The 288,358-nt window shown below is 42.0% G+C and overlaps 9 protein-coding genes across 16 annotated transcripts; 3 read left to right on the top strand and 6 right to left on the bottom strand.

Annotated features, from left to right (window-relative positions):
* Positions 1-25,629: 25,629 nt before the first annotated feature.
* Positions 25,630-31,852, bottom strand: LOC106587278 (skin secretory protein xP2). Its single transcript, XM_014175515.2, has 2 exons — positions 31,608-31,852; positions 25,630-27,946 (listed from the first exon to the last, which is right to left on the bottom strand). Exon 2 carries the CDS (start codon positions 27,936-27,938, stop codon positions 26,205-26,207), a length of 1,734 nt encoding a protein of 577 aa, XP_014030990.1. The 5' UTR covers positions 27,939-27,946; positions 31,608-31,852; the 3' UTR covers positions 25,630-26,204.
* A 15,279-nt stretch (positions 31,853-47,131) lies between these two features.
* Positions 47,132-61,170, top strand: LOC106587279 (cytoplasmic dynein 1 light intermediate chain 2). 2 transcript variants are annotated; one of them, XM_014175517.2, is made up of 13 exons: positions 47,132-47,452; positions 48,228-48,301; positions 48,473-48,589; positions 48,773-49,003; positions 52,276-52,442; positions 53,964-54,057; positions 54,185-54,320; positions 55,262-55,373; positions 55,480-55,539; positions 56,153-56,197; positions 56,368-56,485; positions 57,102-57,230; positions 57,868-61,170. In XM_014175517.2, the coding sequence occupies exons 1-13, from the start codon at positions 47,358-47,360 to the stop codon at positions 57,882-57,884; spliced, it is 1,395 nt and encodes a 464-aa protein (XP_014030992.1). In that variant the 5' UTR covers positions 47,132-47,357; the 3' UTR covers positions 57,885-61,170. The 2 variants fall into 2 exon arrangements, with proteins under 2 accessions (XP_014030992.1, XP_014030991.1); XM_014175516.2 differs by having other exon boundaries at positions 57,863-61,170.
* A 721-nt stretch (positions 61,171-61,891) lies between these two features.
* LOC106587281 (CKLF-like MARVEL transmembrane domain-containing protein 4) lies at positions 61,892-78,973 on the top strand. 2 transcript variants are annotated; one of them, XR_006762214.1, is made up of 5 exons: positions 61,892-62,832; positions 69,419-69,595; positions 74,506-74,604; positions 76,212-77,122; positions 78,002-78,973. XR_006762214.1 is itself a non-coding variant. In XM_014175518.2 (4 exons), the coding sequence occupies exons 1-4, from the start codon at positions 62,647-62,649 to the stop codon at positions 76,374-76,376; spliced, it is 627 nt and encodes a 208-aa protein (XP_014030993.1). In that variant the 5' UTR covers positions 61,892-62,646; the 3' UTR covers positions 76,377-78,973. The 2 variants fall into 2 exon arrangements, 1 of the variants encoding a protein (XP_014030993.1); XM_014175518.2 differs by having other exon boundaries at positions 76,212-78,973.
* Positions 78,974-84,717, bottom strand: LOC106587282 (CKLF-like MARVEL transmembrane domain-containing protein 3). Its single transcript, XM_014175519.2, has 5 exons — positions 84,436-84,717; positions 82,023-82,178; positions 81,338-81,433; positions 80,768-80,885; positions 78,974-79,953 (listed from the first exon to the last, which is right to left on the bottom strand). The coding sequence occupies exons 1-5, from the start codon at positions 84,553-84,555 to the stop codon at positions 79,922-79,924; spliced, it is 522 nt and encodes a 173-aa protein (XP_014030994.1). The 5' UTR covers positions 84,556-84,717; the 3' UTR covers positions 78,974-79,921.
* A 341-nt stretch (positions 84,718-85,058) lies between these two features.
* On the bottom strand, positions 85,059-87,240 carry LOC106587283 (chemokine-like factor). Its single transcript, XM_045708682.1, is given in 5 exon segments — positions 85,059-85,588; positions 86,001-86,096; positions 86,218-86,236; positions 86,238-86,371; positions 86,853-87,240. Coding segments are annotated over 5 exon segments (417 nt in total). The 5' UTR covers positions 86,913-87,240; the 3' UTR covers positions 85,059-85,480.
* On the top strand, positions 86,047-94,349 carry LOC106587284 (thymidine kinase 2, mitochondrial). Of its 3 annotated transcripts, none has more exons than XM_045708681.1 (10): positions 86,047-86,080; positions 89,519-89,556; positions 89,677-89,751; positions 89,881-89,934; positions 90,018-90,107; positions 90,518-90,591; positions 90,684-90,772; positions 90,866-90,945; positions 91,066-91,146; positions 92,140-94,349. In XM_045708681.1, exons 1-10 carry the CDS (start codon positions 86,062-86,064, stop codon positions 92,224-92,226), a joined length of 687 nt encoding a protein of 228 aa, XP_045564637.1. In that variant the 5' UTR covers positions 86,047-86,061; the 3' UTR covers positions 92,227-94,349. The 3 variants fall into 3 exon arrangements, with proteins under 3 accessions (XP_045564637.1, XP_014030996.1, XP_014030997.1); XM_014175521.2 differs by lacking the exon at positions 86,047-86,080 and adding an exon at positions 88,761-89,023; XM_014175522.2 differs by lacking the exons at positions 86,047-86,080; positions 89,677-89,751 and adding an exon at positions 88,773-89,023.
* A 95-nt stretch (positions 94,350-94,444) lies between these two features.
* Positions 94,445-97,357, bottom strand: LOC106587285 (uncharacterized). The gene is made up of 2 exons (XM_014175523.2): positions 96,763-97,357; positions 94,445-96,430 (listed from the first exon to the last, which is right to left on the bottom strand). The coding sequence occupies exons 1-2, from the start codon at positions 97,099-97,101 to the stop codon at positions 95,066-95,068; spliced, it is 1,704 nt and encodes a 567-aa protein (XP_014030998.1). The 5' UTR covers positions 97,102-97,357; the 3' UTR covers positions 94,445-95,065.
* A 1,098-nt stretch (positions 97,358-98,455) lies between these two features.
* On the bottom strand, positions 98,456-142,976 carry LOC106587286 (protein BEAN1). Of its 4 annotated transcripts, XM_045708601.1 has the most exons (7): positions 142,459-142,976; positions 141,115-141,189; positions 139,825-139,953; positions 117,013-117,227; positions 116,550-116,747; positions 115,564-115,705; positions 98,456-101,809 (listed from the first exon to the last, which is right to left on the bottom strand). In XM_045708601.1, the coding sequence occupies exons 4-7, from the start codon at positions 117,053-117,055 to the stop codon at positions 101,410-101,412; spliced, it is 783 nt and encodes a 260-aa protein (XP_045564557.1). In that variant the 5' UTR covers positions 117,056-117,227; positions 139,825-139,953; positions 141,115-141,189; positions 142,459-142,976; the 3' UTR covers positions 98,456-101,409. The 4 variants fall into 4 exon arrangements, with proteins under 4 accessions (XP_045564557.1, XP_014030999.1, XP_045564558.1 ...); XM_014175524.2 differs by lacking the exon at positions 117,013-117,227; XM_045708602.1 differs by lacking the exon at positions 141,115-141,189.
* Positions 142,977-158,371: 15,395 nt separating this feature from the next.
* On the bottom strand, positions 158,372-170,867 carry LOC106587287 (cadherin-5). Its single transcript, XM_014175529.2, has 12 exons — positions 170,547-170,867; positions 166,660-166,866; positions 166,237-166,516; positions 166,025-166,141; positions 165,690-165,857; positions 165,324-165,502; positions 164,648-164,898; positions 164,418-164,551; positions 164,154-164,263; positions 163,950-164,052; positions 161,898-162,143; positions 158,372-161,079 (listed from the first exon to the last, which is right to left on the bottom strand). Exons 2-12 carry the CDS (start codon positions 166,864-166,866, stop codon positions 160,589-160,591), a joined length of 2,286 nt encoding a protein of 761 aa, XP_014031004.1. The 5' UTR covers positions 170,547-170,867; the 3' UTR covers positions 158,372-160,588.
* Between the last annotated feature and the right edge of the window lie 117,491 nt (positions 170,868-288,358).

The following is a 288,358-nucleotide window of genomic DNA, read 5'->3' as shown; positions in this document are numbered from 1 at the left end:
CTTTGGCTTTGTGCTCTGTTTTCGTCCTAGAGGCTGGGAAAGCATTCAAATAAAATTAGTGATTGTTTTCTCTCCACATAGCAATCCTTGTGTGACAGTGGATGAAACTATGCTAAACAAATTGCCACTGAACATGTGATAAAATGGTGGGTGGTACTTTCCAGAATACAAAAACGAAAAACAGATGAGGTCCTCAACTCCCCTCTTCTCTCAGTTCTGTCTCTTCTCTCTACGACTTCGAAGTCATATTGGTTTAAGTCGTGTGACGCAAACACCTTGGACTCAATCAGTATCTCGCTGTGTGAATGATTACCAAGAGGAAGATAGAGCATCACAGCCAAATAATGATCTATTCTTTCTAGTGCCACAGTGTCTTTCTAGTGCAGACCGTATTCTCTTTCTAGTGTCGTAGTAAGCTCCTAAAACAACCACAGAATATTTCACATGACAAGGAAGTGGTAACCTAAAACTAAGAAATTGTAGGTACACAATTCCCTAACGGCATTGATCTATGATTGCATACCAGGAATAGCTTTTGCACACCAGGAATAGCTTTCTAACACCTTCAAACATTCTTCATTGTCACACGCTGTCATGAATATTCATTATGTTCCTCTCTCTTTTCAGTCAGATTTACTAAACTAGACTAGTGTGAGGAATTTGGGGGCATAATACTCTTTTTTTGGGATTTGGTTTTCAACAGGCCGCCTTGTTTTGCATACTGGTTGCAACTCCGCCCCTCAGATAAAATATTCCTCTGCACCATAAAGTTAATGCAGCAGAAAACAGTATTAGGGATCAGGCCATTGGGTTAATCGTTACAGCAGGAGCAAGGGCTTGTCAGCAAACAATGGTTTATGTTTAGCGCTATGGCAATTGAAGTAGATATTGATATAAGACATCAACATTTTGCCTAGGCAACAGTCTCTAACATTAAATCTGTGCATTGTTTTCTGTTTGCAATCTGTTGATCGTGAACAGAAGCCTCACTTAAAGATGCAGTCCAGGATCTTAAGCACAACAAATTCGTAACATATTGTACAAATTGGATTTGTAACATATCATTCAAATACATTTTTATATACATACAGTATACATTGCATTCGGAAAGTATTCAGACCCCTTGACTTTTTCCACATTTTGTTACATTACAGCCTTATTCTAAAATTGATTAAATATGTATTTTCCCCCCATCAATCTAAAACACAATACCCAATAACGACATAGCAAAAACTGTTTTTATTTTATTTTAGCAAATGTATTGAAAAGAAATATCACATTTACATAGGTATTCAGACCCTTTAATCAGTACTTTGTTGAAGCACCTTTGGCAGCGATTACAACCTCCAGTCTTCTTGGGTATGATGCTACAAGCTTGGCACACCTGTATTTGGGGAGTTTCTCCCTTTCTTCTCTGCAGATCCTCTCAAGCTCTGTCAGATTGGTTTGGGAGCGTCGCTGCACAGCTATTTTCAGGTCTCTCCAGAGATGTTCGATCGGGTTCAAGTCTGGGCTCTGGCTGGGCCACTCAAGGAGATTCAGATACTTGTCCCAAAGCCACTCCTGCGTTGTCTTGGCTGTGTGCTTAGGATCGTTGTCCTGTTTGAAGGTGAACCTTCGCCCCAGTCTGAGGTCCTGAGCGCTCTGGAGCAGGTTTTTTATCAAGGATCTCTCTGTACTTCGCTCTGTTCATATTTCCCTTGATCCTGACTAGTCTCCCAGTCTTTGCCGCTGAAAAACATCCCCACAGTATGATGCTGCCACCACCATGCTTCACCGTAGGGATGGTGCCAGTTTCCCCCAGACGTGACGATTGGCATTCAGACCAAAGCGTTCAATCTTGGTTTCATCAGACAAGAGAATCTTATTTCTCATGGTCTGAGAGTCCTTTAGGTGCTTTTTGGCAAACTCCAGGCGGGCTATCATGTGCCTTTTACTGAGGAGTGACTTCTGTCTGGCCACTCTACCATATAGGCCTGATTTATGGAGTCTTGCAGAGATGGCTGTCCTTCTGGAAGGTTCTAACATCTCCACAGAGGATCTCTGGAGCTCTGTCAGAGTAACCATTAGGTTCTTGTTCACCTCCCTGATGGAGGCCACTGTGTTCTTGGTGACCTTCAATGCTGCAGACATTTTTTGGTACCCTTCCCCAGATCTGTGCCTCGACACATTCCTGTCTTGAAGCTCTACGGACAATTCCTTCGACCTCATGGCTTGGTTTTTGCTCTGATAGGCACTTTCAACTGTAGGACCTTATATAAAGACAGGTGTGTGCCTTTCCAAATCATGCCCAACCAATTGAATTTACCACAGGTGGACTCCAATCAAGTTGTAGAAACATCTCAAGTATGGTCAATGGAAACAGTATGCACCTGAGCTCAATTTCGAGTCTCATAGCAAAGGGTCTGAATACTTATATAAATAAGGTATTTCTGTACTTTTTCTAAAAACCTGTTTTCGCTTTGTCATTATGGGGTGTTGTGTGTATATTGATGAGGAAAATGTTTTATTTAATCAATTTTAGAATAAGGCTGTAACGTATCAAAACATGGAAAAAGTCAAGGGGTCTGAATACTTTCCAAATGCACTGTATATATTGTGCAGAACGTAGCATATAATACGAAATGGATAACGTAGTACACAATTGGATGACGTAGTATACAAAAAATGGGGACCCGCTTTGGCTTGTTGGCACCATTTTTAAAACTACTGCCTGAAATTATACTAAAGTTATGGAGCATCACTTTATAGCTAAATGGTTGGTTCAAGAATTATCCCATAGATCAGACATTGAGTTCATATTGACAGGTTATTAGATAACCCCAAAGGTGTTCCACTGGGCTCAATTCCTGATTTCAGTACCCCTCTTCTAAAAATACATCAAGATTGCCTTTTTTTTCTAGATGGAATGGTCCTTTTATATTTTCTTAAGTGGCATTGCATGTTTGGGGAGGCATAGCAGTACACACTATACAGGCCTACAATGTGGGTTCGGTCTGCTCTCTCTGAAAGAGCAGTTGGCTCAATGCTAAGTCTAGGCAGGCATCCTGCAGGAAGACAGAAGGCAGGGCCAGTAATCCTATTGTCTGCTCTCCCAGAGCAGAGGAATATTTAGCCCAGCTCCTCTGTGTGGGACCAGCATGGCCTCCCTCCACCAGAGCAGAGCTCCTCCCTCTCAAGGAAAATGGGCAGCGTGGCACTTGCAGTGGTTACCACACCACACACCCTGGATCTCATTTTGCCCAGATTACCAGCTGGGAAGGCCAACCAGAAACTGTACTTACTCCAAGAGTTCTCATCAGCTTGCATGATCCAAATGTTACAGTGTGTTTACAGTGTACAGTGTGCACAGTGTATGGAAAATAATATAATATATAGGTGATGTGGCAAGATGTTTTGAGTTAGCTTCCTCACAGGCAATGCAATTGGCTTCTCCTATTAAGATCAGTGGGAGTTGAATTTTATCCGGATCCTGTGTCTCTGCCAATACCAGAATGGCAGGCATATGGCACTGCCGTAGGCGGAGGGTTAGGTGACGGTGGGAGGGCGGTGGGTTCAGAATGGGGAGTAAGAGCTTTAATGAGGCACGGAGGAGGGTGAATGAGGGAGCCACTGACGGAGGAAGAGCAGTGATCCTAGGGCCCTATAAAATCTTGTAGAGGTTGTTGCCTGATTCCGCTACATTTTTTCCCAAATTCCATTTTCGCCATTTTGTTTTTCAAAATTTCCATTTCCTCCAGATTTTTCTGGTTTTCTCTCTCAAAATCACACTTTTTTATTTTTTATAGAAAAACAACTAAATTGGATGTTTTAAGTCCACAACAATGCTTAAACAACATCAGGAGATCACGTTTGAGGTGTAGTTACCCTTTAATTCCAGTGGCACCTAGCAAGAGGCTGTTGTTTAGCAGTGGTTTTGTAGGGCACATGTGATGGTAGACTTTGCATAACATACACCTACTGGATTGATGCAGGTTATCATGATATCATTCTGCCAGGCAAGCATAGGATTCTTTGTAATTTACATTTAATAGAGAAGGTTTTTGGGAAAGCCTTTCCATCTACCAGAAGTATTAGCTGCGAGCATCGTATACAGTACACTCGTTGCGGGAAATACCAATCACTGATGCATTCTGTTTATGTCTTATGATAAACTTGGGCAATTTGTTTTATTATTTTATACATTTAGTTGATTCCCTACTAATTTCAACACATTTTTGAATATTGTTGAATTCCATTTTATTGTCTGGGTTCCTTGATTCCATCCGCGTTCTCCTTATCTCGGATTTTATAGGGCCCCCACCGTAGCCAAGGCTTCATCTTGAGGAGGGACTTTCTGAAGTCCTCTTTCCCTCCAAGACCCCCTTCGCCCCTCCCCTGCTGCTGTCTGCGCCCCTCTTGCTATCCCATGGCTCTGTGACTTGTGCTGCGGCCCATCTGTGGACTGCCACATGAGCCTGGCTGCTCTCAGCAGGACTCCCCTAGTCATGCACAGAGACCGGCGCGCTTTAGGATCAACACGCTAATCTCTGTTAACACAATATCCAGGGGCAACTTCAAACGACAGGAAGAGGGAGTTAGCAAGGTCGTTTTGGAGAACCTGAGGCTCTCCTTGTTATGAGCCTATCCCTCGGAAACCATTGCAATAGTGATGTGGAATTCATGTTTACATGTTCAATCTGCCAAATAATAAAAGTCTCTAACTGGTTTATGGTATCAGCTGTGGGGAAACCACATTGTCTTGGCGTCTTGAGCATATAGCTGAACAAGGATACCAGTCTTATAGTATCCCTTGTTATGGATAAATATGTATTTAATGTTCCTGCCTATTTCAATGGTGGCAAGAAATGTAAGTTATGTCTGTTATTCTGCAGAAATCCTTAATGGTGTTTAAACTGCTTAAGCTGTCGCCAATGTGGCACACGAAACCTACTATTTTGTTTGTGTGTGTGTGTGTGTGTGTGTGTGTGTGTGTGTGTGTGTGTGTGTGTGTGTGTGTGTGTGTGTGTGTGTGTGTGTGTGTGTGTGTGTGTGTGTGTGTGTGAGAGCGAGCGAGCGAGCGAGCGAGTGTGATACTTTATTTGACTAACTCGAGGTGAAAGGCCAGGAGAAGGGGGACTGTCATAGTAACTTAGAGTACTTCATAGTTAAATGAAGGCTGACACCCCACAACTTCAAGGATTTTCACCACTGATATAATATCCTTTGTGTGAGGGTGGTTCATTACAGTAAATCCTACATGTATACTATATCTATTACAGTGACGCATGCCATAGCTTGCCCATTACCATTTCAATTAGTTAACAACTCTATGGATGCCATCTTGCTTTTAATATGACATGGATTCTGTCACGCAACATAATAACATTTGCTTCATGGTTTTCAGTTCATTGAGGAAATTCCAATCCAGTCTTGCGTAGCACAGACAAAATGTCCCTTTGGGCTTATTGCGATTCATTTAGGCCACTAAATTGTCAGTTGTTATGTCACCATACGAGGAGTGACAAATGCCTTTTTCTCCCCAGCAGGCTATTTTGAGACAGTTGGTAGGAGAGGCCCTATAGTGGTCTGGATTCACACAAACCAGTTACAGAGCCTCGATCAAATCCTGTAACATGATATTGTGGGGTATTCACGGCTCCATGTAGGGGAAAAGCAATGGCTTTGGCATTACTCTGAACACACAACACCCAACACATAACATTAACTCAAAGTGGTCATCCCACTTTTCCCTGGTACTTGAAAGATATGATTCTAGAAAATCCCACATCAACATGCCAATTAACAAGGATTCTGTAGACAGGTGTTGAAAACAGAGTGTCATGTCTACTCCTGCTCCCCCTCTCCGGCTCTCATTGTTGACAGTTTAGTCAGTATTACGCACACATGCCACCATCGTTATGCGCACCTGCGCCTCATGAGACTCACCTGGACTCCATCACCTTCCTGATTACCTCCCCTATATCTGTCACTCCTTTTGGTTCTTTCCCCAGGCATTACTCATTCTGTTCCTGTGTTATATGTCTGTACACTACTTGTGTTTCTTGTTTTGTTCCATTTATTATTAAATTAACTCCCTGTACTTGCTTCCCGACTCCTAGCGTACTCGTTACAGAGTTTCCATACAGCTAAATTCAAGGTTTTACAGTAAGTCACTTCCCACTGGGAACAGACAACGATTCCACATTGGTTCAGCGCAATTTCATTGGAATGACGTGGGAACAATGTTGATTCAACCAGTGTGTGCCTAGTGGGTTGTATCTTGTATTGAGCCTCCAGTTTATCTGTGCTCAGAGTGTAAATCTTGGCACATACTGTATACAGGTGTCAATGCTGTTGATAAAATGACTAAACTGGGAATAACGTTGCTACCAAATCAGTGCCTCCTCTGCACAATATGCCCGTCACAGTTGGGAGAATGTGGCATTTCAAGATGGAGGGGTATTCAGACTGCCGCTGTGCTGTTGTTGTGCTCCGAGTTCAACCTCTCCTTTCTACTAACAGTAGGGGAAGGAAGGAGGTGATGGAGTCGGATAAAGACTGGGGATTTATCCCCAGAAACCTGTCATAGCTGTTATCAGCTTTCAATTTACACAGTGCCCATATTAGTGAATACAGCAGCATGTGGGTGGGTTGGAAGGTGAGTCGGTGTGTACAGTATGTGTGTGTGTGTGTGTGTCTGTTGCCTAAAGAGAAGGCTGTACCTACCGTTGTGCAAAGTGAATGGCTGTTTTGTTCTCAGGAATGGCCTGTTCTGATCATGAGGCCTGCCTCTTTCAAGTACACGGACACACACACACACACACACACACACACACACACACACACACACACACACACACACACACACACACACACACACACACACACACACACACACACACACACACACACACACGTTTGTTCTGCTATCCTTGTGGGGACCTAACAATTGATTCCCATTCAAAATCCTGTTTTCCCTATACCTTAAGCCCAAACCCCTAACCTTAACCCTAACTCCTACATAACCCTAAACCTAACCCCTAACCCTAATTCTAAGCCTAAACCTAACCCCTAAGCCTAATTCTAAGCCTAAACCTAACCCCTAACCCTAACCCCTAAGCCTAAAATAGCCTTTTTCCTTGAAGGGACTGGTAAAATGTCCCCACTTCATAATGTTCTTTGTTTTACTATCCCTGTGAGGACTTCTGGTCCCCACAAAGATTGTAAAACCAAAAACATGCGCGCGCGCACACACACACACAGTACCTGTGGAAATGGCTCTAGGCGTCTGTTGCCTGGGCTGCTGCTGTGACAGGTTGGGATCATAGATCTTGATACACTGCCTTTAACTGCAGGAGCAGAGGGCAGCAGCAGAGGAGCGGGCAGATTCTCTCCCTCTATATTTTCTCTCTCTCCTTCCCTGTCCTGTGTCTTCCTCTTCCCTCTCTAATGTAACACACATGTGCATTACAAACAGATATGGCCTCTTGTCCTCTGTCTCCTATTGCCCTCTCTCCAACCCCACCCACCCCTCTCTCTCTCTCTCCCCACCGATAGTCATCTAATTTATAAATAATTCACCAGAACAAGACAGGCGCTCTGGTATGGCTGTCTTAAGTAAGCAGGGACTGTGATTTAGCCATGTCATCACAACAGGCCTAAAAGCCCATGTAATTTCATTTATATTAGTTTAACAGTCGTGTAGAGGGAAGGAGATTGACCATAGTGGGGCTTTTTTGTAACACTATCCCTTCATTAATCAACATTAAATTGTTTTCTGTCAGTATGTAGCTACACGATTTGCATTTATTTTGAATTCCAATCATTTTTGTCATGTTTGAGCCTCAAGAAACCCACAATGAAAGGATTTGTCATTCTTCTCAGTTTTTAGAAGAACTTGTTTGTGCATTTTGATGACTGTGCACGGCCACATCCACATTATTGCATAATGGTAATGGTATGCGTTCAGTTCTGCAGTTACCAGGAAGTTGTTCTCTATGCTGAAGGGCAAAAACACGTGCTGAGTACTTCTGTGGTCTGGCTGGCCCCACAGTAGCAATTTGGATCAAGGTGACCCACCAGAGAATGAATGTTCATCTTTCATCTAATCTTTCATCTAAAACACACACGTGGTGGCTGCTCACATACCCTCCACCATTGTTCACCAGGCAGCAATAGGCAGCAGGCGGAAAAAGCATGACGTAATAGTCTTTAAGGACATTGACTTTTAGTAAATGATTTCTTTATTTTAAGGGTGAGTGAGTATTGTGTGTCAGATTTCACATCAAGTGATATGCAGTGGTGTAAAGTACTTAAAGTACTACTTAAGTAATTTTTTGGGTTATCTGTACTTTACTTTGATATTTATGTTTTTGACAACTTTTACTTTTACTCCGCTACAATCTTAGAGGAAGGCGCGATCTAGAATCTAAAAAAGTTTTTCAGCTGTACCCATAGGAGAACCCTTTGACAAACCATTTTTGGTTCCAGGTAGAACCTATTTGGTTCTAGGTAGAACCCTTTTGGGTTCCATGTAGAATCATGCCGTCTGGTTTGCTTAATATGAGGAATTTGATGTATAGCGTTTACTTTTACTCAAGAATGACAATTCAGTGCTTTTTCCACCACTGTACTTTAAGGGGAGAGAAGCCAAATGTGAGTTGGCTTGGGGGCGTGGTTTGATGTGGGTGTTTCTTGGGTGTCCTAGCCACCACCAAGACACGCCCATCTGTCAGAACCTTTCCCGCAGCTGTTTCCCCCCACTCAATGCCAACAAACAAACTTCCTGCAGGTTGAGTTCGATAACTACAGGCAGATGCATGGTGAGATGCCGGAGGAAGCTTTGAATAAGTCAGTAGCCTACATAGCAATATGAGAAGAATTTTAATTGCTGAATTCAAAAAACGAAGCGTTTTGATAACTTTCAAATGTAGAATAAACAATCCTTTACATAATACCATAGAAGCAGTGTTCTGCTAATATAGAGTACAAATGTCATTGCCAGCCGATACAGATACTATACCTAACAGCATTTTTCTTGTGGTAATGGGGCTACCTTGGAAAATATGTCAGAATTGTCATACATTCCAGTGTGGTGTCCCATGTACAACAGGAGTTCTCTGATCCTGGTGCAGATTACACAGGGTTTCTCCCTCCCCATATTGACTAATACCATTCAATAAAAAAAGACAATACAAGTAAAAATGTTATGCCATGTGCCAGGTCTCTCTCCATTCAGAGACATCAGCATCAAGCGTGTCTGTCAGTCTGGACTTCATCACATTATCTTGCATCAAGTCTCCATGTGCTGGCTTTATACATGTTTCTGTGAACACATACACACATAGTCACTGTTCTATGACCAATGGGAGTTAGAATAGGTAATATCTCATACACAAACAGGTCTTAAGTTTAAGTTTGAATAGGTCACACTAAACTTACCTAATTCTAGTCTCTCCATCGATGACAGTTGGCAAGAGGTGAGGCTGGAGGTGAATTCTTTGCCAGAGCCCCAATGATGGGCAGAGCAGCACACACACACACACACACACACACACACACACACACACACACACACACACACACACACACACACACACACACACACACACACACACACACACACACACACACACACACACACACAAATACACACACCCACACACACACAGAGCACTGATTACATTATCAATGGTGGTTATGATTAGCCTGGTGGAACCAACCTGATTGCTGTGTTCACCTTTCTATTTCACTTCAGATATCCTAAAATGAGAAGTGAAATAGAATGGTGAACACAGCGACCAGACTGGTTCCACCAGGCTAGGTTACTGTACCACCAACTGAATTGTCCTGTGCCCAGAGTACCTGCACTGGGAGCATGGCAAAAGGGGGAATTTACTCATTGTGACTCACTCAGGTTCCAAACTCCCTTTTAGAGAAGACTGACTTTATGACCAAAATTATCCTATCTACCCTTTGTAGTCAATTTTGACACTAGAATAAATGTTCTGACTCATATCGATGTCTCATAGACTGTTTTAAAAGGGATTAGTTGTTTTTTAGGGACAGTCTCTCTTTAAGTACAATTAAAACAAGATACTTTAAGACTTTTTCTCAAGTAGTATTTTACTGGGTGACTTTTACTGGAGTCATTTTCTATTTAAGTGACAATGCCCGAGAAGCCGGTGTTTGCAGGATATATTGACACGGGTGTTGTTTGTCTTGGGCCGGCAAACCGTGCCAATATATCCTGCAAACACCGGCTTAGAGCACATTACGTAACATATTCAAATAATGATTAACATATTTTCATTAAAAACTTTATGTTGATCAATTTATTCATACTATTTCATCCTTCCACAAGACATAGTGCCGATACAAATCTAGGGTTGCTACCCAAGCCTGCTGGGTGTTCGTTCTATCGGTTTGGTTGCCAGAGACGCGACCCAGTCATTCAGTATTTTTGTTCTGTATCTATGGACGCGACCCAGTCGTTAGTTCTAAATGTTCTATTGCCATACTGGCTGGCAACGTTCTTATCCCTTTCTTGCTAGCTAGCCAACTATGGCTAACTTACAGTCACGTCAAACAGTGCATAAAATAAAACCAAAGTTACATCGAAAATTGGAATGAAAAAATATGATAAGAATAACGCATATAATAACAATAATTGACTTTTACAACTTCAATTTCTTCTGTACATTGTCACGAGAATTTTCAAACCCAATGATGATAACTAAACAATCTGCATTCCCAGCCCTCAACCCCACCTACGCGCACACACACACACACGCGCGCGCACACACACGCACGCACACACGCACACACACACACACACACACACACACACACACAGTTTATAACTTTTCTACCCGCCTGGCAGTTCCTAGCTGTGTCTCTCCTCCCTAGATTAGAGGGGCCTTGGAAGGGGCCTCTTTCCTGTTGTCCTTTGTTGTCTCAACTCTCACATTACTACATAGTAACACAATGGTCTAGTCATACACACATTATGGAATTATGACTCTAACCCATTTCATGCAATTATATGATTTCAGGGTGGAATCCTTTAGTCATTACTTTAAACATATAAATTCCTTTATCATACATACATTCCATTAGGCCTTTAGCCTAATATACAAACAGTCAGAATGGGAACAAATTAAAAGCATGCAAGGAAGGCGAAATGACCAGTGACAATCTGAGTAACTGGGTGAAGACTAGTTGTCCCTTTCCTAGTGCCTATGTCTGCAATGAGTCACATTCACTGGAGTACCACAAACTAATACAATTTCGATCCCCTACTATGGATGAATGATTTCCCTTGCAATCTGGTGTAACACAAACAAACCACGTCATATCCTCCTTTCTATCTTTCCTGTAACAAAGCCAACAATTTCTAGAATAGTCCTCCAGTACATTGAAGTTCACCTAGGCTCAGCTAGGCTGTGAGAGGGAGGGTGTGATTGTCCCTCAGCCTTGTCTGCAGCCTCGGCAGCATGTTGTCCAGTCTCTCCAGCCCCTGTCTGTCCTTGACACTGTGGGGACAGATTCTATTGACTGCCTGGTGCACAGGTGACGGGGTCATCCACCTCAAGAAGGTCTGAGAGCTGAAAGTCCACCAGTGTCCTACAGACAAGAGGGAGAGAGAGAGAGATAAAGAGATATAGTATTTAGACCTAATATACAGTATGTACCGGATAGGCCTAACAGTACACAACAATAATACATTACTGACAGTTACCAGCTAGACCAGCAGGATTTAGTTACCAAGCTGACTACCAGACTGAGCTTTCATAAGTCATAGCTATTAGCTAGTTATCAGCATAAGGGTTAGGCTTCAGGCTTAGGCAACATTCATTATTGCAATCGATAGCCAGCAGGCTTATTAATTTTAGGAATCATATCACATATAAACGGACACCTAATGAGATATCTAGCTATGTAGCTAGTTATCTAGCTAGCTAATAATTAAATGGGTATTATACATTTTACTGGTATTTAGCAATTCTGCAGCAGCCCTCTCTTGTGGCTGGCTAGCTAGCAAGCTACAAATCAAATTAGACAATATAGCCAGTTCATTTAATCTGTTAGCTAATACCAATGACAAATGCTCTTCATATTGTCAATATGATCATTTTATTTTGTAGCTACCTTGCCTCGTTTTTGACCGACTGTCTACTCAGCTTGTTATCAAAAGTTCAACTTATCAATCAGAAAATATACTCTAAAATGTACATATTATAAATACCAACATAAGTTGTCAAAGTTGTCGAGGCAGATCCCGGTGGCAGTATTTATTCACTTTCAGGCACGTCATGATTTCTCCAAGTAGGACACATTCCTGGATTGTCTTCATTATTTGTGGCTCAGTTAGTAGAGCATGGTGTGTGCAACACCAGGGTTGTGGGTTTGATTCCCACGGGGGGCCAGCACAAAAAACAAATGCATGAAATGAAATGTGTGCATTCATTACTGTAAGTCGCTCTGGATAAGAGTGTCTGCTAAAATGACCAAAATGTAAATGTTGTCCCTGGACCAACCAATCAGAGCATTGTGCGCCCTTGTGACATCATCAACATGTGTGGCGTGCACAGCCCTGCCTCCTCCACCATGCAGAAGCTAAATCCTGCCCATCCAGCAAATACAGAATCACTGTGCAATCTGCTTTTCAAGAGCAAGAAACCTTTTATTATCATTTTCCATCTCCGTGACCGCAAGTACCCGCAAAACACCAGTCTCAACAGTGAAGAGGCGACTCCGGGATGCTGGCCTTCTTGTCAGAGTTGCAAAGAAAAAGCCATATCTCAGACTGGCCAATAAAAAGAAAAGATTAAGATGGGCAAAAGAACTCAGACACTGGACAGAGGAACAATGTCTGCACTGTATTTCTGATCAATTGAATATTATTTTAATGGCCCCAAAAAATTCCTTTTCTTTCAAAAACAAGGACATTTCTAAGTGACCCCAAACTTTTGAACGGTAGTGTAAGTATTCCCGTCCCTTTGCTGTGACACTTGAAATTGAGCTCAGGTGCATCCAATTTCCTTTGATCATCCTTGAGACATCACCACAACTTGATTGGAGTCCACCTGTGGCCAATTCAAATGTTTGGACATACTGTATAAGGTCTCACATTTGACAAAACATGTCAGAGCTGAAACTATAAGCATGAAGTCCAAGGAACTGTCCGTAGATCTCAGAGATAGAATTGTGATGAGGCATATATCCGGGGAAGGGCATAAAACTATTTCCAGAATGCACAGTGGTCTCCATCATTGGGAAATGGAAAAATATGGAATTACCCAGCCTGGAGTTGGCCATCCGACCAAACTGACGGCCAACTATAGGCTGGGCAAGAAGAACCTTAGTCAGGGAGGTGACCAAGAACCCAACGACCACTCTGACAGAACTACAGAGTTCCTTGGCTAAGATGGGAGAACCTGCTAGAAAGACAACAGTCTCCACAGCAGAGTTTTCCAACCTTTTGTTTTTGAACGTTTTGGTTTTTGCCCTAGCACTACACTGCTGATTCAAATAACCAAGCCATCATCAAGCTTCGATTATTTGAATCAGCTGTGTGAAGGGGAGAGTCGCTGCACAAGACTTGAAAACTGCTGTTTAGCCATGCTCCCCAACACCTTGACAGAGCTGAAAGAATTTTGAAGGAAATAATGGGCAAATATTGCAAAGCTCTTATGATACTTACCCAAGAAGACTCACAGCTGTAATTGCTGCCAAAGGTGTTTCTAACATGTATTGACTCAGGGGGGTGAATCCTTATCTAATCAAGGTATATTAGTATTTTGATTTTTCATTCATCTTTATTTTTTTGTTCATCAAATTTTTCTTCCAGTTTGAGATTACAGAGTATTTTGTGTAGATCGTTGACAAAAAAGACAATTAAATCAATTTTAATCCCACGTTGTAATAAGAAAATGTGAAAAAAGTTCAAGGGAGTGTAGACTTTCTATAGGCACTGTATAACTTAGTTATACAATCATATCTTTATGGGAGTGTTTGCAAATATATAGGTAACACTTTACAATAAAGATGCATTAACTAACATGTATTAATGCAATATTCCACATGTATAAGCAATTTAGTAAAGCATTTACAAAGCATGAACCATTTTAATAAGTTAACTACAATATTAATTAGGACACTATTCAACTATAGATAATTCTATTTGTTCATATGAATAAAATAGTATTAAGATTTAACCTGAAATAAATGATGAAATTAACATGAAGCAGGTTCTAGTAATATTTGTGTTGTGTAAAATGAATAAAAAACAAGGATTAGTTTGCATGCTGAACAATAAATTACAAAGGGTCTTTGTAATCAACATGGTTGCGGCAACATCCAAAATCTGCCCATGTTTTGCCATTCCTTTTCCAGTACAGCTTGAAGAACTGAGAGGCAGCAGGATAATCTTCAGGAAATCCTGGCAGTTTCCTCAAAGTCAATACTCTGCATTGAAAAACAGAACATTGTTTTTTTCCTTTGCATGGAACTATACAGGGGTCCTTACAGCAAAATACAGTACATGCTACTAGCAGTATGAAGCTATTATTCTAATAAAACATAACATACTGTTGCACAGAATTTTAGTCTACGCACTATAACAGTGACAAACGGTACCCACAAACTGTTAGGGCCTACTTAAAGCTGTCCCAACAGCAAAGCTTTCTTTTCAGCACCATGAAGTGAACCCTACCACTGCTACACCTGGCTATCAGCAGAGCCTTGTCTGGCAGTAAAACAGTTCATTCAGCCTCATTTACGGCCTTTTAAAAAACATAGCTGATATGGCTGACTTGCTTAAACAAATGTGATTTCTACTGACAATTGAGATGTACAAACTACGGCATAAGGGAATGACGAGCGGATAAGAGGCAATCCGTAATTTTAATTAAGACATTAATGAGCGAGCTAGGACGAACATAGAAAATATAACTATTTGTTCAGCACTTTTGAAATATACAGCGACAGAATTCAGAACATGGGCCGTTCTTACAGTATTCTCCCTGTACACCAAGTCAGAAACATAGGATAAAAAAAGGGGGAATATAAGCAGACAATGAAATCTTTTACAATATTCAATGATTATATTTCTCTAAAACAGGCTGTAGGCTACATGTGCACCATCAAATCAGAACAGTAGGCTAAGAAGGAAAGGGACCAAATTATTAGGGTGAGGCACATGGGCAACTAACAGCTTACTACACAACATACACTTAGTATTACTTTCTTGGCTACAGTATACACATCTTCCTGGCATATTGCATCATTTATGCAGCAGCATACAATACATTTTTGGACTCACCTTGTTGTACTGTGCTCACTTGAACAAGAAGGTGCAGCGGTGGTATTTCTTGTGGGCTCTAGAAAGAGGCCAGAAATCCTAATTTGGAATTCCGAGTTGGATGACCGTTCAAAATATTTTGCATATTTTCCCAGTCGGAGCTAGTTTTCTCCGAGTTCCCACTTGTCTTGAACTCACTGAAGTCTGAGATTTCCCAGTTCCAAGTTTCTAGTTGTTATGAATGCAGCAGAAGTCATCCTCGATTGACAGCATTGCCAATGTATTCAAACTTTTCTGGCCTATGGCATTACACCCTTTTTTCGTGATATCCAATTGGTAGTTACGATCTTGTCTCATTGCTGCAACTCCCCTACTGACTCGGCAAAGGTCGAGAGCCAAGCCACACTGCTTCTTGACACACTGCTCGCTTTACCCAGAAGCCAGCCGCACCAATGTGTCAGAGGAAACACTGTCGAACTGATGACCAGAGTCAGCTTGCAGGCCCCTGGCCCACCACAAGGAGTCACTAGAGCACGGTGAGACAAGGACATTCCGGCTGGCCAAACCCTCCCCTAACCCAGACAACGCTGGGCCAATTGTGTGCCGCCTCATGAGTCTCCCTGTCGCAGCCTGTTGTGACACAGCCTGGGATCAAACCCGGGGCTGCAGCAGCGCCTTTGAATTTTCGATTCACTGTTGAATTTTCGATTCACTGTTGAATTTTCGATTTCCAACTTGTTGTGTAATATTTATGTCCAATGGCCGATGAGCACTGATACGTTTTATCTACAGTTTCTCTTCATATGACAAGGATTGAAAAGGATTTGCCAGTAGATTGCCGACTTGATGCATGACGATGGCTGATTATCTAGCTTGCTAGCTAAGATTCTGAAAGTATGATGTTGACATGATCAGTCGAATCACAGCTACTGTAGATATAACGTGATTTGATGTAATTTTATCTGTGGCCAATGACCTTGAGCGTTCTTGGATGGGCACTTCTAATGTAAGTCTGTGGCAGCAACTACAGACTTGTAGATTTTGTGGTGAAGTACCTCTACGCTCTGTATTTTGGAGGTGCCTTACTCAAGAAAACAAAAAAGAGACAATGTTTGTATACGGCTTTATTAACTCAATGATAACGTTTTTTTTTTACATTGTTTGCAAACTGATATGTGACACATATTAATGCCAAAATAACATGCAAAACAGAAGGAAAAAAAGAAATATATATATATATATGCAGTACCAGTCAAAAGTTTGGACACACCTACTCATTCAAGGGTTTTTCTTTATTTTTACTATTTTCTACATTGTAGAAGACATCAAGATTATGAAATTACACATATGGAATCATGTAGTAACCAAAAAAGTGTAATATATATCAAAATATATTCTTCAAAGTAGCCACCCTTTGCCTTGATGACAGCTTTGCACACTCTTGGCATTCTCTCAACCAGCTTCATGAAGTAGTCATGAGAATGCATTTCAATTAACAGGTGCGCCTTGTTAAAAGTTAATTTGTGGAATTTCTTTCCTTCTTAATGCATTTGAGCCAATCAGTTATGTTGTGACAAGGTAGGGGTAGTATATAGAAGATAGCCCTATTTGGTAAAAGACCAAGTCCAACTTATGCAAGAACAAATCAAATAAGAAAATAAAAATGACAGTCCATCATTACTTTAAGACATGAAGGTCAGTCAATCCGGAAAATATCAAGAACTTTGAAAGTTTCTTCAAGTGTAGTCACAAAAACCATCAAGCGCTATGATGAAACTGTCTCTCATGAGGACCGCCACAGGAAAGGAAGACCCAGAGTTACTTTTGCTGCAGAGGATAGGCTCATTGAGATAGGTTACCAGCCTCAGAAATTGCAGCCCAAATAAATGCTTCACAGAGTTCAAGTAACAAACACATCTCAATATCAACTGTTCAGAGGAGACTGCGTGAATCAGGCCTTCATGGTGGAATTGCTGCAAAGAAACCACTACTAATGAACACCAATAAGAAGAAGAGACTTGCTTGGACCAAGAAACATGAGCAATGGACATTAGACCGGTGGAAATCTGTCCTTTGGTTCTGTTGAGTCTAAATTTGAGATTTTTGGTTTCAACCGCCGTATCTTTGTGAGACACAGAGTAGGTGAACGGCTGACTTCCACATGGGTGGTTCCCACCGTGAAGCATGGAGGAGGAGGTGTGATGGTGTGGGGGTGCTTTGCTGGTGACACTGTCTGTGATTTATTTAGAATTCAAGGCACACCTAACCAGCATGGCTACCACAGCATTCTGCAGCGATACGCCATCCCATCTGGTTTGCGCTTAGTGGGACTATCATTTGTTTTTCAACAGGACAATGACCCAAAACACACTTCCAGGTTGTGTAAGAGCTATTTGACCAAGAAGGAGAGTGATGGAGTGCTGCATCAGATGACCTGGCCTCCACAATCACCCGACCTCAACCCAATTGAGATGGTTTGGGATGAGTTCGACTGCAGAGTGAAGGAAAAGCAGCCAACAAGTGCTCAGCATATGTGGGAACTCCTTCAAGACTGTTGGAAAAACATTCCAGGTGAAGCTGGTTGAGAGAATGCCAAGAGTGTGCAAAGCTGTCATCAAGGCAAAGGGTGGCTACTTTGAAGAATCTCAAATATTAAATATATTTTGATTTGTTTTTTGGTTACTACATGATTCCATATGTGTTATTTCATATATATGTTTTAGCTAAACAGGTGGGGTATGCATGGTTGATAAATAACCTTGCATATATACAAAATAGACCCCAAAATGTTCATACACCATTTGTCAGCAAAAGTTGGAATTTATCAAAACTGAACTTGATTTCTAGTGGCTGAAGTTTTGCATAGCAAGAAGGTAAAAGTAGCTGAGTAGCCTTGTGCAAAAGGGGAATATATGATGACACTTATTCATAACAAAAAACTGGTAGCTAAATATAATAAGAACATGCAAACATTTGCCATTCGTAACTAGAGCATACATCTATGTATTTTATATTTGCATTCTAAAATAATTTGAAATAGGCATCTATTTGCTATTATTTATTTAATTTCCATTATCATTGAAGAATAAATTCTTCACCTTTTCTGACTGTGATGGATTCATACTCGTGAAATAACCTATAGGCCTACAACAAGTTAGAATAGGCTACCATTCGTTCCATCTCTCATTTAATTCTACATACTTCACAGTTGTAAATAGCTAAGCTATTTCAAGTATTTTGCTCTATGCGATCCGATACGAAGTTTAACGGTAGAACAGAAGTTCACCTTTTCCATTGACGTTTGTAGGCTACGTCTGAATACGGTAATGTCAAATTTCTCGAATATTTCATATATAAACATTATACACATAAGCCTATAACCATTGCAGAATAAATTCCTCACATTTTCTGTGCATGATGAGTTCATATTCCAGAAGTAGCGATACAACAAACTACCATGCATCTCACATTTAATTGGTCCTATTAGATGGGCTATTATAATTTATAAAGTTTATAAAATACAGTAGAATTTAACAGGTGAACAGACATTTGATATTTTGCATTGAAGTGTGTAGGTGACCACTGTAAGTAGGTCTACTGTAGTTTTAATTTATTTTCCGAGTAGACAATGTATCAGTATTCGCAGGCAGTCTAACATTATTGAATTCTGTTTACAGGTCCACAACGATTCAGAAACAATCAGATACAGCTAACGTCACTGCAAAATAAAACATTCTGCCAACACCTCCAAAGACATTTGACCAAGTTCGCCATTGCTATTTCCTTTAGATACGGTCTAGGCCTAATTCCAATCATTCCAAACTATAAAGCAAATAAGGGCGTTATTGTCACCATAAAAGGTGAATGATGGGAATTTTATATTGCTCATTCCCGCGCGCTCCATTTTTCGCTAGGTCTGATTTATAACAGGATTTGTTGTATATTTTTATTTCACCTTTATTTAACCAGGTGTATGTATGGCGTGCGTCAAATTGATGAATCTCTATAATTTTGTACATGGCCAGATTTTTCAGAAATGGCTCAATCAGATATTTAGTGTTAAATTTACCCAACGGTTATGACTGAGGCCCCTGAACAGCCACAATCGTCCTATGATGATCAAGGGGAGGCACACTCATTTGACGATCCAAAGGACCGCCACGGTCATATGACGATCCAGCATCACCAGTCGTCTAATGATCCAGGACTGCCACAGTCGACCATCCACATTAGGAGAAAATCATTGCTTTGGAGTTACTAGTTTCGGAAGGGCATACTCAACTCAATCGTTCTAAAGTCTTTGGGTGCAGGGTTAAATGAAGATGTAGCCTATAAAGAGGAAAACTCCACACTCCCCTTTGTCAGTGTTGTCAACATTACTAAATTGGAAACTATACTGCTATCAAATATATATTACTGTAAAAAAAAAAAAAAAAACTTGAAACAACCACTACAGTATGAATTAAATAATGGAAAAATATTTCAAATGACTTCAGGTTGTTTGCTTCTTACAAAATTTTGGAATGAACATAACATTACGAATGAAAAAATGATGTTATTAAATGGTGGGATAGGAAACAATGGGCGTAGTTTGTGCAGTGCTAGTTCAAGAGTCTCTTGCTTTTCACTACTTGTTATAATGTATGCCTCAGGAATTTCATGTCCATAATAATTTCTTACTGCCAATGTAAAAAGTAGAAAGGAGTACTGGTTGACACAGTGGGTGGCATTGTCACGTTGGTATAAAGGATTCGGGAGACAAATAGGCCAATAGTGGCAAAGTAATTACAATTTAGCAATTTACACTGGAGTGATATATGTGCAGATGAGGATGTGCAAGTAGAAATACTGGTGTGCAAAAGAGCATAAAAACAAAACAAATATGGGCATGAGGTAGGTAGTTGGTTGGATGGGCTATTTACAGATGGGCTGTGTACAGCTGCAGCGATCGGAAAGCTGCTCTGACAGCTGACGCTTAAAGTTAGTGAGGGAGATATAAGTCTCCAACTTCAGTGATTTTTGCAATTCGTTCCAGTCATTGGCAGCAGAGAACTGGAAGGAAAGGCGGCCAAAGGAGGTGTTGGCTTTGGGGATGACCAGTGAAATATACCTGCTGGAGCGCGTGCTACGGGTGGGTGTTGCTATGGTGACCAGTGAGCTGAGATAAGGCGAAGCTTTACATAGCAAAGATTTGTAGATGACCTGGAGCCAGTGGGTTTGGCGACGAATATGTAGCGAGGACCAGCCAACGAGAGCATACAGGTCGCAGTGGTGGGTTGTATATGGGGCTTTGGTGACAAAACGGATGGCACTGGGATAGACTGCATCCAATTTAGAGTGAGTGTTGGAGGCTATTTTGTAAATGACATCGCCGAAGTCAAGGATTGGTAGGATAGTCAGTTTTACGAGGGTATGTTTGTCAGCATGAGTGAAGAATGCTTTGTTGCGAAATAGGAAGCCCATTCTAGATTTAACTTTGCATTGGAGATGCTTAATGTGAGTCTGGAAGGAGAGTTTACAGTCTAGCCAGACACCTAGGTATTTGTAGTTGTCCACATATTCTAAGTCAGAACCGTCCAGAGTAGTGATGCTAGTCGGGCGGGCGGATGTGGGCAGTGATCTGTAGAAGAGTATGCATTTCGTTGGTCTGCATGAGCCTTTAGATGTTACTTAATCTGATTATTTGGTGTTACTTAAACTGATTATTATCTGAGTAAACTGATCATTTGGTGGAAACACAAATCTGTTGAGTATCTAAATGAGGGAATCAAGCAGCTCATCTTGAAGACTTGTACGGTTGTGCTGTGGGTACAGGTTCCCAGGTTCCCCTGACTCCATTTAATGGCCCAGAATGATTGTCGGAGTATACAATTCTCTTTTTTTCTGCCTGCTGATGGCTGAGGGAAGGGGGTTGGACAGTGTGACAAAGGCCTGATCTCCCCCATACAGACCCCATGCTGGGACTATGTTTCCCACACATGCATACACACACGTACGCCTGCGAACAAACAAACACACACATTGCGCACACACACACACTCCTACACCAAGAGACACATTGAATTTAGTCAGCTTTAAAGTGCCCGCTCACCCCCAGTAGTAGCTTGAAAGAGGAGCCAGTGATCTACAGAGGAAGGGAATCACAGAGGCTTTCAGTGGCTATTACAGCTAACACCATGTGGATCAATAAGGATCCGTACTACCACTAAGGTCTGACTAATAGGCTTCTGCAGGCTCGTATATAATGACAGCATTAGTGCAGATGCCTAGATGGATAGCACGTTGGGAGAGAATGATGAACCAGAGACAGATGGAGATAGAGAGATACAGACAGGGGAAATAGGTTACTCATATTAGTTGACGTAAGTGTTCTGAAAAGAATGTTTTTACAGGAAAAATACCCTTTAGTTTTGAATGATCATATTGGTATAATCATTTACATCATGTTCCTTTAACTGACATTTTTAGGGAACGGTTCTGGCTCAAGCTACAGAGGAAGTAAGTAGTCCCTTTAAATAAAAAAAGCAGACATCATGTGGTTATAAGAAAATAGCAAATTCACCACAGTGTCTTTTTGCATGAGGAGAAAAATCTGGACTCATGTTGGGATGTATCTATCCACCAGGCTGATCCTCCTGCTTGAATAATAAATAATGTTGAGTTTGCCTTGTGGCCACCTGACACCCATTAGCTATACACCCAGCTGAGGGGCTGGAGTTGGGGGAGCAGCAGCATCTATCTTCTCTCTCTACATATGGACCGTTTTTAATACAGGCTCATGTTGTTGGGAATCTGCAGCCTCAAGTACCAGGATGTTGGCTTGGGTTTCATTTAATTACTGTCTCAATGTATCTTCCTCATTCTCTCCAAGTCACTGCTCGCTTGTCTGACTGTGCCCAACAATATTAATGTAAAAAACATCTTTGTATTCTGTAGAGGTACAAGCTATTGTACGCTCTGAAATGTGGAGGGGATCTGGCTGTTTTACTTGCTACTCATGATAATATGGCCCTTGAATTAAGTACACATTTTCCTTCCTGTTTTATTTAAAAGGCACCACTGAGAAATAGCTAAAATAAACGAGGTCATTTCCACATAAGAAAAAAGGACCAGGAAAGCACTTTCAGCTCTGTGCCAAAGCGTTAGTATAGAACACATAGTGTTAGAGTAACCAAGCAATGCAGCTGGGGATGCACAACTATGCAACTTATAGGCAGTCTTTAAATCAAGATGCAAGCAGGGCCTCTACCCCAAACCAAAGGTTACAGAGAGCCTAGCACAGAGAGTGAGAGTGAGAGTGAGAGAGAGAGAGAGAGAGAGAGAGAGAGAGAGAGAATGAGAAGAAGAGAGAGAGAAAGAGAAGGAGAGAGAGGGGGGGGGGGGGAGATAGAGAAATGGGCTGTTTAAAGGAGAAAAACCTCACCCCCCCAAGTGTAATATCCTCAGTCTGGGGTGAAGTACTGTAACTGGATTCCTCATGTTAAAATGTCCACACTGTGATCCCATCCCCTCAGGACGGCCTGAAACCATGAAAACTTCGCAAACACATGCCTCTGCTTACAATCATTTTTCTCCTTTAAATGAGCGAAAAATATGTTAATATTTGATGCAGTGTTTTTTTTCTCCAGTCCTTGGTTACATAACTGTTGGGTTTGGGAGATTTTTTTCTCCTCCTTTGAGAAAATATTCTAAAAAGATTAGCTAGGGGAGCAGGGGAAGTTTTAAACCTCTTGGTCACAATGGAGTTTTTAGAGGTGATATTGACAATAGAGCTGGTCTGTTTTTGTGGAGAAAAACGCAACCTTTGAATAATGCAAACCCAACCAAACCCTGTAGCTTGTCAAGCTTACTTTAATCTCACTGATGATCTCTCGATTGAAATGTAAGGGGGATTTAGATAATGATAATTTACAGGACGTTTTCTGAGATAAATATTTTATCCTATTTTCATATACACTGTAACCCATTGGCACAGAACACTTCAGAGGGGAGTGCGAAAACAAGCCAGCGTGTCCGTCCATCCACCCAACACCCCAGCTCTCAAGAACATTCCTTTCATAAATCTGAGGGCCTGAGTATTTCTTGAAGAAACCAGAGCGAGAATTTAGGGTTGCTATGTAGAGGAGTTCATTATGGTGCCGATGGAAGATGCTTGAGAACCTTTCATATCTCCATCGAATCTTCTCTCCGATTTTGACCCACGTCTATAAATACTGTGTGAGATTCCATATATAGTACATATGCCATAGACACTCATGAACACACACACAGACTCATGAACACACACACAGATACACACACAAAAATGTGCATCCACAAACACATACCATTTAACTCTCTTGTGCTAATGCATGTGCTTTGGCACCTACATGACAGATACCCTCTCGCCTCTTTTAAGATGTAGGTGCAAGCACCATGCTCAGGAGCATTCTGCAAGGGCCGATGAAGTAGGTGTCAAAACCTGTATTTCCTCACTGCCAGTGAAATTCTACGGCCGTTTCATCCTTCTCTTCCAAACTCTCCGTCCACCTGCCCAATGTCATCCCCTGAAACAGTGTCTCAAGCCAAAATAGTTATTAGCTCATTTGTAATGGTTGTGTTCTCCTCTGTATTGCGTCAGAGCTCTTCCTTTCATCCCAGACCCTCATCCCCCACTCACCACCGCCCACCCCCTTGAAAGTCCCTTCCTCCTCCAAGAATGCACACCCCTCCCCCAACCCCCCTCACCATTTCAATCTCTGAAATGTGGGGAGTGTGTGCTGCCCACAGAAATAGAATGAATAGAACAGGTATCCCCATTCAAGTCATTGATGGCATAATGGGTGGACTGGCAGCCATTTTGAGTGTACCCATGCCAGGAAGTAAAAGCAGGAAGTGTACCCTTGACATTGTGCTGTGATTTGTTGAGTCAACTCACTGACATTACAAAAAATACATTATATTGTATTAGCTACATCAGTTAGCATAATTTTAATGAACATTCTACATCACCATGGCAATCCAGCATCAGTTGACAGACCATTCCAAATTACCATGGAAATAATTGCATCACAATACCAGACAGCCATTGAGAGTGTACTCATGAGTTTACCAGTCAAATGAATGCAGTAAAGAGGTCAATGGAACACAGACAGTGGGGGATAGAATAAGGATGCAGGATTGGCGCACATTCAACAAATCTGATATAACAAAGTAGATATTCATCAAATCCGTCATGATTGATGTATTGTAAGTCGCTCTGGATAAGAGCGTCTGCTAAATGACTTAAATGTAATGTAAATGTAAATGTAATGTAACAGGCCCACAATATGGTTACTAAAGTCCAATTTGGATATATTTGGCTGTTTTTCCTGCATAACATTTAGAAGTTGTTCCTTTTCCAGTTTAGAAGAAGTGACTCCTAAATGCTAACTCCCGTTTGTGTAAGCTGGTAGCATAGCTAGCATACAGAAATTGGTGGTGGCAGTCAAAGTCGTTTTTTAACTGCAATGCTGTTGATTGGTGACGATGTCAAGAAAATGCTTTGGGGTTGGCATCTATAGAAACATTATATTCAGATTTTTACCTCAACCTAGTGTGAAATACACATATAAACAATAGCCTAAATGCAGGAAAATTTTGCTAGGGGCCAATGAGGAGATTTGGGATCTTTCCCCAACAGCATATTTCCCCCGTGTTTCCATGGCATTTCCATTGTTTGGGTCAAGTTCCATTGACCTCTTTACTGCATCTTTTGCCAGGGTTAGAGCTTCCATGCCCTCTCTATTCATTATATTTCTATGGTGCTGCCTGCCTACCACAGCTTGAAGTTCCAGTGAGATGGGTTATTATGATGTAAGAGGTAGAGGAACAGACGACCTATGAAATGATCTCTGTCTGCATGCATTAACATTGTCATATTTTTCAAAGAAACGCACAGGCAAGCCAAGCTCCACCAAAGAAAATATTTGCAAGGCCGAAGACCTTAGGGACGTTGTTCTAAAGGTAATACAATCAGGCGACCTCTAACCCAAAAGACACCTGGTCTGTATGTAACTGTAGAAGTTTGAAATGAATGATGTCCTGTAGATATTGTCTCCTACTGCTGATACTGGTGCACTCAATCTATCAGCCAACAACAATAAAGCAATGGACTGATTTCAGTTATAAAAGATTTCAATTTTTTGCACCTAGGGTTTACTGAGGGTTACTTATTATAATCAATCATAAAGGTATCTTAAAATACAGTCGAAATAATTGTAACATGTTAAAATTGACTAAAATGACCCGTCATTATACAATAAGGCTTTTTGTCAAATGACTTTTGCCTAATTGATATAGAAGACATAAGAACAAAAGAACAATCAGGTATAACAGTCTTTTTTTATTGTCTATTCCAAGCCATTAATGAACATTCCTCACTGTTTGCACCACTATAAAAGGCCAAAACTTTTCATCCATTATTTTTTCGTATAGTTAAGGAAAGGATATGTGAAAGTCTAAATTAGATCATTATTGAATGCTATTACAAAAAAACATTTTTAATATTCATCAGCCTCCCACACAAAGACAAGACTATTCATTCCATTCAACATTTCCAATGTCACATTTTTTGCTCTGTTGTCCAGTTTTGTTTCCGGTTTTCCTATACTCATCCCTCAAATTTCGCTGGCTTTCATCTCACCACAAATACTGCAAACACAGGCTGCCCTTCTGCAATGACATATGGGGCACAAAGACTCAGTGGGGCACACTGCATCCATGTCTCACATCTCTTCCTACATGTATCTCACTCCCCCTCTCTACACTTGAGTGGTTGTATTTCCTTTTGGTTAATCGGAAACTCCTTTGCCACAACAGGCATTTTTATATTTATCTTCAGAAGCCTGTGTTGGAGGTTTTTTTTCGGATCATTAGGGACTTCACATTTATATTAGCTTCAGACCAAGTCTACAGCCTGACTTATTGCCTCACCGATTGCCTCAGGAATCTGGATGTCGCCAGTCAGGTTCAAGTTCTTTTTTAATTCGCAGTCACTTTGCACTTCAACGGCATCCTCTGGCTTGTCAATGCCGTTGACACATTCCTTTTGCTGTGGCTCCGGGGCAGACACGGCAGCCGGCTCGGCTGCCTGCTCCTGACACTCCCCATTGACCTCAGGGGCAGAAGGCTCAGCAGTAGCCTCCACTGCGGAAACAACTTCCTTGTTGTCCAGCACAGCCTCCTCTTGCTCAGCGCTGGCCTCCTCTGCAGCCGCAGGTGCAGCAGATTCTGAAATGATGATCTCCGGGATGGGTTCTGCAATGTCGGCAGCCTCAGGCTCTGCTGCTTCAGTTACTGCATCAGCAGCTTCAGATTCAAGCTCTGCTACGGATTCTTCTATAGGTAGGGGGAGCTCTTCAGCGGCTGGTTGTGGGATGGATTCTGCCTCTGGCTCTGCGGCTGCCTCTGTGGCTGACTCTGACACGGCTTCTGCAACTGATGCAGGCTCCTCCTCCGGGGCGGATGAAGCTGCTTCTGCCTCTACTGGTGCCTCGACCACAGCCTCAGGTTCTGGGGCCTTCCCTGTAACAGTCTCTGTTTCAGGCTCTGGAGCAGCAGGCTCTGGTTCTGTAGTGTCTGTAATCTCTGCTGTCACCTCTGTGGCTTGTTCTGTAGCCTCAGAAGCCTTTTCTGGTACTGCAGCTAGCTCCACAGAGGCTACCTCAGGCTCTTCTGGTGCAGGCTCTTTTGGTGCTGCCTCAGGCTCTTCTGGTGCAGGCTCTTTTGGTGCTGCCGCAGGCTCTTCTGGTGGAGGCTTTTCCACTGCGGGCTCTTTTGGTGCAGGTTCTTTTGGTGCTGTTGCAGACTCTTCTGGTACAGGCTCTTCCACTGCAGGCTCTTTTGGTGCAGCCGCTGGTTCCTCTAGTGCCGCTGGTTCTTCCGGTGCCTTTGTTTTATCTGGTGCTGCCGCAGGTTCCTCTGGTGCTGCCGCAGGTTCCTCTGGTGATGCTGCTGGTTCCTCAGCTGCTGCAGGTTCTTCCGGTGCTGCCACGGGCTCTTCTGGAGCTGCAAGCTCTTCTGGAGCTGCGGCTGGTTCCTCTGCTACTGCTGCAGGTTCTTCCGGTGCTGCCACTGGCTCTTCTGAGGCTGAAGGTTCTTCTGGTGCTGCAGCTGGCGCTGGGTCCTCTGGTGCTGCAGCTGGTTCTCCTGAAGCCACTGGTTCTTCTGCTGCTGGCGCAGGTTCTTCCGGTGCCACCGCTGGCTTTTCTGGGGCTGCAGGTTCTTCTGGTGCTGCAGCTGACGCTGGGTCCTCTGGTGCTGCAGCTGGTTCTTCTGAAGCCACTGGTTCCTTTGCTGCTGGCGCTGGTTCTCCAGGTGCTGCCACGGGTTCATCTGGTACAGCCGCTGGCTCTGCGGTGGCCCCCTTGGCCACTGCCTCTATAGCTGACAGGGCCTCTTCTGTCGCTTCTGTGATGGCTACCGCTGCCGACTCCACTGCTCCCTCCACTTCAGCAGACACCTTAGGAGCAGTCTTCGCTGCCAACTCAGCGACCGGAGCTGGTGCTTTGCTCTCCACGGCATGGGCCACGGCCTCAACGGCACTCACAGCAGCCACAGTAATCTCCTCCTTCTTGTCCTTTGGGTCGCTGACATCGTACCCCTTCTTCCTCTTGCTCAGCTTGCCTCCCATGGTGTCTCCTAAAAATGAATAATAAAATCAGAATTACTTAACAAGTGTGATAGGTTGTTGCGTTTGAAAATATATGCATAGCATACATCCGTTTCCTTTAACTACAAACCACAAACCTCAATACCAAGTTAAAGCTGAAGAAAATGCAAGGCATTGCAATCCTGCCTCTTGTCTCCGAGAAAGCACTCAGTCAGGCTTTAAAGGGGGAAGGCATTTCAATCTGGAAACCACCCTCTGCCAAATACTATTGGCTAAAAGACAACTGACCACTGCATGGGAACTACTCCAAGTTCTAAACTATCCAGTGCTCTTGTATAAACCACAGGACAAGACACCCTCTCTGGAGTCTTAGGTAATGTTATTATGTGCCAAGTGAGCCTCCCATTCTACTGTTGCCCTATAATGGTCTGTTTTAGTTGTACACGTATTCCCACTGGTATACTTTTAGAATAGCAGGTTAGAGGCACCGTTAGAGGAGGAAGGGGGACTTGAGTTCACAGAATAAAGAAAAAAACACAAATGCTTTTAGCTATAGGTTTTCGGAACCTAGTGAGCACTTGTTGTCAGGACATCTAAAATGACTGCAAGCAAACCAAAAGAAAGAGAGGGAGGGAGAGAGAGTAGGAGAGAGAGAGAGGGGGGATGGGGGATATAGCTATCTAGTGCACTGTAAGTAAGTAAGGGATAATCAACGAGGGGTTATTCGTTCTGTGGAAAATAATGAACGACGTGGAATGCCCTTCAAGCCAATCAGAAACGACTATTGAACAATGCCATGGTATTTTGAAAACTACAGGTTGGTGAAACATTTTTTGGGGCTATGGTTTGGATTTGGTCTATCGTTTAGTGCAAGGGTTAGATAAGATTCAGGCCAGGGTACATGGATAAGATAACATACTATTTTACAGACCACAAACTCGTGTTCTGCATAGTCCTGTTACTTGCAACCACAAAAGCATTGGAATTAAGTAAGGGATAATCAACGAGGGGCTATGCGTTCTATGTAAAATAATGAATGATTTGGAAGGTGTGTTCCACAACGTGCCAGCGGACTGGAACTGACCTTCCACAAAGATGCATTATTTTCCAGATTATGCATAGAACCCCGAGTTGATTATCCCTTTTATACCATGCCTTTTATACCATGGCTATACCATGCTACTATAAAAGTGTTCATTTGCAAGTACAAATGTGTTCAACATCCACTGAAGTAGCTAGCTAGCAAGTTTACTAGATAGCTACAATAGTTGCCATGGTTAAACCATCAGCTAAACCATCAGACCTAGCTTGCTATTATGAAAATCAAATTCAACAATACCAATACTGTTTTAAATGTGACTTTTGCTTTCAAAAGCAACTCAAACAAAACATGTAAAAAATGTATGATAGCCATTAAATTCTACCATGCAAAAATACCTGTGTGTTATTTAAGCAATAATGCCCGAGGGGGTGTGGTATATGTCCAATATACCATGCTAAGGTCTGTTCTTTTACACAACACAACGCATTGTGCCTGGATACAGCCCCATTGTGCCTGGATACAGCCCTATTGCCTTATTGCTAATATAAACTGGTCGCCAACATTATTGGAACAGTAAAAATACATGTTTTGTCATACCAGTGTTATACAGTCTGATATACCACGGATGTCAGCCAATCAGCATTCAGGGCTCAAACCACCCAGTTTATAAAGGGAAAAAATGCATGCTCTAGAATGCCCTTCAAGCCAATCACAAAGCTATTCAACAATGCCATGGTATAATACTGAGTAGTAGTATCCCTGAGTTAGTACCATGCATCATCCACTGATGACAAAAACATATAGCTAAACTATTTGCTTAAGTATGTGTGTAGGGTTAAGGTTATCACATTGGTCTCACTCACAAAAGAGTGATTATTTTATTCCATTGCCATGCTTGTAAGAGGAAGAGCTGATTTCAACATACCTCAACTTCCCTTCCCTCTATCAGAAAACCGAGAACTGGGAATTAAATGTTATCTGAGAGATATGTTTGGTGATAATAGTACTAAATTAATCCTTAAAATAATAGTAGGCTGGCTGTCAAATAAATCAATATTTACCATTGGAATGGATATACTAAATAGGTTACGGTTTCTTCTGCCTGACATACAGTATCAAGTGAAGCCAAAAGGTGGAAAATGCTCAACATGCAGGCGGTTCTCAAAAAAGACTATTCTTTGAGGCAAAACTAAGTACGAACGTAACAATAGACTATGACATTTTCCGCAAGTACTTCGTTTGACCATATCCAAAATGTCACAAAAATAGTTGAATCTAATTTGGCCTTTTCGTCAGATGGGTGACAGAGCGACTGCCATATAGCATATTTATTTGAACTGCAGCACACAACGGGCGTGATCATAATAGGAGCTGTCCATAGTACTGCATTGGGGAAATCAAGAAGGGATGCAGACAGAGGGAGCCGTGCGCCAGGCCAGCGCCGGTAGACTAAACAGCTAAATCCATGCTGATATCAGAGCAGCGATTGTTCCCCTGCACTAAGCTATCGGATAAACAGGCTTTCATATTCCTCCCAAGACTGTCCATATTTGAGGGTCGCTATAGCATGCGAATTAAGTTAATTGCGGGGGTAATTTATATGTGTTTGACTCAATTAATTTAATCAGTTTACATTACATTTGCATATACACACACATTAAACGAAAAACAGTCAGACATTTCAAAATGAGATTTTAATATACATCTGCCAAAAGCACATGACAATATTCACGTATTGGGGATTATAGGCGAGGGGATTAAACAGTAACAGTTTAGGGGTGTGAGGGTTAAACCAATTACAGCAATATGATCACACACAGATTACTGTCATGTGTTATTTTGTCTTAAAACTCAAATCTGGCTAAAGACACGTTAATTACGACGAAGGAAAATGCGCATAGAATTGAACAACTCCTGTTGCCATAGCAAGGCACTAAGAGACGTGCATCCTAGCCTGCTACAGAATGAAGTTAACTGTGAAACCCACCTGATTGTAAAAAGTATAACTTTTATAGTTTGGATGGATGGCAGTCTTTGATATTTGTCATTATAGAAGAAATATAAGTAATTATTTAAAACGATATATTAACGACAGTGAAGGCACAACAAGCGCAGTGACTCCATCCCCCCAACCACATACACACCGCTACTGCAATGTAGCCATACCGTCTAGTGGGGCTCCACAGGCGTGTAGAGGCACGATGGAAAATATGTTCGTATTTTTTCTATTAAGCATGAATCTTGATTTGTCATCTTATTCTGCACTTTATATTTTTTGTATGTATTACATAAATTGATTTGGGCACACACAGCCCTGCCACCCTGATGCTTCTGGATATTTTTTTTCTACGCCTCATAGCGCAGACAAATTGTTAAAATCCCAGCCAGGACTCCTTGGAACATCCACATAATAAAACGCAAATTATGGCTCGAAGATGTTGAATCTGAAAATCTAGCACGCACCGGTAGGAATGCAAATACATGAACAAAAGAGAACAAAGGATAGCTTATCCAACTCTTTCTCCCTTCTCTATTCTTCATTCTCCAATTTACCACAACAGCATGTTCTATATGTTCTCTTATTTTCTCCAGAATAAAAAAAAAAAAACATACAAAAGCTGAAAAATATAGATACAAAGTTCACCAACCTGGATTTCTGCCTTAAACCCAAACGGTAAGGTGAGTCGAGGAGCTGATGTATTCCCTTGCAAGACTGAGCACGGACTGATAATAGAAAGAATCCTGCGACTGAAAGCTGCACCAAAGTCCTCCTCGTTCCCTGAGGTGCAATCTAGGACTGTGCTTTTTTGAAGAGTGCCCCTATAGGTTTGCCAGACATCATTCGCAATCACAATCTATCCCACCCACTGCCTGCAATCTAGGGGAAAGTGGGGTAAATTGAGCCATTTTTTACATTCAGCATCACTTTGTCAAGGGAAATATAGTATTCTTTCTAACAAAGATATCTAGGCTACATATATTTCAGGATGTTGTGTATCCCTGGAAATATTCAGAATTCATGTAAACGTTACAGTTTGGAAAACATAGCTTGTTTTCTCTTAGCACAACTTACCCCTGTTATTGGGTAAATTGAGCCACAGGACAGGGTAAATTAAGCCACCTACAAATTTAAAGCCATGTCTATCTCAGAGGAGGCCGGTGGGAGGAGCTATAGGAGGATGGACTAATTGTAATGGCTGGAATGGAACCAATGGAACGGAGTCAAACATGCAGTTTCCATCTGTTTAATGTGTTTGATACTGTTCCATTTATACCATTCCAGCTTTCACAATGACCCCTTCCTCCTATAGCTCCTCCCACCAGCCTCCACTGATCTATCTTTATTTCCCAAACACAATTCAACACAATCACAATCACTTTTTTGTCTTTTAATAATTTTAAGCATCTTTTAACACAGGCTTAACACCTAACAAACAATGTACTTTTTAAAAAACACTTTTAACATAGGCCAGTTGTTACCTCATATCCCAGCAACAATGAAACGCTACTAGCGCACACCGCTAACTAGCTGGCCATTTCACACTGGTTACACTCACCTCCCTTTGACCTCCTCCTTCTCTGCAGCAACCAGTGATCCGGGTCAACAGCATCAATATAACAGTGTTGCTTCCGTCTCTCTCCTTGCCCCAACCTGTGCTCGAACCAAGGACCCTCTGAACACATCGATAACAGTCTCCCTCAAAGCATCGTTACCTATCCCTCCACAAAAGCCTAGCATAGCAAGGAAATCATCTACTTCAAGGTCTCAGAGTAAGTGACTTCACCAATTTAAATGCTACTAGCCTGCCATTTCACACCAGTTACACAAGGATGCACTTTCACACTAGGTTTAGGACCTCAAATAGAAGCTTATAGAGACCCCAACTGATGTATAGAATAATCTTAAAATGATCTACTTTGGTGTAGATACAAGCATCATGAAACCTCTTAACATAAAAAAATGATTTCACTTGATGAAAATCAATTTTTTGGACCTAACTTGCTTACCACTTTTTCCATGTGGTTTCTTCCTTCACAGACTCCATAAAACGATGACCTCAATATTTGGTCAAACTATAAATGTTGTGTATGGTTTCCCAGAAACAAGGGTGGCTCAACTTACCCCTTTGGCTCAACTTAGCCCCTCTCTTCTATATTCTAGTGCATACATCTGTAGATTAGATGGGGTTTACACATTTGAATGCCCACTCTTATTTCACGTCATAAGTGATCACTATCACAAAGGTCTTTCTTTGACTTCAGTTTGTATTATACTTATGTAGTCTTATTTACTCTTTATCTGTGTGGTGAGTGGTGACAAAGAGGGAAATAACACTCCCCTTCCTCCCCCAATCAAAGTCAGAAACGGACTATATTAAGTACCTTATTCTAAGGTGGTTCCTGGTGGAATGTTGAAATTACAATATTATGTTTTATAATTTTTTTTATTTCACCTTTATTTAACCAGGTAGGCTAGTTGAGAACAAATCTAATGTATCGGTTCAACTAGAATATATCTATTGCACCACAGTTTCCCTACAAAGAATTGTGGTCAAATTGAATAATACAGAATGGAAATGTGTTCTTTACGCTATTGTGTTGGATGATGAAATATTTTACAGTATTATGTAACTCAGTACCTTTACTCCAGGACCTGTTTAAGTCAATTTAACCACGTGACATCAGGGCCGTAGCTACAGTACATATGAGCAGGGTTGGGGAGTAAAGGATTACATGTAATCTGTTACATGTGTAAGGTTCTGTATTTATTTTCTTAGTCAACCCTGTGTTCTGTTTCGTTGTGTTCTTGAATGTAGCCCTGCTTCCTTGTGTTCTTGAACGTAACCCTGTCTTTCATTTTTGTTCATTGATATCACCTGTGTTAGTTACTCACCTGGTCTCATCAGCTCCTTATTTAGTTCAGTTAATTCTGTTTGTGAGGTATTCTTTGTGAGGTATTGTTTGTTTTGACTCTACTAAGCCTTTTCTTAGCTTGTTTGTGAGAACCAGTTATAGCCTTCAGTCCTGCCTGATTGCCTACCTGTGTATGACCATTGCCTGCCAGTGACCACGATTCCTGCCTTCTGCGAGGGTGAAATAATCCTGCCGCGCTCTGTGCGTGAATCTACACCTTTTTCTCCAAGAGTATTCATTACAGAATACCTCACCTAAAAACGGAATGGATTCAGCGGAGCTACAGCAACGCCTAACCCAGCAAGAGGAGCGTATGGAGGAAATCTGCCATCTCCTCAGCCAGCCTATTCCCTACTCCTCCGATGAAAGGTATTGCAACCCATAGCCCTCCTTCATTCATATCCATGCCTGGAAAATATGACGGTTCACCTGGGAAATGTCATGTATTTCTGACGCAATGCAGCAAATACATAGAGCACAACCCCACTAACTTTGCCACCGACAAGAGCAGGGTGGATTTCGATGTCTCTACTCACAGGCAAAGCCCTGGATTGGGCCACTGCCATATGGACTGCCAACAGCACAGAACTCGGATCCGAGACCCATTTCCACACCCTTTTCAAAAAGGTATTCGATTACTCTCCTTCCGGTCGTCCTATAGGAGACCTCCTCATAGAACTTCAACAAGGACGTAATTCAGCTCCCCAGTATGCCCGCGAGTTCCGCACCATGGCTGCAGGGAGTGGATGGAGTGAGACTGCTTTACTTAGCGTCTTCCGAAGCGGGCCCAAGCTGGCCTGTGGAGGTGACCTTCAGGATATAAATCAATACATTCGTATTTCACTCTCCATCGACCTCGTCACCAACCGCTGAAGAACTCTGCCAACCAGGAATCCGAAACCTTCTCTTTCCATGACTCCGTCATCCCGTCCGAGTCTTCCAGAGTCCATGCAGTTGGGCCATGCTCCTCTCCCGTGTATCGACCGTCAAAGGCGGATCCAAGAAGGGCTCTGCCTATACTGTGAAGGGAAGGATCGTCTACTCAGCCCTGTTCGCCCCCCACGGAGAGATGAGAAGGGTCCCTCCACTGCCATGCAGGTAGGCGTGTTATTTCTAAATGTCTCCCAGAAGCAATTCTCCATCCCAGTATTGATAACCGTGAAGGGGGTTACTAAGTACGTAGAGGGTCTGATAGATTCGGGAGCAGCAGGTAATTTTATCGCTCACCAGCTAGAACAAGAGCTTGACATTGGTCTAACACCTGTCACCCCCCCTTAAGGATTAACACCCTGGACGGGCAGCCATTGGGCACGGGCTTCATTACACACCTGACACAGAGCGTCACCCTCCAGATTGGAGTCTCCCACACCGAAACCATTCAACTCATGGAACTCTCATCCCCCAAACAGCCACTCATCCTCGGACACCCCTGGCTTTGTCGTCACGACCCTGCCATCTCGTGGCAACAAGATGAACTACTCTCCTGGTCTTCTACCTGCTTCACCAGTTGTCTCAGCCTACCCTGCAGAACAACCACCATTGAGGCCTCTGCAGTGCCACCCACAATACCATCTGAATACACACAGTACAGCAATGTCTTCAGCAAAATCAATGCCTCCTCTGCCACCACATTGCCCAGGGGACTGTGCTGTTGACTTACTCCCTAGAGTGTCCCCACCGACGGGCTGTGTTTACCCCCTATTTATCCCGGAAAATGAGGCAATGGAGAACTACATTGATGAAACACTCAAACGGTTATATTTGTCCTTCTTCCCCATCTGCATCCAGCTTCTTTTTTGTTGGGGAAAAAAGGATGGTGGTCTCGTCCATGTATTGATTACCGTTCCCTGAATAACGTCACGGTTAAGAACTGTTTCCCTCTGATCCCAGCGACCCTTGAACAAGTGGGCCGCACCAACATCTATACAAAACTTGACCTGCGACGTGCATATAACCTTGTCCGTATACGTGAAGGCAACGAATGGAAGACTGCCTTATTCACCGCACGAGGGCACTACGAATACCTGGTCATGCCTTCCTAACGCCCCCGCCGTCTTCCAATCCTTTATGAACGAGGTTTTCCAGGACATGATCAACCGCTTTCTCATCGTCTACATTGACATCCTGATTTGCTACCTCTCCCTGAAATAAAACACATAAAGCATGTGCAAAACGTTCTTCAATGGCTGTTTGACCATAACCTTTACGTGAAGACTGAAAAGAGCACCTTCCATGTAACCTCTGTAAACTTCCTTGGTTTCGTACTGACACCTGGAGGGGTCAGCATGGATGAGAACAAGGTCACCGCCGTCAGTAACTGGCCCAAACCCACCACTGTTAAGGAACTCCAACGTTTCATTGGGTTCTCCAACTACTATCGCCGGTTCATTCAGAACTTCAGCTCTACTGCCACTACCCTTACCAGCCAAAAGACCTGGACCCTTCAATGGACTGATACCGCCCTGACTGCTTTCAACAACTTGAAACACCTCTTCACCTCAGCTCCTGTCCTTCGCCAACCTGATCCGACCCTTCCTTTCACCGTGGAGGTGGTTGCCACCGAAGTAGGAGCCATACTCTCAGCGGGTGGGAACACCTCCCAAATCACATCCTGTGCCTTTCTTCTCCAGGAAGTTATCCTTTGCTGAGAGGAATTACGATGGGGGGAACAGAACTCCTCGCCATCAAGCTGGCCCTCGGAGTCGCACCACTGGTTGGAGGGCGCACAACATCCCTTTCTCGTCCTAACAGATCATCGGAATCTGGAATATATCAGAGGGGCCTTGAGGTTGAACTCCAGACAAGCCCGCTGGGCTCTTCACATGCTTCCATTTTCATGTTACTTTCATCCCTGGAAATAAAAACATAAAGGCTGACGCTCTCTTCCGCCAGTTTGACCTTTTGACCAGTAACTCAGACCCTACACCCATTCTTCCTTCCTCTTGCATTATGGGACCGGTAAAGTGGGAGGTTCACTCTGCCATACAAGAAGCCCAAACCTCAGACCCGGCTCCTCCTGAGACACCAGCTGGGAAGAGTTGCGTACCAGCAGCTGTTAGAACCCAACTGGTAATGCTGTCACACATCCTTGGGGTCAGGACATCCGGGCATTACATGAACCACCGAACTTCTAGCCCGTAAGGTCTGGTGGTCCTCACTGGCATCCGACGTAAGGGATTACGTACTCTCCTGTCCAGTCTGTGCCCAAACCAAAAGCCCTCGTCATCTCTCTTCTGGTAAGCTTCAACCTTTGCCAATCCCTCACAGACCCTGGTTCCACATAGCTGTTGACTTCATCACAGACCTTCCTGAATCCTCTGGTAACACCACCATCCTTGTCAGTGGCTTTTTTTTCTTCTTTTTTAAAAAATGTGGCTGGTTCCTCATTTACCTAACGCCATGGAATTGGCTGAGTACATTCCAGCAGGTGTTCCGTCAATTCCGGAGGACATCGTCTCTGACTGTGGGCCCCAGTTTGTCTCCCGGCTGTGGCGAGCCTTCTGTGACCAACTGGGGGTCGCCCTCAGCCTCTCCTCCAGTTACCATCCCTGGACCAATGGGCAGATGGAACGCCTGAACCAAGAAATAGGAAAGTACCTCCGCCAACAATGTTCTGCCTGCCACACGACTGGAGTCGGTATATGACCTGGGCCGAATACGCTCAGAACTCGCTCATGCATTCATCCCTGGTACTGTCCCAGCTGTCGACGACTGAATTTTGGCGTAGTGCGCGGGTATGCGAGACCGCTCACCGGCATCTGCAGGAAGCCTTTAATACCCAGAAACGCTTTGCCGACAGACACCGCTGACCTATGCCTCCCCTGCAAAAAGTTCTGTCCTCGCTTCCTTGGTCCCTTCAAGATAACCCATCGCATCAACCCTGTCATGTACCGCCTCCAGTTACACCGTCAGTATAAAATCTCCTCGTCCTTCCATGTGTCTCTGTTAAAACCGGTCACCTACAGTCCTCTTCTTCCTCCAGTCTCAACCTCAACCCACCGTTGGATGTCGGAGGGGAACCTGCCTACGCCATCCTCGATTCCAAATGTCACATCCACTATCTAGTGGACTGGGAAGGTTATGGGTCTGAAGACCGGTCCTGGGTCCCTGACCAGGACATCCTTGACCTAGAGATGATTCGGGCATTCCACCGTAACCGTCTGGATTGTCCCGCATCCCGACCTCGGGGTTGACCCCCGAAAAGACCCACTGGACATCCGGGGGGGGGGGGGTACTGTAAGGTTCTGTATTTATTTTCTTCGTCAACCTTGTTCTTGAACATAGCCTGTTAGTTTCTCATCAGCTCCTTATTTAGTTCAGTTCATTCTGTTTTTGCCTTTGTGAGGTATTGTTCATTTTGAATCTACTAAGCCTTTTCCTAGCTTGTTTGTGAGAACCAGTTATAGCCTTCAGTCCTGCCTGATTGCCTACCTGTGTATGACCATTGCCTGCCTGTGACCACGATTCCTGCCTTCTGCGACGGAGAAATAAACACCTGCCATGCCTTGCGCGTGAATCTTCACCTTTTTCTCCCTGAGTATTCATTACAACATGTAAGGGATTAATGTAATACGTTACCAGCAAATGTTTACAGAAACTTTAGAAATTTTGATTTAAGAAAATATATACTTAACTAGGCAAGTCAGTAAAATAGTTCTTATTACAATGATGGCCTACACCGACCAAACCCAGACAATGCTGGGCCAATTGTACACCGCCCTATGGGACTCCCAATCACGGCCGGCTGTGATACAGCCTGGATTCAAACCAGGGTGTCTGTAGTGACACCTCTAAGCACTGAGATGCAGTGCCTTAGACCGCTGCGCCACTCGGGAGCCTGAAATGATTACTGCAAGGAATACTTTTAATTTCTGAAAGGATGTTTGCGAGAATCTTTGACACTTGTTTTCTCAATGACATTCAGCATTGAAAAAATGCTCAAGTTTAAGGTGGTTCCACCTGAGCGAGTCTGACCACAAGTCAGACCACTATGATGACACACCAAATGTGTTTGATGGCTTGCAGGAATAGCTTGGACTATAGCCTACAAAAACCTATTTCTTCCAATGGTGCGACTGCTGTCAGCATCCAAAGATTATCCAACTTGAATAAACGCTTGGCGATAAGGATGATAGCAGTAGTGTAGTCTACGGCGATACGGATATCACTTATTATTGATAGCGCATTGATGTGACTCACTGCTCTCTCATTTAGTTATTTGCGCCTTACGTTTTGTTGTTGTGGATGGCTATTCACAAATATGTATTTGAACCCAAAAATGGTTTAATTCAACAAGTTTAAGCTGCCTATCAATCACTGGTTTCAAAAACAATGGACAGCCAGTGAAAATGCGCTCTTGCAACATCTGCATAGTGTGGAATAAAGTGGGGCGTCTATTGCGCAATCTAATTCATGCTGATTAAAAGAAAATACATCCATAGGCCTAATGGACACATGCTCAAACTCACACACTTTTGATAGACTTAAAGGGGCAATCTGTAGTTGCTACATCCATTTTTGGACTTACAATTATCTTTACATTAATATTTATATTGTAATATGAAGCCTACATAACCAACCCATAAATTAAACATCAATAAATGGCCAGTTATGTTAACATTTATTTATCCTGCAATTGGTAACATTTGTCTTCCAATGCTTCTTTAGGGGGAAGTAATCTAAAAGTAACAATGTAATCAGATTACGTTACAATTACTAGTTCTGTCCAATTGTAATCAGTAACGGATTACATTTAGAAAGTCAATATGAGGACACCGAGGTCGATGTTTTTTTTTTGTTGAAAAATAATCTAACTGTCAGGTCTGAACTTGCAGAGTTTATAATAGAAGAATACACACTGTGCAATTTCTAAAATTGGTTGCAGCAGCTTTCTTGTTTTGTCCCTCAATTAGCCCATGTCTGTGAAAACATGTTAAATCTTTTTATTTAACTAGGCAAGTCAGTTAAGAACAAATTCTTATTTACATTGACGGCCTTCCCCAGCCAAATACAGAGAGACCTAAGTAAATTAGTCTAGTTAGCTATCTAAACTTGTAGCAATCATGGCCGAATTACCAACCGGGCAGGCAGGGCGAGTGCCCAGTGACCCAGGCAGGCAGGGCGAGTGCCCAGTGACCCTGACGTCCAGGAGGCTCCGATTTTGTTAGTCACACTCACTCAGATATCACACTGTCATGGCTAAAGGTGTAGAATTGCAGGAAAACCATAAAGTCCGCCATTATGGATTTTCCACCATTTACAAATTTGTGAAAATCCCTTAAAACGCTTTTCCTCTAGCACGGATTGACCGATCTGCACAAAACTTGACATGTGGCATGTATGGACCAAGGTCTCTCAACACAACATTTTCCAGACGAGTAACAAAAACACACCACTTTTGACCAATAAACATTCACGGGTGTGGTCTCATACATGAATGCGTACAAATCAGACAAGGATCTTCTTATTGTGACAAAAATTGGTACACATGTTCCAAACACTGTCAAGACTCAACATATCTAAGCACATTTAGATAAACCACACAGTGGTGCTGTAATGGGCACATGTTAATATGAAATTTGACATACATGCTTAGGGAGGTGAGTCTAGCTAACCTGTGGAGTATGGTTGTTGAGTTTGGCCGCATGGTGGCGCTGTTGAACAGGAAAAAACATTAATGCAAGTTCATTGGTTCGTATCAGCCATGTTGTTTTAGATAGACTCTTGGGAAATGTTGTGTTTAAAGACGTGCATCTATAGATGCTACATACCAAATTTGGTTCAGGAGAAGAAGACATTTTAAAGTAATCAATATCATTACAAATAGTCAAATACAGTTCCAGTCAAAAGTTTGGACACAACTACTCATTCAAGAGTTTTACTTTACTATTTTCTACATTGTAGAATAATAGTGAAGACATCAAAATTATAAAATAACACATATGGAATCATGTAGTAACCAAAAAAGTGTTAAACAAATCAGAATATATTTTATATTTGAGTCGCCACCCTTTGCCTTGACAGCTTTGCACACTCTTGGCATTCTCTCAACCAGCTTCATGAGGTAGTCACCTGCAATGCATTTAAATTAACTGATGTGCCTTGTTAAAAGTTAATTTGTGGAATTTCTTTCCTTCTTAATGCGTTTGAGCCAATCAGTTGTGTTGTGACAAGGTAGGAGTGGTATACAGAAGATAGCCCTATTTGGTTAAAGACCAAGTCCATATTATGTCAAGAACAGCTCAAATAAGCAAAGAGAAACAAAAGTCCATCATTACTTAAAGACATGAAGGTCATTCAAACTGGAAAATTTCAAGAACTTTTAAAGTTTCTTCAAGTGCAGTTGCAAAAACCATCAAGCGCTATGATGAAACTGGCTCTCATGAGGACCGCCACAGGAAAGGAAGACCCAGAGTTACCTCTGCTGCAGAGGACAAGTTCATTAGAGTTAGCTACACCACAGATTGCAGCCCAAATAAATGCTTCACATAGTTCAAGTAACAGACACATCTCAACATCAACTGTTCAGAGGAGACTGCGTGAATCGGCATTCATGGTCGAATTGTTGCAAAAAATCACTACTAAAGGACACCAATAAGAAGAAGAAGAGACTTGCTTGGGCCATCACACACGAGCAATGGACATTAGACCGGCGGAAATCTGTCCATTGGTCTGATTAGTACAAATTTGAGATTTTTGGCTCCAACCACCGTGTCTTTGTGAGATAGAGTAGGTGAATGGATGATCTCCGAATGTGTGGTTCCCACTGTGAAGCATGGATGAGGAGGTGTGATGGTGCTTTGCTGGTGACACTATCTGTGATCTATTTAGAATTCAAGGCACACTTAACCAGCAGGTCTACCACAGCATTCTGCAGTGATACGCCATCCCATCTGGTTTGCGCTTAGTGGGACTATAATATGTTTTTCAACAGGACAATGACCCAAAAACACACCTCCAGACTGTGTAAGCGCTATCTAACCAAGAAGGAGAGTCATGGTGCTGCATCAGATGACCTGGCCTCCACAATCATCCAACCTCAACCAAATTGAGGTGGTTTGGGCTGAGTTGGACCGCAGAGTGAAGGGAAAAACAGCCAACAAGTGCACAGCATATGTGGGAGCTCTTTCAAGACTGTTGGAAAAGCATTCCTCATGAAGCTGGATGAGAGAATGCCAAGAGTGTGCAAAGCTGTCATCAAGGCAAAGGGTGGCTACTTTGAAGAATCTAAAATATTAAAATATATTTTGATTTGTTTAACATTTTCTTTGGTTACTACATGATTCCATGTGTTATTTATAGTTTTAATGTCTTCACTTTTATTATACAATGTAGAAAACAGTAAAAATAAAGAAAAATCCTTGAATCGGTAGGTGTGTCCAAACTTTTGACCGGTACTGTACATCAAAAGTATTTAGAATGAGCTGGTTGATTTTTAGGTTTGATATTTTCCATGATTGGTAAGGAGTACAGACGTAGCTCATCCTTGGGCGATGTGTCCAATTTGTCCTGATGGTGGCACAGTGGGCCCAATGTCACATCCTGACCATAGTAAGATGTTCTTTTCTATGGTAGAGTAGGTCAGGGCGTGAGAGGGAGTGTTTTTCTATGGTTTGTATTTCTATGTTCATGTTCTAATTTTGTATTTCTATGTTTTTTTGGGGGGGGATGATCTCCAATTAGAGGTAGCTGGTCCTCGTTGTCTCTAATTGGAGATCATACTTAAGTAGGGGTTTTTTCCACCTGGGTTTGTGGGAGATTAATTTTGAGTTGTGTATGTTTCACCTCTGCGTCACGGTTTGTTGTTTTTGTCTTTCAGTTTATTTATGTATTGCATAGTTTCACAGTGTAAATAAAAATGTGGAACGACACACACGCTGCACTTTGGTCCTCTCATTCCTACGACAACCGTGAAACCCACAGCATGAACCCTGCCAATGTTGCTTGCAGCTTCAATTCATGCTTGTTTTTGCTGTTCTCCAAATAGCATTTTAGAGTCTTGAAATTGTATAGAAATGCAGTAAATGAGCTTCAACTTTCCGGACCTCATTAAAACTCAGACCCTGCCCACTGGGCACAGATCTCATTTCAACGTCTAGTTTTGATTTACATTTAGTTGAGTTGTCAACTAACGTGAATTCAACAACAAATTTCACCATGTCATTAGATTTAGGTTAGAAGTGTGCAAAAAATTCTAAACTCCTAGTGCCTTAGACAGCAGGAAGACCTACGAAAGGGTCACGTCTCGGAATGGCAAATCCATGGACCTCTCAGAGGCTAAACTGGATTCCAGAGTCACATCCAGCCTGAAATATGCTTGTGAGACCATTGTTGAACAACATGAAGAACATGAAGTGGCTCAGTTTTCCACTTGGGTGGCTACGGCCCTTTGTGCCATAAACCCTCAGGAACATGGTGTCTGATTCCGGTAGGTTCAACATACTGTTCTTCATGTTAGTTATTGTTCGTAAAGGTGACAGCGGGCCAAAAGGTCACTCTCAATATTACTTTTCCATTTTAAGTGTCCTGACATATGGCACCTTTGTGCTATTTGCCTTCTATGTGATAATGGGCCCAATATTACGAGTGAGGTTTAATGAAAATCTACAACTTGCTCTTTTTTGTGTGTACAGTTCACCCGAGAGATGACACAGTTCTTCATGTACAGTAGGTCTTGTATTGTTATCATCTGCATCGTTGAAAGACAGGGAACAGGAAAATATTAATCAGGACATGTTGAAACAGAAAACGGCAGAGTATTCCATTTTGTTCTCAAGACAGGAAACATGAGGAGTTTGTGTTATTGCCCAGGAGTGGATTTTGTTTTGATGGACTGAAGGAAAGCGTCTTTGCAAATGTAAATCAAAGAAAAAGAGGAATAGGTAAGGAGGAATAGCATCTGTTTGTGTTCTTTCAGCTGTAATTGTATATGGAAATTGTTTAGCAACCACAAGGGAAAGATGCTACATAATGTGCATTTAACTTCAAGCACTTGTAATAGCCTACTAGGCTAGACAACAGTCTTTGACCAACCACTACTGAACCAGATATTACATGTGTAATAATGTATTAACACATTAAGGACGTTCTGGATTCCACCTTACAAAACAAGAGAGTGAGACCTGTTTTTCTGTCTCTCCTAAGAGTGGACTGAACCAGCTTTAACTTGATTACTCTCATTGGGCAGGAGCCATCAGTGATCAGAGATTAGATCACACAACTCATCAATGAGGAGGAGGATCTGGCCTCTCATCTTTATGGTGTGGAATGCAATCAAACAGGTATTGAAAAAAGTGCAGTCATGAAATGAACATGCTAATGAATAGGGAGAGGTGTGGTAGCAGGGTTACATAGATCCTGCATACAGATGTAGGATCTAAATTTGAGTCAGTCTCCTACAGCAGGGAAAAAATCCTGCAGCAACAGGAAATCTGAATTATAATGTGGACTATAATTAATGCATATTTCTGTAGCGGTTGATACATTTTTCGTAAGGGAAAATCAAGTCTGAAATTTCTAAATGGAAATGACAAACTTTAGTAGCCTTTTTAAACCTCAAATACACTAGGAGTTTTAAATGTCCTAGGGTGAATTTACAGGGTGATCAAATTAAGATCTTACATCTATATGATTACCAAGCTTCCTGCCATCCAGGACCTCTATACCAGGCGGTGTCAGAGAAAGGCCCAAAAAATTCCTAAGGACTCCAGCCACCCTAGTCATAGAATGTTCTCTCTGCTACCGCCCGGCAAGCGGTACCGGAGTGCAAAGTCTAGGTCAAAAAGGCTTATTAACAACTTCTACCATAAGACTCTTGAACAGTTAATCAAATGGATACCCAAACTATTTGCATTGTCCTCACCCCACTCCCCATTTTTACATTGCTGCTACTCTGTTTATTATCCATGCATAGTCATTTTACCTCTACCTACATGTACATATTACCTTAATTACCTCGACTAACCGGTGCCCACACATTGACTCTGCACCAGAACCCCTGTATATAGCCTCCCTATTGTTATTTTATTGCTGCTCCTTAATTATTTGTTATATTTATATTTTAAATGTAGTATATATTTTTTTAACTGCATTGTTGGTTATGGGCTTGTAAGTAAGCATTTCACTGTAAGGTCTACACCTGTTGTATTCGGGGCATGTGACAAATACAATTTGATTTGGATTTGATTGGCACTTAAAAGGGAATGAACTTTTCCAAGACATGAAAACATTCATTTCCATTCAATTATGTAGTCAGTAAACTCAACTGTCACAAGCTCATCCAATGCCGTTTATGTGCCTTAGGGAATAAGCAACCTATTTGGCAACCTTACTATACCAAAGTTCTTTCCCACGCAGGCAGAGTGTTGAGGCATGACACATGAGAAAATGCTTCCTTTATCACCACTACCAGTCGATTGTTAATTTGTTAGATTGACTTTGGCTGAGGGTAAGTTTATAGACTTCCTATACACCTCAAGTATAATGTTTTACGGTTTGTGTGCTCAGTTCCACTTACTAAGCTCTACAAAGCACATCATATGCAATCAATCATAAGGGTTTTGAAGAACCAAGTTCTGGAAGGCAATATTACTATGAGAACAGTGTCACCTTCTGTCTCTACTATGGAATTACATCGACTGTTTGATATGAGAGTATCTTTCATGGTAATGTGAACTCATAGCTTACTGTTTGGTAGTAAGCATTTATTAGTATAAAGGACACACTATCCAATCTATAATTTCCGTTTGGAATGCTAGGCCTTGTATCAGAAACTGATGCAGGATGTATGAGGGGTGCATAAAACCTCTTAGGAATTGCAGAGAAGGTAACCTAATTGTGTGTGCTAGTGAAAAAAATATAAGGACACTGAGCATGCTGGAATGACACGTTCGATAAATGTAATATATTGTATTGCAGTGTAGCAAAATTAGTGTCATTAAGCAGAAAAGCAGAACAGGGGCTTGTTTCCCTCAAGCCTCTGACAAAAACCTGTTCCCAATGCAAATGGTAAAAGTATATGATTTCCTCCAAATCGTTAACACTTTAAAGCTTTTACTTTGAAAACAGCTAGCATACGTATTAAAATGTATGCACTCACTACTGTAAATCGCTCTGGATAAGAGTGTCTGTTAAATGACTAAAATGTCAAATGTAAACGTATCCATCCTCTTGCAGCCCCTCTACGCACACACCGTCTCTGTTCATTAATTCAATCTTGTGGAAGACCTAAGAAAATTGAATTCAAGCAGTCGAAATGATTATACGTCTTAGTTGTTTAAATTCAGATATTGATTGAGCGAACCGCCGTACACGGATCGGATCGTCTAGAAACAGATCGGTTTGGTATGTTAGCTAACTTTAGTTTTTAGTTCAACGCTTGGTAGCTTTTAACATAAGCTCCCTGTCTTGTCTGTCAGTAAAGCCAGTTACACCAAGCATTGAAGGAAGGCAGCTAGCAAGTTAGCTAGCTAACTAACGTTACATTTTGCTACACCCTCAATAACATCTGCTAAATATGTGTATGTGACCAATACAATTTGATTTATTAAGTATACAAGTGAATACTGTACCAGCGTGTATTTTCTTATAAATATAAATATAGATAAATGAAAGGCTAAAATTCCATTATTTTCTCTTCATTGTTAGCTCGGAGTTTAAGATTTTCACTGTAAGGTGCATTTACATCTGCAACCATGTGCATGTGACTAATACACTCGCTACATCTAAATCTAGATGTTGCCTTCTTATGATTCCACTAGGTGGCATCACTTTACTTGTCTGCTATACGGTCGACTGTCTACTGCTTTATGGTCTGTTCTGCTGCTCCAGTTCATTTTCTTTGGTCTTGCAACTGATGCGCAATCAGCTCTTTCCACCCAAAATTTATCCAAGTGGATTATGGCCGAGCTGCAGTTGTTAAGCGTACAATACCCAATATAAAAAAAAAAAAAGTATTGCAGGATGACATCATGCAAGCCAACGCGTTCTGAGCTCTCTGTTATTATGCCTGATCACAATTAGCCTACACAACACTTTCATGGCAACTTGTTGTTTTACGTTGTCTTATTTTTTCCCCCTTTCATGATTACAGTAAATAATTGATTAAATCATTATGATATTATTAGATGTAGTTTTGGGAGGAGGCTGTCTGAAACCTACAGTTAAGTAGATGCACTCGGTTTAGTATGCGCAAAATATTGTACACTAGCCCACTTCAGATATTTTGATTGGGCCACAGAAAAGGGAGTGAGGTATTATCACCATAAATTATCATCAGCTTTGACCCATGGTCTGTATCTGGTGCTTGATTGATAGCAAAATGTGGTAGGTATCCTACTTCTCTGTGTTGTTAAGCTATAGATTTTGCACCGTCAATGATGAGCCGCGCTCCGGGATTTGTTGCGGTGTAAATCGCTTGCACACAGTTTTAACAACGTTCTAGGGCGCCCAAGTCGCGCCTCACTCTTTGTGGCTGTAGAAAGAAGATGGCTCCCGTTCTGGAGAAGAAGCTCCTGGGTGCAGCCGGGGCAGGCGACACTATGGAAAATAACAACGAAGACGAGGAAGGACAAAACCTATGGCAAGTTCAAGTACTCGTGATTTACAATGTGCTATTTTCTGTAACGGAAAAGCTTTTTACTAACTTGTTTAATGTGCTTTGTCACTGCCGGGTGCCCTCATCAACGGTCCCGGATGCCTTCAAAACAGTTAACTTGCTAACTCGTAGTTACAATAGCAAACGTAAGCTAGGCTACACAACTTCGCTTTAGCTAGTTAGTGTAGGTACATAACTAACCAGTTACAATAACAAACGAGCCAAACTTATAGATAACTAGGCAGGCTAACCAATATTCACACCATATCAACACTACTAACAGGCGCGTTATAGTAACTAGCTAATTAGCCAAGTTATTGTCGTCTGATTGTGCAGGACCAAATAATATACAGTAGTTAGCTAACGTTAACTAGCTTACTTTCCAGCTTGCCCCGTAGCCACAGAATAGTTGTTGGTCCTTGATAGTTACGGCTACACCTACATAACTAGCTATGTTTTAATAATGCCAAGCCAGTCAAACTTATTTGATAAAATATACAAAATTAAGAAACGATCTAGCTAGCTATGCTCAGTGACTGCTGACTCACGTTACCTGGGTGACTTGACACCTGGCAAGTTGATGCTGACACGCAAAAGCTCATTTGACAAGGTAGGCTAATTAGCATAACAAGTGATAGCTAGCTAACGGTCTTGGTGGGCAGACAGACACCTACAAGTAGGCTATGTGTTAGGCCTAGGCTACTTAATTTCATCATGTGATAACTAGCTAGCAAACTAATTGCATTGTTATTCCCTTCAGGACTTCAATTCTCAGTGAGGTTTCAACACGTTCAAGTTCTAAGTTGCCATCCGGGAAGAACATATTGGTGTTTGGTAAGTGTAAATCCATGGCCTATAGTAACTTTTAATCACTACGAAAGGGAGAAGTAGCATATTTTCAGGAGAGGTTACATGTTATACAAATAATAATACATGTTTTCAGTCAAATTAACCAAATCATAATAATAACACGATAACATTTCCATTTGTGTGGAAATGTTTCAGGTGAGGATGGGTCAGGAAAGACAACGATTATGGCAAAACTCCAAGGAGCAGAGCACAATAAGAAAGGAAGAGGCCTGGAGTATCTGTATCTGAATGTCCATGATGAGGACATAGATGGTAAGTTCCCTGTTTCAGTGGCAAAAAATACAAGTGTACATGGGTTAGGCTACATGTTTGCAGTTGTAAATGAGAACTTGTTCTCAACTGGCCTACCTGGTTAAATAAAGGTGAAATAGAAATGTTTTTTAATTTTTTACAATGTTATTTTTTGCGTGACTGTACATCTCTGAATTTTTGCAGACCTTACACGCTGTAACGTGTGGATCCTGGATGGGGATTTGTATCACAAAGGCCTGCTAAAGTTTGCAGTGACAGCAGAGTCGCTGAACGACAGCTTGGCAGTGTTTGTGGCAGACATGTCAAGACCCTGGACCATCATGGAGTCGCTCCAGAAGTGGGCCAGCGTGCTGCGTGATCATGTGGACAAGCTCAAGATCCCACCGGAGGAGATGAGAGATATGGAGCAGAGAAGTAAGTAGTGCTGAATCATCTACTTCACCTTGGCTGCTGCGACAAAGTGTCTGTGGGGTTGATTGTCCAAGCCAGTCCTAACATTGAGCTGTGTTTGTTTGGCAGTCAGACAGTAGAGGTGATGATAATTGCTGCCTTTTATGTTGTGAGATGCTTGTGGAGCTGATGACATGGTTTTGTTTGGCAAGTGTCTGCAGCATAGTGAACATCCCAGACAGAGCCAATGAGATGGATGCTTACACAATGAGATGGATGCTTACACAACAGATTTAGGCTACATTTGGATGCTGGCTGATTTTTACATTTAAACTAAAGGGAACAGCAGTAGAAAGCACAGACACTGAAGTATAAAATTACACATGCTCATGGTAGTTTGTAGGTCATCAGAAAGGCCCATGATTATCAGCTGTGCTCAGTCATGACCAAAGCCTGCTCTGTTGATCACTGTCTTATACTGAGTGCTCCCTCCAGATAATTTTTTAGAAATGATCATGAAGTGCTCTTTTGTGCTTTTTGAAGTTGCATGCTCTTACAAGAGCCTGGGGTTATCTAAGGTTCTCTTGAGCAGGCTGTCTTTAAAGGTTACTCTACTTGGAGATGCTTTAGAGATTGGTTTGATTTTGCAATCAAAACTAAACCAATGCCATGCTTAATGTGCACATGTAGACCTAGTGGATAGGTTCACCATTGTTTTTGTCATCAATCCACTGTAGGCCTATGACTACTCTGGATTTTAAGTGTCAGTTTTGTGATTGGAGAACCACTAGGCCTAACTGTTGATAAACTGAAATGTGTGGAAGGGGAAGTGGCAGAAGGATGATGTTTCTGAAGGCAAAACAACCTTTGAGGTAAGGTAGCACATTAGTGCATTCTATGCAAATATTGTGAATATTTTGCATAACCTGAATGCTTCTACTGGACAAATAATCTGTGATTTGCTGAATCTATACCGTAGGCTAAATTACATTAATTTTGGTAGATGAAGACTTGGTTTGTCTTTCTCAATATAGGGAGGAAAGCATTTGCATAGTAAAGCCTTGTTTTTCATTGTGGATTGTGTTGTACTAGTAAATACATTTTACTTTGTTCAATAGTGTAGGCCTAATTTTGGTGAATGGTGTTTGCTGATATCCAACACAGGTAGCCAGGCTGGCATATGCTCCAACAAAAGAGTTTGGCAGGAATACACGCCACCCACAAGCAGTTCCAGCTTTCTAATCTAGCAGAGTAGCATATCATCCAGACAGTGCTCATCTTTCAGGATGTCAGTAATGATGTCATCACTGCACATGTCGGACTAGTCCAACATATCCAAAGGGAGGAGGGATGGCCGGTGTCCAGGCGCTCTTACAGCAGTGTTGCATCATGGTTTCTTCTGACACCAGAGTGAGTCTAAGCATGGAAGGGATATCGAGTGGGCAGGACGTTCTGGCTCAGTTGAAACTGGAGCAGCTTGATGGTGCTCTGTAGCAGAACCATTCCTTGCTGTATCATGCACTGAAATAACACAGATCAACAGTTTTTCTATTCACAACTGTCATTTTCAGAATTCAGTATTATCTGTGTTATGTTTCTGCATTACAGGCCACAAAGCTGAAGGGTCGTGCAGGAAAAAGAAAATTATGCTTCACATTGTTCATAAAGTTTTATCAAGGCTAATGCTTACACTGTAAAGCTATTTGGCCCCACCTATGTTTGTACTAGAACGGTTAAGTGGGCAAAGTCGAACGATGGATGATTCACGCTCTTGTCTCTGTCCTTCTGATTTAAAGTGGTGTCTGATTTTATAACTGTACAGATGAAGGTTAGAAGTGTGACCACTGCACCTTTCTGACAGGCACTTTACTGTTGTTACCTCAGTAAAGACGTTTTGCCGCTTAGTCGGGTTATGTAAGAAATGTAGGCCAAAACTATGTATGTCACTCCCACCAAGGCAGTCTACCAAAATATCCAAGGACAAAAACACAGCTCGATGGCTGAAAAGTGCCTGCCTAAGAATGTTCTTCAAGGAAAACCATGTGAGGGAGGCATTTGTTTTGTACAACCAGTTATTTGAGTTCTTTGGAGATAATTGTTTGTCCAATAGTCTAAATGCCATAGTGTTACACTAGGGAAATTGCACATTTGTATCTTTTGGTTTGTCTTTGTTAGTTGAGACTGTTGCATCCAGGCTCTGCTGGCCCCCTGCAGCTTTAGCTGGCACAGATCAGAGCCTGAACAGGCAGTCTGATCTCATCCCTGCTCCCAATCAGCTGGAGTTTAAATCACAGGGCTGAGGCCAGGCAACCCAGCACCCTAAGGGTCGTTCTGTTTTGTTCCTGGTGGAGGAAAGTCCTGTAGCAACACTGGCTCTCAGGGTCAGCTGTAACCATATTCCTCAGGTTCCTGAGGAAGGGGAAGTGCCTTCCCAGACCACTGCTCAGTGCTGCTGTGCTGGGATGCATACAGCAGCATACAGCTTCTGCTTTATACCAAAATAGACCTTGTAAGAATAGACCTAGCCTTTGTGTTTTACTGTAGCAATATATGCATCCATCACTCTTACTAATCATGTTAGTAAAGCTCTTTGGAGTGTAAATATATTAGCAAGTCGTACTAAAAGCTTTTGCATTTGTTTACATATCTACCGACTACAGTCTCTAGGGTTGCGTCCTGTAGCAAGTCTAGGAGAAGCAAATGATAATTTTGATATTTTGTTGAGATGGAGTCGACAGCACATAGTGGCATGATCATATAGACGATGGATGGGTTGTTGTCTGCTTGACTACAGCAGACGGTTAGTTATTTGTGTGTAAAACACAGTGGGAGTTATTCTCCAGCCTGGTAGTGGAGCAGGCAGGAGAGGAGCTGCCTTCAGATAAGCTCACGTCTCTACAGACCTGGTGTAGCGAGTTCTGTAGCTCAGTGAGAATGGCTGGGTCTGGAGAACAGGGAGTGTGAGGGGCTGAGTGCCTTGATAGCCAAGGGTAAGACCCCAGTCCTTCCCTACATAGCCTACAGGACAGGCAAGCAGAAACTCAACATCATCTGTTAAGAATGGGGACTACATTTTCTTTCTCCATTTCAGGTCACTTGGTCTTTAAAAACTCAGGGCCCTAGTTATGGAGTACCCATTTGTGATGCTGTCCTGCATGCTTTATTTCAATCAGAAGAAAATATATGCTCTCTATACAACCTGTGTTTAAATCTTGTAAAGATTATTGATCCTCCAAATGAAGAAGGTTCATTGCGACTGGCCTAACCAATGCGGCCGTCCCCTGTCTGCCCCACAGTGGTGAAGGCCTTCCAGGAGTACACAGAGCCGGAGGGAGCCGACCCAGCCTCTCCCCAGAGACGGGCTCCCCCTGCAGGGGGGGAAGACGAGGGCGTGGTGCTACCGCTCGGGGAAAACGTACTCACACACAACTTGGGCATTCCAGTGCTAATAGTTTGCACAAAGGTAAGTTGAGGCTGGTTGAATATTGGTACCTGAAAGAAGTAGCCTTCCATTTTTAGGCACCAGTATTGAAATGAATAGCCAATTTTTGTACTAAAAGATTTTAAATAACACTGAGCCTCAGATTCTACACGGGCCCACAACTAACTAGTACACCGTTGACTCTCCTCTCTGGCAATCCATTTCATGGTTGGTGCCTGATCATCCCCTGTCTTGAGCTGCTGGTTTTTAGTGTTGCCCGTGAGGCAGCATCTTCAGCCCATGAAAGCACCACATTATTCCATGTCCATGAGCTTCTGGCAAATGGCTGCTTTAAAAGAACACACTGTTGTCAGTCATCAGCACTTCACATGCTAGTTATGACGAGGACGAGTGAATGTGTTCTTTTCACTGCTCACTGTTTTTCTGTTTCTCTTCTGCCTTTAGGGAGAAAAGGGTTATTTCACTCCTGGGGAATTCATCTTGGTCTTTAGTAAAGTTCGTTGAATATACTCAGAACATTAGTGAAGTGTCCTCTCTTCAGGCACTATACATAGGGAATTTGTGGATTTGAAGTGTGGTATGTCTTCGAAGAGACTGCTGTCATTTGGTGTTCCATATTTTCAGACTATTTGCTGTATTTTCTAAATCCATTGTGTCATTGATTTTGATTGACAGATTGAGTGCAATGTGTAGTTCTCACTAACTGCTGCAGTTTACAGAGCTATAAGGAATGTGAATGCCAGTTTACTCGCTGACACAGATACACAGGTTAACTGATGAAGCATGCTAGCAGATACCATAGACTGCCAGTCATTGTGCTAACGCTAGTTAGCATTGGCTCGCAAAACTACCTCAAACTTCCTTCATACTGGACACAGAGATATATATATATATATATGGTATCCACAAGTTCATCTGACTCTGGGGAAGTAGATAAAGAACATCATTGCTAAAATCGCGAAATATCCCTATAAGTCCCAATGATTGTTGCACTTGGGTATGCATATTTAATCAGGCCTGCTGTCTTTGCTACTGCCATTTTTTAATTTCAGGAAGTAGCTAGCCTGGCATTCCCTGAGTCATGCTCAGCCAGTCAGCCTTGTTGTTGTCAAGGTAACCATCTTGTGGTCACTGTGGAGAAGTTTATCTGTGTGAGAGACAGGGTGGTGCCTGCCTGCAGGCTTTTACTGCTCCTTCCTAGAGGGAGGAGGGGAAACTTGCAAGCGAGTGGAGGGGAGGAGAGCGGAAGTGGGGGAGGGTCGTGGCTGAGACTGAAAGGGAGGCATGGCGTAGTGAGCGAAGTCATTTTTATGTCCCGCAGGAGGGTATGGTTTTCTTGCTCCAGTTGTTGCTGTGTACTTCGCTCTTTCTCGCTATCTCTCTTTCAGTTAAATTCTAAGGGCTTTATTGGCATGGGAAACATATGTTTACATTTGCCAAAGCAAGTCAAATAGATAAACAAAAGTTTTTAAAGGGAATAGAGACATTTCAAATGTCATATTATGGCAATGTACAGTGTTATAACAATATCTCTCTCCACAGTGTGACGCAGTCAGTGTTTTAGAGAAGGAGCACGACTTCAGAGAGGAGCACTTCGACTTCATCCAGTCCCACATCCGACGATTCTGCTTACAGTGTATCCTTTCTACTCAAACACAACACTCTCCCTTAGAATGACAGGCCCCACCATAGAGATATAATAGTGTTCTATTTAATTTTGTGCCCTATCATGTCTCTGCATGTTCCTTAACCCCACCTGACAGATGGAGCTGCCTTGATTTACACATCTGTCAAAGAGGAGAAGAACCTGGACCTCCTCTATAAATACATAGTGCACAAAATATACGACTTCCAGTTCACCACGCCTGCCTTAGTGGTGGAGAAGGATGCTATTTTAATGTAAGTGAATGCTCAGGTATGCTCTGTTAGGTGCCCACATATTGAGGTAACATTAATTTCCATCTTGTGATTTGCCCTTTAATTTCCTCAAAAATAAAAAGGTCTACGTTTTTTCTTTTAGTCATTTAGCATAGGGGGGCCCCCCTTCCAGCGTTGGGGAACACCTCGCACCCCACCCCCCTGCGAGCACCCAATGTCTATTTATATGGTCACAAGCACTGTTTATGACAAATTTTCCACACCCCTCTTGTTGGTGGAGAAAACTTTGTAGGTTCAAAGCTTATTTCCTGCAGTTCTACACATTTTGTTATCTGTTGCAAAGAACATTTTGCCGTTTTAAAGCAAATTTTCTTGCAATTCTATACATTTTGCCAATGTAATGTGTATTCGTGATATTTGAGTGACAAAAAAATTACAACCATCTTTGGGCTAAAAAAAATAAATTTAAACGTTGGCTGACATGGGCTAGTTCATCTGGACATTTCTGACAAGTTATAAATAGTTCTCTAAGATATGCAATGACTAACATGACAAGAGGAACTGATGATGCACTACCCAATTGAAATTTCACCTTGTGCATTCTACTATTACAACTTTCAAGAGTAAGCTTTATGCTGGACTGCATACCCCTGCCAACCCCTCACACTCCTCCACAGTTTGGGAACCACTGATTTAGCAGACACACTTATGCAGAGCGAGTTACAGTAGCAATTAGGGTTAAGTGCTTTGCTCAAGGGCACATCGACAGATTTTTCACCTAGTTGGCTCAGGGATTCGAACCAGCTAACTTTCAGTTACTGGCCCAACGCCATTAAAAGCTAGGCTTTTAACTGGTGGACAGTTCTGAAGTTATATGAACGTGTACTGTATTGTCTTTGAAAGTTATTGTAACAAACTATTGGTCATTGCTCGAGTACCAAACAAAACTTTTCTTTTCCTAGTCCATCTGGATGGGACAATGAGAAGAAGATTGCAATTTTGCATGAAAATTTCACAACGGTGAGACCTGAAGACCCCTTTGAAGACTTCATCATGAAGCCTCCAGTACGGAAGGTAGGATCATAAGACTTCTACAGATAACATGTCTTGGACTTTTGGAATTTTACAAATGTTCCTTACGCATCTCCCTTGCTTTGACATTCACGTCTTCTCTCTCTAGCTGGTTCATGATAAGGAGGTAAACGCAGAGGACGAACAGGTTTTCCTTATGAAGCAACAGGTATGTGTGTTTGTTTACATTCCAGATCACACAGTTCTGAATGCCTTTTATGTTTGCAATTCCATGTCATCTCTTCTAAAGATGCACACTAAATGGTAGTGAGCTGAGAAAAAAAATATTGGTTTTGTTCAAAGCTAGGATTGTGGATAGTGGAGCCAGTTTAATTTTATTAGCCTTTCCCAGGCTTCAAAGCCTGGGGTTCCTATTCTGCACTTCCTCACGGGCAAATCAGGAGTTCTCCTTCAAAGCCTGGGGTTCCTATTCTGCACTTCCTCACGGGCAAATCAGGAGCCTGAGAACTCCCAGGGCTTTAGCGTAATTGGTTGAAAGGGTGTTGTTTCTGAGAGATCACATGGTTGCCTCAGGGCGAAGAGCGCTTCCTCTTTGTAGTGGGCTTCAGTCAGTCCCTATAAGGTCAAGCTACCTGTATCCATCCATACAATGTTTGTTTCTACTATGCCCATAATCTGTGATGTAAGAAAATGTTTCTGGGAATGTTATGGGGGTTGGAAAATATAAGATACAAATGCTGAATTTTATGGGCTAAATTATTTCAGGAAAAATGAAAATGTAAATATTTTGTCTCACACCATTTTTATTTTTGTCTGTTAAGTCTTTGCTGGCCAAGCAGCCGGCCACACCAACAAGAGGAGCAACAGTAAGTGTGATAACAACAACCACTTTTTTAATTTTTTTTTTAATTTTTTTTTTTTCCATTGCCACATTTTCTTGACATGCGTGTTGGATGACAATCATTTCATCAATAGGAGCCATGATTAATTTTAATTGCCTCACTACTCCGCTCTTTGTCTTCCGTCTGTGTTTCAGGAATCTCCTGGACGGACTGCTTCTGGCTCTCCTCGACCCACTGGCCGTACAGGCTGTACCAATGTGGCCAGCGTCTCACCAATGACCGCGGTCAAGAAACCTGACCCCAACATGAAGGGTAAGTTGGACCACTGGAACTTACTGCCCACCCTTTATTTGTGTTTTTACAGAGCATCATTGAAACTGTTGTATGAGAACTGGCAGTCATTTGGGCAACACTTCATTTGGGTGTTGGAAGTGGGTGACTGCTGTCTAACCACTGCCCCCCTGAGGTAGCTATTGAAATAATTCCATTAACAATAGATTCCTGCACACCTCCCTCCGCTGGCCTTGCTTGGGGAGAAATATTGACATTTTCTCCATTAAGCTCAGTGGGGGAGCCGTGCATGCCAGCGTGAATAGATCTGCTTAAATTAAACCAAATTTATTTGAGACCTGCAACCCCCACCCTGTAGTTGGTTGCTGTTGGCAAGGACATGTGGGGAGGAAAGGATTTGGATACGCTATACAAAAACCGACAGTTAATCCTCTAGGAATGCATGTGCATTGAGTTATGTAAATGGTGTTCCAGTTAAAGTATGATCCTGTATGTGCACTGATGTTTTTTTGTGATGAATATCATCATCATACAGTAATAACTGTTACGTGCCTGAATTGTATGGAAGAGAGATCTCTCATTTAAATATCATGGTTCTGATCCTAAGGGATGCTTGTCTCATGTGTTTGTGTCTCAGGAGCAGCAGCAAACGAGGGAGTGCTGGCCAACTTCTTTAACAGCCTTTTGAGTAAAAAGACTGGGTCCCCTGGGAGTCCAGGCACCGGAGCTGCCGGAGCAGGATCTCCAGGATCTGTCAAGAAAACAGGTACGGCCTCCTCTGGCCTGGCCCTCCAGGGTGTCACTGGCTTCTCTCTGGTTTAACTGCCTCTTGTTGTTGCCTTTGGGCCATGCTGTTTGGAGGTTTACCCCTAGAGCCTGAAAGAGAGGGAGTTCTTGGCAGGTCCTAGAGGAGGGGAAGAGTTCCACTAAACTCCTCTGCCATTGGAGGAACTAGTGAAAGGCCTGTATGCATGGGACACCACAGCTGTTACCAATGTGTCATTCTTTGGCTGCAAAATGTCACATAACCACCCCAAATGACACCAAGCACGTACCACGGCTCACTGCTTGTCTCTCGTTTTTGTTCGTCCATTCAGTATGAAGTTGTATTAACCCATTATCTCAGCATACTTGCACTGCCATGGCCTAATGGCCTTGTGCAGCTAATGACATAAAACTGAAAGAATATGCATGGAATGTTTTTTTTAATGTCTCAGGATTGGTTTTGCATGTGTGCGTGTACTTGTCACGTGATGCAACGGAAGTCATTTAGCATGGGACCACATCTCCGTCAGTTTCCATCCGCTTGCTGGCCTGGCCATAAGTCAATGTCTTATTTCTAGTACAGGCACAGAAGCTACAGGAGATTACTTTCTGCTCTCTCTTTTATTTTCCAAGGGCAGAAGCCGGTTTTGACTGACGTCCAGGCAGAGTTGGATAGAATGACTCGCAAACCGGACTCCATGGTTACAGCTAACAACACACCAACAGAGAACGAAGTGTGAACGCAACAACAGCATTGTCCACTGCAAATACTCTGGAAAACAAACACACAAGCATAAAAAAATAACTAAATAAGACCAAATTCCCAATGTGTATATCAGTCAGCAGACAGTAGTTTTGCCAAATGAGTTTGAGATGCTATCAGATATTTTGGTAATATGGCGAAAGAACGAAAGTTGGAGGTTTGGAGAAGGAGGAAGACTTGGCTGTATCTGTCCTTATTACTTCAATTGTAATGTTGTTTTTTTTGCAAGGGATGTCAGGTTAAGTAATGCGTGCACACTCCTTGGGAGGCAGCCAAATCCCCTGGTCTGCGAGACCTCAGCTAGGGGATACACAAGCTTAAAGAGTGGAAAAGTGCTGTGGCCTCTTGTTCAGCTAATCTTATGGAAGGAAAGCAGTTGTGATAAGAACAATTAAACCCTAAATATATTAATTAAAAAAAATGAAATACTTGCAAGTGTATGTAAAAAAGGTTAGATATGATACTGATGTATTTATATATATAAAAAAATCTTTATTTTCTTTTTCTGCACTGTTTGTGATTAGAAAAGGGTTTAGATGGCTATATCTCATATGTTAAACTCCACTGACGTCATGACACTAATGTGACAAATACAGATAGCTGAAAGCAAACAGTGGCATCTGCCCACAAAATGGCAGGTCCAACTAGTCATCTTTAAAGATTCTGTAAATATCAGCGAAATTGCAATTCAAGCTTAGGTTTTATTTTGTACAAAATGCAATTATTTTACAAAATGATGAAGAAATGTCTGGGATAAAATGAGCACTGTTGGGATTGGCAAGTGTGGAACGCTCTTTTGCCTAGAGGTGTTTTGGGGGCAGCATCTTTCCTACTATAACTCCCAAGTGCCTGGCACAGTAACTGTTTGTGTCATAGTAGAGCTGCTTGTCTACTTAAAGAGGAAATGCACTGTAGCACCAACGGTAAAATGTTGTCCAGTTCGGTCATTCAAGTAATTTTTTTTTGTATAACAAGTCTGTGGTCTTTGCATAAGGTTTCAAAAGAAATGTAGCTTACTTCTGTGGCCTAGATAACATTGTTCACTTGAGCAATAATGAGAATGCCTTTCATTTTATAAACTGTAAAGGTATCTAGATGCAGATATTTAGAAGCAACCACAAGTTTAGAGTTTGTGGCCCCCAGATGAACACTTGTGTGGTTTAAACCACTAACTTGTGTAGCCAAAGCATTTGGAAATCAATTACTACGGTTTTAATGAAATGGGTTATCCTTAAAAAGGAAATTTAGCTCTGTTCTTTTTCAGTTTCAAATGTTTTTATACAAGCTATATGGCAGGTCAGGTTAAACATTCCCGATTTCTACATGATGTAGGTGTAGAAATCGTGGCCCAGTAGGAAATTGCATTGTCCACAGATCTTTTGTGTGATCTTCAGTGCCCATTTACAATGCTGGCTTTTTGCCTTCAGTGTACACACAGTTCACATTTTGTCCATGTGTACACCCTGCCTTCACTCAGTGTAGATCTTAGTCAATATTATCAGCCTTTGCTTGTGTCCTTAGTAGGTTTTTAAATTGTCCTAGTTTTGCCAATGTTTTTTGTAAACTTTTGAACAATTACATCCAATCTAATACTGTACCATATCAAATTATTTGTAATAATCGTACGATTATTTGATTAATCACCAATGAAATAACTAAATGATCACCCTCAAATCTACCTACAGTCTAGCTATGGTTAATTTGCAGATCAGCAATTGTAACATGGATTTAATAAACTGTAAGAGAAGCTACTTGGCTTTTTAAACAACAACGGAAACTACATAGAATTGGAACCTGGAACCAAAGATGCAGCAATTGGTGTGTTCTGTTTGTGTAAATAGTCTCATTTGATTTCCAGGTGACCATCTCCCCTGGCCCTGCGTGGAACACCCATCATTCCAAAGTACATTCTAAGGTGTACTTAACCCCTACTTGAGTTGCCAGGCTAACAAATGTTTTTATTTTGCTCTGTAAGGGGGAAAAAAATTACAAGACCAAGAGGTGTGCAGTCTACTTTATTTTGCATGAACCAATCTGTAGTAAGAATAAGATGAGAACGGGCTGGATTTTGATTGTATCAAGAATGAAACGCTTATATTTTTATCTTCATTAGGCAAAAATTCCCATCTAAGATCAGTTGCTGAAATTCAAGCACAATATTGGGACAGCCAGGAGTATTTCCTTATGTTGAAATAAGCACTTTCATTTAGAGAGCTGTATTGAACCCCCAGATGTTGTTTAAACTAGAGAATGCATACTCTTCTTCCTGCCTGCTTAGAACGTGTATTGATAAATTACAAGTATGACGCACTTAATATTGCGTTAATATTTTGGGGATTAGCAGTATAACGAACATGGCCCTGGCAGTCAAATCTGCTCCAGACATTTAAACCTCAACCTTCTTGGAGATTTTTAATAAATCCAAATCATCTAAAATGCATGTCAGTGCTCCTTTAGTTTTTCAGGTGTATTTCTGTCACACCTGCCAATTGCAGAGCATCTCAGTATTATTCTGTTCGTTTTTTTCTGCACAACAATGGTTGCTGTTTGCAAGCATTACTTAGCTTAAATTATATAGGATAGACATTTTAGGTTGGTAACAGCCTAGAAATTCATGAACTCGTTCACTCGTCTGATGTTTGTCTCCACATAGTTACTAAACATCAGCATTAGCCAAACAGAAATCTGTATGTTTGGCTAGTACATCAAGGAAAAGTACTCACTCTGCTTGATTTCCAAATTGCAAGTTTTTGATGATTGGATATCCCCGAGATTGAATGAAAAAGAGATCTTGTAACATTTTTTTAAAGCTTAAGTTAAAAGCGACTGCTCTATACATCATTTTAGTGCTATGCCTTCAGTCCTTGAAAATATACACATATAGGAGATTTAAAATCTTTTGCTTACAGTCCATTTTATTCAGGATATAAACACATTTTAACCACATGGAGTACTGTGTTTGTGCCCTGGACATATTCAAATGAGTGTGATTGTATGGCTATAACATGATGCCGTATGCAGCCATGTGGTATCTCGCTTTTTGTGCCGACAAAGATAAGGAAAAGTGTCTGTCAGCCCTGGCTTCAATAAAACAAAGAATCCAGACTACTTTTGTATCCCTTTGTCTCAAATCATGATACTGTGTGTAGATGGCAATTAAAATCCACATTGAATATTGCTCTGTTTCACTGTTTAATTTACTGGTATTCAGTGTGGATTCTAGAAGTGACACCATTGGGTACATATTGGGTAGTCATTTTATCGAACCCCTCATCCTACCGGTTGTCACTGAGTAGCAAGTGAATGGACTATAAGTGGAAATGAAATAATATCACCCTACTTACTTGTCCCTTGTGAACAAGTGATTGTCATGGTCAGTACTCTGTAGTACTTAGGTTTTCTCATGACCTTGACCATGAGATGGCAGTGCAGTGTTTTTCCAGACACAAGGACAGTAGGACCCTTAAGTGCGATTTATTTGTCCTTGGCCTATATCTGAACCCACCCAAAGTAAACTTTGGAGCTGAACAGATGATAGTGATCAGTCTTTATTTAATTTTTTATGTTTAAATGTCTGTCATCACTTTTAGTAGACATTACTTACGCTGATGGTCAGAGTAAGTAATGTAGCCTATAGTTATTTTATGAATTATTCCTTTTTGAAAAGTCTCGGATGAATATTTGTTTTGCATGTTTCTGTTTCATGTATGTTGATTGGCCTATTTGGCGATATGTAGCCTAGTGGTATCTATTGTCTACTGCATAGTCGATTAACATAATACTGAAATATGTTACAGTAATCGGGGTACTATTGCAAACACTATACTGTAGGCCTAGCCATAGAGATGATGGTCCTACCTGCCAAAGCGTCATCAGTGTACACCTGTGTACACGTCACGATCATAGACCACCACTCTCCGCGCCCTGCATGGCAGGGGAAAACCTACGCAGTATCTATCAACGAACGATGATACACACATCGGGAAAGCCCTTCACTATTTACAATTAAATCAACGGGGATAATAAAGATTGCCTCCGGGACCTAGGCTACCAGAAGTTACTATATCCAATGGGCGTCTTCAAGCTTTTAAATACTTTTGAAAGCGTGTGCATACAGGAATGTGCCGTTTTTTTGGGCGAAGACTTTACATTTACAGCAACCGTAATATAATTTGTATTCCAGCTCAGAACTTTTTGCTACAAAAGCCATGGTGTAAAAACGGCATGTCTCGTTTCTTCTGGCCATGATGGATTTTTGTTATTTACATACAAGTATCACAAAGGAGCGGAATGTAGCTCGCCTGTTTCTCCAACTCCCTGAATAGGTGTTTTCGGTGCGTGCAGAACAAACCAGAATAGTCCCCTTACACTGGTGCGCAACTGTAACGCAATTTGTATCACATTCTTTTTGGAAGCAGCATTTGATCAACGAGGAATATTCGCGGAATAAGCATTGTTACCCCCTTCTTTTAAATCGCCACAACAAAGTAGCTTGTCGTGCGATCGTCGCATCAAAAGTGAGCCGTTTTTATTTTGTCCCTTTCGCTTATTGTAAAAAGTTTTTGTTTTTGTTTTCAAAGCTACAAGGTGAGTAATCCACCACGCTACTCTAATAAAAGTGCCCGTGCGTGTAGGAGCGTACAGTTAAATCATCATGAGGAACAGCGAGGAGGCGGAGGGGTTTGATGGCGAGGCCTCCAACACTTCCATGATCTCGGGAGCAAGTAGCCCATACCAGCCCACCACCGAGCCCGTACACTCAAGGAATGTTTTGGGTGGCATTAGGTGTGACTTTGAGTACCTGAAGTCACACTTTGGCATATTAAAGGCCGTTGAAGTGGTGAGTTAAATAATTCAGTCAAATCATTCAAGAGACTGCTTGACAAGGCTACTGAAGAACTGTAAAGATGTGCATATGAAAACGCTTCATTGAATGTTGTGTAGCTTCATTTGTATGTGTGTAGCCTGTGCTTGTCCGTTTTTGATAGATGGCCTGACTCTTTAGGCACAGTGACATAGTAGTAGCCAATTTTGCATGTTGGTCACCCGCAGTCCACTCTGCTACACTTTCACATTTTTTCTAACCAAATTTAGTATCACATGCGCCGAATACAACAAGTTTAAGATTTTACCGTGCAATGCTTGCTGACGAGCTCTTCCCAACAATGCCGAGTTTAAAAATAAAATACACAAGAATGGCGCTATATACAGGGAGTAACAGTACTATATCAATGTGCAGAGAGGTACATGAAGGTAGTACGTGATTTTGCAATGGAAGTAGCCCAAATAATGAAAAATTCCTCTACTAGAAAGAATTCCATATCAACCAGTTCCTTACTGTTCACAAGTTTGGGGTCACTTAGAAATGTCCTTGTTTTTGAAAGAAAAGCAACAAAAAAACCTCCATTAAAATAACATAACATTGATCAGAAATACAGTGTAGACATTGTTAATGTTGTAAATGACTATTGTAGCTGGAAACTGCAGATGTTTTATGGATTATCTACATAGGTGTACAGAGGCCCATTATCAGCAACCATCACTCCTGTGTTCCAATGGCACGTTGTGTTAGCTAATCCAAGTTTATCATTTTAAAAGGTTAATTGATCATTAGAAAACCCTTTTGCAATTATGTTAGCATAGCTGAAAACTGCTGTTCTGATTAAAGAAGCAATAAAACTGGCCTTTAGACTAGTTGAGTATCTGGAGCATCAACATTTGTGGGTTCGATTACAGGCTCAAAATGGCCAGAACAAAGAACTTTCTTCTGAAAATCGTCAATCTATTCTTGTTCTGAGAAATGAAGGCTATTCCATGTGAGAAATTGCCAAGAAACTGAAGATCTTTTCACAACTCTGTGTACTACTCCCTTCACAGAACAGTGCAAACTGTCTCTAACCAGAATAGAAAGAGGAGTGGGAGGCTCCGGTGCACAACTGAGCAAGAGGACAAGTACATTAGTGTCTAGTTTGAGAAACAGATGCCTCACAAGTCTGGCAGCTTCATTAAACAGTACCCACAAAACACCAGTCGCAACGTCAACAGTGAAGAGGCGACTCCAGGATGCTGGCCTTCTAGGCAGAGTTTCAAAGAAAAAGACATATCTCAGACTGACCAATAAAAAGAAAAGATAAAGATAGGCAAAAGAACACAGACACTGAACAGAGGAACTCTGACAATAAAAATGATAAACACGGATTAGCTAACACTACGTGCCATTGGAACACAGGAGTGATCGTTGCTGATAATGGGCCTATGTAGATATTCCATTAAAAATCAGTTGTTTCCAGCTACAATAGTCATTTACAACATTAACAATGTCTCCACTGTATTTCTGATCAAATTGATGTTATTTTAATGGACAAAAAAATTGCTTTTCTTTCACAAACAAGGACATTTCTAAGTGACCCCAAACTTTTGAACGGTTGTGTATAACAATTGTATGACTGTTTATTTTCAAGAAATCAGCAACATTTCTCTCAGCAGTTTACAGGAACGGGAAACAGCATAGTTTTATGTGGGGTTTGAGCCAGTACACCTAAAACCAGATGTCTAGGAGGGAGAAAACACAACAACAAAGGAAGATGATGCCTCCCAAAGCTATGATAATTCAGTTGCAGAGGAAACGTCTCGGCCAGAGTTTTGTCCCCTCTTTTGGTGCCAAACTGTTCAGTCAAAGATGGTGCTCTCACATGGCCTACAGATAAAGCACTGTATCCACAGTGCGGAAAACCAGTGGAACTAAGGAAGTAATTAAGTGCATACAGTGCCAAGGGAAACAACCTGAGCCCCCTACTCAGAAGATGCCATGTTTGAATTATAGAATGTTATTTGCCTTCTGTTGTGCTGTACAGCGGTCAAAACACACACCCTCTTGACTCTTTAAGTGAACTCATTGTACAAAGAGTTTTGATGTTCAGAGGATTCACCAGATTCAAAGCCAGAAAAGCCACCGTACCGTGTGACAAGGAGAACGGTGGGAGAGATGTACGTAGAGAATCACACACACCGGAGATATTTGTCTTTGAGAAAGACATCTGTAGCCTGCGTGTAAAGTCTGTGCTGAGAGCAACTCTCTGTGCCCAGGTAGACGTTCACTGCTTGGTCAGGTGAGACTGACAATAAGCATATAATAACAATGTCATAGTTGGAGAAAGCTGACCAACTAGAGGTTACATAAAAACAAACAAAACACTGAGGTCAAACAGGAAGTAATGTCTTTCATTACAGTTACCCAGGGTAAATGTACAGTGGAGACACCACAACTCCCAGGGACATTACAGGTGTGAATGCAACAGGTCTTTCCAGTCTTTCCTGGTCATGCCAGTCTAATTCAATACCTGCACTGGGCAGGATGTCTGAATGTCATTATCTCACCTTATCTCACCTTTACCATGTCTGCTAACCAAGCTGTGTGGACGTTATGGACCTAGTCACTGTATTACTTTATTAGCCTTGCTTGCTATGCTTCCTCTGTAAGGTGGTTTCATTTGAACGATAGTACAGAGGAGTTGATAACACATTCCTTACATTTACTCATGGCAGCTCATTCAGGAAATATGCTCAAGGTTGACCATAATAGTTTTACAATCGCAGACTTCCCGTATGTAGGCTTGGTTTGACTGTCAGTTGACCTTGGAGTGCATGTTATGCCACAGCCTTTTCCACTGCCACTGGACAATGATTGACTGACTTGAAGGGCCTCACACAGAGCTGCTGAGGTCTTGTGTTTTACTATTTAATCCCCAAAACACCGCTCATTGTAACTCATCTGCAAATGTGCCCCGTTTTGTTCCCTGAACAAGAGCACTCTCAATGTAAATGGATCATCCCAGTTCAATCCACATTAGTGCAGAGTTGATGATTGGTGTTGTTGAACTAAATTAAACTAGTGATAATGGACTACAGTCTAGTTTAAAGGGAGGGTTGATGACGATAAGTTATCCTTCTCTAATATGCTACTCACTATTCAGTTACATAAAATCACATACGATTTCAGCTATAAATCAAAAAAGCATACTTTGTGGGCTAGTAAAGTTGAATGCTCGGTGCTAACCTTGCTGGTCAGATCGGGAGGGTTTTGTGTGTAGTACAGTATATGTCACATTAGTTAAGTTGAGGTGAAACCCTCCCCCCGTTAGCACGTTTACCTCTCCTAAGGACTTTACTATGGGAACTGTTCCTACAGCCACACCCACGTGCTCTCTGGTCCCATAGAGGTTGTTGTTACATAAACACTGAAGGTCTGAGGTTGACCTGGTGTTACTGGGAGAAGCAGTAGCCCCAGGATACTGGTGTTATCACCTTCGGAGAACCTTTCTTTGTGTCAGTCTACGATAACTTTACATGGGTGTGAAAAGTCTCGTGACAGCAGGCTTCTGTGGATCTCATCTCCTCTAAGCATTTCCACATAGCTCAAGTCTTTTTACCCAATCAGCTCTTACCCAGTCAGCTCTAACCCAATCAGCTCTTACCAATCAGGTTTTGACAGTCCCTCCTTTTTGGACTGTTTATAATGTAATTTACACGGTGGCCTTTATAATACCAAAATAAAGCTCCCTTTTCATCTCTTTTGTAGAGTGTTGCCTTTTGGATTAAGTTGTAACATAGCTATTCAGTTGTGTCAATGGACCTTGTAATGTTGATTTGTTTTGGGGGGTGCTTTAACAAGGGAAAGTTTAATATTATTGAAAGCCATTTTTGTAGGCTGTGTTTGGAGCTAAATTAATTTACCAGATGCTGCTCCATGTCAGCTTGCACTTCCCATTCTGGAGAGACTGTGTATTCTGTTCTAGTGTTTCTCTCTGACTGGTCTTCAACAAACACACATGATAGGTGGAATTTCTGACTCTACAGACATCTCTGGGGTCAAAAAACAGGAGAAAAACCTATTTTTGCACAGATTACAATGAGCCATTTGGGCCAGGAACGAAATACACATGACACCACTGATCAAAGTTCGTTGGAGTGCAGTCTGTGTTTTGATGCCTACCTCCATTCATTTTCTGGGAAGGGCTGCTTTTATCACGACTCAGCGATGACTTCATCCACTGCATCCACCCCCAGTCTGGACACGTCCATGTTGTTATGTCACGCTGTGCGCACCCAGACAAACACACCTCTAATGGGGTTTCAATTGGCTGCCACAGAGAAAGACATAGGCTCAAATAATTCCTCACTGAGGTACCTACTGTAAGTGTGGGGTTGACAAAGATTTGCCCGGTCTGAAATAATAATATGTTTGTGTGTGTGCGCGACTGTGCACGTGCTTGTGTGTCTGCGTGAGAAACAATGAGTTGAGCGCAGTGTTTGGCCTTCGCAAGGCTGTAATTGCAGCAGATGTGTGAAGGGTGGTGAGCCAGAGAGCCTCTCAGGAGTGTAGCCTAAGCGCTCTCCTGCCTCAACAACACTATGTGTCAGAAAGAAGAGTGTTGTGATGAGAAGCCCTGTTACCGTCCCCTGTTCTGTTCATTAACTGGGCTGACAGGTTTAAGAAACAGCCCGGGGCTGGGGAGGAGAGGAGGGGAGCTGGTCAGAAGGAACATGGCCAGCTGCCTCCCTGCTGCTCCCATCAGCAACTGGTTCAATATACTGGTTGATTTACTCACTGCACTTATCATGTCAGTTGTCTTCTATCTCAGCCAACTAAGATGCCAGTTTTACAGCAAATTCTGACATTGACAATATTGCTCTATGCCATAGAAAACTGTTGTTGTCAGATGGATGACCATCATCCTCAAGGTATCAATAACTTGTTCTTCAGGATAATATATGGCTTAGATGGAGAGGAAAGAGTGGCTACTGATCTGCATTGTGTCTGACCCAGAAAAAGACAGGATGGATTGGGCCTCGACACTGCGCCAACATATTTTATGGAAAATATGTTTTGTTTTCATGACATTTTTTTTTTATGTTACAGATGGATTGGTCTTTTGTCCAGCTTTATAATGGTAATTGTTTACACATAAATCATAGGCTTCATATAGTCTCCAACGCTATTACAGATTATTGTACAGTGGTGAGTGGGTTTTCTCTGTCTAAAGATAACATCACGGCTAAAAAGGCAGGTGAATCTGCATATTCAAGTCTCACTGTTGCCATGGAATGCGTTGTCTGTCAATCACCCTTTCCATTTAACCAGTACAAAACAGGAGTTGGCTCTTCACAGAGAGGCCTCGCTCAAATCGGCAGGTCAGAAATCTGAGCAGGTCAATACATTATAAAAACAGTATGAAGTGTACGTGTATGCAAATCTGTGTCTCCTTTCATGGCTTCTTGGTAAGGTTTGTTAGGGATGGATTCTCGTGGTTAAATCCCAGACTTGGTATTGGTACTTTTTTAGAGTTCTGGCCGTAAGCAGATCCTCAGACGCTTGGCTGTCCAAGTCCCATGTGGGGAGCCATAGACTGTCAAGAAGTCATGTGAATTCCTCGTCAAAGCTGTGAAACCAAGCATCTGCTTAAGACATCTGAAGGCTCCCCTTAGGAGGGGGATTTTTGAAAAGTGGTATTAGGAGAGGGAGGGAAAGAAAGGAAAGGGATTCCATACGTGAGAGTGTGATGTCACGTTTGATGATGATACCAAAATAGTTCTCTCTCACTCTCACGCTCTCACTGTGTGATGTGACAAGGGAATGTTCCATTAGTCACCTTTTAGCTTTCTCAAGGTGGTGCGAATGTATACAGTGCACGGGTGCATTAGCATGCTTGTAATTCTCAGACATCCTATCACAGAGCTCATACATTTTTGATGATAAAAGCTGGACTGGGCCCTCTATCCCAGATGGAACAGATTCTTTATTTAGATCTGCCAGGCAACTAGATCCGGTCTGAGCCGGCCCAGATGGGACAAAGCCTGGAATGTGTATGCGTGGTGATGGCGGTGGTTCCGTCTCCCTCAGGCTCGCGTGGACCATCCTATAATCTGCTGGTCTGAAGTTTGTGGAGAGTCGGGCTGATTGCAACGGAACCCCTAAATAACACATTAACCTCCGAGTTCTCCCCCATCACTGTGGTGGAGTGCTGATTGGGAGGGAAAATAATCAATTAACGGTTCACAATGAGGTTGTGGGCTCCTCTCACTCACTTCCCAAAGCAATGCCACTCCATCAGCACCAGTCACCTCAGTCTCATCAACATTTTGGAGTAAGGTGAAAGAAACGTGGATAGTGTCACTAGTTGATATATAGTTATCATTACTAAATGGCTAACCCCTGGCATGCCTCAAATGATTAATTAACAATATAAAAACGTAATTTGTGGTTTTCACGTTGGTCGTACTCCGTCTGACTGAATGCGTTTCTTTGTGTTTTATGTGGGTAGTATCATAACGACTTACTCTCTACCCACTCTACTGTAGGACTGCATGTGTATAGCTTATTTTAAGGCTGTCCTTGACCTGTCCCTCTTCCTCCTCCCTCTCTGCAGGCCCTGGCCCTCATAGCCTTCATCTGCATAGAGACCATCATGCTGTGCCTACCCTGCGGAGGGGTCTACTTCTTTGAGTTTGTGAGCTGCAGTGCCTTTGTAGTCACCGGCGTCCTCCTCCTCATCTTCAGCCTCAGTCTGCACACCAAAGTGCACCACATCAACTGGAGCCTGACGGTGTGTATACCAGCAACACACACTGACCACTCACAGCCTCTTACTGGAGGCAAGAGTCTGGTTCAGATGTCGATAAGCCAATAGACACGTCTTCTGGAGGACTTAATGGGTTGGTCTCTTTGCTTTGAGACTGAAGTTGTGGCTAGTTTAAATACAGCGTTATTACATAGGTATAAGAGCAACTTCACATAAAGTATTAACATATGTGATTAAATACATTTGATTGGATGAACTGAAGGGTAAACTGAATTTGCTGAATGTGCACTTTCCTATAAAATGTGGGTGAGAATGAGTAAAATAAAATGCAGTCATAGCAAATGTTAGTGGCGGGTGTTCACCAATCCAACATGGCCCCTTTGACTATTTGCCTACAAACACACATCGTTAGAGCGTTGGGCTCCGGTACAGGATGTGTTACAGATAGAAATGGAAACGCTGCTCTGTGCTTAATTTCCAGAACACACTGCATACCAGAAAGAGAAATAGGTGGTGAGTTAAAGTGGTTTAAATCCAACCATAACTATCGTATTGCATGGTATACTTAGTACTATGTGTTTTACCTCAAACAGGCAAACGGAGGTGTGCCTTTGGCTTTTACTGTTGGCCAAATGAAGCAAAATGAAGCAGGGTTTTTATATATTGTTTTAAATAGGCTTTGTGTGTTTTTCTCCTGAGGCCCACTGGTTTTGGGCTATGCAGGACCCTTCAAAGAGATGGAAACACTGCACCATGTCAACACAACATATGGCTATCTTTGTATCTCTATAATTCAGTACTTCCATATGAAATATATCAATGTCTGTGAATGTGATGTCATAACTTTTTTTATTTTTTTTTATTGTCTTATGCACACCGTTTGTGTGAAGAAACAAAAGTCATTTGGTGTGTTTATGCCGTTGTGCCTTTGGGGGTGGGCAGTTGAAACGTCTGTTATCTGTATTTATTTGAGTCAGTTAGAGAGCTGTTGCTTTGTGTGCATATGTGTGTTTGGTTGTGGCTTAAAGAGAGCTGTTGCCATCTCCATGGCTCTTATTGGCTCTAGATTGGAGTAGCGGACTTGGCATCAGCATAGTGGCCCGTTTTCCCTTCAATGTATTTAAATCTGGGACATTCAAGGCTTCTCCAATGTGAGTGGGCTCCAGGAATCTTGACATTACACAGCAGTTTTGACTGAGTGTAAACCGAGAAAGTAATTCTCCAAACACTCCAGTGACACTGAAATGACCCCCTTGTGGAGCCGACTTATAAATGTGGAAAACGTCTGAGGAGGGTCTGTTCTTCCAATTATGTGCTATTTGATACTGTCATATCAAACCCGTGCTTGATTATATGTTTGGTAATGGTCTATTGCTGTCTTGGGCATATAGGGGAGCTATTCCCCCACCTAAGAAAACGAGAACTGCCATGGGCTTTATCATAAAGCTCTCTGAGGTAACTTTTACAAAAAGTTGTTGAGTGAAAGCTCCTGGAATGTCACATTTGGTTAGAGGTCATTTGGTTATTCAGATACATTGTTGGCGCTAGCTAAGGGGAGTGAGTTCAGTGTTATGAGTGTTCTTTTTCTTTCCCCTGCCCCTGGTGAACTGTGTGATGCCGTGTCTCTGGATTTGGGTGGCGTTGTGGCGTTGGTCTGTCTTGTGCTGGCAGAGACTGACTCTCTTTTTGTGGCGTGGCCACAACGGTCAAACATTGTCTCAGAGCTGACTGTCTCTTGTCTTTCACACAAAGGGTTTCAAATTACCAACTGCCATGCCAGGGAGTGCCAGCACAGAGAAGGGTGACCACACACACAGACACTGCCAGTTTTAAATGTGGGCGAGTGCTGGCCCAGTCAATGCTGGGAAAGTTTTTGCTCAAAAATGAGGAGGCTGGGAACATAAATCTCAGTACATGCTTGACTGGAATGGCAGCCTGTGGAGGACCTGTTGTGGCCCCTTGACTGGATCTTTGACAATGTGCCAGGTAGTCTCCCCTCTGAGTGTGAGAGCATATGCTGATCTGGTTTGCAGGTTATCCCCTCTCACTTCAGTGCAGATCCTGCTATGCCAGCTCCTTATTCTTTCTGAACATGGAAGTCAGGCAGTGTATTGGCTTGAGTGGAGCGAAGGTTTCTGTTTTGATAGATGAACCTGTGGCAAATCACAAGCAACATATTATTTATTTACTTTGCTGACTAATGATTGAACATGCGATACAGTGCATTCCTCTTGCAGATGTAGCTGTGTGGTTTATTTACCTTGAATCTTGGCATCTGTTGAAATAGTGTGCAACGCCATCATGCTTGTTTATGCATTAGTAGCTTCTGCTGTTTGTTCCAAAGCAGGTGTCTTTCAGACCCCATGCTGTTTTACCTAGCAGGGTCCATTCCCTCCCCCTACACGTTTAATCCACCTGCAAATTATGGCTTGCTATTGTGATTCATCTGTTGTGCTCGCAGAGCCCTCCTCTCTTACGTTGTATTCATTTTCACTCAGTTATCTCAGAGGGGAGTCCAGGAAATGTTTTTCACTGCAGATTTTTAAGCCCAGTATTTTGCCACCCAAGCAGAAGACATGCAGTAATTATGCTTCTCTTTTTATTGATTTCATCCCCCCAAAAAAGATTGTTGAACTGAACGTATTCTGCAATGTGAAGTCTACTCGCACTTCGGAGAGTTTGTCTGGATATGCGTGCGTCCTGTTGCCTTGATCCTTGTCTAAATCAGCATAAACACGCAGCTGAAAACATTTGGTAGAACCATTTGAAGGGGATGTAGCTTCTGGAGCCCCGACAGCCCTCCTCGGTGAAAGACCACTCCTAACACACTCACACTTTCTGGCTTCCAGAGAGTCCCTGACTGCTCTGCCAAATGCTGAGCTTGCTGACATCTCCACCTCTCCCAGAGAAGCCAGTAAGTCTAAGCGGCCTGCCTGCCTCTCTGCCTCGGGGCTCCGGGGGAATGAGGGGTTGGAGAAGTGTGTCACTCTGCAGAAAGAGCGAGAGTGAGGCAGCGGTTTGACTGGGGTATTTACAGGCAGGCGCTCCATCTTTTGCTACTGCTTTACAAACCGCAGCTGTGCATGTGGGAATGGTTTCTCCCAGAGAGCAATGTGCTGGGGTGAGCTGGACCTGGAATTAGATGGATCTGGGGTGAGCTGGACCTGGAATTAGATGGATCTGGGGTGAGCTGGACCTAGGGTGAGCTGGACCTAGGGTGAGCTGGACCTAGGGTGAGCTGGATCTGGGGTGAGCTGGACCTAGGGTGAGCTGGACCTAGGGTGAGCTGGATCTGGGCTGAGCTGGATCTGGGCTGAGCTGGATCTGAGGTGTGTAGTAGAGGGAGCGTGGCAGTATTGACGCTGAGAAATCAGTCCAGTTGGACCAGTGTATGCTGTGCTGTTACTAAGGGTGATGGGAGATCCAGCTCTACAAGATCGCCTAGCGCTGCTGTAGGAATGCTTCCATTAAACACATCAGACAGATTAAACCCACTGTTTGTCTTCTCTTCACACATCTTGCCAAACAGATCACACACAGACACGCTCTCTATACCTGCCAAACATAGACTGCAAATACAGGAAGTGAGGCATTAGAGTTTATTTGCCCTACATCTGAAGCCAAGTGTGAGACTCAGGCTTGATTAGTTTCTGATTGATTCCAGCATTTGTGTGGTTTGGTGGTCTGAGAGCTGTACATGTGTGTTGGTGTAAAAAAGGGAGACTTGAGTCTGGTTTGGCCAGTGTTCTGGTTTTGAGGGTCTCGCTTGGCTAGTGTTCAGTCTTGAGTCTAGTTTGGCCAGTGAGTCTGTGGGGGATAGTTGGTGTCATGTGAGATGATGTGGGTTATGACTCCCATTATGCAGCTATTCACATGGGGGGGCATTGCCCCAGTCATGCTGAAACATTTATTAAGCATACACTGAAGGACTGGTCAGCCAGAACAACACATCCTGAAAGCTCACGGAGACACAGTGTCCGATGTTCATGTGAATAATTAGGTCCTTGTACTAGGACCTTCAGTGACTGCCTTCAGCGCCAAATACTATCAACTGAGAACAAGAGAACAGCACAAACAATTCCAAACATTCAGATAGCTGAAGGATTGACAAGTATGACAATGATGTGGGTTACAGAGACTCTAAATATGCAACTTCAATATGACAGAAACTCAAATTCTACCATAATATGACAGAAACTTTAAATATGTTACTTTAATATGACAGAAACTAAATATGTTACTTTAATTTGACAGAAACTCTAAATATGTTACTTTAATATGACACTCTAAATATGTTACTTTAATATGACAGAAACTCTAAATATGTTACTTTAATATGACAGAAACTTTAAATATGTTACTTTAATATGACAGAAACTCTAAATATGTTACTTTAATATGACAGAAACTTTAAATATGTTACTTTAATATGACAGAAACTCTAAATATGTTACTTTAATATGACAGAAACTCTAAATATGTTACTTTAATATGACAGAAACTCTAAATATGTTACTTTAATATGACAGAAACTCTAAATATGTTACTTTAATATGACAGAAACTCTAAATATGTTACTTAAATATTACAATTCTGAAATACAGCAGGAGCATACAGTACCAGTCAAATGTTTGGACACACCTACTCATTTAAGGGTTTTTCTTTATTTTTTACCATTTTCTACATTGCGGAATAATTGTGAAGACATCAAAACTACGAAATAACAATTTAAATTTTTTATTTTTTTTAATGTATTTTATATTTGAGATTCTTCAAAGTAGCTTTGCACACTCTTGGCAAACATTAGTGTCTCTGTACAAACATGGTGAGAGAATCTAGTACTAACTCCTGGCTACTTACAATATGTACAGTAACTATCAGTCTAAACATTACCTGTTAATTAATATGCATGGTCTGTCTGTCTGTTTCTACAGGACCTGGTCAACACTGCAGCCAGCACCTTCTTCTTCTTCTTGGCTTCTGTGGTCCTGGCTGCTCTCAACCACAAGTCCGGAGCCGAGATCGCAGCAGTGGTGAGTTCCCCCGTCCCGCCCCACTGCATCCTCATCCTGGTCACTCCTGTGACCCCTGACCTGGGCCTTCTCAGAGTGACCACCCTGTTTATTAGTCTGTCTCAGATGTACACCACTGAAACATGGGCTGAGGTCTGGTCTTTCTCCTTCCACCCCCTCATCCTCATCCTCCCTTCCCTACTAACCTCTCTCTGTGAAAGGGTTCTTTGATCCGTTTTTGTGCTACGCAAAGAACAGTGGCTGGTGTTACATGACCCACTAGATTTATGTTGTTTGAAGAGTAGCCTATATGCATCTAAAATATACATCAGAGACCTTTACTACAAAATGTTCAGAGATATGTTAAATAATCAAATCGAATGCAAGACATTTAGCAATTAACTACAAGCCTCCCTGAAGTTTTTCTGTTGATTTTCTGTTTATCAGATTCTTTGTCTGTCCACATTATACTGCATTTCCTGTTAACTGCTGCCTCCCTGTGGAAGGTAGCCTGAACTACATTTCACCAAGTCGATATGGCATTTTGTCCCCACCTACAGTATAATAAAGCCAAAATGGAATTGCTGCCACATCAAGCTGTCTGACAGTGTGAGAGGTTTGAGGATCAGTTGGCCAGGCAGTAATTGGCCAGCCCAGAGGCGAAGTGTTCATGTTCAGGGTGTGCTGAGAGCTTGATGATGTGTGAGCAGAGCCACAGTGAATGTTCATGGCTCCATTGGCCACCCTGCTGCTGCCACATCCACACCATTTACTGACTCAGTCCCTCCCTGGAGGTTATGAGCTGATTTCTGATTCCTGTCATGTCAGCTCTGAGCCGTGACATGGACATTTACGCTGGAGTTCAGCCCTAATTCCCTCGTTGGAGAGAGAGAGGTAACACCTCATTGGTTTCTCTCTCTCTCTCTCTCTCTGTTTCGCTTTCTTTTTCTCTAGGTCTCTTTCTCTTTGACCATCAACCCTCTTTGTAACCCTCAACCTAATTTTGATGTCTCTCCCTCTCATTCTCTGTACCGCTCGCTCCATGATCTCTTGCAGATTGTATGCATTGTCTGGCAAAGCTTGCTCTACACAAAAGAAAGCATGCACGCCCTCGCACACACTGCTGGTCCTGTGATTCCTGTGGTTGTGCATGAGGCTGGACCAGCAGAGCTGTGTACTACAGGCGCCCGGCCGGTGGCCTGTGGATTTGTGCTGAGTCGTTTATGGTACAGATGTTCTCAGCAGGAAGTTTCTATTAAACATCCTGGGCTTTTCAGGCCTGGAGGGGGCCAGTTAAATCCCTGGGCTCTCCTTCTAGGGAGGGATGGAGGGAGTTGTGGGAGGGATGTATTTGTTGAATTCCACTCTGTCTATTTCTTCAGGGGCGTATACTGTATAAAGGGCTGCGATTTGGAGAGAGATTAGACACTTTGTGTGTTACTGTTTAATCAGCTAAATGTCTTGCTGTAATTATACAGTAGTTCCTGCTTGAGATGTATTTACTACTGGAAATATTAGGAAGGAGTTGTCATTTCCTCCTATACTACTTGGAAACCTACATTTATTTTAAGTTCATAGTAACAGAAATTCTGTTGTGTTGAATCATGTTCCTGTAACTTCCTGTGCAGATATTTGGCTTCCTGGTGACGTGTGTGTACGCTGTGAACACCTTCCTGGCTGTGAAGAGGTGGCGTATGGGTGACGGGCGCTCAGTGGCGGTCCAGACCAGTGAGTACATGCGAGCCCGCACTGCCTCCCGGGGAGAGATGGAGGCACGGCCTGACCTGGCCTGATGGAGGTGACATTCTGAGACCAAGACTGACATTTAGGGCTTCTATCCTACCATACCCTCTCTCCCACTACCCCCTAGTGACATAACCAATCACTGTACCCACTCCATGGATGAGCACTGCAGCCTCTTTTCTTGGGGGTCTCCTTTGGCGAGAGTACCTCAAGGCCTGGAGCCAGAGCCCCAGCCCCCTGAGAGTACCAATACACAGACTGGGTCAGAGATCTTCCTCTGTCGACAGTCATCAAGAGAATTGACTTGATGTTAATTCAGTGTTTTTCTGGTTTTGAATTCAGCGTGGTTTGAAATCTTGCTCCAGTGTTTTGTAAATGCTCTTAACTGTGTGACTTGGTATGTATGGCCGCCAGCACTAACTGTACAGGGTTTGGTGTTTATGTTACTTGCAATACGTACAGGTAGCACTGTCTGTTTAGATATGGAATGATTTTTTAAACGCTACAGATCTGACACACAATGAGAACAACAGTTTAATGAATTCAATTGATTTATATATTTTTTAACTTGAACTTGAAAAAAAGGACCAAAAGCTTACGCCTATTTGTTAAGGCAGGTCAACCGGTTATTACGGTTATGAACTCAGATACTCCTGAAACACATTCCCAACACAGTTCAGTTCCACAATGTCATTACATTTCAGTTGTGTCTCCCTCTGTAGAAGATGTAAAGTAACCATCCTCAGTGTATCTCACTAATACATCACACCGAACCACATGGACAGGAAAATTGAAGGTATTCGTTTTTGACTATTTTTATTGCAGGACTTGATTTAGTTTCTTCAGAAAGTATTCATACCCCTTGACTCATTCCACATTTTGTTGTTACAGCCCAAATTAAAAATGAATTAAATATATGTTTTTCTCACCCATCTACACACAATACCCCATAATGACAAAGTGAATACATGTTTTTAGAGATGTTTGCTAATTTATTGAAATTCAGGCTGTAACATAACTAAATGTGGAAAAAGTCAAGGGGTGTGAATACTTTCTGAAGGCAATGTAGTTGGTATGAGTGCTATTTGTAAATGGTTAAATAGTATAAATGTGACGTTTATAGGTGTTGTACCTATAGTATATCTGGCCTTGTGAGTGACCGACAAATTGCACAGTGGTACGTTACTAACATGGTGGTACGTTTGGTAATTGAACGAAATACTGATAAACAGGCGCAGGTCGAGGTCAGCGTCCATAGCACATCTCAGGTATTGGCTGATTCATCATTTATTTTTGAAACTTAAATGTGGAAACACGTACATTTGTCAAAAGATGTTGTCTTGTTAGTAATTGGGTCCATGGCATACTCATTCACAGAATGGCGCACCAATGGGGTTTTACTTTTTGCCATGAATGTATTTAGTTGAATGTGTGATCTTATTAATCTTATACAGCAAACATTATCACTTACCTTATTTCATAAAACACCCTCGCAACTTCCTGTATTTTTTTGTTGAGATCCCATTTATGGAGATGTAGCCCAAGTCTGTTCATATGCGCAAGTTTGTACTGAATGTGTCTAGGATGAAGGACTTTTAGAAATGTTGACTGGTCATTGTATTTTTTGTTCTAAATAGTATTGTGTGTTTACATCTACACAACATTGTGATTCCAGGTGTTCTGTATTCCACTGAGCCTGCTGGTAATACTGTATGTATATGTGGATTATGGTAAGGATACCATCAGAGGAACTGCTCACGGTGGATGCTTTTTATGGACTGAAGTGCACCTTGTGGGACATCTTACAAATGTTTTAAAAGATGCCATCTTTGTCAAAATGATAATAATTTGTGTTTAAGAGTTGATGAACCAATATTCTTTGTGAGAACCATCTTAAGGCCTAACTAAATTAATGACTTTGTAGGCGAGAGCGGGAACATTGCAAATCTCAAATTGCAGATTTAATTGGAATGAATTGACCGTAATAACTGTTGATTATGATTGAAACGTGTGAGAGGGTGGGTTTGTGTGAAGAATAGACAATCAAATGTTTCTATTTATGTCTCTCTATTCAATGAAGGACTGGTTGATTGTTTTAAGTGGGATATTATGCCTCGACTTCACAGTAGTGGGTCCATCTCCTTTATCTAGCAACACATTATGCTATAACATACAGTGTTAGACCATGTGAGTGCATATGTAATCCTTGCTTTAACTAGTAGTGAAATGATGTGACTATAGTGGAACAATACAAGTTAATGCTTCATGAAGGCCTTAACAATCTAGAGCACTCTGTAAATATAACCTAAGATTTTGAACTGGGTGTATTTATATTACAATATCTTGTAACATGCTTAAAACAACTCTACCAACAGTGCTTCATGCATAGGTTATGACTTGTGTCAAGGTTTTGAACCACTCAACACCCGAAATGGCTTATCTTAAAATGAAGACTTAACTGCTCTTATCTTTTTAAAAGTTTGACCTTGATTTTCTTAAATGCTCTGTAACTGATACAGGTATTTATTGTACTCAAGGAGGCAGTCATAAAATCTGTGTTGTTGTATTTAAAGAATTTTCTGTAGATTTAACAAAACTATGGTTTATGGTGACAACGTTGTTCTAAAATAAACTGGTTTGGAAATGATGATGTCTTAATATTTTATTAAACAAAGTAAAGCTTACAATGGCTGAAAAACAATTCACTCCTTTCTTCTTTTCTTTTATTTGACCTGCAAATTGATAAATGTTTGATGTACAAACATGGTAAGAAAACCTTAATAGGAACCTTTTAAATAGGAAAACATTTTGGTGTACCATTTATCAATGAATGCAGTCCTACCACATTTGCAGTTGACTTTTCAAACACAATCACAAAAGTCTCAGTGCTTTTCCATTATCAAAAGTTTTCGGAATTGGTAGAAAAGAGAAAACATTCCGCTGACAAATCAAATTCAAACAGGAAGTGGCCATTTGGGCAGTCTGGTAAGAGTTGCTAAGTGCCATGCACAGTAAGTATTTTCAGCTCGGTGAACATGGATCTGTAACAAAATTATTTTAATGCAAGGATATCACATCAGATACAGGAACATTTTCAATAAAGGTTACCAGAAATTGAAAAATCAAGCAAAGCCAGTACGATGATTGGACAGATGGTGTAACCAGCCAACCAGCTGCCAATCTTTTCAATTATGTAAACCTCATAAAAACATAGGGAATTTCTCCAGATTCTTCCATTTAAACGTAGTGTCATCTGCCTTTGTTCCCCATGCTCCCCTTGGCATTATGGAGGCTGAGCAACTGTAAACCAAAAGCCATCACCAAAACTACCACAGTTCATTCACAGCTTCAGAAATGTATTTCAGAGTTTGGGCAATTTTAGAGCATTTGGAAAATAATACTTTAACCGTAATTGATCATTGTATGTGTCAGCATTCCAAAGCGCTAAAGACTGAGATAGGAAACCTGTTTTCACATCAGTTTCAAATGAAATGTGAATCCTTCAGGATGCCGTTGATGTCTGCAGTATGGCTGTCTTCCTGCCAGGCATGGTAGATTGGACACACACACACACGGTCCCTGGGGTAGAACCTCTTCAGTCTGAGTCAGAGTCTGAGTCGTTGTACTCTATAACACAAAACCAGAAAAACACTTTTACAGTTAGGTTATGAGCTGTGCCTGTCTGTGTATGATACATCCCCTCTGCCTGTCCCTTCCAAAGAGGGAAGTGAAGTGAATGCCTTGTCTTGCTGAGTCCTGATGTCTCTGACCTCCTTATGCAATGATCAGGAATTCAAATTAGAAATGAATATAAAGCCTATATAATTCTACAAGCTAATCATGATAGGTAAAAACACATTTGCGGTCACCATGTGAACAACATCGATGATTAAAGAGCTAATATAAATGTTAGTAACATAGTAACAACTAGGTTGTGCTGAGATAGTTTCAGGGCAAATGAGAAATCAGAATTCAGATGTTACCATGTTTTGTTTATTGAATAGATTAGCTACTCAGCATGGACAGAACTAAGCCAACAATCTGCACAGATTTTCAGACGATGTGCTGACTCCACAAACACACTCCATGAGTATTGGATCCCCACTGACCTATGTGACCCTTGGCTGAGTAAACCTGAGCCATGTGGTTCACAATGTGGCTAATGATTTCTACTACGCGCTATCAGCAAACTGCAAGTTTGTTGTTTTCCTAAACTATCCAAACACATTTCCTTAGAACGAAACAAAAACCCTGAATGGAGAGTCAACACCAAGTTTTAATTTCTATATTTCCTGTGTCCATTTTGTGAGAAGAAAAGGAAAGGACTGAATGTTTCTGAGGGGTACTGTAGCAGCTACAGTCTGTAGCATTAGGGACAAAACGTAGATTACGTTAATTAGATCATACTATATACTAGACATGATCTGAAAGAAAGCGTTACCTGAGGTTCTTGGTGGGTCGTCACCCAAGTCCCCTCCTTGTTTGAGGAAATTAGCCAGGTCATTAAAGATGAAGTAGAAATCCAGCGCAAAAACAATGGTGGCAATGAACCCAAACACCTGTAGGGGAGGAGGGAAAGAAAAACGTTGATATCAATGTGAAACAGCTAGTGAATCCAGAAGGGGGTGAAGTGTCTGACAGAAGCTAGCTATAATATGATATCCAGACACAATGAAGTAATGCAGCGGAGTAACCAGACACGACGTCTGAGTTAAACGTTAACTTTAGAGTTCAATGTGTATACAGTAAATTAGGGGGGATCAAAGTCATTCCATGGAGAGCCTAGTGTCTGCCGGTTTTAGTTTTTTTCCTTTCAATTAAGAGGAGTTCCTTGCTAATTAGTGACCTTAATTCATCAATCAAGGACAAGGGAGGAGCGAAAACCCGCAGACACTCGGCCCTCCTTGGAATGAGCTTGACAACTGTGCTGTTAATGGCGAGGGGACACAGCTCTGATCATGGCATAGGCTAGATTAGAGATGTGTGGATAGTGTCAAAGAGCATTTCTTACCCCTGCTGCTTTAGAGGCCCCGTCTGTGAACTTGGAAACTGATATTATGGAGATGATAAAAAAGATGATGGACGCACTGACACAGCGCAGAAAATCCTAAAAGAGAGAAATAATAGAAATGAAAAAGTAGTTTTCACATTTGTTTTATAATTGTCAGCAGTGGCTACCATCCCTACTGTACCCAAGTGGACTATGAATATACTGAGTGGACAAAACTTTATGAACACCTGTTCTTTCCATGACAGACTGACCAGGTGAAAGATATGATCCCTTATTGATGTCACTTGTTAAATCCACTTCAATCAGTGTAGATAAAGGGGAGGAGACAGGTTAAATAATGATTTTTTTAAGCCTTGAGACAATTGACACATGGATTGTGTATGTGTGCCATTCAGGGGGTGAATGGGTAAGAAAAAATATTTAAGTGCCTTTGAACGGGGTGTGGTAGTAGTGGGTTTTTCACACTCAGTCTCCTGGGTGTATCAAGAATGGTCCATCACCCAAAAGACATTCAGCCAACTTGACACAACTGTGGGAAACGTCAGAGTCAACATGGGCCAGCATCCATGTGGAATGTTTGATACCTTGTAGAGTCCATGCCCCAACGCATTGAGCCTGTTCTGAGGGAAAAGGGGGTGCAACTCAATATTAGGAAGGTGTTCTTAATGTTCTGTACACTACTCACCATGAGGGGGAAGTGGAATCCCTTAAATCGCTCATTGAATTTGGTGGAATAGGCAAAAAGGAGGAAGAGGGCAGCCAGGAACTCAATCAGGGGTGCTGTGACAAAGGCTGCTGCCGTGGACGCAACAAAACAGATGAACGCGATGAGGGACAGAGCCTGGCGGAGAAGACAGAGGGAGGGAGAGATGGAGAAATTGACCAATAGAATGCAGTAAAGGCATACTATAGTTATTTTGGTCCAAAATCTCCCTTTCAAGAAATGTTGCAATGCCCCAAAGCTATTACATTTCCTGTCTCAAGCTGTAAGGAGATGCAGCTGTTGAATGACAAATAATATACACAGACACTCACAGATACACTACAAGCCTATACTGTACATGAATTCTAAAGTTTTTGCTTGTTTTTGCTTTAGCTAATCATGAAAACATGTTTGTCTGGTTGAGCACAAATCCTGAAAGATGCAACTGTCTTTGTGATTTCAAAGATCGGAATAAGTCTTTATTATCAGCATGCAGTCTCTCGATGAGTTTGTGTTTACTTTGTAAACGCATTTTTGGTGATAGTGCTTGTTTTCCTACATCCTCTTGTCCTGAGTTCCCCCGGCCAACACCATTGGACAAGACAAGCCCAGGCACTGTTATTCTACACAGAGAGCCATCTTGTCTTTGTTACACTGGGTCATCAAAACCACAGACATGGCTCGACTTGGGTAGGGAACTCCCCCAAATGCAACACAGACTGCTACTGCAGCTTTCATAGATACAACCCTGAACACACTGTTCATCTATCTTACACTTAGAATGTGTTTCATCGTCGAATAACATTGAATATCTTCAAAAGGCACAGCAGAACTGTGCTTCTGCTTATCAGACATTTTGTCTGACCTTGACATGACTAACGTTTCTCATCTCAGACACCCACTGCTATGTTTCTGCATAGCAGGAACAGTTCATACCAAATATGTCCTTGGATAGATAGTAAAGCAACAAGGTCAATTCTCTAGGAATCTTGGAATCTAACATTTGCTTCTGAGACTTCTGGCACGACACATTTCTTGTAAATTGGATGCTACAAGCGACAAACTAAATGACTTAAGCAGCATTATTGTCATTCCAGCTATTACGATCAGGAACATCTCTGCATATGTTTTCCAGCTGTCTTGAGCCACTACTAAAACCAGCATATTTCATATTGTATCGTGAGTGTTTCCATTGTTTTCCAATGGTTAAAGTCATAGTAGCACCCGTGTGGTTTCTAACGCAAACAGGGGAGAGGATCATATTCTAGGTGTGTGTAAAGAGGCTGCATTGTTCTTGGAGACTGATTCCTTTACCTTATAGCGCCAGTCTGCCAGAGCCCTCTAAAGCCCTCTATTCTATACAGTATAGCTTTTGGGCTACATGCCCTCCAGCAGAGTCAGTTAAGTAGAGACTGAGAGGGTTGATAATTGCTTTATGCAGCACATCCATGAACTGAATCTCACATGCCAGACATAGGAGGGTCCATGATAATAACATATTTGAGTTCAATCGGTTCAAATCCTTGGTGATGACCACTTTTACAGTAAAGATATCTAAGCAGACACACTCTTGTTTCACTTCCTGATATCTGAGGTTTCAAATAATCCATAATCATTGAAGAATTAATGCAGCTAATTTATTTGCAACCATTTGTAATTTTAGCAAACTATCTCTTTTAAATGTATTTTTGACCATTTTTGTTTACTTGCATGTGCAAACGTGTCTCTACAATAGGCTACTGCACATCATGTCAAAACCTATTAGTAGATATCCAGTATAACAGTAATACACAGCAGAAGTGCGACAGTAGACTGACCACATGAAGTATAGAATACATTACAGTTGTATGTAAGGTATATTGCTTGCTTGTGTAAACATGAATTAGCCTACACAAAGGCTACATGAATATGAATGATTGTTTACAGGCTATATGTCTCAAATTATTCATATGCATTGTCTTTCGTATAACTGGTATACATCTCATCTGAATTAAAAGGTAGTCAGTCGTAAACTTAAAACCTTCCAAAGTAAAAAAATATGTGGCTAACTCTAATTCATAAATCCTTTTTTAGCGCCTTTGACGAAAACAAAATGAGAACCGTGTGATGGACACATTGACCTCTATAGAAATGAGCAGAATTCCATGGTTGTGTTTTCCATATAGTTTACCTAAACAGCTGGTATACAATAGCATAAATTAATCCTAACAAAAACCGACTTTTGAGCATTCAAATGTGTAACACTGAATAGCACAAACCCGTTAAATCGGTGTGCACCCCGCCCCCGTCATCTAAACTTCTAAGCATTTGCTTGTCTTGGCAGCGTCGAAGAAAAGTATTCGGAAGAAACAATGGAAATAATGACACTAATATCTTCTTTGAAATGCTACGTTACCACTTCTGCAATAAGAAGTTGTCCTTTCCGTGAAGATGCGAATTCTTTGGCGATTGGGAGAATAGTTTGAAGGACACTTTGGCTCGGTCCAGTCGTATCGGGAGCTTCGATGTCCCCCATTGCAAAGGTAAAGTTTGAGTTCAGTATTGGTTACAGATCCAGCGGGCTGGAAGAGTTGAGAGAGTGGAAAATGCAAAGCCTCGAAAAAGCGTGTTGCTTCTTGAAGTGGAAACGGAAATAATGACAGATCGAAAACGTAGTTCACAATAGCTCAACATCTGCATTCTAGAGATGTTAGACCCTTATACTGGGTGGACTGCGCTATGTGCATGCTAATATGAGTCAAAACTAAAATACTGTAATGTATTTGTTAAAATTGTTGTGATGTATCCCTCGAGGTTTATAAATAATATGTTATAACTTTATAGGCCTATGGGCCAACTTTATGGGAACGTCATAAACAGCTCAAAATGCAATAGAAACATTACTTTAGAATAAAGTAGAAATAGACTAGGCTTACATGTAACCTGACATTGTTAAAAACATTATGTTTCAAAGGTGTATTTATTTTATATACATGATAATTGTGTTGTTGCATGGATTAAACTATACAAACAAAGGGGCAATCTGCAGTTGATACATCCATTTTTTTATTTAGAAATTAATGATATATGTACACATATATAAATGCCTCATGAGCTTAGTTCAACTGTCATACACCATCAGAACCCAAAATATAAGCTTGTTTAACTCCAATAATTGTAAACAAACAAAATGTAAACAAATACAATATAAAGCCTCGAAACATGGTTAAAACTATAATGTTGATATCATTGATGGTCAGTCCTTGCATACATTGCTCTGTCTATGAATTTGTGAGTGGTTACATTTCTCCAGACCCATATCCTTCAGGTTTCTACCAAAACGGGCCGGGGCCAAGCTTTGTTATTGTTTCAACTGCTGATTGCCCCTTTAAACCTGCACATATAAATGCAAGCACTGACATATAAGAGAATGAGCATGGGAGGAGACAATTATGGTGTCTTCAGTTCACAGTGCCAGTTGCTGCTGTTCTTGGTTGATTGAATGTGACCCTCTTGAAAAGCACGTAACCATCCACACACCACAGGCCTGTTGCTATGAAACCCACTATCTGGATAGGGAAAATATACAAGACATTTACATGACATTTTAGTCATTTAGCAGACGCTCTTATCCAGCGCGACTTACAGTAGTGAATGCATACATTTCATACATTCTTTTTTTTTTTCAGTACTGGTCCCCCGTGGGGATCAAACCCACAACCCTGGCGTTGCAAACACCATGCTCTACCAACTGAGCCACGTAGCTGACATTTCTGTAATAGTTCATTCATTAGTTGTACTGGGTGCCAAATGTGGGATTACAGTATAGATGAATGTTAGTGGAAATGTTCACAAGGATTGTAATGCCTTTGGGCAGTTCATTATTGACAGGAGGGTGTGTAAGATGAGGCATCACCCAGAAACCCAGTTCTATAAGGCCCCCAATTAGGTCAAAAAGGAATACATTTGTTTTTATCTCACCCCTCCACCCAGGGTCCCTGTCACTGTGTAAGTGGACACTGCTATCAGACTCAGGATAAGCATGAAGACTGCTGCAAACAGTGAGTTGAACAAATCCTGAAAAAGAAAAGACAATGGAAGTTACTCAGAAAGCTTGACTGCCTGACATTTTCACAGCAGCTAATCAATGTAAAATACCTACTGTAAACAATGTACTGTAATTAAGTAGGTTCCTTACAACGAGAGGCCAAAAGAACAGTCAGCTTCTTGTTCAACTTCAATGTGTACAGCAGAAGCAGGGAGAATGTGATCACAAACTCCATGCATGTAGCTGCAATGTATTTGGGCCTGGATGCTACCGCAAAACACACAAATGCTACAGACATAGTCCCCTGAAAGAGAGAGCATTGGCATTTAGGAAATTATAGGAAATGTTATTTGATTGTTTCCATTCAAAAATATTTAAGAAAAGTCTAATCCTACAAATTGAAATGGTTGTTTCACACCAAAAGCTGTGAAAATGCTGGTAGTTTTAATGTATTAAAATGTAATGTCTACTAGAGGGCATGCAGTATCTTGTTTAACATCATCATCAACTACTGGGTTTAACGTTTGCACAGTTCACAGGAACTATAGCTCTGATATTCACTTCTACCTCTGTTTTCTCATAGATAACATATTTAGGAAGTAATGTATGTCAATATAATCTCTCTATAAGAGTAAGCAAGTGTAATATCCTATAATAATACTGTGCAATACATTCTTGCTGTTTTTATCAAGTTTACCCCAGATATATGGCTTCTGTGGTGATAAGTCTTTCCAAAACCCAGTGGTTTATCAAAGTATGAAAAATGCATATGAAAAATGTCTCACCATCTCTACTAATTTAAGGACACCCCTCAAGGATCGGAGAAAAGCAGTATCAACCTCCATGGTTAACGAAGGGATGTTACTGGTTGTTTTGGAACAGTCGTCTGCCTTGTTGTTAAATTCCAAAGAACCAGCTAAGAGTTTGTGCTTCCTGAAAAAGCTATTTCCTTTCAGTTGCAGGAAATTACAGTCCGTTGCTCAGAATGTGTGCAGTGTTTTCACACCCATCACTGTTAAACACACTAGGCCTTATCATACTGCTTGCATGCCACTAAACACATCAAATCAAATTTTATTGTTCACATACACATGTTAAGCGGATGTTAATGCGAGTGTAGCGAAATGCTTGTGCTTCTAGTTCCGACTATGCAGTAAAATCGAACAAGTAATCTAACAAATTCACAACAACTACCTTATACATACAAATACACACAAATGTAAAGGGATGAATATGTACATATAAATATATGGATGAGCGACGGCGTGTGGCATAGGCAAGATGCAGTAGATGGTGCAGAATACAGTATATACATATGAGATGAGTAATGTATGATATGTAAACATTATTAAAGTGGCGTTATTTAAAGTGACTAGTGATACCTTTATTAAGTCCGTTTATTTAAGTGGCCAGAGATTTGAGTCTGTATGTTGGCAGCAGCCTCTCTATGTTAGTGATGGCTGTTTAACAGTCTGATGGCCTTGAGATAGAAACTGTTTTTCAGTCTCTCGGTCCTCGCTTTGATGCACCTGTACTGACCTCGCCTTCTGGATGATAGCCGGGTGAACATGCAGTGGCTCGGGTGGTTGTTGTCCTTGATGATCTTTTTGGCCTTCCTGTGACATCGGGTGGTGTAGGTGTCCTGGAGGGCATGTAGTTTGCCCCCGGTGGTGTGTTGTGGGGTCGACCACACTACCCTCTGGAGAGCCTTGCGGTTGAGGGTGGTGCAATTGCCATACCAGGCGGTGATACACCCCGACAGGTTGCTCTCGACAAATTTCTTCAGCCTCCTGAGGTTGAAGAGGCGCTGTTATGCCTTCTTCACCACACTGTCTGTGTGGGTGGACCATTTCAGTTTGTCCGTGATGTGTACGCCGAAGAATTTAAAACGTTCCACCTTCTCCACTACTGTCCCGTCGATGTGGATGGGGGAGGGGTGCTCCCTCTGCTGTTTCCTGAAGTCCACGATCATCTCCTTTGTTTTGTTGACATTGAGTGTGAGGTTATTTTCCTGACACCACACTCCGAGGGCCCTCACCTCCTCCCTGTAGGCCGTCTCGTCATTGTTGGTAACCAGGCTACTACCACTGTAGTGTCGTCTGCAAACTTGATGATTTAGTTGGAAGCGTGCATGGCCACCCAGTCGTCGGTGAACAGGGAATACAGGAGGGGGCTGAGAACGCACCGTTGCGGGGCCCCAGTGTTGAGGATCAGCGGGGTGGAGATGTTGTTTTGTAAACTTCACCACCTGGTGGCCCGTCAGAAAGTCCAGGACCCAGTTACACAGGGCGGGGTGGAGACCCAAGGTCTCGAGTTTAATGACGAGGATTCTATGGTGTTAAATGCTGAGCTGTAGCTGTAGTCAATGAACAGCATTCTGACATAGGTATTCCTCTTGTCCAAATTAATCATGATCTGAAAATGTCAATCAATCTGCATAGAATATTACAATCAGAAAATATTTGATTGACTTTCTCATATAGGCCTATGCATTTTAATGATCCTCATCATTAATGTACTGATAATCTAGCATAAAAAACAATAACAGTAGTTATCTATACATGAGTCTCTCACTGAACGAGGATCAGTTTCTATCTTTTTTTGCTGGTGATGGTGATGGTGGTTGGTGGAGGGAACGCAGGTCTCAGAATAAATAAAGCGCTTCAACCAATAGAAAAAAACGACATCTCCATATCATGAACCAGGAAGAGGTTATTTGATACACGGAACTGGAATGCCACGTGACTGTCGAGCCCTGTGTGTTTCAGATAATTATGCGAGATGTCGTTTAACTCTCTTTGTATTAACACTTTGTGGAGATCTGCTATACGACTATCTTCTAACGCTGCTGTCACGTCAACGCGATTAGTGGCTATTCGCGGCAAAATATTTGGTGATACGCGCGGTGAGCTCTGCCAGACGAGAGCCCATAGTAACAATACACAGCACGTCTCAAGTAGGTGCCCATGGTCTGAAACATTATTTCAATACAGAGCGGTACAATGATACACGTTGTAGACTAATGTTACAATGTCATGTTACAATGTTGCATCAGAACAACAGAATAGAGTAACAACATAGCCTACTCATACTTTTACAACTTGAATAGCCTAGTTTACAATACGTGACAAATGTTGTTTAGAAACAATACACTTATATTCTGAGCTCACTTTAGCTACCACCAGTACATGCTGTAATTGTTTTTTTTTTTTATGCAAATTTTCTAAAATGCATATCAGACATTGGGTCGAACGACCCATGAGCAGTGCTATTATCTACCACTATTGTCAGTGAGGCTACATGCTCATCAATTTGTTCTAACCAAACCTGGGAAGAAAGCTATCACCCCTGCTTGCATCACCTATATTAACATCCTTATCCGTTTTGCTTTACCATAAAGCTGAAACCAAGAAGTCATGTTATCTCACAATGTTCTCTTACTTCTCCCAAGGAAAGCTGGTGCAGAATGGGAAGGAGAAGAAGTTAGTGGTATGTACTGATACGTCGTCATTTTAAATCCATGAAAATCTTTGAAATTGATACTAAGACATTTGCTGCCTATATACTTGAGGGAGAAGTCAACACATGTATGTTGTTATTTTTCTTTAGATCTTTATAGAGGGGAATATTGCTAGTGGGAAGACAACATGCCTAGAGTATTTCAGCAAAACCAGTAACATTGAGGTAAAAAAAAAAACATGCAACACGCTTGTTCAACATTTAGCGATCCTTAATTTTCCTTTTATCCTTATGCTGCACTGTGTGTAAAACAAAAGGTCAAATGAAATCACAATTTTACTTTTGATTTCTCAGGTGCTGACTGAGCCAGTTTCCAAATGGAGGAATGTTCGAGGGCACAACCCCCTGGTACGTGACCGTTATAAAGAAGATGGTTCATTTTGATAAATGACATATTGTATGCTGATGTCAGATCTCCTCCCCTCCTGCAGGGGTTGATGTACCAGGACCCTACTCGATGGGGCATCACTCTACAGACCTATGTTCAGCTAACCATGCTGGACCGACACCTCTCCACAATGGTAGGTACTCTAAAACATTGCACATGTAACCAATGTGAAATGGCTAGTTAGTTAGCGGTGGTGCGCGCTAATAGCGTTTCAATCAGTGACCTCACTCGCTCTGAGACTTGAAGTAGGGTTTCCCCTTGCGTTGCAAGGGCCACGGCTTTTGTGGCGCGATGGGTAACGATGCTTCGTGGGTGTCAGTTGTTGATGTGTGCAACGGTCCCTGGTTTGAGCCCAGGTTGGGACGAAGAGATGGACGGAACCTACACTGTTACACACAGAACAGGTTGCACTGATATCCTACTGTTTCACTACTGTTGCATGTGTTCTATCAATAGTACAGATTTCTCTTTCACCAAGTACAAAGACTTGTATTTTACATTGCATAATTAACATGTTAATTGTTTTGTGTTTGTTGATTCCAGTCAGCCCCGGTGAGAATGATGGAAAGGTCCATCTACAGTGCCAAGTACATCTTTGTGGAAAATCTTTTCAGAAGGTAATGCACATGGTATATTTCACACCACTTTATAGCTGGTTTTCATTTGCATACAATCTAGTTCATTTTATGTACTATTTTGATCTCTGCAGTGGGAAGATGCCCGAGGTGGACTTTGCTGTTCTTAGTGAGTGGTTTGAGTGGATCACACAGAACATTGCAATTCCTGTGGATCTTATCGGTAAGCTGTGTAGAAACGCAAGCTTTCAACTTTATTCTGATGATGTTGGGTCATTGGTAGAACCTTGTTCACTTAGTTCCTCCTCTGTTTCAGTTTACCTCCAGTCGTCTCCACAGACCTGCCATGAGAGGCTGAAAGAGCGATGCAGGGAGGAGGAGAAGATCATTCCTTTGGTGAGGGTAGAAGAATGACAAACTCAATGCTGTTCTTGGTCTCACTTCAGAGGAGTTGTAAGACTCGTCTCTTGCCCTAATCTCTCATCCTACTATCTTTTTCTTTCTTTTTTTAAAAAGGAATATTTAGAGGCAATCCATCAGCTGTATGAAGACTGGCTGATAAAGAAGACGTCCTTCAATGTTCCTGCTCCAGTCCTTGTGAGTGATCAATCATTCTCAGATGTGCGTTTGGGTGACAATGGTCAAGTAATGAGGAACGTTGTTTATACGTCCGAGTGTCTCCTGTGATAAGGACCAGAGTATTGGTCATCGGTGTCAAGGAATCCTTGTTTTTCCATTGTTGGGAAATAGTCAGTTGTTGAATAGAAAGGCAGGTATGGAGTTAAGTGATTGTTAAACAGCTCTGTTTTTCTTCACATTACTATAATCTGTAAAGGCAGTTTCACAACATTTAATGAGTATATACACTGAGTATACAAATCACCTGACGTGACAGACTGTAAAGTGTACGCTGGGAGTTGGGAAGCAAGTTCAGGGAGTGACTTTTAATAATAAGTAACACAAGGAGCAGGCGAGGGAGCCCTGCCGAGCCGGCCGAGGCAGCCCCGGTTGCTCCGGTAGCGGCACCCAGACCCAACGTCACCTACACTCACCAAACTCCCTGATGCTCCCCTTTGGTGAGCCGTTATTTTGTAACGCGTACGCTGGGAGTCGGGAAGCAAGTTCAGGGAGTTACTTTTTTAATAATAAATAACGCATGGAACAAAACAAGAAACACGAGTAGCGTACAGACATGAAACAACAACGCCTAGGGAAAGAACCAAAGGGAGTGAGATGTGTGCCATTCAGAGGGTGAATGGGCAAGACAAAACATTGAAGTGCCTTTGAACAGGGTATGGTAGTAGGTGCAAGGTGCACCGGTTTGTGTCAAGAACTGCAATGCTGCTGGGTTTTTCATTCTCAACAGTTTCCCGTGTGTATCAAGAATGGTCCACCACCCAAAGGACATCCAGCCAACTTGACACAATTGTGGGAAGCATTGGAGTCAACATGGGCCGGCATCCCTGTGGAATGCTTTCAACACCTTGAAGAGTCCATGCGCCGACAAATTGAGGCTGTTCTGAGGGCAAAGGAGGAAGGGTGCAACTCAATATTAGGAAGGTGTTCATAATGTTTGTTCTATATTTTCAGGTAATTCCAGCGGACGATGACTTGCAGAAGATGCTCCACCAGTATGAGGAGAACAGAGAGAAGATTTTAGCAGGGAGCAATGTCTGACTGAAGTACTCAGTATTCAGACTCCTTGACTTTTTCCACATTTTGTTAGGTTACAGACTTAGTCTAAAATTGATTAAATTGTCCCCACCCCCTGTCAATCTACTCACAATACCCCACAATGACAAAGCAAAAACAGGTTTTTAGAAATGTTTTAAAATGTATCAAAATAAAACTGAAATATCACATTTTACATAAGTATTCAGAACCTTTACTCAGTACTTTGTTGAAGCACCATAGGCAGTGATTACAGCCTTAAGTCTTCTTTGGGTATGACGCTACAAGCTTTGCACACCTGTATTTGGAGAGTTCATCCCATTCTTCTCTGCAGATCCTCTCAAGCTTTGTCAGGTTGGATGGGGAGCGTCACTGCACAGCTATTTTCAGGTCTCTTCAGAGATGTTGGATCAGGTTAAAGTCCGGGCTCTGGCTGGGCCACTCAAGGACATTCAAAGACTTGTCCCAAAGCCACTCCTGCGTTGTCCTGTTGAAGGGGAACCTTCGACCAAGTCTGAGGACCTGAGTGCTCTGGAGCAGGTTATCATCAAGGATCTCTCTGTACTTTGCTTTGTTCATTTTTCCCTCAATCCTGACTAGTCTCCCTGTCCCTGCCGCTAAAAAACATCCCATAGCATAATGCTGCCACCACCATGCTTCACCGTAGGGATGGTGCCAGGTTTCTTCCAGAAGTGACGCTTTGTATTCATGCCAAAGAGTTCAATCTTGTTTCATCAGACCAGAGTCTTGTTTCTCATGGTCTGAGTCTTTAATTGCCTTTTGGGAAACTCCAGGCGGGCTGTCATGTGCCTTTTACTGAGGAGTGGCTTCCGTCTAGCCACTCTACCATAAAGGCCTGATTGGTGGAGTGCTGCAGAGATGGTTGTCTTTCTGGAAAGTTCTCCCGTCTCCACAGAAGAGCTGTAGAGCTCTGTCAGTGTGAGGATTGGGTTCTTGGTCACCTCCCTGACCCTTCTCCCCCGATTGCTCAGTTTGGCTGGGCGGCCAGTTCTAGGAAGAGTCTTGGTGGTTCCAAACTTCTTCCATTTACGAATGATGGAGGCCACTGTGTTCTTGGGGACCTTTCAATGCTGTATAAATTTTTTGGTACGCCTCCCCAGATCTGTGCCTCGACACAATCCTGTCTCGGAGCTCTACGGACAATTCCTTCGTCCTCATGCCTTGGTTTTTGCTCTGACATGCACTGTCAACTGTGGGACCTTATATAGACAGGTGTGTGTGCCTTTCCAAATCTTGTCCAATCAATTGAATTTACCACAGGTGGACTCCAATCAAGTTGTAGAAACATCAAGTATGTTCAATGGAAACAGGATGCACCTAGGCTCAATTTCGAGTCTCATAGCAAAGGGTCTGAATACTTATCTAAATAAGGTATTTGTTATTTTGTATAAATTTGCAAAAATGTCGTAACCTGTTTTTTTTCTCGCTTTGTCATTGAGGTATTGTGTGTAGGTTGCTGAGGATTTGTATTTATTTAATCCATTTTAGAATGAGGCTGTAACGTAACAAAATGTGGAAAAAGTAAAGGGGTATGAATACTTTCCGAAGGCACTGTATGTATGCTGCACCAACAATGGCAGTAGATATGTTTCTTGTCTGTAAGCAGGTTATTATAGTCCAAGAGAGAACACCAAAATCAGCTAGTGGAGTTTCTTATCCACTGTTACACACTGTCTTAGAACAACTCTCTGACCGGTACATTTTCAGACAGCAAGTATTCCAAACTGTATATTTACTGCTACAAGTTGCTTTCCAACATATGTTACATATGCACTTGGTCGTTTTTGTTTGTTTCACTGACCATGATGGATTCTCTCTATACGGGAACATGATGCATTGTTGGTTTCATAATGTTGATCACGTGGTGACAGCCCTGAAACAATACCTACATTTTATAACTGCTGGGACATAGCGGTACCACCTCTGTAATACAAAGCATATATTTTAGGGGGCAGCTGATTAACATAGCTGTGTTTTGTTCTTATTTTATTTATTGTTAATATATAGAGGAACATGTCAGGCTGGAATTGCACTTAGTTGTAAACAGTTATTGCGTTTAAATATTGTACTCTTTCACTGAGTTCGTTTGAATAAATGCTTAAAAGTGATTTTTGTACAATAACATGTTCATTTATGCTATATTGCTGAATCAAGTTAGTGTAACTGTCTTTTGTATGATCCATTTGAACTTCTGAAGACCATGAAAGTTTTTCACATTTTTATGAGTTAAAAAAGGTCATAACATTCTGAATACATTTGGACTTACATTTTTCATAAACATTACAAAGCATTCAGTAGTCTCAATGACAATGAGCAAGGAAAGTAAGTGCAGGATTGGCATAGAATACATTTCAGTAAGGCACTGTCACTGTAAGAGGACACAGTGGAAACATTACCTCCACCTCATAAATTAGGTCAAGCATAATTAACATTGTATTAAAAGTCTATCACCTGAGAAACAGTACATAGCAAATGCCAGAAAATACAGAAGATGCATTAAATTCAACGAGGTCATTCTTCTTGTCACCTTCATACATTGAATCCACAGGTTGGTTGCACATTAATTGGGGAGGACGGGCTTGTGGTAATGGCTGGAGCAGAAGAGTGGAATGGTATCGAATACATCAAACATGGTTTGATGCCATTCCATTTACTCAATTCCAGACATTTATGAGCCATTCTCCCCTCAGCAGCCTCAACTGATTGAATTGCCCCAGACCAAAACAACTTAGTGGCAAGTGATGTTTCAGACCTGTCAATCAATTTCCCTCTGTGTGTTCTGATGGTCCAGGAGCACCAACATTCAATCATGACCTTACTTCCTCTAAGGCTCGTCCACCATGACATAGGTCTGAAGCAGCTCGTCCTCTGTGGGCTGAGGGATGGGGCCCTCCATGTCCTGGTGCTGAGGGCCTGTGGAGGGCTGGTGGTCAGCAGCAGTAGGGTCCAACACTGAGGGGTCCAGGTGGCTGGTTGGGACATAGATGGAGTGAGGTGGCTCTTTGATGGTGTCCCTACTAAGAATGTGTTTGTGGGGACCGTCTGCTACTTCACAGGTGCTACAGCCTGGGATGTTACAAACCGGCACCAGAGAGGGATGGCACATTAGGGGCTGGCTCTGGTCCCCTGCAGAATCCTGGTGAGGGGACCCATCATGGTCATTGCAACTGGCATGTGGTGGTGCTGTCTCTTCTACAGGGTATTTCAGGTTCTCCTCCACCTTGTGCTCTTCCATCTTGTAATCATGGACATGCAGTTGGCCAATCCTCTCAGCCAGCTTGGTCAGCTCATCTGCATCATCGTCCTCCTGACCCTCTTTGGTCACTTCTACCTGTGGAGGAGTTGGTCCGTGGAACGTGGCAGTAGTCTTGTAGGCCTTATCTTCTGGAGGCTGGAATTTTGGGACTGCTTCTGTGAGATGGGGTTTTGATGCTGCTGTGGTGTGCATGGAGATGGACTGGGGACCACTTACATCACTGCCAGCTAAATTGGCTGCACTGCTACCTTCCTCGGGTGTGTTCTCTTTGATAAGTCGCCTCCGCGATACAGGAGGTCCACCCAGTGGCTTACTGAATATTGGCTTCTGCCTTATGGCAAGGTCTGGGTAATTCTGCTGAATCTCCAGGATAGACCTGTCATCGTTCAAGAATGCCCTGGGTGGTCTGATTCCTGGAGAGTGTGTCGTCTCAATGGACTGAACCTCCAGGTTGAGGGGTATCTGTCCATCATCCTGTTGCCTGCCTGGTGTGCTAGTGGTGACAGGGTTCTCCTCGGTTAAGTCTCCCTCATCTGTCTCCACTAGTCCTGGGTCTACCAGGGAACAACCATTTGATAGACCCTTATCCTCATTCTCCTCTTCTTTCTGCATTTGTAAGGGCTCTGTTTCAGACTCTTTTGCTGTCTCCTCGGCAGCCCTCTTGGTGTGAGGTAGTTGTGCAGCTCTCCTCTGTAGAATCTCCAGACACTCAGGCTGTGACCGCTGACCCATGAGCTCCAACAGGTACTCACACTCTGTTCGCGCCAGGAAAAGCTCAAAACCCATTTTCATGGCTGTTTCAGGGTCTGCATTGTTTGTGAGTCGGTACTCTGTGTCAGTTTCCAGATGATATCCTATTGTTTCAAGGATACTTTTCGTGGCACTCTTTGTCAGGACCGGCTGGATGCAGTAGACAAAGGGGCCAGTGAAAGTCTGAGTGGGAGATAAGTGTTAATTATCACATAATTTCACAAGCCTGGCAAATAATATAGCCTCATACAGTTTACTTTCACTTCCTGATATGTGACAGCTGCACCTTTGAATATGTGGCTTGTGATTAGAGATGGCATTTCAATGTAAAGTCATAGTCATATATTATCCCTCGAATTACTTCTTACTCTGATAATAATAATTTGTACATGTGCATTAGGCTAGCCTAGCCTAAGTCTAGACATCTCCTCCGTACCCCATTTGCTTGGCTGCAATGCGCAAGACAAATAAGCCTAGTTGTCGAAATATGAATACCATACTATTTATATCTTTACCTTGACAATCTTGATTTCCTTCTTCCATGGGTAAAGAAACAGATTTACACAGAACATCTCCAACACCTCTGTGGCTTTAATGAGCGCACTGAAGAATGTTCGACAATCTTTAAAGCCTTGTATTACGCATTCGGATGCAGTAAGGTAGAAGTCAAAATTAGAAAATCTTTCTCCGGGGTCTGTTTCTAACAGCAAAAATCGTCTAGCTTCCCCGGTAACCTGTTTCTCTTGGCATAGTTTTAGGTTACCCTTACTCCAAATCTGATCATAGTAATTTAGGTAATCGTCGAAAGCCTCTTTACGTGCTACAGGCGTTTGGTCACCGTCACCACCCTGCATGTTTTTTTGTTGCTGTTGAAAAAGACTGTTTAGTTAGGCTACACGCTTCTTATCGGATTTAGAAATAACATAGGAACAAGGAAGTATGACAAGAGTGAGAGGCAGCACACTATTGATCTGAAAGGCTAGCCAAATAGGTAAAAAACTGTCAAAATGCGGAAGCATGACTGTTTCGCTACAGTTACGGTGACATTAGATTTGCCCATGAATCAATTAAGTTTCTTCTTCAGTATCGGCTTTGTGCTGCATAGTACGACTGACATCTAGAGGATAAAATATAACATATCCGTTCAAGACTGAAGACACGCGTCTTCCAACAGATGGTGCTACAGGAAAGAAACATATATCATATTCTAGTCATGCCACAAACCTGAGATGATGCTGAAAAGCCTTTATCATTTCTTCTCTGTAATGCTAATCGGGTTGTTTTTCTGTGCTTCTACAGGTGATAGATGTTACATGTCCTACCAAAAACAATGAGATAAAGAATGATGATAAGCCCTTGAATTATGAATGCATACAGGCATCTCCTCCCTACCTCGGAACAGCCTGATTTAGAGAATATTTCAGTTGAATAGTGATAATGTTAAAACTATTTTGCAATGGCATGGTGATTGTTCAGGCATTTAGATGATTGGATACCTTGGAGGCATCGCTGTAAAACACATCAATGCAGTTCTATCACAGATGATGTCTGCCTGACCAATGATAACCTCTCTCATCTCTTAACTCGCTAGAGAGACCGGAGCTGCTTTGTCAGTCTCACCAGGAAGGAAAACACAGTTTAAATGATTCCCCTCCTAAGTCAATAAGATCTGGGTGAGTGCAGTATTCACAAAACCTCATAATGGACGCTGTGGACTTATTATCTCGAGTACAGTGGCACTAGATGAAATTAGCTTTCTGCTGGCACGCCCTAATAGGAGCCTTGCACTGGGCAACGAGGGTAATTAGGAGCAGAGCAACGGCACAGACCATCTGCTCAGTCTGATTTACATTAGCTAGCTAGCCCACCACCCAAACACAACAGTCCGAGCAGATCAGAGGGGAATGAATGGCTGTCAACAGACAGGATGTCACAACATATTCCCATGCATTATACATAGCAGGATTCGATTTGGAAAAACGTTTAGGGAAACATTTTGCCAATGTAGATAATTGCGCTACACTGTTTCTGCACTTTTGGATGCTATACCAACACTCCTCCCCAGCTCCATCCTCTATCATCCCTATGTTTATTAATAGTAATGCTCCTCCTCCTATTTATATTACAGCTACTACTCCTAGGTGTAACCTTCATGTAAAACAGGAAGGTGATTTCAATGCCCAGAACGAACAGTCACACCGACTCAAATCATAGAGGTCAAATTTATTTACTTTCCCCAATATAAGAAATTAATAAAAGCTCTAATACAAAACATGGATATACGTTGATGACTGTGATTATAGGAAACAATAATCTTTGTCACACAGGACAGTTGTGCACAACAGTGGGACTTATAGGGAAACTATACATTGGAAGTGTACACGTACAGTATTACACATAATTTCACATTTATGTTGGACATGTACCTATTGGGCTACCAAAATGAAGTAAACGACAAAGACAAAACAGCATGTAAGACCAGAGTGAACCGCATTGCAGTTTTACCTCAACAGGTATTGGACTAGGTCTTCCAACACAGTTACAGTGCATTTCTACTGACTTGTAAAGGCAGGTAAAGTTGCATTTCTAGATGACTCTGAGTGTGTCACGATGCACACAATCTAACACGTTGCACTATTCACTGCATTGCACTTTTAGATTTCAGTTGATGAAACACAAGCCCATCATTATCATTGTATAGCATCGCTAGATTTGCAGTAGCTACATAATAATAAGCATAAATGCTCATTGTCAAGTTATTAACACATCATTTTTAGCCCAAACATTGTTTTATTTATAGGGCTTGACATGACAATTCTGACCACAAATAGACTATGTATTAACAAGTGCCGAGAACAGCATTTGGTTTTTAAAAGCCATTTAACAAACTCTCTTCAAAGTCAAATCCATTCGATGATGATTGGCACAAGACTGTAACGCAAGAAAAATAACCCGTTGATCTTTAATCTTTAGACGATTCTGTCTAGTGCGAAGCATCTGTGTTGTAGTACATCTACATTCTGGTGAATCTCACAACAACTATTTAATAGTAGTCTTTCCACAGTTATACACATTATTGTTAAAGCTATTCTAAATAAATACTCATCTCTTTATAACTTTTATCCACAATGCCAGCAATGCAATCATGCGACTAATTCATATATAAAATATTCTTTAAGGGTTCATCAGTGAGGATATCACTTCACAATAAGGGATTTGGTAAGATAAATTAGGGAGACTATGAGAAAGAGAGGGGGGCTGGAACAGAGATACCAAGTTCTGGGGCCAAATGCAAAGGTGACAGGGGGTCATTGACTCCACAAATACGGTTTTATACACAAAATAAGGACACTATGTCATATTTTCCGCTGAGAGTGCTTTATCTGGGGTTTCAATGATGAACATAGACTTATCTGAATAACTTAGCAAAGTAACACAAGCCTTGAAAAATAACAAGCTATTAGGAAAAGGAAAGCTCTTGATTTGTTAATCAGTTGCAAGTTATTGTGGCTACAATGTTAGCCGCAGTCTAACAGTCTTAGACTTAGTGCTTGGCAGGCACAGTCATTTTTATACCATTTATATATGGATGACAGACATGTAAAAACAGTTCAACTGAAGACAGTTTATCTGTACAATGAATACTCACAACCAAAAACTAAATACTGGATAATAATTTGGAAGCATTAAAAATATTCCAGCATATTGAAAAATACAATGTGTTTAGGCTGAATAATATTTAGGAAAAAAAATGAATTGTTTATTTATTATAATATCAAAGATGTCAGTACTAAAGTATAGTAAATCCCTCATCACAGTAAACTGTGTGCAAATATAATTTTTCCTTCCCACCAATTGTCAAATAGCATTGTATCTCTGCTACAAGCTATATTGTACTTTGATGTTAGCTGGCGAATGGGTCAAGTTCATAGTAATTTAGCTTGTGAACACCCAAAAAAGCTCTTCACAAAAGAGGAGTAGTGAGAGAGAGAAGAGGAATGTGTGGCAGTGCACGTTTGGAGACTGAAACAGAACAGTTGGGATCTAAATGGACCTCAGCCCCCAGAGGGGAAACCTAATTATAGAGAATAGACAGTATTTCCAGCTCATATGAACATGTTTATATCCAGAAACCATATAAAACCATATACCACAAAAATAATTTATTAAAAAAATACCAACACTCTTAGAAAAAAGGGTTCCAAAAGATTTCTTTGGTTGTCCCCATAGGCAAATCCTTCTTGGTTCAAGGTTGACCCCTTTTGGATTTTGGAACCCTCTGTGGAAAGGGTTCGACATGGAACCAAAAGTGTTGGGTTCTCCTATGGGGACAGCCAAAGAACCCTTTTAGGTTCTAGATAGTACCTTTTTTCCTAAGAGTGTATAACACTGGGGTATATTTAGCAGTTGAAATTACTGGACATTTTACAGACTGTGGGAGTCCTAAAGTCAGCTAAATATAAATCAAATATTATTTTCATGTAGAACATTTTAATCAAACCATATGGATATGTGATGGAATGTGAAATGAGTCATTCTTTCTATGGTGTTTTCTATCAAGAGCAATTCCATTACAACACAACAAAAACCAACAGTACATACAGAATATCTATGTGAAACCACTCCAGGTTAACTCTACTGTTTTTTTGTGTGCTAAAAACAGACTTTGATAATGCTTCCTAAATGTTTGAATGCCTCCTAACCTAAGACCAATGTACAGTATGAAGTGAATTCCTTCTGGACAGAAATACCATACTTCCAGCCCCAGTTTACCAGTAGTAGCCCTGTGATTTCATGGCAGTGCCCCAGTAGTAAAGGGAGATAGAGTGAGGATTGGTGCGGGTAACATCTTAGAGTCGGGGGACACAGCTTATCCAAGAGGTAGGGGAAGGAGAGGAAGGCGCAGACTGAGTTCAGGTTCAACCCAAACTTTCAGCTTCGGTCCAGAAAGTAATTCTCTTTTGATACTGCCTGTCATGCACAAAGGGACACTGGAAGAAGCAGAAGAGAGTTAGGCTGTCCTACTCAGACTGGGAGGTGTGTGTGTGTGTGTGTGTGTGTGTGTGTGTGTGTGTGTGTGTGTGTGTGTGTGTGTGTGTGTGTGTGTGTGTGTGTGTGGCTGTCTGCACAAAGAGCATTGGAGAGGACTAGCCCAGTCAGCTCTACAGGATCCTGTGTGCGACAGCCCGGGCTCTCTGGGGACTATGGCTGTCTTCTGAGGGGTGTTTGAGCAGGTCCATGGGCATCAGAGGGATGGGCTGGTTCTGCCTGCTCACCACCACCTCGTACGGGGGCGCCTCCTCCAGGGGGAACGCTGACAGGGAGATGGAGGATATTGGCTGCTGCCGGAGCTCGTGTAGTCCGATTGGGTAGTGGGAGGCGGCGGCACTGCTGGCGGACACCCAAGAGGCTCCAGCTCCAGCAGACGGCTCCTCCATCTCCAGGCTGGTGTAGGTGGCCTGCTGGTGGCCCCGCTGGCAGGGGTCCGTGAGGGAATACGGAGGAGGGTCGTCTGTGGGGACATATATCTGTGTCGCACCAGGTCCCATACATTCATCATAGCTGGAATAAAGAAGAGTATATCAGGTAAATAGGTTTAACATTTTAAAAGAGGATATCTCCAATCTTCAAACAATGGTAGGCCAAGTGTTTATTTAGCCTATGCTGATGGACCTGGATTCTATGTTTGTAGTTAGCAACATGAACACAAATGAAATGTTTAGCATAAGAAGACTAAACATAATATACATCTGAATGGTGAAACAGGCCTGTTAGAGGAGACTCTTGTCATCTACTGTGAGCTCTTTTCCTGTGTGGCGGCTGCTAGTCTTGGTTTGGTGCTTTCCATGGGAGAGCCTGCCCATGGACAATTATTTCAGCTCTCACATAATCCATAATCCCACAGTGCACTGAAAGTTTGTCTAGCAAATACAACCACCCTACTAGAGCTGCTGAGCTTTATAGAGGCCCTGTAACACAAAGAGAATAACAACACATCCGCCATGCTGATCCTCAACACGGGGGCCCCTCAGGTGTGCGACTCCAAACACCATCATCAAGTTTGCAGATGACACAACAGTGGTAGGCCTGATCATCAACAATGATGAGACAGCCTATAGGGAGGAGGTCAGAGACCTGGTCCTGTGGTTCCAGGACAACAACCTCTCCCTCAACGTGATCAAGACAAACGTGATGATTGTGGACTACAGGCAAATTCTCATTGACAGGGCTGCAGTGGAGCAGGTTGAGAGCTTCAAGTTCCTTGATGTCCACATCACCAACAAACTAATATGGTCCAAACACTAAGACAGTCGTGAAGAGGGCACGACAAAGCCTATTCCCCCTCAGGACACTGAAAAGATTTGGCATGGGTCCTCAGATCCTCAAAAGGTTCTACAGCTGCACCATCAAGTGCATCCTGACTGGTTGCATCACTGCCTGGTATGGCAACTGCTCGGCCTCTGACCGCAAGGCACTACAGAGGGTAGTGTGTACGGCCCATTACATCACTGGGGCCAAGCTTCCTGCCATCCAGGACCTCTATACCAGGCGGTGTCAGAGGAAGGCCCTGAAAATTGTCAAAGACTCCAGACACCCTAGTCAGACTGTTCTATCTGCTACCGCACGGCAAGCGGTACCGGAGCGCCAAGTCTAGATCCAAAAGGCTTCTTAACAGCTTCTACCCCCAAGCCATAAAACTCCTGAACAGCTAATCAAAGGGCTACCAAGACCCCTCTTTTACGCTGCTGCTGCTCTCTGTTTATTATCTATGCATAGTCACTTTAACTCTACCTACGTGTACATATTACCTCAATTACCTCGACTAACAGGTGCTCCCGCACATCGACTCTGTACCGTACCCCCTGTATATAGCCTCGCTATTGTTATTTTACTGCTGCTGTTTCATTATTTGTTACTTTTATTTTCAATTTTTTATTTATACATTTTTTTCTTAACACTTTTTTCCCTTAACTTCTTAAAGCATTGTTGGTTAAGGGCTTGTAAGTAAGTATTTCACAGTGAGGTCTACACCGGTTGTATTCGACGCATGTGACAAATAACATTTGATTTGATTTGATAAGCGGAGAGAGAAAGCGAGAAAGAGGCGAACATGGTGTCAGTCAGGCCGACTGGCTTGTATAACATTATGTAAGATACATTTGCCACGGCCCCATCATCATATGTGTAAACCAACCGCTAAATCGCTCTTTACCACCCCGACACTGACCCCAGGGGATATCTGGGAATAGAGAAAATACAGCGGGATAATTGAATATGTGGAATTGTAAACAGTATCACCCTCTCAGAGAGCGGGTGTGGAGAAGCAAGGCAAATGGCACTGTGGCTGTGGATTACTTAAGCCTGTCACCTCCGGGTTGGGCCGGGTGATACACAGAGATTTAATGATGAGAGAAGGTATTGGGAGCCGGAGTAAATGAGATCTTTATTAATGATAGACTGGATGAGAGTTCTACTTCCTCTACACAGGGCTTCCAGTAAAACGTTTAGCTAAGCTGAACAGTAGGAACATTCACAATTGACCTCATATCAGTCCAGCTATAAAGTGTATTAGATGTACACTGAGTGTATAAAACATTAGGAATAACAGCTCTTTCCATGACATAGACTGACCAGGTGAATCCAGGTGAAAGCTATGATCCTTTATGGAAGTCACTTGTTAAATCCATTTCAATCAGTGTAGATGAAGGGGAGGAGACAGGTTAAAGAAGGATTTTTAAACCTTGAGACAATTGAGACATGGATATGTGTGCCATTCAGAGGGTGAATGGGCAAGAAAAAATATGTAAGTGTCTTTGAATGGGGTATGGTAGTAGGTGCCAGGTACACCAGTTTGAGTGTGTCAAGAACTGCAATGCTGCTGGGTTATTAACGCTCAACAGTTTCCCGTGTGTATCAAGAATGGTCCACCACACAAAGGACATCCAGCCAACTTGACACAACTGTCAAAAGCATTGGAGTCAACATGGGCCAGCATCCCTGTGGAACACTTTTGACACCTTGTAGAGTCCAAGCCCTGACAAATTGTGGCTGATCTGAGGGTAAAAGGAGGTGCAACTCAATATTAGGAAGGTGTTCCTAATGTTTTGTACACTCAGTGTATATTTTCTGCCACCACATTGCCCCATTCTGTTCTAAACGTTATTCTGCATGGTTTCAAATGGGTTTGAGGTAAATGAAAGTATGTGAGCTACTCTTTATACAGAGTCTCATACAGTCAGGTATCTGCTTCTCATAGAGACTCATACCGTCAGGTATCTGCTTCTCATAGAGACTCATACAGTCAGGTATCTGCTCCTCATAGAGACTCATACAGTCAGGTATCTGCTCCTCTTAGAGACTCATACAGTCAGGTATCTGCTCCTCATAGAGACTCATACAGTCAGGTATCTGCTCCTCATAGAGACTCATACAGTCAGGTATCTGCTCCTCATAGAGACTCATACAGTCAGGTATCTGCCCCTCATAGAGACTCATACAGTCAGGTATCTGCTCCTCATAGAGACTCATACAGTCAGGTATCTGCTCCTCTTAGAGACTCATACAGTCAGGTATCTGCTCCTCTTAGAGACTCATACAGTCAGGTATCTGCTCCTCATAGAGTCTCATACAGTCAGGTATCTGCTCCTCTTAGAGACTCATACAGTCAGGTATCTGCTCCTCATAGAGACTCATACAGTCAGGTATCTGCTCCTCATAGAGTCTCATACAGTCAGGTATCTGCTCCTCATAGAGACTCATACAGTCAGGTATCTGCTCCTCTTAGAGACTCATACAGTCAGGTATCTGCTCCTCATAGAGACTCATACAGTCAGGTATCTGCTCCTCATAGAGACTCATACAGTCAGGTATCTGCTCCTCATAGAGACTCATACAGTCAGGTATCTGCTCCTCATAGAGACTCATACAGAGTAAGGTAGCGGGTCCTCTCCTCTGCTGGTGCTCTGTGCTCAGTGGGATAGTAAAAGGTGCTGTTCAGGAGCCTCAGTAATGACTGCTTGATTTCAAATGAGTCGCATAGCTGACTGACTCCCCGGCCACTGCTCCCTCCACCCTCCATCACTGTGCTGCAGAGTGCTGCCTGTCTGCCTGCGTGCAGAGCTATTTTAGACTCCGGCCGCGCTCCGGCTCATTCAGACAGACTTAATGTCCCCAGAACACAGCAGGACAGAAACATTTCACATGATCCGGGGTTACAGACAAAAACAGGACTTGCCATTAGCCGGTGCTATAGTACAAAAATGGTTCATAAGGCCATTTACTATGCAAGACTACAGTGGGCCATTAATTTGCCATATAGCAGTACAAATCCAAAGTGAAACCTGACGGACAACATTGACTTTATTCTAAAACTTTTCACCCTTTTTTTCCCTATTCTACTTGGATCGACACATTGAAAGAGATTGGTTAACGATTTGGAGTAAAAAGGTGAGAGTGATCTTAGATACTTTGTAAAAAAAGGTGAGAGCATTTGAGATACTTTGAAACTGTGTAACCAAAGCAACAACAAAAAATCCTCCTTCTGGTTCTGCATGTGTAACATGCTCTGTTATGTAATGACTGCATAACACAACAACGTTAAAGCAGTGGGCACAGAAACGCCAACTTACTATTGAGAGGTGATGACACAAATGGCAGTCAGTGGTGATGCATAAGGTATCTCTCAATTACTTTATTTTCTTATCTCAAATACTTTCTTCTAAGAGTTGAAGAGGAAGATGATGCCCCACTTCTTATTGGTAAATATTGCATTATCTTATTGGTTCAAATTCTCTCTGGTAACTTTCTGTTATCGAGTAGAATGTATTCCATACTCTTATGCATCATTGGTTACAGCTGTGCAGACAGCTGGGCAGTATCAGGTGACCCAACATGAGGTTGCGACCCCTAGTTTGGGAAACGCTGCACTAAATACCGTACATAACACCCACATATCTCTTAACTTCTCAACCTATATTGTTAGTCAGCTCTAGTGAGAAGGAATATAAAGTTATCAGCTGTTGCCCTGGATACTTTCAGCGGGTTTTTTTCCTACTCGTTTTTATGAATAAATTATGATCATGCTGATCCAGGAAAGAGGGTGAGAGTCTCAGCTTGCAGAAGTGTGTGTGTGTGTGTGTGTGTGTGTGTTTGTTTATGTGTGTCTGATATTCATCACACAGCTCAGCAATGTTATTAATCCCTTCAGGGTGCAATAAACTACCAGCACCACATAAACATTGAAAATAGGGCTTTTCGCTCTAAATAAACACGCTGATACAGACATTTGGCGAGAGTCACTCCAGAATTTCTTTGCCATGTATGGTAGCGCTGTGGACACCTGAGGGCCTAGCTGTTTTCATGCCAGGGTTTCATGAGTGTTACACCAAGCTGAGAATCCCCTCTCTGATTCGGGTGAGAATACTTTGCACGTTGCAGTCGCCCCCTTATAGGAACTATAAGTCCCCTAGGACGCTAACACAAGGTGTTGCATCCTAAAAATTATTAATTATTAGCTAGCAAAATCAGATATAACACCGCTACAGCCTAGCCCTGTTTAGATTGCCTAATCAATCCTGCCTGCAGTCTACTGCTGTTTTCAATAATCTACATGCTGTATGAGGTGGTAGGTAGCCTAGCGGTTAAGAGCATTGGCCCAGTAATCGAAAGGTTACTGGTTTGAATCCCTGAGCTGACTAGGTGAAAATCTGTTAATGTGCCCTTCAGCAAGGCACTTAATCCTAATTGCTCCTGTAAATCACTCTGCTAAATTAGGTAAATGTATGTTTGCATACACATTCATTTCCCTGAGCACAGTTGTATAATTGGGCATCACTTGTCATAGGATGAAACTACAGTATGGAGAACCATGGGACTTCTCCAGAAACACCTGTGGTGCATATGACACAGAATGTGTTACTTTCCAACGCCTAGAGAGGCGTTCACAACTATGATACATGAATGCAGGTGTGTTAGGCTGTCAAAAAGTTGGACGTAAAGCGCTCTATACATCTTTATAGGTATACAATGTACTCCAAAGCCCAAGGAGAGGTGTGGGTCACTAGAGGGAGGACCTCTTGCTTCCGGGCCTGTAGCTCTAGAGAGATGACAGCACTGACTGGAGCATATGGCCCGGTCTGTCCACTGCACTGCGGGTCTGGCACAGGGAGCTCACTCTTTCAGCTCCCTGGCTTTGTCAGAGGCCCATGCCTGTAGAGCTATGTACAAGAGCAACATTGTGTGGTTATGAATGTGCTGTGCATATACAGTGGGGGAAAAAAGTATTTGATCCCCTGCTGATTTTGTACGTTTGCCCACTTACAAAAAATTATCAGTCTGTAGTTTTAATGGTAGGTTTATTTGAACAGTGAGAGACAGAATAACAACAACAAAAAATCCAGAAAAACGCATGTCAAAAATGTTATAAAATGATTTGCATTTTAATGAGGGAAGTAAGTATTTGACCCCTCTGCAAAACATGACTTAGTACTTGGTGGCAAAACCCTTGTTGGCAATCACAGAGGTCAGACGTTTCTTGTAGTTGGCCACCAGGTTTGCACACATCTCAGGAGGGATTTTGTCCCACTCCTCTTTGCAGATCTTCTCCAAGTCATTAAGGTTTCGAGGCTGACGTTTGGCAACTCGAACCTTCAGCTCCCTCCACAGATTTTCTATGGGATTAAGGTCTGGAGACTGTCTAGGCCACTCCAGGACCTTAATGTGCTTCTTCTTGAGCCACTCCTTTGTTGCCTTGGCCGTGTGTTTTGGGTCATTGTCATGCTGGAATACCCATCCAAGACCCATTTTCAATGCCCTGGCTGAGGGAAGGAGGTTCTCACCCAAGATTTGACGGCACATGGCCCCGTCCATCATCCCTTTGATGCGGTGAAGTTGTCCTGTCCCCTTAGCAGAAAAACACCCCCAAAGCATAATGTTTCCACCTCCATGTTTGACGGTGGAGATGGTGTTCTTGGGGTCATAGGCAGCATTCCTCCTCCTCCAAACACGGCGAGTTGAGTTGATGCCAAAGAGCTCCATTTTGGTCTCATCTGACCACAACACTTTCACCAGTTGTCCTCTGAGTCATTCAGATGTTCATTGGCAAACTTCAGACGGGCATGTATATATATTCTTGAGCAGGGGGACCTTGCGGGCGCTGCAGGATTTCAGTCCTTCACGGCGTAGTGTGTTACCAATTGTTTTCTTGGTGACTATGGTCCCAGCTGCCTTGAGATCATCGACAAGATCCTCCTGTATAGTTCTGGGCTGATTCCTCTCATGATCATTGCAACTCCACGAGGTGAGATCTTGCATGGAGCCCCAGGCCGAGGGAGATTGACAGCTCTTTTGTGTTTCTTCCATTTGCGAATAATCGCACCGAATGTTGTCACCTTCTCACCAAGCTGCTTGGCGATGGTCTTGTAGCCCATTCCAGCCTTGAGTAGGTCTACAATCTTGTCCCTGACATCCTTGGAGAGCTCTTTGGTCTTGGCCATGGTGGAGAGTTTGGTTTGATTGATTGATTGCTTCTGTGGACAGGTGTCTTTTTTACATGTAACAAGCTGCGGTTAGGAGCACTCCCTTTAAGAGTGTGCTCCTAATCTCAGCTCGTTACCAGTATAAAAGACACCTGGGAGCCAGAAATCTTTCTGATTGAGAGGGGGTCAAATACTTATTTCCCTCATTAAAATGCAAATCAATTTATAACATTTTTGACATGCGTTTTTCTGGATATTTTTGTTGTTATTCTGTAATTTTAATGGTAGTTTTATTTGAACAGTGAGAGCACTGTTCAAATAAACCTACCATTAAAATTATAGACGGATCCTTTCTTTGTCAGTGAGCAAACGTACAAAATCAGCAGGGGATCAAATACTTTTCCCCCCCACTGTACCTGTAGATGTTAGGGTGAGTTTGTGCGTGTGTGTGAATGCATGTGTGTGTGTTTAAATTAGAATACACTCAGTGTACAAAACCTTAAGAACACCTGCTCTTTCAATGACATAGACTGACCAGGTGAATCCAGGTGAAAGCTATGATCCCTTATTGATGTCACTTGTTAATTCCACTTCAATCAGTGTAGATGAAGGGGAGGAGACAGGTTAAAGAAGGATTTTTAAGCCTTGAGACAATTGAGACATGGATTGTGTATGTGTACCATTCAGAAGGTGAATGGACAAGACAAAAGATTTAAGAACCTTTCAACGGGGTATGGTAGTTGATGCCAGGTGCACCGGTTTGTGCCAAGAACGGCAACGCTGCTGGGTTTTTCACACTCAACAGTTTCCCGTGTGTGTCAAGAATGGTCCACCATCCAAAGGACACCCAGCCAACTTGACACAACTGTGGGAAGCATTGGAGTCAACATCCGCCAGCATCCCTGCGGAACGCTTTCGACACCTTGTAGAGTCCACACCCTAATGAATTGAGGATGTTCTGAGGGCAAAAGGGGGTGTGGGGTGCAAGTCAATGTTAGGAAGGTGTTCTTAATGTTTTATACACTGTGTATACAGTACCAGTCCAAAGTTTGGACACACCTACTCATTCAAGGGTTTTTCTTTATTTTTACTATTTTCTACATTGTAGAATAATAGTGAAGACATAAAAACTATGAATTAACACATATGGAATTATATAGTAACCAAAAAAGTGTTATCAAATCAAATATATTTTATATTTGAGATTCTTTAAAGTAGCCACCATTTGCATTGATGACAGCTTTGCACACTCTTGGCATTCTCTCAACCAGCTTCATGAGGTAGTCACCTGAAATGCATTTCAATTGCTGCACTTTGGTCCGCTTCTCCTTACGACAGCCGTGACAATTCTACAATGTAGAAAATAGTAAAAATAAAGAAAAACCCTTGAATGAGTAGGTGTGTCCAAACTTTTGACTGTTACTGTATGTAAATAATATAACAGTGTGGTGTTTGTGTATTTGTGCTGGGACGTGCCCAGTTCTCTCTCTGCGGAAGCAAGTTCCTTCACAGGCTCCACAGGTGAGCTGCTGATCTAGGTGGTGTAAGCTCTGTAGTTTCCCTCAGCCATCTGTGGCAATGGCAGCACTGCCCAGCATCACATGCCTTTCCCTTCATCCATCCACTCCACCCCGCTGCCTCCTATCCCTGACCATGCACACAATGTACACTACAAAACACACACTCTCTTTTATCCTCTCCAAATCACTGGTCCTCAGCCAACATATTTAGATATTTCTATTTTGCACTGGATATTCTTCCTGATCTAAATCTACCTCAATCTTTGACACATCTTAGCCTAAATTCAGGCATAAGGAAACATCCATGTGGTGTGGTTGATGTTTCCCACGTTAATTGGAACAGCAGTGAAGAATACGTAGCTTGAGAAGACATAGTTTGGGAGTGATAAAAGCACATTAGGCCTCAGACAGGAATTGTGCCTCTTAATGTGAGGAGTGATTTCCCTCCCTCCACAGCGTAGCAGAGATGGATGGAGGCTATGAGAGGCAGAGGCATTGACAGAGTGGCTTGTTCAGCACCAACAACCAAGCCCACCACCACCACCACCACCACCACTAAACCCATCTAACAGTAGAGCCTAACATCCAAGCCAATAATAAAGGCTTGAAAACACAAGCACTACTTGACAATTTGCCAATAAGAAGCTAGTAATCCTGTCTGGTCTTATCATGAAATACGTTGTGTTAGCACAGGACTTTCTTAGATGTTGCTGTGACACTGCAAAGATCAACACCGGTTTTGACAATCTGGTTATCATTAACATATGTCTCATTAAAGGACAAGCTATCAACAACCAGGTGTTGGCATTTAGCGCAGAACAAAGACTTGTGTTTTTCATGTGAAGAGACACGATCGGCTAAACCTCCTCTTCCTCTTCCTCTCACTCGTGCCCACTCAATCTCTCTCTTGTAAGCCTTGTTTATACCTGGCGCTAACATGCATCCTGTGTCCTGATCTTGTCCACATTCTGACTGTGCCCACATTTTCAGATATACATCTACACACGGTATTTAAATGTCTCTTATCCATCCACTGTGTCCAAATTCTGACCAGATATCTTGGTCCCTCCCTGTATGCAAATTATTTGACAGATGTTATTTAAAAAAATACATGTATTTATTGATTTTAAGACACATTGATGTCATAAGTCAATGTTGCCACTTGACTGATGATTTTAGAAGGCAGGATAATGGTGATTTAAATGGTTTCACTGTCCAGATGCATCTACACTAAGATATCGAGACATGCCTGACTACCTCCGGAGTTGGTCAGGAAGACCTGATCACAATCCGTCTTTTAATCTTCTACACCTGTCTAAAAATGTGGGCACAATCAGAATGTGGACAAGATCAGGACAAAAGACGCATGTTAGAACCAGTTATAAATGGGGCTTTAGCCTATGTTTACATACTGTATGTAACCTACAGGTTTATCTGATAGAAAAGGCCATTGAAAAAATGAGGCAGGACATTACTTTCTATACAGAAATTGAGCAGATTGATATAACGCCAAACTGACTTACACACCATTCAGTGACATTAATAGCCCTGTCTACGGCATGTTATATTCCATATTTTTCATAATTTGTTGTTGAACAGGAAAGGGCCTGATGTTTCAGATGGCTCCTCTGGAGGGAGAGGTAATTTCACCCTCTTTAGAGGCCCCTCACAGGGCCGTACACAGGGGCCGCCGCACTAATGGAACTGTCATATAAATGCAAATAACATTGTGACTCTGTGAAACAAACCTTGAAGGGCAAGCAGGCAGAATTGAGCCGGATAAACAAGCCACGCGCGTGCGTGTGTTCGCACACACACACACACACACACACACACACACACACACACACACACACACACACACACACCTGGAGTCCTGAGCGGCAGGTAGCCTAGCGTTTAGGAGTGTTGGGCCAGTAACCGACTAGGTAAAAAAAATCTATCTATGTGTCCTTGAGCAAGGCACTTAACTCTAATTGTTTCAGGGTCGCCGTCAATAATGAATGACCTGTGCTCTGACCCCACTCTCCGAAGGTGTTAAAGTGTGATATGCAAAAAATTGATTTCCAATTCACATGTGCGAATTGGAAATGTAAGCACCCACCTAATTATCTTATCTCATCTTATACCTGAGGGAGGGGAGGGAAAGGTGGGTGGCTTCAAACCAAACCCACAGAGTAGTCTGTCCATCTACAACAGTTACAGAAAGGTTGCATTTCATCTCGGGTTTGTTTTCTATCTTCATTCTGATATACACGGGGTCATTCCAAGATAGTGAAATCATCAGGAGCAGTTTAGGATGTAATGACAGCCCAGTAGTCAGTAAGCAGGTGTAGTGTCAGCCAGGGATCAGAGTGGAGATGATGTGGTGGAGGCTGGCAGGATGTCTAGACCTGCAGATTGAGCCTGTGGAGGTTTAGAGGACCGTCAGGATTAAGCCTCATCCTCCTCCTATGTAATCCAACCACAGTGAGGAAAGAGTGCATTAACTAGACTCTAGCACACTGAACCTAAACAGGGAATAAAGAACTGCTTCGTAGCCTACCCTCTCTCTGTGAGGAAACAACTTTTTGTTTATTTTATCTTTATTTTATCAGCGAGTCATACTGAGACCAAGGTCTCTTTTACAAATGAGCCCTGAATTACAGAAATTACAGAAAATACACACATCAAAATATAAATACAAAATGTAAGCAGAAAGAAAGAAAAACACATTCATCAGTAATACGGTCCTCAATCAGCTTTCTGAATTGCCCTAGAGGCACCAAAACATCACATTTAAGAACATTTGGTAGATTGTTCCACCTATAAGGTGCAAAAAAAACTAAAAGCTGATTTATATAACTCAGTAGAGACCAAAGGAATTTCCAGAGTTAGCCATCCCTGTGTCTAAAGTTTAGTAATCATGTTAGGTACAGTGGGAGTTTTTGTAAAAGGGCTTTATATATGAAAACATAGCAATGTATCAACCTACGGGACATCAAAGAGTCAACCAATTTTCTGGTTAGAGAATGCAGTGATGAGTACTAAAACTGTACGTGGTTGCAAAGGGCATCAGTGTCTTAACAGCGCGATTTGCCAAGGCAGGATACTCTGAGCACAGCCCAATCCAGAAATCTGGCAGTGGCTTCTGATTAAATTCAATTTTCACAGAACCGCTTGTTGCAATTTCGATGAGACTCTTGTTCAGATATCGGTAAGTGGACTGGAGGCAGGGCATGAAAGGGATAACGAATCCATGTGTTTGTGTCATCCATTTCGGGAAAGTACCTGCGTAATTGCGCACCCAACTCACTCAGGTGCTTCGCTATATCACATTTGACATTGTCCGTAAGCTTGAGCTCATTTGCACACCAAAAAATCATACAATGATGGAAAAACCTGTGTGTTGTCCGTGTTAATACAGACAGAGAAGAGCTCCAACTTCTTAATCATAGCCTCAATTTTGTCCCACACATTTTTATTCTCAGTTTCTTAACTAAGTCATCAATAAAAGGCAGCTTTTCATCTCAAAATGCCCAGATATTTGTAAGCAGGGACACGATCAATATGGACACCATCCAAAGTACATATGTTTAAATCATCAGAATTGTTTTTATGCACCCTAGAGAACAACATTTACTTAGTTTTACCTGCATTCAATACTCATTTCATAAAGTTATTGTAATACAATGAAGGTAGACTGTAGTTCAGGTAGAGCCTGGTCAACCGTGGGACAAAAGCATACACAACAGTATCATTGGCATACAAGTGCAGGTTACAATTTTTTGCAGACAAGTCAATATTATTAATGTAAACAGTAAAAAGTACAGGACCCAGAATTGACCCCTGCGGGACACCTTTTGTATGTCCAGAAAACCTGATTTAACACCATCAGTACCCCCGACACATTGAGTTCTATCTGTCAAGTAATTTTTAAACCAACTGTCAAGACTGGTGCTCAAGACTGGTGCTCATTTTGTTACACTTAACCTAAGGCGATCCTCTCCTCTCATTGAGAGAGGTAGTGAGAAACAGTGTTTATTGTGCCATGTATTACAATCAATGTATTCTAGACTCTCATTTCTTTAACCTTCTTTTATCAGCTGGCATTATCACAAGTGTCTTTAGAAAGGATGGCAGACCAAACTGCAAGAGAGAGGAATACGGCTGAATTATTAAAGACTCCAATTAGCTGGGCTGCCATTTAGATCAAACACACCGGGCGTCTTTCACCGCAAAGCAGTGGCATTTACCAGCAGCACCAGAAGCTTGTTCAGGGAGCGAAGCAGGCTGTGCGCCGGGCGGTGAGTTTAGAGTAGAGGCGGAGCACCCAGCCATGAAAGAGTTGAGCTGTGCAACAGTACTCTAATGAACGACTTGACACAACAGCATGGTTCAACTCAACCTCAGAGAGGTTACCGAGGCCTGACCTAACTCAGCAAGCATGCAGGAGAACTGAATTGTAAGGCTGGTGTGTTAGTGGAGTCTTCTTTTCCCTCTCTCTCTCTTCCTCTCTTTCTCATATCTCTCCTACTCTTTCTGTCTTCTTACTGTATGTCTTCAAAGACTACACTAGGAGGGTAGAGGACAGCCATCTTGGCAAATCTAAACTAAAAAGGCTTTCAAAAGCATCTTCAAGCACAATCCCCACAACTGTTTGCTGCTGATAAAGTGAGCATGGCTTACAGCACAGTTATGATTATATACAGTATCATTTAGCAGACGCTTTTATCCAAAGTGCATACATTTTACATACGGGTGGTCCCAGGAATTGAACCCACTATCCTGGCATTGCAAGCACTGTGATCTACTAATTGAGCTAGAGAACCACAGTTATCGCATGGAAACTGGAATGCAAATGAAATACATATTTTATATATTCCAAAACCCTATACATTTCAATCATATAATCATAAGAGTGCACTAAGTACAGAAAGCCCCATCATAGCAACTATGGCTCTCCACTATGGTGGATGATAATGTGATCTTCAGATTGATTAGAGAGCTCTTAACCACTTCTCACATCTACTCCTTACTACAGCTCTCCATTCCTCAGCCCATCCCTCCATTCCATTACCTTGTCCCTTCACAATGGTCCTGCTTCATTATCATAGTCAGATCCTAACACACACACACGCACACACGCACCCTGGGGATCACCCAGAGGTAACCCTCCATAGTGGTGATCATTACTCATCCATAATTTTTCACAATGTATGACGATAACAGCAAATACACCATCACAAAACTCCCTTTATCTAGCCATAATGATAACCAAAGGAATGAATAGGATCGTAATGCCATTTGGGTGGTAATACAGTAGAGTTAAATGACTTACTGAGGCGGGGAGTCTGGATACATCACATTGACTTGTGATAGAGTCTCCACGTAGGAGTCAAAGTCAAACGCTGGAGGGAACTCCTCGATACACGTTGACCTCAGCTCCCCGATGGAGCCGCCGTACGAAAAGCCATCCGGAGCTGTGGAGAGGCAGGGCAGTCTAATACAACACTAACGAACACAATAGCTTTTTTCTCCGTGAACTATAGCACACGGTCAGGATTGTAAATACGCTCTGTGTTCAGTTCAACTGAATTATATATCTCATGGTTTAGGGATCCTACTTTGAACTGAATAAGCAGATTTACAGTAAAAATTTATTTTTGCAGTCTATCTGCACTGTTTTTACACTGGAGCAGTCAGAATATTTTATGAAATATAAGGCTAAGGGCATGTGGCTCCTTGAAGATAGAGGGGCTGTGATTGAAGCCAGTGTGATATAATCTGGGTATATCAGCCTTTGGCCAGGCAGAGGGAGAATGGGGCCGCATCCTCACACAAAGGATGCTCTTTGAGCTTTTTGTGCTGTCTCTGTGTGGACTGACAATGGGACCCAGTCCATTGGGCCAAGTGGCCATCCACAGACATGGCTTTGGCTGTGTGTGTGATTCAGTTTGGTGCAATATTTTGTTATTTTCCCATTCCGTTATCAACCCCACAGGCAGAGTGTGGTCCCTTTAGATGAGGTTTCAAGAGAAGAGCACTGGTTGGTTTAAATGCCAGCTCTGGAGAATGCCAAATGTGGCATATTAATGCCATGAGGGTGAAATGTGTTCATTGGAAGACTGAACTGGATATCTTCTACTGATTCAGCTCTGGGAAAAGTAGCATAGAAAATTCATGGCCATACATTTTGTCCCAGGGATTTGTAAATAAGACCTATGAAACCACTTTCAACTGAAAACGGATAAACTAAAGCTTCTAAATGAACGGGCCTCTAACACACCTACTGGCCTCATCGATGGACAACGCTCTGTAACTCACCATAGCTGGCCCGCAGGTGGGGGTTGCGCAGACGGCTGTCTTTGCGCAGGCTGCCCACGATGATGGTAACGCAGGACAGGAAGAGCACCAGGCCGATGACGATGCCAGCCACCACCAGCGGTGACACCAGCAGGCTGGCCTCGCTGCCCCCATCACGGCAGTCTGGGTACTCATGGGCACTGCTCTGGTTCGAGCTCACTGCACAGACCACAGACCACAGGTGGGGCCCAGCCACAGAAAAGAGAAAGCAGGGAAGAATGGAATAAAAGAGGGACAGTGTGGAGAGAAGGAAGAGGGGGGAAGAGGGAGGTGATAGAGAGAAGAAAGCGGTGAGAGAATTAGAGAAAGTAGAGAGAGAGAAAAAAAACACATTCAAACCCTTTGTGTCAATGTCAATGTGAGACGTTGTCCATGACCCTACGGAGAGAAACATGTAAGCTGATATTTCTCATCATACACATACCTCTCTGTGGACCGCAGGTCAGGAACACTCCCAAGATTTTCATTCCTCAGCGGAGGAATAGATTCTCAAGTCTGCAGTGTTTAATATTTAATCCTCAACCCGTTAGAATTTTTAAATACACGGGGTGGAACTCTTTCATGTCAGCTCAGGAGGCAGAAACCCAACTTCAGCCATTAGTGGCACTTCTCAAATCCCCTTGACCCTTTTCATCAGAACTAGAGGGAAACCAAAATAAGCGCACACAACATAAATAAAATGTACTCAAATAACACCACACAGCTAGTGACACAGACAGATTCAACATCCAAGTGCAAGCCGAGATAATACTAGCTGCCGTGCTATCTTTGCCACACTTGGAATCCGAAAATCTTTTTGGGGGCCATCAACAGGAGACAAGAAATCTAATCAATTTATTTATGAGGAGGCCGTTGTCTAAATGCTAATCATATTAGTCTCTATTCATCTCTTCCCTGCTGAGGAATTCCTGCCATAATTGAGGTTATAAAATATTTGTGTTGATCACAATCAATGTTAATCTTTTAATCCACAGTGAGCATTGTGTGTTGATTTGAAGATCTAGCAGAGTAGTCTACTGCGTCATGCTGTTTATGTGTCGGTATACAGTGCATTCGGAAAGTATTCAGACCCATTGACTTTTTCCACATTTTGTTACATTACAGCCTTATTCTAAAATGGATGAAATTGTTTTTTCCCCTCATCAAGCTACACACAATATCCCATAAGGACAAAGCGAAAACAGTTTTTTAGACATTTTTGCTCATTTATAAAAACAATTTAAGAAAATGAAATGTCACATTTACTTAAGTATTCAGACCCTTTACTCAGTACTTTGTTTAAGCACCTTTGGCAGCGGTTACAGCCTCGCGTCTTCTTGGGTATGACGCTACAAGCTTGGCACACCTGTATTTGGGGAGTTTCTCCCATTCTTCTCTGCAGATCCTCTTAAGCTCTGTCAGGTTGGATGGGGAGAGTTGCTGCACAGCTATTTTCAGGTCCCTTCAGAGATGTTCAATCGGGTTCAAGTCCGGGCTCTGGCTGGGCCACTCAAGGTCATTCAGAGACTTCTCCCGAAGCCACTCCTGCATTGTCTTGGCTGTGTGCTTAGGGTCGTTGTACTGATGGAAGGTGAACCTTCACCCCAGTCTGAGGTCCTGAGTGCTCTGGAGCAGGTTTTCATCAAGGATCTCTCTGTATTTTGCTCCATTCCTTGCCTCAATCCTGACTAGTCTCTCAGTCCCTGCTGCTGAAAAACATCTGCATAGCATGATGCTGCCACCACCATGCTTCACCGTAGGGATGGTGCCAGGTTTCTTCCAGACGTGACGCTTTGCATTCAGGCCAAAGAGTTCAATCTTGGTTTCATCAGACCAGAGAATCTTGTTTCTCATGGTCTGAGTCTTTGGGTGTCTTCTGGCAAACTCCAAGCGGGCTGTCATGTGCCTTTTACTGAGGAGTGGCTTCCGTCTCGCCACTCTACCATAAAGGCCTAATTGGTGGAGTGCTGCAGAGATCTGCAAAGACGGTTGTCCTTCTGGAAGGTTCTCCCATCTCCACAGAGGAACTCTAGAGCTCTGTCAGAGTGACCATTGGGTTCTTGGTCACCTCCCTGACCAATGCCCTTCTCCCCTGACTGCTCAGTAGCCCTAGGAAGAGTCTTGGTGGTTCCAAACTTCTTCCATTTAAGAATGATGGAGGCCACTGTGTTCTTGGGGACCTTCAATGCTGCAGACATATTTTGGTACCCTTCCACAGATATGTGCCTTGACACAATCCTGTTTCGGAGCTCTACTGACAATTCCTTTGACTTCATGGCTTGGTTTTTGCTCTGGCATGCACTAACTGTGGGACCTTAAATAGACAGGTGTGTGCCTTTCCAAATCATGTCCAATCAAATGAATTTACCACAGGTGGACTCTTATCAAGTTGTAGAAACATCTCAAGGATGTTCAATGGAAACAGGATGCACCTGAGCTCAATTTCGAGTCTGATAGCAAAGGGTCTGAATACTTATGTAAATAAGGTATTTCTGTTTTTGCTTTGTCATTATCGGGTATGGTGTGTAGATTGCTGAGGATTTTTATTTTATTTAATCCATTTTCAAATAAGGCTGTAACGTAACAAAATGTGGAAAAAGTGAAGGGTTCTGAATACTTTCCAAAGGCACTGTAGCTGCCTGCATCCCTGCAGTGGCCACACAGCAAACCAGGAACATTCCCACAACATTATATTCCCATTAAATTCTAGTTAGGAAGATAACATCCCAAAAACATTCAAATAATGTTAATGATATCAAAATGTTTTTTTAAAAATGTTTTATGAAATATCTTTGGAATGTTCTAACATTCACTAAAATGTTGTGCACAACATCTGTAACAGCCACCACAGAACTTTACCCTAATGTTCTTATTAGATTTCCAGGTTATGTAATAACAACATTTGTTTTGGGAACGTTCTTGCAACATCAGGTGAATGTTTTATACAAACATTGTATAATCATCAGCACAACTGGACAGTTTTTGTGTTATTATAACTTTTGGGGAAACCTATTGAATGTTCTGGGAACATTCAAAGAACCAATTTAGTTTGCTGGGCATCCTGATTGGCTAGTGGGCACATTGACATCATTGCAACGATGCTATCAAAACAAGGCACTACTTGCAGCTCCTCTCCTGTCGCTCTGGGAGTGAACTAGCTATGCAAATCTAATGATTCCACAGGCTGTGTCTTACACTACAGAACCAAAAATGAACACATTTCTTAAATTGATTAATACATTGATAGATTGATTTGGGGGAAATTCCATCCGAGGGTTTCTCCTCCTAATTGAAAGGAGATGTGAAGTTATCCTACTGGTAATAGATATACAGTGTCTGTGGTGTGTCAAAATAAAGTCCAGTCTTCCATTAATACTGATCTGGAACAAGTCTGAGGTCAGTGTTAATGCAGAGAAAGGTCTGAGGGCAATAAAGGGCGATATCACAGTGTAGGTTAATGGGATTATTCTACAGGGCAACTCATTATGGTTATATATGATTCACGGGACTGCTTACACAATGCTTTCTCAGGACTCTTTTCCCCGAGCTGATGCTTTATGAAGATTGGTTTAATCTAAAAGAAGGCAGCCGGGAACATAAACGAGCAGAGAGCAGAGACATCAAAATCAATCACTAGATCAGTGATGCATTGAAATAACACACTATTGAATAATAACTGTATTATTTGATATGATATCTGATTGAGAGAGAGAGGGAGAGAGAGAAAAAGAGAGAGCGAGAGATACATATATATATACGGTTTGATATTTCTAAAGGCATCAAGTCAAAGCCTCACTCTGAAAAAAAGGCAACTCTTGTTGTGTATCAAGCATCTGGGCATGGTTAGCATTTTTCTTAATTTAGTGTGATTCTTCACTGCCCAAAACAGTGATGCTAATTAGCCTTTGCTCTGTCATTAAGAGGCCTTTTAGAAACATAATGTGAGCAAACCTCCGCTGTTGCTCTTCATGAATCTCACATACTGGAGAGGGCCATGACTGTGCCAAATAGTTAAGAGTCGGATTATAGTTTGTTGTTTAAGTAATTCACCTGCTAAACTCCTAGTTGACACCATGTACCTACCAATTGGTAGTAGTGATTGGTAGTCCTGATACAGTATGTGCTGAATTCAGCAGTATGGGTTCAGTCCTACTATCCAGTAAGTGATGCATTTTGTAGTGCTGTGCCTGTAAAGACATCTCTGAGAGCACCACCAGCAGCAGAGTGCCACATGGCCATGTTTCCAGGGCCCAGTGCTGTAGCCAATGCACCATGGATGCCTTGGGTCATCCAGCTGGCTGTGCTTCACATTGGGAGACACATGTCTGGGACGTCATATTGCCCATGTGCATGATACAGGATGTGCTGTGGAGGATTCTCCAGAGAATGTCTTAGGTGAAGCTGGGTTTGTTTGTATGTGTGTGTGAGAGTGAGTGAGTGAGTGAGTGAGTGAGTGAGAGAGCGAAAGAGAACGAAAGAAAGAGAGCAAGTGTGTACGTAAGTGCGCGTGTCTGCTGTTGAGTTGAGTGAATGGCATATTGTCAGGGCCTGGGTCTACGGAGCACTTTGATTGTATTTGATTGCTGCTCCTCCATGCAGCAGTAAGTCTTGTTGACCTTCTCCAAACCTGCCCTTGGGCCCCTGACACAGGACCTCACAGAGAGCACACAGCCAGCCCGCTCAACGCAGAGTGTCACACCAGTCCAGAACACCAGGACTACGTACTGTATATAATCAATGTACCCTCTCTCCCTCACTCTCTTAATCTCTTCCTCAATTTCTCATATTTTTATGAAAGAACATATCCTCCCCTTTTCTCGATCACTCCCGTTTCATCCTTATTTCTTCAACTTTGCATTGGTGTTGAACACACCATTCCCTTTCCATTCTCTTTCTCATCCACCCTCCCTTTCTCCCACGGGACTCATTCCAGTTTTGTACCACAGATTACAATAATTATAGCCCACATTTAGTCCAAACGTCCTTTCCTCATGCTCAGATAATACTGCTAACAGTGGTAGTCTGTCCCCTTGTGCCTTTGTGTTTATATGACAGTTGTGTACTCCCTGGTCAAGATTCATAAGATTAGAAAGCATTTCTCACTGTCTTTATGTTCGCTCCCATAAGACTCCACTCCTATCCTGCCACCCCTGCCCTGTCTTTCTGTTGAACATTAAACAGACCCATCGATAAAGCTCCCTGTGATTTAAATTCACAATATCATTCCGTTCCTCCTCAAGTGCTTTGTAATCCAGACAAAGCCAAGTAGTACACCCACACACTATATATTTCTCATAGGACTTTGGTGTTCTCAAACAGTCTACTGTATGATGGTATCAACCTCAATATGATAACTCCGGGAATATGAACGGCAGTGCGTGAGTGTGATTGTGTGAGAGAGAGGAACAGACAGAGAGAAAAAGAGAGAGCGAGAGAGAGAGAGAGAGAGAGAGAATGAGAGAGTGCGTGTGTGTGAGGAGAGGCACAGGGAGCGAGAGAGAGCGGGAGAGGTGATTGTTATAAATTGTGTCTGTGTGATGTTTGTGCGCCCTGTGGGGTTAGCAGGCCTGGCCCCAGCTGCAGAGAGAGTGGGAGAAGAAAACCGAGCGAGGGCATCTTTCCTGGCACATTATTCTGGTTAGACAGAGGAACTCGGAGGCTTTACTCTCAGGAGATGCTAGAATAAAGAAGTGTTGAACAGCATCGCTGCTATAGGAGCGTAATATAAAACAGTGGGATACGAACCAAACAATATTAAATGACACATAACCAGCATCTCTATCTCTCTCAGAGGAGAGATCGGATAACACAAATAAACAAGTCTATGAAATCTTATGAAGTTCATTTTTCCCCTCGAATGACAGATTTAAGATATGATAACCACAACTTCGGTGTGAATTCAGTGTGATTTTTTATGTTTTAACACAGAAGACGAACCATAGCTAATTAACACATCTTCAGCACCAACCCAAGCGGGTGCTGATCATTCTTTAACACATGGCACGTCGCTGTGAGGAAGTGTTTTGCAGATTTTTTTGGGTCAATTCTTTATAAGCCAATTCCCGCTTTACCGGGTAGCCATTTGAACATATTTATTACATATCACATTGGTATGTACAACCTTGTGAGAAGAAGTCTAATGCAGTTTCTCGTGTTCAATATGTTGACGCTAGGCTGATTCAGTGGGACATGACAAACATGTAACAGCGGAAGTTATTCAGTACACACAGGAGGTTCCTGTATGACCTCAATACAAGACAATCACTCTAATGCCTGTGTTGTCCTGACATGTACGGTACATACCAAGGCCACATCCAGTGCATCAGTTGGCCACATGCTTGTCTACCCATGTGAAACCTTGTTGGATCGAAGGTGACTATTATGATACTGATAGATGATGACAGGGTCTGCTTTAAATAGTCTATAGACTCTATACAAGCGAGAGGGACCATAACATTGAGACGTCAGTCTGATCCTGAGAGGATGTCTGGATGTGTTTCGGTAACTGTTAAATAAAGGTTAAAAAAATGATTTTTTAAATCTATAAAATTGTACTGAAGATGACTGCACTATGAATACGTATCCGGGACATCCATCACTGAGTACATTGTGCAGGTGATAACCTGTGTGGTCTATGGTGATGGTCACTGGGCCAGTAGGGAATGCAGAGTGAGGAGAAGATGAAGGCTGTCGTATTACATGTGTATTACCCAGAGGTACATGGTTATGTGGAGAGAGAGTAAAACACGTTGATACGGCCCTATAGAACGAGGGGTGATAAGGACTCCTCTGCCTGCATTCAACGATAACAGTCCTCCCTGACGTTGTGGGCATTCTCTCAAGGTGACGAGGAAAACAAATGTCACCGTGCATGCCTCTAGAAGATTAACCTATTGTATGCCAGAGAAGAGCAGAGATATTTTGCAGATGCCTGATTTCTGCTCTGACCTCAAGGATATCTACATTTATTTATTTCATTTCTGAAATATAACAGCATTAAAAAGAAGAAAATATCTAGCTCTACATCCACCTTTTACAATATGTATTGGTATTATGAATGAAAAGGACTATGAGAGTATTTTTGACTTAAATCAGCAATCCCCATAGGCTTCAATAACAACAAAATCCTAACTTCATCTCCAAAGACGAAGGTATCCTCTGAGCAGGAAATAAACAACTCTGGGACTGGAAGACAGGCTGATATCCCAGGCAAGAACAATGACTACCACTATGTGGCAGTTCCGTGTCTTACGTCACACAAGACTTGCTACCTCCTACAAGCAACACATGATCCACCACGGGACTCCCATTCACACAGATTTGTCACTTGATTTAATAGGTGACACAACTCTTTGCTTATTTCCCTGAGTGTGTCTCCTGTGGCACGGGTAGGGTTGCGAAGATAGCGTTAGTTTACCAAAGCTACCAGAATCTTCAGTAATTTCGGTAATTTACAGAAAGTCTATGACAATCTATTGTAACTTTGGTAATTTATAGTTCAATAACTTAAAAAATGTTTTTATTCATATTTGGTATACATTTTTTTTAGTTCCATATTGTCCATGAGTTTCTAGTTGATAGACCACATGGTCCAAGAGAAAATAGCTCGAAAATAGCGCGAAAATAACTAATGAAAAAAGCATTAAATCAACAATGGCATTATTTTCAATTAACTCTGCAACTCTTCCAACTGTTGATGACACTGCCACCAGTTTGAAGGCAAAACAGTGACAACAAACTGACATAGTAAAATAAAAAAAGTGTGTGAAAAAACATACAAAGGACATTTCATGCTGAAACCCTCATATTTACCACCAATGATATTCACTAAGGTGATGGTTTATATTTAGGATAATGTTTAACAGCTTTGTCATCCCCCCCCAAAAAATATTTCATACATTTTACAGGTGATAAGGCCACACAGAGGGCCAGAGATAATTACAGACACCTGTACAAATCTGAAGTACCAAAAAGGGCCACTAGATGTCTAGCGATAGATTACATAAAATCCTTGAAAGATACCACAATTCTGGTAGTTTACTTGTAAAATGTGAAAGTTTGCAGTAATATAACTTCCCGTTGCAACCCTAAGCATGGGGATAACAGAAGCGACAGGCAGGGACACACACACAATTTCCCTCTTCTATTAACAAGAAAACATGTCAGATGTCCACAGCGCTTACCAAAAGACTGCAACATATGAGAAGAAGAAGAGGGGAAAAAAAGACAGGCAAATAAAGAAGAGTGAGAGAAGAGGAGAGGACTGTGGAGGGGACGAGTGAAAGGACTGCCGGGTCTCTGCCGGGTGACAGCTTTTCTCCTCTCATCACAAATGTGTTCCTTCAATGCCATGAGGGGGTGAGCGGAAGTCTTATGAAGGCAGACACTGGGAAGAAATGGCCATGTATGACGAGTCTGAGGGATGGACAGCACTGCGTGGAAAAGCACCACAGACTGTTAGAAATGCTTTCCCGCAATCCATTCTTCTAATGTAAGGTAGAGCCTGCTTCATTGAGCAGAAATCGATCTTAGCCACACTACAAAGCACACACTGCAGTAGCTCGCGCTTCAAAAAGCCAACATGTAGTTTACTTACAAAACAACCAATAGTAAAGGGAGTGCCACTGGTACACCTTGAAGTGTTGCTAAGTGACACCAGGGATAATTGGAAACACAATACAGGTGTACTAGTAACATTCCATGCCCTTTTTTGAAAAGTACAAACTAGACCAAAGACATAGCAGTTCACTCATGGTGCATTTCCAAAAAGGATTTACCCCCAATGTTTTACACAAAAAGGCTCAGGCTTCTCTGTTTCCATCTATGCGGGCCGGCACCCGTGTCTCACTGGGCCATGGCTCCGGCGGACCTGCTCTCACTTAGGGCCAAAGCCAGGCTACTGGTACTTTTCTGCTGGCATTTACTTAACAATGGCTAACTGTGAACTTTAACACCTTCTCACAAAGCAACTGTTTGGATTATGCAGAGGTTGTTGATTCTGCTCTTCCTACTGTCAGCCCTAGCTATGGAAACACAATGTCCCTAGTATAACATAATAGAGCTGGTATTGCCAGGGACGTCACGATACAATATTATCACGATACTTAAGTGCTGATACGATATTTATTGTGATACTGTGATTTTATTGCGATTTAATGTTCCAAACATATTGCTCACCATATGTCTGCTGCAGACGGACAAGAGAGAAACATGGGAAAACAAGTTTTGATCAGTCATGGAGTGTTGAAAACAAATTGGCTCCCTATTTAAAAAGAAGATGAAGAACAAGCTATGAAGGAAAAATACTAGAGTTTTGGTGCAGCCAACTAGCGCAAAAATAATATTGCGATATTGTCAAAAAGATATGATACAATATATCTTCAAAAATAATATCTCCAAACATGTAACTGTACAGATTTTTCCCCCCATCACAATAACATAAGGGTGTATGACTAGTGTAACACTGGGGTTACAGTCTAAAGCAGAAACATGGGCTCCCGAGTGACACAGCGGTCTAAGGCACTGCATCTCAGTGCTTGAGGTGTCACTACACACATCCTGGTTTGATTCCAGGCTGTATTACAACCGGATGTGATTGGGAGTCCCAGAGGGTGGCGCACAATCTGCCCAGCGTGTCACGTCCTGGCCAGTATAAGGGTTAATTGTTATTGTAGTTTGGTCAGGACGTGGCAGAGGGTATTTGTTTTATGTGGTCCGGGGTGGTGTTTTGGTAAAAGGGTGTTTCCGGGTTTTTGGTTTAGGGTCTATGTTTATGTATTTCTATGTGTAGTCTAGTAAGTGTGTTTCTATGTAGAGTTAATTGGGGTGGACTTCCAATTGAAGGCAGCTGTGTGGTGTTGCCTTTGATTGGAAGTCCTATATTAGTTGGGTGTGTTTGTGGGAAATTGTTCTGTGTTTAGCCTTGTGCCTTGCCAGACTGTCTGTGGATCGTTCGGTCTCTTGTTTGTTGTTTTTGGTGTTCATTTTGATTTAATAAATGTCCAAAATGAACAAACACAGTCCTGCTGCATTTTGGTCCTCCTTCACCGACGATAGCCGTGACACAGCGTCGTCTGGATTTAGCTGGTGTAGGCCATCATAGTAAATAAGAATATGTTCTTAACTGACATAGTAAAATAAAGGTAAATAAATAAATATATAAAATTAAGGAAAAAAATCTTGGCTGCTTCTCCCCACAAAGTGTTTTTCTTCAGGATGTGGTTCTGTTGATGACAAAGGAAGGGCTGTACATGTAGTACTGTCTCTGTCTCTCTGGTCTGTTTGTGAGTTTAGCAGCAGCAGATCAGTTCAGTCGGCAGGCGCTAAGTAGATGGCTTCCGGTTGTATTGAGCAAACGTCAGGTCTGATTCTGGGCCCTTGGTTGAGGTAGTCATTAAGCAGTCATGTCAAATCACCAGTGGAGTGAGGAAGGATGTCCGGATCCCAGGCCTGACACGAAGCCTCTCGCTCCTCTACCAGTCACCTACTGCCAGACCAGGCAGCCAGGAGGTGGGTATGATTCTCACACAGGGGCTCATGGGTAATTTATGAGCAGGGCACTGCAGGCTTTGACACATGAAAGCAGAAATTCAGGAGCCTCTTCTCAATTTACATCAACAACATAGCTCAGGCAGTAGGAAGCTTTCTCATCCATTTATATGCAGATGATACAGTCTTATACTCGGCTGGCCCCTCCACGGATTTTGTGTTAAACCCTTTACAACAAAGCTTTCTTAGTGTCCAGCAAGCTTTCTCTGCCCTAAACCTTGTTCTGAACACCTCCAAAACAAAGGTCATGTGGTTTGGTAAGAAGAATGCCCCTCTCCCCACAGGTGTGATTACTACCTCTGAGGGTTTAGAGCTCATACAAGTACTTGGGAGTATGGCTAGATGGTACACTGTCCTTCTCTCAGCAAATATCAAAGCTGCAGGCTAAGGTTCAAATTTGGTTTCCTCTATTGTAATCACTCATCTTTCACCCCAGCTGCCAAACTAACCCTGATTCAGATGACCATCCTACCCATGCTAGATTATGTAGACGTAATTTATAGATCAGCTAGATGTTCTTTACCATTCGGCCAACAGATTTGCCACCAATGCTCCTTATATGACACATCACTGCATTCTATACTCCTCTATAAACTGGTCATCTCTGTATACACGTCGCAAGACCCACTGGTTGATGCTTATTTATAAAACCCTCTTAGGCCTCACTCCCCCCTATCTGAGAGATCTACTGCAGCCCTCATCCTCCACATACAACACCCGTTCTGCCAGTCACATTCTGTTAAAGGTCCCCAAAGCACAAACATCCCTGGGTCGCTCCTCTTTTCAGTTTGCTGCAGCTAGCGACTGGAATGAGCTGCAACAAACACTCAAACTGGACAGTTTTATCTACATCTCTTCATTCAAAGACTCAATCATGGACACGCTTACTGACAGTTGTGACTGCTTCGTGTGATGTATTGTTGTCTCTACCTTCTTGCCCTTGTGCTGATGTCTGTGTCCAATAATGTTTGTACCATGTTTTGTGCTGCTACCGTGTTGTGGTGCTGTCATGTTGTTGTCATGTTGTGTTGCTACCATGCTGTGTTGTCATGTGTTGCTGCCATGCTGTTGTTGTATTAGGTCTCTCTTTATGTAGTGTTGTGGTGTCTATCTTGTCGCGATGTGTGTTTTGTCCTATATTCATATTTTTTTTCTTTTTTTATCCCAGCCGCTGTCCCCGCAGGAGGCCTTTTGCCTTTTGGTAGGCCGTCATTGTAAAAAAAGAATTTGTTCTTAACTGACTACATTTTTTTTTACCAGATACTGTATCTACAGTGGAAAGCACACTCACAGTTCAGTTCACAAAAGCATATTGTGATTCAATGTTCCAAACATATTGCTCCAAAAGAGAGTCGCATACTCCCTGTAACTCTCATACTCACAAAGATGTTGGATCTTAATTTGACCAGTTTCGCCGGAGGACTAAAATAATCCTGCAGGAGGATTTGATTATTCTCAAAAAAGTTAAACGTTCTCACATTCTATTTTCATAGGCTACCTTAGGCTATAGTTTAGGATACACCTCTATGTCGTAGACCAATATCTATCTTGTGTTATTATTAAGTTACACTGAACAAAAATATGAACGCAACATGTAAAGTGTTGGTCCCATGTTTCATGAGCTGAAATAAAATATACCAGAAATGTTCCAATAACACAAAAAGCTTATTTCTCTCAAATTATGTGCACAAATTTGTTTACGTCCCTGTTAGTGAGCATTTCTCCTTTGCCAAGATAATTCATTCACCTGACAGGTGTAGCATGTCAAGAACCTGATTAAACAGCATGATCATTACACAGGTGCATTTGTGCTGGGGACAATAAAAGGCCACTCAAAAATGTGCAGTTTTGTCACACAATACAATGCCACAGATGTCTGAAGTTGTGAGGGCGTGTACAATTGGCATGCTGATTGCAGGAATGTCCCCCAGAGCTGTTGCCAGATAATTGAATGTTCATTTCTCTACTATAAGCCGACTCCTATGTAGTTTTAGAGAATTTGACAGTACGTCCAACCGGCCTCGCGACCGCCTGACCACGTGTATGGCGTCATGTGGGCGAGCGGTTTGCTGATCTCAACGTTGTGAACAGAGTGCCCTATGGTGGCGGTTGGGTTATTGTATGGGCAGGCATAAGCTACGGACAACGAACACAATTTAATTTTATCGATGGCAATTTGAATGCACAGAGATGCCGTGACAAGATCCTGAGGCCCATTATCATGCAATTCATCCGCCGCCATCACCTCATGTTTCAGCATGATAATGCACGGCTCCATGTCAGAAGGATCTGTACACAATTCCTGGAAGCTGAAAATGTCCCAGTTCTTCCATGGCCTGCACGCTCACCAGACATGTCACCCATTCAGCATGTTTGGGATGCTCTGGATCGACGTGTACAACTGCGTGTTCCAGATCCCGCCAATATCCAGCAACTTTGCAGAGCTATTGAAGAGGAGTGGGACAACATTCTGGTCACACCAGATACACTACTTACTGGTTTTCTGATCACGACCCTAACTTATTTTAAAGGTATCTGTGACCAACAGATATGCATCTGTATTCACAGTCATGTGAAATCCATAGATTAGGGCCTAATGAATTCATTTCAATTGACTGATTTCCTTAAATGAGCTCAGTAAAATCATTGAAATTGTTGTATGTTGAGTCTTTTTGTTCAGGATATATAAAACTACGGTTGTTGATGTATATGGCCGAATTTCAGATACATTTTTGTACATTTGAATGTCGCAGTAGCAGGACCTACAGTAGTAGGGCATTTATTCTGTCTGGTGCGTTTGAGCGAGTGAGAAAGAAAGAGAACTGCTGGTTTTCTGTGAATGTATTTATCACGAGACTCATTTGAATTTCCTGAGGTGCAGGGAAATACTCAGCCACAACAGAGTGATCAAATTAAGATACTATATCTTTACTACACCTGTTTATACATACTAGAGTAAGAACATACCACACATACTAGCCAAGCCATGCCAGGTCCATATTTTACAGCTTCTGTGTGTGATAATATCTTGTAATTTCACCCGTTGCCTGCATATTACTAGTGGGTGGTAAGAAGTCATCCGCACACCCTGTGGTAGACAGACTCAGTTGGCTGGCTGGCTGGTTGATGGATGGGTTATAATGGATCTGATAGTCGCAGTGATGTTCCCTCCTTTCACATTCAGTGTTAAAAGGAGCCTCCAGGGCTGAGATGTCACTGTTGCTCCCTGACTGTGACTTGGGATGGGACTGCTGTTACTGGGCAGTCTGTCAGCCATGCAGCCATCTCCACAGCAACACTCCCAAATCAATTTAGCATGAGACTGATTCAGCGGCTCAAGGTCATCCTGCAGCACAGCCATCAGAATCAGGCTGGAGTCTGGATGACATGACAGCTGCTGACCAGGCCAGGGCACACTGTGACTGCACAGAGCAACAGCTCCAGGGGGACAAATACTAACACACAATCCCACACGCTCTCTTTCTCTCTCTCCCTCTCCCCCTCCTTTACACTCTCTTTCTCATCTCTCTCCCTCCCCCATCTCGCTCTCTCTTTCTCATCTCTCTTTCTCATCGCTCTCCCTCCCCATCTCTCACTCTTTCTCCCCCTCTCTTTTTCATCTCTCTCTCTCTCTCTCTCTCTCTCTATTTCTAATTTTCTCTCGCTCACACACAAACTCAACCAAATACGACCCACAGACAAATTAACTGTACACAAAAACAGAGCTATGAAGAAATAGGAACAAACACACGTGTACCCAGCTCTGCTACCGTCAGCCCCTGTATTCAATGTGACAAAGACAGCAAACCACAGCGTGCTTTACGTTTTACACAATACATGTTGTGACCCATTTCCTGCCTACTGCATGGTCCTGGCTGTTTTTCTGGTTGTAAGACAAAGCATCAGAGATCTGATTCTAAAGCCCAGAGGCTGGCGTAAAAAGGAGAGCAAGCAATCCACAGAACAGCAAAAACTCAATAAATCAGTCTTTTCCACAACGGCCCTGTCACACCTTCAATCATACGACATCCCAACCACAGGAGGCCGGTCGCACCTTAATTGGATAAGATGGGCTCATAGTAATGGCTGGAACGGAATCAATGGAATGGTATTGAACATATCGGACACGTGGTTTCCATGTGTTTGATACCATTCCATTCACTCCATTCCAGCCATTATTATGAGCCGTCCTCCCCTCAGCAGCCTCCTGTGATCCCAACTGATATGCATGAAAGAGATAGACAGCAGTGGCCCCTATTTTGCAAAGACACATTAACTATTCAGTTTATTCTATTGAAACAGTTCATTGAGATTACAGGTGATACAAAACAGTAACATCTGCCTGGAACAACAAATGAACTGTATCTGTCTCAGAGATGCGACCTAATACTGCATCTGGGCACAATGCCCTTTATAAGACAGCCTCCTTCACAGCATAACACCATCCACAATATTATACATGAAGGGAAGTTGGATATGACTGGATGTGGGTCACAGAGCCGTGGAGGGGGAATGAATATCTGGGTCAAACTGGATCATAGAGGCTTAAGTCTCTGTGCATTCTGGCTCACCTATTAATACACCACAGAAGGGTTGGCACAGATGATCACTATTATACCAGTGTTCTTCCTCATCCAACCCTTCACCTTCACCAGAAGGTGCGTGGTTGTTGTGTACGGTGTGCGTGCATGCGTGCGTATGTGTGTGATGTCGCGGCATCACCATAGTTCACTATTCTAGATCCATTAACCCAATCCCATCAGTCAACATCACCGCAACAGAATTAGAGTCAGAGGAATTAGGTCTTTGCATATTTCACATTAGATACATGATGAATCCTAAAATAGATATTTTTGCTCATCTGCCTGGCAGCAGTTTGAAATTACTCAAAATCCCTACCCCATTTCTGCTGGACTGGACACTTTTCAGAAGAATAGTGTTTGAAAAGGGGAAAATCCCCCTTAACAGACAATAATACATAGAGCCATCACAGATACATGTTGAGCACTGAGCCATTGAAACAGTGGAGCCCTGTAGATCTGCCATTGATTCACCAATTCAGATATTAACGGTGTTGAAAATAAAGCGTCTGACCATTCCCTTGAGGCTGCCATGGTGAAAACAAGAAAATTAAACGTGATTAGTTTGTCTCCCATTGAGGTGGAGGTGTGACAGTGCTCCTATCCCAGAGGTCCAGACACCATCAGTCTAAAGTGGCTTAATGGGGTTAGGTATGAATGAGTCATTTCCTGTACAAATCTAGGGCCAAACCTGGCTGGGACTGTCCCTCTTGCAACAGTAACATCACAGGAGCAGCAGCATGACGCAACAGCTACAGGAAATGATTCTAACTCAAATTAGGGGAAGAGCTAGGTCATGTCGTAAAATGGAAGATTTCAATTCAGAACAAATTGTTATCATTACAAGTGGGTTATCTAACAGTGGCAGGTATTGGCTCACCAAAACACAGCGACCAGGGAAGAACTTGTAGAATGAAAGTTGATGCCTTTTGATTCTATTAATTCAATAGAATATTACGAGATTAAATCATTGACTGGCTGTGCCTCTCTCCAGCGTGCCTGGCTTTACAAGGGGATATTGAAGAAGAAAATGCACTGTCCTCTTGAGTTTGGTTAGCCTCCGCCTTTATTTCCATTCATATTGTGGATTATTCAGCCTCTGTGGATTTAGGCAAAGGAAGCTGCTTCACTCCAAGCTGTTGTGGAAACTGTCAGGAAGATATGAAATGGTGAAAAGTGCATAAGTCTGGCAGAACTGACATCCGCTACGCCATAATTGGCTGAGACTTAGAGGTGTCTGAGAGCACAGGGATCCTGTCCTTATCCAGCTCTGCCAGAGGCTCCAGCCGGTGGGAAACTTCATACGGAGATCCTTCCAAGGGGGATCCATGGAAAGACGAATTAGACAACCGAACCCCGAAAGGGAGTGAGTGAATAATTGAGCTGCACTCATTCTGGATCAGACCATTTTGGATTGTCCGTGGCTGCCAGCAAGCTACACATCTACAGAGTTCCTCAGGGGACCAGGTTTACTGTGATGCCATGCTAGAGACAGAAAGGGGCGGGATGGGGGACAGGCTTTGGTTATCATGATTATCCATGTGATTCAAGTGAGCTCTGAAGAACAGTTGATTACTGCAGGCACACAAAGCCTCTTTGAAAGGTTTTCAGAGTGAATGACCTCCAGCGGTGGTGCTCAAGGTCATACGACATTCAACATTAGCCGATGAGATACAACATCGCTTCTTGATCAGGACTATAGTATATTTGAAATTCACTGTTATTAAAGTATGTGTGTATAGTCAACTTTTTCCCAAATTCGACAACCACGGTCCTAAAACACTGTCGAGGACAGTAAGCAGCCCATGACTTCACTGCACTTTATCCCTCTAAGATAATTATACACTTTGGGTGGAGGGGCGGCCATTTAAAGAGAGCTCTCCCCATGTCAGTTAACCCAGATTAGAGGAGTACCAGGGATAAACCTGCATGTATGGGCCATGGCTGCTGCCCCTCCCAAACAAACAGACAGCCAGGGTATGGGGTGGCAGGTAGCCTAGTGGTTAGAGCATTGGGCCAGTAAAATAAAGGTTGCTAGAACGAATCCCCTAGCTGACAAGGTAAAAATCAGATGTTCTGCCCCTGAACAAGGCAGTTAACCCACTGTTCCTAGGCTGTCATTGTAAATAAGAATATGTTCTTAACTGACTTGCCTAGTTAATTAAAGGTTAAAAATAAATAAATAAATGAGTCCTGGCCCTGCATTATCCAGACCTCTGAGTTTAGTGGGTCAGGAGGGCCCATTTCAGTGGGATTTGGCTGCTTTGATTCCACTTGCTGGCACACTGAGCCCACAGGATGAGGCTGCACTGCAGCCTCTTAATCTGGTTATAGTGGCTCCAATAACCCCAGCTTCTAGTTGATGTAATAACCCCCGATCCCTCCTACTGTATCTGCCCTGACTTTTCAACTGATGGGAAGACAGAGGTCCATACCTAACATACTGTACACTACAGGCCTTCATCTGAAACCCTGGGGAACTTAAAACATACATGGGTGACACAATACAAGGGTAAATTATAACCTGGGCCCTAGGGTACAGCTGGGTATAGGGAGAAGCAGGCTTGCCATAGGGCACCACTGACCTTTGCATATTGTATCCACAGCTGTGAATTGGGTATGGCATGTGTAAGCACATTTCCCGCTTTGAGAAATCCCATTGCTTTTGCAATGTGTGGAGGAACAGATGCTTGGGGTGTTAGACCAGAACACAATCATGTTTCTTCTGCCGACAGTGTTCTGGAGCCATTTTCCAGGCATCGTATTCACAGACATTCATTCTCATCATGTTTGCTGTAAATGGTGAGGCATAGACAAGGCATAGATAAAGTGATAGATTAAAGGAATATGTCTAAAGCAATTCATGTGAATAAAGGCACTCATGAAGGACCAATTCTCTCCATACTTCTCCTGTCTCACTCACTCCACCCCACAGCAGTTTGCCATTGCAATTATTAGATGCTATTAAGAAAGCTTGGCCACTAATTGCAAAGAAAATAGCTTTCTTCCAAAAGGCACAGGGAGAATTCACCTGACATCTGCCACCACTATCTGGCCACCTGCAATGCCTTTAATAGTTGTTTATTTCTACTGTGACAAGGGAACTGAAGCAGAACCATCTTGGTATTTTATCCCCGGCCTCAATATTCTAAAATCCCACCACATCTCCTAATATGCATATAGATGGTCATACTTGGACCAAGTGAAAATTCAACAGAAATGTGCAAATGTGCCAATTTCTGATATTTTCATAATTCATAAAATATGGGGTTCTTTCTGATGGATAAGCAAAGGATCATGGGTACCATTGTACTCGTAGATCATGTGCACTGAACTGGAACAGACCGTTTAAAATCCGGTCCTGTTTTTTACTGACACAGGTGCTTTTTTCTGAGGACATGATTTGCTAGGATAAACAATCATACTTATTAAGATGCAAAGGGTGCAAAAGGATTGGCTCTTTGATCAAAAGATAAAAAGGAAATACACAGAGTATACCAAATATTAGGAACCTCCCATTCTTGATACACATGTGAAACTGTTGAGCGTGAAAAACCCAGCAGCGTTGCAGGTCTTGACACCTACTACCGTACCCCCGTTCAAAGCCACTTACTTTTTTGTTTTGCCAATTCACCCTCTGAATGACACACATACACAACCCATGTCTCAATTGTCTCAATACTTAAAAATCCTTATTTAACCTGTCTCCTCCCCTTCATCTACACGGATTGAAGTGGATTTAACAGGTGACATCAAAAAGAGATCATAGATTTCACCTGGATTCCCCTGGTCAGTCTATGTCATGGAAAGAGCAGGTGTTCTTAATATTTTGTACACTCAGTGTACATCTTTGAATACATTCTGACGTACATATAATTGAAAGTGTTTAAGGAGAGAACAACTCAAGTGGCCATAGATCTCCCTATAAAATATGAAGGCACCGAAATAAGTTTTGGAAAGACGACGTGCCTCAACTTTTGTCTGTGAAAAGGCTTCATAATAGGTGTTGCTAAAATGTATGTTTAAATAGCATTACATACTGTGGGCAAACACATTGTAATTACAGTGTAGGTATGATATGATTGGTGTGATTGCACATTGACGTTTGGGTGTACGTTGACATTTACATGCATTGGATTTCCAAACAAACTCAAACTGATTGTGTTGAAACCTTCCCTCTCCCTTGCTGTCTCTGCCTGGCCGGTTCCCCTCTCTCCACTGGGATTCTCTGCCTCAAACCCTATTACAGGGGCTGAGTCACTGGCTTACTGGTGTTCTTCCATGCCGTCCCTAGGAGGGGTGCGTCACTTGAGTGGGTTGAGTCACTGACGTGGTCTTCCTGTCTGGGTTGGCGCCCCCCCCCTTGGGTTGTGCTGTGGCGGAGATCTTTGTGGGCTATACTTGGCCTTGTCTCAGGATGGTAAGTTGGTGGTTGGAGATATCCCTCCAGTGGTGTGGGGGCTGTGCTTTGGCAAAGTGGGTGGGGTTATATCCTGCCTGTTTGGCCCTGTCCGGGGGTTTCATTGGATGGGGCCACAGTGTCTCCTGACCCCTCCTGTCTCAGCCTCCAGTATTTATGCTGCAGTAGTTTATGTGTCGGGGGGCTAGGGTCAGTCTGTTACATCTGGAGTATTTCTCTTGTCTTATCCGGTGTCCTGTGTGAATTTAAATATGCTCTCTCTAATTCTCTCTTTCTCTCTCTCGGAGGACCTGAGCCCTAGGACCATGCCTCAGGACTACCTGGCATGATGACTCCTTGCTGTCCCCAGTCCACCTGGCTGTGCTGCTGCTCCAGTTTCAACTGTTCTGCCTGCGGCTATGGAACCCTGACCTGTTCAACGGACGTGCTACCTGTCCCAGACCTGCTGTCCCAGACCTGCTGGAACCCTGACCTGTTCACCGGACATGCTACCTGTCCCAGACCTGCTGTTTTCAACTCTCTGAGACAGCAGGAGCGGTAGAGATACTCTCAAAGATCGGCTATGAAAAAGCCAACTGACACTTACTCTTGAGTTGCTGACTTGTTGCACCCTCGACAACTACTATGATTATTATCATTTGACCATGCTGGTCATTTATGAACATTTGAACATCTTGGCCATGTGCTGTTATAATCTCCTCCCGGCACAGCCAGAAGAGGACTGGCCACCCCTCATAGCCAGGTTCCTCTCTGGGTTTCTTCCTAGGTTTTGGCCTTTCTAGGGAGTTTTTCCTAGCCACCATGCTTCTACACCTGCATTGCTTGCTGTTTGGGGTTTTAGGCTGGGTTTCTGTACAGCACTTTGAGATATCAGCTGATGTAAGAAGGGCTATATAAATACATTTGATTTGATTTGATCCCAGCTTGTACATCTCTGAAATTGTACAAGTTGCAAACAGGTATTCACACACAAACAAATGACAGTACACACAGACCAGATAACACAGATTACAAGATCTGGTGTTTTCCTGGTAGAGAGGCGCGGCGGTTGTTGTGGATGTTGAGGAACCGTACATTACAGTGGTGATGGATGTGGTCTGGGGAGTGCAGCCACAGCGTAGAGCCTGTCTGTTCCTGTATGTCCCTACTCTGACAGACAGCCAGCAGGGCATGAGCAGGGTGAGCAGGATCACTCCAGGGGATCCAGAGCCTCCGTCACAGTCCCTAGGTCTGCCTTGGCAGCGGTGAGGAGAAGGTCAAATCAGGAGAGGGGCATGATGGCAAAGTGGCAGCATTAGTCAGCCACTTGCTGCTCTTAACATTATTTATTTACCTACTCAACAGATGCCCTGATCCACTGGGAGATGGATGGATTTACATATCATCCACTTCTACAGCTGGATATTTAGACAAACAATTTGGGCTAAGTGTCCTTCTCAAGGATAGAGCCCCGATGTCCCATCTGTATCCTTTATCCTTCAGCGAGCTATCCTTCACTGAAGCCCCTTTTTCAATCAGAACGCTGAAATAAAAGACCAACTTAATACAGTGTCCCTGCCACACTAGTATGGGGTGAAGATACTTCTTGGAAGTGAATGACTATGACAAAGAATACACAGAACAAAGTGAAGAGGATAGTGCTGTATCCATGAAAACCACTCCACTATTTAATTTGACATGGGAGCACAGAGCCAGTACTTTCATTTGAGAGCTGAAGCAGATATCTGCACTGTGACTAATGGAAGGTTAACAGGAGATTCAGGATGCTGGAGGTTATCTATTCACTGCAAACAATGCAAATAGTATGCTTGGGCATACAGTATGAAGCAGGTAATATCTGAATTAATACATTATACAATTAATACACATATATTTGATCAAGATGAGAGGATTTATCCATTGAATGTATTTAAATGTAAAAGTATATCAAATCGCAATATTAACACGTGTATTATATTATAGGTCCTCAAAAGGAAAGGCATTAAGAAATAAAGATCGCTTAGATAGTATCTGCTATCATGACATGCAGATTACAAAGACATTTTTAAGATGGCAAATTCATTTCTCGAAGACATTCTCAGTGATCTGTTTGTGGAAAGTGAAGTTCTACACCTAACACTGAGGTACTGAAATAGTAGCAACACACTTGGCCAGCCACACGTTGATGGGTGATCCCCAACAAAATATCAAAGAAAGTCCTCAGCTACAGTGTCAACATAGAGGACTGTGCTGGGCATAGTGGCACGTCCATAGAGGAACCTAAAAAGATCCTGCCTTTCCATTCTCTTTATCTATTTATTTTCTCGATTCATTTTTTACAGCTTGCCCGAGAGCGGGGAGTCCGTCCACCGAAAGTCATTCCACAGCCTAGGGGGCTGGTGACATTTCAGGTGTGAGGGGGGATGAGCTGTGAATTATAGATTAGAGGGAAAGAAGGGATTGGTGAGTATTACTTTGAGAGGAGCTATGATTGTCAGAGCAGCCAGCAAGGCTGTATAGGTTTAGCCACCCTTCGTCACTGGGAAAACTCCCATTACAGCTTACTTTATTAACACCGACACAAAAGTCTGTGTGCAGTCTAAACACGCTAAATACTTTGAAGAGAGTTTAAACATTTCCTCTCATCTTGATATTACTTTATTCAGATTTCAATGGTTATGTATGTAGAATACGGATGCCATAAAAATCACACACGGGCCAGCTTTAACGGGTACAATTTCCTCCCTGATCCCAGCCCTCTCCCAATAGTCAGTCAGGAGATGGATGTCGTGGCTGGTTGAGGAGCCCTCGGTGGCTCATTAGAGCTCTTCTGAAGAGTGCCAGGGACCACATGACGTATCGAGGTTCCACTGACTGACTGCAGCCGTTTGTGGGCACAATTTTCTCTCTCTGCAAACAGTTTAGTGAAAGGTCAGGCTGCATTAGTGGCGGGTGTAAACACACCGTGGCCGAGGGGACAAGCTGTTCACTGGAAAGGTACTTATAAAGGACCGAGGCTACCTAGCAGCCAATAGATCATATTTCAGAGATGGTGTTATATAAAAGGCAAAATGGCACAGTCTTTCCCTGAGGCCGATTCTTAACACAAAAAGGCAACACGTGGTCACTACTGATGTACAAACCATGTTTTTGTCACTGTATTAGGACTGGAACATCACATTTTGAGGATGGATGACAACCCGTGTTGGTAATATCAATTTATTTATGTTTATTTTTTTTTTGTTAGCAGGAACCGGCATTTTGTGTCATTTTGACAGCATGGGATGTGTATTCCCATAACGCTGTACGTACAGTGATGTAATAAAATCATGTCAATCAACACTACGAACACTAACGGCTACCACCTCAGGAAGTCACTATAGATTTAAGACACCTGAGGTCGTTATTTAAGTGGTTCAGTTCTCTGGACATTGGCCTTGGGGTCTGCATTTCTGTCAGGGAAATTGATGATATGAAGAGGTCTGCCAGAGGCAGCTTACAACTACACTATTTAATCAACTAAAGACAGAAACAGATGTTCTCAATCACATCCCAGACATACGTTGCCATGGTTATTATTGTCTCTCTAAAGAGGCAGAGTTACACGTTCTTAGTCATTACACGTATAATATTATGTGGATAATCAGTCTAGTATACACCGTGACAAGAACCATTAAGACAATTCACGTAAACATAATGTGCAGTAAACATGTAAGGATATGTCCCTTACCTGAGCAGATTAGTTTCATCAACATGTACTCCCTTCCACAGTCCTTCTTATAGTAACATTTCAGCCGGTTAATGAGGCAGGTGCCGAACTTGAGCTCCTCTCTTCTGCACAGAAGGGCGATGTCCTCATCTGCAAGGGCAGGCAGAAGGGAGGGAGATTGTGAGGGGGGGGAGGGAGAAAGAGAGAGAGCGAGAGAAAGAGAGAGGGGGGGGGGGGGGAGTGATGTGAGTGACAGGCTCCCTGTTGTTTATAAAGCCTGAGGCACATGCATGTGTGTGTGCGTGTGTATTTTTGTGTGGTGTGCAGCCAAGGGGCCACCCACACTGCCCCGTGTTCATTAGTTTTTCCGGTACATGACCACAGGGTCTGAGTGATCCGATCAATACCAGGACCCCTCTACATGCAATATTAAAGGGAAACTTCAGGATTTTGGCAATGAATCTATCTACTTCCCCAGAGTCCAATGAACTCGTGGATACCATTTGTATGTCTCTGCGTGCAGTTTGAAGGAAGTTACTAACTAGTGCTAGCGCAATTGCTAACTAGTGTGTAGTGCAATGATTGGAAGTCTATGGGTATCTAGCAGATACCCACAGACTTCCAGTCATTGCGCTAATGCTAATTATCATTGGCTCACAAAACGACATCTAACTTTCCTCAGACTAGAGACAGAGGCATTAAAAATGGTACCCACGAGTTCATCTGACTCTGGGGAAGTAGAAAAAAGTATCCCTTTAAGGCGTTTGGAGACTGGATTTGTGACTTGGTGGAAATGATTAACACCGAAATCTGCTTCAGATTGCTTATCTTGAAATGTACGTGTAATTTTCCTGTTAAAGAACAAATCAATACGTAAATGAATCAAGCACTGTATCATACGTGTGTTATTACTTTGAGTATTGTGCATGTGTGTGTTTATGATTAAATGAGGTGAGTCATATATGATGACCTTTACTCTGCGCACACTGTATGAAGGATGACTGTACTGCCTGCCGTCACAAAGCCCTGCCATTCATGTCCTGTTTAAAGCACAGTATATAACGTCACGCTAACCAAAGGTGCATAGTGCACTTACATAACACTGCATCTTCCAGGCAGCAGCGAAAATCTCTTAAGATTCTAGTACACTCCGTTCACGGACCATGAGTCCTGTATTATACATTAGACACACCATACATTCATATACCAACACTCATGTATGATATAACCTGTGCATTCCTTGTATAAGAAGCCATGGTTAAATATTGTACTGAGCATTGGAACATCATGTAAAACACAGAGAAAACTCACAGGCGTTGGAGTAGTTGCTGACAACTTCAATGGCGTTTGAGGTGCCACAGACAAGGGGAGTGTGCAGTGCTAGAGCTGTCGAGGTACAGGGCAAAAATGAAACGGAGAAAGAGGAAGCGTTCATCTCATTTTGTAGTCCTGTCAACTTTGTTTTATGGTGACTGGGGTGTTATTCCCTCTTGGCCGACTCCGACGTCACATCATGCCTCTTTAGCATTTCTGCCCAGGCCCGATGAGGCTAATGCAGAGATTGGACAAGCCATGGCTTGGCTTGGTATTTCAGGTCCAAAGGAGAATGTGGGACAAAGCCAGTAATGCATATTGGCTTTGGTCAACAAGCTGCCATGACCATTACTGTCTGAGGCAAAACTACATCAGAGCTGACTACAGATCAGATATTCAGACAGTCATGCCAGTTATCTCACAACATCAAAGCCCAACCTTTATGGTGATGTGACAGTATTATTGACAAGCTAAAATGTGAAGATCAATTTAAGACTTTAATATCCCCCATAGAAAAATCTATAGTTCTTTATTCATTCATTTTGCCCTGTGAGCTCCGTCTTTTTTGTATTTATCAAAGGCAGAAATTAAGTTGATTAGTTGTGTAACCAACCCAGTATCAGACAGTTTCTGGATACCCAGATCAATATGTTGAAAAAGAACCAAAAAGGATTATGGAAATGAGGACAATCAATGGAATTGTAATAACTTCTCATGACCATTATGTAACATAGTCAGTGGGTTGGCATCTTCCTCTACACCTACAAATAGAGCACTAGGATAGATACTTAGATTTTATATGAAACCAGATGGGCCTCTAAACTGGCTGTCCTACTGTACAGTAACATGGACATTTCAAATGCAGATAGTCCCTTTAAATTGGACAAGTATAGTTCCACGCAGAGCTCTGTTTCCATGTACACTGTACCATATAGATTCTGTGGATGTTTGGAAGATAAATGCAATGCTCTCTAGCTAGATTCTACATACTCATCACTATGCTCATCAATCTTGGGCTAGCCCTATGTGACAGCCCACATTTGGCCTATTTTGGGTCAGTCATCAATTCATGGCCTTCCTTGGACAAGAACCAAGCTAATAACGTAATAATGAGAAAATATGAATGACTTCAATACATTTTTTGGAAACATTCTATGAAAGCCCAATCATGGCGCATGGATGCCATGATCTCAATGGTGAAACATCTTTAAAGGTGTACCCACAACACAGCATAACTAAAAAAGCAACTGCTCAACCTGGAATACTCTACGCAGATCACAGGTCTATAAACCAAAATTCAACAGTTTATCAGACAAGAAGAAAGAGTGATACAGTACGTACCCACCGACCGGTATAAAAATATCCCCATGTGATGCAGGTGTTTTCTTGTCCTTCGATTTCGGATAGACTACCTACCCAACGCCAGCAGAAATATTACTTGTTTAATTCGAAGAAAACATCGTGATTAAAAGGGTTACGATATCTTACGGTGCCACATAATATCTGGTGTGAAAACGCTCAGAACACCTTCCCTGGTCTAAATTCCAACTCAAACACGCGTGCCGTCGACCGGAGACATTGCCCACCTGGCCAAAATAGCATGTATATCACTCATTAAACTTCCGGTAGATACTCGACAATACTAGAGTTTTTCTAAAATTCACAGTGTAACCATCGAGCATGTCAACCAAATGCCTTCAAAAGCCGTCAAATCAAACACTTTGCAGCAAGAAGCATCTTCTATGTCCCGCCATGGCTGCGAACGTAGTAGCTCGTTTGCAGAGCTGAGTTATCCAACATACAGTATTATAATGCCATGATATTTAATTTAGATGACAAGCGGGTAGCGGCAGTCATGTGCCAACACTGGCGTTTGTTTACAAATGACATAAGGGTAGTTGGATGGATACCATATTGCAGATTACCGGGCAAATACAATATGAATGTACCAGGATGTAAGAGCACCAAAATAGTCTGTTTTAATGTTAAGTTTACAGTATTTTTATGATTTTTTTTTCTTCCGTTTTCTCAAGCAGACAAAGGCTATATGTTGTAAACTGTCTTCTGACATCCACACATTTCGACTGTTATCCACTTTATTCACTGTTTATTCATGTATTACTACATAGGAGGATACTGAAAAAAAGGAGATTGGAGTCAATACCATTTCAGTTGAATCAATTAGGGAAATTCCAATTCAAGAATTTAAGAATTTTCATTGAATATAACGGACATTTTTCATTTTTAGCTTAAATAATAACTTGCGAAAAGTCACTAGACCTACACTGAGTATACAAAACATCAAGAGCACCTGCTCTTTCCATGACATAGACTGACAAAGTGAACCCAGGGGAAAGCTATGATCCCTTATTGATGTCACTTATTAAATCCACTTCAATGAGTGTAGATGAAGGGGAGGAGACACGTTAAAGAAGGATTTTTAAGCCTTGAGACAATTGAGACATGGGATTGTGTATGTGTGCCATTCATAAGGTGAATGGGCAAGACAAAAAAATATTAGGAATGTGTTACATTTTTGAGTGGTACAGCGGTCTAAGGTACTACATCTCAGTGCTAGAGGCTTCACTACAGACCCTGGTTCGATTCCAGGCTGTATCACAACCGGCTGTGAGCCCCATAGGGCGGTGCACAATTGGCCCAGCGTCGTCCGGATTAGGGTTTGGCCGGGGTAGGCCGTCATTGTAAATAAGAATTTGTTCTTAACTGACTTGCCTAATTAAATAAAGGTTAAATAAAAAAATATATAAACAAACAATTCATAAAGTTGATGTGTGGTATTACAAATATTCCATGATAGGTGTGTTGGCCACCCCTACTGGTGATATAATGCATTGCCAAAAAGGCTTGCTGATGATGTATATTATGATACGTTCTTACCATTATGTTTGTCTGCTGAGGGAAATTGTAATTATGTGTACATCATAAGGACAATGTATCCATACCCATAAACTTGATAGCATTTGGATTTGTAAATGAATGCACTGTAAACCCAAAGGCATTTTTAACTCAAATATTTATAGTAAGCAGAACTCAGTCAATGAAAATGTGGCATTGACTCAAAAGTAAATGAGAAGTCACATATATATATATATATATATATATATATATATATATATATATATATATATATATTTTTTTTGTTTTTTTTTTTATTTTTTTTTTTATGATACAATAACAAATTCACTTTTTTTCCCAGCATGCTCTACTGCAGGTAGATTCTTTAGAATTGTTTTGAATATCTTTGTTTTTGCATGTATATTGATTAGTCCAATAATTTAGTTAGATTTTTTTGCACCTGTTAGTGAAATGCTTGTTCCAGATTAAATAGCTTAGGTCTCCTCACACTGTTTCTGACCCTGGCAGTTATTATGAATGCAGGTTGTGGGTGAATAAAAATGTCAACTGTTGGATATAACTGTGGCTGGATTCCAATAGGAATTACACATCACTTTGCAAGCCAGCATAATATGACTTGCAAGCAGGGTTGCAAAATTCTAGTAAACTTCCCAGGTTTTTGCAACCCTAATGTGGCCTGTAAACCATGAGTTTTCAGGCCACTGTAAAGCTAGGCCTCAAAATAAAGCCTTATGAATATGTACTGTATTGTCATAGAGTTTAATTATAATGATAACATTTGCCTAGGAACTCACTTGGTGAAGGTGAATTCACTAACACAAACACTCATGGGTGGCAACTATACAATTCACTCGAAAAGGCGAGGCACACTGGGAAATTAAATTGGAGACGTGGCTTAGTGGGGGCATTAATCAACATTTTCAAGCTGATATAACTCAAATCTGGACCCCCTACAGGGTCACAGTGACTCGGTTTGAGTAATGGCTACAAAATCACTGAGTAACTGTACTCAGATATATTAAGTGCAAAGGGTTTCCTCAAAAGTTGTGACAGCACATTGAGGTTTACAGTGTGTGAATGATTCATGCCCAGTCAGAAACATGTTGTATCAATAACAACAGGAGCCTTTCAAAGCCTCAGCAAATCCTATCTGTTAGGATCAATAACCTCTGTGACAAAGTGATGCTTGGATGTGATCTCGAAGATGAAGCAAATTCAAAGTAGCAGGTTCAGCATGGTCAAATACATAGTCTCCATTTGGCTAGTTTGGCAGAGGCAGTGGTGTATAGTACTTAATAAGTAAAAATTCTTAAAATACTACTTAAGTTGTTTTTGGGGTATATATACACTACTGGTCAACAGTTTTAGAACACCTACTCATTCAAGGGTTTTTCTTTATTTTTACTATTCTCTACATTGTAGAATAATAGTGAAGACATCACAACTATGAAATAACACATATGGAATCATGAAGTAACCAAAAAAGTGTTAAACAAATAAAAATATATTTTATATTTGAGATTCTTCAAATAGCCACCCTTTGCTTTGATGACAGCTTTGCACACTCTTGGCATTCTCTCAACCAGCTTCACCTGAAATGCTTTTCCAACAGTCTTAAAGGAGTTCCTACATATGCTGAGCACTTGTTGGCTGCTTTTCCTTCTTTCTGCGGTCCAACTCATCCAAAACCATCTCAATTGGGTTTAGGTCAGGGTATTGTGGAGGCCAGGTCATCTGATGCAGCACTTCATCACTCTACTTCTTGGTCAAATAGCCCTTACACAGCCTGGAGGTGTGTTGGGTCATTGTCCTGTTGAAAAACAAATGATAGTCCCACTAAGCCTAAACCAGATGGGATGGCTTATCGCTGTAGAATTCTGTGGTAGCCATGCTGATTAAGTGTTCTAAATTCTAAATAAATCACAGACAGTGTCACCAGCAAAGAACCACCACACCATAACACCTCCCACTCCATGCTTTACGGTGGGAAATACACATGCAGAGATCATCCGTTCACCCACACCGCATCTCACAAAGACACGGCGGTTGTAACCAAAAATCTCCAATTTGGACTCCAGACCAAAGGACACATTTCCACCGGTCTAATGTCCATTGCTCATGTTTCTTGGCCCAAGCAAGACTCTTCTTCTTATTGGTGTCCTTTGAGTAGTGATTTCTTTGCAGCAATTTGACGATGAAGGCCATAATATGGACTTTGTCTTTTACCAAATAGGGCTATCTTCTGTATACCCCCCCTACCTTGTCACAACACAACTGACTGGCTCAAACACATTAAGAAGGAAATAAATACCACAAATGAACTTTTAAGAAGGCACCCCTGTTAATTGAAATGCATTCCAGGTGACTACCTCATGAAGCTGGTTGAGAGAATGCCAAGCATGTGCAAAGCTGTCATCAAGGCAAAGGGTGGCTATTTGAAAAATCTCAAGTACAAAACACATTTTGATTTGTTTAACACAATTTTTGGTTACTACATGATTAAATATGTGTTATTTCATAGTTTTGATGTCTTCACTATTATTATACAATGTAGAAAATTGTAAAAATAAAGAAAAACCCTTGAATGAGTAGGTGTTCTAAAACACTACCTTTCTAAAGAAAAGAATGTACTTTTTACTCCAAACATTTCCCCTGACACCCAAAAGTACTGATTACATTTCGAATGCTTAGCAGGATAGGAAAATGGTTAAATTCATAATGAATGTGAAATGATTTATACTTTTACTTTTGATACTTAAGTATATTTTAGGTATTCCATTTACTTTAGATACTTATATAAGTATATTTAAAACCAAATACTTTTAGACTTTTTCTTAAGTAGAATTTTACTGGGTGACTTTCACATTTACTAGTTTTCTATTGCGGTATCTTTACTGTTACTCAAGTATAACAATTGGGTACTTTTCCAGCACTGTGCAGAGGTAGTCTGATAGAGGAGAACATATCTATTGTGTTACCATATAATGGGATCTGCCAGTCCAGTTAGGAGGGTTCGAGAACACAGAGAAGCCAGAGAATACAAATATGGTGCAAATACAGCCAGTTTAATTTAGAGTGCAGCCCGGTGATGATAGGTCTAGTGCAAAAAGTGATTGTCCAAAATGTTTAATGATATTTACAAGAAGCTAAATAAAATACAAACGAATCTACTGAACTCAAAAAGGCAAAATGCTTAATAGCCTTAAACAGGCCTGCCACTCACTCACGTGAGCAATGAGTATAACAAGCGTTCTAGCAGTTAAGAGCGTTGGGTCAGTAACCAAAAGGGTGCTGGTTCGAATCCCCAAGCCAACTAGGTGAACTATCTGTCGAAGTGCCCTTGAGCAAGGCACTTAAACCTGTTTGCTCCTTTAAGTCACTCTGGATAAGAGCATCTGCTAAATGACTAAAATGTAAATAATGACTAGAGGATGGTATATAGCCTGAAAAGAGACTCCCAAAATGGGCTAAACCATAAACACAGAAAGAGTTAGGTTTTTCAAAGACCGGTTAAAATGGGCACAATAAAAAAGCCTAAAAAAAAACAGGTTTACAGTACATCCAACTTTTTATGCAAGTAAAGTACATGCCCAATAAAAAAAATTCATGACAGGCCAGTAAACTTTCCAAATGTAGACAAAACAAAATATGCTAGACAAGGTGGGATCTTTTTGTGTCTGTAAAATTAATTATGCAAGAAATGGCAGCAAAAACACCTTTATGTGCAAATATTGATATGACAACCATCATATCTAAGTAAACTAGGAGTCACACAATGATATGTTGTCCTCCCACTATGACTCAGGAAAGCATGTAGTTTATTAGAGATGGGTGGAACTGGGGCTCCCAAGTGGCACAGCAGTATATTTATTTAGGCAAGTAAGTTAAGGACAAATTCTTATTTACAAGGAAAGCCTACCCCAGCAACACTTGGCCAATTGTGCACCACCCAATCACAGCCAGATGTGATGCAGCCTGGATTTGAACCAAGTACTGTGGTGACACCTCTTGCCCTGAGATGCAGTGTCTTAGACCACTGTGCCACTTCTTAGTATAAGGCACATCCCTGTCGCGCACTGTTTCCCACAGTTCTGTTAAAAAACTAAGATAATACTTTTATTTCCCTTTTGACTGACATTCAAAAGTGTCACACAAGCATGAAGATGTCGTGCTCAAGGGGGAGAGGAGGGGAAGGGGCGGTGTCCATGAAGGAACCAATGCTCAAGAGGGAGCGTTCCTGCAGATGCAGTCATGCCCACATGCAGAAACGCCCCGAGTTGTGGGCTGCAGTTGCACACTATTGATTTATTACGCTATAGATGAAATCAATTATGAGGAACTTCACAGGCTGGTGAAAGTGCACCTGATAAGCTTGATGCTCCTTTCCAATTCCTATCGAAGGTCTTATTCTGGTGACATGATGATCAATGCTTGGTTTTGACAAATAAAAATAATTTCGCTCTTATATCCATAATAATCTCATAATATAGGTGGCATACCCACTGCACTGTATCTGCGAGTTGTTGGCCAGAACGCACATGCCAAGACCAGAATGGGCACATTCTCTATCTAAACCGTGCAAAAATGTAGGACAAAACAATGAGTTGAGTTCAAAATGCGATGGAAACTTTTTTTTGTTGGTACATGGGAATTTAACCGCAAAAGTTATTTTTATGTGTACTATGTCATCCCTCACAGCCTTGTGTCCGTAACAAGTCAATTTGATGGAAACACATCTCTGGTGGGAAAATGTGCATATTGTTTTTATGCGGACTTTAGAATATTCGCATGAAAATCTGTCACCAACTGGATAGAAACCTAACATCTGACAAACAAACATTTACACATCCGACATGAATAGGAATTACTTGCAATGTAAAAACATTCATCCATAACGGAATAATTACCGGTGTCACTGACGTGATAGCCTATAGGCCAATGATGAAGTAGTCTAATGTTGCGCGCACCCTATAAAAAGCGCACCAATACCGGAGATGGCAATCATCAAACACAGGTTGGAAATGAAATGTAACTTTTAGATTATACAGTAAATTATTTCAATGTTCCAATAAGTCGTTTTTTGTGTAGATGTAATGTCACTAGTAGCATAAACAATAATATGCGTGTGCTCTGTGAGCGTTACAAATTTGTTGAAGAGTTTCATGTTTGGATGGTGGAGTTTAGGGCTTGGCCAGTGGTTCCAAACGTTTTTCGGTTACTGTAGCCTACCACCAACTGAATTTTGCTCTACCCAGACTACTCCTGAAGTGCCCCCCGTGTGCATTTTACTGGTAGGCCTAAGTCTCATGAGTCTTCTCAAGTACCCCCTGTGGGTAGGCCAATGCCCCCAGGGGTTGTACCCCAGGTTGGGAACCACTAGTCTATTCTAGGACTTTGACGTGGCAATAGGCTACTGTAGCAACATCTTCAAACATCGCCGTTATAGGAACATATAATATAAAATTACACCCAAAACATCATATGATGAAAAATGTATTTCTGTATTTTGAAAGTTATATGTCTTGAAAACATGATTGCTGACATGCTAAACATTTTGGGACAATATCAAAAATGGGATAATGAATCAAATAACAAAATATAGTTTTTGGGTGGAGTTTTCCTTTAAAGTGATAGATAACCTATGCCTCTTTCCCTCACCTCCTGAGATGTGTTCAGCAGTGGAGGCTGCTGAGGGGAGGACAGCTCATAGTAATGTCTGGAACGGTCTTGATGGAATGGCATCAAACACATAGAAACCATGTGTTTAATGTGTTTAATACCGTTCAACTGATTCCACTCCAGCCATTGCCACGAGACCGTCCTCCCCAATTAAGGTGCCACCAACCTCCTGTGGTGTTCAGGTAATGGTCTGATGCTTTTGTGTTGGATGTCACAGTGTCACAGCCTGGACGAGCTTTAATTAACGCTGACACATTCTGAGCAGAGAGATAGGATCAATGGTGGAGGTCAAGGTAATGATCGCGCATTTAGTTGGTGACTACTGTCACCTTGTTCAGTGTTTATGGCTGTGACAAACAGGCTGTAGCCTAAACAGCGGGCTGTGATAAGGGAATTGTAAGGCGGTGACTGGGGGCTTGATGGGCATGCCGCTCAGTCATTGCTAGTCCTTTTTCATCTTCACAGTAGCATCAGCAAGTACACACAGCTATAAATATTTTAACCTGTAAAACTACTGCTTGCGTCCGGCAAAGTCTCCCTAATTAGCACTGAAAGGATACCTTCACCAAAGCATGCTATTGTAAAAGCAAAAAAGGTGCACTATGTTTACTTGGCATTTAAAAATGTCATCATGGATTATGCAATGTCGTTGTAGATTTGAAAAGTAAGGAGAACAGAGGTATACTGTAAGTGGAAGAAGGAGTGAGGGTATTTTTAAGAAAGGAATAGGCCTACTGTATTCTCAGATGCATCCCATAGGCCTATCTCTCTGTGGTGACATAGAATGGTGATAATTGTGTAGTTAGTTGTTGATGTCAACTGGTCCGTCTGTGGTTTTAAAGTGTATTTTCTGTCCTTCATTCTTCGTCGGCAGAAAAAGATGTGTATGATTCTTTGCTTCACGTCAACAATGAACGTTCACACCGATGGGGATATAGAACAAAACAGATACCCAGATGGTGTGTTGCTGTACACTGTAGATGTGAGCAGGCAGACTTTTTTTACTGAGGTGTCAGGCAGGGATATATACGTAAACAAAAGATATTGCTTTAACAACAATTCACCAGGTCCCTTTAAATCAGACAAAGTGAAGGATTAGTCAGATTTCAGCGCCATAAACTCAGATGCCTGTGCTCTGACAGAGTCATATCAAGACTAGAGGTCGACCGATTAATCGGAATGGCCGATTAATTAGGGCCGATTTCAAGTTTTCATAACAATCGGTAATCGGTATTTTTGGAAACCGATTTGTCATTTCTTTTTTTTTTTTTTTACAGCTTTATTTAACTAGCCAAGTCAGTTAAGAACACATTCTTATTTTCAATGATGGCCTAGGAACGGTGGGTTAACTGCCTTGTTCAGGGGCAGAACGACAGATTTTTACCTTGTCAGCTCAGGGATTCGTTTTTGCAACCTTCCGGTTACTAGTCCAATGCTCTAACAACCTGCCTTAAATTGCACTCCACAAGGAGCCTGCATGGCAGGCTGACTACCTGTTACGCGAGGGCAGCAAGAAGCCAAGGTAAGTTGCTAGCTAGCATTAAACTTATCTTATAAAAAACAATCAATCTTAACATAATCACTAGTTAACTACACATGGTTGATGAAATTACTAGTTTATCTAGCGTGTCCTGTGTTGCATATAATCGATGCGGTGCCTGTTAATTTCTCATTGAATCACAGCCTACTTCGACAAACGGGTGATGATTTAAGAAGTGCATTTGCGAAAAAAGTACTGTCATTGCACCAATGTACCTAACCATAAATATCAATCCCTTTCTTTAAAATCAATACACAAGTATATATTTTTAAACCTGCATATTTAGTTAAAATTGCCTGCTAACTTGAATTCTTACAACTAGGGAAATTGTCACTTCCCTTGCGTTCCGTGCAAGCAGTCAGGGTATATGCAGCAGTTTGGGCCGCCTGGCTCATTGCAAACTGTGTGAAGTCCATTTATTCCTAACAAAGGCTGTAATTAATTTGCCAGAACTGTACATAATTATGACATAACATTGAAGGTTGTACAACGTAACAGCAATCATTAGACTTAGGGATGCCATCCGTTAGATAAAATACGGAACGGTTCCGTATTTCACTGAAAGAATAAACGTTTTGTTTTCGAAATGATAGTTTCCGGAATCGACCATTTTAATGACCAAAGGCTCGTATTTCTCTGTGTTATTATGTTATAATTAAGTCTATGATTTGATAGAGCAGTCTGACTGAGCGGTGGTAGGCACCAGCAGGCTTGTAAGCATTCATTCAAACAGCACTTTCGTGCATTTGCCAGCAGCTCTTCGCAATGCTTCAAGCATTGTGCTGTTTATGACTTCAAGCCTATCAACTCCCGAGATTAGGCTGGTGTAACCGATGTGAAATGGCTAGCTAGTTAGCGGGGTGCGCGCTAATAGCATTTAAAATGTCACTCGCTCTGAGACTTGGAGTAGTTGTTCCCCTTGCTCTGCATGGGTAATGCTGCTTCGAGGGTGGCTGTTGTCGATGTGTTCCTGGTTTGAGCCTAGGTAGGAGCGAGGAGAGGGATGGAAGCTATACTGTTACACTGGCAATACTAAAGTGCCTATAAGAACATCCAATAGTCAAAGGTATATGAAATACAAATCGTATAGACAGAAATAGTCCTATAATTCCTATAATAACTACAACCTAAAACTTCTTACCTGGGAATAATGAAGACTCATGTTAAAAGGAGTCACCAACTTTCATATGTTCTCATGTTCTGAGCAAGGAACTTAAAAGTTAGCTTTCTTACATTGCACATATTGCACTTTTACGTTATGGCCAACACTTTGTTTTTGCATTATTTAAACCAAATTGAACATGTTTCATAATTTATTTGAGGCTACATTTATTTTATTGATGTATTATATTAAGTTAAAATAAGTGTTCATTCAGTATTGTTGTAATTGTCATTATTACAAACAAAAAAAAAATCGGACGATTAATCGGTATCGCCCTGTATAAGCCCTCCAATAATCGGTATCGGCGTTGAAAAATCAGAATTGGTCGACCTCTAATCAGGACATTGTTATTCCCTAAACCAGGACAGTGGAATAACCTATAGCATAGTCTTCATATTTATTAATCCCACTATGAAGGCTATGTTCTACAGGGGTCCGTACCATGGGACCTTTCCACAACTACGGTTGACATAATACAGAAAGATTTGGATTTAGCTTTTGGACTTAGACACACTCTCTTTTTCCTCCCCAGAGATTTAGAGCTGGGGCCATATGGTCAGAGGAGTATGGCTAGTGATGACATGTCCTGTTCTCCCTGGAGCTGGACTGCTGCTGCTGTGGACAGACGCCATATGGAGTCACATGTGAGAGAGACAGGTAGAACACAGACCGCCCAGGGCACACACAGGCCATCTGATCTGTAATCTCTGTTCAGTCATCACATCACATTGTTAACTTTGTATGGATTAAGTATGTGTGGAAAAGTATACAAAGTACAGGAGGGATTTTACTGTGTGTGTGAGAGAGAGAATAAATAAGATTTATGAGGCAGAGGATTTATTTCTTAGTAGTAATAGTAATGTCTTAGCACTGTATGTGTACACTATTTGAGAGTCTGTGTGAGTAAGGAGAAGGTGAAAGGCTAGAAAACAGGAGGCCATATGATTGCACTCTGGGAAGGCATTGAGGTGGAAGATAAATTCCAGTTGGCGAGAGGGGGGAAAGTTTATGTTACACTCTTTCCCATGTAGGACTGCCATCCAATATGGAAAAGCTCTATCATCTTTTGAAAGACGGCAGGTAGCCTAGTGGTTAGAGCGTTGGACTAGTAACCGGAAGGTTGCAAGATTGAATCCCCGAGCTGACAAGGTCAAAATCTGTCGTTCTACCCCTGAACAAGGCAGTTAACCCACTGTTCTTAGGCCGTCATTGAAATAAGAATTTGTTCTTAACTGACTTGCCTAGTTAAGTAAAATAAAAATGAATAGCATTGTCTAAGTAACTTTGTTGTGGATGAAAGATGAGCATGTTGTGGGATAAGGAGCGAGATCAAATCTGAAACAAAGAGAGGATGTAACAAGGGAACAAAATTCTTTCACTTGCATGACCTTCACTTGTCGTTTTGCTTCAGTCCACCTCCTCCTCCTTAGAGAGATGAAATCAAATCAATTCTAATCAGGAGCCATTTGCAAGCATGTAACATTATGTAAGGAAGGGCTAGCCCTTAAATAAACCGAGACAGATGACATATGCATGCACATGGGATGGCTTCAGCATGTACAGTGCATTTGGAAAGTATTCAGACCCCTTGATTTTTTCCACATTTTGTTACGCTACAGCCTTATTCTAAAATAATACAATACCCCATAATGACAAAGTGAAAACAGGTTTTGTTACGAGACTTGAAATTGAGCTCAGGTGCATCCTTTTTCCATTGATCATCCTTGAGATGTTGCTACAACTTGATTGGAGTCCACCTGTGGTAAATTCAATTGATTGGACATTATTTGGAAAGGCATACACCTGTCTATTTGAAGTCCCACAGTTGACAGTGCATGTCAGAGCAAAAACCAAGCCATGAGGTCGAAGGAACTGTTCATAGAGCTCTGAGACAGGATTGTGTTGAAGCACAGATCTGGGGAAGGATACCCAAAAAATTCTGCAGCATTGAAGGTCCCCAAGAACACGGTGGCCTCCATCATTCTTAAATGAAAGAAGTTTGGAACCACCAAGACTCTTCCTAGAGCTGGCCGCACGGCCAAACTGAGCAATTGGGGGAGAAGGGCCTGACGGTCACTCAGACAGAGCTCCAGAGTACCTCTGTGGAGATGGGAGAAACTTCCAGAAGGACAACCATCGCTACAGCATTCCACCAATCAGGCCTTTATGGTAGTGTGGCCAGACGGAAGCCACTCCTCAGTAAAAGGCACATGACAGCCCGCTTGAAGTTTGCCAAAAGACACCTAAAGGAATCTCAGACTATGAGAAACAAGATTCTCTGGTCTGATGAAACCAAGATTAAACTTTGGCCTGAATGCAAAGCGTCACATCTGGAGGAAACCTGGCACCATCGCTACGGTGAAGTATGGTGGTGGCAGCAACATGCTGTGAGGATGTTATTCAGAGACTAGTCAGGATTGAGGGAAGGATGAACAGAGTAAAGTACAGAGAGATCCTTAATGAAAACCTGCTCCAGAGCGCTCAGGACTTCAGACTGGGGCGAAGGTTCACCTTCCAACAGGACAACAACCCTCAGCACACAGCCAAGACAATGAATAGTGGCTTCGGTACAAGTCTTTGAATGACCTTGAGTGGCCCAGCCAGAGCCCGCACTTGAACCCGATCAAACATCTCTAGAGAGACCTGAAAATAGCTGTGCAGCGACCCTCCCCATCCAACCTGACAGAGCTTGAGAGGATCTGCAGAGAACAATGGGAAAAACTCCCCAAATACAGGTGTGCCAAGCTTGTAGCGTCATACCCAAGAAGACTTTAGGCTATAATTGCTGTCAAACGTGCTTCAACAAAGTGTTGAGTAAAGGGTCTGAATACTTATGTAAATGTTATATTTCAGTTTATTTTATTTTATACATTTGCTAAAATTTTGCTTCATCATTAAGGGGTATTTTGTGTAGATTGATGACAGAAACAAACAATTTAGTCAATTTTAGAAAAAGGCTGTAATGTAACAAAATGTGGAAAAAGTCAAGAGGTCTGAATACTTTCCGAAGGCACTGTATGTATGCGCAGTCATTTCAGATCCCATCCAATCCAGCTTCATTATGTTACACCCAGCAGGAAATGTAACATGCTGCATATGGACTGAAGATCTGCATTGATTATCTATCTTATTGAGCTAATTTGTTCAGCAAGCATGGTGCATGGTATTAATATTTGATCTCATGTCATGTATATGTTTATCATGCATTTATGCTCACATTTGAATGAACCCACAAATTATAGTTTCCTAAAAACAGAGGGAGAACCATTGTATCTATGTCAGAGTATCTCTACCAACCTCAATCCCAGTAGGTAATGAAATTTGGAAATTGACCGTGGGTCAATGCGCTCTACAAATGTATTATTATTGTTATTATTAAATTGGGGCACCACTGGAGCACATGAGTATTGTGGAACTAGTTGCAACTAGCTGGATAAATAAAGGACAAGATGAATGATTCATAGTGATGTATGCTGTGATGCACAGACCGTGGTGTAGACATTACAGTATGTATGAATGGGCTATGGTCTCGGGGTCTAGCTAGTCCATTGCCCCCTGGTGGTGTTTATTGGGTAATGGGACTTCTCCGTTACTCCCTCTAGTTCCTCATCTCAGCCATTAGAACTCCTTTAGTCCACTGAGGCTGAAACAACCATGTATGGCAGTACTAGGGCTTCTTCCCTCAGGTGTTTGTCTCTACATCTCCAGATCAGATGCTGGTGTCATCTCAGTTCACACTGTGTCTGTTTGATCTGTCAATCCAAAGGGCTGGGGTGCGGGTCGGGCGAATGGGCGTTGCCCCCGGGGTGTTGCTGACGTGACAACAAATTTAGAGGCGTTGATGTTGTCGCGGCCTGATAGTTAATAATTGATACCCCTGTCTCATTAATCCGACAGGAACCACAGCAGTGTCAGTGTGTCTATGTTGCACGCGCTCCTAAGTGAGGAATTTGTCTTGCAGGGGTAATTAGAAGAGGGATAATTTCAGCCATCCAGCTGTCTATTTAAAACAATGCAGACATGTACAAATGGGACTGCCATATTGGATATTTCCTCAGCCATGTTTATCTATGTAGTTGTAGTGACAATGAGAAGATGACCTGGGTTCCTTTATCCTCATTACTCCATATCACAAAATACCCCCAAAACAACTATTAACAACTATTAAAACCATGAATATAGGGATAGACAATTACATTTAGCATTGAATTGTGTTTTTATCTCTGTGTCATTGTGTGTGTGTGGGTGTGTGTGGGATTGTGTGTGTGTATTGGTGCCCTGGCTGCTTCCCCCAGTAACAGGCCATTCATTCCCAGCTGTTGTATTTAGCTTTGTGTCTGTTAGGCAGCAAACAGAGCAAGGTTGTCTGAGACGTAGGAAACAGGTGGAGCGGTTAGATAGTCCGTGGGTATGAATGGGCAGAGTGGTCAGGAATAGGAGACGTACCCTAACTAACTCTGTATTATTTCATTCCGTAGCAGTATGGACTGGACAGGAAAAGGTATATCCCCTGAGAGATTTTATCACATTCTCCTGGCTTTTGTTATTATTGACTGTTTGAAGGCAGTGGCTCATCATTGTTCTATGATTTAGGCATGACATAGTTCCAGTATGTCTCGGAATTAGTTTGTTTAGAATTTTAGTTGTGATTGTTATTATGTTGGACGGCAAACACTGAAATGATGGCAAATCAACAAGCGGTCAGACTAAAAATCAACATTGTTCCTCCACTGATAATAGAGAGAGTGAATCTATTCTCTGTGAAAGCGTTGGCGTTGATCTAAAATGTTACCATCTGCACTGCAACATTTTACTGTCTCCTAGTGTTCACTTGGGCAAACGACACCTGTCTGCCAGTTATTCAGTTCAGCACTCTGTTGAAACAGATTTATTTTTTATTTTACCTTGGCGAGTCAGTTAGGATCAAATTCTTATTTTCAATGATGGCCAAACCCAGATGACACTGGGCCAATTGTGCGCCGCCCGATGGCACTCCCAATCACGTCTTGATGTGACACAGCCTGGATTTGAACCAGGGACTGCAGTGACTCCTTTTACACTGAGATGCAGTGCCTTAGACTGCTGCGCCACTCGGGAGCCCAAACTGACCCATAGGTAAGTTATAACTGAATTGTAATAGTTTTTTCTGCCAAATTGTGGCCTCTTCAAACATTCAAAATGACACATTTTCCCTCTAATTTGCCCCTTTGGACTTCCTGTGCTGTAATGAAGAGATTTTTGCTCAAGGTTCACAATCCTCCGGCCTCAGTTCACAGTGCAAATGAGGATTGTAAAGGGACACTTGGCTGCTGAACGTTGGAAAATGTGATGCAATATTTCTTGAAGACTCCAAGGAAGACCTTCATTATCGTCTTCCGGTCCATGATACAGATCCCAACTGTTCTCCTATACCCTAACGAAGCAAAGTATTTTAAGCACATAGCTTTCTCAGTCTTGTAACAATGACTCATAAGGCCCAAATGCACAGTGGCACTCACCATATATCAGAGGTCCCGAGAGGCCCAACACTTTTCTGGGCCTTTAAAAAAATTTGAGGACATGTGAAGCTTCAGGAAGTTCCCTGCTGGCTGTTTTCTTTTAGTCCCGGGAGTTTAAGGCATGACATCACTGAGTTATTTTCCCTAGTCTTTCTGTTATCTTTTCAATCTCACACACACACCCAGTCCTCCCATATACTTTCTAGACCTCAGGGACTGTAGCTGCTGTTGGATCTGAAGACTGAGCCTCACCTGAAGATAACCCTCTCATACAATAATGACTTTACAATTACAAGAGGCCAACTTAGATGGCTTAGAAGGCATTATGATACTGTTCTTTATCTTACAGAAAAACACAGAAACCAACATTTAGAACGGACCATGGTTTGTACCAAGTATCAAAGCTATGCTATGCTAAACTAGTCAGTTCAATTACATTTAGTATAATATTATTATTTTCCTTCTTGCATTTTTTGAAACAATAAAGCTCACTTTTTGGACTTTTGAGTGCTACGTTTATTTTACACATACAAAATTGTTACTAAATAAAAAGTTGTTGTTTTACAGGATACAAACCATAGAAAAGATTGTGTTCACCATCGAGAGAATGATCATAAACCAAGGCACATATTGCTCTCCTACAGAATGATCTAGCTGCATACAAAAAGAATGCATTTGAATGTTTTCTCTTCTCCTTTTGGTGCCCAATACTGACACCCACTGAAGTGTATTTACACAGGTAGACTCACACATACATATAGCATCAATCAATGCACAATTACACATCAATTACACTACAAGTGTAAAAAAAAAAACGACATATTTTACACTTACACTCAACAGACAAAGACCAGTGTCAAGTAAAATAATTTTGAAAAAACGCAAAAGGAAGTGAGGCCAATATCAATATTCAGGCACATTTCTATATACAGTGTAGACAACTATATTTCCAGTACTCACAATCTCGATAACATGGATCCCGTATTGCCAAGTTACTTATTGCCGTAAGGTTTACAGAAGAGCATCACGAACAGTAAGAGCTTGTGAAATAGAATAGAATTGTGCGCAGACAATGATCATTAATAGCATGGAACGAAGTAGATCAGGTATGTTATATAGAAATGGAGTACTAGAGACATAACATTACAGCACAGTTTACCAGTGGCAACTATTGTATGCCGAGGTTTCACCATACTGATCTTTGGTAGATGGTCAACACAGAAATTAAATGGTGTTTGTTGTTAAAGCCATCATGGCTCTTACATTGTTCTCTATCTATTTTGCCCTCTCCAAAGGCTTTTCCCAGGCAGGAAAACAGGAAAATGGGCCGCAATGTGTTGCTTTACTTTAAAAGATAACAGGACAGGAAGAGGGCTTCCTCACACACATATGTGCAGGAAGCTGATTCCAGTGTTTTGTTTGGATAATGTGTAGGGGCGGACTCTGGTGTTTGAAAAAGGATGGGGGTCCAGCTCTCCATGTATATGATCCAGACAGGGAAGTGGTATGATGGCTTCCACATATTGTATCCATGGTTTATGAGAAGTGGTCCCATGTAGGCAAAGCTTCAGTATACAACAAACAGTCCACATTCTAAATCAAATGGAATATAATGAAAACGGGTAAACCTTAGCTCTCTTTTTGCTATGTCTTCAGTCAAGAAGGACAATGGCGATAATGATAAACTTGATCTTGTGTAGATTGCCCTCATTATTTTAAGCTGTTTCAGCAAATGGAGCAGAAGCACATGCTGTATGTTGAAGTAGATTATTGAAGCAGTATGTTGAAGCAGTATGTTGAAGCATTCTGTGGAAGCATTCTGTTGAAGAAGAATACTGAAGCGGGATGTTGAAGCAGTATGTTGAAGCAATAGCTCTAGGATGAAAGGTTAAAGTTATTCAGATAACTTTGTGGTATTCCAAAGGACTATTGAGCTACTTCACATTTCCTGAGTTGGTTGTAATACTTTTGTTACAGTGGACCTCAGAGACTTGGGCTTTATCCACAACAATTGATGTGTTGATGAGTCCTGTCAAATAAACTAGGAATAGACTTTAATTATTTCAGAGCTTCGGTTATCATTGTTTCCTGCCGGGCTCCCTGGACAATAGTAGCTCTTGGTGAGAAGGGTAATTATGTCTGAAAGACAACTGCCACTGTGACTCACTGAATGACCCACCCTCTCTACATAGCTACAGTTGGTTTAGTCAACCATAAAAAAACACAATCAATCAAAATGAAGGTATACAGATTTCTGTGTGAGTAATCGGACAAAAAATAAAACACATTTTCTTAATCTCCTCTGAAACCTAAAATAAATGTAAAACAAATAAATGAAGCACAGTTGTGGAATGTTTCACGGTTTTCTTTACACCAAATCTATTTCCCTTTGTCGTCATATTCACGTGACAGAAACGAATAAAATGAAAGAAAAGGAAATAAAAGCACTATTTCTTTAAAATAATAATAATAACAAGGGAATAGAGTGGAAAAAGGAGAAGTAAGAGCAGGAGGAACAGGAGGTAGAAGAAGAGGAAAAAGAACGAGAAGAAGAGAGAATTACTTAAAATTGGCACACGCTTGAGTGGACCCTATCATAGTGTGCTATGATTGGACGGATTAGTGGAAGAAGTTAATCCCGATGTGCTTTTAGTCAAAGGAAGAGCTGAGAGAGCTGAGAGACATCCTGCCTGCTGGTCTTTAGGCTCAGTGTGCTCAATATGGGGAGTCACTTCTCTCAGACCCATCCACCCCATAGAGCTCAGCCAGGGTTCTGAAGCGAGGGCCCCAGTCGTTTAAGAAGTCATAGTCAAGGTTAGAGCCAGTGGAGGAACTATCCAGGGAACTGAGGCTACCAGCCAGGGACTCTGGCCCCTCGTAGCCATAGATGTGCAGGGTATCATAGGGGATCTCATCCCTGTCATGGTCAGCCTCGTCTTTCTTCACCTCGATCATCACGGCCATGTCTCCCTTGCACGCGGTTGGTGGTTTCTTCACCATGGCGTAAAGGCTGGGGCCCTGCCTCATGCTCATGCTGCCGTCATTCCGAGCTGAGGTCAGGATGGACACGTCGTAGCCGTTGGTGTCCATCTCCCCACCGCCCTCCTCGTCGTACGTCACTAGCTGCTCATGGATCTCACTCTTACCCAGAGTGACCAGGGCATCCTTCTGGTGCCGTTTTCTCATAGCGATCAGGATCACTATGACTAGAACGAGGAAGAAAACATGTTTAATATCCATGTCACACAGTTTGGGGTTTTAATAAGTACTGAAAAAGATAGAAGCGGGAAAAATATATATATATTTCATGAGGCAAATTAAATCGGGTGTGAGAAAATATTTTGTCGAATGGGTCTCCAGTATATTTCTTTGGGATTCGCATGATAATGACTTCAATGTTTAATAGTTAATCATCACTTCATTCTGTGTCTTTGGAAACAATCATCTTCTCATTAGCCTTCCCATTCTTCTCATGTTTTTCCCACATTATCTGCTTTTGTAGAAGCCTACTGCAGAAGTGCGATTGCTCTCTGCTTCAGATATGAGCTTTTGATAAAACATCTCTGGCACATGGCTCATCTAATATGACAAATAGCTTTCTCCCAAGACAGCAGAGAAAGTATCAAAGAGAATATTCAGCTCAATGCTTCCCGTTCCTTCCACTGTTTACTTCTCTTGTCCTGCATTCTTGAATGTTATTTATCCAATCAGATACTGAAGTAAAACTCTTCAACTTTGTCCCAAAAAATAAACAAACAATAGATTGAAATTAGTTGCACATCCCCCATCAGGTGAATTGTTCACATTTATCGTTAATAAAACCTATGCTTGTCCTTGTGTCGTAAATACATCTTGATTTTACCCAAGAACACCTTGAGCTGAAGTACCTTGTTTAATGATCTCTGTTTTTTATTTCTTAGACAATTGTTCTATTTTACAATATGTCTTAATCAGGGACAGTGGTGTGGTAGAATGCCAGTTAAAATGGAGAGGGCTGTATACTGTAGAGGAGAGATTGACTCACCCAGAATAATCAGGATGCACACCAGTATAACAATAAGGGCATGGACACTGACACCCATTTTGAGTTGGGCTGCTTTGCACTGGGTGTGGATCCTCTTGTTGTCACACCTGCACACATTGATAGGCAGGGAGGTGATGCTGCTCATGGGAGGCCTGCCTCCATCGCTGATCCCAATTTCTATTACATAATCCCTGGAGTCCTTCAGGCTGAAGCCTCCATGTTTCAGCACTATGTTAGATGTGTTGTCTAGGAGAGGCGGACATAAAACAATGTTAGTTATTAGAGGTTTGCCATGGTTAGATTTGGAGGACATTTTTATACATTACATGGGTCTTCATAGCATTGGTTCCAATGGTGGAATGCTCTTAGCTACAATTTACTTTTGCATCTACCTCATTTTTTTTATTTGTATTTTTATTTCACCTTTATTTAACCAGGTAGGCCAGTTGAGAACAAGTTCTCATTTACAACTGCGACCTGGCCAAGATAAAGCAAAGCAGTGCGACACAAACAACAACACGGAGTTACACATGGAATAAACAAACGTACAGTCAATAACACAATAGAAAAAAAAGTCTATATACAGTGTGTGCAAATGGCGTGAGGAGGTAAGGCAATAAATAGGCCATAGCGAAGTAATTACAATTTAGCAAATTAACACTGGAGTGATAGATGTGCAGATGATGATGTGCAATTAGAAATACTGGTGTGCAAAAGAGCAAAAAAGTAAATAAAAACAATATGGGGATGAGGTAGGTAGATTGGATGGGCTATTTACAGATCGGTTAGCTGCTCAGATAGCTGATGTTTAAAGTTAGTAATTTTTGCAATTCGTTCCAGTCGTTGGCAGCAGAGAACTGGAAGGAAAGGCGGCCAAAGGAGGTGTTGGCTTTGAGGATGACCAGTGAGATACACCTGCTGGAGCATGTGCTACGGGTGGGTGTTGTTATCGTGACCAGTGAGCTGAGATAAGGCGGAGCTTTACCTAGCAAAGACTTATAGATGACCTGGAGCCAGTGGGTCTGACGATGAATATGTAGCGAGGGACTTTAGAAAGGCAGGGCAGGATGGATATAGGTCTAATAAGCAGACTGTTGAATCTGAGGGTTTATGTGTAAGTGAAACTTACACATCGCAGTAGGTACGAATCCTCAAAGCAGGATAATTGAATGTGCTCCGAACCTCGATATAGGAATTAGGCTTTTCCACATGGTTAGTCCCATGTGGATTAGACATGATTATCTCCATGAGCTTTAGGTGCCAGTATATGTTGATAGAAACTGAGCATGCTCATTTTATATGTTCAATTTGATTGGCCTCATTTCAGTAGAGTTACAGTATATAACCATTCAGAAATCGAAGCTATGAAGGATGTACTGTTGTGCATACAGTACATCAAAGCTAGAGATATGGCCTTGACATGCACGTCATCACTAATGTAAGAACAACTTCTCACTGTTCTTCTGGTCTTCCGCTGCTATGACCTCTCTAGTTGCACTGGGCTAATGTGCAGCCTACTCCCAGTGTTCCATGTTCCTGGATGATCATTACATGGTGAAATGTCACATCAGTTCATTATGCAGTGCAGCCAACGAGGCAGCACAGACTGGACCAGGCCACCCCAGCACTGCACTGAAAATGTTCCCCAGCCAGAGTGCCTCTGAGGTCGTCACTGTTGCTCTCCAAATATGTAATGAAGGGCTGCTGGTTTTAAAGAGCTTGTACATCATGAATATTTCAGGGGCTCTCAGCGGTTTGTTGCTGTTCTCGTTTCCACCCGACTAGATGGAGAACGTTCAGACGTCAGATAGCTTTAGAACGGAGCGCTGCCCAGACTGATTCATCTGCCACTGGGGAGCACAGTGCTATCCTGAGCACATATCTGAAACAGCCATTCACCTCAACATTGTCCCTGTTATATCCACCTCACTGGCCCTCACACCAACCAACAGCTTAACATTAGCAGAATGTGTCTGCCTGCACAGCTCAAGGTGCCATAATAAAGGTGCCACTTGTCACATGTTTATGCATAGAAATGATCAGTTCTCTCACCGTTGTTATCGATGACTGAAAAGTTGGCATTTGGCTTCGCCAACGTGAAGCTGAATGCGAGCAAATGATCATCTTTGTCTGTGGCACTTATGGTCCCAATCACCTGTGTGAGGGAAATATATTTTAATAAAGACTTAATGCAATTTTCAGAAAAGTTTAAAGATCGATGGCTTAGATGACATCTAACTCTAGGAAAAATCCTACCGTGCCAGCCATATCATTTTCACAAACGAATATCTCTTCAATGGACAGCTCTGGTTTGTTGTCATTGATATCAATGACCAGTATGTTGACGTTCACAAAAGATTCCAGTCCTGAAGAGGAGATGGGAAACATTATTTTATTATTGGGAAATACCTAAACCATACTAGTTATTAAGATAAAAAGTGTTTTGGACATGAATTACATTTCACGCAATACATGTGTATTTGCTGTTAATAAGATTAAAGATGATGGCTAATGTCATACCATTTGGTTCCTCCTTAGCTTTAACCTGGAACATGTGATTGGCAACAAGCTCCCGATCCAGCTTCCTCACTGTGAAAAGTTGTCCAGTTATGGGGTTGATACCAATGGGACTGTCCTTGTCCTCAATGGAATACCTGTAGAGGGCGCAATGAAACATTGTGGAAATCACCTCTCAGAAAACAAAGTGCTGTTAATTCTAGCATCAGTAGCATGTGAATGTGTTGGAGTACCGTATGGCCTTGTTGGCTTGATCAGGATCTCTGGCTGAAACGACTCCAATATTATTGACCATAATTTCCTCTATCACATTAAAGTTGTAGATGCTCTTGCTGAATTCTGGCTGCTCATCAACATCTAGCACCTGGATGGTCACTTGGGCCTTGATCAATGGATTGTCCTTATTATCCGCAGGGGACTGCAAGTGGTTCTCCCTCACATGCACAAAGAACGTGTAGCTGCTCTTGGTTTCATAATCCAGTCCCTGAAAAGTAGTTAAGGAACTTTAAGGAAAAGACTCAGTTCATGTACTATACGTATAATCTTCAGCAAATGTGTCACTCTCACACATATTCCCTACATCGTTATCTATAATGTACAGGCTGTACTGATACTTTTTTTTCGCAGAATACTTTAAGTAGTTTAATTTTCATTACTTAATAATGGTCTTCAAGGAGTCTTTCAAGGACATTCATTTTCATATGTGCTTCAAAGAGTGCATGATCTTATTTCTTTAGTCTCTGCTACTGTATAGTTTAGTGTTATGCATCACTCGGTAATGCTCATATCTACAGTAGAGTTTAGGACAGATTAGGAAAGCATTAAACCTGGTTGCACTATAGAGACAAAAATGTGGATCGTTTTTTTTGTGATAAAAAAAAACGTAACAGTTTAGGATGAGTGAAATACCTGTTTCAGCATGAGGTTGCCATCTTTGATCTGACTGCGCTCCATTTTAAAAGTGTCAGATGAAGGTGCTATGGTGAAGATGGGGTCTTTATTCTGGATCTCATCTCTGTCCTCCAGTACCATGGTGTCTATTCTCTGTCCCCGCTTCATGTCCTCTTTCACACTAAAGACATAGGAACCTAGGGAAAAAGACACTACGTGTTAGTAAGAGAAGCCTCTGAGGGACAACATTATGGAATAATCCCTAATTTGCTGCTAGTAATTCCGTAACAATCATTCACATTTAGGTTTATCTCCTATAAGACCAATAATTGTCAATGTGCTATAACTGTATAGCTGTCAGGGATGTTCTTTTTTTGCCCTTACTTTTGCTAAATGTGGCAATGTTATCATTGATGTCGCTGACTGCGATGGTGACAGAGGTGGTGGCGGTGCCCCCTTGTTTAAGTCCTCTCAGATCCTGGGCTTGAACCACAACCACATAGCTACTCTGGGTCTCACGGTCCAGGTTCTCATACTTGGTGGTGATAATCCCTGAAATGAAGAACATCCATTTAGTCTTTGATTCATGACTCGTTCATCTTCAGAGACATGAACGCAACAATAAATGAATATGGGGTTATTAGGAAAGAATATTGAAAAGAGATGAAGACACAATGGACTTTATGACGTATGAGTTCAAATGAATGAACATCTCCTACCTGTTGTGCTGTCTATATTGAAGAAATCTCCCCCCTCTAATAATTTGTAATCAAGTTCTCCATTTGCAGTCGTTGGATCATCTGCATCAGTGGCAGTGACTTCTATCACTTTACTTCCTACACAGGTAAGAAATAAAGAGACGTGATTTAGCAAAAGCATTCTTTAATATCCAGCATAATCATCCTTGTGTCTAGGATTTGACCTCCTGTACCTCTTTTGGATCTCTCTTTGATAGAAGCGTTGAACGATTTAGTAAACACTGGATCGTTGTCGTTGATGTCAGTAACCAGGATCACAAACTCTTCCACTTTCTCCACCAAGTTGTTGCTGGTATCAAGCAGCTGGGCCCTTAGATGATATTTGCTTTTCACCTCTCGATCCAATCGTTCAGTGACAAAGATGTCTCCTTTATCATCCACTTTGAAGATTGTGTTGGCACCTTCTCCATCAATGACATAGTGTGTCCTGTCACCAGACTTAGTTGACTTTAACTACAAATAGAAAAACAGATGACAATGTTAAGATAAGACATTCTGATCTATCAGATATATCATTACTGTATATCCTCATTCAACTCTCTGGCTTTCTACCTGAGCCTCCAAGAGTACACCTACATGGTAAAACAACGACATACCTTTCCAAGATAGTATTGGAAGTAGGTTGGCCTTTCCTCCTCCACGTAAAGGTTGTTCCACAACCACTCTCTCTTGTGCCTGTGGAGAACTGGGCTGGTTTGGAGTGCTGGCTTCTGATCCATATGTTCAGCCATGGTTAGACTGAGGGTCAGGGCCAAGGCAAAGAGACCCATCCGCAGCTCTGGTGCTGTCATCTGCCTCATCATCTGAAGGAAGGGAGAAGCAGAGAATTAAATTCGGGCCATTGAGACCACTCACGCCTCAGGCAACACTACTGGCTCAAAAATGATTTGTCGTCTTTCGATTGCTTAGCTATTACTTCAGGTGCATTTAATTAAGCTTGATTGGCATGCCCAGTGGGCAGGGTTGGCACTTTTGGGAGTTTTCCGCTAGAAAAGTTGAATGGACACTTTCTTTAATGGACACTTTCTTTGTGGCCAAGAGGATAGCTAAGTATTAAAGCAGTCCATCCCAGATAATATCCTTTGTCTGGATTATTCCACTCTTATTTTTGCCAGCCCTTAGCAGTGGATATTAAGATGAGGGGGATTATGGTTCATAAATGTTCCCAAATAGCTTAATATCATATTCTAAAGTCCAAAAACGACTACAATCAAATTACTTTCGTTACAACCCCATACAGCACAGATAAGAAAGTCCCTTATATTCTCCACACTGACAATAGGCTTATCTTGGCCTTTGAGGTAATGAACTTGGCAGGTAAATATCTCATCATGTTTTGTTGTTCCATATCTTATTGAATCTTGTGTTCAGCTATATATCAGAACAGGTAAAAATTGTTTGTTGGGCCACCCGAGTGGCGCAGTGGTCTAAGGCACTGCATCGCATTGTTAGTTGTGCCACTAGAGATTCTGGGTTTGAGTCCAGGGTCTGTTGCAGCCAGCCGTGACCGGGAGACCCATGGGGCGGTGAGAAATTGGCCTAGCGTCGTCTGGGTTAGGGGAGGGTTTGGCCGGCAGGGATGTCCTTGTCTCATCGCGCATTAGCGACTCCTGTGGCTGGCCAAGCGCAGCGCACGCTGACAAGTTTGCCAGGTGTACGGTGTTTCCTCCGACACATTGGTGCGGCTGGCTTCCGGGTTAAGCGGGCATTGTGTCAAGAAGCAGTGCGGCTTGGTTGGGTTGTGTTTCAAAGGACGCACGGCTCTCAACCTTCGCCTGTCCCGAGTCCGTACGGGAGTTGCAGCAATGAGACAAGACTGTATCTACCAATTGGATACCATGAAATTGGGGAGAAAAAGGGGTAAAATATATATATAAATATAAATAAAAATGTTGGAAAACATTGACTCTGTGCTATAACGTGAAGAGTCAAACTTTCCTATATATGGTTGTCTTGTTACTCCTAATCGTATGTGTTAACTGTGCGTCATTCGATGTCCTTCCTGCCACGCCCTGAAGTTTATCCCCTAAAGGAGAGAGACGTTTTTTCAACTCCAGATACTTTAGAGATAGACATCCTCAATCGTCGCTGTTTGCAGCTGTCTTAGTAGTCATGGATGGCCCATTATGTCCAAAATTGCATTTTTAAAAATATCTCCTTGTTCTGTTACTGGGTACTTACGGTGAGTCCTCCCAGTGAGGTCATGATGTCTGGCCTTTTATCAAGGAGAGGAAGTGTAAACACAATGCCTTTGGGAAATAACATTCCCATTTCTAATGAAGGGTCATCATTAAGCTAATGTTACTGTGGCCTCACACCCTTCCTGCAATTCAATTTCTGCCCCCGTCTTCTTCCCCCTCTCTCTTTCTCCCCCTCTCTCTGTCTCTCTGGCTCTCTCTTTCTCTGACAATTTTCTTGAGCAGTAGCGAGAGTTAAGGAGACAACAATGGGATTTTTAAACAATGTGTTAAATGGGTTGGTTTAGGTAGGATGCTATCGGACAATGGTAAAGTATTTCATTCAGGGCCTCAGCTATACCTAGTTCAAATGGATCAATCCCATTTTAACTCTTAAATGACAGGCAAACTTATATCCAGAATGTCAGTTTCTTGTTCTCCTCAAAGCGAGTCCATTGACCTTTCATTTGAATGCCATTCAATGATAATTGGAAGTCAATTTCTCTGTCTGTGCCATTTTAAATGCTGTCTATGCAAATGTCAGATCTGATGACCATGTAGACATTTTTCTGAAGTTTTCAATAATGCAGCTAATCTTGTAGAAAAAAAGAGGAATACGGTACTGTATTTTGAAATACGCTGTACATTATTCAGCAGTAATTCATCTTAGTAGGCTATGACTCACACAGTTCACAGGCTGGTAGGCAGGTATCACGTCCTGACTATAGAAATATGTTATTTTCTATGGTAGAGTAGGTCAGGGCGTGACAGGGTTTTTTCTTCTTCTATGTTTTCTATTTCTATGTTTAGGTTCTAGTTTTGTATTTCTATGTTGGGGTTTTGTTTGGGATGATCTCCAATTAGAGCTGGTCCTCGTTGTCTCTAATTGGAGATCAAACTTAAGTAGGGGTTTTTCCACCTGGGTTTTGTGGGTGATTCATTTTGAGTTGTGTATGTGTTCATCTCTGCGTCACGGTTTGTTGTTTTTTTCATTTCAGTGTATTTATATATTGCATAGTTTCACAGTATAAATAAATATGTGGAACGACACACACGCTGCACTTTGGTCCGCTCTTTCCTACGACAGCCGTGGCAGCAGGAGACAATTGGTGCTGTGTTCCAACCCCAAGTAGCACACAAAGCTATATGGAGAATCCATATCAATTCATCAGTTTATGGATATATTCATACAACCTGACTTGATGCACCTGCAATCTCTAATCATATACTGTACTGTAACATTAGTCGAAAAATAAGCAATATTTGGTACTATCGAGGCAAGCACTCAGCATACACACTATGTTGAGTTCTGTCTATCCAAGATCAACTATCGAGCAAGCCTCAATACTGTGATGATACTGTAGAATTAAGTAACGTACAATATGTGTGTGTGGGTGTGTGTGTTTGCCCACTGTAGATTAAAACAGCTTTAATCACAGAGCAGCTTCCAATAATCTGTCTGCCTACTCACTCCTCTAGGAAACTCCGTCTGTCACTGATGAGCCGTCTCAGCCCTGCTTCACCCACCCAACATCACACTGGACTCACTGGCTCTCTCTGCCAGCACTTGTTCTCTGAGTCTGACAGACAGTGTCTATCTATCACACCTCTTCCCTGAGCTCTTTCACCACAGTTATTTGACATTATATTTACTATAAGGATTAGTTCAGTGTCATTAGATGTTATTTGACTAGTTGAACTGCTATCCTAGTGTTCGGCTGTATGTTCGGCTTCATTGTCATCATTTCAAGTCTCAACAATTAGTCCTGGAGCACCTGCATCTCGATCTATGTACAGTATCGAAACAATTCAATGTTATTAACACTGTCATAAATCTGGTATAGGTCAAATTAATACAATGCTATGTTTGCCTACTTTTGAAAGGAAAACGATATCTGAGGTTGAGTTACCTTACACTTACGTCATAGAATACAAGACTCAATATGTTGTACGCTATTGTGTAACTCAAGATGCACAGATGGTTTCAGGATTTCTTTTGATTTCTTTCTCCCTCATGGCTACAGAGTATTAGTGTAGCACACATCAACATAGTCAATCTGGTATCAAATTGACTCGAGGGTTCAGCCTTACACTCGGGGCTAATGTTAACAAATCAGTCGCTGTTGTCCATTGTGGTAATAGATTATATCAGTTTGAGACGCAACAAGATACAACATACTGTATCGATGTGGTATTTAAATCATACATTTTATACGTATCCACACAAATTATAAAATGTTATGTGTAACAAAAATTACAATAGAAACAAAACAATTCATACAGTATAAATGAATGGAATGACTTACCAGAGATTAATTATTTTCTGAACTCCTGCTTTTTAGCTCGTCCAATGCGTATGAGGCAGGTATAAGTCACAGGTAGATCCTGGGTGAAAGAGCATTAGTAATGTTAGCTGTTGGCTGTGGACCTGTCTGATTCTCTTCTCAGAGGGGAGCACAAAGGACTTCCAGGCCAGCACAGTGGCCACAGAGATCAGCCCAGTTCCCCTGGTCACGTTTCCTGTTATAGTCCCTCTCCTCTCCTAATTGCAGCCTGAAGAGCAGAGCCTGGGCTGAGGGGGGAGAGGGAGGCATGCGATGCGTGTATCACAGCGCCGCACGTCGCTGCTGAAGTGACTGGAGGAGGCGGTGAGAGCACCAGCCACATGTTAAGAGGCAGGCAGACTGTGGCGCGTGGAGGGGCAGAGCGGTGTGAGAAACATTCATTTCTGCTCTCGCCTTCTTGATGAAAACACAAAAAGAAGGAGAGAAAGCAAAGAGATTCATTATTCATACCTATGGGACAAAGTTTATGATAAACAGGTTATAGATGTTAATCCCATGAGATTTCCCACATAGTGGTATTGCATTTTTCAGGGCTACGGTGGCGTATCTGCCTCTGAGATCTTGTCTAAGTCGGTAAGTGAGATGAGTGGGCTTTCTCCAGTACTCTCTCGCTTGTCCCTTGAGCATCATCTGTAATTTGGGGGATTGGACTGGAGCTGTACCCTGTAGAGCTGAAGGGAGACAGTCAGTTTAGTGAGATTAGTCTTAAAGAGACGGCAAGCCTATTTGACAGAAGACCTAGGATGATACCTTAGGGGAGAGAGAGAGAGAGACACTATTTGACATTTCTTTGGTTTGTTTTCCTGCTTGGCAACCGTAACTCTTCTCAATGTTTTCGTGGATCAGACAACATACAGACAAGTAGCTCTAGAATGAAGTCGCCGTCCCTGCAGTGGGAGCAGCAAATCACCCTCCTGTCTCTCTCTGTGTCTCTTACTGTTCTATTCTTCTGTCGTTATTCACCTGCTTTGACCTCACTTTACATTTCAAATCATTCTTTGATGGCTACTTGTAGGTATTTCCTTCTGGTAATGGACTTTCAAAAGAAAGCAGCCATTATTATAATTATAGGGGTCTGTATTACAAGAAAATTACACCATCCTTTGTCACAGCAGGGGTCATGGTTCTATCTGTAATTGGTAGGAGGGAGGGGATCTGCTTCTTCTGTAGATATATTCTGAATATAGCTGTGCACTTGAAGAGAGAGATATGATATTATGCACATAGCTATTTAGCTGTTTAGATATTAGATATAGTCATGGGAATCTACAGGGTTCCCGGGGGGGGACCATGCTTAAGGCACAACCTCTAGAATAAAAAGTTCAAAATGAATAAATGAAATCCCCCTAAATGCCATGCAGACCATAGACATAATTATAGATATACATACTTCTCAGAGCAGTAGATATTTAATCATACATATTATAACTATGTTATGTGTTACTTTACATTGATCTGAACTGGCCTCTTGCATGTGACAGAGTGAGTGGTGTGCTGTGTGACTGAGATATGCAGACCAGGGTGTGATTCTTGGAAAGGGAGCTTGATTTTCCATGTAGCCTATGCAGACTCAGATACTCTTCATGTGTCTGGGAAACGAAAGTCCCTCTGTAGGACTCAGAGGACGCTCAGTGGAATGCAGCAGTGCTTTGACCTAATAATATTACTGGAAGCTCTTCTCATTTTCCATTTTGGCAGTCATTTCTGTTTCAAGTGGTCAGCTAGTGGTTGTGTCACACTGATGTCTTGACCATTGAGACAGTGTTTAACCCTGTCCAGTCCCTGGTGTGTGATCCGTGATGTTCATCACAGCCAGCGAAGGGGAGTCAATGCTTTGTGAAGTGTGCTCTTTAAAAATAGCAGGGTTCTTGCCATAGTTCATTTGCTGTGGGCAAGCAGTACGCTGTATAGCCCCTTAGAGAATGGTGGTGACGTACAGTTTACAAGAACTCATCTGACTGATCTCAATGCGAATGTGCCTGAGGTGTGCTGTGTGACTGAGATATGGGAAGGAACCGACTTTATAACCCCCCTCCCCATCCCAAATCAAAACATATCACCCTCCCATCTCTAACACTATGCATTCTTCAACATTTTAAGCAGTGAACCGACACCCCTCTGAATTATTTTGTGCTGCTTTTTGTAGAGGGTTGTTTTCTTTTCTCTCCCCCTGATTTTACCTGACTCTGTGATTGCCCCCCACTTTCGTCACTTTTCAAGCTTCTCGGCTCGGTCAATCCAGCCAGCGAGAGGTTATTTCAATGACACCAACCTGATGCAGAGGGTTGTGCCCCTCTCACTTTCCAGGGCTTACTGATGGTGCCTACAGTGCACTCTAGATCTGGTGTTGGTGCGGGGGGGGGGGATCATGGTAAATTATGCAACATGTTGGAAGCATTCCTCTTCACTGCATTATGGTTAAGTATTCAAGTTGGAAAATGTTAATGCTTCCAATACAGTCAGTGTTAATTCAGCTCAGCTAGACTGTGGTGGCTGGATGGCTCACTCTAAATAAAGTGAAGTAAAAGATACAATCGAGTGGAAATAGGGAATTGGATACATTCAGTAAGGAATACAATGTACAGTGCCATGTTTTTAAACACTGAAAGTAATTACATCAAATGTCTAACTGGGTCAAATAAAAAGGACATCTAGGTCATGTTACCTTGACAGTTCAACGGGTAACCACTTTAACGATGTAGCGCTGTAATAAAACATTTTATTTGACTGCTTTGACCAGGATATAATTCACAAATTCACTATATTTTGGTACAGTTTCTCTAAAACGAAAAACAAGCTTGCACTCCACTGTTAACACCAACAACAATCATTACATTACATTACATTACATTTAAGTCATTTAGCAGACGCTCTTATCCAGAGCGACTTACAAATTGGTGCATTCACCTTATGATATCCAGTGGAACAACCACTTTACAATAGTGCATCTAAATCTTTTAAGGGGGGGGGTTAGAAGGATTACTTTATCCTATCCTAGGTATTCCTTAAAGAGGTGGGGTTTCAGGTGTCTCCGGAAGGTGGTGATTGACTCCGCTGTCCTGGCGTCGTGAGGGAGCTTGTTCCACCATTGGGGTGCCAGAGCAGCGAACAGTTTTGACTGGGCTGAGCGGGAACTGTGCTTCCTCAGAGGTAGGGGGGCCAGCAGGCCAGAGGTGGATGAACGCAGTGCCCTTGTTTGGGTGTAGGGCCTGATCAGAGCCTGAAGGTATGGAGGTGCCGTTCCCTTCACAATCCAAACGCATAAGACACTGTCTTGTTTTTTTATGATAGTGAGATATGTGGAGTTGAAGAAACCTGAAGCGATGCTCTGAAAAAATGAAAGAGAAAGCCGCTTAGTTGTTTGAGAAAATAGACTTAGGCAACACTTTCATGTTGCTTTCCTTAGACTCACATATTGAAACCATTAATTCCCAGAATATATTCCCTTCAGGTTTTTAGACTTGAGAGAGTTAAAATTGCCATAGCGTTTCATCATGGTGTTGCACTTTGCCCTTCATACCTTCTCTCAAAAACAAATTGCACAGGCAATGCATTATGGGCAACTACAAGAGAAAGCTCTTAATTTGTCAACAATGCTGTAAGTTTTCATTTACAGGACCAATAAAACCAACAGATATTATAATTGTCATATTTCAATTTATATTTTACTCCCAACATAACTGATTTAAATCAGAAATCAGATGCAGAAATCATACATTATATGGAATGCGCCTTTAGGACTTTGTATCTACCCTTGATGAAGACTTTGTAAAGAAGGTCTTTTTTTTAAAATGGCCTGAAGAACATGGCTGACGTTTTACATTCTCCCAACCAATTGTGCAATTTTGTATAATTTTTTTTGCGTTTTGTGTAACTTATTTTTTTACTTATTGTGTACATAATGTTGCTGCTACCGTCTCTTATGACCGAAAATAACTTCTGGACATCAGAAAAGCGATTACTCACCACGGAATGGAAGAAACATTTTCCTTTAACAAGTCCGACAAGAAGGATATCCTGCTTTCACTGGAACAGGCCCAGATCCACGCATTTTGACAATATAGAGCTGCCGGGATTTTCCATGCACCGGTAGAACAGAGACACTACCTCTGGTAAGATGAGGGGTGGGGGTGTGTGTGTTTTGTGTGAGCTGGTGCGCGATGTCTAATATTAAAGAAGTCTCAAGGTGTTGCTCGCCTGAGGTAGAGTACCTTATGATAAGCTGTAGACCACACTATCTACCAAGAGTACTCATCTATATTATTCATATCTGTCTATTTACCACCACAAAGCGAAGCTGGCACGAAGACCGCTCTCAACCAACTCTAAAAGGCCATAAGCAAAGAAGAAAATACTCACCCAGAAGTGGCGCTCCTAGTGGCCGGGGACTTTAATGCAGGCAAACTTAAATCAGTTTTACCAAATTTTTACCAGCACGTCACATGTGCAACCAGGGGGAAAAATCCTAGACCACCTTTACTCCACACACAGAGATGCATACAAAGCTCTCCCCCGCCCTCCATTTGGCAAATTTGACCACAATTCTATCCTCCTGATTCCTGCTTACAAGCAAAAACTAAAGCAGGAAGTACCAGTGACTCGCTCAATACGGAAGTGGTCAGATGATGCGGATGTTACACTACAGGACTGTTTTGCTAGCACAGACTGGAATATTTTCCGAGTTCATCCAATGGCATTGAGGAATACACCACCTCAGTCATCGGCTTCATCAATAAATGCATCGATGACGTCCCCACAGTGACTGTACATATCCCAACCAGAAGCCATGGATTACAGGCAAAATCCGCATTGAGCTAAAGGCTAGAGCTGCCGCTTTCAAGGAGCGGGAGACTAATCCAGATGCTTATAAGAAATCCCGCTATGCCCTCAGATGAACCATCAAACAAGCAAAGCGTCAATACAGGATTAAGATTGAATCCGACTACAACGGCTCTAATGCTCATCGGATGTGGCAGGGCTTGAAAACTATGACAGACTACAAAGGGGGGAAACCCAGATGCGAGCTGCCCAGTGACGCGAGCCTACCAGACGAGCTAAATGCCTTTTATGCTCGCTTCGAGGCAAGCAACACTGAAGCATGCACAAGAGCACCAGCTGTTCTGGATGACTGTGTGATAACGCTCTCGGTAGCCGATGTGAACAAAACCTTTAAACAGGTCAACATTCACAAAGCTGATGGGCCAGATGGATTACCAGGACGTGTGCTCAAAGCATGCGCGGACCAACTGTCAAGTGTTTTCACTGACATTTTCAACCTCTCCCTGACCGAGTCTGTAATACCTACATGTTTCAAGCAGACCACCATAGTCCCTGTGCCCAAGGAAGCAAAGGTAACCTGCCTAATTGATTACCGCCCTGTGGCTCACACAACATCATCCTCACGGACACCCTAGACCCACTCCAATTTCCATACTGCCCCAACAGATCCATAGATGACGCAATCTAAATCGCACCCCACACCGCCCTTTCTCACCTGGACAAAAGGAACACCTATGTGAGAATGCTGTTCATCGACTACAGCTCAGCGTTAAACACCATAGTGCCCACGAAGCTCATCACTAAACTAAGGACTCTGGGACTAAACACCTCCTTCTGCAACTGGATCCTGGACTTCCTGACGGGCCGCCCCAAGGTGGTAAGAGTAGGCAACAACACGTCTGCCACGCTGATCCTTAACACTGGTGCCCTCAGGGGTGTGTACTTAGTCCCCTCCTGTATTCCCTGTTCACCTACGACTGCGTGGCCAAACACGACTCATGATTTTTTTGTTGTTATTCTGTCTCTCACTGTTCAAATAAACCTACCACTAAAATTATAGACTGATCATTTCTTTGTCAGTGGGCAAATGTACAAAATCAGCAGGGGATCAAATACTTTTTTCCCTCACTGTATAATTGGCGGTGTCCCATAAAATTGTCAGAGACTCCAATCACCCAAGTTATAGACTGTTTTCTCTGCTACCGCACGGCAAGCGGTACTGGAGAGCCAAGTCTAGGACCAAAAGGGTCCTCAACAGCTTCTACCCCCAAGCCGTTAGACTGCTGAACAATTCATAAAATCGCCGCCGGACAATTTACATTGACCCCCCCATGCGTAGTCACTTCGCCCCCACCTACATGTACAGATTACCTCATCTAGCCTGTAGCCCTGCACACTGACTCGGTACCGGTGCCACCTGGATATAGCCTCGTTATTGTTATTTTTATTGTGTTACTTTTAATTATGACTTTTTATTTTAGCCTACTTGGTAAATATTTTCTTCTTCTTGAACTGCGCTGTTGGTTAAGGGCTTGTAAGTAAGCATAAAGTCTACACTTGTCGTATTCGGAGCATGTGGCAAAAAAAGTTTGATTTGATTTGAATAATCAGTATAGAATAGTTGGGGTAGTTAGTCACACATCTGCCTTTAACTCATGACGTCCAAACTCCCATGATGCCTACTGTAGGTCCGTACTGTATAATGTATGCCCTGACTTACTTCCCTGTCCTCACATCAGCTACACTACAAATACTTTTTGTTGTCTTATTATGCATTTTGAAAATCAGTAGTTCTAGTAATCTCATCTGCTCAGTCCTAATCAAGGAGCTCCAGCCCTCACAGTCCTTTCCGTAGTGTCAAGCCTCGGCTTCCTCTCAAACTAATCGGGGGCTCATGTTCTGTGTTTGAACCTCCTCGAAGCGGCCGCAACGGGGAGCGGTTTATCTGCTCTCTATGTTTAATCAGGGAGCAGATTTGCACTCTTGCAGTTGATTTCTACAACATAACCTCTCTGGCCAATGCGCTGGGCAGCCCACGTTTAATTTCTGATTGGGAAAAGGAACAAAGATGCAACATAATTCTTAGCTTATCAGCGTAGGCTATGTTCGTCTGTTGTGGGAAGTGGTTTGCTTTAATGTATATTGCATTTTGCTCGTTTGCTGTCTGATTGCACACTGATGCGTACACTCAGGCACGCACACACATGCACCCTCACACAGACTCAGTCACAGACAAATGCAGACAAAAACACGAAATGTATCCATCATAGACAAACACAGACTGACACATACTGTGTCACAATCTCTCTGTCACTGGCATAATTGCCTCTGTATCTGCGGGAACAAAGGTTTTCAGCTGGCCAACTGTGTGCCATCCAAGGGATTTCCATTTTCTCAACAAGGAAGATCAAGGTTAAAGGTTCTAAGGGGGGGGATGTAGCTACTGTTTCAATAGGAGGAAGTAGGATTGACCTAGCACAACAACAACATTCCTCCACTGCTGGTCAAAAGTTACCTCTACATTACAACCTGTTGTCCGATACCAAAGTCTCCCACAAGTACCTATCTTTATTATTACCTGGCAAAATGAAGTGGCTTGGCAGTTAATTAATCAGACATTTCAAAATCAGATTATCACCTCTCCAATCTTGTTCATATCCAATTTAAATATTCAATAGTACAAGTTCCATAGTATTCCTTAACAGGTTATTGACAATGTTATTTTGTTTGATTCCATCTGCTCTGAAATGGCTTGTAAAATTTAAATGATGGTCACTCATGCAAGGATGATATGACAAGCAATGGGATAATCAGACTATTAAAGAAGATTGAATCAATATTGTTTTCTTCAGCTTTAAAACCCAATTTAGTGGCCTGGTCATCCAAAACACAGAGTAAAGAGGACTCCATCTGGAAGGGAAGAGTGAGAGGGGGGTAACCCTCAATCTTCCTCACACATACTGACACACAAATCCCTGGCCCCCGCTCACAGCAGTGATACACATTATTTTACGTCACCTCATCTCAATATCTACAAGCTTCATTGCACTACTCTTCTACCTCTACATATTATTATCCTGTAGCTTACAGTAGCCAACACAGGGTAGCCTCTGAACCTCAACAATATATAGGCTAAACTGAGGCTGAAAATGGCAGTATTTGAAAGTACAAAGTATTTTCTCTGATTTCAAATGAAACACTTCAGTCAAGTCCGATTCACTTTGCTATAAGCTTTTTATAAATGAAATGGAAACGTTGGGTTTGGAGAGCTCTTTGATCCTATAGCTACACAACAGCAGCTGGTATATCTGGCGTGTTCAGGGGAGTAATTTGACCAGGATGGATTCCCTTGTTGTTTATAGAAGGTTGGGATCATCCATGGTATCCGTAGAAAAAAACTTTTAAGCCTGTTCTTAGAGTCGACATCCAAAGACTGATAACGGGAAAATGATTTGTGTTGGATTTTGATCCACTTTAGCATTGTAGCCTACATTTTCTAACCAATATTTCCAGGAAAAAGAAAACATTTTGGACCCTGGTAATTGGAGAGGAAATGTGTGCCTCTTAAGTGGATTTGTAGATGTATGGATTTAGAAGCTGTAATGCTTTGCCCAGCCCTAAACCAAAGCCACACTTTAACCCTTTCTACATTTGACTCAAGGCAAAGGGCTAACGTTTTTGTTTATTACATGCCACACGAGACGCCACAGTAGAGAGAAAACACAAACAGAAACATCACGAGAGCTGATATTTCTGTGAATGTCCCCGAAAGCTTGGGGGGAAAAGGTTGAGCTGGCTGTTAGTGACTTATCAGACACAGTCATGGACAGACGCCGGATACCCAAGCCCTTTGTCAGTAGCCGCAGGCCGCAGTCTTAATTGAAGCATGATTAATAAATAAACCAAACTCCTACTGATTGCGGATTATCTCTATAAATATACCTAATTAATCCTGCGTTATGTTCCTATTTCTAGACATTGAAAAGCTCTTGCCTCCCATTGGTTTCTGCTTGAGCGAGGGAGTTGTTTTAACTTGTAATTGCTTTCGAACACAGTGGATTTTTAATGGCACAATAAGACTTCTTTTGCATCCACAAAGATGCCGTGCTGATTGCAAAGCTCATTGATAGAAAATAATCAAATGGTTCTGCCTAGGAGATAAAAGCTATTTGAGAGGATAATGAATCATTTTTGTTTGTCCCTCTCAGGGTTGGTAACAGATTACCCTCAGAGAGAGAGACAGAGGGGGGAGGGGAGGGAGATAAATACAGAGCGAGAGAAAGAAAGAAAGAGCGAATGGCACTCCATTCCAATTTACCCACTCACCATGAAGTTACAGCCATGCAAAACACAAACCCATGCATAATGAATGCCAAACATAAGAATAAAATTAAACCCACTCGCTCTGCTTCATTGTGTCCCCAATTTCAGGCATAAAATTGTGTCTGAGAAACTGAAGAGCGTCGGAAGCACATCAATAACTTAACACACTTATCAATTAAAATATGGAACAAAAACAGTAAAAGATTATTTCAAATTACCTGGTATATATCAGTCTGACTGTGGTAGAAATTACCTCCTTCTCCTCCTGTGGACTGGAGTTGTGTGGCTTGCTCAAAGAAAGAGCTTTTCTTTTTAGGGGCTGGAATTAATAGTCTTATTAATGGGTGCTAATCAGTAAAAATAGCAATGGGGGTACTGTTTAGTCTGCCACACATAGTACATGTATATATGCTCCACATATTCATCAAGCGTGAAGGGCCCCTGGCTCCCTGGTGAATACATGGTTGGATTTCGGAGGCCACAGTAGACCTGAGGTTACATCTTCTAGCCTTCCCAATGCTTTGAGGTCATTAGGAGTGAAACAGAAACAGGAAATTAAAGATGCCTTGTTGCACACCTCGAAATATAATGCTGGTTCATTGACCCATTGCTCGTTTATGAAAGGGAACCTTTGTTGAGTGAATAGGTGTACAGTACAGTATCCCAAGACTAAATGGGAGTTAGTAGAGGCTTAGAGGAATAACGTGATATACAGTGCCTTCAGAAAGTATTCATAACCATTTACTTATTCCACATTTTGCTGTTGTACAGCCTGAATTCAAAATGGATAACATTAAAAAAAATCTCACTCATATACACACAATACAACGTAATGACAAAGTGAAAACATGTTTTTAGACATTTTTGCAAATGTATTTAAAATTAAATACAGAAATCGTTAATTTACATAAGTATTCACACCCCTGAGTCAATACTTTATAGAAGCACATTTGGCAGTGATTACAGCTGGGAGTCTTTCTGGGTAAGTCTTTAAGAACTTTCAAACTCTGTCAAATTGGTTGTTGATCATTGCTAGACAACCATTTTCAGATCTTACCATAGATTTTCAAGTAGATTTAAGTCAAAACTGTAACTCGGCCACAACATTTACTTTCTTCTTGGTAAGCAACTCAAGTGTAGATTTTAGGTTATTGTCCTGCTGAAAGGTGAATTCATCTTCCAGTGTCTGGTGGAAAGCAGACTGAACCAGGTTTTCCTCTAGGATTTTGCTTACCTCCATTCCATTTCTTTTTTATCCTGAAATACTCCCCAATCCTTAACGTTTACAAGCATACCCATAACATGATATAGTCACCACTATGCTTGAACATATGGAGAGATACTCAGTAATGTGTTGTACTAGATTTGCCCCAAACATAACACTTTGTATTCGGGATATTTTTTTCAGTATTACTTTAGTGCCTTGTTGCAAACAACAAACATGTTTTGGAATATTTTTTATTCTCTACAGGCTTCCTTCTTTTCACTCTGTCAGTTAGGTTAGTATTGTGGAGTAACTAAAATGTTGTTGATCCATCCTCAGTTTTCTCCTATCACAGCCATTAAACTGTAACTGTTTTTAAAGTCAACATTGGCCTCATGGTGAAATTCCTTCCTCTCTGACAACTGAGTTAGGAAGGATGCCTGCATCTTTGTAGTGACTGGGTGTATTGAAACACCATCCAAAGTGTAATTAATAACTTCACCATGCTCAAAGGGATATTCAGTGTGTGCTTCTTTTTTCTTTACCCATTTACCAATGAAACCGCCCTGGTCTTTGTGGTTGAATCTGTGTTTGAAATGTACTGCTCGACTGAGGGACCTTACAGATAAATGTATTTGTAGGGTACAGAGATGAGGTAGTCATTAAAAATGACTACTGCACATAGAGTGAGTCCATGCAACTTATTATGTGACTTGTTAAGCACATTTTTAGACCTGAACGTATTTAGGCTTTCCATAACAAAGAGGTTGAATACTTATTGACTCAAGACATTTCATTCATTTGTAAAAAATTAAGAAAAACAAAATTCCACTTTGACATTATTTAGTATTGCGTGTAGGCCAGTGACAAACAAATCTCAATTTAATACATTTTTAATGCAGTGTCACATGCGTCGTTGAAGGGAGACCAAAACGCAGCGGGTAAAGTGCTCATCTTCTTATTTTATTAAAGAAAACACTTAATCAAAATAAACAAACGACAAAAACAGTCCAGTAAGGTGCACAGACTATACTAGAAACAACCACCCACAAACACAAGTGAAAACAAACACAACTAAATATGGCCTCCAATTAGAGACAACAACAACCAGCTGCTTCTAATTGGAGGCCATTGCCAAAACTCACATAGAAATAGAAAACCTAGATATACACATAGAAATAGGAAAACTAGAACCTAAACCCAAAATACCCAAACACACAAAACAAACCCCCCCCGCCACGCCCTGACCAACTATAATGACAAATAACCCCTTTTACTGGTCAGGACGTGACATGCAGTCTGTAACACAACCAAATGTGGAAAAAGTCAAGGGGTGTGAATACTTTCTGAAGGCACTGTAGGTATTATGATGTTATGATGTGATGTTTTCCTCTAATCGGAATACGTCTTTCATTAGCACTACCTCTTTTTCATTCCTTCCCTCATATCAACAACAGTATCGACAATAGAAATGAAAAATACAAACGACTACAAACCCATGCAGGCCATGCAACGTGGAAGATTATCATGAGATATTTAATCCCTTTATCTTTTCTCATCTCTTGATTGCTTGGCTAAAGCCACTTCTCCCCACACTTTCCAGTCTCCACACCTTCCGACCTGTTTATTGCTTTTATTCCAGATTAAGTTGGGCCCCAATTCCATTGAGGGGATCTGATTAAACCGCTGCACAGAGTGTCTGTCTAGTCTAGGTGATTTTCTTTGTTCCATCATCCCACCCTTCTACCATTACAAGAAGGAAACAATACCCCTTGTTCTTGCACACATGAAAATAAGTTCAATAGCACACTGGAAAAGGAAGAATGAAAAAAGACATGGGAGGGAGTGGGGAAGTTAGTTACTTCCTTTTAAAACAACCAAGCATGTCTTTGTGAAATACAGTAGGCCTCTTTTAAGTGTGTGCCCATATTTAAAGGAGTATAATTGTTGGACCCCTGTGGTTGTTACTAATCTCTGCTTGGCATGATTCTCAACATGAATCAATTCAGTTTACAATCCCACACCATTAGCTGTGTTTTTTTTTTTTTTTTTTTTACAAGATGCAGAAATACCAGAGCCTAAGACTCAGTTTCTTGTACTGTAGAGAGGGTGACAAACAAATGAATACTTCAGACATGTAGTATTATAATGAGATTATGCACTGGAATTCTACAAAGCCCGCAGTCGCCCTCTTGTGGATTTATTTTCCATTACAGCATCTTTAATGCGTTGCAGTTATTTTATCTATGGCAGTCCTGCTTACAGCAGGGACAGTGTTGAGACATTTAACCATTTGATTTTCCCTGTAAATAATCAGAGGATCCTTGGATGAAGACATTGATTACCATTTAAGTGTCTGATACGCCTTCATCAGCGTTTTTCTTCTGACTCTGGGTCCCTGTCTGCACATTCCCAGACCCTGTTGGAGCGTCTCCAAAATGGCCCTGGCTGTTTTATTTGAAGAGGCTGAGTGCCGGGCTGTATAATTATCACTGATGTGTTTGCTTGTCGTGGAGTGGCACGCTGGGAAATTGGACGGAATTCAGGGACAGTTAGCCAGATTGTTCCTGAGAAAGACAAGATGGCTGAGTCCAGGATGGGTTTAGCCGGTTGTTGCACCACAAATGAATGTGTGATCTGCAATGGTTAGGAGTTCTGACTGCACTACATATAAATTAGAAATTAATGGTTATGAATGGGCTGCATGAAATGCTCTCACTGTACTGCTCTCATTGTGCTAGAAGATAGAATGTATCTGGGGTGGCAGGTAGCCTAGTGGTTAGAGCGTTGGACTAGTAACCGAAAGGTTGCATAGATCGAATCCCCGAGCTGACAAGGTAAAAATCTGTCGTTCTGCTCCTGAACAAGGCAGTTAACCCACTGTTCCTAGGCCGTCTTTGAAAATAAGAATTTGTTCTTAACTGACGTGCCTAGTTAAAAAAATTCTGAAACAGAACATTCCATCTTGCTCTTTCTGATGAATGAATGGAATTTTGAGTGCTTATGGTTTCCATTTAAGTGATAATGCCCTTGAAGCTGGTGTTTGGAGGATATATTGGCATCGGTGTTTTTAGGCCCAAGACGAAGTCGAAGCCAGGGAAACCGTGCCAATATATCCTCCAAACACCGGCTTCGAGGGCATTATCGCTTTTATACAACGGGTTACCAACATATTAAAATAATGATTGATAAATGTTCATAAAAAATGTTATTTTTATTAATTTATTCATACTATTTCATCATCCCTCAAGATATAGTTGCTATCCAAGCCGTCTGGTCGTTTGTTCTATCGGTTTGTTTGCCAGACACGGGACCCAGTCGTTCAGTATTTTTGTTCTGTAAATATGGACGTGACCCAGTTGTTCGTTCTAAATGTTCCATTGTCATACTGGCTGACAATGTTCTTATCCCTTGCTTGCTAGCTAGCCAACTACGGCTAATTTACAGTCAGCCAAACAGTGCAGACAGAATAACAGCAAAGTAGCTGCATTTGTGTTTGTTTAAGCTGTTTTGTAGTGATATTTATTTGGATACATTCAAAACAATGAGCTAATGATGTGCGATTTCTCCTGGCATTGAAGATGTGCTCTTTTGTCAGGACACTGTTGTTCAGAGGAGTTAACCAACAACAAAGCTAACATAATCACTTCAAACTGAAGCTGGAAAAACTGCAAACTAGCTGCACTTTTTTTCATTTGACCTGATGCCAGCTAATTCATGATTTCGACTGGCTGAGAAAAGCTGCCTGCCTGTCTGTCTCATCCCGACTATGGGACAGCTTGAGATCGAATTTCAATTTTGAAACAATGTTGCAAATGTCGGAGAGACAGACAGCAAGTTTTCTACAAATCTCCGCTGTTGAAAATCAAATCCTAGTCTAAAAGAAATGGGAGATAGTGTCTAGATGCTTTTTATAGTGGAGATCAAGTTTATACATTGCCTGGCTGGGCTGATGAGACAGTGGATTGCACAGTGAGATGGAACAGAGTAAATAGGCATTTCAACATAATAACTTTAGCCGGTGGTAACTTGTGGAATAGACACCGTCTGGAATGCGGTTTTAACCATTCACCATGCAGGATTAGACTCACCCGTTGTATAAAATGAATGATTATTCTTAGGCTAGCTAGGCTACTGGCACGGGAGATCGCAGGTGTAAAATTATACATGGTTGCACAGGTTGTAGAGGCACACTCATAGGTTTATACAAACCTCAACTGTTGCAAACCAAATAGTAGCATGGAAAGAATTGTGTAGACACTTTTTCCCGATGGAGATGGAGTTTATGAATTTCCTACCTGTGCTGCTTGACAGTTGAATTATGAGATTATAACATCATGGAATGTTTTTTATTTGATGTATTTAAAAAAAAAATGTACCCCATTTTTCTCCCCAATTACAATCTTGTATCTCCCCAATAGGGTCGGAAGAGAAGGTCGAGTCTTGTGTCCTCTGAAACATGACCCGCCATACCACGCTTTTAATGCCCGCCGAGATATGGGTCAGCATTTGCTTGAGATGAAAAGACACTTGCTGCCAAATGATTGCAATGAAACGAAGGCAGCGTTCGATGACATCATATCAAAACAGAAGGCCCATTTGGTGCTTAATGCACAGCTTGTGAATCATTTGTTGTGAACATGCACCATATTAATTCTCCAGGACATAATAAATAGGCAGGATAAAAGATGTTCCCTCGGATGCTAAATCCTGGCATTTAGCAATATAATAAATGTTTTATTGTTGGTCAAGAGAAAAATATTTACCCAGATGCAATTCAGGCTAATTGCTTTTTATGGAGGCAGCTGATCCCACCACTCTAATGCAATAAAATGTATATTTGAATCCCTATAAATCCAGATCATTGTATTTGCTGACATGTCAGTCATAACTACAGGATTTACTGAAGTATCTTACAGCAGAGTTTCTGCTCATCTTTCAAACTTCAGGGATATAAATCTGCACACAGGCCTAGAATCAAGTTGACAAACACTGACAGTAGCTATGTTACTACAATGATCTACTAGCTAGCAATACAAAGCCTATCATACGGCCTATTTAAAAGTGATAGCATATTTAATTGAGCACAAAAAAGAACTCCTAGGCAAAATGGAAGCAGTTTACCATCATTTATCCTTTTTGTTAGACAACTTCTGGGCTCTCATAAGGAATGCTGTACTATCTGTCCATCAACAACCACAAGGATATTGGACTAGCCTATTGCTCAGAACAGTTGGAGTCCTGCCTGAAAAACCTGTCATTTTGGACAGAGAAAAATAGATAAACAACAACCGGAGACATGTAGTTATAGTACAGACTTCAGGCTTCGAAACGTCAGCCGAGTTTCTGTCAAGCAATGCCCAGAATTTGTCAGGTCTGTTTTGGCAACTGTAAAACAAATGAACTCTATTGTTGGAGACAACAGAACATGATACATCAATTTCAGTTCAATTGTATGTGTAGTAAATCATATTCATACAAAGGCATCTAACAGCAGTCTGTTCTGCAGTCTGGAGAACACAATGGCAAACAATTGCAATTGGCAGAACAAAACACAACCAACGTAGTTTAATTGTGTTTTAATCAAAGCAGAAGTAGAATAAAACATCCACGTCAAAGTGGATTCAAGGTTTACTAAATGATGCCATTGAAATGTTGAAGATGATTAGAAAGACACCTTGTCACGTTCAGATATCTTCTTCTGTAGCGAAGCGTAGATTACCATGACTAGCCACAGTATGCATAGGGTTTGGCTACAGATGATGGCAAATCAACGTATATTACAACTGCTAACTTATTACCACCCACTTTTTTGTATACTGTATATTGCATTAACAGTGTCTAGAGAGAATGAAGTACAATATATCATTTGTGTATGGTATGAGAGCTATGGGATGTCAGCTGCTGGGTACTTTGAGTGAGAACTCAGTTCAAATGCAGGAGGGAGAGAGCTCTCACTGCTCTGTTGTGTAGCTGTTGTTTGACACGGAAGCAAACTGTTCTCAATAAAAAGGTGGAACATTTAATCCAGTCGGCCTTAACAGCGAGACTCCCTTCACACACACTGCACACCCTGGCTGCGTGGCGCAAGCGAGGCTGGGAGGGCCCCGGCTCCGGCCCCCCCACATTTCCTTGGTTTCACACCTTCAGATATGCTGTGATGGAGATGCAAAGCTGGCTATCATAATTGCATATTAGCAAGCTTAGGCTTCTATCTCCCAGAGGGGATGTTAATTCATCGCTACCAATTTACATTTCTGCCACTTTCTAATAACACTAATGAAAGAACTTTCCTCAGTGCCTTTGGTAAGGGCTCAAGGTGCATTAAACACACAAGAAATGCACAGAAAACACGGGCAAATCTCCCGACAGTGTTTGCCATATGTCACCAAGGTCCTAATTAGTGAGAGTTTTGTATTTTCAGCGGAGAAAAACACAACTGTGTCTGAGTTTAGAGAACAGCAATGTTTCTCAGTGGGATACATTTCAAGCGAATAATAAGCAGAATGAAAAAATCTTACGTTTCAAAGCACTTGAAGAGACTATTAATGAAGCAGCCATTGTGTGTGTGATTTTACTGCTGGCGTATTAGATGTGCAAATGATGTGCTGATGGCTCTTTAATCTGGGGAACTAGACGATGCAGTGTTCTCAGTGGGAGCTGGTGTACTGGGTTTAACTCTTCACCTACTGTCACCGATTCTCTGAAAAACGATTCAGAAGACAGGAAGCTCACTTTGACTTGTCCACGTTTAAGTTCTGTAAATACATTTGGTGATGAAGCTGCGTAAGAGGATCTGTGTTGTTAACAGATACATCAGTAGATTCAACTTGTTATAAGACAGGCTCCTGTCATACAGTCCTCTTGTGCAACTATTTCATCCGTGCAGCGAGGTGTTTAGAGTGGCATTGGTGCAGTTAAGGAGCACTGCCCGCCTTCTCCATTCTCTATGCAAGTGTGTGGTTGTCTGCTCTTCCGTCTCTGAAAGCTGAATTGTGCTTTGCTTGCATGGCTGGTCTTTGCCACCAGCCTTTCATTTCACTCAAAAGTATGAGGCAATAAGAGGGAGGCAGAAGGCAAGAGGTGACAAGTCCACTGCAAAGCCCAGAGAGTCATTTTGGATCGAGTGGCACTCGGCACCTCAAGACAGTCCTCAGGTTAAAGAAAAAATAAGAAAAAAATATAAAAACATCATTAGCTTCAGTCCTGAGTTGTCATTTCCACAAAAAAATTGTGGAGACTTGCTCCTAGCGGTCGTCTCATTGGAGGGCAAAGCAGGGTAAACTAATTGTCCCTGGAGCTCCCTCCCACCATCATAGAGAAAAATGAAATCCAGGGGCTGTCCAGTCCACCAGCGATTTAGACACTTGGGCCATTGATTTGATCCTTTAATAATAATTGGAATTTGTGAAGCACAGCAGGAAAGGCCAGACGGGAGAAACAAAAAGATCAAAACAAACCCGAAGCTCTGTGGTTTAGACGCCATAAGTGATCCCAAACAAACCGTCCTCCATCACTACAAACAAAAAGTGGTTGGCCACAATCTGTCCATTCTGTTAATTTTTGTGCTCAGCAGGCCATCAGAAAGGAGGCTGCCTCGACAGGTTTATTAATGTAGCCTGTCATCTGTGCATGACTGAAATACAACATTTGCACAGTGTTGCAGAAACAGTGGGCTCTCAAACATCATTTGTTGCACTCTTTCCATGGCTGCGGGAAGATGTTTTGGGGTAGGGTTGCTAAATGTTATTGTCACTAATTAGGTGAAATTATTTATTATTCTTAAAAATATATTATTTATTTGAGGCACTCTTCCATGGCTGCGGGAATTTTTTGGGGATGTGGGGGTGGTAAATGTTTTTGTCACTTATTTGGTGAAATAGTTAGTTTTTCTTTATATTTATATATACACACACAGTTGAAGTCGGAAGTTTACATACACCTTAGCCAAATACATTTAACATTTACATTTGTCTTAGGTCAGTTAGGATCACCACTTTATTTTAAGAATGTGAAATGTCAGAATAATAGTAGAGAGAATGATTTATTTCAGCTTTTATTTCTTTCATCACATTCCCAGTGGGTCAGAAGTTTACATACACTCAATTAGTATTTGGTAGCGTTGCCTTTAAATTGTTTAACTTGGGTCAAAGTTTCGGGTAGCCTTCCACAAGCTTCCTACAATAAGTTGGGTGAATATTGGCCCATTCCTCCTGACAGAGCTGGTGTAACTGAGTCAGGTTTGTAGGCCTCCTTGCTTGCACACGCTTTTTCAGTTCTGCCCACAAATTTTCAATGGGATTGAGGTCAGGGCTTTGTGATGGCCACTCCAATACCTTGACTTTGTTGTCCTTAAGCCATTTTGCCACAACTTTGGAAGTATGCTTGGGGTCAACGTCCATTTGGAAGACTCATTTGTGACCAAGCTTTAACTTCCTGACTGATGTCTTGAGATGCTGCTTCAATATATCCACATCATTTTCTGCCCTCATGATGTCATCTATTTTGTGAAGTGCACAAGTCCCTCCTGCAGCAAAGCACCCCCACAACATGATGCTGCCAATCCCGTGCTTCATGGTTGGGATGGTTTTCTTCGGCTTGTAAGCCTCCCCCTTTTTCCTCCAAACACAACGATGGGCATTATGGCCAAATAGTTCTATTTTTGTTTCATCAGACCAGAGGACATTTCTCAAAAAAGTATGATCTTTGTCCCCATGTGCAGTGCACTTTTTTTTATGGCAGTTTTGGAGCAGTGGCTTTTTCCTTGCTGAGCGACCTTTCAGGTTACGTCAATATAGGACTTCGTTTTACTGTGGATATAGATACTTTTGTACCTGTTTCCTCCAGCATCTTCACAAGGTCCTTTGCTGTTGTTTTGGGATTGATTTGCACTTTTCGCACCGAAGTACGTTCATCTCTGGGAGACAGAACGCGTCTCCTTCCTGAGCGGTATGACAGCTGCGTGGTCCCATGGTGTTTATACTTGCATACTATTGTTTGTACAGATGAACATGGTACCTTCAGGCGTTTGGAAATTGCTCCCAAGGATGAATCAGACTTGTGGAGGTCTACTATTCGTTTTCTGAGGTCTTGGCTGATTTCTTTTGATTTTCCCATGATGTCAAGCAAAGAGGCACTGAGTTTGAAGGTAGGCCTTGAAATACATCCAAGGGTACACCTCCAATTGACTCAAATGATGTCAATTAGCCTATCAGAAGCTTCTAGAGCCATGACATCATATTCTGGAATTTTCCAAGCTGTTTAAAGGCACAGTCAACTTAGTGTATGTTAACTTCTGACCCACTGGAGTTGTGATACAGTGAATTTTAAGTGAAATAATCTCTGTAAACAATTGTTGGAAAGATTACTTGTGTCATGCACAAAGTAGATGTCCTAACCGACTTGCCAAAACGATATTTTGTAACAAGAAATTTGTGGAGTGGTTGAAAGACGAGTTTTAATGACTCCAACTTAAGTGTATGTAAACTTCCGACTTCAACTATATATATATATATATACTGCTCAAAAGAATTAAGGGAACACTTAAACAACACATCCTAGATCTGAATGAAAGAAATAATCTTATTAAATTCTTTTTTCTTTACATAGTTGAATGTGCTGACAACAAAATCACACAAAAATAATCAATGGAAATCCAATTTATCAACCCATGGAGGTCTTGATTTGGAGTCACACTCAAAATTAAAGTGGAAAACCACACTACAGGCTGATCCAACTTTGATGTAATGTCCTTAAAACAAGTCAAAATGAGGATCAGTAGTGTGTGTGGCCTCCACGTGCCTGTATGACCTCCCTACAATGCCTGGGCATGCTCCTGATGAGGTGGCGGATGGTCTCCTGAGGGATCTCCTCCCAGACCTGGACTAAAGCATCCGCCAACTCCTGGACAGTCTGTGGTGCAACGTGGCGTTGGCGGATGGAGAGAGACATGATGTCCCAGATGTGCTCAATTGGATTCAGGTCTGGGGAACGGGCGGGCCAGTCCATAGCATCAATGCCTTCCTCTTGCAGGAACTGCTGACACACTCCAGCCACATGAGGTCTAGCATTGTCTTGCATTAGGAGGAACCCAGGGCCAACCGCACCAGCATATGGTCTCACAAGGGGTCTGAGGATTTCATCTCGGTACCTAATGGCAGTCAGGCTACCTCTGGCGAGCACATGGAGGGCTGTGCGGCCCCCCAAAGAAATGCCACCCCACACCATGACTGACCCACCGCCAAACCGGTCATGCTGGAGGATGTTGCAGGCAGCAGAACGTTCTCCACGGCGTCTCCAGACTCTGTCACGTCTGTCACGTGCTCAGTGTGAACCTGCTTTCATCTGTGAAGAGCACAGGGCGCCAGTGGCGAATTTGCCAATCTTGGTGTTCTCTGGCAAATGCCAAACGTCCTGCACGGTGTTGAGCTGTAAGCACAACCCCCACCTGTGGACGTCGGGCCCTCATACCACCCTCATGGAGTCTGTTTCTGACCGTTTGAGCAGACACATGCACATTTGTGGCCTATTGGAGGTCATTTTGCAGGGCTCTGGCAGTGCTTCTCCTGCTCCTCCTTGCAGAAAGGCGGAGGTAGCGGTCCTGCTGCTGGGTTGTTGCCCTCCTACGGCCTCCTCCACATCTCCTGATGTACTGGCCTGTCTCCTGGTAGCGCCTCCATGCTCTGGACACTACGCTGACAGACACAGCAAACCTTCTTGGCACAGCTCGCATTGATGTGCCATCCTGGATGAGCTGCACTACCTGAGCCACTTGTGTGGGTTGTAGACTCCGTCTCATGCTACCACTAGAGTGAATGCACCGCCAGCATTCAAAAGTGACCAAAACATCAGCCAGGAAGCATAGGAACTGAGAAGTGGTCTGTGGTCCCCACCTGAAGAACCACTCCTTTATTGGGGGTGTCTTGCTAATTGCCTATAATTTCCACCTGTTGTCTATTCCATTTGCACAACAGCATGTGAAATGTATTGTCAATCAGTGTTGCTTCCTAAGTGGACAGTTTGATTTCACAGAAGTGTGATTGACTTGGAGTTACATTGTGTTGTTTAAGTGTTCCCTTTATTTTTTTGAGCAGTGTATATATTATTTTTATTTTTTTGGTGATTTATCAGAGATTGCTCTATCACCCTCAGCACCCCTACTTCCCAAGACTTTGAATCTTTCTAAACAGACAAAATGCCATAAACTAGCGTTTAAATACAGGTAAATGGAAGTTATCCTCTACATGTAAAATGCTCTCTCACTTGAAAGCTATTAATTCGGTGAAAGGTTTAACTTGTTTTCTAACCCTGCTGTGAGCACTTATGTGTTTGTGTATGTTCAATATTCGCTGCTTGTTACTGGCCTTAGCTGAGGCTTCTGGGAAAGGGGCATTTAAAGTGCTTCGTTGTCATTCCTGTTATCAGGGAAGCAATGGGAGATGATATATCACAGGCACTTACCCGGTGTATCTGACAAATGAAATGGCATTGGGCTTTGGACAATGGCTTCTTAATGGAGCTGGCCTTCCTCTAACACCAAGTCCAGGCAGACACTATGCCACAAGACAAAATCTTTAGCGACCCTTTCATGCACACGCTGGCGTCCTTGATAACTCAGCAACTCTTTAGAGAGAAGGGAGGCCGGGGGAGGAGATGAAATTCAACTCAACCTTGTATTTAGAAGTCAACGCCTGAGTCAGTTAAGTGGTATTATATGGCCTGGTGTCACATCCTTCCCTTTAGATTCACTCACCTGTAGTAGAGTAGATCCCTTCTCTGCCTGAGTGTGAGTGTTCTGGTGCCAGGCAGGTTCACCAGACTGACAGTCACTGAGACAGCAGCCATTTCAATTGGGCCAGATTGATTGGCCTAGCTAGATTGCGCTGTGGTGGTGGTTTGTGGGAAGGAGGGGGGGCTTTAACAGGGGGGGGGGGCACACAGTTCATTATGGACTGTGTGCCGAGCATATTGCTCTGATTGACTAGTTCAACGTGATTGCAGGAGTGATTCTTCCCACCGTGTGTCTCAGAAAGATCCCAAGGCAGTTTTTGAAGAAGCTGAAGCAGAGCACTTAGCTGCCTTCCTGCCTGAGCAGTATCCATTGATCTTAATGAGGGTTAATGGTTTAACTATGCTGGATGAGATGAAATGAGGGAGACGTTGACCTGTTATAGGGAACCCACATTAAAATACAATTAAGCCCAGTGTTCCTGCAAATGGGCCCTCAACTTGCTGTGGCATGATGCATTTAGAGATGAGGAACAAGCCTTGGAAAACAACAGGCACACTTTGTTCTTGGACGTAGCTGCGTTTGTTAAAGTGGTGCTGTTCTTTTATTCTAATCTATCATGAAGAATGTTTCAGTCACCAAATTAAAAAGACATACAAAAACAATTAGCCTTGTTCTCGTCTTTATAGGAACAACATCTGGTTATTTTTAGATTACATTCCAAAGATGGTCACCAGTACCTTGGTGACAGTGACAAAGAGATGACGTCTACTACTCTAACGCAATATGAAGAGCAACAAACTCTTGATTTCTTCTTTCCGTCCAAAGCGTTTTTGAGTCATGGAGGTCATTTGTTTTAAAATGCCCAATCATCAATAATACTAATAATAGTACAATGCTCAAAAAGGGCTATATGGTGTTTAATTGCTGCTTGCTCTCAGATTAATTTCAATTCATAGTGGGAATAGTTTAAATGACCTACCAAACAGGAACAAATATAAGCTACTATTAGATGACGCTGAAGGGCTGAAATGCATTATCTTGTCTGTGTGCGAGAGATCAATGAGAATATATTTTTTGAAATCTGCCATGGCTTTGCTTTCAACTCCCTCATCAACTACAAGCATACTTGGGGATCATAAAGCCATTTTGATCTTGGTGATAATCAGACGTGTTCTTTTTCCAAAGTGGATGTGAACACCTGACTCCTGTGCTAAGAGAGCCTCTTCAATGTCAGTAAATGTGTCATGTCTTTTTAACCAATTGAGTGTTTTTTGTTTCCTTCGCAAATATTGCTTGTGATCTTCCTTCAAAGAGAAGGTCAGTCTTAGGCGCAAACGCTTGAGTTGCCTGGCTGAGATCAAGTTGAGCACTCACCCCAAAAGTAGGCAACTACCGCGCCGTCATTAGCACTCTGAGGTGTGACGTTGTACACCATGTTAGAGGTCGACAGATTATGATTTTTCAAGCCGATACCGATTATTGGAGGACCAAAAAAGCTGATACCGATTAATCGGCCAACTTTTTTCCCTTTATTTGTAATAATGACAATTACAACAATACTGAATGAACACTTATTTTAACTTAATATAATACATCAATAAAATCAATTTAGCCTCAAATAAATAATGAAACATGTTCAATTTGGTTTAAATAATGCAAAAACAAAGTGTTGGACAAGAAAGTAAAAGTGCAATATGTGCCATGTAAGAAAGCTAACGTTTAAGTTCCTTGCTCAGAGCATGAGAACATATGAAAGTTGGTGGTTCCTTTTAACATGAGTCTTCAATATTCCCAGGTAAGAAGTTTTAGGTTGTAGTTATTATAGGAATTATAGGACTATTTCTATCTATACGATTTGTATTTCATATACCTTTGACTATTGGATGTTCTTATAGGCACTTTAGTATTGCCAGTGTAACTGTATAGCTTCCGTCCCTCTCCTCGCTCCTACCTGGGCTCGAACCAGGAACACATCGACAACAGCCACCCTCGAAGCAGCGTTACCCATGCAGAGCAAGGGGAACAACTACTCCAAGTCTCAGAGCGAGTGACGTTTGAAACGCTATTATCACGCACCCCACAAACTAGCTAGCCATTTCACATCGGTTACACCAGCCTAATCTCGGGAGTTGATAGGCTTGAAGTCATAAACAGCGCAATGCTTGAAGCATTGCGAAGAGCTGCTGGCAAACACACTAAAGTGCTGTTTGAATGAATGCTTACGAGCCTGCTGGTGCCTACCACCGCTCAGTCAGACTGCTCTATCAAATCATAGACTTAATTATAACATAATAACACAGAGAAATACGAGCCTTTGGTCATTAAAATGGTCGAATCCGGAAACTATCATTTAGAAAACAAAACGTTTATTCTTTCAGTGAAATAAGTAGGCTGTGATTCAATGAGAAATTAACAGGCACCGCATCGATTATATGCAACGCAGGACAGGCTAGATAAACTAGTAATATCATCAACCATGTGTAGTTAACTAGTGATTATGTTAAGATTGATTGTTTTTTATAAGATAAGTTTAATGCTAGCTAGCAACTTACCTTGACTTCTTGCTGCCCTCGCGTAACAGGTAGTCAGCCTGCCATGCCATAAGAATGTGTCCTTAACTGACTTGCCTAGTTAAATAAAGGTGTAAAAAAAAAATGAAAAAAAAAATATCGGCAAATTGGTGTCCAAAAATACCGATTACCGATTGTTATGCAAACTTGAAATCGGCCCCAATTAATCGGCCATTCCGATTAATCGGTTGACCTCTACACCATGTTGCTATTTATTGTTGTGAGTTCTATAATCTGACATGTAGTCTCTGTGATGCAAGTAGACCTTGCCGTATTACACTGGACCTGCATGTCCACTGAGACAGGGCTGTTCATACAGACAGTAGAGCAGAGGAACTAAGAAGTATCCCCACCGGCCCTCTCAGTACAGAAACAGTGGGCGTGTTGACACCGGACCGTAAATGAGAGGCAGCAGCTCTCCTCTCGAGGGGGTTGGACGGAACAGAGGGAGGGGATCCAGGGAGTTTCTCAGTGGTGCTGCTCCTCGATAGGGGAACACCTAATCAACTGTCATCCAGTGGGGCCTGTTTAGAGAGCGGGCCTCAGTGGTAGCCACCACAGAGGAGTGTCCAAACCGTGCCCGGCAGGCCTACCCAGCAGGCCCCTCTTCACAGCCCCTCATCCACATGATGGCTTGACTTGTTTACCATGATGTTGACTGAAGTGGCTGCTCACTGTGATGCATACTCTGATCCACAGCATCTCCTGTCAGTGGCACAGAGGGAAAACAAACAACAACAACTTCTCTTGTTTCATCCCTGCCCCTCTACAAAATCAAAGGCATAAATGGAACAAGCATCAACAAAGAGATACAGGTATAGGTGATGCTGGACAGTGAATAAATTAACAGCCAGATAAATAATAATGACAGACGATTCAAACACGACCACTGCGGCTTCCTGCTCGGAATTCTCGTATCTGCCAACGCCTCACCAGCTCCTCAGGTGTAGAGAGAAGCAGACGAGGGCTGTCATTGGCTGCCCAGACACAAATTGGGAAGATGAAGCTTGTCATTGGCTGCTCAGACACAAATTGGGAAAATGACGCCTGTCATTGGCTTGCTCAGACACAAATTATACTGACTCTGTGATTAAGGGCCTCCTCCCTTGGGGGCCTCCTCTCCATTCATCAACCGTCCAGACAGCCAGCAGATTCTCCTTATCACAACGCCCTGACTAACAACCAGCCTCGGCAGACACACAATGACTCATTTATAGAGCCATTGCCGAGCAACACTTTTACTTCTTTATTTATTTGAATATCTATTCGGGATCACTGTGGATGGAGAGGGCCCCTGATGCTGCTTCAGAAAGAGATAGAAAGGAAAACGACGCTCTGATGGAGACAGACTGAAGTCCAGAAACAGAGACAGGATTCAGAAAACTCTGTCAAAAGCCAAATGGCGATATCCTGATGTGCTCCTTTCAGAAATTCTGTAAATGACGGTAACTTAAGAAAGAGTCATAGTTCACAATATTGATGTGCCTCAATTCATTTTTCATGAGAAGTATAATAGAAAACACAATGCTTAGAGGCTCAGCAGTGCTTAAATAAGTACAGCCAGCTAATGGGGCACAGGGATTCAACATTTCCTATGACCTTTACCAGGGACTAATGGAAATGTAAAAACGAACTAATCTGCGGGGCGTAAATCAGCCCCCACCCCCCCCCACAAGAAAAAAAATCAAATTTCCGTAGTTTAATGGCATCATGTCAATGTAATATAACAGAGGTATAACAGAGAGGGCCTGACTGTGGCAGTAAATGGTTTGGGGGAATAATACAATGATATGGTCTCCTAGCCAATCAGGATTTCAATATAACCCCAGTGGGTGTGCTTTTAATGTTGCATGTGGCAACAAACGTGTTGCACAGAGGAGCAGTAATAAACTCAACTCCTCACACAGGAGGAAGTAGATATCCTCGTAAGTGAATTCTAAGCGTGTTATCTGTAAATCTATAGCGAAGACACCAATCCCCTAAGGGACGAACACTGTTAAACTGAGTTAGAAGGAGGTGGTGTCTCATTTATTCATCCATGAATGAATCATTCCATGTACAACATGCACTAAAACCAACACATACAGCAGCTCTTACAGATGTGTTATCTGCTGGCAAGGCTATGGAACTACTTTCCCCACTTACTCTCATACGCTTTTGTGTAAACTGAAATTTGGCTCCAAGGTTTCATTGGTTTAATGTATGAATCGAGTCAGGAGAAAGGCATGTAGACAACCAATAACAAACGGATTGCCTTCCGCAGTAAACCAGTGGAGGGAACTCTATTATGACCCAACCATTCTGAAATGGCCATAATAATAATGCCTTTGCAAATGCTTGAGAGAAACTGTATGAATATAGCAACAGCCAGCCATTTTGTATTGGATGTAGCCTAGTTTTGAGATTGGGATTGTGTGGCTTTTAGTCATCGTCCCTGTTGCTTATTGTTCTTATTTTAGATCTGGTCGTCTCTGCCGTCTTTATTGTGCCAATATATTAATGAAAATGAGTTATGGAGTGTTCATCGCAGTGTTCACCACTCCCCAAAGACAACAACTATACCAGGTATATTCCCTATACACCACAATAATCTTTGGTCTTATCTGTGCAGTGCAGGTAATCAGCCCAGCAATACCAAAATAGTTTCTGCTCACGGGATAGGGCATTGCTGAGGCTGTTTTGTGGACAGAATATGGAGCCCCAAAAGGCAGCGAAATCTTGCAAATTGCAATGGTACAGCACACACTGCAAGCTTTGTTTTTTTACCAGAAGGCAAGCGTTTGATTCAAGACTGTTTGAGATCCAAAAACACACTCACATATTGGCGATGCATTTCAAAATCAATGTTTCTCTTTGAAATAGTTCAGAGAATCCAACAGTGCAATCCTTCAGACACAACAAATATATAAGCTTTTCCCTAGTACTTCAAAGCAAATAGAGCAGCTGAAATATTAGAGGTATTTTACAGCTCCAAGTGAAACCACAGTGTATTTTGCTTCACCTTTTGAAACACCATGGACAAGAGAGTTTGAAAGTCAAACCTTGAACCTGTTTCAACAATATGAAACGTGGCTGAGAAAGATGATGTCATTGTGCCCTGAAAGCTGTCATTGTCTGTAAAACCTTTCCTATTAGCAAGCTCAAATCCACAGGTCTATCACCATGCCTATCTGACTACAATACATAGTCTGACTGTCTGTAACTCTCCTGTGAAACCCCTTGACTCAATCAGAGTGAACTAAGGGGCCCAGATGAGGCAGAGATACAGTATGATGCCATTGTATAGCCATGGCACATCCCCAACACTGTCTCTGTGGGCTGTGGGACTCCCAAGAGCTGAATGAACCCAATCTACTCACACAGTTTCTCTCTTAGTGGCCAGACATACTGTCACACACTAGCCAGCCATGCCCTTTCCCTCTAACAGAGGTCAAATAGCCGGCCGCCTTTGCTATGCTAATCCTAGACAGGACTTTTTTTTGTGGTAAATAGAAATCATAGTTGATCACATAGCCTGTGTGAAGTGTGACATTTAAGAGAGGGGAGAGATGTCAGAGCCATTCCAGAAATTCTGGCTGTGAGACAGCTGGAATCAACACGGGGATGCACAATTTTATAACGTTGCCTTTGTTAAATGCTCTGTTCCTCATCGCGCCTCATGGGGGCAGCATATCTCCATAGTTTACTGTCACCTAACCCCTTTCTAAATCCTTTTGTTTTTCCCACCCCTTTTTCTTTCCTTTCACTAATTTCTATCAGTTTTTTTGAGATCTTTGGTGAGATACAGTGAGACAGGTTCCAGTGATTTATCAATTCGATCTAAAAGCTATTTAACAATCAGAGGGCCAGAGCTGCCTGCAGTGCAGCCGTTCTCCCTCTCCCCACACCCACTTACAGTGGGCAGCACCCAAACCAGGCAGTGCCGATGGTAATAGACCTTGAATTACAATTAATCCTGCCTCGATCGATTTGCCAATAGTTATTCCAGCACAGAGTAGGGAACTGAGAGTGAGCTGGAGAAGTGAGCAGGGACTTTAGGAGGGCGTATTTCAGTATGTTAGAGAGAGGGTGCATCTGAATTATTTAAAGCCACGCTACCTGTCATTCATGCAAAAATATACAGCCCCTTTATGCCATTGGTACAAGACCAGGCTGTTAGACTTGACATACTTATTTCATCTCTTTCTCCATTAGTAACAAAGCAAGCTCTCGCAACTAGCCATAAAATGGTTTTATCGCCACAGTGTTCCCAATAGGTTTATGGGAGACTTCCTTAGTCTATTGATGGTACTTGGTCAGCCTTATTATGGTGGCTCGGGGTAGAGGCTGAGATGACTGTATTGTTGTGTTAGCTCTTTCACGTCTATCCTCTGTGTGAAGTGCTGGGCTGTGCTGAGCAGAGCCGTGCTGTGAGAGGTAATAGCAGGGCTCCTAGCAGCAGGTTAGGCTCCTGCCAGGAGTCTGCTCCAGAGCCCAAGGTGCACGCTGGTATTTAGATTAAGAGGCAAAGAGGGATTTCATTAGTTGTTTATCTGAGGGCTGTGAAAGCGTTGGCCCGCTTATTAAAAACACACACAAGCCTGTGGGGTAGACTGGTTGGGGTTGAGAGATCACTGGGGAACAGCCTCTCTCCCCGCCACCTCCCTCTCTCCTCTCCCCTCCTCACCCCCTAGACCCCCTCCACTCAACCCCTTCCCCATCAGCACTCTGTCAGTAGTGACAGCTAGTGGCAGCCAGCAGGCAGATGTCATCTAGCCCAAGGACAAAATGAGCAGTGGATCTCTCGAGGCACCGCCACCATGGCTGGCTATGGAAACTGTCGGCCTCCGTCATTCCAGCTCCATCTGAGTCCCTGTTGGATAAGAGGTAAACTGAATAGAGCCACCTAACGTTAGGCGTTCTACAATACGTGATGCCAAAATAATAAGGAATGCTCCTATCTGTCTGGTGGAACTCATTGTGATGATGTGTGCTGGTTTGAAGAGTCTTCCTGATTCTTTCTTTGTATGCTTCCTCCGTAGCCTTTGAGAGAGAGAGAGAGAGAGAGAGAGAGAGAGAGAGAGAGAGAGAGAGAGAGAGAGAATGACAGAGTTCAGGCAGGTGAATAGCACCAGAGAGGGCTTTAATTGCTCCCTTTCATACTGTGGAGAGTGTGAAATTTTTCATTTTGATCTGTCTTTATACAGACGAACAAGGAAAAGAAAAGAAAATGGAGACTCATAATCACCCAGTATGACTCATTGCCCCTTGGTGGTTCACATGCTGTGTTGGTACGAGGTTGATGGCACAGGTCAGACAGTCAGACCGACTAGTGAAACATGTACTGAGCCCCAGAGCAAAGCAGTGTCTCCCACACAGACGAATGTGTGTCCCATCTGTGCTAGATGGACCTCCCACCTCTGGAATGGAGGCAGGGGACGATCCGGTGCCCCATATTTCAACTATTCCGTTCTCCTTATTTGGCTGCAAGTGTAAATATTTTGATGGGGTGGAAATGGAAAGTGGAGTGGGGACAATATGGCTGTCAGCTAAATTTACTACCCAGACATGAGAATTGTCCCCCCCCCCATCCAGCCGCCTTTCCCTGTACAGAGTTAGAAACACAACTGTGATAGGCCTGTTTTGGCAACAACCTAACACAATGCTGTTCACTAGACCCATGTCTCTAATGGTTCAACATATAGTATATGATGTGAACTGCCAGTCAGCCTAATGTCTATGGCTAGGGAAGCAGGGGGTCCACAGTTCTGCTGCCGCGGAAACAGAGTTTATGATAATGCCTGTCATACCCTGGAGATGGGCTGAGACAATGTGACAGGAGTCGGTTCTGGTGTGGTGCTTTATCGATTGCTCCCCAACCTGAGCTCTGGTTATTGGAAGTCATGCACAGCCTGTAAAGCCCATGTATATGCAGCAGTCGGGTGTCCTGGTTCCCCCCTCCCTCCCTCCCTCCCTCCCTCCCTCCCTCCCTCCCTCCCTCCCTCCCTCCCTCCCTCCCTCCCTCCCTCCCTCCCTCCTCTGTCTCAGGTGTGTGTTATTTATGAGGCCCGCTCTGCTATGAATCTCCCTCCTCCTGGTTCTCTCCAATTTATAACAAGTTCTTTCATAACTCATCAAACTGTGAAGGACAGTCTACCCGCTGAAAGAGTGCAAATACAGCCATTTTTTTTCTCGCGTTTCCCCGCTGCTTTTCTCCTATTTTGTTCATCACATGATAGGTGCTCCTTTGACCACATTTCAGATGATGCAGAGGCTCACATTTATCACTCACACTTGGTTACCGTTGAGCTAACATAAAAACTTTATTTACCTATACTGTAGAAAGGGAATGATGCATTTCATAGACAACATCATTGACAGATTGCATGTCATTTCATGTATACTGCGCAGTTACATTTAAAGAGTACATATACATTTGAGCTAACATAAAAAATTAATTTACATACACTGTAGGAAGTGAATGAAGCATACCATAGACAGCATCATTGACAGATTGTATGTCATTTCATGTACTGTATACTGCATAGTTAAATATTAAGTGTACATATACTTTATAACAAACAAGTATTTCAAAGTCATATTTATAGCTGAAGGAATTATGATGCTCAGGTGTGTGCCAATGACTGAGGTCAGTCATTTGATAGTGCCCTACCTCCCTCCTGAATGTGTATGGGCAGAGTTTCTGTGCACCTGCACCCACAGCTGTGTGGAGCTCAAGGTTAGACATAATGCTTCCTGAGGTCATCTACTCAGAGACAGGATGTGGAAGTCAGATTGTAACTCAGGTGAACCTAGGATCCGGTTTCCTGTCTCTGTCTTTGGATTGTCCTCGTTGTCAGACGCGACGCATCTGTCTGACTGCCACCCGGAAGGTCACGTTGCTCTGGAGCATGCATGGCAGCAGTCACCCACCTCCCTCCCTCTCCTTCCTCTCCTTTCCCCTCCCACAGAGCCACTGCTTCCCCTGAGTGACTTTTAGCCACGTCTGAGAGAGAGAGAGAGGGAAAGAGAGTCAAGGCAGCTGTGTTCTCTGTGCTCCACTAATCAGAAAGTATAGCAATTGAATGCTGCACAATTCAGACCACACAGTACAGTACATTTGAGCAGCTTGACAATAGCTCCAACATATTCAGCTTAATGGATGGATAAAAATCCATGCTTAACCTCCACAACCCCAATATCTAGTGGCAGCAGACGTCAAGGCACACCAGAAGAGAGCCGGACAAAAAATAATTGTTCCGGCAGCATTATGAGACTTCACAGATGTTTCATCGATCTGGGATATGCTTCCTCAGAACAACAGTAGAATTGCTCTCTAGCCACACAGTGATTGGTTGAGTTTGCAAGAAAGGCATTTCACTGTACTTCTGCATGTGACATTAAAACTTGAAACTTGAGTCAGAGTGGAAACGTCTCAGCCTCTCTTTGAGTTCAAGAAGAGCTAATTGCTGACTGGTGGCTGGTGGAGCTGCAGCCGCGATAGCCTACATGTACAGATGATCTTACACTCAGGTCTGCGGCTGAGCAGGGCCAGGCTTTAGAGACACGGAGCTTCAGTGGTTTGGCCCATCACCCTGCTGTAAGCAGTGGGCAGAGACATCTGCTCTGACAGTGGGAGTCAGAGGGGAAAGATCACACAGTCCCTGCCCTGCCGTCGGCTCCGCTGCCACCTGGGCTTCCAGGGCTGCTGGGTAATCCTTTGTGACACAGTCGGAACGCAGGCCCGTGGGGGAGACAGACGTCAATGGCCTTCCTGCTCACCTTATGCACAGTCCCAGAACTTGAGTTTGAGGCAGAGCAGATGAGACAGAACCGGACTGTGCACAAACATTGTGCTGAGTGGAAACAAAAGCAGAGGAATGACGAGGGGCGGCAGGGAAGGAGGGCTCAAGAGGAGTACAGGAAGGCTAAAGCAGGTATTGCTCAGACAGAAAGGGTCAGGGAGGCTGAGTGAATGCTCTTTACGGAGGTGGAGAGCTGAGCTCCTCTCATCTCACAGTGAGAGGGAAGAGGCAGGCGGTGGTCGATTCCCTCCCACACTGCCCCTGAGAGATGGCCCATAGTAAACGTGTGGAAACAACCTGAGGTAGAGAAGAGTCCCCCTGGATCAGTGTGTGGACGGTATAAATGTATCTGTGTGTGTGAGAGAGTAGTTACCCCTTTGTACTATATACTGTATGTGAGGTTCTTTATTTCTGTTCTGTGTGGACCAACTCTCCATACGGGTGTACAGCCAAAGATGAGACCGTCTTCTTTGTTTTTGATGTGGCTTTTCTTGTCTGCAATTCAAATATTTGTCAACCTTCACTACCAGGTGTTGTTTCTATTCTACCTGTCATTTGTTCTACTTGACTGCACATGCTCTTGGTAAATGATCCCCCCCCCCATTCCTCCTGCTGTGTGGGATGTCATTAGATGCGTACTGAGTGTTCTAACAGCACGTCTCTCCTTCGCACGTCACTCTATTTTTCTTCTTCTGTCAGGTGGGAAAACAGCCATTTATGTTGGCGCCAACACCAAATTCCACCACCATGTTCTGTAAATGCAGTGGTCACACACAATCTCACCTTATCATCCCTTCACCCTTTTTTATATCTGTCCGCTGTGAGTGGAAATGGATGGGAAAGACCACTCCGGCAGAGCAGTTATAGACTGGGATTGCATTTCAGATAAATTCATTTGCCTGGCAGACACGGTTACCAAGGTGACTTCTGATGCCACTTTTGGTTACGGCGCTTCATGCTCGGTGCCTCATTTCACAAATGTTGGTGTTTTCTGATAACCAGGTAAAAGACAGAGAGGGTTTGAGCCAACCAACGCGACAATTTCCTGTGCTTTGCACCACTGAGTCAGTATAAGCTGAAATACTCACTTCACTACTCTCCTTTGCAGTAGGAGTGTAGCTTGCACTTCCTCCATTTTTACATAAATCAGAATTTAGATTTCAAAGGGATGACAACTCTGTGATTTTCCGTTCACCTTTCTATTGTTTGTGAGAGCAGATGTCACACGGGGACTGAGCGATGACCAGAGAAGAATCACAGAGCTTAGTGTTTAAAATTCGAGGCGTCTTCACCATCTTGATTGCTATGCATACGATCTGCCAGGATGCCTCTAATGATGAGAGGAATCAGAGGACACAGTTTATATTGATGTCAACAGGCGTGACGTCTTTAACCTTTCACCCCCAGCACCTGACAGCCACCTTCAGAATGGTAACTGTTAGCTCCCACTGGACGGAAGCGAGGGGTTATGGATCCAGAATAATGAAGCAGTTTGATTTAAAAGAAGTCTGACTGACTTATTTTTATATTACCGCATACGTTATGCATTTGAATTAGTAGGGTTACTAGGGTGCAAATGAGACATTGTGAAGAATGTGTTTGGTACCCTTTAATTAATTGATAGCACACTTTTAATCCTAATTGTATCTCAATGTGATATGAAAGATTTGCATATCAAAAAAAGATGGTATGTTTTCATACCCTATTTTCTCTACTGTATCCCTTTCCACAAGGTATTTATACATCAGAGCTAGGGGTAAATTCTAATTGAAGGGGGTCAATTCAGGAAGTAAACTGAAATTACAATTCAATAATTGCATACATTTTCAATTACGACTCAATAAAAGCTATTTATATCAAAAGTTATTTAATTTTCTTTATTTTGAATTCAAATCACTTCTTTAATTGACTGCCTTCAATTCGAATTGACCCCAGCCCTGTTATTCATACTAAATGTTTATTTACCGACCTCCAGAGTGTCGTTTCCATGGAAGTTATCGTTAAGCCTATTATTTTGTCCAAAGCATGCTGCTCACTACAGAACAATATTGATATTATATCATGAGAGAAATGACCTGCCGACAAAGACATTGCAGGTCTTTCAGAGGAGAGAGGAAGGGGGCAGTAAAACGTCTGGGATAGCCAACCTCCGAAATGAAAGGAGATGGAAGAAACGGAGTGGGGGGGGGGGGACAGGCAATTTCTCTGTGAAACCAGAGGAAAATGGGTTGGTGGTCCTCATCTTACCACAGATTCCTATTGGAAATAGAAACAGCTTTTTTCTCATTAGCTCAGGTGCCATTGCAGCAGTGATGACGAGTCACCTTTGTTTAAATCAATGTGTGTGTGTGTGTGTGTGTGTGTGTGTGTGTGTGTGTGTGTGTGTGTGTGAGAGAGAGAGAGAGAGAGGTATGGCGGGTGGTTCCGTGCCGTAAGTGTTCAATAGGGACAGACAGCATAGACAGCACAGTCAGAGGACAGAGGCCAGGAAAGGGGGTTGGTGGATGGCATATACTGAGAACATTTTGAAACCATGTAGGATATTTATATCATTGAATCAATATTGGGTGAGAGAAGCAGAGTGTTGTCCCTGTGCTCAATGCACCCATCAGCTAGTCAGATCTTTTCATTTCAGCTTTAATACAGGTAGGTACACCTATACATCCTTAGGTCAGACAACTTAGCCAACTCAAATTTTCCAGGCCAATTCTCAAGCCTCGATATAAAGTAAATCATACCGAATCCCACAGATTTCCAAGGTAAGATACAGTAACTAGATATGTGGTATCCAGTTGTGTATGATTACTCTTTGCTACAATAAGCAGTGTCTGTCTTCCGTCTGTTAGCTCTGTTAGCTCTGGGAGGAGTAACTATAGGTTTTCATCCATACCTCTTACTTACCTCTTACATCAAGGTAATTGGAAAAGCTCACTCTCTCCACACCATGACTCATAGAGGGTATTGGGGGGTAAAGAGTAGCCAATCAGTGTTCTGACCAGTTTGGGTAGTCAGACTGAGTAAAGCCAGTGGTGATCAGGGCTGAGGCACTGTTCTCTACATGGTCGGCTCATGCCTCTGGAAACCTCACGTTTATAAACCTGATTATTTCACCGACTAACCAAGGCCTCCATGCTAATACGCAGCCAACCGTGAAATCATATATGAAGAAAATGTTAACAAGTTAAATGAAGATCCGGTAGCATTTTGCCTTGCCATATTGACCTATTGTCACTGGTCTACCGCACTGTAGCACCATTAAACAGGATGACACATGGCAACATCTTGCAATGAAAGCAATACCTTATTTCTGAATTTGATTCCCATTTGTTACCCAGGTAGTTACAGTACAGTACAACATGTGCATTTTTATCTTCATAGATGTACAACTTTTTGTCAGTTGACTTTTATGTGCTGTGCGATATCCTTTAGACCAAATGTCTGGATCATAGTGAAGAGTAGTGATCTGGTGTGGGTTGAAATGTAATACCCAAAACACAAGGCACGTACCAGGGATCTGTGGGCTTTACTTATTTCACACTCAAACAGATATATTTTCTCTAGGAGAACTGTCAGACAGGACCCCAGAAGCATCATGCTCAAGTGGTCATGGGCATCCTGCGTCTGCTTCGATGGTCTCTAATATATAGCCTTCACCTCCAGAAAAGCCTAATCTGTTAGCGTGATGATATCTCTGAGCATTATCGTTGGCACAGAGCTGAATTGGGTGCCAGTGGCTGACAATGGAGCAAGAGGGTGAAAATTGAGCCCATGCGTCAAGTCAACCCAGTCTTCAATAACCAAGCCAATACATCAAACAATATTTCAGATGGAGCCTGTCAAAACCCAGCCTCTCCTGTAACTGACACGATGATAAGAGTAACATATTCAATCTCAGAGCACTAGTTTGAACTGGGTCTGCAGGCATAACACTGTTTCCATGGATGAGTCACTCAACAATGCTTAAAACATTGAATATTGCACATTTCTGGGAGTCTTGTGAGATGCTTTTTGTATTAACACCTTTACCGTTGTACCCGTATACGGTTTGAAAATGGACGATTTTGTCACTGATAAGCTCCTAAATTGGAATGCAGTGGCTGTACAGTAACATGCTATAAATTACTTCAGAGCTCAGGCTCTGAGCTTCATAGAGCTGAATGGGTTTTGACTGACAGCCGTTCTGAATTTGAGCACTGCATGCGTCAAGAAGTTGCCCCCATTCCTCCGCTAATTGGTACATTTTTGAAAAAAGCTTTGCTTGTCTATTGTGGAGAAATCTCGCTGCAGAACACACACCTGAATACACGCATGACTCCTTTCTATTATGCTTATGCATTTGCTTTTCATATTTCTTCTGTAAGAAACATTTCAATTTAGCCCTATCCATATAGGCCAATTCCCACAAGTTTAAAGGGTTAATGACACAGTTCATTTGAAATAAATTGAAGATGAAATTGTTGTGACCTTTCTGTAGAATTCATACAAGCATTTGACTGAATCCAACTTTCAATATACAGTCACTTTGCCTTACATCTGACGTATGACAGTTTTGTCTTCAAAGGACTGCAAAATATTTCTCGTAGACGTGAACAATTCTGGTAAATAATGAGAGCGGGAAGGACATTTTATAGCTGAATTTCAATTGCTTCTCTCTCTGGGGCTTCACAATTAACCTTTTGGGGGTCTCTTATAAAGCAATGAGAGCATTGAACACATTGTGGAAGCTGAATTACTGTGGGGCCTTGAGAGGCAGAACAGTAAGAGTGAGGAAAAAGTTAACATTTAAGGACAATTTCAATGAACCTCTGTTGAGCCAAGTTCATTATATCTTATTCATTAGCGTGCAAATTAACCCTGGCTAAGCTCAAAATGGAGCGAAGCAGTGGACAGGGTTGTTAAGTATGCGATCTAATTTTGTCAGCCAAAGGTTATGGATGAATAATTCATGCTGTACTTTATTTCCGGTTGTCAGTCATCCGTCCCCTGTATGGCACGGGCCGCATGGTCATAATGAGATAGCGGGATGAGGAGTGGGTTAATTTGGGGTTTAGGAGACACAGCTGTACGGGTATACTGGTTCCTTCCCCTTCTCTCTCTCTGCTGCAGCATCAAGAGCAGATGGGACTCATTTAATTGAATAATTTATTAACCAAATCTTTGAGCATATGCTGGACATCGAGCATTCTGTCTCTGCAGCCAAACAGTCGTCAAATTTGAATTTCCGGCTGACTCTATTGCTTAGCCCTTCCATCCTCTAGTGGGAGAAGGAGGGACAGGAGGTGAGGAGGGAGGGAGATGAGGAACAGGAGAGGAGGGAGAAGGTGGCACCCCTGAGGGCAAGGTGACATTCCACATTCACCTGCCTGCCTGTGGCAACATTCTCTGGCGATGTTCCTCTTCTCTTTCTCTGTTCTCATCAGCCCTGTAGATTTGCTGCCTATCAGCACTTCTGGTGGAAAGTGCAGAAGATGAAACATGTTTTGGGGCCTTGTAGCCCACAGACTGAGGAGAGACACAGACACAAAACAGGGGGGAAAAAAGAGCAGATTAAAAGAAGTCCCTTACATGACCATCATGACAAATTGCTCAGTAATGACCTGAGATTAACTTGAAGAAATGTCAGAATACAGGAAGTGCTGCAGTCTAGTAATGTGAGGACAAAAAAGGTTAGAGAAAATACCTGTAGCCTACAGAACAGATGGATGTAGTGTAAATCGTGTTCTAAAGGTTTTATATTCACATTTGTTCTCATAACCCACCAAGGAATTAAGTTCTATATTTTTTACATGAGAAAGGATAAACACAACTTTTCCAAGTATTTTTTTCTGAATGACTGAATGTAAGTTCCACTGGCATCCATTGATTGGAGTTTTAGTGGTAAATATACCTACTAAATGTCAAGCTATGGAATGTGCAGTTTGGTAAGAACCATTTCCTGAAATCCTCTCTCTCATCTCAACTCAAATAAAGAAGAGATGTCTTTGATCTCTGCAAATCATAGAGCCCTGTATAATTTCGTTGGCTGCTGAGGAACCCACTCTTTACCTGAGTGTGTTTGTTAGCGCCAGGCAATTTTGCATTTGGAAGGGATTGCATGGCGTGATTGCTTTAAGAGAGAGCTCACAGCTCTGCCTGTGAACAAAACATCCCTCGCTGAACTTCACTGCAGGGAATGACGGAAGGAAGGAAAGAAGGAGAAAGATGGAAAGCGTAAGGAGTCAGAGATAGGAAAAACGTATGACTTCATTTATAGTTCTCCTCTCTAAGGACCCTTTCTTGGTGCATCAAAAGACAGATCAATAAACAAGAAGATAAATAACGACAAAATAAAAAACTGGGCTGTGTACAGACAATGACAGCCCGGGCTGTGATGTCACAAGACACCGAGCGTGGATGTGAAAGAAAAAAAAGGAAATAGAGATAAATTAGATGGAAATAGATGCGCGACCAAAGACATCTGAGAACGTTTCTTCACTTTTTGGGGGGAGGAGGGAGAGACCGTGTAGCTGTAGCAAGTGCTGCAGATGTTTGTGTGAGCCTGTGAAGCAGTCAGAGTGCCAGCAGTGAGCAGCAGACAAGTAGCTGTGTGAGTAGCTTGCTGTACTACCTGCATTCCAGCACAGGCCCTTAATTGCTTTGTGCCTTCATCTCCACTGTGAGCAGAGAAGACCCAATTAAAAATCAAATATGGCCTGGGAGGTGTTTGACTATATTTAGACTCATGAACAGGGTCTGCTGTGTATAGTAACAAAAGAAAAAAAGGGAAGGAAGTAGGGAATAGTGTCCTACAGTAATAAACAAGTGATGTCATGCTGCTCTCAAGGTAGGGGGATGAAATGTGGTGAGCAGTGATTGCAAGAAACACACTCGTACTGTATGCTAGGCCATCGCCTCGAAGGGGACGTCGTCTGCACATACATCTTGGTATGCTGGCATCTGCTTGAAAGCACAGTCTCTTGCTGATGATGCGTCACATGGGATGTGAGGGAAGAAACATTTGGCACAACTAGGGAAACTTTTACCATTTCCTTTCAAATCAATTAACAATTCACCTGAAAACAGCTGCTGATTTCTTTTCCCGGTGCCATGTTCTGTATCAAACATCATTTAAATGTCACATAAGGAAACACCAGGACTGCATTTCACTGACACAAAATCACAGAATAATTCTTAATTCTCTAAGTTCAACTTGATAGATCAATTCATAATTGTTACATTTTCATGCCAGGGCACCCCCCCCCCCCCCCCGCCTTTTCCCACTTCCCTTCTCTCCAACTCCCTTCTCCTTCCTCCCTTTTCCCTCTCTCTGCTCGTTTCTACAATGAGGGTGCAATCAGAAGACAGACTAGAACAACATGTGCTTTGTTTAGCTCAGTGTGTATTTCACTCTGCGTTAGAAGAGGTCAAATACACCCCAAAGCCTATTTCAACAGGTCAAAGGTCAAATTGGAATCTGATTCCAAAACTTGAGGGGGTTACGATCTTTGTTTATCTAGTCATCCTCGTGGCTGGCGGCTCATACTTATTCCTCTAGGAGCGGGGCAATGGAAAGAAAACAGCCGTAATCTCATTTGAAACCAGAGCTAGCATATTAGCCACAACAGTAACAACGCAAGACTAGCACTTACCATAACAGGCTGGGAATAAACTCCTTCTGGGGTAAGAAGTTGTTGTCAATATCAACCTCGTTAAGAGGGCTAAATGAGTGAATCCCTCATTACTACCATCTCCCTACTACTCTCCTGACACCCAGGCAGACCAGCAGCCTCTTGTTATAAAAAAGCTGTCACTGTTGTTTATGCTGGCACAATGGATAAGGCTCTATTCTTTCAAAAGATATGTATTTGTGTACTTGTATTTCAAAGAGCGACTGAACGCACCCGATTCCGCATTTGTTTGTTGCTCATTAAGAAAAACGAGATTTCAGTCTTAGGGACGTGGTTCACTGTGGGAGTTATTGATGTTTGTCCCCCATGAGACAGCATCGGAACAAAGCCAGTATCACGTCCTCAAAATAGTTGTTATTTTATTTTATTTAACCATTATTTTGACAGTGAGTCAATGCTGAGACAGTGAGTCAATGCTGAGTCTCTGTTCCAGATGAGCCATGTTAAGCACAATACACATCAAAATACAATATACACAATAAACTACACATCCATATACACATTAAAATACACGTTATTATACACAAGATGAAATACATGAAATACATGATACATGAAAACAAAACACACTCATAAAAAAACAGACACATTCTTCAGTAAAAAGGTCACCTAACAGCCATCGGAAATGCCATAGAGGCACCAATTCCTCCAATTTTCTAGTGCATTGGAGGTCATTCCACACAAAACTAAAAGCAGATCTTCCCAACTCAGTGGAAATCGAAGAGATCTCCAGTGTTAGCCATCCCTGAGACCGGGTCTGGTATCTCGTACGTCCATAAGCTAACAATGAGCTAAGATACGGAGGAAGTTTATGCAGGAGGGCTTTATAAACAAGAAGAGTGTAATGCATCGATCTACAAGACTTCATAGAGGGCCAGCCTACTGTCTCATACAGAATGCAATGATGTGTACTGAACATATCGGCCGTAATAAAACGCAGTGTGCTATGATAAACTGCGTCCAAAGGCTTTAATACAGTGGAAGCTGCTTTCATATGTTATTGATGGTTAAAATAAATACTTTGGCTTTCCAAGTGCCGCAGCGGTCTAACGCACTGCATCGCAGTGCTTGAGGCGTCACTACAGCCCCGGGTTTGATCCCAGGCTGTGTTACAGCCGGCCGTGACTGGGAGACCCATGAGACGACGCACAAATGGTCCAGCGTCGTTCGGGTTAGAGGAGGGTTTGGTCGGCTGGCCGGGATGTCCGGGCTGACTTCGGTCGCCAGTTGTACGGTGTTTCCTCTGACACATTGGTGCGGCTGGCATCCGGGTTAAGCGAGCAGTGTGTCAAGAAGCAGTGTGGCTTGGCAGAGTCCTGTTTCGGAGGACGCATGGCACTCGACCATCGTCTCTCCCGAGTCCGTACGGGAGTTGCAGCGATGGGACAAGACTGTAACTACCAATTGGATATCACAAAATTAGAGTACAAATCATACCCAGAGCATACACATTTTTATATTTGATCTATGGCTACCAAATAAATACATTCTCCAACCAGAGTCTGTTTAAGCAGAAAATAATTGGGCTAAATATTTGTTTTGTTGTGAATGAACATAATGAAGATTTTGTAATTCTGACAATTCTGTCAGTGGGAGTCAAAGCTGTGTTCTCCTGATTCCACCACTACAGCAGAGCCTGCCCACAGTATTTGGCTGCAGTTCACACAGATTAAGCCTTTTACAGTTCCTTTATGTTTTCTTTTGTCATTTCTAGTGGCAACTCAAAAGATAGCATCCTTGCACCCATAGTTGAGGCTGAAAGTTTCGAGACAGATTATGAATCATTTTCACAGGGCCTACATCCCCCAATATGCAACTCAAAGCTCATCTAAATGTATCATCCCTTTCATTGGATATGGAAACAACATTGCATCCTGTCTCACTCCTGGCATTATTGTATTATAACATAGAGGAAGACAGTGTTCGTGGGCATACTGTACCAGAGCATGTCTACCGGTATCCTAAATCTTCAGAGTAGATTGTTTTTTCGGGATGGCAGACTCAGCCTATTTTTTTTTTGTTCTTCATATAGCCATCCTGGAGGGTTGACATGACAAAAATATTGTGCAGGAACTTTGACAAACCTCTCAAAGGAGTTGCTCCGCTTTGAAAGTGTAAAGACATAAAACAAGTGCTATAGTCTTCTCAACAGGACCAGTCTTTCAAAAGCTAAGGTACTTGGGCTTGTTTCACTTTATGTCGTCATGTGCTACAAACACCCTCAAGGTCGTGTATAGTAAAGCAGGTGAGCAGTAGAGCTGGGATGGGACTAACAAGTACCCTATATGCTGACAAATAAAGCGAAGCCAGCTCAGAAGGGAACCTCGAGTGTTGGCATCAGCTGTTAGAGCACCAATTGGATTCACACTCTTTATTGTACATTGTGGTCTATTTAAGTTGACCAGTTCTGTAAACACTCCTCGTTGTCACCGCCAGAGCGAAGTGTCTCTTGCTGGCATGGCCTGCCGCTGCTGTAACTAGCAGTTACTTGGTATCCTTGCTGTTTTCTGGGTTTTGTGTTTCTTCCTGCGGGTGATTGCTAGAGCATACCGTGCTCACTGCCTGTAGTTCTTTTATCATCTTTATATGACACTTCTCTCTGGCGGTGAGCTACCTTGAAGGAGCAGAGCCTAACGCAAACACTTCACATTCATCTCTTCTAATAAATGGTTAAACGTACACGTGGTGTTTCTTTTCTTTTCTGATTTGATATTATGCGTTGTTCATAATATGTTTGTTTAAGCTTTGTCGCTGTTACATTACACCGTCTCCCTAAATCTAGAGATTGTCATGGTATTCCCAGAGGGTGAAAGAATTCAATCAGAATTCAATTCTGGCGAACACTAATCCATGTACAATGAGGCAATTTTAATGCAGATGTTTACACACGGCCTTAGAAGGCTGTTGGTGGTAAACATAAGCCATTTCCTCCTGTAGACGTCCACGCACCCGCTGTCATCCAGCAGGAACTATTTGATTACCAGCAGAGAAAGCAGTCCTCTGCCATTCCTGCACAACAAAGAGGACATGCAGGCCATTGGTTAATACTAAGCCCTCATCGGGATGCACAGAGGAACACACACTATAAAACCATCACGTCTTCTTGATTTGTGGAACTGCATCGGCACAGACAGTTGATACAACCTGTGGCGGGCTCAGGGTGATGGAAAAATAAATTCAGTGGGATAAAATCAGTAAACAAAGTACTATAGTATCACCTACCTCTATTTTTTTCAATGTTACATTATATCTTGTGGACATTTTAATTGGATATTGAATATTCATTCAATATTTATTTACAAGAGAATATCTTGTAGCCTAATGTATATGTTGCCATACACACAGAAGACCAATTAAGATATGTGTTGACTTTTTAATAATTCTCTTCTTCACCTTTTGTCTAAGACGAACATCTGCTCCACTGATCCCTAGAATGTGTCTGTGCCGAGGCATCCAGTGATCTGTGGGAAACCATTATCACCTGAACGCTAGTATCGGGGGAGATCAGTCCAGGCATAATATGATTAAGGGTCAACTGCAATTACAGGAATTTAATACCCATGCTAAGATCTCATCAGCGTCTGGAGTTTGCACAGACAGGCAGTGGGCCCTCTTTGTTTCCTGCTGTCTCACTGCTCTGTTCTCCCCCCCAGTGCTACCTGAACATCCCCATGAACAATTAACAACCTGGCCTGGTGTTCTGAGTGTGTGAGAGGCTGCTTTGTTTGGGCTGTTGTTTTGTCTCTGTGCTGGTGACCCCCCACTGTGACACTGAGCTAGGACTTCCACCCAGCTGCTGTATTTATAGCCAGGGATGTGAGTGTTCAGAGAGGGTCTGTGAGGGTTCAGAGAGGGTCTGTGAGGGGGCAGAGATACTCAGGGGCTCCAGTGGAGGCGTATTGATTTGAGGTGTGTCCCCATGTGTTAGCGGCTAATGAGGGAGAGAGAGAGAGAGGGGAATGAGGGGCTGGAGCACACAGCCTCATTAATACTGGGTCTGCTTGCAGCCTGATCCCTGCCGTCCCCTTTCATCAGTACTAACCAGTAACCAGCAGTAGCACAGTGTCCTCTAACACATCCCATAATACACACTGACATCATGCACACCCCTCTAGACAGAGGCCACTGTAAACAATAACCTTGACGCAAACGTCACACACAATGTACATTCCACAGGACCTACCTGTACATCAGTATGTTTAAGGTTACCATGACTATACAGCATACTATCTGATATGACACTACATTCAAATGAGGATAGGTAAATATAAAAACAAACAAAACAAACAAAACACAAAACAGTTGGTTGAGCTTTGAAAGGGGGAATAGGGCTTGAGAGAGAGAGACAGACACAGATGGTATGCAGTCGAAGGGAGATTTCAGGTCGTGCCACTGCACTGACCATTATGTTTCCATATTTCACTTGTTTATTTTGGGGGAAGTAACAGATTCTACACAATGCAGTATCGTGGCTAAAATGACCCCACACATCTAGCGCTGACATACATTACCATCAGACCAGGCCCAGAGAGGTCATTAAGCTACACTGTCTAGCATAGTCCTGTATTTCACTGTGTGGGGAGTTATACCTGGAGGCTACCTCTATGAACAAACTCCTGCCTTTTTCAATGTGGTTTAGAGATTTCATCAGCTCACACCACAGTACATCATTGACACTGGGTTCATTGTCAGTGTAATACAAATTACAATGATGATGATTGAATTATTGAGTCATTATTCCCATACAACATGCTTTGTTCTTAATGTGGGAGTATTGCCCCCTTTATGAATCACCCTGTAGACTGAGGAAGAGGAATTATGCTGGAGACTGATACAGATAACTGTAATGCAATGGGAGTTTACCATCATAAGAGATCAGTGGGAATGATGTTGGTATGCCGAGAGGTCAGGGTTCAACCCGGCAAAAAAAAAAAAAAAAAAAAACTTCCACACTTAGTGAGGCTTCTAGTAATTTTGTTGTTACTATTTTTTGGGTATTTGGCACTGGCTCTGCTTGAGATTGAATTTATTAGCTGACGGGAAATACGGAATGACTTCCCCTCCCTAAAAATGTCTGGGAATGGTATAGCCAAGATAAACATAACCCCACAACCTCATTTCAACATTACCTCAATGTTTTGGTGGGAAAAAACAATGTTGTCCTTTGCCTTCCAAATATATATTTCCCAGGACAATGAATCAGTGGAAGGTCACTCTCCAATCAAGATTCTCACAGCATCCCCTTCGCTGGAAAATGGAGAAATCTCTCAGGCTGAGCGAATAGGAGACTCATTGATATAGATGAGCTACCATTAGGATCAGGGATGGATGGAATTTCACATTGAAATACTCACACAGTATCCTCCCCCCTATGCCTCTGGCTGGGTCCCTCAATAGATTGGAAACTCACATTTTGATAAAAAGGCACTGCCCTTGTCCTCTGTGGCTTTCATGTAAAATAAGTGGCAGATGCTGAGACATTTCTTTCTTGCTTTAAAGTGAAATATTGCTTCTCCTGCTATACTGAGAAATATGATGCTCTCTTATTTTGAACAGAATTTCCATTCAGTTCATCGTCTATAAATATTCAGCATTACAGATATGCTTGGCGAAATGTGGTCCATGGCGACATGTGCTCCTAGGAACATTCCTAATGAGAAACAACCCGTGCCTAGTTGTGAGGGGATTTTTCTAGTGACAGTCTTATCCATGTCCATATATAGCAGTGTGCGGTTGCAGGGAGGAATCTTGGAATGTGAGGGTTACTAGCTTTAGAGGTTACGGGGAGGACTGCTCTACTGCAAGGGGAGAAGGGGGAGAATGGGAGGAGGAGAAGGGAGGACGAGGGGTGGGACACATCTGCTTCCACTGCTTGGGCAGTAAGTCTGGGGCCTCTCCTTAAACTAAGCCCCACTTCCCGTGGGGGCCAGAGTGCTGATCAGACAGTGGAGGAGTCACCAGGTTACAGCTGGAGCGTGCAATTACATCCCCTGATTATTTAGTTCAGAGGCACTGATAAGGCCCCTGTAGGCTGCCCAGAAACACTGTGCCTCTTGTCTGCTCTTTTACATTCAGAGATGTGGTCTTTGGTTCCTGTACAGCAGAGAACTGTGCGTGCCTGGACTCAATTCCTGTGCGTCCTCTATTCATTTATGTGTGTGTGTTTTTTAAGATCCAAATGAACTTGCCCTTGTTTTTGTTTGGCTGTGTTCATATGGACAAGAAGGACCTCTTTCGTAAGTAGACCTGCTCAAAAACATATACAAGCTGACTAAGAAAAATGACAAATAGACATTAATGTCATCGATTCCCTTTTTAGAAGTTGCAGCACCCCACAGAGAAAGAGAGGGAGAGAGAGAGAGAGAGAGAGAGAGGGAGACAACCACAGTCTGCATGCGGCATGTCCATTTGACTCCTAGAGCTCATCTTTCACCCACAGAGTCTTTAGAGAAAGATCATGTCCGGAGTCACTTTGTCACTGATCCGATGAGACCTGTCTGGCAGAGGGAGGCAGGGGAGAAAAAAACAAACAGGTAATGCAGTATTGAGCAGCACCTGTGTTCAGCCCACAATCTATCTTAGAAACACTAACTGAATGAGGGGACCTCAGTCTCTATCTTCAAGGGGAAGGCGGGAAATATGTTACGACCTCAAAGCAGAAAGGAACTGAATTGTTAGATTACATTGTAGAGGGTCTTATCTGTTTATCTGAGAATCAGGTGGGCTGTATCTGCAGCGGTGACTCACATTTTGTATTGAGTCTGTTTTGCTTTGCTAGGTGCTGCGAAGGAGAGTGTGAGGGAAGGTGTTTGTATCTGTCTATTTCTGCATGAGGGAGTGCAATAAAGCACTATTTTTTAGCTACCCACCTCTTTCAAAACATCTCTCATGGTTGGCCCTTGATAGCGTACTGGTCTTGAACATTTAAGTGTCTAACTCTTTCGTGACACAGGATTTTTTTTTTAAAGGCGATGGGGGATTTTGGGTAATTACGTATGGCAGGGATCATAGTATTCCTTTTAGTCGACTGGGAGCAATAGCACAACATGGCAATCTGCTGTAGGTGTTCAGTGACAAATTCCAGTCGTCTCAGATTTTATATTGCAGCCATGTGGCATATCGCATTAGATCCGACAGACTTTATTGTGGTCTGGAAGGGAAGCACAGAGAACCTGCTGCTTTGTTAGGGAGCATGTTACAGAGAGGAGGTGGGGGAGATGGAGCAGCAATGCCTGTCAGTTTGTGTTCAGATGAAGACTCTAAATGTTAGCTCGCTCCCCCTGACACATTTATAAAACAACCATCTCTATTACCCACAAGCCAGCTGGGCTATCACTCCATGCTTCCAATTGCAGCATTAAAGGCAGAGGGCTGGGAACAGCACAGTGTGAAAGCTGGGGATTAGATGATTCAAAGTTACTGTGTTGCTTTACGATATATCATATATATCATGGCACTCATGTATTTTCAGTAATTGAGGCAAGACACATTGATGATAATCTTGTATTCTCTGATAAGGATTGCCTCAGTAGAAATAAATCTGCTTCACATTGACACAATGAAGAGTTAACTGTTCCACACAGACCAAATCCCCCAATGCCGCTTTCTGAAATTCGAACTACCAGGCACAAAATGTAAAAGCTGGACGAGGCACAAAGGGTGTGGTCAGTAGCGAGATTAAAAAGCAGCATTTTTCCTGGAAGAGCACAGTGCCCGCAAGCCACAATGCAGACTAATATGAACCAAACGCATTGGGGCCCGTCCTGCCAGACTCTGTGAAACCCAAATCTTCAGAGCCGAGCAGGCCCCTGCCTGCCCAGTGCAAGGCTCCTGGCTTATTTGTTATTTTTGGAAACAGCCCTGGGTGGAAAATTGTGGTTTCTTTATTTTTGTCGTAGAAGCTGAGCAATTCAAGCAGGCTTGGGAGACATAATTTGGCCCTGGAGCCCCCCCCCCCACCCACCCACCCACCACCAGCAAAAAAAGAAAGCCTGGCTGCAGATGTACAGTGTTAGCACACATACGTGGAACCTACGTGGGGTTTTCTGCTCTCCTATTCAACCCTTTTCACAGTTGTTCTCTGTTGGAAAAAACTACTGTTTGAAAATCAAATCCTCTGTGTGAAATTGTAATCCTGATAGCATTTTTTTGGGACACAGAATAATTATATTCAGAGCCAAGTTTTTTGATGTGGTAGGCTACCAGTAAACAAAAAAGCACAGCATTGGAACTAGAGATTGCTACTCATCAAAAACGCCTCCACGGGCTACTAGATTCCCACACACTACAGAGGTAGTTTTATTTGTTTATTTCAGATTTTAAGTAGTGGGAATTAAATGGGAGTAAATGCTAGAAAGCGTTTCATTAGTGAGATGATGATGGCAATGGAGCCATAGGTTCTGTATAAAGTATCTGTTCTATTGTGTTTAGGACCTACAGGAACAATGGATTGAGACACTTAGCTGATGCTACACTCCCCCCCGGCCAAGATGTTCTCAGCCACATTTCCATAATGCATTTATTCTGAAGACAAAGATTATAAAGATGAGAACTTAGTGGTAGACAAATCCCATTGTAAAATGCCAGTGGAGACATGCATAATTGAAACACATTATGGCACGGGGAGCACATCTCCACACAGTTGAGTTAAAATTATACTGCAACATGTAATGCAACATGTAACAATTTCAAAGATTTTACTGAGTTACAGCTCATATAAGGAAATAAGTCAATTTAAATAAATTCATTAGGCCCTAATCTATGGATTTCAGATGACTGGGCAGGTGTGTAGCCATGAGTGAGGCTGGGAGGGCATAGGCCCACCCACTGGGGAGCCAGACCCAGCCAATCAGAGTGAGTTGGGCCAATTGTGCACAGCCCCATCGGTCTCTCGGTTCCTCGGCTGGCTAAGACAGAGCCTGGAATCTCTAGTGGCACAGCTAACACTGCGATGCAGTGCCTTAGACCACTGCGCCACTCGGGAGGCCCCGCTTCAGGTCAAGTCTTATAGTATGGCAATAATGGTTAGGTTCCATCCTAGTGGATTACTTGATTTTACCATTCTGATGACCGCCAGTTACAAGGCATTCGATCCCTGACGGCTTTTCCCACATTTTGACACATTGAAGAAGTGTAAAGAGCCTTCCTCTGACTAACTGAATACACTGTTGGTTTATGCATGTTTATTGTTTTCTTGTAGGTCAACTGATGCGGTATAGTTGTTTGTTGTGGATGTTAGCACCCTAGAGCCTTGTAGAGCTGTAGAGATGTCCACACTCTGACTCTGGCCCTTGCCTTGGGGTTCTGAATTCTCCTGTCCTCCATCATGTCTTGTGTCTGCTCTGGCCCATTTAGGTCAAACAAACGCCTGATCTAATCCTGATTGAATAGGCAGAACATGATGGGTTTCACTGCTGAAGGTGACTCAATGTAAGTACTGTGTATTGTAATTTGAGACAGAATGTCTTGATGTGTGTCTGTCTGAGATTATTTATATCCGTTACAGATTCATGGAGCGATTGTGTCCCAGTTTATAACATGATTCTGAGGTCATTATAGGCAGTAAACATATCAACAAACGAAAAGGAAGGATATTATATGACCCATCATGTCACGTCTACCCCCTCTCCCCCGCTCCGACGTTCGATGTTGCCAGTTTACACATTATTACGCACGCCTGCCACCATCGTTACGCGCACCTGCGCCTCATGAATCTCACCTGGACTCCATCACCTTCCTGATTACCTCCCCTATATCTGTCACTCCCTTTGGTTCTTTCCCCAGGTGTTATTCATTCTGTTCCTGTGTTATATGTCTGTAGGCTACTCGTGTTTCTTGTTTTGTTCCCATGTTCCGTTATCTATTAAATTCACTCCCTGTACTTGCTTCCCGAATCTTAGCGTGCACGTTACACATCACGGTGCTCTCTTTGGTTGACAGGCAAACACTTCCGTTATCTTTTCAACCTTTTTCCGATTTGTCTCGCTTTTCTTAATGGTTCATATCTTGTAGATGTGAATGCCTTTGTAGTAATCTATTGTACTACAGTATACTGCATGTTAACAATCACATTGTTGTAAGCCTCGGGGCAGTATCTTCATAATAAAACATTACAATTAATGACTACTGCTCATACTGTTGAAATATTGATGTAGTTGTACTAGAGGGATATCTAAAACAAACAACCATAATTTAGGTTAGAAGACAATTATGGGACGTCATCTTCTTAAAATGTTTCTGTGATGAGAGCCTACAGTATACTCAAGTTCCTATGTTTTTCTCCTGTCTGCCATTTTAAAAGAACACATCTGCTTAGCTTAAAGGGTCATTTTCTCTCTATCCATAATCAGGTGTTTTCCCTAAGCATCCGAGATGAACATCGGTTTATAATTAGATGCACAACAATAATCTGCTTAGTTGATTAAACAGTATCTAGTCTCCACCCTGTATGATAATGTGATCTGTGTTATCTTGAAATGTGGTAAAACGATGGCCCTTTCCAGTTTCCCCGTAACAGACTCCAGGGGCGGGAACTCACGTTGAGACACTGATGGCTTTCCCAGACATTCTGCAATGGGGCCAGGGTTAGGGAAAGCCTTGTCTGTCTTTCCTGCATTCCGTCATCGTAGGCCTCCCAGTAACTGTACTCGTGAGCTCCAGTGATCAGACCCAGGAGTCTAGGGGTTTAATAGGAGAACAAGCTATGCTCTCACAGCCTGCCCAGCTCAGGCAAACAAAGGTGATTTTCCCTCACCACTTCCAAGCTCTGCACACCCAGTGCCTACAATCATGTTTGACACACCCAACCTGTTTAAACTCAAGATGATTAAACCACATATTTAAGTTTATTCTCTGAAAAGGCATGGATAGCAAATGGATTCCAAAAAGGAAAAGTACATTTATCATGAGTAATGTGTTTTAAAATTATGTGGATGGGTTACTTTGTCAAAAAGTTTTCTATGATAGAATAGCACGGCGAGGCAGTCTAGTCATTAACAATCATCTGCAGAGAACTCCATGGGTCTAGCAAATATACACTTTGCACTGATATACATGTACAGAATATATTCCAATGATTAATATTTGTCTTCAGTAATTTACATGAAATCCATTACATTAATTTGATTATTATGCAAATGAAGGCAACGTGATTTTGTTCAACAAAATGCTCAGTAGCATCGTTTTCCCTTTCGATGAGCTTGAGCTCTCCGTTCACATTTCCCCGACTAACTCATCCTGACAGACAGAGCAGGGAGCAACACAAAAACTGCACTAATGTCACTTTGCAAATCATGTTAGGAAGAAAACACAACCCTAGAAATGCAAAGTTCCTAAAGGGTAGATGCAGGGGCTTTGTTGCATCCGCTGGAGTCTGTGGAGAGCACCCACTGGGCACAGACTTCAGTTCAACGTCGAGTTTTAATTTACATTTGGTTGAGTTGCCAACTAACGTGGATTCATCATGAAATCAACATACAAATTCACCCTGTCATTGGATTTAGGTTCAAAGTTGGGTGAAATAAATATGAAATTCCCTAACGTTCATGACTTTTGGCAAATCCAATCAGTTTTCCACGTTGATTCAACGTCATCTCAATTGTTTGGTTAAAGTCATGTGGAAACAATGCTGATTCAACCAGTTTTTGATCAGTGGGTAGACCATCACATCCACTTGGGAAACAAACGATGGCATTTTGGAATTTTAATTTAAGGTTAAATAAGATGATTGGAGCGATATGCATTCTGATGAGAGCTCCTATGGTGCACGCTGGCATGACCTTAGTTTTCAAAGGACCGGCGTCACACCAGCATTCTAATCGGGTGCTGGATGACGTCCAGGTGTTTTTCATCAAGTGGATATGACCTACAGTATATATTATGTTTAACTGGACAGAAAGCTGTGTGATCAATGATGGGCAAAAATTAGTGTGGAACGGGTGGCTCTGTAACAAGTGACAATTAGTCAATCTAATATTAGAGAGAAAATATACACAAAAAATGGGAACTGTCTAAAGTCATGAGATAGGTGAGAGATTAAACTGAGTAGACAAATGAGAGTAGCTATAGCTACATACAGTAGCTCATATTTAAATGCATTCTGATTGAGGTTTCTTCCTAGTCAGTCTGGTCTAAAACTCATTGTAAGGGTTGGGATGAAAAATAGGCCAATGGGCCACGGTGTGGAAGGTAAACACATTGAGTCAGAGCCACAACAAAACCCTTTTCCCCCTCAGGAGACTGAAAAGATTTGGCATGGGTCCTCAGATTCTCAAAAGGTTCTACAGCTGCACCATCGAGAGCATCCTGACTGGTTGCATCACTGCCTGGTATGGCAACTGCTCGGCCTCCGACCGCAAGGCACTACAGAGGGTAGTGCGAACGGACCAGTACATCACTTGGGCCAAGCTTCCTCTATACCAGGCGGTGTCAGAGGAAGGCCCTAAAAATTGTCAAAGACTCCGGCCACCCTAGTCATGACTGTTCTCTCTGCTACCGCATGGCAAGTGGTACCGGAGTGCCAAGTCTAGGTCCAAGAGGCTTCTAAACAGCTTCTACCCCCAAGCCATAAGACTCCTGAACATCTAGTCAAATGGCTACCAAGACTATTTGCGGTGCCCCCCCCCTTTACATCACTGCTACTCTCTGTTGTCATCTATGCGTAGTCACTTTAATAACTCTACCTACATGTACATACTACCTCAAATAACAGGTGCCCCTGCACATTGACTCTGTATCGGTACACCCCTGTATATAGTCTCGCTGTTTTTATTTCACTGCTTGTTACTTTTATCTCATATTCTTATCTGTATTTTTTGAAACTGCATTGTTGGTTAGGGGCTCGTAAGTAAGCATTTCACTGTAAGGTCTACACCTGTTGTATTTGGCGCATGTGACTAATACCATTTCATTTGATTTGACATGGGGATGGACACGGCACACTCAAGGGGCTATATAGTTTAGCCTGTGCACTATTAGCCTTTTCTGTGAGCGCCTTCCCTCACCCAAACCTCCCTCACTCCTCCCACACAGGAGGGGTTGCTCTGGTCACCCTCCAATCAGGAAGTGTATGATGTATGACTGGGAATTCCTGTGGTATAAGTTCCACACATGAATAATAACAGTCCAAAAAATATACAAAATGGTTTCTTTCCCTTTGAAATGATACCTCTTAGGCAGAGTGCAAATTACATCATGACATTCTGACCTAAAACCCCATGCACAGGAGGGCTTGTTCTCTATCCAAGACTGGGAATCAACAGTAATGACTTAAGAATGACTTAGAAATACAACATACTTTCCCTGATTGAAGAATACATTCCTTGGATCAAGTGTAATGTCTTAGCAACACTGTGCTTGTAAAAAGTACATACAGTTTAAGGCACTACTTTGACTACTTAAACTCTTAAATGATAACTTATGAAGTTGTCATTGATGACTCATAAATAAACACCAACTCTCATTGATCAACTACCAGTAAGCAAACTATAAACCCAGTGTTTTTCTGGCAATTGCCACAATGGAGGTAGTAACCCAACATTAACTGAGCAAAGTCATGAGATTCAGATAAGGAAATAAATGTATTGGGAAGAAAGTTCCCCAAAAAATGTATGGGCCTAATAATAAAGACTTAATTTAAAGTGTAACTGACAATGTTTTAATTACTTTGCTGATATGAAAAAAACAGACAATCGTAATATCAGTAAAAAATATGAATTTCCCAGTTCATGCTACAAAACCAACTTCATGAGGTTTAAAAAAAATGGCTTCTATTTGACTGTTCCATGACGTACAGTAAGGTATTGTTGGCAGAATAAATGGATGCAGTTCAATGCATTAATATAATTCACCAACACATTTCTTGGTAGTCCCAAAAAATTGCTATCAGGTTGTAAATCACAGCTGGCCTTGCTGCCTCCACCCATGGAGTTCAGTTTCAATAACAGAATATTTTGGACAAAATTTATTTTACCTTTATTTAACTAGGCAAGTCAGTTAAGAACAAATTCTTATTTTCTTTGACGGCTTATGAACAGTGGGTTAACTACCTTGTTCGGGGGCAGAACGAAAGATTTTTACCTTGTCAGCTCGGGGATAAGATCTTGCAACCTTCCGTAACTTAAGGTTGGGAATGTCAATTCGATCAAACTAACAAGGGCAATGATCACAAGTCAGTCATAACGTGGCTAATAGGATAGCGTATCTATTTATGTAGCTATTTATTTAGCAAGGTAAGAGATGCAGGTGTCATTTGGTTAACTAGCAAGAAATGTGAATCGCTTTGCTAGCTAGCTAGTTATGCTTACCTTGAATGACTGTTATCCAGTTAGCATATCTCTTGCATTCGTAAATTCACTCTAGCTATCTACTCTGATTTCAGAGCACTCTCGTCTGAGTGTGCCAGAGCGCAGGATATCAGATGAATTTACAAACATGCAACACCCTCTGAATATCACCAGTGTCATGAAAAGGTAGAGGAAAAAAAGTAATTCAATTGTTGCCAGCAGCACAGTTAGTCACTAACGCTCCAGATAACATGCAAACAGCCTGCATGCAAACCAGCTCTGCTAGGGCGAGTAAAATGGTCAGAGTGAGGTTTTCACTCATTTGTGTCTGGAAGTAGCTAGCAAGTTATCCAACTTTAGCCAGTTAGCTTGGGTGCTTGACTGCCATTGTGAGGAATGCTCGGATCAGCCCTACTCCTCAACCATAGCATCCAGTGTCAATAGTGCAGTGTGCGTTCTAACACACTGGAGGCAATTTACAAATGCACCCTTAGTTGTCAATCAAATTTATTTGGTATCGATCAAATGGGTGGGCAGGCAGAGACGTTCCCATTCAGTTGTCAAAACATAGGTTGGGACAAGCATGCATTGGTAGGCAAGCTGCAGGAGGACGGGCAGGCTACTATTCCCCATCGTTTATAAGTGCAATTTTTGACGACCAACTAGCTGAATTAGTTTGAGAGGGTTCATCTAATGTTCCCTCGTTAGATTTTAGCTCATCTAGCTCCGACTATCCTACCCTGCCTTTCTAAGGTCTTCGAAAGCCAAGTTAACAAACAGATTACCGACCATTTCGAATCCCACCGTACCTTCTCCACTATGCAATCCGGTTTCAGAGCTGGTCATGGGTGCACCTCAGCCACGCTCAAGGTCCTAAAATATATCATAACCGCCATCGATAAGAGACATTACTGTGCAGCCGTATTCATCGACCTGGCCAAGGCTTTCGACTCTGTCAATCACCACATTCTTATTGGCAGACTCAACAGCCTTGGTTTCTCAAATGATTGCCTCGCCTGGTTTACCAACTATTTCTCTGATAGAGTTCAGTGTGTCAAATCGGAGGGCCTGTTGTCCGGACCTCTGGCAGTCTCTATGGGGGTGCCACAGGGTTCAATTCTCAGGCCGACTCTCTTCTCTGTATACATCCATGATGTTGCTCTTGCTGCTGGTGATTCTCTGATCCACCTCTACGCAGACGACACCATGCTGTATAATTCTGGCCCTTCTTTGGACACTGTGTTAACTAACCTCCAGTCAAGCTTCAATGCCATACAACTCTCCTTCCGTGGCCTCCAACTGCAAGTTAAACTAAATGCATGCTCTTCAACCGATCACTGCCCGCACCTGCCCGCCCGTCCAGCATCACTACTCTGGACGGCTCTGACTTAGAATATATGGATAACTACAAATACCTAGGTGTCTGGTTAGACTGTAAACTCTCCTTCCAGACTCACATTAAGCATCTCCAATCCAAAATTAAATCTAGAATCGGTTTCCTATTTCGCAACAAAGCATCCTTCACTCATGCTGCCAAACATACCCTCGTAAAACTGACCATCCTACCGGTCCTCGACTTTGGCGATGTCATTTACAAAATAGCCTCCAACACTCTACTCAACAAATTGGATGCAGTCTATCACAGTGCCATCCGTTTTGTCACCAAAGCCCCATATACTACCCACCACTGCGACCTGTATGCTCTCGTTGGCTGGCCCTCACTTCACTCTCGTCGCCAAATCCACTGGCTCCAGGTCATCTACAAGTCTCTGCTAGGTAAAGCCCTGCCTTATCTCAGCTCATTAGCACCATAGATGCACCCACTCGTAGCATGCACTCCAGCAGGTATATCTCACTGGTCACTGGTAACTCCCTTATCTTACCTCATTTGCACTCACTGTATATGGACTTTTTGTTTTCTTTTTTTCTACTGTATTATTGACTGTATGTTTTGTTTATTCCATGTGTAACTCTGTGTTGTTGTATATGTCGAACGTTTATGCTTTATCTTGGCCAGGTCGCAGTTGCAAATGAGAACTTGTTCTCAACTAGCCTATCAGGTTAAATAAAGTTGAAAAAAAAAAGTTGTTGATCTTGTTGTTGTTGATGTGCATAACTGAGGGACTGCCCAGGGACTGCGGTTGAAAATTAGCCGGCTGGCTAAAACCGGCACTTTTACTGAAACGTTGATTAATGTGCACTGTCCCTGTAAAAAAAAAAAAAAAAACTCAAACTGAAGGAGAGTGAGCCTACCTTTTCATGGTTGTTTGCTCAATAAGACTGCAAAGTTCCCAAATTTAAGAGGACTCCCATGGTATTTACATATTTGCAGGAATCTATTCGGGTCTATTTTGAGGCTTTTGGCAAATGCGTTCTAATGATCTAAAGTCTTGCTGTTGCTACTGACTGTAAACAAAAACACAGTCCAGTTCAAAGTGAATGATGGCAGGCCCGTGTGGCAAATGGCTTATTTGCATAAAGACCTACTCTAGCTCTGATTGGCTATGGAGAACCGGTCTACGTAGACTCCGGTTGTGGACGAGACAGGTTTTATTTAATGCAGTGTCTATTAATTGTCCAAACACACGGCCGCTTTCCCACTCTATATTGCTGTAGAACTTTCACAAATGCCTTGCTCTACAAAATTCCCAAACATTCTATGAATTTATGAAAACGGGAAAATGACCATATCTAAGTGCTCGCTTGACCGAAAAAGTACAAAAATATGTCATATTCTTTCGGGGGTGTATTAAAAAAAATTCATAAGACTTCATGTTGCTAAAACGCTGTCAGTTCCACTTTAAATGGTAAACATGACTTACCGTTTAATGTGGCAACCAGTCATTATATTTTCATCTGATTGTCAAACAAACTTAATAAAGTAGGCTACCTGTGTATGTTTGTCCACTCCAAAATAATTCCAGCGATTGCTTTTGATTAGGCCTACATTAATTAATGCGTCTTGCTGGCATATTCATCTTTTTTGTAGCCTAAAAAGTCGGGACACCTGAAATGGGTCTGAAACTGTCCTGGGAAAAATGGAATGGTCACCCTAACACACATGGACAACTTACTAGACTAGGCCACAATGTGTATTACCGTGAACTTCAAATAGGCCTACTAGTGCTAAAAACCTTGGTGGGTAAAAAAAATGAATGCTCCCTTTACTAACAGTGCATTTTTCTGAAAAAAGTGGGTGAAAGGCTTTTAGGTAGCCTACATTCAATATAATACATGAGTAGGATGAAAACATGTTTTACACCCTAATTCATCAGTTGTCCATAATTCATGAGTTAATGCTTGGAGTCTTCACAGACCGTGTGACGTAAAACACTACCTTTCCTTCCTTACGTTTAAGGACATTTATGACAGTGTTGAATTAGAACATTGAACTTAAACCCTATACAAATCCTGGATCTTGGAGATCTCTGAAAATGCATTGGAATAAAGGCACAGGCTATTTTTTTATCAAGGATGCATGGCAAACAAATGGCGAAAGTTAGAAAGTACAAAATAAAATCTATGCATAAAGGAGCTAAGCTGAGGCCGAAATTCTATGTGGACAGTGCTGCCACATAGAAATAAATGGTTTAAACCATGACAGTGAGGTGGGGGTGTTTGTTTCATTTGGAAGCTTTTTTTTCTTTATATTTACCACTACATTTTAAACAAATAGGAGAATGGTTAAATTAGCATTATTTAGAGACCCACCCAAAATGTGACTTTTGTTTTATTTAGGGGAGCTAACGTCTCATTCAGGGGAGCTGGGCGCCCCCTGGCTCCCCCGTAATTCGCACCTTGCTCTTAGGGCTTCATACCCCAAATGTTGTGCATATTTAAGTCCATGTTTATATTTTAAACAAAAATAAGGGCCTGCACCTTGCCTCCCTAATCCCGCACTGCACACAATTTATAGAGGGATCCGGACATATTTTAACTGTCACGGGTGTCGTAGTGATTGGACCAAAACGCAGCGGCAACGTGTAAACTCATCTTCTTATTTTATTAAAGAAGGAAGAAAAAAAACAACAACAAACGCCACTAAACAGTCCCGTCAGGTGCACGAACGCAAAACAGGAAATAACTACCGACAAATCCCATAGAAAAAACGAAGCAACGAGGAGCAGCTGCTTCCAATTGAAGGTCAACCCAATAAACACCACATAGAAATAGACATACTAGAACTAACATAGAAATAGACTAACAAGAACATAGCCCAAGGAACCCTACATAGCCCATAGGAACCCTATACCAAAGTAGGAAATTGTCTTTTGTCATGGTCCATTGTTTTGTTCCAATTCTCTTTGTCTGTGGTTTCAGCTTCATGGCCTTCCACTGCATGGCCTTTCACTGCATTGATGAATCAACTGAAAGCCACTATTTAAAATGCATTACATTGATTAACCCATCAGAGATACATGCCATTTTATGGCTCATTTTGTCTTCCTGTAAATAAGACTTAAACTGTTAATCCTCCCTGCCCTTTTCCTGTTTTAGTCATCATGGTTTTCCCAGAGAATGGGATACAATTCAATGATGGCAGTCTCTAATATTTAATTTCATGCTCCAAGACATCCCAATGTCTCTCCAACTGGATAGGGAAAAGGGACAGAGAATGGAATTCAGCCTTGCCTGTCTTGTTTAACCCAATCCATTTGAATTATTTTGGAACTTTCTTCCAAATACGTTTATTTCCTTATCTGAGTCTCGTGACTTTGCTCGGTTAACTTTTGGGTTGCTACCTCCATTGTTGTCTGCATTTTGTAAAAGTCAAAACATTGTGTCAATTGCCAGAAAACCACTGGGTTTATAGTTTGCTTACTGGTAGTTAATCAATGAGAGTTAGTATTGAATTATAAGTCGTCAATAATAACTTCATAAGTTATCATTTAAGTTGTGCCTTGAATCGTATGTACTCTTTACAAGCATCGTGTTGCTAAGACTTCACTTTGCATTCAAGGAATGTATTCTTATATGTTGTATTTCTAAGTTCTTCTGAAGTCATTACTGTTGATGCCCAGTCTTGGACAGAGCACAAGGCCTCCAGTGCATGGGGTTTTGGGTCATATTACATTTCTTTTCCAGATCTCATTTAAGCAGATTTCATCCTGGCTTGGACATGGCTTCAGCATCCATCTGTCTCCTCGCTGTAGCCCTCAGGATGCCTCTCTCTATAATGACTCAGAGAGCTGTGCCACCTTCACTGCAGCGATCTGGCAGCCCAGACCCCTGTCCCTCTCCTTACTGAGGCCTAGATCAGCCAGTTTCTCCATGGCATTCAAGTAGAAACAATAGGCTCCAGGCTGACCCCTACGCACACATACACCACCAACAGCTTGCTCTCTCTCTCTCTCTCTCTCTCTCTCTCTCTCTCTCTCTCTCTCTCTCTCTCTCTCTCTCTCAAGCACAAAACACACAAACACACACACCCATTTCCAAGGCACGTCGGCTGGGATTGATGTGGGGAATGGAAATGACAAACAGCTCAATCGTGTTTCTGCTTTTTCCCCAGAGAGAGCGGCAAGGCTTGTTGTGACCATGTAACCTGGGAAATGTGCGAATCCTTGGATCCCTCCCCAGCCGGAGCTGTGTGAAAGGGCATATTTCAAGATTCAAGGCTCCACTGTCAACTTGTGTTGATGGAGGACGGGCTAAGGACATCAGAGCGATGGGCCCGTTAGTGCCTTTAAGAGGGCCACTGGACTGGCTCTGGAAATCACAATTTTTCACATTGTTATGGAATCTCAAACTACTCCTTCCTGGGGGGAAGATTCAACAGCCATGGGTGTCATGGAACATGAACCGGCAACGAAAATAATGGCTTTTTCAAAGTCACTCCTGTGCTGTAAATGTCGGCCAGGTTTACACCTGCCAGTAGCCGATGTTGACCAAGTCAAAACAATATAGAATCAGTTTGGAAACCAGTATGATTGTATTTTTTCAGGCTTTTGCTTATAGCTATTTATTGTTATTGTAGATATCGTGTAAAGGATTTCTCATTGAGTGCTATTCATTGTAATGATATTTAGCAGACACTTTTATCCAAAGCTACTTACAGTCAAGCGTGCATACATTCTACATGCAGGTGGTCCCGGGAATCGAACTGACTATCCTGACGTTGTAAGCGTCATGCTTTACCAACTGAGGATCAATCACAATTAAAGTCTGCTTTAATTTTAGAAAGCGTACACACAGCAGCAGAGTTGACTGTAAAAATATCACCCAGGACTTTTTCACCTTTTATTGACGTAAATAAAAATAACCCTGTTTACGTTGCTGTTCTGTGTACAGGTGATGCATTCACCCTGGATAAAAACATTGCCTATAGCCTAGCCAATCTTTCTCCCACCTCACCTCTAGACCAGCTTATTTTAAACTCTCAGTCCAGGTCATTCCCTTTCAATTCCCAGACAGCATTCATATGTTTGACCTTTTCATGGCAAAAGGGCCAGTCTCCTGTCAGCTGACCTCACACCCTGCCTACATAAAAACCCAGAGACCATCACTGTTTGTCTTTTGCTCTGCTGGGTTTCCATCAGACATCAGGTGCCGTTTCAAAAGTTTACGCTCAACACAGACTGGTGGTTGCAGGTCTTTGAGCTGGACACTCCCAGAACACTGCCAAAACGCAAACACACATACACGTACATACACAAACACACACCACATCAGACATGCTGCACGCAAAAGTACCTCTGCCCAACAAGAAGCCAGAGACAAGAAAACAATTGCTGTTTTGAAATGTGAAATGAACATAATAAAAGGCCACAACAATGTGAATATAACACGCTGTATTCAGCAGTACAGCATAGAAGAGCTAGAAGTCTTTGTCCTTGAGAAAATCTCCATATTCACTGCTGCTCTTGCCTACCTAATTACCTCCCCCAATCCCCACTATCCCACATGTTCCTAAGACATTCTTCTCCTCCTCCTAACCACATCAGCGTGGGGAGAATTAACACAGTGTCTCTGGGCCTGTTGGCTTTTACAGTGATCCATGGGGCTGCGGGGGTCTCCAGCTCGATCTGACACACTCACGGGACAGATGTTTCCTCAAAGGTCTGGCTGGTTTCGCCACCTTCTGCCAATGAGCCTGGCCGGCTTCACTCCAAGGTTCTGCAGAGCTTGCAGCTCTGTTTCCTCTGTAGCTTGCTTAGTGGGTGTGAAGGTCCCACACATACTCAATAATAAGAACATAGAGAAGAAAGCATGCACACCCTCCAGCGACAGTTACTGTATGGTTGACCTTGTGCAAACACATCCTACTTTCACTTTTCTTGTGTGGGATAAGGTGTTTGCCTATATCACGCTTAAACTATCATCCAGCATCAGTAATAATAACAATCAGCAGACATTGAACAAAGACATCTACTTTTCATTTCAGTTTAAATGAACGCATTGTTCTTTTAATTAAGTTGTTGGATTTGAAATGGATTTATGTTATTTTGAATATGTAGCTTCGTTGCCCATTGCACTTTCCATGATATCCTTTGTATTGGTACAACATGAAACTGGGGGCAAAGTAATGACATGAATTGCCTTTTGTAAACAGAATAACTTTTCTGAAACTGAGAGGCGACATGCAATGACTGAAGGAATTTGTGTGTATGTGTTGTGGGTTTAGTGGTTGGAGGCCAGGCTGAGAGCCTTGTCATTTCCAGAGATTCGTCACTTTTGAATTTAAACTAGCAGACAACAACACCCTTGATGCCTGTTTGCCATTTATGTTGGTTTGTTGTTGCATATTGTTTTGTATGTTGGTGATATAATACAGCACTGCTAAATGTTACTCAATGTTTGAATCTAAAAGACAGCATCGACCGAGGTATTTTAATGACAAGCTCTGACCTCTTCAACAGTTCCCGGCAGAGGACGTGGTTGACCTTGTTAACATTTCTGGAGTAATTAATTAATCCACACGAGTGCTGAATCTCTGCTAATTCCTGCCAGCACACAGCCTATTGCCTCAAACTGAGTGATATATACAGTAGAGTAAAGCGGACAGTCTGAGTAAAGCGGACTGCTGTCAAACTCCTAGGTCACCAGCACGGGGCCAGTCTGATTCTGACAGCAGTTGGCTTAAGGCTTAATGAGGGAAATTTTTCAATTCAAGTTTCCATATGCTTCTCTAGCAGACCACCACTTTATCTTTTGCTATCGGCTGCAGGGAGAAGAAAGAGATTCAGAGCAAAGTTTGACTGTAGCTAGTCATTTAACAACGATCCCCACTATTATTCCACAAATACAGTGTTCACACTTTTACATGGCACTCAACTTCATGTTAAAATAAGAAAAAGCAGACGCAGGGGAATACAGGGAAAAAACTACAGATTTTGATTAATTGCCACCTTTTCTGCGGGGCACAATGGTCAAGCTGTTCATTCGGCGATTTTGCCTGTGATATTTTTGGCCTTGGATCCCTAGAACATGAATAACGAGTACTGAAGAAACGCTGCTGTAAAACCTGAGAGACTAGCAAGGCTGCTTGTCATTCTGCACCCCTCCTTCCTCTCTCCCACCGTCTCTCTCTCAGAATGCATCTTGAGTTGGGTGATCGTGAGATGTCTTGTGGGATTGTGCTTCTGATCTCCCTGGCGACAGCCTGGACCCGCAAACCCTGATTGGGCCCAGATGGACTCTCACAAGTCTCAAGTCACAAGTCTCACCCCGACATCATAATTTCTGTCGATGTCATTTCTCTCAGCTCATATGTGAATGTGTAATGTTTGTCTGTTGGACTGCTTGAATGTGTGTGTGTGCGTGAGTACAATGGTATAGTGTTATTTATATATGTATCACTGTTGAAAGACACTTTTTTGACACCTTTGAGAAAAATGTTGAAAGCAGAATGTCTAAAGCATTGCACATTTTGGCAACACATGCTAGAGGCTCTTTAAAATGTGTTTTAAAGAATACCAATGAAAAGCCCTCTCTCATCTGGTCATATTTGCTTTTTATAGGAAAACCACATGGCTTGATTGCTTTTCGTTTTATGTTATTAAAGATGCATATGTGGCCAAAATAATTGCACAGCAAAGGGAACTCTGACGGTTGGATTCTGTAAAGTGCGGTATGAAAAACCAGACAGTTATATTGCAGTAGCTGTAAGACACGGAGTAAACAACTTGTCTTTGGGTCCCTAGATGCCACTAGATTCCCAGGGAAACCAGTGTGTCAGAAATGTTTACAATGTGATGGTAAAGTGAACCACCCTGTCTGACATTTTTAATCTTCTACAAATGAGATGTCACGCACCTTTTCTCCAATTGGCTCACAGGAGAAAGGGAGATTGGAGAAAACCCTTGAACTGGAACCTCACTTCTGACCTCTGTCTTTCTGTGGTATTTTCAGTTTGCTACCTTGCTCATGTATCTTCATTTGACTAAATGGGTGCACATTGTATCCCCCAGTAAACAGCACTTATAAATTGACACTATTGTATAAACAGCTGCAGCCGTAATGTGAGTTGTTGCACCCGCACAGAGCCTCGTATAGTGATCGATTTAGACACAGACAATTTAATATACATCAAAACACTGATTGAGGCGGTGTAATTTATGCTTATGACATTTTATGACAAGAATCTTACTGATTGCTGTCGGTCTAGGAGACACATAAGTGTACAGGCAATCTGGAATGGAACAGAATAACAAAACTAAATTGATATCTTAGATGTGATACATTTATCCATATAGGCTTGAACATCATTTTTTGGATTGAGTCCTTTTCCTGTGGACCTAATTATTTAGTAACTAATCAACACATGTAGAATAGAAGTTTGGACGTTTTCCCCCATTAATATGAAATATTATAAAAAATGATTCACACTGAGAACGTGTCTGCTGTTGGTAGCAGGGAGTTGTCCTTTGAGCGATGCCCTCTGGTCTCTTAGGGGCTGACTGGCTGGCGTAGTGTATGTCAGCAGAACTGTGGGTGATTTGAGAGCAAAATGTGAAATGTCAGAGGGACAGGATAGGATGCCTTTCATATGAGCTTTGAGAGGCACTCCTATCCATCCTACTGGCCCTGCTGAACTTGCAAGAACTCCAGCTGCGGACCAATGCTTCATCCCTGACCAGCCTGCACACAGAGAATGATGGAACAGTATGATAGAACTAAAACATCACCACCACGGCTGTGTCTCGATAGGTGAATGTGTGCAAAGGGACTGTAAAACACCTACCGTTATATAACAGAGCAAATCTGCACAGGACATATTTATACTGCTAACGTAGAGCCTTTAAAAAAACTCTATAGATTCTTTATAACAGGTAAAGGTTTAGCAGTTCAGGAAATCTGCCTTACCTCCAGGCTAGAATGACTGCCCCCTCTCATTGAAACCATGGAAGTTCAAGGACCGACCGCAGTACCGCATGCATTGTTAAGAGAAAACAGGATCCCCCATTATAGTGAATGGAACAATGGCAATCTTCATGTAAAACAAATAAAACATTCTAAGACAATCATGGTACCAATAATTGCTTCTAATACACCAGATGTATGTCCTTGAATTGATTATTTTAAAATCACACGCAGAAGATGTTATAAGAATCATTTTGTTGCTAGTGGCAGCCTGCAGAACCCCGGTCGGCAGTAAGTTTCAAGTTTCATGTATTAATGTCACGTGCAGAAGTACAGTGAAATGCCTTTCTTGGATGCTCTAAACCCCAAAATGCAGTAATCAATAACAATGTAATACTAAAAATAACACAATGTAGAGCAATAAGACATGAGATATAAAAATAAGAAATGAGAAGAACACGAGGAAGTAAGTGAGTAAGTAAGCATACCATATACAGGGTCAGTCAGTACTAGTACCTTATTTACAATGTGCAGGGATACTGGTTCTATCGGTAGATATGTATATGGGTAAGGTGACTAGGCATCAGTATATATGATAAACAGAGTATCAGCAGCGTATATGATGATTGTATGTGAGTGGGTGTGCGTGTGTGGAGTCAGTATAAATGTATGTGCATATTATGGGAGTGAGCACATGAAGAATTGAGTGTCAGTGTGCGTGAGTGTGTAGCAACCTGTAAATGTGCATAGAGACAGTGCAAAAATAAAATACAAGGGTCAACTCAGATAGTCCGTGTAGCCATTTTGTGAGCTATTTAGTTAGCTATTTAACAGTCTTATGGCTTGGGGATAGAAGCTGTTCAGGCGCCTGTTGGTGTCAGACTTGATGCACAGGTATCACTTGCCGTGTGGAAGCAGAGCGAACAGTCTTCCCTGTGGCTCAGTTGGTAGAGCATGGTGTTTGCAACGCCAGCATGGTGTGTGCAACGCCAGGGTTGTGGGTTTGATTCCCACGGGGGGCCAGTACAAAAAAAAAAATGCATGAAATGAAATGTATGTGTTCACTACTGTAAGTCGCTCTCGATAAGAGCGCCTGCTAAATGACGTAAATGTCTATGGCTTGGTTGGCTGGTGTCTTTAATGATTTTCCGGGACTTCCTTTCACACCGCCTGATATAGAGGTCCTGGATGGCAGGGAGCTTGGCCCCAGTGATGTACTGGGCTGTCCACACCACCCTCTGTAGCGTAATGCGAGTGGTGCTATTGCCATACCAAGCAGTGATGCAGCCAGTCAAGATGCTCTCAATGGTACAGCTGTAGAACATTTTGAGGATTTGAGGGCCCATGCCAAACCTTTTCAATCCCCTGAGAGGTTATTCACGATTGTGCGCATGTGTGTGGACCATTTTAAGTCCTTAGTGATTTGGACACAGAGGAACTTGGAGCTCTCAACCCGCTCCACTGTAGCTCCATTGATGTGGGCGTGCTCACCGTCTCACCGTCTCATTATCAAAGCACTTCATGATTGCACATGTGAGTGCTACAGGGCAGTAGTCATTGTGGCATGAAGCCTTAAGAGTTATTCGGAAAAGGAATGATGATGGGCATCTTATAATGTGGGGATTACAGACTGGGGCAAGGTGAGGTTGAAAAAGACTATGAATATGCCTGGAATACCGTTGGGCCTCACGGTCTTGCCGGTGTTGACCTGATTAAAGACCTTACTCACGTCGGCCTCGGAGAGCGAGATCACTGAGTCCTCCGGGTCGGTAGCAGGCCCTCACACCCGGTATGATGTTGTTATTGTTGAAGCGTGAATAAAATGCATTTGATTTCGTCTGGTAGAGAGGCATCGTTGGGCAGATCACGGCTGGGTCTTCCGATACGTAATGGACTGTAGCCCCTGCCTCATGCTGCGAGCGTTGGAGCCTGTGTAATATGATTCCACCTTATTCCTATATTGTCCTTTTGCTCGTTTGATGACTCTGCGGAGGTCATAACGGGACTTATTGTATTTCTTCCTGTCTTCAGCTGTAGCCCTCTGTGTGGCAGCCCTGTACTTTAGTTTAGCCGGTGACGGAGGTGGTTAGCTCGTCGATGTTATCGGTGGAGTCTCAAAACATATTCCAATCAGCGCTAGCAAAGCAGTCCTGTAGCATAGTCTCTGATTCTGGTGACCATTTCTCAACGGCGCGAGTCACAGGTACTTCCTATTTAAGCTTCTGCTTGTAAACAGGAAACAGGACTACAGAGTCAGGATTTGATTTGCCGATTGGCCAATGAGGGAGGGCCTTGTATGCTTGCTTCTGGGTAGAATAACAGTGTTCTAGGACTTTATCTAGTGGCGAAGGAGATGTGTTATTGAAATTGGGCATCACATGTCTTAATGACGTTGAATTAAAATTGCCGGCAACTAGAAAAGCAGCCCCCAGATGTAAGTTTTCCTGCTTGTTTATAGCCTTGTACAGTTCATTAAATGTCAGCTTGTTTTTTTTCTTTGCGTAAGGTGGAATGTATACAACAGTCACTATAATAGCTGAAAACTCACTGAGCCAGCCTGCAATGTCACTTCCTGGAGTAGCTCAAACTGCGCATGTGGTGTCTTCATGAAACGCCATCTTAACCGACTTCATTTGGCTTCAATGCGCTATTGAGTCTTCAAATAGGAATGAATAGCGTCACGTGATCGAAGGCTTTGTCCATTCATATATACAGCCATTGCTTACCTAATATCCAGCTGGCAGTAATGACTAAAGGACATAGACAGTGCGATACCGTCAAGTTATTTAAAGAGCACTCAGGCATGCCATTTACAGCAACAATCATCATCATACTTAATTGTCATAATTGGTGCACTTTCCTATACAGTATGTTCTGAACTGATTTGAATACATGTAATGGTTAACATGCTCACATGCAACATCATGTGTAAGGGGCTAAGGGGCGAGGCCTGTAAAAATACATGCTACTGTAAAACGACAGTAATAGGTCAGTAGAGGTCAACATGGTGTATGTATAGCCTCTTCATTAGCTGTGTTTAGTGCTGGACCCAATTGATTTTGTGCTTTTGTTGGTTGTAGCATAACAAATGGTACCTGTCCAATTAAACACGGTCCATGCCAATTTCACAGTTATTCTGCTTGTTAGACAGCACAACTGGCAAGCAAAAGACAAACAACAAACATTTAGTTCTAGAGGGTTCGCCGTTGCTGATCATGCACAAAGCTTTTGCTTCTATCTGAGTGAAGCAAACCATTGATTTACTCTAAAACTCTTCCCTAAAATATGTAATGCAACTTCAGTGTTTATACTACCCACTACTCAGTTATGGATACTTACTGTATTGTAACAAAAGAACAGCATTAGCCATGCAAGTTGCTGAGGTCAATACAATAGACATGACTTAGTATACTTTTGAAAGCAAGTGTTTAGTGAAAGGGAAGAGGAAAAAGTGAAAAGTTGTCTTACAAAAGAAGAAAGAAAAATATCCTACGATTAATGTGTGGATAAAAGCTGTGGGAAAACGGTTTTGATTGATTGGAACATAGTGGGAAAATGTCCATGATATTAATGGTCCCCCACTGGCATAAGAATCACCCCCCTGTTAGCGCTCACCTTTCTATTGCATTGCCCCAGTATTGCATTTTAAGCCATCATTGCAGTGAACATTTGTACAATTCCATTTGGAACCCCTTTACAAACTAACAAACACATAAAAGTAATGCCCAGTGCTTGAAGGAGACCTTCTATTGCTTTTCCCCTTCCCTCGGCCATGTGTTGAGGAGGATGTCAAAAATACTCCCTTGCTTTTCTGACAGAAGTAGAAAAACTCAATAGCACACATCGATCCTTCAGTTCCCCTACTGCTTTTTCTCTTTGCACTTACAGGCGTTTATGATAACCTTTTCCTTGTTACCTGCTGGGGGAACATATAGTTTTATCAAAACCCACAGTGCAAACTGAATAGGTGGGTGTATGCATTTAGCCTTTTCATTCTACAAGTTTACTAAAGAAGAGTTGACTAGCAACACTTCTGAGTGTTCATCGTAGCTATGATACTGACTGGATACTGAAACCAGCAGGTCGAAAAGCAAATTATACGTTTCTGACCATATTCATGGATATTCATTGTCATCCAATTAATATCAAGTTATTAATATCAACTAGATGATGTGGAATCGACCAACTAAACGACTTACTCAATTGGGTGAATTAGATCATCTTTCATTATTGTTGTTATTTGCATGCAACATTTCATACAGAGCTGTAACAACAAATTCAAAAGTTAACTTCTTTTCACTTTAACCTTGTGAGGATCTGAGTGGTGTGGGCGGATGCAGTTTTCTTCAGCCTGTGCCTGATTCTATTAACGTTCTGGCCTCAAACTGTGCTGCCCTCTTGTTTGGAGGCAGCGTTGGGAGGAAAGGTGTGGGGGAAAGGTCACATTGAGGTGCAAATAATGTCTCTCCACATGCAGGCCAAAAGTTTGCCTTTCAGACTCAGAAACCATCAACCTGATTGGAGGGAAGCTGGCGAACCAGATGAGAGGTTCAATGACCTGAGCATGTATATAGCAATTATAACATGCATTCAAATAATATTTTATTCTTCTCCATGGCTTTTGCCCTCTGTCTGGCTCTTTTCCCATTCTGATAAATGCAACTGACAATAACACACACAAAGAACTGCACCAAAGTAAAAATTGAGAATTCAGTATGGGTAACACGTGTATTGTGAGTAATATGGCTTGTCATTTTCAGTGCAAAACACTGTTGCCCGATTTTAGAACATCAAACAACAGCGTATAGTCTACATTTGAATGGGAGAAAAATGCCCTATCTTTGCGCCATGTGAGGTACCAAATACATGAGGACATTATCCTAAATGATTCCTCAATAATTATGTTCTAAAAAAGGACATTGAGCTCTTGTTAAGGGTACGAATTGGGCCACAACAGTCAGAGTATCTGCAACCCAATTATCTAACATGTTTGATCATAGACTCTGGCCTCTCTTTTAATTCTGAACTTTTTGCATGACCCTAGGCCTAAGGCAAGGTTTGCTGTAACTAACAGTATGAGTAAATCTGTTGATCTCCCCAATATGCTGCTGTATTAGGGCTTGTGGCAACTCATTTCCGTGAAGGATGTAAGTAATTACTTTGCAAATGCTTCATTCTGTCAAAGACTAAATACACTTAAAGCCACACTGGCAAACAGAATAGGATCCACTGGACAGCAGTTCAAATGCTAATCATCAGGTCTGTCTCTGGTTGGGAAAATGTGAGTGGATAAAGCTAAAATTAAATGCATTTGATTCATTTTTATCTTAAGGCTTTTCACAAAGCGACAGATTAGAGACCGATCTGCCACTTGAAATCAGGCCAACTCATAATCGCTCTGATCTGTGACCGTATGAGACGCCACAAGACAACAGCCAACCAGAATGCAGCATGAGTCATATCTGACTAAGACAGGACACAAAGACCCAGGACCTCTGAACAGTGTTGGACTATATGATGAGAGATAATGAAACGCCTTATTACCTTCCTGCAGGATTAAAGATGACTGATGAGATTATGAACAGGTTCATTATGAGAGTATAAAGTAGAAGCGTGGTTAGGAGCCAAAGTGTCTTGATTTTCTTTCCAAGCACGGCCAATGTTATCAACTCCGAAAAAAAACTGTAAAGAAAACAATGCAGACTTTCAGAATGTTTAGTTTCAGGTTTGGGGTAACTCATTTCCACTGTGAATTCATGTATTGGACATTGAATTCATGAATTGCAAAAAAATCCACATGGAAAGTAATGGGCATTGGGCACTGATAGATGGTGATAACATTCTACGCCAGAGTTGTGATGGAATTGTCTCCGAAATTATGTCGTTTATAAAACGTAATGATTATTGAATTGGCCATATAGGGATTTAGATTTCTGTGGTACAGGGTGGGAAAAGCAAACCAAAGTGGCATGGCTGCAGCCCTCTTATCCCCAGTGCGATCAAATCAGTGAAGACTCTTTCAGGGATGTCAGCTGAGGCTTCTGACCTGCCCATTGTGAGCATTCTCCACCATGTGGACTTGTAGGCATGGAGAAACACTCAAAATGCATTAAGCGACCCAGTTCACAAAAGGGCAGCTGGGATTTGGCTTTTACAGCTTCAGTGGAGAGCCCCCTCCTCCTCTCACTCCGTCTCTGTGTCCTCAACGCTAGGGAAGGTTATAGTGGCATTGGAGCACTGCTACAGTACACTGGTGCATGATGGCTGGGCGCTGTTTGAGGAATATAAATAATGCAGAATGGATAATGTATGAAAAGATAAACAGCCACACAGTGGGGGCAGAGGAGGTGTTGGGGGAGGTGATGCCATTATAAGTGACCTTAATCATACATGTGCCTGTCTGTGGAGAACAACACACAAACAATAACAAAGCACCGCTCGTTTCATGCAAGTCTCTTTCATTACTTTCATTCATGATGTTTATGTTGTGTAATGGGATTGTCAATGCCGTTTGTGTCAAAGCGCTGAGGGACAGGTAGATTATGAAAATTCAAGATGTAAACCATTGATGGTTGATTACCTTGTTCCCCAGCCTATGGCATATACTTTATGTGTAGTAAATGTTATGTTTAGGTTTTCAATATATTACAAACTATCACTATATATATATATATATAGTTATATATATATATATATATATATATTTTATTTTTTATTTTTTATTTTTTTTGGTCTTATCTTTAGCTCTGCATTGTTGGAAATGGACCCGTAAATAAGCATTTCACCGTTAGTCTACACCTGTTGTCTACAAAGCATGATTTGATAGAATGTTCTGAATGTTGATTATTGATTTGGAAATTTTTAAACTGTTTTGACATTGAGTTATTTATCAAAAGTTTTTTCAACAGGAAGCGGTGACAGCATCATTTTCAACTTATGCTTTAGGATAAAAAATTGAACTTTCAACATTCATTTCCAATAGTATTTTAATTAATCAGGTAAAAACTGTTGAATAAGTCCAAAAACGTGCTGGGATTTATTTATTTTGATGATATATCAGAAATTGTGAAAATGGGTTTGTCCTGTCTAATCAAAGGTTAATTAATTTGGAGTTCAACACCTGAGGAAGTGGAAACTGAAAACACATTAACTAGATGGCTAACTCTAAATATAATACCCACTGCTGGTAGCCATGTATTCATCCAACAGTACATTTAATGTCCTAAAAAAATCTACTGTTGTACTACACATGAGACCTATAGGCCTATGCCCTCAAAATGGCCGTTGCGAATTTTGCACACTGCGCCGCTCCATATCTCAAAGCCATATCAAATATCTTGGTTGTAAAATAGTTGCTATTGAGCGTAATATTGAGAGTTGAGAAATACAAATTATACCTACAGAAAGCTGAAACCATCCTCTATTTTACAGGGATAAGGGAATGAAGCATCCAAAGCTGTGTTTTTCCCACGCATTTTGAAATGTTATACTATCAGAACACATTTTTCCATCAAGTGCATGGGGGGAGAGGAGTGTGGCTCCCTCATCACAGCAGCAGGCCCCAGCAAAAGAGGCACAGGGGCAGGGCAGACACTTTCATTACAGGAATCATGAGAATAATGCAATTTAATGTTTGACTAAATCATGGTATTAGCCGCCCTAAAAATACGTTTTGAGTGAGGTGACAGTGTAGAATATGCTATTTCTACGTTTATAGGCACTCTTTCCGTTTTTACTACCCATGATCTTGGCTGTCTAATTGATGACAGAGTCAGAGCAGGTCTCTTTGCTGATGCCACATTTGACTTTGAATGGGAGTTTGTGTGACCTCAGCTGAGGCTATCAGAAAACCTGGCTGGCCCATCTTGTTGGGGGGGGGCCGGCGGCAAAAGCTCAATACAGATTAGTATAAAAGACAAATTGTACAAAAATCTTTAAAAAAATAAAATCTTAACAGGCCTTTTTTTTGTGTATGCCAATTTCGACCAACCCAACCAACAAAGAAATAGTCCAGCCTATCTGGCATCTGCCAGAATTGCCAGGTGGCCAATATCTCCCGGGAGCCAAGTACCTGCTGATTTGTTGATGGATTGACTTGTTCTGAATGTATGTTATTTGTGTGGAGAAAGGAGCAAATAGTTTGCTGTCAGTGTAGAGAGGCCATCCCTGGTCAACAAGCCTTACTCTGAATTACTCTCCATCTGATGAGACTGCTGCAGGAGATGTTTTGTTACTATTGCGAGCAGCTCCTCCCAACCTATCACTACCAGCCATCAGGATGACACGTTATCACTTGGAACACAGAGTTTCTCATTTGAACAGAGCAGCAAGGAGCTCCTCACCCTGTTGCCTGTTTCCTTGGTGCGATGCCACTAACACAATCTGACACAGGGAATCTAATTGCTGCCTCCCTCCAGCTGTGAATGGAAAACACCTTTCTGACTTTCCTCTCCTCAGCCACCGGCATACAGGTTCATTAAAACAGATGATCTCCCTTACATTAAACCCAACCGGTAGACCATTTGAGTTAGGCCAGATAATGAGATAGGTGCCAAAGATCTAATGATTGATGCTGCACATTATTAGCATAGGGACTGTGTAAAGGTAGAAATTTCAATTAAGTCCGATTGAAAAAGCTGTCCATAATGTAAATCTGATCACTGTTTACTAATCCCAAGAGCTCATGTTGAATTAACCTTTTAGTGATGCACAGCGTTGACTGACATGGTCTTTATAAGATTTGTATGTTCCTGTCTTTTTCAAATATGTCCGATATATTATTTATCGCACAGTGAGAATCTGTTTCAGTGGTCTGTGTTTAAGTGCACTTAAATGTGTCAAATCGGCAGATATGTGTAAAAGAAAAAAAAAGACAGAGAGAAGAGAGATCACAAATAAAGCCAGCCAGAGTGGAACAAGGCCCTCGCCTCGTAGGCCTACCATCATTAAAGTGCACTAAAGTGTGACTGACAAAAGTGTGTTTCTCTCATTGGGCTGTGTATCTTTGTGTGGCAGGGGCATGGAAGGTGACCCGGACTCTATTTGGGTTATTCAAAGCCCAGTGAACCTATTCTCTTGCCATGGCCCCACAGTAATGCAACATTTGCCTTTATTTTCCAATAGATAGAGGGAGAGGTAGACTACTGAGGGACCCATCCTTTGCCTGGCACCTCCTCCATACAATGTATTTATGGTTGTTATTGCTATGCCATATCACCCTCTGGGAGCTGTAGATACCAAGAGCCAGAAACCTGTCAGTCATCTTTCATGCTTCAACTCTCTGAGAGAGATAGCATCCCCTGTCTGCTCAGCCCTTCACTGTCTGCTCATAACCAGTTATTATTGACATGTTTCTAGAGGTTTAACTGTGATGGCAGAGTCTACACCATTTCCTGCAGTTTGATACTTAGAGCAGTTGAAACCCACAGCCAATTAGATGATTCACAACACAAGACCGTGCTTTTCTTTCACTTGCTCTTTTTCATACACCGACAAGGCCTTCAGTAAAATATCTATTGACGTTATGAGAAAGGGCCCTTTCCTTAGTAAGTCCTTATAATTGTTGACACAGTTGAATGTGCTGGTGGAATGAGGTCCTGTGCGGTGTTCTCTCTCTCTCTCTCTACATAGCGGTGCTGTGATATTTAATGGATAGTTGGTAAATGGAATTCCACATGGGGAAGGTGATACAGGGAGGACGTCAGCGAGGGGATTGGGCCTGCGTTGAAATAACAACCCCAGGGCAGTCCTCTGAACACACACACTTTCTTATTTCTTGTTCTAAGGGAAATGAATGAAAGAGCAAACTGATGTTGGACCTGGGTGAGGTAAGACTGCAGTGAGAGTTCGATTCAAATGTAAACTAGCACAAGTAAGCCTGCTAGACGCACAGGTGGAGACTTGGAGAATGCCCTATGTGGTCTATCCAAGGGTAAGATATTTGTTTATGTTAGGGCCTTCTTCTTTTTGTTGTTGTTGCATATGCATATGTCATTTTCATTTTATAACATGAATGCATGTGGCGTGTACTCATGTTTGTTCCTTTATCTGTGTCTGTGAATTTTATGTGTGTGCATGTGTGTTTAATCCAAGCAGTGTGTGCTTTGGGTCTGACCTGAGTCACAGACAGCAGATGGATTTGTCTGAATTGCCACCTAATTTATTTGTGTAGGTAGCGAGAGCTGTAGGAACAAAGCAGCTCTCTTACGTTCTGATCTCATGACTCACAATCCCTCAGATGTAATGCAAAACAGTCCTTTAGCCCCCTACCCACCCACCTCCAGGATTCATAAATCATGGGTCCTGTGTGGCTCATTTGGTAGAGCAAGGCGCTTGCAACGCCAGGGTTGTGGATTTGTTTCCTACATGGGGCAAAAAAAGTATGAAAATGTATGCGCTCACTTCTGCAAGTTGCTCTGGATAAGAGCGTCTGCTAAGTGACTAGAATGTAATAAGTGTCCCATGGTACTACAATCTCTAACAGTTGTATTTACATCTTGAGCTTGGAGGAGAAGGCCATGAAGCACAGCCACAGATGGTTTGAAAACAGTATGTAGCCAGAATAGGGCCTGAATTTTTTTTTTTAATCCTGAAGCATGTGTTTAGTTAGGGCAATTTTTCTTCATTTTCCTCCTTAGGTGATGACATGTTGGCGAATGAAGCCAAGAGCTCAATCCGTCTGACCTATTTTTCCCACTGTCCTTTTTATGGCATTTCATCATGTGCCTGCTCAATCCGCACAACTGAAATAGGATGACAGGCATTTTTCAGCCTTTGGGTATTTCTCTCTCTCTCTCTCTCTCTAAACACAGAGAATATATTGGCACGGGTGTTGTTAGGCCCGAGATGAAGTCGGGGCCTAACAACACCCGTGCCAATATATTCTCCAAACACCGGCTTCCCGGTGTTGAGAGAGTGAGGGATATGGCAAACCGTGCCAATATATCCTCCAAACACCGGCTTCGGGGGGGATTCAAATAATGAGTGACATATTTTCATATAAAAACATTATTTTGACGAATGTATTCATGCTATTTCATCCTTCCACGTTTGTTTAAGAGGTTTTCTAGTGACATTTATTTGGATACATCCATAACAATGAGCTAATGATGCACTATTTCTCCAGGTATAGAAAATGTGCTCTCTCGATTGGACACTGTTGTTCAGAGGAGTTAGCCAACAACACAGCTAACACTATCACTTCAAAGTGAAGCTGGAAAGACTGCAAGCTAGCTGCATTTCATTTCGTTTTACCTGTTTTCTATTGACATTTCTTTGTATATATCCATAAAAATGATTTCAGCTGATTCATGATTACAACTGGCTGAGAAAAGCTGTCTGCCTGTCTGTCTCATCCCGACTCCCAACACGTTCATTACTACGGGACAGCTGGAGATCTAATTTCAATATTGAAACAGTGTTGCAAATGTCAGAGAGACAGACAGCAAATCTCCGCTGTTGAAAACCAAATACTAGTCTAAAAGAAATGGGCGATAATGTATAGATGCTTTTTATAGTGAAGATCAGGTTTATAAATTGCCTGGCTAGGCTGATGAGACAGTGGATTGTGAAGTCAGACGGAACAGAGTAAATAGGCATTTCAATATCATAGCTTTAGCCGGTGGTAACTTGTGGAATAGACACTGGCTGAAATGCGGTTTTAACCAATCAGCATCCAGGATAAGACCCACCCGTTGTATAATCATCCACACGCCCCATCTCCTCTGGTTGTTATCATTTAAATTGGTATTCCTTTAAACCTTAAACCCAGTGCCTTGGTTCTGCTGATGGCTATCGTGAGATGCATGGCTTGGTGGACTTCATCACTGTCAACTGCTGGCATCTGACTGAGAGAGATGATTAATCATATGTTGAATACTTCTGTTGTAACTGTTTGAGTCCCCTATGTAAACACACACTTCCGTTAAGTTTATTCTAGTGGTATACTGTTGTATCTAAATATGATTACATACCTGTTCAATTTCCAGCGAAGCAGTGTGTGTAAATGAGTGGGACAAGAATACAGGAGGTAAATCTATAATTTCATCCATGTTTTCCTTTTCCTACTGTAAGTGAAAAAGCTGAATTCAATAAAATCCACTACTTGGCTGATAGTCTTTTGAATTACAATATGCACGTCACTATTGGCTCAGCTCTATTTGATACTCTTGGGGAATACCTGTACTCATCAGTTCCTTGTGTATTCAAAAGCAATCACTACCTTATTGGATTACATGTAGCTCTGAATCCCCCTTCATAAGCATTTCGTCTAGGCTTGGATTGGTCTGCTGAGGTCAGTGTAATGTACCTGAAGGCCACTAACCCTCATCTCCTTTATAGATGTGCTGTGAAATTGTGGTTCCACATAAAAGAGAAAAACAATTTCGCTCTCCACAACTTGCAGAGGATTTTGCATGTTGTAAGTCCCCATCAGACAACTCAATTGCTTACTATCATTCTCTCTAATAGCCATCTGTCCCATAGGAAGACAATTTAATTTTTTATTTCACTCATTATTTTCTTCTCTCTTTTCAATACATGAAGTGTTTAATTTAGGAAATATAAACCTCTACTCCAAAAGAGAATTATTTGTGGGTGGCATGAACCTGCAATGCACAGCGGACATTGTAAGTACATTTAAGGATGCGCTGTAATCGAGAGCGAGCGAGAAATGTGTCCAGACAAGAATGAATTAGCCAATTTCTGTATACCAAATCAACATGTTGTAAGCTGTAATTGAGTTTTTCCTTCCTGGCTGTTAACTTGAGTATACAACAGGACATTGGCTAAACAGGTTGGTTAATTGAAATGAAAACTTAAAAACATAAATCATTTTGGCCCGGGTGTAATTGAAAGGTAACTTCATTTGTTCATGAAGGTAGCAGGCTAGGCTCTGTATCTGAATATGTCAGAGTGATCTATAGCCTGCTAGTCACTCACCATAGTTCCCCCTCCCTTTCTGTCGCCTCTGAAAGGATATTGAAACACAAACCTGCACCTGCTCTGAGCCTTTTCTTCATAATGATTAGACAGCACACTTTAAGGGCAAGGTTTTGTTGGGTAAAGGAATAGCAAAATGAATAAAGACATTACACATCTGTACAGTACTGAGTACTAATGCAGTTGTAAAAAATAACACTTCAGCCTTACTGGGAATGTGAAGAATGTTGTTTTTCTGAAAACTAGAGGTTATATGGATCTCAGATAACTGTTGTGACAGTTGTCCTTTGAGCATCTTTTGTCAAGCCTCTTTCTGATAAACACTGAGCCTTAACCGTAGTGTTGAACAAAATCAGAGAACTTACTGTATAACTCCTACAGACGGAGAACCATATGTGTTTAGATGTTTCATTTTTTAATAGACTTCATGAAAATTTATCAAAAAGTATGGAAAATAACTATCAAATCAAAAGCTAGCAAGTATAATTGTGAAGTGTGAAGGCATGATCTTTAAAAAAAGGACACTATTGATGTGGTATACACATTCCAAAAGTAATATATATATATTTGACAATATCAGAATTTTTCTAAACGCACACACGTATATGGTTCTTCGTTGCAAGGGTTCATATGTTGGCAGGTATTGCCTGGACTAAACTAATTATCTTTCATATATCAGTAAGGAGGCAATTACCAAAAAGTAACACACATTTGTTGTCCTGTCAGAGGGGGCATTTCCAATAGATTTCCTCCCGGTCATAGAGCAGCACAGATTTGCCTGAGTTACAAATCAACGTTATAAATGAAGGCAGTTAAGCCTGATCAATATCCCACTATACTGTTTACCAATTAGAATGTGACACAAAATGAAGTGTGCCTTGAGGTGGCTAAGCCACACATAGGTCCTGCATCTAATACCACATTTATCTCAAACCTTCACCAAGGCATGGGGGAGGTTAAGCAAAAATCAAAGGCGATTTGTGTTTTTCTTTCCTATTTATTTTTTGTCAGCATTCACTAAACAAGTCAGACAAGCTGTAACATCCAATTTGTGGTTTAATGGATACAACCAGTCCTGAAATTATGGATTCTTACTATTTAATTTCTCAGGGCTGTTTTGCCCTTCCCTCCTCTGACACAGCCCTAATCAGAGGTGTTGGCCTTCCCACTGAGCCTTCCATAGAGATGACCCGTCGACAGGCCCTGCATGTCGCCCTGCCTGATTGGAAGGCTGTCACACTTCAATAGCTCCCTTCTCCCTATGCCTTCAACACATGGACACACACACACACACACACACACACACACACACACACACACACACACACACACACACACACACACACACACACACACACCCTTATCAATACTGACATTAATTAATTTCTTATGTTGTGCTTCTGTTGAATACACAGGGACGTGTGTGAACCGCTAAACATGCACAACAATATACTCAAATTGCAGCCTACCTACACTACCGTTTAAAAGTTTGGGGTCACTTAGAAATGTCCTTGTTTTTGAAAGAATAGCACATTTTATGGCCATGAAAATAACATCAAATTGATCAGAAATACAGTGTAGACATTGTTAATATGGTAAATGACTATTGTAGTTGGAAACGGCTGATTTTTAATGGAATATCTACATAGGCGTGCAGAGGCCCATTATCAGCAACCATCACTCCTGTGTTCCAATGTTACGTTGTGTTAGCTAATCCAATTTATCATTTTAAAAGGCTAATTGATCATTGGAAAAGCCTTTTGCAATTATATTAGCACAGCTGAAAACTGTTGTTCTGATTAAGGAAGCAATAAAACAGGCCTTCTTTAGACTAATTGAGTATCTGGAGCATCAGCAATTGTGGCTTCGATTACAGGCTCAAAATGGCCAGAAACAAAGAACTTTCTTCTGAAACTCGTCAGTCTATTCTTGTTCTGGGAAATGAAGACTATTCCATGCGAGAAATTGCCAAGAAACTGAAGATCTCGTACAACGCTGTGTACTCCCACTCCTCTTTCTATTATGGTTAGAGCCAGTGTATGCTGTTCTGTGAAGGGAGTAGTACACAACGTTGTACGAGATCTTCATTACATTGCCCTATTTCTCCACAGCAAAATAACTGTGCAGTGAGAAACTTTTCCATTTCATTCAATAGATGGAAAATCAACACAAGCAGAGGTGAATTCACTATATAGAATGTTGGAATTAAATTGTCCGAAAAGTGTGTAGTGATGTGAATCCCTCCACCTGTTAATACCAGGCTTATAAAGGAGTCCAAATCTGAAAATGACAGCCAGGCTGGAGAAATAAAGTAATAATTGGAATGAGCCACAGCGCTCTGAATCTCTAACAGAACTTATAATGATTCACCTGAAATTTCTGATCTCCTCTGATAAGATTGTGAAGGGTGCTCTGTGCTTGAGGTGATTAGGCCTGTACAGCTGGGGGAAAGAGGGAGGCCACAGGGGCTATGGACCATTATCTGTCCCCATGCATACTCTGGTTTCTTGCCCTCGTGTGTGTGTGTGTGTGTGTGTGTGTGTGTGTGTGTGTGTGTGTGTGTGTGTGTGTGTGTGTGTGTGTGTGTGTGTGTGTGTGTGTGTGGAGTTAGAGCAGCTGTCTACTACTAATGAATGTGTTAAGGGGTGTATTTAATCTACCCCTGACAGAAAGAGATTAGATTAAACGAAATTGATGGATCCTCTGGAATACTTTTGTGATCAATGTCATTTAAATACAGGATTTGTATTGGACTTCAGTTTCCTCGTCTAGCTCACTCCAAAGTGTTTGTTTAACCAGTATATATTTTTGGGTTCATCCACAAACCACAGAGTTTATCAAAAATATATCAAATCAAATAATAATAATAATAATAATGGTGTGCCCATAAAAACTGCACAGTCAATTGCCTGTATTGTCAATTTGCATACTTATCTAGGAAAACATTATCATTGGTGTCCCACTGGGAGGAAAATAGTAGAGATTAAACTATTTGGTAAGGAGCGCAGGAAATGAGTAAACAAAATAATTCAACATTTTTATAAAAAAAAAATAATAATGCGAATTTCAAAGAATGTCTTTGAATACATGTCTTTAGAATTGAATAAATGATGCACATTGTGTCCTTCATGCTTATGTAACATATTACTGTGATGTATGATTGATGAAGACGGCGTAAAATGTATTCATCTGCATTTAGGGGCATTATGGGGGATAGTAGGATATTAAGATCCCGGAACTATACTAATAAAGAGCACATCTCACTCAAACAGCAGCTTGTAACCAAGATTATCTATCTGTAAAGCCCTTCAGCCTTGGTGACTCAAACACACACTGCATGAACCCATAATAGTCACACAATCTTTAGCTCAGTGGGAATTTAGCTTATTACCACACACACACATGCAATATTAACCTAACAAAACACATTTGCCAACCTGTGAGGTGCAATAGCAAAGGAAATAATAGAAATTAAACAAATACCCTAAAGTATCATCAAGTAAACTGTACAATTCAACACAATTAGCCTCGTACATAATGAGGTGAGGCTGTTAAATGATACAGGTTCTCACATGTGGTGGTTAGATTCTGTAACAGGCATTGAATTAGATTACCAATCTTTACCACTGATACAGCATAGACACAGCATCAGAAATACTGAGCATAGAGAACAGTGCTTTCCTCCTTATAAACACATTATCTAACTGTATTGCACAAAGTCAGCCTTAAAGTAGAAGATGAATTAAGAATTTTAATGTCCAAGGGATGATGCTATCTTTTCAGTGGATAATATTTGAAAGTTTTAAAATGTAATCCATTGACTGAACCCATGGCCCCATTAGTGATGGAGATAAAGCACAGAGTTGGGTTCCATCAGAAAAGTTCATATCTTTACTTTTCAGAGGCAACTCTAATGGACTTTGGAATGTGCTGATTCTGGCAGAAAGGGGGAAATGTGTAGCTGACATTCTTTGGAACCTCTCTTTCGTGAACGTCACACTTGTTGGAGTCCCTGTGACTGCATCTTACGGTCCGCTTTTACATGAGATAAAGACGGGAACAAGAGGGGAAAAAGAAGATATTCACTTTGTTCCATTAAACTAAGTACATATGGCTGAATAATGTATATCATTTTATGTCACCTTGTTAGTTCTGCAGGGGAGGAAAACAACAAAACAACCTTAAAAGCTGTCTTAACGGTGACTTTCCCCTCGCCCGGACTGCTGACGTGACAGGTCTTTGGATGAGCAAAGGGGCTTGTTATACGTTGTGCAATGATTTAGAAGTGGCACTTTATCTTTTTTAGATATATAATGAAATAGCGGCAATCCCCTATGGACCAAAGGAAGAATGTTTCAGGCCATTTTGTATTTAATATTTCATCTGTTTTCAGTATTGTCACAGAGAGTGACAATTCACATGCAGTAGCCTCTACTTGGGTATCTTCACAGACGCTTTAGTGGAGAGGAGCGATGCCTATCTTAGCCTCAAGGCACTTGTTGCGCATCAATCACGACAGGCTAAAGGCAAGGGTACAGTACTATAAAAGGACATGCACACGTAAAGTTTTCCTTTCATGGCCCTATAGGAACACACATCCATATTTCATCAGGCATTGAAAACTGCTGATAACTAGAATGATGAAGGTGGTACAAAATATTTGTGAACAAGCATTGGGTTGGACGCACAGTGTCCCAATGACCGTCTTGTCCACAAATCCCAAAGCCTCTAAAACGACAAACTTTGTACAACATATTAAAAAGATATGGAGGCAATGAGGAACGTATGATTTAGAAGTACATAAAGGAATTAAGCAATTGTAAAGAAACACACGGTAGCAGCTGTTTATTCATTAAACTGAAGCCGCATCATGTCAAAGGATGAAGAGCAAGATTTCCCTTGATGCCTTTAATGTTGGGATGGTAGAGCCAAGTGATGCTTGTCTTAAGCTTTCCATCTGACACCACTCTCATAAGAGAACACACATGCTTGGATCTGGGCCAGAAAGGCTCAAAGCAGTTATTCATCTTGTGTTTTTTCTTTGGTACATATTCACACTCTCATACTAACAATAAATACAGTAGGACGCAATGTGTTTCCCCATGAAAATGTTGCAATTGTGTAGTTGATGCTTTGTTTACGTCGGTTGCTTAAAGGGATACTGTGAGATTCTGTCAATTAAGCCGTTTTTCTACATACTGTACTCAGAGTCAGATGAACTTGTGGATAGTGACATACGCTGGCGTACCTTTAGACTTGCAGTCATTGCACTAATGCTACTCAACATCGGGTTGTGAAACTACCTTAAACTTCCTTCATACTGCACGCAGAGACATACAAATGGTATCCATAATTGCCAGAATCTCGCTGTATCACTGTAATATCACTAAAGCCATTTTTACCTTTTCAGACACTGAAAAGAAAATGTGACAATAAAAATTCACAAAACAGTATCAAGGGCATCTCACAATGAACAAAGCTTTTAAGAACTCTGCCGGTTAAAAAGAAAGAAAATATAACACGTTCTATTGTGAAAGGATGTAGTGATGATTCTGACGAAACAAATGTTTCAGTAGACAGCCACATACTCTAGTCTAATGCAGCATCATCTCGGAACACAGCGATAAGAGGCTGCTGTAGAATGTAGGAGTGGACTAATGGGGGCTGTTGCTGAAGATTTAGATAGATTGTTTAGCTAAATTGAACATGATTCCACGTTTTATAGACTGTCGACAAAGAATGGAGAGGGATTTCGTCCCGGGACAGTAATGTCATACCATTAAACGTCTAAAATATTAAAATGCAGGGCCAAGGCCCTTTGTTGGGATTGCCTTTTTATACATACAGTAGAGAGGATGTGTTGTAACTCTGAGGCTAACTAATTGCTTTGCCATACATCTTCCCGGCAGGCCCTTCTCCCCGCTCCGGTATTAGTTTATCATTGAGGGGAAATGAGAGCTCCTTATTTGAGATGACAGGGTAATGAGCTGAAGAAAGTGATGAGTTTTCTGTATGGGGCTCTACACTGAGCCTCAGTAGCCTTCTCTGTCTTAGAAGGAAGGGCCTCTCAGAAAATTCACTGCTAGTACAGTAACCATTCATCGGTTTCTGGAGAGTCAACCGTTACTCGCCCAATTTTTGAGATGTCTTGTGACAAAATAATTGGATACCATGGCATTTCAATTCACTCTTGGTAAATTGCCCTCAGCGAAAGCATTATTTACTCTGTATCAGAGGACAGAAAATAAATGTAGAGGACAATGGTATCTCATAACTGTAAGAGGCATTTAAAACATATTATTTTGTGGGGATTGTTAAACCACTTCCCCCTTGCTAAACAAATGGTGTATGATCGAGCAGCTGATCCCATCCATGTATATCGAGGCTCCCATTTTAAAATAGCTGACGCAGACCCCCTTTAATTTGGCCCTACTCTGTTATCAGAATGGCCCGGCCGAGGTTGAGTCAGAGCCCCTTTGGAAAGTGCTTGTCTGAGCAGAGGTGTTGAATCCACTAGAGGATAAATAGCACTCTCATGAAGCAGGAAGAAGCTCTTGAGCCATATCACACCATGGCACCAGCCCAGCAATACCCCTACATAGCCCTCCCACGTCCCCACCTATATTCAAGCTCTGCTTCAGATTTGATTTGAGCAAAGATTAGAACATACCACTCCCTGGTAAGTAGAGGCTAATGTTATGGTTCCCGACAATAAGGTGATAGCCCGCTCTCTTACAGATCTGTGTCTTCATCTCCACTGCAATGTAGCCATCAACACTAGCCTCTCTGCCTCCCCATCTGCGTCACCAGCCTCTTATCTCAATGATGCTGTTTACTCTGCGCCTTTATCTATTCTAAAAGTACTGCTTACTTCCCAGCACGATTCTGCCACCATCATTGCAGTCCTTAGAGTTTTCTGACCGGCCTTTATTCAACGCAATGTCAGAAGCCCATCACTGAATTCAAGCTTTGTTCACCTTCCCTAATGTAGTCTCAAGTTAGCTTGCATTTTTGGGATTTGTTCAACACTGAAGAAAAATCTCTCGTAACACCTATTGGCAAAGTAGACTTGGATGCATATGCTCTCACAGCTCATAGTGCAGGGTGTAATGTTGACTGAGGTTGTGACTGCAGTCACATGCACTTGCTATGTTTTAATGACTCCAGGAGAGAAGGCGGCAAAAAGTGGGATGAAACAGGATGTTGTGTGTATTCAGCCGGAACCTGTGTACTCTCAAAGTCCTGTAATATTCATCCATTTGTGTTTTGTACATGGGCAGACCTTTCCCCCAAGACGCATGCTCGCTCCTCAATTATGTACATCTGAAATTGAGCATGAATATGAAACGACCATCAAGGCTGGAGCTGGAGAGAGATGGAAAGAGAAGAGGGCGCACTCAGACATTCAACAGGATTCTCATGTGACTTGTAGAAGGGAGATTTTATACAACAGTTTCAAATGCTACAAGGCTTTTCTCCCATATGGTTCTTCTGGCACTTATCCTCACTCTGTCAAAGCAAGGATAAGGAAATAATGTGAACCAAATTGAATATGTGCTATTTGCTCAATACAAATATCAAATGGTTTTTCATATAATAGAGATGTGTCCATATAAAATAATACTGTTTAGTACAGTAGATACCTAAGTAGGCCTAGATAAAAACACACTGGAAAACCACTGTCTCCACAATACTCTTTCAATACTCCATTGTCCCTGATTATAGTAACTCTTACACTTATGTGTTGGAGTGTGTACACTATCTGGGCTACATGTGTTATACAAGCTGCTGTGAGGAACTAGCTGGTATGTGAGTTAAACCAACTATGTCTGTTTTGGGGGTAAAGGTCATACTATTTCTCACACAGCTATTTGGAGGAAAATAAGAAAAACAACGAGAAAATACCCTATTTTGCATGAGCAAAATATAAAGTTGTGGTCAAAAGTGGACACCTTGTCTCATAGAAGGAATAATTTATGCATTAAATGATGAACTTATGGAACCTATGGTGTTTATTTCCTAGGTAGAATGAGCGATAGCTAGGTTTTCAGTTAGGTCTCCTGAGAGGCAAGCAAAGTAGAAGCAGAACCACTAGCTGTAAACTAGCATAATACACCTTTGGTTAGCTATAACCTCAGCTTCAATGCTATATTTGATACGTTTCTGAAGATGGATTGAAGACAGAGATTGACTTAAATGAACTTGAAGAATCCCTGTACTCTTTATTTTAGCCTATTTGAGATCAATCTGTATATTAACTCATCTTGTTGGGGATCAAGTTTTAGAACACTGGACTTTTCCTGTCATCTTTTACTATTCCGTAAGCTCCAACAGTGATATGTATAGAACCCCAGTAACCAGTATCTAACACTGCCTCCCTGTGTGATGTACCGTAAAGGATGGCTGTTGTCACAGGAGCTTGATCCTGGATCCCAGATGAACTCTTAACGTCCAACCAAGGACAACACCACTGACAGCATTATGACTTTGTGGGCTGTAAGCCCCCCACAAAGCACAAAGCCCAGAGCATCAATAATGTCCATGTCCACACTGGGCACATCACAAAGACACTGCATCGCCATTGTTGGGAGAAAGAAAATAAATTGAACAAGGCATTAGGTGATCTACCACCCAGTTGTTTAAAATATTGGTGGAGCCCAACTCTGGTGGTGTATTTACTAAAGAGACCGGTCAGGCGGAAAGGTGACAGAGGGACCGGTGGGAGAGCCTGGGTGCGAGCCCATTGGTCCCCTGTGAAGGACATGCCCACTGACGGAATCAGATCAGACCAATGAAAACCAACAAAAGGGCTGTAGGAGCCCATAGGGCTCACCTCAGCCTTCTCCACTGCTGATACCAGACAGAGTTCACAGCACTGTGCTGGAGAAGAGAATACATTGTGGTGAGAGAAGAGAAACGGGTTCATTATAGCTCAGGAAATAAACAGCATATTATCTGGAGGAATAAAGGTCTGGGAACCGTTTCAACAAATTTAACAAGCAACATCGGGTGATAATAACATCTCATAAACACAGCAACAGCTCGGTTGTGAACCCAGCATTTCATTGAGATGGTTTCTTTGTGACTGTATATATGTATATATACAACTTGATTGGATTGCATCTGATACATTAGTGACTTGGTTGTCTGTTGGCCTGAGCAACAGAGCATGTAATTTTGCATTGAAGGCACTGCTATCTAGGTGGAGTGATAGAGGAAGACAAGAAGTCATTTGCAAAGTCCCACTGAGAATAAACAAGATGATAATAAGGCCTTTGCCTCGGAAGCACAGTGTATCCTCTGACTACTTTCAAGCACTAATTAGTTATAACTAAGGTGGTCTCATTCCACATTGCAACTTAAATGTCACTGTCAACGTGGCTACGCCTGAGTCACTGATTAACAAAATACTCTAAAACCAAAATTAATTATCCTTTCATTGAACTAAGGAGGTGGTGTGTGATGTGAATGTAAACAAATAAAGTCTATTTTATTCTGAATCTGATTTAAATGTTTTTGTGCTCTTATTCCTCACAGGGTAATACAGCATTACCCTCCCACAATGACAGCCATTTTGGTCCTCTTTAAAGAAACTTTGGTGGAACTTCTCTGTTGTTGTTCTTTAGTGTCAGTGAGTCACAGATCAGTTCAGCTCCAGTACAGAGACAGAGAAGGTTGTGGGTCTTTGGGTTGGCCTGCTCTGGTGCTGCAGTGCCTGTGGCTCCAGGACCATGGCACCAGGTCCCACTTCTGAGAGGTTCCGTCACAGCTGGGCAACAACGTGGAAGCTTTGATGCCTGTGAACACAGGAGTGAGGCGGCAGGGGGATATCAAAGGTGAGCAGACAGCCAGAGAAGTGAGAGCAGGCATGGCTGGGAGGAATAGTGACCTACAGAGGAGCATCTAGAGACAGGGAGGGGTCATCTGATAAATGGAGGAGGAGAAATTACCACAACTCCTCAGGAATCACACCTCTGGTTAGTCAGGCTGTGAATCAATTTTGAGTTTAGGGTAGGGAAGACCACGCTGTAGATATAGTGGGTCACTAACACATCTAACAAATGAAAACAGACAGCTTTGAACCAACAAACATCCCCACACCAAACAAATAAGTGAAACATGGCACAGTCTATATAAAAGTGTTGATGATTTAATTTGACTAAATACTGGTAATATAAGGAAATTAATAATCTATCTGCCTGTCTTGCATATTTGATTTCCCCCTCTATTTTCTAATTATCTAGATATATTCTAATTAATAGGTTGACGTACAATAGAAAAAACATAATTTGCATTTGGATCTTGAGTCTATACCGACATGCTATTATTATGTTTATCTAAGGTTCTCGTTAATATGGGGGATACATTTTTCTGTCAGCTAAATTGCATTAACTTATTCTGTATAATTATTATAGTGTATGTCTTCTTGTTTGACATCAAAGACAGTCACAGCCAAATATATTGTCACCCTTGCACTTTTCTTAAATAATTCCTTATTTTTCTAAAATACATAGAAAAATAAAAAAGAAATTGATCTCCACATCTTGTTATTGGATTTTTTAAATTGCAGAAACAATCTATATGGGGGAAACGGAAGTAAAAAAAATGATATTTAGAAAATATGACAACATTATTGGCAACCCCAGAGCTAGTACTTGGTTAGCTGAGCCTTTGGCCAAGATAACAGCAGACAAATGCTTATTCTAGCCATCAATGATCTTGCTGCACCTTTCTACTGGCAATTTGGCACATTCTTCAGCTGCAAATTGCTCCAATTCTTCAATGTTTAGGGGATGCCTTCAACCAACTTCTGTTTTAAGATCTCGTCATACAGTAGGTTTTCGATGGGATTCAGATCTGGACTCATTGCTGGCCACTCCAGAACAGTACAGCGTTTCTTCTTGAACCATTCCTGGGTGCTTTTTGATGAATGTTTGGGGTCGTTGTCCTGCTTGAAGAACCATGAACTTCAACAGAGACCCAGTTTTTGGACGCGGTTGAATATTCGACTCCGAAACACTTGATACTCTGCTGATTTCATGATGCCTTACACATGTTAAAGTTCCAGAGGCAGCAAAACAATCTCACAGCATTATCAAACCTCCTTCATGTTTGATTGTAGGGAAAATGTAATTTTCTTTTAACGCTTAATTTGGTTGTCGGTGAACATAGCGCTGATCATTTTCTCCGGATTTAGGCTTGTTTAGGTGGGTTTTTGCGTTTAAGGTTCAATCAGGCTTTCTTGTGTCTCTCTCAGCAGTGGGGGAAAGAACAACCTTGTTATGTTTCAGGGCAGCTAAGTGTTGATTAAATGGCAAGATGTGTTCTTATTTCACAAAATAATGCTGTGTGAGAAGCACCTGCCATTCGCAATAGGTTTATTTGTATTTTTGGTGAAACATGACGACTTTTGTTAAAAGAGCTCAAGATCTGACATATGAGACTGCATTTAAATATCACTTCCTGTAGGTAACCTTACAGTTCACCAAACTGAACATTGTACACATGCTGTGCGACGTACCCTCCCTCATACAGTGAAGAACATTCTTGTGGCCTAAACCCATCAAAGTTTAGGTGGGTGGAATTACCTGGATAAACTATTGTATTGATGTGTGTGTCCATTGCCAACAAATGTGGGAACAATTAATATTGAATAATGGAATGGTAAGGAATAGGTGGAAGTGCATACTGGCAGCTTTATATTGAGAGAAATGAGTTGTATATTTTATCTGGAAGTATTGATCATTTGGAATCTGCAGTTGGAAGGGCAATATCTGCACAGTATCTGTAACAGCTTCTTCTTGCTTTCCCTACTATGATGGAGAAGACAGTGGCAGGTGAATGTGGAGGTGGAAAGCTTGATGGAACGCTGTCTGCCCTTTGATCAGAAAGGATCTGCTCCCTGTTGTCTTTCTTTAACAGCTTCTATGGGGAGAGGAAGTATTTATGCCAGTTGCCTGGTTGTCAGAAATGACACTCACTGTCAGACATCAGCATTTCATTTTAAGACTGTAAACTTCTTCAATGAGGATTCAAAAGATGGATTGATGGGAATCGTAGGTAAACAGCAACTATTAAATTGCATTTAATTGCCAAGATATTCCAATAGTGTATGTGCAATAATTGTGTATGTAAACTGAGTCAGTACTGACCAACATTTAGTGGGTGACAAAGCCTTCATGTTTCACACACCAATTGACCAATGAGTAGACCAGTTGTCATGTCAAGACTCAAGTGGACTAAATACAGACACTGGCAACAACACTCTTTTTATTTAGCTAAATGCCAGCTATGGTTCCTGTCCAGCTCAAATCCGTCCTAAGTCCTGTGCGCCCAGCAGCAGTTGTGCTGAGACAAGACGGGCACCTTTGTGGGCACACCACGCATTAGAGGAGAACTGATGCTTCTTCCAGCTGAGCCTCGGCCACGATGAAAGCAGCTTACAGGAGCGGCTCAGTATAATGCCCAAAACAGAACACATCCAACCATATGTTTCTCCCTGCTCTGGAAATCCCCTAATACCTCCCATGTCCCTACTGGGACATCAGACACAGTGCTCAGGGAGAAAGACAATAGGAAGAGTGATCTATAGATATACAGTACTAGAATATATGAAAGCCCAGAACTGATACGATCATGTAAGATATATTGGGAAAAAACAACAGTGAGAGGCTGACATGATTAATGCGCATTAATTTACATTCTAAAGTGCTGATCAGAACTTCACTCATGTATATTATGGGTTAATGGCAGATTTTTCAATGTCAGCTGGTGTGCAGCAAGTCAATCTCCACGCATATCAGTGTCAAACCTGCAGTGAATTAAATGGATTCTGAAGAGTCATAGACACCACATACACATTATTCAACTGTGCTTATCAGGGCTGACACCTCAGCTTTGGCACGATATAATATTGTTTTGACATTTGCCCAACTAGATCATTTCAACTCCAAAACAAAGTCCAAAACTAATTAGACTCAATGGATTTTCGCTGAAAGCTAAAAACAAGTGCATTCAAATTGTCTTACTTGTGCAAAAGTTCAGAATATTGCATCAGGCAGATATACAATAACTGGCCCAAGGAAAGAATCAACTCAATCTGCAGATTGTTGAATATTGTGTATGTGGTGTCTATGATTCTTCAGAATACATTTAGTTAACTGCAGTTTTGACACTGGTAGAACCTTTTTGAGTTCCATGTAGAACCCTTTCCTGAGAAGGAATAGCTCTACACTCTTAGAAAAAAGGGTTCTGAAAGGGTCCTTCGGCTATCCCCGTAAGATAACTATTTTTGTTTCCAGGTAGAACTATTTTCGGTTCCATGTAGACACTCTGTGGCAAGGGTTCTACCTGGAGCTAACCATGCACCCACGGACAGAGTGAAAGGGCGGGAAATATCCTTAGTGAGATGCAATTTGGACAGTGAAGGCATTCCATACGAAGGAGGCCGGGTCTGGCGCGTGAGCTATGCAGTTCCGCCGCTAGGTTTGTCCACGGCTGACGTGATGAGAGTGAGAGAGCTTTGATGGGTAGGTTGGCTATGGCATCACAGCTTGTGGTGCTTTGTAGCACAGTTGGTAGAGCATGGCACTTGTAATGCCATGGTAGTGGGTTCAATTTCTGGGACCACCCATATGTATAATGTATGCACGTTTGACTGTAAGTCGCTTTGGCTAAAAGCGTTTGCTAAATGGCATATATTACAGCCTACTACCCTTATAAATGGAGCTGAGCTCAGCTGGCAGTATAGCGGTCAGGGTCAGATGAAACACACTTGGCAAGAAGGCCACTCTACCTCTTATATTCTCGCTCTTTTCTCCAATAAATACATATTCTGCTGACCCTGAATTTCCAGTCTAAGTAGAGAGTTATCCTGACTTTGGTAGCTCATTTAAGTCCTTAAGATGAATGGAGAGCATTTCGATGCATCTAGAATAATTTAAGCCTCACATTCTCTATGCCATTGTAGAGATGCATGTCGGTAATAGTTGTCTACAAACCTTTATATCGAGTTCTCCTTTTCTTTCCCCCTCTGCTCCCTCCACCAGTATTTATTCCAATTATCTTGTTTACCTTTTCATTGGTTTCAATTCTGACATGAGTGGGAGGACCGAACCATGCCAATCTGTCATATCTTTTGGTAATTGTGACTTTACATACTCTCAAGACTCTCACTTTCACTCAAGGATCTTTATTTATTACTTTGAATCCCCCTTGTCACTAAGGCGTTGATGCAGGCAGAGCAAACGAGACAGTGTGCAGACTGTCTGCATACAAGGTTTCCTCCATATACTGTCTCTTAACATAACACCGTTTTTTTGTTGTTATTGTGTGGATATTATCCATAGTGTTATGGGTAAGTTACAAACTCAAGCAACTGTCAAATTATTAGGCATAAACACGCCATTTTCAATAGCTGTGCATCTTTGCAGTATGACAACCCCAGATGTCTTCTAATTAAGTGTTGTTGTGGATGCTAGCAGCTAACAGAGAGCAAATAATCTGTAAAACGAAGAAGAATACATTGAATATCAACACAAAACAGAAGCTAGGTTTTGTTTTGGTTCAGAATGTCAACACTATGTTGGGCCAGTTCCAGGACATTGTTAAATAATTGCACGGCAACAAATACTGTATAAAACAAGTTCACTACATAGATAAATAATCATCCTCTGTTTTCTTCAGTTTCCTTCTCCTGCCTATGACACTTTGAGACGTGGGCGTCTAATAGAGGCAAAGGAGCCACACACTGAAACGAAAGTAGAGGGGTTGAATAGAGCATTGACTGAGAGACCATAGCAAAGGATGATAAACTCATCCGTCTTTAAACACCCAGGGAGGGTTCTCCTCTCCTGCACCCCCCTCCCACTGTCCTTTCATCTACCGTCCATTGGCTTTGGCATGGCCTGTATGTCATAGCTGACGAGCCTGATGAGCACAATATTATATCTGGGAGAGACATTAATGGTCCTCAGTCTGTGTGCCTGGTGAGCGCTTTGATCCGACACAGCTGGCCACGTAGGTAATCCGGGGGAATAAGAGAAAGGAAGATGAAAGTAAAACTGCGCTACTCGTCTAAACAGCGTAAATACGGAGGGACAAGAGAACCAGGCAGTAGTTAAATAAACAGTGGATAAATAAAAGGTCTTTCTTTGCTTTGATTGTGTTTGCATTTGCACATCTTACTATGTATTGTCAAGCTGATTATTCAAGAATGGCCACTTGTCATTGTTCGAGAGGGGCGTGTGTCTATGTGGTCAGAATGTCAGTTTCTTATGAGTAGTACTAGGAGAAAGTGAATGACGTACAGGAAAGAGACATTTTCAGTGAGACAGTTCATCTGGGTGTCATTTGAGAGCATAAAGGTGCCCGTAATGGAACGACATACAGATAGACTTATGACAAGGTGTAAGTGTGACATCTCTCACCAATTATAATCTTGTCACTGTCTCAACTTTCCTATCACGTTGAATAGTTAAAGTATGGAATCTCTTCTAAAATACATGTGGAACTTCTGTTGATGACTTTACACTGCAATTTAAAATATTGCTTTAACAAGACGCATATAGTAAGTAGTACACTTTACGGAGTAGCTACAGATACTGAATTTCTGTATCCCATTTTGCCCAGACTAAAAAATCTGGATATTTCTGCGCATGTGCAGGATTTTCTTTTAGGTAGCTGAGTGCCCACTCAGTTGCCTACAGTAGCTGCTGTGCTGAGTGCTCCGCTGCTGCTCCCGCTCCTTGACGCTTTTGTCAGATCAATGTTGTAGCCTACAAACTTCATATTGTACACAAAACTGTTCCAACTATTGCATTCTATGCCTCAGTAGGTTATTGAGCATAAGCTTGATTTCATGTTATTTTTCAGGAGGCTAGTTAGGCTACATTCAGCTATTAACATGTTTTACACAAAATGCAGTATTGCCATGTTCGTACAAACTTTGTTGTCAATATTGCAAACATAAGCACGACACAAACAGGCAGTCAAGTGATTTCATGTTCTTCATAGCTGCTGAGTTACATGCAGCTATTTACTCTTGGCACAATATCAGCATACAGTATACAGTGCCTTCAGAAAGGATTTTTCCAAATTTTATTGTGTTATAGCCTGAATTTCAAATGCATTAAATTGAGATTGTTTGTCACTGGCCTACACACAATACCCCATAATGTCAAAGTGGAATTTGTGGACATTTGTACAAATTTTTAAGAAATTAAAAGCTGGAATGTTTCAGTTATTAAGTATTCAACCCTTTGTTAAGGCAAGCCTAAATTAGTTCAGGAGGAACAATTTGCTTAACAAGTCACACAACTTGCATGGACTGTGTGCAATAATAGTGTTTATGACTACCTCATCTCTGTACCCCACACATGCAATTATCTGTGAGGTTCCTAAGTCGAGCAGTGAATTTCAAACACAGACTCAACTGCAAAGACCTGGGAGGTTTTCCAATGCCTCGCAATGAAGGGCACCTATTGGTAGTTGGCAAAAAAAAATTAAATACAGACACTGAATATCCCTTTGAGCATGGTGAAGTTATTCATTACACTTTGGAAGGTGTATCAACACACCAAGTCACTACTCAATACACTGGAGAGGAAGAAAACCACCCACAGAGTTTAATGGCTGTGATAGGAGAAAACTGAGCATGGATCAACAACATTGTAGTTACTCCACAATACTAACCTAACTGACAGAGTGAAAAGAAGGAAGCCTGTACAGCAAGGATCATCAACTATATTCAGCCGCAGGGCAATTTCTTTATTGAGCGGATGATCGGGTGGCCAGAACATAATAAATACAAATATTTTTTTTACTGCAAATTGACCGCAATAAGCCTAAACGGATATAATATTTGACTAAAACAATGATTTCAAACCTTGATTACGTTTGGTAACATTGTCCTGCGTAGGGTGCCATCTTTCGGATGGGTCGTTAAAATGGGTGTCCTGGCTCTCTGTGGTCAGTCTAAATCCCATGGCGCTTATTGTTAGAGTAGGGGTGTTTACCCCGGTGTAATGGCTAAATTCCCAACCTGGCCACATTCCATCATGGCCACCTAATCATCCCCCCCATTCCTAATTGGCACATAGTATAGTGTATATTTTGGGGTGTGAACTTTGGAGAGGGAGGCTCATGCGCGTACCGATAGGATGCATAGGGTGTGAGTAGCTCCGTTTTGTATCGACAAAACTGTGGTTATATGTAGAGACCAGACAACAAAGTTTAAATCAAGCCTCTAATCGATAAGGAGACTGTGAGTGACCAGTTATGTACAACAGCGAACCAATCAGGTGGTAAAGCGACGTGGGGCCACGTATCCAACAAGTCGTGGCTTCCCTCAGAGGAAAAGACAAGGAGCAACTTGGAGATGCAAACAAGAGTAATGAAAAGTTAAATGCTATCCGGGTGTGTGTGTGTGTGTGTGTGTGTGTGTGTGTGTGTGTGTGTGTGTGTGTGTGTGTGTGTGTGTGTGTGTGTGTGTGTGTGTGTGTGTGTGTGTGTGTGTGTACATCAGTGGGAGTGTGAGTAAGAGTATGTGTAGGAGGGTGGGAGAGAATGGGTGTGTGGATGCATATGTTGTGTGGGAAAACATTGAGAATGGATGAATAAGTCTATTGATGGATGGGTGTCAGTGTGTCAGAGGAAGGGAGGGTGGGAAAAGATGGGTTGGGACAAACTTGGTTTGGGTAGGTAAAGGTGAGCAAGGATGGGAGGTAGGGACAAGCTTAGCTTGGGTGTGGTAAACGGGGGAGGAAAACAGATAGGGGGAGGTGGAGAGGGATATGTTTGGCTTGAGAGAGGGAAGGAAGCATTTATCTATACTACAATGCAATTTTATTTATTTTTGAGACTTGCAAACCTGCTGTAAAATGAATAAGAATTCTGGACAGATTAGGAGAGGATTTCGAGTCATTATTATTCCTTGTTTGCCATTAAAGCTAAGATTCTATTGTGGTTATTATTAAAAGTCCTAAAAAGGCACAGCGCCTTAATGTACATAGAAGAAGTTTCCTTTGTTTTTGTGTGTTCTCTGTTAAATGTCTGCTCAACCTACATGTTCAAATGTTCTATATATGCAATGTATATAAAACTATGTATCAATACTATGACTCTCCCATTCCATGGAGTGTCCACCACCCTCTTATAACATGTCTGCAAAATGTTGTTATCTGGTTCTTCAATGATAAACGGATCAGACAAAATCCAATTTATCAACAAAATCCAACTTATTACATGGAATATTCACGGGCTCCATGATGGCAAAAAAAGCATAACGTTCTTGAATATTTATTGTCAGCAGATGTGGTTTTCCAGCAAGAGTTACATTTAAAAAAAGGAGAAATGTAATATCTTTTACTTTATTTATTTCACCTTTATTTAACCAGGTAGGCAAGGTGAGAACAAGTTCTCATTTACAATTGCGACCTGGCCAAGATAAAGCAAACAGTTCGACACATACAACAACACAGAGTTACACATGGAGTAAAACAAACACACAGTCAATAATACAGTAGAAAAATAAGTCTATATACAATGTGAGCAAATGAGGTGAGGAAAGGGAAGTAAAGGCAAAAAAGGCCATGGTGGCAAAGTAAATACAATATAGCAAGTAAAACACTGGAATGGTAGATTTGTAGTGGAAGAAAGTACAAAGTAGAAATAGAAATAATGGGGTGCAAAGGTGCAAAATAAATAAATGAATAAATACAGTAGAGGAAGAGGTAGTTGTATGGGCTAAATTATAGATGGGCTATGTACAGGTGCAGTGATCTGTGAGCTGCTCTGACAGCTGGTGCTTAAAGCCAGTGAGGGAGATAAGTGTTTCCAGTTTCAGAGATTTTTGTAGTTTGCTCCAGTCATTGGCAGCAGAGAACTGGAAGGAGAGACGGCCAAAGGAGGAATTGGCTTTGGGGGTGACCAGAGAGATATACCTGCTGGAGCGCGTGCTACAGGTGGGTGCTGCTATGGTGACCAGTGAGCGGAGATAAGGGGGGACTTTACCTAGCAGGGTCTTGTAGATGACCTGGAGCCAGTGGGTTTGGCGACGAGTATGAAGCGAGGGCCAGCCAACGAGAGCGTACAGGTCGCAGTGGTGGGTAGTATATGGGGTTTGGTGACAAAATGGATGGCACTGTGATAGACTGCATCCAGTTTATTGAGTAGAGTATTGGAGGCTATTTTGTAAATGACATCGCCGAAGTCAAGGACCGGTAGGATGGTCAGTTTTACAAGGGTATGTTTGGCAGCATGAGTGAAGGATGCTTTGTTGCGAAATAGGAAGCCAATTCTAGATTTAACTTTGGATTGGAGATGTTTGATGTGAGTCTGGAAAGAGAGCTGACAGTCTAACCAGACACCTAGGTATTTGTAGTTGTCCACATATTCTAAGTCAGAACCATCCAGAGTAGTGATGCTGAACGGCCAGGCAGGTGCTGGCAGTGATCGGTTGAAGAGCATGCATTTAGTTTTACTTGTATTTACAGTGCCTTGCGAAAGTATTCGGACCCCTTGAACTTTTCGACCTTTTGCCACATTTCAGGCTTCAAACATAAAGATATAAAACTGTAATTTTTGTGAAGAATCAACAACAAGTGGGACACAATCATGAAGTGGAACGAAATTTATTGGATATTTCAAACTTTTTTAACAAATAAAAAACTGAAAAATTGGGCGTGCAAAATTATTCAGCCCCTTTACTTTCAGTGCAGCAAACTCTCTCCAGAAGTTCAGTGAGGATCTCTGAATGATCCAATGTTGACCTAAATGACTAATGATGATAAATAGAATCCACCTGTGTGTAATCAAGTCTCCGTATAAATGCACCTGCTCTGTGATAGTCTCAGAGGTCCGTTTAAAGCACAGAGAGCATCATGAAGAACAAGGAACACACCAGGCAGGTCCGAGATACTGTTGTGGAGAAGTTTAAAGCCGGATTTGGATACAAAAAGATTTCCCAAGCTTTAAACCTCCCAAGGAGCACTGTGCAAGCGATAATATTGAAATGGAAGGAGTATCAGACCACTGCAAATCTACGAAGACCTGGCCGTCCCTCTAAACTTTCAGCTCATACAAGGAGAAGACTGATCAGAGATGCAGCCAAGAGGCCCATGATCACTCTGGATGAACTGCAGAGATCTACAGCTGAGGTGGGAGACTCTGTCCATAGGACAACAATCAGTCGTATACTGCACAAATCTGGCCTTTATGGAAGAGTGGCAAGAAGAAAGTCATTTCTTAAAGATATCCATAAAAAGTGTCGTTTAAAGTTTGCCACTAGCCACCTGGGAGACACACCAAACATGTGGAAGAAGGTGCTCTGGTTAGATGAAACCAAAATCGAACTTTTTGGCAACAATGCAAAACGTTATGTTTGGCGTAAAAGCAACACAGCTCATCACCCTGAACACACCATCCCCACTGTCAAACATGGTGGTGGCAGCATCATGGTTTGGGCCTGCTTTTCTTCAGCAGGGGCAGGGAAGATGGTTAAAATTGATGGGAAGATGGATGGAGCCAAATACAGGACCATTTTGGAAGAAAACCTGATGGAGTCTGCAAAAGACCTGAGACTGGGATGGAGATTTGTCTTCCAACAAGACAATGATCCAAAACATAAAGCAACATCTACAATGGAATGGTTCACAAATAAACATATCCAGGTGTTAGAATGGCCAAGTCAAAGTCCAGACCTGAATCCAATCGAGAATCTGTGGAAAGAACTGAAAACTGCTGTTCACAAACGCTCTCCATCCAACCTCACTGAGCTCGAGCTGGTTTGCAAGGAGGAATGGGCAAAAATTTCAGTCTCTCGATGTGCAAAACTGATAGAGACATACCCCAAGCGACTTACAGCTGTAATCGCAGCAAAAGGTGGCGCTACAAAGTATTAACTTAAGGGGGCTGAATAATTTTGCACGGCCAATTTTTCAGTTTTTTATTTGTTAAAAAATTTGAAATATCCAATAAATTTCGTTCCACTTCATAATTGTGTCCCACTTGTTGTTGATTCTTCACAAAAAAATACAGTTTTATATCTTTATGTTTGAAGCCTGACATGTGGCAAAAGGTTGAAAAGTTCAAGGGGGCCGAATACTTTCGCAAGGCACTGTAAGAGCAGTTGGAGGCCACGGAGGGAGAGTTGTATGGCATTGAAGCGCGTCTGGAGGGTTGTTAACACAGTGTCCAAAGAAAGGCCAGAAGTATACAGAATGGTGTCATCTGCGTAGCGGTGGATCAGAGACTCACCAGCAGCAAGAGCGACATCATTGATGTATACAGAGAAAAGAGTTGGCCCAAGAATTGAACTCTGTGGCACCCCCATAGAGACTACCAGAGGCCCGGACAACAGGCCATCCGATTTGACACATTGAACTCTATCAGAGAAGTAGTTGGTGAACCAGGCGAGGCAATCCTTTGAGAAACCAAGGCTATTGAGTCTGCACGATGAGGATGTGGTGATTGACAGAGTCGAAAGCCTTGGCCAGGTCAATGAATACGGCAGCACAGTATTGTTTCTTATCGATGGCGGTTACGATATCGTTTAGGACCTTGAGCGTGGCTGAGGTGCACCCATGACCAGCTCTGAAACCAGATTGCATAGCAGAGAAGGTGCGGTGGGATTCGAAGTGGTCGGTAATCTGTTTGTTGACTTGGCTTTCGAAGACCTTAGAAAGGCAGGGTAGGATAGATATAGGTCTGTAGCAGTTTGGGTCAAGAGTGTCCCCTCCTTTGAAGAGGGGGATGACAACAGCTGCTTTCCAATCTTTTGGAATCTCAGACGACACGAAAGAGAGGTTGAACAGGCTAGTATTAGGGGTTGCAACAATTTCGGCAGATCATTTTAGAAAGAAAGGGTCTAGATTGTCTAGCCCGGCTGATTTGTAGGGGTCCAGATTTTGCAGCTCTTTCAGAACATCAGCTGACTGGATTTGGGAGAAGGAGAAATGGGGAAGGCTTGGGCGAGTAGCTGTGGGGGGTGCAGTGCTGTTGACCGCGGTAGGGGTAGCCGGGTGTAAAGCATGGCCAGCCGTAGAAAAATGCATGTTGAAATTCTCAATTATAGTGGATTTATCAGAGGTGACAGAGTTTCCTATCCTCAGTGCAGTGGGCAGCTGGGAGGAGGTGTTCAATTCTCCATGGACTTTACAGTGTCCCAGAACTTTTTAGAGTTTGTGTTGCAGGAAGCACATTTCTGCTTGAAAAAGCTAGCCTTGGTTTCTAACTTCCCTGAAAAGTTGCATATCAAGGGGGCTGTTCGATGCTAATGCAGAACGCCACAGGATGTTTTTGTGTTGGGCAGTCAGGTCTGGAGAGAACCAAGGGCTATATCTGTTCCTGGTTCTACATTTCTTGAATGGGGCATGCTTATTTAAGATGGTGAGGAAGGCATTTTTTTTAAAATAACCATGCATCCTCTACTGACGGTATGAGGTCAATATCCTTCCAGGATACCCGGGCCAGGTTGATTAGAAAGGCTTGCTCACTGAAATGTTTCAGGGAGCATTTGACCGTGATGAGTGGAGGTCGTTTGACCGCTGACCCATTACGGATGCAGGCAACGAGGCAGTGATCGCTGAGATCTTGGTTGAGAACAGCAGAGGTGTATTTAGAGGGCAAGTTGGTAAGGATGATATCAATGAGGGTGCCTGTGTTTATGACTTTGGGGTGGTACCCGGTAGGTTCATTGATAATTTGTGTGAGATTGAGGGCATCAAGCTTAGATTGTAGGATGGCTGGGGTGTTAAGCATGTCCCAGTTTAGGTCACCTAACAGCACGAGCTCTGAAGATAGATGGGGGGCAATCAGTTCACATATGGTGTCCAGAGCACAGCTGGGGGCAGAGGGTGGTCTATAGCAGGTGAGAGACTTGTTTTTAGAGAGATGGATTTTTAAAAGTAGAAGTTGTTTCGGTCCAGACCTGGATAGTAGGACAGAACTCTGCAGGCTATCTCTGCAGTAGATTGCAACACCACCCCCTTTGGCCGTTGTATCTTGTCTGAAAATGTTGTAGTTAGGGATGAAGATTTCAGAGTTTTTGGTGGAATTCCTAAGCCAGGATTCAGACACGGCCAGGACATCCGGGTTGGCAGAGTGTGCTAAAGCAGTGAATACAACAAACTTAAGGAGGAGGCTTCTAATGTTAACATGCATGAAACCAAGGCTATTACGGTTACAGAGGTCATCAAAAGAGAGCGCCTGGGGAATATGAGTGGAGCTAGGCACTGCAGGGCCTGGATTCACCTCTACATCACCAGAGGAAAAGAGGAGGAGTAGGATAAGGGTACGGCTAAAAGCTATGAGAATTGGTCGTCTATGACATCCGGAATAGAGAGTAAAAGGAGCAGGTTTCTGGGGGCGATAAAATAGCTTCAAGGTATAATGTACAGACAAAGGTATGGTAGGATGTGAATACTGTGGAGGTAAACCTAGGCATTGAGTGGTGATGAGAGAGATATTGTCTTTAGAAACATCATTGAAACCAGAAGATGTCATAGCATGTGTGGGTGGTGGAACTGAAAGGTTGGATAAGTTATAATGAGCAGGGCTAGAGGCTCTACAGTGAAATAAGCCAATAAACACTAACCAGAAAAGCAATGGACAAGGCATATTGACATTAAGGAGAGGCATGCTTAGCCGAGTGATCATATGGGTCCAGTGAGATTCAGACGGCTAGCCGGGCCATAGGTAGCAAGCTGGCAGAAGATGGAGGGAGGTCTGTTTTTAGCCACCTCGTGCGTTTCCGTCTGTAGATTAGTGGGGTTCCGTGTGGTAGGGGGGACCAGTCCAATTGGCAAAATAGTTATAGTGGCCCAAGAAAATTGTCCGATAGACCTATTCAGATAGCAGCCGATAAGACAGCTAACGATTAGCAGGCCGCAGATGGGTGTTCAGGTTGGTGATTGTAGCCCAGGAGTGGCTGATGGAACTCTTCAGCTGGCTAGCACCGGAATAATTGATGTTAGCTCCGGGACTGACGTTAGCCAATAGTCACTCGGGTAGCAGCTAGCTAGCTGCAAGATCCAGGTGTAAATATCTAGAGCCTGCGGTAGAAATCCGGGGATATGGAGAGAAAATAGGTCCGGTATGCTCTGGTCGCGCTGTACAAAACTGTCGATAGCTTTTCGAGCTAAGGGATAGCTGATGACTGCCAACCGTGGCTAGCTGAACTCCAACGTTAGCCAGTGAACTGGACAACCTCTGGCTAACCTCTGGCTAGCTTCTGTTGTGGATTTCAGATTTGTGGTAAATAATACTTATTTTTTTTAATTGGTGAGGCGGGTTGCAAGAGAGTGTTTTGAGGTTGAGTTTTTAGAAGAAAAAAAAATAAAAAGATATGCGAAGAAAATTATATACACAGGACACAACAAGAGGAGGCCAAAGGACGTCTGACTGCTCTTGGATTTAAAGAGGAGCTGGGTTGGAGAGGCATATGCTGCCACCTACCGCAGTAACAGCAGAGGTGTAGGCATCCTGATAAATAAGAATACTCCCTTTTTCCTTATATCCCAGCACAACAACCAAGAAGGATGTTTTCTAATGTAGAATTATTATTATTATACATTTTTTTCTGATTTATTAGGATCCCCGTTAGCTGACGACAATGGCGACAGCTAGTCTTACTGGGATCTGACATATAATGAAAAATAAATTACAGACAAAATACTTTACAATTTACATACATTTCAAAACATTAACATGTAGTGTGTGTGTGTGTGTGTGTGTGTGTGTGTGTGTGTGTGTGTGTGTGTGTGTGTGTGTGTGTGTGTGTGTGTGTGTGTGTGTGTGTGTGTGTGTGTGTGTGTGTGTGCATCTATCAGTTAAACATACATGTCAGTACATACACACAAGTAGGTCACATGGGGGAGAAGCGTTGTGCCGTGAGGTGTTGCTTGTTTTTTGAAACAGGTTTGCTGTTCACTTGCGCTATACAGTATAAGATGGAAGACAATTTCATGCACTCATGGCTCTGTATAGTACTGTACGTTTCCTTCAATTTTTTTCGGGACCTGGGGACTGTGAAAAGAACCCTGGTGGCATGTCTGGTGGGGTAAGTGTATGTGTGTCAGTGCTGTGTGTAAGTTGACTATGCAAACAATTTGGAATTTCCAAAACATCGTTTCTTATAAAAGCAAGAATTGACGCAGTCAGTCTTTCCTTAACTCTTAGCCAAGAGAGTCTGGCATGCATAGTATTCATATCAGCCCTCTGATTACAATGAAGAGCAAGACGTGCTGCTCTGTTCTGGGCCAGCTGCAGCTTAACTAGGTCTTTCTTTGCAGCACTTGACTATATGACAGGACAATAATCAAGATAAGCTCAAACTAGAAACTGCAGGACTTGCTTTGTGGAATGTGGTGTCAAAAAACGGACAGAACTCTCCCCATCTTTACAACCATTGAATCAATATGTTTTGACCATGACAGTTTACAATCTAAGGTAACACCAAGTAATTTAGTCTCCTCAACTTGTTCAACAGCCACACTATTCATTACCAGATTCAGCTGAGGTCTAGAGTTTGGAATGATTTGTACCAAATACAATGCTCTTAGATTAGAGATGTTCAGGACCAGTTTATTACTAGCCACGCATTCCAAAACAGACTGCAACTCTTTGTAAAGGGTTTCAGTGACTTCATTAGCTGTGGTTGCTGATGCGTATATGGTTGAATCATCAGCATACATGGACACACATGCCTTGTTTAATGCCAGTGGCATGGGCATTGGTCAAAATAGAAAAGAGTAGAGGGCCGGCCTAGAGAACTGCCCTCCGGTACACCACACTTTACATGTTTGACATTAGAGAAGCTTCTATTAAAGAAAACCCTCTGAGTTCTATTAGATAGATAGCTCTGATTCCATGATATGGAAGAGGTTGAAAAGCCATAATACATACGTTTTCTCAACAACAGGTAATGGTCAATAATATCAAAGGCTGCACTGAAATCTAACAGTACAACTCCCACAATCTTCTTATCAATATCTTTCAACCAATCATTAGTCATTTGTGTCAGTGCAGTACATGTTGAGTTCCCTTCTCTATAAGCATGCTGAAAGTCTGTTGTTCATTTGTTTACAGCGAAGTAGCATTTTATTTGATCAAACACAATTTTTGCTAAGAGCTGGCAGCAAGCTGATAGGTCTGCTGTTAGAACCAGTAAAGGCCGCTTACATTTACATTTTAGTCATTTAGCAGACGCTCTTATCCAGAGCGACTTACAGTAGTGAATGCATACATTTCATACAATTTCATGCATTTTTTAAAACATTTTTTTCTTTGTACTGGCCTCCCGTGGGAATTGAACCCACAACCCTGACGTTGCACACACCATGCTGGCGTTGCAAACACCATGCTCTACCAACTGAGCCACGGGGAAGGCGCTTCACCACTCTTTGGTAGCGGAATGAGTTTGCCTTCCCTCCAGGTCTGAGGATGAAGACTTTCCTCTAGGCTCAGATTAAAGATATGACAGGAGTAGCTATAGAGTCAGCTAACATCCTCAGCAGTTTCCATCTAAGTTGTCAATGCCAGACAGTTTGTCATTATTGATTAATAACAATCATTTCCCACCTCTTCCGCACTAACTTTACAAAATTCAAACTTGCTATGCTTTTCTTTCATAATTTTTTTTTTATACATGAGTATGATGGCTCACTGTTCGTTGTTGGCATTTCCTACCTAAGTTTGCCCACTTTGCCAATGAAGTAATCATTAAAATAATTGGCAACATCAAATGTGATGAGTAAGTAATCTGATTCGATGAAAGATGGAGTTATAAGGGCACAGGGCGAGACCCAGATGCAGACACGGGAGGCAGATGGTTCGAGTCTCTGATATTTATTAGTATCCAAGGGGCAGGCAAGAGAATGGTCGTGGACAGGCAAAAGATCATAACCCAGGTCAGAGTCCAGGAGGTACAGAGTGGCGGCAGGTTCAAGGTCAGGGCAGGCTGAATGATCAGGCAGGCAGGCGGGCTCAGTGTCAGGGCAGGCAAAGGTCAGAACTGGGAGGACTACAAAAACAGAGACTTGGAAAAAGCAGGAGCACGGAAAAAACACACTGGTTGACTTGACAAGACGAACTGGCAACAGACAAACAGAGAACATAGGAATAAATACCCTGGGAATAATGGGGAAAACGGGTGACACCTGGAGGTGGGTGGAGACAATCACAAAGACAGGTGAAACAGATCAGGGTGTGACAGGACATGCTGGGGTAATAAATACATAACCGACGTTCTATAGTAATACTAGTCCCATACGAATAGGGCTTTATCTAAACTCATTTGCCCATGATCTCCTGATATACCTGACCAATATTGAAAACTCCTTGCGCCCCTTGTTAAAAATATATCCTGAATATTCTAAAATCTCATGATTTAAAATGAACGAAGAAAAATATGAAAGAAGATCTAATTAAATGTAACAGTCTTCCCATAAATCGTACAGGTTGAATAAACCTCTTCAGAATGGCATGGCTCTGAAAGTTTTTATATTTATTCTCGGTAATACCAATAATCCCACCGAAAACATTCTTTAAAAAAGTATACTTGGCCACAACAGACTTTATATGGGAAAATAAAACACAGAATAAAAGGAAAGTTTTACATCTCCATAAGTCTGAGAGTAGTTTTAACCTTCCAGGCTTGAGACATATTGTTAAATACACTAAAGAGGAACATTGGGTACATATTGAAGATACGCATACTCATCCCATAAAGCTTTTCACAAGGCTATTATCAAAGGATAAAGCTAAGAACATTAACAACTTCATAGTTAAGAACACTAGAACAATATGGCAGAAAATCAAATCGATTCTACAAAAACCAATATCTCTTCCGAAAACACACCCCAATGGAACAATCCTTGGATAGCTTTTCAGAATTCACCGATAAATTGGTCCACATGGGAAACTAAAGGCATAGATGACTTGGTAATAGGAAATATAATTATTTCCATGACAGAATTAAAAAGCAATTTTGGACTGACAAATGTAGATATTTTCACAAAATTTCGATTAATGAAAAATGATGCTTAGTCCAGTATAAACGAATGTATAAAATTCATTATACAAAATACACAATTCAGAAATTCTACCGCAAAATGGCAGAGTCATGTGCGTAAACTAATAATTTCTGCCTTTCTGAGAGTGCTATGAAGTCCAAAAGTTATGGGTGAAGTTAGAAAGTCGTCTGTCAGAAGTTTTCCAATTTAAGATGACTTTTAATCCGTCTATCTACATATTTCAAGACATGACATATGGGGGTGCGGTGAGATACCCAATGGAGCGTTACAACTACAAGCACTGGAAACTCCCAAGGTATGCAAAATGAGAGGGGTTGTTGGAGTGAGGCAAACAGTGGGTATGGATGCGGTAGGAACATGTGTGTTTAAGTAGGTGTGATGTCATTGATTTTTGTTGAAATTTGTGTGCGCCTGTCTATTGTATTCTGTCCATGTATGTTTTCTGTTGTTTGAAAATCAAATCTTAATTAAAAAAGCAAATATGTTTTGGAATGTTCGTTCAAATCGCTGCAGGGTTTTTATTTCAGCTGTTCAGAAATATGAGGCTGAGACATAGGCTACATCATCGTGGCTCAAAAGAGGTTGAGTAATGAGAGAAACATGAAGGGACGGGGAGTGTGAGCAGCAGCTACGTTAGAAAAATGAATGCGTACGTAAAATAACACATGCACAGAACGTGATCCGGATCCTTAGCTTTAAGAAATCGGTTTCCGTAGGAGCGGCCAGGGGCGGGGCATAGACGAAAACTCTGTATCTGTAGCCACGGCCTATACTTTAAAGGCCTGCTTGCTAGTAGTGCTCTAGGGATTTGATGGTAAAAGTAAGATGGAATGGAAACCAATTCTGATGGCTATAGTATGAGGCTTGGGGAGGTTGATCAGGACAGGGTGAGGCAGCGACAATCATGTACTGTACAGTACAAAGAATCATGCTGAAGATATCGTCTTTGTTTTTTCCAACATAAGCATTCACTCGTGGCATTACCACGGTTGCTTCACAATTGTAATTGAGCCTGCCGTAAAGGTCTGGTTAAATGTCGTGATGACATAAGATCTATGGATGACTCAGATCAAGTCCTCTTTGATGCAAAGAGATCCTAGAAGCTCCTCATTTCATTCCTCTTCCTGTGCATACAAATACAGCTTGTTAGCATAGTTCCTATGAGACCTTTTAACAATTCATGTAAAATATGTTAATAGTAAAAACAAGATATATGCAAATAAATACAGAATTAAAAAAATGGTAACACTTCATCAGGAAATGTGCGGAATTGCAATATTGCAAAAAACAATTACGAGGACATTAAGTGGTAATGACTGCTCTAGAGACAGGAGAAAGGACGGCTTCTCCCCTCACCTCATCCCCACCACAGCACGCACTCTCCCAGAAGAAGCATACAATTAATTTACCATGGAAAGTTGAGGCTTGGGCAAGCGTGAATTTGAACATTTACTGTAATCCTGGAAGAGGTGTGCTGGAGAAGTGGGCATGCTCATGAATGCAAATGTAGGACAGGTTCTGCAGGCCCTTGGCAGAGGCTTCTGTTAAAGTTAGCGCTTAATGACAGATTGGTATCCCTGCTAAAAATCACACATTCAAATTCTGATCCTATACAATTCTGGGTCACAAATATAATAGCCATTTTAGCTCACATTGAGTCATGGTTGCTGATTGACTGGGTTAGGTTAACTTTCAACAGACTATCAATTTGGCCGTTCTAACGTTATACCATTTTAGTTTTTCCTCACATTTTCATGAGCCCCGAGGGCTTTTTAATACAAGGTATCTATTTAATACCTATACCTTATCTGGTTTCCTTTGCTGCTAGAAACTAGCTTTTTAAATGTTCCAATAACTTCCTCCAAATGTTAACATCTTTAATAGTTTAATAGTATCTGCAGGCCCATATTGGCAAAAGAAACAGCAAGTCACCCCTTGTAATATTTTACGCTAAACTTGGATTTAATGTTTTTTATTGATCATTTTGACATTGCACAGTAATTGTACACTGTCTAGAATGTCAGCCAATGTTCTTTTCTTCCTGTTTGTAACAACAGTGTTTACTCATGCAATACGGTGACAACTGTCTCAATGAAAACATTATTCTGATCTCATGTCTTACTGATTATTTCCTTTGGGGAGGCATTCTATGTGAAAATGTCTGAATGAAGGTCATAGTCAGAAAAAGAAACCCTGATATCATTATTGAAAAATGGAGGTTGATGTAGAATGGGAACAGAAAAGGGAAAATATAGCTAACCTTCTTGGGGGTACTCTTAATAAGCACGATTCCAACTGTAATTCTGCCAAAAGAATTGCAGAAGAACAATTAACATTTATTCTGGCAGAGGAGGAATGGGAGAACAGATTCTGAATTTGTCTTGCGATCATAGCTAAGAGCATTGGCATGCAAGTGATCCTATAACCTCATTTAGTGATGTTCCCCCTGTCTGACGTACAGTATCTGTCTGACACATATAGGATCCCCACTGCCTGACACCAACAGCTCTTACCGTAACATCATAAAGTACTGTGAAAACGTGTCCTTGATTTTTCAATGTATGTGATGAGATGGATTATATGCGTGTAGTCTGTAAGCCTTTTTATGGATATCAGACATTTTCTTGTTCTGAATGATGCTCATGTGTATGACGTTTGTCTAATGTTGGTCGTCAGTGTTTCTCATGATTGGCTGTTGTCACACCGTGTAGTTCCACCTAGTTTAGGTGACGAGCCCGTTCATGACACGAATGGCTTCCTTCCAGTACTGTTCACCAGGGGTTTACTGTGATCTTACAAAATATGATGTAATGGAGCCTCTATTCCAGAGCATGTTTAATTCATCAAGTTTACACAGCTTGCAGACAAGAAGCATTCATGGTTTTTATGCATGGCTTTTGGTGCCGCCACCCTTCATCATGATTACTGTGTTCCCAGATGAACCAGCCTGGCTGTCTCCCTGTGGGCCAGTCCAGTGCAGGCCCCTCCGATTGGCATGGCTCTATCCCTCTGCACCAAAAGGGATACAAAACCTGGCCCCTTGCCGCTAGGCGCCTTATTAAAAATCACTTTCATATTTATTAGCAAACTGCTAAAAGGGTTATTTGTTGCTTGTGTTGTGAAACAATATGCTTCTTAGAGGAATATACTTATTCCAGATTACACAGCCCATTGAAAATAATTCAGCTGGGAATTTCATGTAAGACGCATGCAATACGTATGTTAATAGACTGTGGAGAGTGAATTTCATTTGATGGAGTTTTGGAAGCGAGGGATTGTAGTTTTGCTTCAGTGATTCCCAGTCTTAATTTGCGGCCTGTTCGGGTATTCTAAATGCAGCTTTGAATGACATTGCTACAGAGTTGTTGAGGAGCATTAGGATTATAGATGTAAAGTTTGGCAGCTGGGTGTTTTAATTTTCCTGGATGCCATATCTGACAGGGTAAATGAGTTACAGCGCAAGAGGATTGGGTATGACTGGAGTGACATGAAAGATCTGAGTAATCTGTCTTCAAAGATTACCCAACGGAAGGGCATTTAGACAGGCGCTCTTGTCAAGGCAGAGGCGCTAACGTACACAGCCGGGTTGTTTGTTTACCTGGGTGTCTTGTTTGTATTCTCAGCAGCAATCTCTCTTCAAAGACGATCGCGTCGCAGAATGGTGTGAGCCAAACTAGTTAATTGAAATATGCTTCACCAGAATTCTATGCTGTGGGCTGACAAAATGACTAGAGCCAAGCTCTGGTGTCAGGCACTTATCTTGCATGCTTGCATCACATCGCTCCCCTACTTCTGGGGTTATTTATCCACTGATCTGGTCTGTTCTTTTTGTCTCATCTGAGAGCCACACCGCAGGACAGAAAGGGAGCTTAATAAACAGGTCACTGTCTGGGCAGGAGGTCCGTACTGAGCCATACATTCTCAGAGAGATTGAGAGATGAGAGAGGTGAGGGAGGACATAGAACAAGTAGGGGAGAGAGTGTAAGACACAGGAGAGAGAGACAGAGAAACATACTGAAATATACTGAGGGAGCCAGACAGCCACCACCACACCAACTTCAGCTTAATCCTGGGTAGCTGGAATGGGATAGAATTAGACAGACTGACAGCTCTGTCCCTGTGCCTCCTCTCTCCAAGTTCTCTACAATGACACCTGCGAGATAAGCCTGGGATCTTCCCCACCCCTCCCCTCCGCCCACCCCTCCTGCCACTCCGTCCAGCCACAGGGGCAATATCGCTATCCACGATCCTCCTTTCGGCTCTATTCAGAATACATTTCCCTTTACCCTGTCAATGAGCACACATCACTCCTAACAGCAACCGTCTAAAGCATTTCCCCTGGCATGTACAAATTAAAACAAAAGTTCAAAAATAATTGAGCCTGTCCCATTGGGTGTCATTCATTCTATGAGGTTCCATCTGCAGTCCTGGCAGGTGCCTTGTGATGAGAGACACAAACCACCAGCTGTTATCTCTCAATGATGTGCTGGAATTACCCAGCAATAAGACCCTGATCACCACAGCTAAAATAATATTTTTTATATATATGGTCGACCTTCTATGGGAATATTCGGAGGTTGTATTGTGCTGCATGCTGTTTTAGTGAATGGATGGAATGGATCAAAAGCCTATGGATGGTTATTTACATTGCATTATGCCCAACGTGATGTAAAACACTCAGGCTACAGGATAAATTATGTTAATGTGACATAGCAGTACATTATAGGAATATTGAATAATTTAACATAGGAAAGTATGTCAGTACAATTTGCACAGACCTGCAGGTACTGAGTGGAAGGAGTTAAGAATAGGTTAAATGAATGTAATATTTGTCTGAATAAATAGTGTGCATGATGTCTGATGGGAAATCTCATTATTCTTCTGTAGATGTGATGTCTTAGCATATTACTGTATATTGCTCTGTCTAATACATAACTCAAATATGAATAATAAAATATAGAAAACCAACTAACAACAGCCATCTCAATCAGACACCATCAGCTATGAAATGGAAATACTTTCAGATCTAAATCTCTTAATGCCCATGACTAATCGAGTGGCAGCCTCGTTAATATGCTTTGGTAATACGCGGATCAATTGATTGTGTGTTAAGGTTCATGCTGAAGCCATTGTTGAAGATCTTAGCTCTCATTGTAATGCTTTACTCCATTAGCTCTCTCAGCACTTTAAACATTGATAGAAGAACAGCCCTGCTTTGATCTAACAGTTCTGGCCTGATGTTTCATCGATAACTGGCATTTTGTGAAATAGGTTAGGTGAGGCAACCAAGTTTGAACTTTGACAAACATCTGAAATAACTCTTCTTTCATATGAAAGCAATTTAAATGGAGATCATTGGCCTCTGAAGAAAAAAAAAGATTCATAATATTTCTTCAAGTAAAGAAAAGTGGATTGTCTTCACAACTCAAAAATAATCAACGTATTTTCACCAAGGTTAGCATTTTTCCACGCCTGCAGCAAATGTTACCATAAATACACATTTCTCGCTTTCCTAGGGAAGCAATTCTACAGTAGATATCCATACCTACATTTCAAGCTGGACATGAAATCTAGATGCATGATGACTGCAGAGAGAATATTCTCCCTGCTAAGGCTAATGTGGTTGTCTGTGGTGTGCAACAGTGTAACATTCATCTAGGTGTTGTCATTGCCTGAGGCTCTATTTGTATTTATTCCGCTGCCTCTACAACAATAGGAAGGATACCACTGCAGCATAATGCCACACAGATTGCACATACTCCCCTCACTGATAGGAAAACTAAGTGAGAGAGGCGGTCGGTGACAGCTGTAATCTGTTTAAACCTACGGTCAGCAGCTCCCCTGCTCATGTGCTGTGAAGGGCCTTGCCACATCTCTAATGTGGGCCATAGCATCCACAGACATACGCACGCACGCACGCGCGCGCGCACACACACACACACACACACACACACACACACACACACACACACACACACACACACACACACACACACACACACACACACTTAAATAGGCAGTGGGAGATACTCAGTGCCTGGTCTACAGCCATCTCGCGAACATACTTTTCTTCCCCCACCTGCCAGACCACATCCATATAAACAAGGGGCTTATGTTTAGGAGCACCATTAGAGCATGACTGACCCCAGCTGATAAAAGTTGGATAAGGGGGATTTCTAACAGAGGGATTGTGACAAAACAAATCCTTTAACATCTAAAAGGGAACTACCCATGTCATCTGTCTCACTCATCAACTGTCACATTGATTCACTCACCCAGTGCCCCTCACTACTGGCCACATTCTATGTTCTGGATCTTAAACAGAACCAGTGCTCTTTGAATACCAGCCTACTGTTACCTATCTTTAGGCGAAGCAATGGACTCTGTGACACTCTGAGTGATGTAATCCCGTTCAGTACCTGTGCATGTCTATAACATATCATGTTTTTACATAGTTAACTCCTGCATCTGTCATGGAACGGGTCATTCAAAAAGGCTGTATTACAAACTAGTTGAGGTAATTAGTTTGTGAGTAGTGTTTATAGGTCTTGTGCTCTTAGATCAATTACTGATGGAATTTTACGCCCCAGGCCTTTTTAGGATGTGTTCTTGATTTACCCTACAGGGAAAACCTATTAAAGACAGATAATGACTAATAATAAGTATTTCATGAATCATGTAACTGATACCGCAGAACACCCTTGTTCCTAAAGCAATCCTATCTGATCTCCACACGAGAAGGGGCCATTTCATCTGTGGTTTTAGTTACGTTGGAATGTGGTTTCTCTCAAACTTCATTTTTCAACAGGTCCTCGAATGAGCAAGCCAGCTAGGTTGGAAAATGACCTATCCGAGGGAGGCCCATGTTTGGGCCCAATTCAGAGGCAGATTTGCACTTATTTGGTTGCCTTTCAATAGCTGGTGGCTTTTGCCACAGATGACCAATTCACCCGCCCATAATCTGATGAGCTGGTCTGAATCGAAATGGCCAGCAATCCTTTTTACAGCAAACAATTTTGCCTCCCTCTTTCCCTTAACAGGGTCAGATGAAGAGGAAAAATATAAAGATGAATGAGTGGTGCAATATTTTTGAAGCAACAGGAATCATGAAAGAGAGATGGGTCATGTTGGCCAGTCGCTGGAGGAAGAAGAGGAGAAATCAGAAACAGTTCAGCTTCACCATAGAGTTCCCTAATAATATAGTATTACTCTCATTGAAATGTATTATATGGATTCTAAATATACTTCTATCCCCTTATAAGTGCACACATATGGCATGATAGAACTGCAGTAAATCCATGTACTGGGTACTTCAATAAATCACTCCAACACATTTTTGATTGGAGCGTTATGAGGAGAAGAGATATCATGGAGATGTTCTTGAAGGGACCTTTCCTTGATGAGAAAAGGCTTGTTGTTGCAAACTGGGGGACAATGCCACCTGCCATTCTACTGGTAGAGACCATCTAATGATCAATACACACGATTATTGGATCAGACAATGTAATTACCTGCTAGGGATCAATATATGGAGAGTAAATATCCTTTCCCTTTGCTGTTTTCATATGAATACAGAAAGCATCTCTGTGACAATGGTGCTATTGAGCTGTATTGAAAGAATAAAATATAGAATTACCACAGCTGCACAGGAGGTTGGTGGCACCTTAATTGGGGAGGACGGCTTCTGATAATGGCTGGAGCGGGATAGGTGGAATGGTATCAAATACATCAAACGCGTGGTTTCCATGTGTTTGATGCCATTCCATTTACTCCATCCATCCATTATTATGAGCTGACCTCCCCTCAGCAGCCTCAAAGTCCCTCAAAGAATCATGGTTGATAATGTTCCCATTAGTTGGAATAATAGCAGCTAGCACAAAATACTGTATATAATACATCTACATTTTTTGTGCTTAACATCACTTAACTGTGATGTAGGTTCATTTTCAAAAATGTTATCATAACTTTATACACCAAGTAAAGTCATTTAAAGAAACTACAACACAAACTTCTCCCTCTTTTATTTCTTTCTCCAGAAAAAAATATAGTCTCTTGAAAGGAACAAAGTAATGTTTATTTTCACAACAGCCCAGCGATCTAACAAAGCCACTCATTAGTGATTCTTCATGCACGTTCATGCATGTGAATTATTAATATTCCAATTTATGGCAATATATTGAAATGCATGCCTGGGAGATCACAACTGAGAATGTGACTGGGTGTGATTCATGGCTGTGAGTTCTGGTTCTGATCTGAGCTATACTGCAGTTCAACTAAATTATTATCAACTAAAATGCAGGCGACCGACCATACATGGCTTGCCTTGCATTTACAATAAATAGTTTGGCCTTCTCATGCCCTTAGTTTTCTCTTTTGTAACAAAGTACGCTAAAACCTTAACAATGCTGTATTGCCCTTGTTGATAACTGAAGCAGTTGCATTGGATTTGATCATACCTGCTTGCTTGTGTGCGTCAGGCAGGTCTGTGCAATAGCAGTCCCCACATCTCTTGCTTATTATCACCAGGCTGCTAGAGAACTGACAGGAAGTATATGCACACAGCAGGGAAACTCATGCTCTGTGAGAAACGCCTATAAGCAGTACCTTTTCCCAAAGGCATCTGAGGATTACTCAGATACTGGGAGGAATACATCCCACTGGATGATAAAGAGTGGTTTAGATCCTGTGTGTGAATGTCTGCATTTGCACTTGTAGACAGAGAGAGAGAAAGAGGGTGATAGCCTGAGAAAGCGAGAGAGAGATTTCTTGTTGTAAGTACACGCTTAAGTAGGGATATTTGAATAAGCAAATATGCAGGTTTAATTTTTTTTATTTAATGCTATCACAAGAAATAGCAAAACACACATGCAAAGGAACGCAGTCATGCACATACCCACACACACACTACTAACAGTACACAGCGTTATGAATATAAAATGAACATTTTCTCGTTTTAGAAGCCTAGAGGTGCTCGATTTCCCTAAACTCCTCATCCCGAGCAGAGGTATGTCTTTACAGAAACCCAATTAAAGGAAATTAGGATTTAGGGAAAAGCATCCCCATCAAATGCTTTATGGGTATTTTTCTGATGGCTGTTGCCAACAAATTTAAACAGACTTTATGGAAATGGTCCTGTCGATCTCTGACCTTGAGAGTGGCAGTAAACTGCAGGGTGAATTACAACCAGGTCACGTTTTTGATGAAAAAGTAAATTGCGTATTATCATTGCTTTACCAAAACCTTAATTTGCTTACCATTTTACAATAAGTGTCCCTAATTGTTGCATAGCACTTGCAATTGTTGTAACTGTGAGCAGTTTGGGTAATTATACCTCAACTTTTTTATATGCATTCAATTTGTGGAACAAACTCAAATCAGTTGTGACTAAACCTCTTTCACTCTGTAATTATCATTTTAGATTGCTCAGTTATCTCAATTGTGAGTTCATTTGCAAGTCCTTGAAATGGTATATGCCACAAACATTTCTATCATGTGAATGTACTAGGTAACAATGTGTACCCACACGGTGTAGCTAAATACAAAAAGGTGTTAGGGACACATATTACCTGTCAACTTCAGCACCCAGGGTTTAGCATATCTCTATTAATTACATAGCAATTTCTACCAAACTACATTTTTGATTTGGTTATATTTTCTGTCCCTTGCTCATGCCTAGTGTTTAGCTGGGTCTGACATGGACAAAGCTTATACACTCTTGGCACCCTGGGGGCCTACTGACGCTGACTACACCAGAAGCAGGAAGGTTAATTTGCTGGCCAAGTTATCTGGAAGGCTACAGGCCAAGTATTAATTCTGTATATAGAGGTAGAGAGAGAGAGATATATACACACTACAAGCTTCAAAGAAAATGCAACAGAGATGGTTGGCTGCTTTAATTATGATGTGTGGGTCCATCTGTGGTGCTGGTTGTAGTTTATGGAGTGTGTTGCAGTTTTAAGTAGGATATATTTTGCCATATGTTAGCTGTCAGTCAAACTGCGCAAAAGTGAAACCGAAACTAACCTCTACATTTAAGGTTAGGTATTCATTTTCAGTTGTTAATGTAAGGGTTAAAGGCCCAGTGCAGTGATTTCCCTGTGTTTTATATATATTTCCACACTATGAGGTTGGAATAATACTGTGAAAATTATTATAGTGCCCTTTTAGAATAAGAGCTGTTTGAAAAGACTGCCTGAAATATCAGCCAGGTTTGGTGGGATGGAGTTTTGGCCTGCCTAGTGACATCACCGGATGGTAAATTAGGTAATAGACAAATAAGAAAGAGCGTTCCAAACCTCTCTGCCAATAACAACATGTTTTCAGTTTTCCCCTCCCCACTCAGACCACTCCAGGACATTACTAGCAAAATTCTTGCTTGAGAAATTGCTCTTTGCCGATAAGCTATTTTTGATTATTTTCATTACCATTTTAATTTAAAACAATAACAGATTATTGTACTTAATTGTTTTCCAGAAATTATTTGATATTGAGATAAAAGTGTCTGCATTGGACCTTTAAGGTTTGGGATAGTGTTAACTTGAGGTTAATCTGTTATTGTTTTAAATTAAAATTAAGTTTAGGTATTCATTCTGAGTGGTTAAGGTAAGGGTTGAGGATTGGGATAAGGTTAAAACCAAAATTATTACTAAACAATTGGCTAGAACTGTGATTGAACCTGCAATCCTCGGAGCTGAAGCTTGAGGTTTAAGCCCATCCTCAACCCCATCCATAACACCATTCGCATGCCTACTAGATCTATCTATCTATGCTGAACAATAATATAAACGCAACATGCATCAATTTCAAATATTTTACAAATAAGGACATCAGTCAATTGAAATGAATAAATTAGGCCCTAATCTATGGATTTCACATGACTGGGCAGGGGCACAGCCACGGGGGGGAGCCAAGCCCAGCTAATGAGTTTTCCCCCACAAAAGGGGTTTATTACAGACAGAAATGATCCTCAGCCTCATCAAGCAGAAGAGAATGGTCCGGAGAGATTTATCAGAACAAGAAGTTAACTGGCTACAGAATCATATTAGACATCAACTCACCCTTCCTAAACATTCATGCCTTTTACCACCAGCTCGATACAGACACCAACCCCCAGACCTTCTGGCAAAAAAATCTAAAACATTTGGGCCTTATTGGAGTCCTTCAGGCTGGCTTCAGAAAAACTACCAATAACATTCTAAGACTTTCAGAGGACATTCTCAGAAATTTCAAGAAATAATATCTTACCCTGTCCGTCTTCTTTGATATAGAAAAGGCATTTGACAAGATGTGGCACAATGGGTTGTGTTATCGACTTGCCGTCTCCAATCTTAAACTTCCACCTTCCATCAGAAACATCATCACCAGCTTCTTCCATAACGGCACAAAAAGTAAAGGTCTCCAAAGCAATATCCCCACCATTTACCCCTGAAGCAGGCATCCCACAGGGGGCAGTCCTAAGGCCATTACTACACATGTGCTATACATATATGCTATACATATCAGACATCTATTACCCTCCACCCACCATAGGTCAAGTTTCACAGTTTGCGACGACCTCTACTACTGGTCCAGCTCCAAATGTCCTCAACTAGCTGCAAAATCTCCAGCAGTCTATTCAAGAGATCGAGACATGGTCTAACATGTGGTGCATAAAGCTGAACCCACCAAAGACTAAATGTGTCCTCTTTACAAGAAGCACCAGCCAAAAAACAAGGAAACACACAGATCTCAAGCTTCATGGCAAAATAATACAATTAGAAAAATAAGCTAAATTCCTTGGAGTCACCTTTCAGAAGAACATGCACTGGACAACAAGTATAGCGAACACTTAAAAACGCTGTGCGGAAGAATATACAGAGCCTCACCTCCCTCAGACAGTTGAAAGTCTATATCAGCTACATCCAATTTCTCATTGAATACGCCCTACCAGCCTGGATAACAGCCTCACCACCGCAGATGAATTGGCTACAGACAATCCAAAACATAGCAATAAAAATGGCCTCCAAACTACCAAGATACATCAGTAATCATTCAACCCACAGCATATCTGGACTCACATAACTCAAAAACAGTCAATCATTGGTCAGAAGTTCATCAATAGAGCCATCCATAACCCATCATTAAAGGAAGCTGTGGAAGAGGCCAAATGGACCACAGACACA

Source organism: Salmo salar, chromosome ssa26 (assembly GCF_905237065.1).
Source record: "Salmo salar chromosome ssa26, Ssal_v3.1, whole genome shotgun sequence".
Classification (NCBI taxonomy): domain Eukaryota; kingdom Metazoa; phylum Chordata; class Actinopteri; order Salmoniformes; family Salmonidae; genus Salmo; species Salmo salar.
The sequence above is the reverse complement of the archived record's forward strand: the minus strand, read 5'-3'. Positions and strand labels throughout refer to the sequence as shown.

Bases quoted from the DNA above. Each gene is read 5' to 3' on its own strand.
- LOC106587278 (XM_014175515.2), bottom strand. From the start codon at position 27,938: ATGGGAGGCAAGCTGAGCAAGAGGAAGAAGGGGTACGATGTCAGCGAC.
- LOC106587279 (XM_014175516.2), top strand. From the start codon at position 47,358: ATGGCTCCCGTTCTGGAGAAGAAGCTCCTGGGTGCAGCCGGGGCAGGC. The intron at 48,590-48,772 runs GTAAGTTCCCTG...GAATTTTTGCAG, and splicing joins CCATGATGAGGACATAGATG to ACCTTACACGCTGTAACGTG. The intron at 52,443-53,963 runs GTAAGTTGAGGC...CTCTCTCCACAG, and splicing joins TGCTAATAGTTTGCACAAAG to TGTGACGCAGTCAGTGTTTT.
- LOC106587281 (XM_014175518.2), top strand. From the start codon at position 62,647: ATGAGGAACAGCGAGGAGGCGGAGGGGTTTGATGGCGAGGCCTCCAAC. The intron at 69,596-74,505 runs GTGTGTATACCA...CTGTTTCTACAG, and splicing joins ACATCAACTGGAGCCTGACG to GACCTGGTCAACACTGCAGC. The intron at 74,605-76,211 runs GTGAGTTCCCCC...CTTCCTGTGCAG, and splicing joins GAGCCGAGATCGCAGCAGTG to ATATTTGGCTTCCTGGTGAC.
- LOC106587282 (XM_014175519.2), bottom strand. From the start codon at position 84,555: ATGGGGGACATCGAAGCTCCCGATACGACTGGACCGAGCCAAAGTGTC. The intron at 81,434-82,022 runs GTGAGTAGTGTA...TCTCTCTTTTAG, and splicing joins GATTCCACTTCCCCCTCATG to GATTTTCTGCGCTGTGTCAG. The intron at 79,954-80,767 runs GTAACGCTTTCT...TTTGTGTTATAG, and splicing joins CGACCCACCAAGAACCTCAG to AGTACAACGACTCAGACTCT.
- LOC106587284 (XM_014175521.2), top strand. From the start codon at position 88,849: ATGTCGTTTAACTCTCTTTGTATTAACACTTTGTGGAGATCTGCTATA. The intron at 89,024-89,518 runs GTAGGTGCCCAT...ACTTCTCCCAAG, and splicing joins CAATACACAGCACGTCTCAA to GAAAGCTGGTGCAGAATGGG. The intron at 89,557-89,676 runs GTATGTACTGAT...ATTTTTCTTTAG, and splicing joins GGAAGGAGAAGAAGTTAGTG to ATCTTTATAGAGGGGAATAT.
- LOC106587285 (XM_014175523.2), bottom strand. From the start codon at position 97,101: ATGCAGGGTGGTGACGGTGACCAAACGCCTGTAGCACGTAAAGAGGCT. The intron at 96,431-96,762 runs GTAAAGATATAA...TCTCCCACTCAG, and splicing joins AGGAAATCAAGATTGTCAAG to ACTTTCACTGGCCCCTTTGT.
- LOC106587286 (XM_014175524.2), bottom strand. From the start codon at position 142,486: ATGGGGATATTTTTATACCGGTCGGTGG. The intron at 141,190-142,458 runs GTACGTACTGTA...GTACCTCGACAG, and splicing joins ATTTTTATACCGGTCGGTGG to CTCTAGCACTGCACACTCCC. The intron at 139,954-141,114 runs GTGAGTTTTCTC...CTGCCCTTGCAG, and splicing joins CAGCAACTACTCCAACGCCT to ATGAGGACATCGCCCTTCTG.
- LOC106587287 (XM_014175529.2), bottom strand. From the start codon at position 166,866: ATGATGAGGCAGATGACAGCACCAGAGCTGCGGATGGGTCTCTTTGCC. The intron at 166,142-166,236 runs GTACAGGAGGTC...TTACCTGTGTAG, and splicing joins CAAAGAGAGATCCAAAAGAG to GAAGTAAAGTGATAGAAGTC. The intron at 164,264-164,417 runs GTATGACATTAG...TCTCCTCTTCAG, and splicing joins AGCTAAGGAGGAACCAAATG to GACTGGAATCTTTTGTGAAC.